The 215,593-nt window shown below is 41.9% G+C and overlaps 2 protein-coding genes across 23 annotated transcripts; one reads left to right on the forward strand and one right to left on the reverse strand.

The window, feature by feature from the left end:
• The first annotated feature begins 9,791 nt into the window (after positions 1–9,791).
• On the forward strand, positions 9,792–188,720 carry EPB41 (erythrocyte membrane protein band 4.1). 20 transcript variants are annotated; one of them, XM_020869270.2, is made up of 23 exons: positions 9,792–9,914; positions 11,314–11,405; positions 90,595–91,055; positions 94,697–94,909; positions 97,418–97,522; positions 100,267–100,309; positions 110,427–110,502; positions 112,293–112,511; positions 120,478–120,565; positions 123,723–123,875; positions 125,908–126,005; positions 129,583–129,755; positions 140,792–140,985; positions 144,284–144,340; positions 144,541–144,582; positions 145,708–145,770; positions 150,325–150,501; positions 172,022–172,471; positions 173,604–173,732; positions 181,376–181,477; positions 182,622–182,702; positions 185,516–185,620; positions 186,256–188,720. In XM_020869270.2, the coding sequence occupies exons 4-22, from the start codon at positions 94,856–94,858 to the stop codon at positions 185,612–185,614; spliced, it is 2,403 nt and encodes an 800-aa protein (XP_020724929.2). In that variant the 5' UTR covers positions 9,792–9,914; positions 11,314–11,405; positions 90,595–91,055; positions 94,697–94,855; the 3' UTR covers positions 185,615–185,620; positions 186,256–188,720. The 20 variants fall into 20 exon arrangements, with proteins under 20 accessions (XP_020724929.2, XP_020724932.2, XP_020724927.2 ...); XM_020869268.2 differs by lacking the exon at positions 9,792–9,914 and adding an exon at positions 10,715–10,815; XM_020869273.2 differs by lacking the exon at positions 11,314–11,405.
• TMEM200B (transmembrane protein 200B) lies at positions 188,665–193,727 on the reverse strand. Of its 3 annotated transcripts, none has more exons than XM_020869276.2 (2): positions 193,653–193,727; positions 188,665–191,048 (listed from the first exon to the last, which is right to left on the reverse strand). In XM_020869276.2, exon 2 carries the CDS (start codon positions 191,026–191,028, stop codon positions 190,105–190,107), a length of 924 nt encoding a protein of 307 aa, XP_020724935.1. In that variant the 5' UTR covers positions 191,029–191,048; positions 193,653–193,727; the 3' UTR covers positions 188,665–190,104. The 3 variants fall into 3 exon arrangements, with proteins under 3 accessions (XP_020724935.1, XP_070315153.1, XP_070315154.1); XM_070459052.1 differs by lacking the exon at positions 193,653–193,727 and adding an exon at positions 193,056–193,143; XM_070459053.1 differs by lacking the exon at positions 193,653–193,727 and adding an exon at positions 191,150–192,790.
• Between the last annotated feature and the right edge of the window lie 21,866 nt (positions 193,728–215,593).

Consider the following 215,593-nt stretch of genomic DNA (forward strand, 5'->3'; position numbering starts at 1 on the left):
ATGAGCATGGAGAACTATAACTGACTGACCATCCATTATGTACCAGGCACTCTTATCCTTTCAAGTTATTACCTCTTTTATTCTCTCTATCCCATGGGCCTTATGCAAGGCCTGGCACATGAAAAGTCATAATAAATATATAAAGTGAATAATTAAAAACACCTCAAAGTGAGTATTTTTAACAAATGAGGAGCTGGAGGCTCAGAGAGGGAAAGTGACTTGCCCAAAGTCACACAACAGCTTCCTCTGATAGTCAGGACATTGCTCCAGAGAGAAAGAGAAGGAAGACACAACGAAGCTGAAATCTTTACTAAGACCTACAGGAAGTCCAGCCCAGATCCCGACCCCCAGAGGACCAGGGGAAACACCCAGAGATGGATGAGGTTAACCTGGAGGGATGATTTCCCCACCCAAGAAGATTCCCTTGAGCTGCTACCTCAAATCCAGTCATTCAACTAATATTACCGTGTTACAGAGTGGCAGACTCTGTGCTAAGACAGAGGATAAGCAGTGAGCAAACAGACAGAAGTCCAGTCTTTCCCCTTATTCAGCATGGGCTCCAAAAGGGCCCCTCTTCCTTGCTGTCCCACTCCCATGGCCTCTGGGGCCATTTTGAGCTTCTCTGCACCATCCTGGCTGTGCTGAGTGGAATACAGAATGATACTGGAGGGAGATGTGAGTCAGGGGTGGGGAAGGATGGTTCAGCCCTGACGGTCCAGTACTGAGACTGAGCAAAGACAGCCTGAAACTTGGACAGGCAGACCTAGCGCTACTGAACCAGGTTCATCTGCTTGACATGCGGCAAGTCAGATGCTGAGATGCAGAAGTTTTCAGCAGTTATTGTTGTTCAGTTGCTAAGTCATGTCTGAATCTTTGCGACCCCATGGACTGCAGCACACCAGGTTTCCCTGTCCTTCACTGTCTCCTGAAGTTTGCTCAAACTGGTCCATTAAGTTGGTGATGCCATCCGACCATCTTGTCCCCTGTCATCCCCTTCTCCTCCTGCCCTCAGTCTTTCTCAGCATCAGGGTGTTTTCCAGTGAGTCAGTCCTTTGCATCAGGTGGCCAAAGTATTGGAGTTTCATCTTAAGCATCAGTCCTTCCAATGAATATTTAGTGTTGATTTCCTTTAGGATTGACTGGTTTGATCTCCTTGCTGTCCAAGGGACTCTCAAGAGTCTTCTCCAGCACCACAGTTTGAAAGCATCAATTCTTCAGCGTTCAGCCTTCTTTATGGTCCAACCCTCACACCTGTACATGACTACTGGAAAAACCATAGCTTTGATGGACCTTTGTCAGCAAAGTAATGTCTCTGCTTTTTAATAAGCTGTTTGTCATAGCTTTTCTTCCAGGGAGCAAGGTCTTTTAATTTCATGGCACAGTCACTATCCATAGTGATTTTGGAGCTCAAAAAATATAAAATCTGCCACTATTTTCAGCAGAGAAAGGGTTTATTCACAAGGCAGCCAAGTGAGGAGACAGGAGAAGAAATCTCAGATCTGCCTCCCTGAAGGTGAAGGGCTGGGCATATTTATGGGATAAAGAAGCAGGGTTTCAGCATTGGGAAAGGTGGTTGGAGGTGGGGAAAAGGTGAGGTAATCAGGGTTCTGTGCAGGTGCATCTGAGTGACATGTCCTCTTTCTAGGATGTATGCTCAACAATGGAGGTGCTTAGCATGATCTGAGGGTGGAGTTTTTGGCTCTGTTGTCCAGAGGTCATTCATCAGACTTCTGTGCAGGCCCAGTTTTAGGGTGAGTGGTCTGACCCAGTCCTAGCCAGCTTGAACTGGATGGGAGCTGTCTCCAAGCTCCTAGAAAACAACATAAGCTCCTGTTACCATAGTGACCCATATGTCAGAGGTGTTATCTATGGGGGTGATTAAGGAGTCAGAAAATAATTAAGTGAGCTTGGTCAGTGGAGGCAGGTTACAAGCAGCGGGATTTTTTTTTCCCAAACCATTCCCTTACCGGCTGTTCTGTAAGACAAGCCCAAGAATTTCTATTAGTTATCAGTTTCTGTTAACCCTATGTGGTATGGTTTCAGGACTTTTTAATCCTATGGGGTACAGTTTCACTAGGTTTGAATACATCCTTGGCTACTAACTTGTTCTGTGACCTTGGTCACATCTGTTATCCTTGCTAAGCCTCTGTTAAAACAAAGAACTTGATCTTAGTGGTTTCAACTCATAGTTTCTTAGAAGGGCTGGGGGAGGCCAAGCAAAGAGAATTTCCATATCCTCTTACACCCATCGCTTCACTCAGCACAGTCCTGCTTCTCTCTGTCTCTTACATTGAGCTTTGTGGCTAAATGAGTTTGATAATTACTTGGACTCTTCCATCTTGAGGTTACTGCCAGGCCTGAAAATCTCAAGACTCAGTCTCCATCTTACCTGACCACCAGATTATGAGCTAGAGGAGGGCTGGGACTGGTCTGAGTCCTTTTTTTGTCTCTCACCCTCCATCCCCCAGGCCTCGCTGAAGAGGAGGGCCTTAGGATGTCCATCTAGACTGACCACACGTGGATGACAGCGCTGCAGGGACTCAGACAACAACTCTGTACGGACCAAAGGCCTCAGTGCCAAGCACAGTGCTGGCACTGCCTGGGGAGGCGAGGGCAGCTGGAGAAGGCTCCCTGGGGCTTATAGCCTTGGACCTCCAAGTCTGGAAAGCAAATGAGGGTTGGATTGGATGGAACAGAGGATCCCTGAGAAGTCCTGACTGGAGCAACCCAGCTGTTAGGATGTGGCCACACACAAGGTCCGTTGAGTATGGGCTCAGCTCCAGGTAGGCAGCCCTGGAGGACATGGGTGAAGAGCCTGCCTGTGGGGTATGGCAGTGGGGCTGGGGCGAAGGGGACTGGTTGGGAGACACGAACCCAGCTCCTGCTCTGGCTTCAGAATTCCCGTATCTCCCATGGGCACCTAATACTTGACCCTGCCAGGCCTAGGGGTGGACTCACCATGTGGTTTATGTGTCAGTCAAGGCTTCACACTTGCATAGGTCCTTCCCTAGTAAGGACCCTGGCCTTGTGTTCACAAGGTCATAAATGTCCATAAAATTTGCAAAAGTGAAATACATAAACTTTAGTTGGTTAAGAGCACTGTCTCTTTCCATTCTGACTTTCCCTTCTTCCCACTTGTGTCCTGCAGCCTTGAGTGGCTACATGCAGGCATACTAAGTCGCTTCCATTGTGTTAGACTCTTTGCAACCCTGTGGACCATAGCCGGCCAGGCTCCTCTGTCCATGGGATTCTCCAGGCAAGAATACTGGAGTGGGTTGCCATGCACTCCTCCAGGGGATCTTCCCGACCCAGGGATCGAACCCAGGTCTCTTATGTCTCCTGCATTGGCAGGCGGGCTCTTTACCACCAGCACCACCTGGGGAGCCCTGAGTGGCTCCAGGCTTTTTTTATTTCTTTGTTGTTCAGTCACTGAGTTATGCCAGACTCTTTGTGATCTCATGGACTGTATCATGCCAGGCTAGAGCTTCCTCAAATTCATGTCCACTGAGTTGGTGATGCCCTCTAACCATCTCCTCCTTTGTTGCCCCCTTCTCCTCCTGCCCTCAATCTTTCCCATCATCAGGGTCTTTTCCAATGAGCCTGCTCTTTGCATCAGATGGCAAAGTATTGGAGCTTTAGCAACAGACCTTCCAATGAATATTCAGTGTTAATTTCCTTTAGGACTGACTGATTTGATCTTCTTGCTGTTCAAGGCACTCTCAAGAGTCTTCTCCAGCACCACTGTTCGAAAGCATCAATTCTTCATCGCTTAGGCTTCTTTTTGAAACAACTCTCACATCTGTACATGACTATTGGAAAAACCATAGCTTTGACTCTATGCACCTTTGTCTCAAAGTAATGTCCCTGCTTTTTAATACACTGTCTAAGTTTGTCATAGTTTTCTTTCCAAGGAGGAAGCATCTTTTCATTTCATGGCTTCAGTCACTGCAGTGATTTTGGAGCCCAAGACAATAAAATCTGTCACTGCTTCCACTTTTTCCCCTTCTATTTGCCACTAAGTGATGGGACCAGATGCCATGATCTTAGTTTTTTAATTTTGAGTTTCAAGCCATGTTTTTCACTTTCCTCTTTCACCTTCATCAAGAGGCTCTTTAGTTCCTCTTCACTTTCTGCCATAGAGTGGTATCATCTGCATATGTTAGGTTGGTGGTATTTCTCCCAGCAATCTTGATTATAGCTTGTGATTCATTCAGCCAGGCATTTTGCATGATGTACTCTGCATATAGACCCAGGGTTCAATCCCTCAGTCAAGAAGATCCCCTGGAGTAGGAAATGGGAAACTACTCTAGTATTCTTGCTAGGCTATCCCATGGACAGAGGAGCCTGGTGTGCCACAGTCCGTGGGGTGGCAAAGAGTCAGACACGACTGAGCAACAGCACACACTCTGCATAGAAGTTAAATAAGCAGGGTGACAATATGCAGCCTTGTCGCACTCCTTTCCCGCTTCTGAACAAGTCAGTTGTTCCACGTCTGGTTCTAAATGTTGCTTCTTGACCCACATACATGTTCTTCAGGAGACAGGTAAGGTGATCTGGTATTCCCATCTCTTTAAGAATTTTCCAATCTGTTGTGATTCATACAGTCAAAGGCTTTAGTGTAGTCAATGAAGCAGAAGCTGATGCCTTTCTGGAACTCCTCTGCTTTCTCCATGATCCAACTAATGTTAGCAGTTTGGTCTCTGCTTTCTTTGCCTCTTTGAAATCCAGCTTATGAATCTGGAATTTCTCAGTTCACATACTGCTGAAGCCTAGCTTAAAGGATTTTGAGCATTACCTTGTTAGTATGTTAAATGAGTGCAGTTGTACCATAGTTTTAACAATCTTTGGCACTGCCCTTCTTTGGCATTGGAATTAAAACTGACCTTTTCCAGTCCTGTGGCCACTGCTGAGTTTTCCAAATTTGCTGGCATATTGAGTGCAGCACTTTAACAGCATCATCTTTTAGGATTTTAAATAGCTGGAATTCTGTCACCTCTACCAGCTTTGTTCCTAGTAATACTTCCTAAAGCCCACTTGACTTCACAATCCAGAATGTCCAGCTCTAGGTGAATGATCACACCATTGTGGTTATCTGGGTCATTAAGAGTTTTTTCCATGTAGTTCCTCTGTGTATTCTTGCCACCTCTTCTTAGTCTCTTCTGCTTCTGTTAGGTCATTACTATTTCTCTCCTTTATCGTGTCCATCCTTGCATGAAATATTCCCTTGGTATCTCCAGTTTTCTCGAAGAGATCTCTAGTCTTTCCCATTCTATTGTTTTCCTCTATCCCTTTACACTGTTCATTTATTCTTTACATTCACTTTTTTTTTTAAAGAGGCCCCCAAATAAGCCTTGGGCCCCACAATCCTGGACCTGCCCACTGGGTCCTGAATTTTTCCAACTGCAAAGATGAGTAAAGGCTGTGAGGGTCTTCACAGGAGTAAAGAGGATCTCTTTTCATCCTCTCAAAGGTGGTGAGAGAAGCTGAGGAATGAGGGTAAGAGACGTGTCAAGGGCCTCACACGTCAGAGTGAGTTGGGCTTGCAATCTGGGAGACTCTCACTTGAATGCCCACCCTCTTATGACAACCCCTGCCTTGGCGCTGACCCTCATGCACCCAAGGCAGCCTCAGTTGCAGGCTGAGCTCCCTCCGGCAGCCTGGGCGGCCCGGCTCCACGCCTCGGCTGCAGCAGCTCTATGGACCACAAGGTGGCAGCAGACACCATCTTTCCTCCCCGCTCCGCCCGGATTCCTGGCCCCAAGTTGCCAAATCTTAGCCTTCCCCACAAATACCCCATCAGCTCTTTCCTTCCCTCTCAGGAAACAGGGAATGCTGCTTTCAAATCCCGGCGTTGTCACTGACAAATTGTGTGATCGCAAGAAGATCATTTCACCTCTCCCAGCCTCAGCCATTAAATAGGGGGATCTCATGGGAACGGGTTGGTGATGTACCTGGCAGATATACAATAAACCAATCGCTGGCAGCCACTGCTGCTTGAAAAGGGGCTTCTGGAGATGGCACCTTCCTTGGGAAGGGGTTCTCCTGGTGGGATTGGCCCCCTCCCCTCACCGTAGCAAAGCAGAGGCCCTCTGGAGCAGCGGGGCCTTCAGAGACCTTCTGTGTTTATTGGTGGGCACCCTCTGTGCCCCTGCATGCATCTTTCTCCAGACTGGGGCATCTGACTCGGTTTTTTCTCCATCCCTGCCAACCCCATCTCTCCCTTGGACGGGGCTCTGCAGCCTCTTGCCCACCTTAATGTTATGCTGGGGATCAGCCACGGGATTCAGTTGGATCCTCCTTGGGAAGGTGTCCCTGAATCAATTTTCATCTCTCATCAACTTTCTCTCTCTCTACATCAGGTGCCCCCAAGTGACTGCCACAGCCCAGCCAGCACGTGGCTATCTCTACCTCCAAGACTCCCTGGCTGACCCAAATGTCAGTATCTCTTCTCCTCCACCACCTGCCCTGCTCTTAACCTGGCATTCAAGGCCTTCCACTATTTGGTCACACAATGTACTCCGTGCTCCACATATACCGGACCACTTTCTGTTCCCAGAGCACACCTGCACCAGTCTACTTCCAGGCCTTTGTGCAGGCTGTCCCACCCCCTGCAAGGCCCTCTTCCATTTCCATGCAGTAAAGTCATCCTTAAAAGTCTAGCTGGAAGGTCCCCCCCAGGCAATCTTCCCTATCTCCCAGATGGAATCCTTCTCCCTTCCCTGGGCTCTGGGTACACAGCTGCTTTAGGGCCTTCATCACAGAAGGCCGTGAATCACAACAGGAATGAATGTCCATTGTGTATGGAGAGCAACTTTCAATTTACAAATGGCTTTCCATCTAATTATCTTAGAGTCTTAATGTCCCGGAGTCAGGAAAGGAAGACAGGATGAGCGCCATGAACTCATTTGACTGGTGAGGAGACAGTCAGGTTAGGAGAGAAATATGACTGACTGGGTCATATGCCCACCCCTGTGAATGGTGCGATCGGGATTCAAACTTGCAACAGATTTCAGCCCCTGCCTCCTGCCAGAGCTTCCCATGCTGTCTCCACCGTTCCTTGTGGCCTGGTCTTGTGACACCCTTCCCCATTTAGACTGGGCATTGGTCAGTTTTGAAGAAAGAGCTCAATTAAGTTTTGTTGACAGGACAGATTTTCATATTGGCCCTGCCTCCCACCCTCTACCACCTAAGCCCCTAGCCCATCCCTTGGCCTCTTTATCACCCAACTCAAGACCCATCACCCAGTGGAGGCTGATGGCAAAGCCCAGGCTCTGCAGGATAAGGAGTTGGCTGGAGGCCCAGGCAACTCAGAGGAGGAGGGGGAGACACAAACAGGTTCCTTCCCTGCCCCCCAAGCTTATCAGTCCCTCCCAGGCCCTAGGCAAACTTGGTGCTCAGCCCAGGGGCAAAGATCTGTTGCCTGCTTATAACCCTTAGAAGCTGTGTGACTTTGGCTGTCTTCTGCTCTCAGACCCTCTTCAGAACACTTTTGGCTATAGGGATTCAAAGGGATGGAATGAGAGAATACAGGTAAAATAACAGTGATCACCTTCTCTGGAGGACTCCCCCACAGGGAGCATCTCAGGGAGCAAACACGGGAGCTGGAGACTTCACTGGCAGAGGCAGGGGGGCAGGGGGCTTGAGGTTCACGCAGGGGCAGCGTCCACCCATCCCTCCGGCCCCCCCAACCCGGTGCCTTTCACCCACACAAGTGCACATGTCACTTCAACAAGAAACCCAGGCTGTGTCCTGAGAGAGGGTCCTGGGCAGGGCTCCAGGGCCAGGCGGGAGGTGGGGGAGGCACCAGTTTATATGACAACACAGAGAGACACAGAGGCACACCTGTGCAAACTCACCATCAAGGGCACACTGTCACACCCATAAGTGCATCTGCCCTGCTCCACAATACACAGAGATGAGAGACACACACCAGGTCAAGATCACAAGCACACTCCCACACGGACATCCCACGCACAAACTCAGAAATACAGAGCCCTCCCTGGCCACCCCCACCACACACACACACTCTCAGGCACACACACTTATCAGTCCGGGGCAGGCGCAGGCGCTGCTGAGTCACCCGCGGGCAGCTCCAGCCTGAGAGGAGGAGCCAAGTGCCCGCCCCCATCAGGAGGGGGTGGGGCCTGCGGCAGTTCCTTAGAATAGCCGCGACTGGGCCGCTGCGGGATTCTCCGCGCCCCGCCCTTTCGATAGAGGAGGAGAGTCTGAAAAGGGGAAGGAACCCCCTTTTTGCGGAGGCTAAATCAAGGCGTTCACAGCCTGCTCTCTCCAGGGTGCGCGAATACATGTGGGAGCAATTTAAAAAAATAACACTGGAACCATTACCGGGGATTTGCATATGTATTTTCACATGCTCATTTAATTTTCGCAACAGCTCTATGTGAAGTTGGGGCTATTATTAATCCAGAGGGAAAGGGATTTACCCAGAGGTACGGAACGGCTAAGAGGAAGAGCCTAGACTCCTTCGTCTGCAAATCCCAAACTCTTAACTACTGGGCTGAGCCATACCACCTGGTGGGCAGGTGAGAATGTGGACAAGTGAAAGGTGTGTTGGTAGGCTTGGGAACCTGGATGTGTGTCAGCTTCCCCTGTGGGGGAAGGGACGCTCCCCTATGAGAGAGGGACTGAAAGGGTCTCAAGAGTCTAGATTTCTGGTTAAAGAAACTATAGCTCCTGTGGTGCACTGGAGCCTGTGCACCTTTATCAGAAGATGTAGGGGCTCAGACCTTCCTCTGCTAGATTGTGAGCTTCTTGAAGGCAGGGACCTGGGCCCTGACCCAAAGGGGGCTTTGGTGAATTTGGGGGGCAAAACATGAATTTCTATATATAATAAAGGCTAACACTTCAGGGATGCTTACCCAGAGACTGGCAGTACTTTACACGGGTTATTTCACTTAACGGCGCACAGGTGTGTGCGTTCATGCGTGCTCAGCCATGTCCATGATCCTACGGACTGTACCCCGCCAGGCTCCTCTGTCCATGGGATTTCCGAATAAGAATACTGGAGTGGGTTGCTGTTTCCTTCTCCAGGGATCTTTCCGACCCAGGGATTGAACCTGCATCTCCTGCATGGGCAGACGGATGCTTTTACCACTGAGCCACCTGGGAGGTCCCTGGGTCTCCTCGAGCACAGCTCTGAAATGCGGTGAAGAGGGGAGGGGATTTGGACCAGTGACTATGTAAGCCCCTTCCAGCGTTGATGGGACAGACGATAAGGAGGGCAAAGTCTCTGAGTGGGAAGATGCGAATAAAGGGAACCAGAGGCCACGATTACTGAAAACCACCCACTGTGCGCCAGCCCTGCGCTTGGCACTTAACATATACTGCTAATTCTCAGGAAAATATTCCTCAAGGTTTATATTTGAGGAAACAGCTTCAGAGTAGTGAGTCTGACACAGGTGGCACAGGTCATCCAGGTGTCCTCGCCAGGATTACTTCCCTAGTCCCCTGTGACCAAGCCCTTGTCTCCCTTCCAGCCTCAGGGGGTAGCGCCACGTGGCAAATTGCATCATGACTTTAGACACCACACCAGCCAATTCAGGCGCTCCCAGTTCGAGACTTCGCAGACCCAGCGGGTCAGCAACCCTACCGGCGAGCGCTGGGCGTCCCGTCAGGCCGCACCTGCAGCCCTCGCCTCTTCCCGGTTGCGACGCTCTCTCTGCCCGGCCCAGTTCCTCCCCCCTTCCCCGCCGCCCTGCTGACTGGCAGTTGCCCGCACCAATCCTAAGGCACCCCGGGTCGGGGGCGGGGCCTCACGCCAGAGTTGCCCTGTCAGTGCAGGTGGAGGCCCCTGAAGGGGCAAAGTGGCAGGAACCTCTTAAAGGGCGAGAGCGGCGGAGGGCGAGAACGCGGCCCGGCCCGGCCCGGCCAGGTCCCCGCCCTGTCCAGCCCAGGTGAGCCTGGACCTCCTGGGGGACGAGCCCGGGTCCCGGGAGGGACGGGGTGAGACACAGACGGACGCACTCCCCAAGGGCCTGGGGCGTCCCGCGGGGAGCGGGGAGAGGTCTGGTTCTCAGGGTCGGGGGTGCTATAGAGGTCCCCGGTCCCCAGTTCCGAACTGGGGGTCCAGTGGGAGGGGGTCTGGGGTTCCCGAAGTTCAGGGTGCGGGGAGGGGCAGGGGAGGCAGGAAGGGGGTCCGAGAGCTCGCGTCCGGAGCTGGGCGCTTGGCGCGCGGTCCCAGCCGGTTCCGGGCCTGTCTGGGGCGGGGGTCCGGGGTGAGGGGCGGGCGGGCGGGTCTCTGCGGAGGGCTGCAGCCCAGGCTTCCCCTACCACCACCCCCTCAACCCCGCCCTGTCGGCCCCGCGTGCTCCGGCGGGGCGGGCTGCAGCGCCACTGGAGCGGGCGGGAGGGCGGCGTGCGCCGGGAGCGGGCAACCCGGTCCGGGCCCCCGCGCCCCGCTCCGGGCCTTACGTAACTGACTTTGAGTTTCCGGACTGAGGGACCCACGAGCTGGGGCGCCGGCTCTGCCGGCCAGGGTGGCTCTGCTGTCGCCGCCCCCGCCGCACACGCTCCCTTTCCAGGCTGGGTTTAGGGGACTTCTCTCTGCCTCCCGTCTGCCGGGTCTCCCTGTCGGGCTCTGGTTCCGGCTCGCTCTCTTCTCCCGGTTCCCTGTGTCTCTCGTCTCCTCTCTGTGTGACCCGGCCTCTCCCTGTCCTGCCCTCATCTACACTTTCCAGCAGACCCCACCTCTGTGGGTTGGGATAGGACTTCTTTCCTCCAGCAAATTGGAGGCCAGGACGTGTCCAGACCGACCTCAGCCCAAGCTTGCCCCAGGAGGGCGGGGAGGACTACCTGGTAGGATTGGGGGAGGTTACTCCGGAAGCCCACAGATTCTTCTGGGAGAGGAGCGACTGAATGTGACCCCTTAAACTCTCAGATTAGAACTGAAGGCAGTTCAGGCCACCTTTGCTTCTGAGGCCTTTTTCTCCAGGAGGAGGTTTGGGGAGAGCTTGACCTGGGTTGGGGCCTCGGGCAGCTGGAAGTCCCTGGAAGAACTGCTCAGCTGCTGAAGGAGGGTGGGGCCCTGGTGGCGGGGGTGGGGGTGGGGTGGGGTGGGGGGGGGGGCTAGAACACTGCAGCAGGGTCCTGGAGGTTACTTACTGCATGCGCCCACCTTCACCCCAGTTACAGGCTGGGGACTGGCCTTAGCAGGAGGCTGGGGGTGGGGAGGGGATCAACAGGAGGCCACCAGAAGACTTTCCATTGGCCGGGGGTGGGGGGGTGGGGAGGGAGGTATAAGTGACAGACTCTCAGGTCTAAGGGGCACTTGGTGGGGTCACTCTCTGCCTTCAGGGTCCTTCTGAGCGTCAGAGAAACAGACACCTTGGAAACAACTCCTGCACGCCCGCTGTCCGCTGCATGTAAACAAGGTGTTCAGAGCGCTGGTGAGGTGGGAGTTGTTCATTCTGACCTGGGGGGTGGGGAGGAGAGACTTGGCAGAGGGGGTGGGAGTTGGGGAAGAAGGGCTTTCTGAAGCTGTAGGGAGCAGAGAGGAGGGACAGAAGGGGACTTTGGGGACCCTATAGACTTTTCTTGGAGCAGAACTGGGTTTGAAGCTTGGCCCTGCCATTTTCTTGCTATGTGACCTTGCATGAGTCACTTCACCTCTCGGAGCCCCAGATTCCTCCTTTGTCAATAATCCAGATCTTACAGGCATTAGCAGAATCAAATGAGCACTGAGTGTGCAGTGACCAGAATGGTAGCTGGTCTGGGAACAGGCCAGCAGGGGTGCATTAAGAAGGGAATGGAGTGAGGAAGCCCTGAGGTTTCCTCTGTGTATATAGGAGAGTCAGGCAGGACCTGCCACGTCCCTGGCAATGTGGGATACGGGTGGAGTGTCTTGTGTGGGTGACACCCATCTGTTTTCTGATCAGTCCATCTCTGAACTGCCTAGACCAGGCTAGCCTCCTTCCTGAAGGCCCCAGGCACCAAGAGAAGCTCCCAGGCTGCCTCGCTCCCTAGGCCAGTGGGAATGGGGCCGTGGCAGGGCAAGGCCAGCACCCTGTTTGCAGAATGGACACTGGCCGGGAGCCTGGCTGCCTGCACTGGGCAGGAACATCCCAGCCTGGCTGGGAAGATGCTGACACTGTAGAGGCCTCTGGAGGCCCAGAGCGCTGCTGGCTGGAGTTGGGTGCGGCTGATAGGATCTGAGACAGAGGCTGGCCAGGGTGGGAGTGAGGAAGGGAGGTGCAAGGAATGACCCCCTGGAGGGGGAGCCTGAGCAGAGCTGTGGAACCAGAGAGGAATTTCATGTAGTTATTCCCCAGACCTTCCCGGAGCACCTCCTGTGTGACTGTATGGCTCTGCTAACCAAAGGGCTGAATGTGCTGTGCTGTGCTTAGTCACTCAGTCGTGTCTGACTCTTTGCAACCCCATGGACGGTAGCCCACCAGAACCCTCATGGGGATTCTCCAGGCAAGAATACTGGAGCGGGTTGTCATGCCTTCCTCCAGGGGATCTTCCCAACCCAGGGATTGAACCCAGGTCTCCCGCATTGCAGGCGGATTCTTTACTGTCTGAGCCATGAGGGCCAAATAGGATACCCATGAAAGGCTCAGCGTAGAGGTCATGGTGGCCTGGGACTTGTTCGGGGTTTGCGGAGTAGACCTTTATGACGGTCCCCTGGGGGATGGGTCACTCAGAATTTCTCCAGGGCCTAAGATTCTGATGTTGGTTAACGGGGCAGGATTCTACTCCCTGATCGTCTGTGGGCAGTCGCGTTTCTCCCCAGGGTTTCAGTTTTCTCTTTCTGTGAAGGAACGTAGAGTCTCTAAGATCTTCCAGCATTCATTACTGCAGCCCCCAGGACCTAGTTTGGGACTATCCTCACTCTACGTGAGGGGAGGGGAGAGAATGGGGATAAGGGCAAAGTTGAGTGTAATGGGCACTCAAGTCCTGTTCTTGGCCTGTGTTCTCAAATCATAGTTAGAACTGTAGCCTCTTGAGCACTTGTGCAGGGTGCGCTATGCCAAGCCTTTCATATGCAACATTATGTATTCCTCATCATCCCAATATCCTTATGAGGGAGTAGGTATTATCCCTATTCAGGGAGGTGAATTGACTTGAGCAGAGTCACATAACTAGGAAGTGACTGGGCTGGGATTCTAAGCCAGGTCTGTCTGACTCCAAAGCCCAGATTCAGCTACAAGAGGGAGACTCCACCCAGTAGGTACTGAGGCACCCGCATTACTTAACCCTTACTTGCAGAACCTGCCTGACCCCTGCTGGGTGAGCTCACAGCTCTGAGATATTCAGGCTAGGGAGGTGGGGGACAGGCTGTGTGGGTGCCCTCTGGGCCCAGTGAGCAGCGGGGAAAGGAACAGAAGGAGCAACTTGTGGGTCAGGGCCTCACAGGGAACTTCTCCAAAGGGCCAGTAAGTGCTGGGCATGAAAGGCACCCTGGGGTATATGGCCAATTTGGATATCAGTTTCTCCATCAGTAAAGCATGGGTTTGGAGTTGTTGAGTGCAGGCATTCCTTGGCCTTCGGGTGAGTGGCTGAAGTTGGTGATGGGGTCAAGGGTTAGAGGAGGGGTCAGATAGCAGTGACTGAGCCTGTGGAGGGAGAGCTTGGATCCTGGGCTGGCTGTTTGACATTTGAAAGGCTTGGCACAGAGCGCCATGCACAGTAAGTGCTCAGGAGGCTGCAGTTCTAATTATGATTCGAGATTTCAGATGAAGGAGGGACTGAAGCTGGAGACGTTCAAAGGCTTGGCTGGGGCTGGACAGATAGTATTGCAGAGACTGAAGGGAAAAATGGAAGGGAGAGCAAAATCCAGGCAGATGCCAGCTGGAATCTTGGCTCAACCACTTACCTAGGTTTGGAGATGTGAAATAAGGGCCCAAGAACCCACAGAGAAGAGTCCCATCACCTCACTGTGCTCATCCATAAAATGGGAATAGTAATTCTGTCCTGGTCCACTTCCTGGGTTACTGGGAAGGTCAAAATGCCTCTTCGGCATTTGTGGAATCAGGTGAGAAGGTGGGGGCTAGTTATTTTTCAGTTCAATGCTGTATGTTTCAGTTCTGGCTGTATGTTTGTGGGGAGGGAGCATTTCTGATAACAACTCTGCAGAGATGCTTTACCCTGGGGATGCATTGGAGACCAGCCCTACTTATGTCACCAATAAATGTCACCGCTATTTATTGAGTATAATTAGTTACCATACACAGGCACTGGGCTTAGAGCTTCACCTCTTGTCTCCTTTCATCTCTACCTTCTCAGGTGGCCTGCCCCACACTAGAGGCCTCTGAAACCCATGCCTCCAGCTCCCTCCGGTAACAGCAGCAAACATTTCTGAAGAGTTTACTCTGTTACTGTGTGCCAAGCACTCTTCAAAATGTTTTACATATATTAACTCAATCTTCAAAACCCTGGAGGTGGGTACTAATACTTTCCCCATTTTACTGAAGAATAACTGAGGTGCAGAGAAATGAAGAAATAGGCCTGGTATCACAAAGCTAGTGTGTCGTAGATCCAGGGTATGGACCCAAGTTCTTAAGTCTCCTCCTTGAAGTGCTCATCACAATTGCAATTCAGCTCTTATAAGATTGCCTCCTCACTGACTGTAGGTTCCATGAGGGCAAGGACTGACACCTGGCACACAGCAGGTGCTCAGCTAATGTTTATGCACAGGGATCCTGCTGCTTCCAGTGGGCTGGGCCCTGGGAGACCTCATGAGCTCAGGGTAGATTATCAGATTGCTGACCAAGAAGGTCTCTGTCCCAGAGGCAGAGGGAGGGTTCCCCTGGGCCCATGCTCAGGCCAAAGAGGGACCCCGAGGACATGTTTGCTGGCTGTTCTGTGTCTCACTGATGTCTTTTCCTTCCATGTGCCACTGTGGCGATGGCTCCACGGCTTCTCCCCGACGGCTGCGTGACCCCGTGGCTGCTTCTGGGTGAGTACTGGTTCTGCTAAGGACGGCCACGTGGCTCTAAGGCCACTGGGAGGTATAAAGGGAGGCCTGGGGTGGGGGAGGAAGAGCCGTGGGAGGGTCCTAACTCTGAAGTTAGATTACTGTCACAACCAGCTCACTTCTCCCGGATGCCTGGCATGCTGATGTGGTGATTTTGAGGTCACGTGGCACAATGCAAAGGTCTCAGGGGCAGATTGGCCTGGAATGGAATCCTTATTCTGCCATGTGTGGGCTAGGTGGCTCTTTGCATCTCAGTTTTGCCTCTGTGAGGGGGGACTGTTGACACCTACCTGATACAAGCATGTTTGTTGTTTTATTCGCGTGAACCCCACGAGGGCCGAGATGTTTGTTCTCCTGCTCACTGCTGTCCCCTAGCACTGAGGATAGAATGGCTCGTAGTAGATGTGCAGTGAATATTTCTGAATGAAAGCACATATAAATTCGGAATCATGGTTCACCCATCGATGTACTTTGTATTGGATTAAGAGGCTAATGCATGTGAAGTGCCCAGTGTTATAGGGGCTCAGTGAACATGAGTCCTCTCTTTGCTCCCAAGATGGTGAATTCCTTGGGGTCAGGTCTCTGTTAAGTGAGCCCCGGGTCTTCTCAACTGAGTGTGGGGTCAAGTACCAAGCAGGCATCAGAGAGCAGAGAGAGTGGCCTAGGCAACTAGACTCAGGGCCTCTGCTTAGGTCTTGGGAAGGAGTGGTGAAGCTTCTGGATGTCATCAGAAGGGTGGGGCTGCTTGCTGGGGAGGTCTAGGGCTGAAGGCGGGAGGGATGAGGAGGGACCCTCCCTCCCAAGACTGCCACGTTCCTAGCTGTGTGACCTCGGATGAGACACAACCCTCTCTGAGTTCTGGAGACCTCATCAGGGACATGCATATCCTGACACCTGTCCGACGTGGGCAGTGGGAGGAGCTGGTGAGAAGTGCTGGGCACAGGCCCTGCTGGGCAACTGCTGGTTTCCTCCCCGCCCTGGGCTCCTTCTGGGAGGGGACAAAGCAGAGGGTTCCTCTTTTTGGCTCCTTTCTCCTACTTTTAACTTCCCACCCAGGAGGAACTAAAATCTAGGAGTCAGGAGCCCCACACTCCCCAGCAAGCTGGCCGGGGTCCAGGGATAAGGGCTGGCTTCTGCCCAGCGTGGAAGTGGCTGAGTGCAGGACTCAGCTCTGCCATTTTTTTTGTTGTTCTTGTTGTGTGACTTGATTCAATAACCCACCATCTCTGGGCCTCGGTTACCTCACCTGTTAAAATAGGGTGAGTAAAACATACTTCCTTCGAAGGATTATTTAATGAGCAAATGGGTGGAGCAGGAACTATCCTCACTGTTAGTGTTTGGCCCTGGAGGCTTCAGTGGGGGAGCCTGGAGAATTGCATCTTGCCTTGGCCTGGGGATCTTGAGATTGGAGTCATCATATGTACTATTGCCGCTTATTGGAATTTTTTAATACACTGGGCTGGTTATTATATGTTATTCTAGACACATTATCTCATCTAGCCCTCCCAGTGACCTTATGAGGTAGGCATTATGGCCCCTACTTTATGGATGATGTAATTGGTGCTGAGTAAATCAAGTGAGTTACCCAGAGTCACAGAGTTATTTGGGAGTGGAGTTGGGGCTCAGACTCAAGTCTGTTCACCCCACAGCCACAGTTCTTAGTGTGAAACTCACCTGCCCCACGAAGGTAGAGGCTGGGTCTGAGTCTTTTCTGTCTATCTCCATCACCCAGCACAGGGTTGGTGGGGGCTGCTGGACTTTCTGCTGCACACACACACACACACACACACACACACACACACACACACACACCCCACCCCCACCTAGTCTGGTGCTCCAAAAGTATTGAAAGGAGAGAATAGAAAGCCAAAGGCCTGACAGTGTAGTAGTCGAGAGTCAGATAGACCTGGCTTTGAATCCTGAATCTGTTGCTTTCTAGTTGTGTGACCTTGGGCAAGACATTTAACCTTTTAGAATCATACTGTCCTTATCTGTAAAATGGGGATAAAGAAAGAACCTGCCTACCTCTTAAGAATTCTTATGAGGATTAGATAATGCACGTAAGGCACATGGTGAGTACTCAATGATAGCAATTATTGTTATTATAGTTATAATTATGAATATTATTTTGGGATTACAAAAACATCCCTCTTGAGACAGTGGAGACCAGGCCTGGGAGGAACCTGCCGGGGATGGGTGGGTAGTCACCAATCTAACAGGTTCTGAAAGGCGCCCACGTGTGGGAAGGGAGGAGGCCTCTTGGAAGTAAGAATGTCCCTCCGTTTCCTACCTGTCTGCTTTTGCTCACGCCCACTCTGTGCCTGGCTCCGTTCTGGGCATGGGGCACAGAGGTGAATCTACGTCATCTCTGCCCCCACCGACTCCTGCCCTGAGGATCTCAGAGTCTGGTTGGGGAGGAGGACACAGAAACGACCAACTCCACCTCTGATTGATGCAAAGTGTGACCTGCGACTATCTCTTCAGGCAAAGACCAGGAGAAAGGGCTGTCCTAGTGGAAAGAATTGCTTTGCCAAGAACAGAGCTGTGACCTGCACTTGGGGGAACATGGCTGAAGAGACAGGTTCAGGGGAGTTAGGGGACTTGACGTGGAGGCCATGGGGGCTGTTGGACAGGAAGCTGGGGAATGGGGTGGTCAGGCTTGTATTGCAGGAGGATCACTTGGTGCGGAGGACAGACAGGAGAGAAGGGCAGGGCAACTCTCCAGGTGAGCGGTGCTGAGATATGGGGCCTGGGACTGAGCTGGGGAGGGGGGAACACGCACCATGGGTGGTTGTGAGCTCTGTCCAGGAAGCAGAGCCAGAGCCTGCAGGGTGTGTCAAGGGACCCCTGTGGGCAGGCAGGAGGGGACAGAGGTGAGAGTGATGTCTTAGGTCTGGGGGTGATGGGACTCCCTGCTGGAGTCTCTGCTGGGGGACACAGCTGGGACAGGGGGTAAAAGCCCATTGTCTGCTCCTTGCACCTTCTGCCTCAGTTCCCCCAGGGCCCATGCCCCTCCTCCTGCCTTAGGGGTCCCTTGTGGTGACTCTGGCAGGGATGAGAGCTCTTTGGGGGTGGAGGCCGGGTGGGGCTGTGAGATGCAGACAAGCCTTGGGTTCTAGCTCTGCCAATGCCACTGATGTCTGTGTGGCCCCTGGAAGTCACCACCTCTCTTGCCCTGTTGTCCTCGCCTTGGAAGCGTGGATGAGAAAATCTGTTTTGGGGGCTTCCCTGGTGGTCCAATGGTTAAGACTCTGTGCTTCCACTGCAGAGGGCATGGTTTAATCCCTGGTCGGTTGGTTGGGGAAGTTCCACATGTTGTGAGGTGAGGCCAAAGGAAAAAAAAAAAGTGAAAAGTAATAACCTTTTTAAGAAAAGAAAACCTGTTTAGCTTGCCTCAGTGTTTCAATGAGAAAATACAATCAGGGACAACAAACATCTATCGAGCATAGACTGTGTATGAGGTTCTGTGGGTGGGGGTGGGGGGTGCACAAAGGTGATGCAGAGAGGTTCCTCCCCTTCAGGAAGCATGAAGTGACTGAGCCCAGACCAGCAGGTGGTTAACAGTGGGCATCAGGGGAAGAGATAGCTCAGCAGGGATTTGAAGGATGAATAAGAGCTCTCTAGGTGGGCAGTGGAGGGAACAGACTCCTAGCCTAGGGAACAGTGTGTGTGAAGGCTTGAAGCTACCCCACGTGCTCAGGTCCTAAGTACCTAGTTTGGTATGGCTGGAGCAGAAAGGGAGAGGTCGGTGCTGATTTTGATGAGGCTGGACAGGGAGGCAGCCCCAGATTCCACACTTGCTACCCTTTTCTTCCTGCGCCTTCGTAACTGCTGCCCCCCTCACTGAGACTGCCAGGGCCCTGTCCCCCCGCTCCTCTCCCCTCCCACCCTCCCCTTCCCTCCTTGTTCCTCTCACCCCAACTCTGGTCACACCCAGCGGCTGCCTCTCTCAGGAGTCAACAAACTGGGTTCCCTGCCGGCTCTGCCATGTATGGGTTGTGTGGCCTTTGGTCGTTTTGCCCTCCCTGAACCTCAGTTTCCACTTCAGTGAAATGGGGACAGTGGCCTTCCTCACAGTGAAGAGTGGAGGCTTCAATGAGATAAGCCCCACAAATGTTCTTGTACGGTGGCTGAATGTCATAGGCACCCGTCAAAGGCAGCTCTACTGAAATCATCATGATTTGAACTTCTTGGTCTCCCTGGTCCCGCCCACTGCTTCCCCTGCCTCTCCTGGCAGCCAGCGCTGGCCAACAAAGGAAGGAAAGGATTAAGAAACAGCCCCATATCTCCAGCGGGTCCTGGCCCACAGCCGGGGTTGTTCCCTCCTGTCCTTTGCCCCCCTTGGCCTCGGGCCCAAGGACATGTGGTTTTAAGGCCTGGGCTCCCCCCAGCTCCCCACCCAGGAAGCCCCTCCCAGACTAGAGGCCAACACCAGCAGCAGCCCTGAAAAAGGGACACAAATTTTTTAAATACGCAGCTTGATTTTTTTCCCCTGCAAGCTGATAATCAGGCTCTTTTTTTTCTGGATGATTGGGAGAGGAGCGAATATCATGTCCTGTATCTGTGGGTGGCCCGGTAGTCCGGGTGGAACTGGAGCCCTGAGCCTCTTGGATTTTACAGCAGAGGCTGGTGGCCAAGTCTCTTTTGGTACAGATGTGGGGAACTCCGATCAGAGTAGGCGGCTGATGGCACAAGCTCCCGCAGCAGGAACGTCGGTCTCCGGACCCGTTTTGCACTGTCCTGTGAATGCTTGTGATGCTGGCTATCATGGCACCTCCCTGAGCCTCGGTTTCCTCTGCTGTGGGATGGGGTGACTTTACTGTGAGGACTGGCAGTAAGGTGAATGGAGCACTTAGTCCGGGGCTCAGCACAGTGAGGCCTCAATGGTAGGTTATTGTTTGGTTGCTCAGTGATACGGGATCATCGTGTGTGTGTGTGTGTGTGTGTGTGTGTGTGTGTGTGTGTGTATATGTGTACGCGCGCGCGCACAATTGCTCAGTCATGTCTGACTCTTGCAACCCCATGGACTGTAGTCCCCGAGGCTCCTCTGTCCATTGGATTTCGTAAGCAAGAATACTGGAGTGGATTGCCATTTCCTTCTCCAGGGGATCTTCCCCACCCAGGGATCGAACCCGCATCTCCTGCGTCGGCAGGTGGATTCTTTGCCACCGAGCCACCTGGGAATTCCCAGTGGTAGGGAGCAACTGTGATTGCTGTGATAACTGCTGCCTCTGAGAACATCTCAGTCTAGGGACTTGGAGTATTTGATAGTTTCTTGTTGAATAGGTGACATCCAGTAGACTGGTTTCAGAGTCAGAGGCTCAGCATCTCCCCCACCCCCCTCCCACCCCCCTGCTTCCCCCTTCCTGGTTGGCTGAAACACTCTAGCCTCACCCTCGGCCTGATTTTGGCCTCTGCCCCTGGCCTGTCTCTGCCCTCCAGGCACCACGCCTGCATGGCCTCTCTTCCAGGAGTCACACGAGGACAGAGTTGCCCTTCCGCAGCCTCCTCTGCTCCATCGCCACTGCAAGTGCTTGGGAAAAGCAGAGTCGGGAGGGTCTTGCATCATCCAGGCTTTGGCTGGATTTATTACTGTGGGGACAGTTGAGGGCTCAGGGGCAGAGGTGGCTTCTGAGCTCTCTGGTGCTGTCCTCTGGGAACTAAGCGGACACTAAGACTTTCGCAGAGGTGAGATAGGTCTCGAGGGGCGAAACTGGTCCAGGCCCCAAATCTGGTGGAGTGGAAGGACCACTACACTGGGGGCTGGAGGGCTGCGTCCCTTCCCCATGCCCTCTCGGAGCCTCTGTTTTCTGATTTATAAAAGGAAGGGATTTTATGTCGGAGGTTTCTACTAACATTACAGGATTAAAAGAAGGGATTTGGGGGCCAAGAGAGAGCTCCATTTAAATCGCAGCTTCACCACTGACCTCGCTCAGTTTTCTCACCTATAAAATGGGAAAAATAGCCGCAGCTTCTCATCGGTACTTAAGGGCTCAATTAGATAATTCAGGTAGAGTACTCCTTCCATAGCAGGCACACTGGAATGACTGTTACTGTTGTCATTGTGAGATTAGCAGAGGCAAGAAGAAACAGCCAAGGCCAGTTACAGAGCAGTTCATGAAGGAGGCAGGGCTTGAGAATGTGCAGGATTCACCCATCCGTTCATTCCCTTGACACAGACGTAGTTAGATTCGCACAGACAGGGCACAGAGAAGAGGGCAGGGAGGCTGGAGAAAACCGGAGGCAAGCAGACCTGCCACTCTAGTGGTGTGATGCGGCTCACGGTGTGCCTGTGCGCTCAGCCGTGTCCGACTCTTTGGGACTCCATGGACTGTAGCCCGCCAGGCTCCTCTGACCATGGACTTTTCCGGGCAAGGATACTGGAGTGGGTTGCCATTTCCTATTCCAGGGGATCCTCCCAACCCAGGGATCGAACCTGAGTCCCTTGCGTCTCCTGCCTTGGCAGGTGGATTGTTTACCACTGCACGGCCTGGGAAGCCTCTGTGGGATCATTACCTCTCTTCTTTGGGTCTTGTTTCCTCAACCATAAAGCAGCAAGACAAGTGAGCATTATCCTCACCTCTAGAGCTGTCCCAAGATGTAAGAGAGCTCAAGTACACGGCAGGTGATCAGTCTATCTGATGCCTTTTCTTTCCCATTTCTGTTAACAACTGGGAGGTTTCATCTCAGGTGGCCAGCCACATCGCCAACTCCAGGGCCTTTGCATGTGCTGGTCCTTCAACCTGGAACACCTACCTCAGATCCTTCCATAACTTGTTCTCGCATCTCCTTAATTTTTTTCTTTAAATGTCACCGGCTCAGTAAGGCCTTTCCTGACAACTCTGTTTAACAATGTGACATTACAACATCAACATTCCCTATCCTCCCTCCCGGCTTATTTTTCTCCACATCTCTTACCATCCTTTGACCTACAATATTTTGTGGAGTATTTACTTATTGTTTGACTCCCCTCACTGGCATGTAAGCTCAGAGACGATGGTGATATTTGTCTGTCTTGTTCAGTGTCATATCTTCTGTACCTAGAAGAGTCTGTGGTACATAGTAGGTGCTCAACAAATATTTCTGGAGCGAATTTTTAAAAATTCATTTATTTTTGACTGTGCTGGGTTCTTGTTGCTGTTCACAGGCTTTCTCTGGTTGCAGCAGGCAGGGGCTAGTTGTGGTGCACGGGTTTCTCTTTGTGATGCCTTCTCTTGTTGCGGAGCATGGGGTCGAGAACATGGGCTCAGTAGCTGTGGCGCATGGGCTTCGTTGGTCTGTGGTATATGGAATCTTCCCAGATCAGGGATCAAACACCTGCGGTGGAAGGTGGACTCTCAACCACTGGCCCACCAGGGAAGTCCTTGTGGAGTGAATTAATGAATACATGAAGCTCTCTTCTCTAGCACTAATCTGAGCGCACGCGCGCACACACACACACACACACACACTAAATTAATAAATAATTGTGTGAGTGGTCATCATTCTCTCCATTTGCCAGATAATACTTTGGTTGGGTCAATCCTGAAGCCCTTTAGCTTCTGACATTTTCTGCCAGGGCATCAGTTTCCGTTGGAGTGCCCAGATCTTTTGTTCCTGAGTCTGAGCTATGCAGAATTTCTAGTTGGGACTGTTTGGCTGTTGGGCCCACATGGTTATTATGTCATTATTGGTAATTAGCACTTAGGCCCAGAGGATTGAGCTTTTTGTTTCTCAGCAGAAATCACAGCAGACAGCTGTGCTGGCCAGTGGGGCCCCAGGCCTGGAACGACTTCCTCTATAACCCCCCACTTCCAGCTATGGGTCCATGGCTTAGGGAGACCAAGACAGAGGTGCCCAAAGCTAAGGGCATCTGCAAAACCAGTTTAATTGCTGTCTTTCCCAGGCAGTGTTCTGGAAAGTTTCTTCCCCCTTACACCCTTGGTTCTCCATGCCCGGCTTGGTTTAGAAGGGATCCCATGCCCCTGGAGGAGTTAGGTGTGGTTGCCAAAAGTCTAGCTCATAGGGGCATTTTCTTTCTTTAAAAAAAATTAAAAAAATTTTTTTTAAACTTATTTTTGACTGCTCTGGGTCTTTGTTGTTTCACGCAGGCTTTCTCTAGTTATGGCAAGTGGGGGCTACTCTCTAGTTTTGGTGCATGGGCTTCTCATTGCAGTGGCTTCTCTTGTTGTGGAGCACAGGTTCCAGGGCATGTGGGCTCAGTAGTTGTGGCACACGGACTTAGTTGCCCTGAAGTATGTGGGATCTTCCTGGACCAGGGATCAAACCCATATCCCCTGCACTGGCAGGTAGATTCCTAACCACTGGACCCCCAGGGAAGTCCCATAGAGGCATTTTCTGATGCCTAGGATTCAGATATTATGGGTGAAGGAAATAACCCAGTGTTTAAGACTCAGGAGCCTGGGTTCAAGTCCCTGCAGGCTTTTTGTTAACTCTTGCTGGGCTTCAGCTTTCTCATCCAGACAGAGATAAACAGATAAAGACACCTACATGGCTTCACTGGGGAAGAGAGGCAGGACAGTGGGTAAGTGGGCAAGGATAGGGTTCTAGAATCAGACATACTTGGCTTCCCCACTATAGGCCTTCTTAGCTGTGTGAAAGTGAAAGTGGCTCAGTCATGTCCGACTCTTTGTGATCCCATGGACTATACAGTCCAGGAATTCTCCAGGCCAGAATACTGGAGTGGATAGCCTATCCCTTCTCCAGGGGATCTTCCCAACCCAGGGATCAAACCCAGGTCTCCCACATTGTGCGCGAGTTCTTTACCAGCTGAGACACAAGGGAAGCCCAAGAATACTGGAGTGGATAGCCTATCCCTTCTCCAGGGGATCTTCCTGACGCAGGAATTGAACCATCCAGGAATCGAACTGGGGTCTCCTGCATTGCAGGCGGATTCTTTACGAACTGAGCTATCAGGGAAGCTTGTGTGACACTAGGCAAGTTACTTCACCTCTTTGACTTTAGTTCCCAAAGCTAAAGAATGGGGTTAAAATAGTACCCACTCCACAGGGTTGTGAGAACTACCCTGAATAAGAGAATTCAGGTAAAGGATCTAGGCATACAGAGTGCTGTCTACACTGGTATTACTGTAATGACCATTATAGAAATGCAAACAATCTGTAAGCTGTAAGAGCCCGAGCAATAAAGCCAGGCAGATGTGGGTTTGAATCCTAATTCTGACCCTTACTACCTGGGTGATCTTGGGGAAGTTTTTCACTTCTGAGACTCTTATTTCCTTATATGTAGAATGGGCATTATAGTCATACCTTCCTCAAGGGGCTGTTGTAAAGGTTCAGTGACATGTTGCATAAAAAGTACTTGTACAATGGTTGGCACATTATTCCCATTTTGCAGATAAGGAAGAAAGGGGTGGTGACTCGCCTGAATTCACATAGCATCTTAGTGGTGGAGCTAATTTTTTAAATAAGTATTAAATATATATATATTTAAATTTGGCTGCACCGGGTCTTAGTTGTGGCATGCAGGATCTGTAGTTGTACCATGTGGGATTTAATTCCCTGACCAGGGATCAAACCTGGGCCCCTTGCACTGGGAGTGTGGAGTCTTAGCCACTGGGCCAGCAGGGAAGTCCCAGTGGTGAAGCTTTGATTTAAACCCAGGTCTGCCTCCCTTAAAAGCCCCCGATCCTTACCTCTTTTTGCCGTCACCCGAATATGGGATGAGGAGGAGGATGTTTGTTCTTGGGGCTGCTGGACTCATCTGATTCGTTCCATGGTCCCCAGTATCTACACATAGGAGGTGCTCAATAAATGTCTGCTGGCTGAAGAAAGGGGGACCAGTGTGCCCTCAGTTCCAGGGAGGTTTTTGCCTTGGGATTGAGAGGTTTTTTGCCTGCTTGGTCGATAGCAGAATAAAATAAAAATAAACTCATACTCAGTGCAGGTGTGGGCCTGTCATCTGAAAAACCCTTTGCACCTCCTACATAATTGATCCTTCTAGCTACCCTGTGACATCCTGGATAAGCACTTCCCTTCGATTGGTGTGGAAATGGGAGCCCAGAGAGGGTGTAATGGATGAATATTTGTGTCCTGTCCAAAATCCACATTGAAGCCTTAATCCCAGTGTGATGGTATTTGGGGACAGGGCCTTTGGGAGGCGATTAGGGTTAGATGAGGTCATGAGGAAGGGCCCTCATGATGAGATTAGTGTCCCTGTGAGAAGAGACACCAGCAAGCTCCCCCTCTCTCTGCCATGCTCGGGGCTGAGAAGAGGTGGCTGTCTGCAAATCAGGAAGAGAGTTCTTACTGGAATCTAACCAGGGTGGCACCCTGATCTTGGACTTCAGACTCCAGAACTGTGAGAATATAAATTTCTATTGCTTAAGCCACCCAGTCTATGGCATTTTGTTAAGGCAGCCTGAGCTAAGAGAGAGGGTAAGTGACTTGCCCAGAGCCACACAGTGAACACTTACTGCAGAGCTAAGGCTGGAGCTTATTTGTAGTCATTTCTCTCTTTTCTCCCCCACGGAAAAACTTCAGTCACTGGAAGGCTTAGAAATGGAGACTAGCTGAATGCAGGACAGACAGTTCAGGAACTGTCCTGCTTCAGCAACTCTGGAGGATCTTAGGGCAAGTCAAGCCTGGCCCCCAGTCCCTGCCTGCTTCGTCATAGTGCCTCCTCTTCCCTCTCCCCAGGGAGGGTTGGGGCAGGCTGACTTCAGCAGGTTTAGAAGGGGCTCAGCTAGCTGGTGGCACTGAGCCTGTCCCATGTTTCTTGGGAAGCCCTCTGGGCCTGGAGGGTTTCCTGCCTGAGGGAGAGAGAATTAGTGGGTTAAGCTTGAGTGAGCTGGAAGCTTGGCTGGATCAGGGCCATTAGGCTCAGTCCAGCTGGTAAGAGAAGGGGGTTGGGAAGGGTCGTGGGAGGTCAGATCCTTGGGTCCTGCCTTGAATGCCCCAGGGCTCCAGTCAGAAGCAGCCACAGCAGCCTTTCCCTGGGGTCTTGGGACAGACGTTGATGTTGCTCCTTCATCTGATTTCCAAAGTGCTTTCTTGAGAGTGACATGAAAGCCGTGTGTAGCAGAGGACAGTGGTAGAAGAGAGACTTAGCTTAAGCTGTGTGACATCGGGCAAATCATCTAATGTTTCTAGACTGTAGTTTCTTTGACTGTAATTGAGGCTAACAACACTTCGCAGGGTTGCTATGAGGCTAAATGCATTAATGCATATAAAGTACTCAGTATGTGCCTGGCACATAGTAAATATCTAATAAATGTAATGGTCATTATTTTTAATAATAAGTTATTTCCCTTCTGGCTCAGACAGTCCTAGGTTTTATGGCTGTACAATTTATTGTGGCCTCCAACTTCAGAAGAGAAATGCGCTGGACTTAGAAGAAGGAAGTGAACAGAATCTGTAGTAGGGGTCAGAAAACTTGAGTTCAGGTTTTGGACTCTGCCACCCCTGTGCTGTGTGACCTCAGGCAAGCCTCTTCCAGTTTCTGGACTCCTTTTCCAAATTGTTTAAATGTAGCTTGGGCTTGCTGATCTCTGAGGGCCTATCTAGTTCGACATTTTGTGAATCTGGAGGCCTAAAGAATACCTCAGTGACTGTCTACTGGAATCTCTTTTACAATTTCAACTTCCTTCCCGTATGTCCCTTGTTTCTTGGAGTCTTCATAGAAGAAAGGACATAACTTGCCAACTCCAATATATGTATTTTGATCATATTTACCTTTTTTTTTTTTTCTTTTACTATGCACAGAGAACTCTAAAACAGAGCTTAACGCAGTTTTTGTAAGCAAAGTGCATTCTATCAAAGGGGTCAAAACATGCTGTGTTTTCAAATATGAATGAGTATTCATTTAAGATATTGTCTTTCATTGCATCTGCTGATTTCTTTTGCTTTTATCTTGAAAAAGGCTAGCACAGGCAGCCTTGTATGCTGTAATGAAAAAATATATATACATATGTTGCAGTCAATGCATCCTAAAAAATAATCATTGGTATAATTTAGACATAAAAAGGATATTTGTCAAGTATTAAAGATAAAAATGGGAAAACAGAAAAAGAGAAGAAAAAAATGAGAAAAGAGAAAAGTAAAAAGAGAGAAAAAGGGGAAATAACCTAAATGATTAACATTTAAGTTTAATTAAATTACGGTCCATCCACTTGAGGGCACTGTGGGTGTCATAATATATTGTTAGGAGAAAAAAAAGTTGGTTCTGAAGTAATACAATCTAAATTTTAAAAAAGCATTAGGCCGAACCATATGCAATTGCTAATGACTTATAAAATCAGCAATTTCATGTGACTTAATATATATAAACAAAAAAGTATATGACAGGAGAGGTACTAGAAGGGAAATCTCTCACCAAAATATTGATGGCAGTTATTTCTGATTGATGGCTTTATGCTGATTAAAATTTTTAAATTATTTGACTATTTTTTTGTGAACACTGCAAGTACTACTAAAAGTAACCCCCTGGAAAGACATACCATTGTAAAAATAGCAATTTTTCTGCCCTGTTATAACTTGTTTGATTTATCATTTGTGTTTAAAAGCTGTAAAATGACTTAACTTCTATTACCAGGGGCCGTATGGAAAGCTCTATTCTTCATGTACTTTTGGTACCAGGGTTGGTTTTTATTCAATAGTGACTGTTCAGAACACTTTGCTGGTGGGCCCAGCTTTTCAAAGCCCTCTTCATCTCTTGCTACCCCCACAACCGACAAATGCTTTCCATGAGCCCTGTCACTGGGGCTTCAGGCCAGCTGTGTCCCTAATCCACCCACGTCCCAGATTTGGGAATGGTTGAGTCTCCAACTGTTCCCCCACCTACCCCTGCTTTCTTCCAATCGCATCTCTTCCAGGTCATCGGAGGCCCCATCTCCCCTCCCTGGCCTTCCTCCCTGGTCACCACCTAATTTCACCACCTAATTTCACCCTCTTCTCTGCAGCTGGTGTTGCTTTTTTGCTGGAGCTGTTTGTAATGGGGAAGGATTAGGACCCTTTCATGCCCGTCTTTTTTCTTTTTTTTCCGTGTAGTGCCCTTGACTGCTCAGGGGCTGCGAGGCAGCTTGCAGGGCCTGTATTCCCTAGGAAGAAACAGGAGGGGCGGCGGGGGAGGCAGCAGTGGGCTCAGCTGGCAGGCGGTGTAGAGGTGGCCACTAGAGACCCCGCCACCCAGATGTGAGCACAGGACAGGCAGGGAGGGAGGGAGCTGAGTTTCTTCCTAGGAAATTAGCTTCAGAGATGGTGCTTGGGACCTTTTACCCTGTACTCAAAGGCAGCCTCTTCGGGGTGAGCTGGGGCCAGATGTCTGGTTTGCAGAGGCCTCTTCTGAGAGGGCAGATGGACATGAGTTAGGGGAGTTTCTCTGCCTTTGATTGGGCATGACATTTCCTCTCACTCTCTACTATGTGTAAGGCCCAGTTATGCTCAAGGATCTGGCACTTAGCCTAAGTAGTTATGGTGTGTACCTAACTAATTAACAAAAATCCCTCATGTGTGGATAGTACTTTACAAAGCCCCTCCATCTCCAGTCTAAGAATTAAAAGCCAGGATTAGATTTTAACTATTTTCATAAAGATTCTAAAGCCCATGCCAACGGTTTTTGGTGTGGTGTCACACGGCAGTCTAAATTTGAGTGGTTTACATCTGCCTTATGTTTGGCTATTTTCTTCTAGTCTGAGACCCCCACTTTTTTTTTTTTTCAGGGTGACGATTAATAAATATTACCCACTCCAACCAAGCCTCTTTAAATAGAAGCTATTATTCTTGCCTAGCCGTTCATGGTATAGAGAATATTGGTTTTCATGAATCTGTATTTGCTGGATAACACGGTGATGGTAGTGGTGAGCTGTCTTGTGATTGATCTTCAGGATTTGTCTTTCATGGCACCAGATTTCCAGGTCTGATAGGTGAAGGGAACCTCTGAGGCACATAGGTGGTAGAGCTAGAGCTCCCTGAACCTGAGGACCTGAGGCAAGGGACAAGAATATTCAAGCACAGGTGCTTCACCCTAGTACATAGAATGACCTTGGCCAAGTCACCTAAGCTTCAGCTTCCTTTTATATAACATGGGGATAACTCATTCACTCATTCAGCAAATATTTATTGAGTATGCACTGTTCTGGGAGATAAACAAAAAGACAAAGTCCCTGCCCTCCCAGAGCTTGTGATCTAGTGAGTCTAAACCGCAGCAATTTATTGAGAGGGACAAATAGATAAATATATAGTAGAAAGCCAGGTAGAAGTGCCATGAAGCAAAATTAAAGCGTGGCAAGGGTGTGTTAGTGGAGGCTGTTTTAGATAGGGTAGTCAGGTGATCCTAAAGGGTCTCATGTTGTTTCAAACAGATAACCATATAGAGTGCTCAGCTCAGTGCTGACAATTTAGTGCTTACCAAATATATTACTGTTACGTCAGCGAGCCCCACACCTCTCAGTCCATATTTTAGTCTCCAAATAGCAGGAATATTTAACACTTAGGTAGATCTTACTGTGAGCTAAGCCCTTTACATATTTTAACTCATAATTTTTACAGTAGCTCTTTGAGGTAGGTAGGAGTTTGTTACTATCCCCTTTTATGGGTTGGAAACAAGCACAGAGTAGGCCAAACAATCAGGGAGACTGAGAATTGAACTCAGGTAGTCTGTTTCTGGGAGAAGGCAATGGCGACCCACTCCAGTGTTCTTTCCTGGAGAATCCCAGGGATGGGGAAGCCTGGTGGGCTGCCGTCCCTGGGGTCTCACAGAGTGAGACTGAAGCGGACACGACTGCAGCGACTTAGCAGCAGCAGCAGTCTGTTTCTGAGCTTCCCTGGTGGCTCAGATGGCAAAGTGTCTGCCTGCAGTGCGGGAGACCCAGGTTCAATCCCTGGGTTGGGAAGAGCTCCTGGAGAAGGAAATGGCAACCCACCTCTGTTTCTAGAGGCCAAGCTGAGTTGTGAGGGGTTTAGGATTAGATACAAGGAGACAGCCTAGCTGGCATATACAGGCTCCCATGTCAGATTGCCTTCTTATCCTGGCAGGTCTAAGCCCCTCTGCTCGGGTTTCTTCATCTCTAAAATGGGAACACCAGAACTATCTCACCTTATAGGGACCATGCTTAAAACTGAGCCTTCTTTCTGCTCGCTGGTTTAGACGCCAGCCTGCAGGGAGTGTGGAAGGTTCAGGTGGCCTCTGACGCTAATGAAAGGAAATAACGGGCACGTCAGGCAATTGTGAGAGCTGTTCTAAGCTCAGCTGGGGACCAGATTTCCGAAGCTAAGTTCTCCCGATTTTGACGGTGCCACAGCAGAATTAGGAGACCCGTAAATGCAGAAGACAGCTAAAATCTTGGCGGGGCCGCAATACTCAGCATCCATTTCAGGTCTTACACAGCTGTCAGGAGAGGTCAAGTCTCATCGAATGTCAGGGTTGGAACGGCGCCTAGAGATGTCAAGTTAGTAGATGGGGAAACGGAGGCCCGGAAAAACTAAGGTCAGTAGGTGCATTTGGGGGACAGCCAGCGAGCGTGGTTAGCTTGGGAGCAACTTCCAAATCTCAGACCCTTATGGAGGGGTAGGGAGAGGAGGGGGGAAAGGGCGTCACCTTCGTCCAGGGCACTTGCTACTCTGTCCCCCACGTGCGTAGCGCGGGGCCCCCTGGAACTTGAGGACCTGAGAGAGGGTTCGACCTGCGCTTGCGCACACGCGGCTTTTCCCCCTTCTTTTCCCTTCCGCTCCCCTCTCTTTACCGGCCTAGGGGAGGGCGGGGGGAAACGTGAGGAGCGAGAACTCGGCCTTAGCCAATGGGCTGGCGGGCCGCGGGCCCGGCCCCCTCCTTCCCTCCGGCGCCGTCCAATAGAAATTTACTACAATGTTGTGGCGAGCAGAGAGGGAGGGGCTCGCGGGGCGGGCTGGCTGCGGGCCGGGCCAGCCCTCGCCTCGCGGAGGGAAGGCGGGAGGGCGCGCGCCGGGGCCGCCAGCTCGCTCCCTTTGCTCGTTCGCTCGTTCCCTCCCTCCGGCCGGCGGGTTAGTCAGTCAGTCAGTCAGTCCGCCTGCAGCCCGTGAGGCCAGCGAGCCGCAGAGGCCCGAGCCTCGGACGCCGGCGCCTTCTCCTGCCATTGTTCGTCTGGCGGCTGCGGCGGCGGGCGCGAGAAGCCCGGGCCCCAGAACCACCGGTGAGGCTAGGCTGTGGCGGCGCGCGAGCGGAGCTGGGGTGGCGGGGTGGGGGGCGCGCGGAGCTGTCCCCGAGGGGACGGTCCTGGAGGCCGCGGCGGCGCCGCCGCCTCTTTGTCTCCAGCCCCTCCGCAGGGCCGGGCCGGGGGCGCGGGCTGCACGGCCTCAGCAAAGCCCTCTGCAAGCCGGCGGCCGAAGGGCTTGGAGCCGGGACGCGGTCGGTCTGAGGGGGAAATAAGGCCGGGGTGGCGCTGGGGGGGGGAGCGTTTAAAAGTTAGGCTCCGGGTGCATTTTTGACGAGGGGGCGATCGGTACTGTCTGGCCAGGCAGTCATGGTACAGTGGGCAGGAACCCTGGAAGGAAAGCAGGTGGGGGGGCGAGTTGCAGGTTTCGGGTGGCGAAGGTGTGGGGTGCAGCCGCAGAGCGGTTTTTCGGTGACGAGGTAGCTGGGCGGTCTGGAGTCAGGCTCAGTTGTGAGGGGTGGAGGGAGCCTGCAAGGACTTGAAGGCCTTCCCGCCACATACACCCACATCATTAAAAAAAAAAGGAAAAAAATCCGCCCCCCGCCCCCCCGCAACCCCAGGTCTCTATGCTCTCCCACTGAGTCTTCCCGGGTCCCAGAGACCAAGGGGTTAAATCGATGCTCTCAGCTTCGTGACCTCCTTTTTCAGTTTGTGCATCTGTCGGCTTGGACGTATTTCCTCCCGCTCGCTGGGCTGCCTTTACCTGTGGAGCGGGTAGGATCTAGGCTCGTCCACCGAGATGTATCGCCAGGCTGTTATTCCTGGTGGGGGGTTTGCCAAAACAGGTTTGTTCTTCCCAGGAACCGGCGTTCTCTTGAGAGTGAAAGTGATCTCACGTGAAACAAATTGCCGAGGGATTGATTTCTGGCCACATGAATAGGGACTCTCATCCTGTTTTTTTCTCTAACTGTACCCAACCGTAAATAACTAGTCTGTGGAGACTTGTCGTTTTTTGGCGTGTATTGCTGATTAGGAGTTAGTTTTTTTCTTTTTAGGAGATGCCGAGCCTTTTTTTTTTTTTTAAATAGTCTATGTGATTTCACAGCTGCTATTCTGTTCTGTTTTTAGGGAAGATTGGAAGAAATGGTAATGTCTTCTATCTTGGATATTATTATAGTGAATTTATACTCTCTGGAGGATGTGTACTGTACCCAGTGCTGTTAATCATTAGTTTTCTGTATTCTCAGTCTTGACAATATTTTTGATCCTTTAAATAAAATATATACATCTTCATATAGTTCTCATCTCAGTTTTGTTATGTAGCCTTAACTCTTAACTTTTTAGGGAAACTTGACTACTCTTCATTTTCCTTTTCTGTAAGTTGGAAACATAATAAGTTCTTTGCCAGCTGACCAGTTTTGGTTATATAAAATAGTTTCTTGAGGTGTTATTAATATAATCCATATGGAGTACACAACAATATATGGCACACAGTAAGCTCTCAATAAGTGACAGATTAAAAAGTGAATATAAACACTGAGCATCACATTGCCTTGGTATCAAGGTGCTAATTCAGAATGCATTCTACAGTAAGGTTGTAATTAAGGTAAAGATAAGCATTATTTATATCCCTGGGGAAACTGAAGTATGGTATATCTTTGTTACTATTAAAAGTGAACTTACCTGTAGCATGCTAACCTTCTGATTCCTCTTTCTTCTAGAACAAAACACTTTTTTTCCCCTTGTATAATTGAATTCAGGCTTAGAAATATCAATAAATGATCTGACTCTTTAGACCTCAAGACCTCACCAAAATTCTCCCAACATTTATACCAGTGTTTTATAACCAAATGTCTTTTAGGTAAGTCCGTGCATAGTGTGGCCCCAGTCTACCTTCTTACATTCTCTTTATTACTTGTATTTTCTAGTTAAAAAGAACTAACTACTCAGTAATAACCCATGCTTTCTTATTTGTGCCTTTGGCCATGAACTTCCATCTGTGCTTGTCATTTATCAGTATATTCCTTCTGTTTTCAGTTCTCTCTAAGAATGTTCCATATTAATAATTTGAAGTGTGGGGGGAATGTCCCTTTGTGAAAGGAACTTGATGGAACTTTTTGTTTTGTTTTGAGTTTTCTTCGAGCTTCATTAATATGGCCAGCTGGTTGAATTTGAAGTGGTGTTTTTTAAAAGGATTAGGTCCTAAATGCCCCATCAGTATGTCCAACCCTTTGTGGTAGAAGATGGCTGATGGTAGATTAAGAAAACCTCTTAGGGTTCCATTCTGCTCAGAGCTAAGAACTCCACCAATTGACCAGTTGGACACTTGAAAACTCCGTCAACAAACAGACTAAACTATTAGAAGAAAGTTTTATCTCTTAGGTGGGTTTCTCTACATCTCTTCCATTTCTTGGTGGTCTAAGAGCTGACATTTCCTTAATGTTCGTTAAACACGGAAATCATATTTATTGTATCGAAGTAGTAGATATGGTAAACAAGCCTATATTTTAAAGTAGGCTTGCGTGCATGCTCAGTCGCTTCAGTTGTGTCAGACTCTTTGCGACCCCATGGAGCCCGTCAGGCTCCTTTCTATGGGGTTTCTCCAGAATACTAGAGTAGGTTGCTATTTCCTTCTTCTCCAGGGGACTTTCCTGACCCAGGCATTGCCTCCTGCTTTGGCAGGTGGGTTCTTTACTACTAGCGCCACCTGAGAAGCCTTTATAAAGTAGTTCAGTTCAGTGGCTCAGTTGTGTCTGACTTTTTGTGACCCCATGGGCTACAGCACGCCAGGCCTCCCTGTCCATCACCAACTCCCAGAGTTTACTCAGACTCATGTCCATTGAGTTGATGATGCTATCCAACCATCTCATCCTCTGTTGTCCCCTTCTCCTCCTGCCTTCAATCTTTGGCAGCATCAGAGTCTTTTCAAATGAGTCAGTTCTTTGCATCAGGTGGCCAAAGTATTGGAGTTTCAGTTTCAACGTCAGTCCTTCCAATGAATATTCAGGACTGATTTCCTTTAGAATGGACTGTTTGGATCTCCTTGCAGTCCAAGGGACTTATAAAGTAGGCTTATCATCAATATAATATATAAAATAATGTGATATGATAATTTATATATTAACAGAATAGCACACAAATCTTCCTCTTTTCATTTTAAAGGTACTTGTATCCTCTTTTCTTTTTCTTTTTAGAAACATTTCTAAGCTAATATCTAAATTAACAAATGATTTTAAATGATTCCTGTCTCTAAAAAAAAAAATAGCTGTGGCATTTTGTTGAGATATGACCTATGTATTTTTCCTGTTTTTCTCTTTTGTTAGGTTTACACCTCACATTTAGAATTCAGCAGTGTGTTGTTTTGTATGCAGTTTAACATTTTTGGAAATTACAGAGCCAGCCTTCCATTTCATTCCTTAGTTTATGGACTTAATTTTAAACAGATTCATTTTATGGGAGATAGTGTGCTTACAGTGCTGTTTGGTTTCCTAAAAACAGCTTCAGAGTTAAGCTTGTCAGAAGAGTTCTCTACAAGTCACAGGATTCTTGAATTTTCTCTGTAGGTACTTTGATATGCTTATCAGTAGACTGTGATTTAAAATACGAAGTCTGTGATTTGTGAGGCAAGTGATAGGACTTGCTTATGTTGTTTTCTGAATGTCCAAATCTAATTTAATATTGGTGATCTGATTTTATAACTTGGGAATTTGGTAGCTATCAGGGGCTGAATGTGGTTCTGAAATCAAGAGGTACATATGTTAGATCACACTCTGTTTCCTTATTATCTAAGAAGGTCAAAGCAAATGCTGCCAGTGTATTTTTCCAAGAGTCCCATCAAATTCGTGATTGGTCACATGCCTATTCAGATACAGATTCATTGCTACCTCTAAAGGATTTTTTTTTTTTCACCTACTGCTTAAGCGTAGAATCATGTAATTTTATTTGTGAGCTAAATAAGAATAATTCTAGCAACTTTTTTTCTTAGGAACAACTTGCTTTCTTTCTCTGAATAAAGCCTCCAAAGATTAAATTTTTAAAAACTTTTAAAAGGGCCCTCTGAATTGATAAGTTACGAATCTTATTTATGTAGAGAATCTAAAATTACTGAAAGGTAATTGGTTCATTGTGTTTGTAATAGCTTTTAGTTAAAGAAGAGCCAGATTCTAAATAGATATGTTTATTTTTGTTGTTTAAGTTTGTTGGTATGTCACTGGTGACTTACTATGTGTCCTTTTTATGAGTGGGTTCATAATGTGCACAGTAAAATGCACTGTAACAATCTACCTGGAATACACACTGGATTAGATTAGTATTTTGATTTACTATGCTGTTTTTTGATTTACTATGCTATTATTTAATGAATACACAGAGAGAAAGATAAAAGAGGTATAGCAGTGAACACTATTCAGAAATTGGAGGTGTTGGAAGAGAGAACTTTGATGTTTTGAGTACTGGTCTTAGAATTAACTTCCTGACACTACTTCAAATGTTGGTTTTAGGGAAGTTATAGTGGGAAAATCTGACTATGATAAAAGTCTGTTTACACTTATTTTTGCTAATTATTTTTATTTAAGTGGGATTGTACCCACCTTGAAGTATTTGAAAATAAATTGACTACTTTTTGAACTTTAAAGAAAATCAACATTCCATGTTTGTGGCCAGTACGATTCAAGGAATGACTTGGAGAGACTTTAATATACCCTACCTTCTGATTTTCATCAGTTTCCCCCTAGTCACCCTAAGTAAATATATCCCCTTAAAAAAGTCCCTTCCAAAGAGAAATTCCAGAGCCATTCTGGTATCATGTTTATTTTATTGTTTGATTCATTCTTTATTGTTTTATTATTATATTTATTAAGACCAGCCCTCATTCTGTGGGTATCTCTTGATTATCTCCAGCCTGAATCCCTGGGGATTAAATGGTGATTTGTGTACTGAATTGCTGTTCCTCCTTCCATGGTTGAGGGCTCTTTGGGTCATTTCCTCCTACTTAATCTAGGCTGTCTTCTTTCTCAGCTCTCAGGGCAACGTCTGCTTATAGAAATTAACCTTGTTTCTGAACTATGTGGAGTAGAGCTTGGATAGGGTTAGTGTAATCTTGGCAGAGTGGGGAGGAAGAGGCAAGATTATCTGATAAAATAGAAACTATGATGAAATATAATGATAAAATTGGAAGAAGCAACAGATGCTCTATTAATATTATCTAATTCTGTTCTATCTACATTCAATGTATATCCATAATTCTGCATTGTAGTTGATCCTTAATGCAGGGGTTAGGGGTGCTAATGTTCTGCACAGTTGGAAATCCATGTGTAACTTATAGTCGGACTTCTGTATGTGTGGTTCTTCCATGTATGTGATTCTGCCTCTGAGGATTCAACCAACCTTGGCTGATGTAGTACTGTATTGTTTACACATGAAAAAAATCTAAGTGAGCTCACACAGTTCAAACCCCTGTTATTCAAGGGTTAACTGTGTTATCTAAAAATATCATCTATTAATAGGGACAGGAACACCTCAATTTCTTTTGGAAGTAGGTGCAAATAATAAGATAAAAGATTGGGTATAGTGTATGTTCCTGTAGTTTATTGTGATTCATAAATGCAGTCTGTCGGCTCCTTGTGTCTTCCATCCCTTATAAAAATCCAAATAAACTTTTTGGTAGGCCCTTTATACATCTGAATTGTGACATTGGACACAGTATAGACTAAGGTTTAGTTACTTTCTGCCTTAACAGTCACTCAGACACTTTAATATCATTTTGATAGCATTACAATTATAAAGTTATAACATAAAAGTTTTGAGTGAGAAATTCTGTGATTTAACAACAATAAAGCATAGCAGTATTTCGAATTGGTTGCATTTAAGCCTGTTACCCATAAGTGTAACAAAATGTATACTTTTGCTAATTTGTGACTAGGGAGTGCTATGCCAAAGTTCAGTTGTGACTGTGTTTCAGCTATTAATACTTGTGTAAATTAATAACACTATTATAATTCTTTTAACACAATGGGATCTTAACAGTACATCATCTTATAAAGAAATGCTATTTTAATTTATATGTCAGGCATGTATTTCAGTTAACTAGTTTGAAATTCTATATATATTCAAGTTAAAAGTGTTTCACCTTGATAGTACACTTGGTACAGATTTTTGCAATTCATTTCCCCGGCTTTTTTTGACCATATGGACACAGGCAGAACTGTCCAGAGCTCCAAGGACTTAAGCTCTCAAATTTTACCTGCCAACCATTTCATCATGTAGTGGAGACACATGGAAGGCAGCTTAAAGTGAAGGCTCTTTGTTTTTGTTCGCTACCACCCACTTGCAATTTCTTGCCCTTTTATAAGTTTTTTTTTTTCCTTTTATAAGTTTTAATGATTCAGAGGACTGACACCGTTGCTAACTTACTACCTGCAGAGTCCTGCGAATCTTGATGGTATTATATAAACCTTTTGCATGGTGTCATATGATGTTGTATATATGTCCTCCCACACATGTGTCTTTAGAGTAATTTCTTTCCATCTGGTGTTGGAAATGAGCTCTTTGTGAGGTTATTTTTAAATCTTCAAGCTTTCTGGCATCCTCAACACTTGAAATAACACAATTGCTTTTGAAGGCAAGAAAATTCACACAGTATATTTAGTGCTTTTTTCCAGTGAAAATGTGAATAGTATTTTATTTTTAAAAATCATATCTTGCATTCCAAACAGGCAAAATATGTGCTTTATGTTTAGATCATCTCAAGATAGTTTTGTTAGTAGGAAATAATCACTCAGTTGTTGCCGAGTAGATCAAGTAAAGGAGAAGTGGTTAAAGGAAAGGATGCCAAAGAGAACTGTTAGAAGAAAGAGGTTTCAAAGATATTTTATTCTCTGAAAGTTTATTGATATCCTTTTCTGAACTCTTGCAGCATTTGTTTATTACAAACCAAATTTGTCACGTGTTGCTTTGTATTGCACATGAAACCGGTGCTTCCCAGTAACATTGTCAGCTTCTGGAGAGCAGGGGGTCAATATCCTGTCTTTCATTGCTCTCCTCTTCCCCCCAGACACAGATACTGCTTAGAACGGTAGTTAGATACATAACACTGGGGACATCCTAGACATGGAGAAGTATAGTGAGAATCTGAATTCCAGGATAGTTAAGATTTAAGGCCTGGTTATGAATCTGACTGCTCCTGATTGCCTTTCTATATTTGTGTGTGTGTGTATCATATTTTCTTGGAAAGTAAGTTGCAGATATCATGAAAATTTACTCCTGAAAGACTTCATTATGTGTCTCTTAAGACATTATTCTGCATAATCACAGTACCATTATCATACCTAAGAAAATGAACAATATTTACATAATAACAATCAATATCCAATCTATTTTTAAAAAGATGTATGTCATCTACTCAGAAAGAGTCATCCAACTGTGTTTTTTTTTTTTCCTCCAGATGCTATTTTTGTTGACTTCTCTTTGCTAGTTGTATTATCTGTAACATGACTGTTAAGGTACACTGGTTAACTAGAAATGTTTAATAGTTAATGTACTCCCTTTGGTGTTTCATAAGATTGAAAAGACTAGCATTGGGGTGATCATTGCATAATGATCATAGCATCATATTTAAATACATATCTTAAAGAATATATTGGGTTTCCAAAGGTCAAGGTGTTTTTTTGTTTTGTTTTCATTCATGCAACAAAGATTTAGTGCGCCTCTGTTCCCTGGGGATACAGCAGTGAACAAAACTCCCAGCCCTCCTGAAGTTCACATTTGGTCTAATTTGAGGTTCTACTGCACAGTTTTCCATTGATGAGGATAAAAGCTGGTCTTCCAAGGGTCAGGGTGTTTTTGGATTTTTGTTATATATACTATGGTAAGCAGCCTTTAAGATGGCCCAGTGATTCCCGCCTCCTGGTATTCATGCCTTGCGTAATCCCTTCCCTTTGAGTGTGCCCTGGACCTGGTGACTTACTTCTGATGAATATAGTACAGTGGTGGGATGTCACTTCCAAGTTTAGGTTACAAAAGGCTGTGGTGTCTCCCTCGGGCTGTCTCATCTCTGACTCTCTTCTTGTTGCTTGGATCACCAGCTGCTATATCCTAAGAACATTCAGGCAGCCTATGGAGAGGCCCACATGATGAGAAACCAAGTCTGTCAGTAACTACCATGAAAGTGAGCTTGGAGGCAGATTCTTCCGGCAGAGTTGAGCTTTGAGAGGAGCATAAACCTGGTCGACAGCTTGACTGCAACTTCATCAGAGACCCTGAATCAAAGGCGTCGAGCTAAGCCATGTGCTTGATTCTTGACCCATAGAAACTGAGATAATAAATGTTTGTTGTTTTAAATCACCAAGTTTCAGAGGTAATCTGTTATATGACAAGAGGCAACTAATACATCTGTGCATGCTCAGTCGTGTCCGACTCTTTGCAACGCCAAGGAGCCTGCCAGGCTCCTCTATCCATGGGATTTCCCAGGCAAGAATACTAGAGTGGGTTGCCGCTTCCTCCTGCAGGGGATCTTCCTGACCCAGGAATCGAACCTGTATCTCCTACGTTTCCTGCATTGCAGGTGAATTCTTTACCCGTTGAGCCCTTGGGGAAGCCCAATACATCTACCATTTATTAATTTAATAAAAATTTATGAATCATCTACTTACCAGGTCCTATCCTAAATGCAGTGGGACATAACAGTGAAGAAAGTAGATTAGAAATGTCTGTTCTTGTGGAGTTTACTTTTAGTGGGAGAGGACAAATAATAAATTATACAAATCAGGGCTCAAATGTAAGGTTTTAGTGAGGATCAGAGAAAGCAGGACAAGGGAGCGAAGAGGGAGGGAAGTGGGGTGGATATTTTAGGTAGAGTGGTCAGAAACAACCTCTCTGGTAAGGTAACTTTTGAGCAGAGTCCTGAATGGTATCTGGAGAAGAGCCTTCCAGGCAGAACAACAGGTGCAAAGGTGAAGGATGTTTGGTGTGTTTGAGAAGCATTAAGTAAGCCAGTATGGCAAAATCAAGATCATCTAGGGGCAGATGGTAGGAGCTGGGTTCAGAGAGGCTGCAACTGGGAGGGCCAGTTGGTGTGGTGCCCTGGTGGCTATGCTACAGACTTCGCACTTTTTTCTGAGATGAGAATTTTTGCGAGGGTTTTGAGCAGAGGAGTGGCATGATCATTTAATTAATATATACTAATTGGTTGTCTGGGCTTCCCAGGTGGCTCAGTGGTAAAGAATCTGTCTGTCAGTGCAGGAGATGTGGGTTCAATCCCTGGGTCTAGAAGATCCCCTGGAGAAGGAAGTGGCAACCCATTCCAGTATTCTTGGTGGAAAATCCCATAGACAGAGGAGCCTGGCAGGCTAAAGTCCATGGGGTCACAAAGAGTCGGACATGACTGAGTGATTGGGCACACACACACAATTATCTACAATGAGCGGGACCTTGTGGGTGTTCAGTTCAGTCACTCAGTCGTGTCTGACTCCTTGTGACCCCATAAACCACAGTACACCAGGCCTCCCTGTCCATCACTAACTCCCAGAGCCCACCCAAACCCATGTCCATCGAGTCGGTGATGCCATCCAGCCATCTCATCCTCTGTCATCCCCTTCTCCTCCTGCCCTCAGTCTTCCCCAGCATCAGGGTCTTTTCCAATGAGTCAACTCTTCACATCAGGTGGCCAAAGGATTGGAGTTTCAGCTTCAACATCAGTCCCTCCAATGAACACCCAGGACTGATGTATGTGATCACAAAAATGTAGAAGACATGACTTCTTTCCTAAGGAAGTTTAGTGATCCAGTATTAGAAATGCCTGGGCAGGTCTTCACTGGTGGTCCAGTAGCTAAGACTCTGCTCCCAAGGCAGGAGGCCCGGGTTCGATCCCTGGTCAGGGAACTAGATCCCACATGCCACAACTAAGAGTTCTCATGCCTCAACTAAAAATCCTGCATGCTGCGTCTAAGACCTGGCATAGTCAAATTAATTAATTAATTTTAAAAAATGACTGAGTATATACATAAAGCTTAGGAATAGAGGCATTAGGTCCAAAAGACACATGGTTATGGGAAGAGCACGGAGTATAACCTGGGTTAAAGTTCTGGCTCTTTAACACCTTTCAGCCACAATTTACTGGGGGGTTGTATGTGCTTGGTAAAGTAATCATGCCAATATTTATCGATGACTTATTATGAGCCATGCTCTGGACTGCGGTCTTTATAGGGATGACTTAGGAATTGAAGGTTTGAGCCTGAGGACTTGAATGCCTGGTTTTAAATTCTTGGTGTGTCACTTCTAAACCGGTGGTGACCTTGGGCAAGTTACTTCTGTACCTCAGTTTACTCATTGTATAACATGTGGACGATAAAAAATACCTTTTAAGGTTGTTATGATGATTAAATGAGTTAATATATGCAAGGTATGTGGGACAGTGTCTGGCACCAGATAAATGTTAGCCATTATTTTTACATTTAAGCCTCACCACAGCCCTGTGAAGTAGGTGTGAGTCATCCCGTTTTATATTTTAAGTAGCAGGTTAAAAGTTAAGTAACTTGTCCAAAGTTTTATAATTAGCAAGTGAAAATAGGCCTCAAAGTCGAATTCTTAGCTCCCTGAGCAGGGGTCAAACCTTTTCCCCCTGCAGTGGGAGTGCAGGGGTTAAGACCACTGGACCTCCAGGGAAGACCCCCAGATTCCTTACTGTTGCACCTTTACTTAGCACAACCACAGACTTGTTAGGAGAGATGCAGGCTTTCTGTCTGAGATGATTTCTTAATGATGTGATCTTGTGAAAGTACTTTACCATGCCTCAGTTTACTCTTCTGTAAAGTAAGGATAATACATTACACAGAATACATAATAATGACAGAAACAAACCTTGCAGTGTGCCCATCATCTACAGATAATCAGTGATTTTTATATCTTGCCTTATATGTTTTCCCTACTTCAATTGGGCATCTATGATGCTCAGATGGTAAAGAATCTGCCTGCAATGCTGGAGACCTGGGTTTGATCCTTGGGTCAGGAAGATCCCCTGGAGGAGTGCATGGCAACCCACTCCAGTATTCTTGCCTGGAGAATCCCATGGATAGAGGAGGCTGGTGGGCTACAGTTCATGGGGTTGCAAAGAGTCGGACATGACAGCAATTAACACTTCCATTTTCTTTCAAATGTAATATAGCTCTTTAGAAACATATATGGTTTTGTCTATCTTTGGATTTGATTCAGACCTACGCTGTAAGACCTTTAAGCCTGTGTGTGAGTATTCTAAAGACCCATTTCACAGCAGCTCTGGCTTCAGAGCTTCATTTCCGGGTTGGTAGGACACGATCATGTGGTTGATGTCCCCATTGTTGCTTTTATCTTTCACAGCAGATGTGAAAGTAAACATACAAGGTTGAAAAACAGGAAGAGGTTTGGCTGATGTTCGTTGGGAGGGTATTTTTGCAGGGGAACTGTGCACAAGCCACTGAAATCTGAAGAGCCTTGAATCTTTCTGACTTTTGGAGGATACGAAAGATGTTATAACTTGTTGTCATAGAGTAATAAAAAAGTAAATGATTTTGCAGTTAATGAATTCGCGAATTTGTGTTTCTGTGTTTAAACATGTTGGAGAAGTGAGATAATGTGTTCCTCTTTTTGTTTGAAACAGAAGACTGATGTATGACTTTATAGTCAGCCCCATTCTGGTTTTTTTTCACTTGCAGAGTACTTTTTCAATAAGAGAATAGAGTTTTTGTCATCATTGTTGTTGGGTATCTGTTCTAATGTCATTACACTTTAACTTCTTTAAAAGCCAAAACTTAAGACAGCATTTTTCTACTGGGCTCTTGTCTTTGTTCTTAAGGAAAGCAATTAACACATGTTAGATGTTAACTGTATAGTAGGTACTGCTTTTCATATATGCTAACTAAGTGCATACATTAATATTAACTATTTCCATCTTTGACATTGAGTCTACAATGAGTTGTTTTCATTGCTTTGGAGAAATCTCTCCCTCTTTCCTTTCTCCTCCTCCTTCCCTTCCCTCAGCCTCCCTTCCTCCTCCTCCTAAATCATTCTCTCCCATATTTTTGCTGAACAGTTTTCTGTTAATATTATTTTGGAGGCAGTGTGATGTAGCAGCCGGTAACAATATGGATTTTGGAATCAGATAGACCTGAGTTTACAGTTAGGCAGTTTTGATAGAAAAAAAATGCTTTCTCTCTTAGTAAATAAGAGCCAGGCTCCTCCAGAGTTGGCTTTTGAAGGAGGTTCTGCACATGGGGTAGGATAATTGGAGCTCCCAGCAAGGCCTTTTGTTCCTAAAGGTTCACCTTTCCCTGGGGAATCCTTTGCTGGCCTCAGGGAGTGTTTCTTTCTTTTTAATTTTGGGCCCCAGAGGTGAGTCTTCTCTTAATACTCCTGTAGTACGCGGCTGAGACCAGGCTGGAACATTTAGGGCTTTGCTAAAGGCTAGGAGATATGAAAGGGAAATGAGCACCGAATTACTGGAACGTTTCTGTATAATCTGTCTCACAAGATAAAACTCCTCTTTAATTGGTGGTTTTCTTTTGGGATGCCTTCCCTCTTAACTGCAACACACATGTCTGCCTTCCCATGGCAGAAGCTGTCTTCACTAATATTTCTACCTGAAAGTGCCTACAGCATATACAGGGTGCTTTAAACCCAGAGAAGGCCAAGAGGTGAAAAGGAGTTCTCTATTTTGCCAGCCTTTGGTTATATTTGAGAGAGGAGCCACTTCTTGCTTGTGATCAACACTAGGTATATACAGGCCTTAAGGGAGACCACTGTTACTCATAGCTTATTTAATTAACATTTACAGAAAGAAAAAACAAAAACAAACGGTAGAGGAATTTGGGAGTGGAGGTGGGAGGGGGAGCTTCGTTTTGACTATTTATCTCAGATAATATAATCTCTGATTGTAACTCAGAAATTTGAAATGAAATAGCTCTCAGTAAGTATTCCCTCCCCACGTTTTGATTCGCAGCATAGTTGGATGCCTAAGGAGCTATCCTTTGAGTTTGCTGTAATTTTATCTCAGCGTTTGCTTGAAGAGATCCTAGTCCTTAGTCAGGTCTAGAGCTGGGCTGAGGACAGTGGCAACAAATGTAACTTGTGATCAAGATAGAACACCTGGTGCTCTTGAGTAGTCTAAGTTTAAATGTTAAAGGAAGTGTCTCTTGTATCACAGACTGTTCTTTCCAGAGGGGGACATGTAACTAGGCTATTGATACAAGGTTCCTAGCTTGTTTTAATATAGCAAAAGTAAAATAGAGTCAAAGACCTTTGGAGTCACAGCCTTGCTTTATAATCCTGGCTCTGATACTGTTTAGCTGTGTATAAGTAACTTATCCTCCCTATTTTTCAGTCTCTATTTGTTAAATTTGTATAAAGTTTAACGTGACCTACCTTTTAGAACTGCTGAAAAGACAAAATAATATGTAATACGGTGGCAGGAGTGGTAAAGAATCCACCTGCGGATACAGGAGACATAAGAGACACGGGTTCAATCCTTGGGTCGGGAAGATCCCCTGGAGTAGGAAATGGTAACCCACTCTAGTATTCTTGCCTGGGAAATTCCGTGGACAGAGGAGCCTGGTGGGCTATAGTCCATGGGGTGGCAAAGAGTTGGACACAAGTGAGCACACACACACCCACACAAACCTGGTGTCAGGACACAGTGGACGCTTAATGAGTAGGAAATAATAATTATTTCTATTTTCAATGACATTTCTGTAAAATCCATCTTCTCTGATTTATGCATATTCTGACCTTGTCATTTTTGAGATATAATAACAATATACTCATTTAAATATACAATTCATTGTTTTCTAGTGTGTGCAGCTGTCATCTCAATCTAATTTTAGATCATTTTCTCCCTCAAGAAAGAGCTCCGTACCCACTGGCAGTCAATACCTATTCCCCAACCTGTAATCCTAGCACTGCTGCTGCTGCTGCTAAGTCACATCAGTCGTGTCCAACTCTGTGTGACCCCATAGACGGCAGCCCACCAGGCTCCTGTCGCTGGGATTCTCCAGGCAAGAATACTGGAGTGGGCAATCCTAGCACTAGGCACCACTAACTACTTTGTGTCTCTGTAAATCAGTCTGTTCTGAACTTTTCATATAAATGGAATCATACCATATGTGGCCTTTTGTGGTTAGCATCTTTCAGTTTAGCATAGCATTTTTAGGGTTTGTCTACGCAGTATTATATCAATAGCTCATACCTTTTCATTGCTGAGTAATATTCCATTGTATGGCCATGCTACCTTTTATTTATTCATCTTATCAGCTAATGGACATTTGGATTGTTTTCACTTTTTGACTATTATGAATAATGCTGCTGTGACCATTCATGTACAGGTTTTTGTGTGAACATATGTTTTCATTTTTCCTGAGTATGTACATAGGAATGGAATCCCAGGCCTTACAGTAATTCTGTGTTAACATTTTGTAGAACATTGGTTTTAATCATGTTTTCCTCTTTGACTGCATGATTTTCTATTTTTTGCTATGGCTGACAGCCCTAACCATCTTCGCTGTTAGTTACGAACAGCTTACTGAATTTCTTTTTATTATCTTCTTACTGTTCAGCTGTATCCCATTTTGCTCACATCGATAGTCATTGCAAATGAATCTCTTGTGTTTTTTTTTAATAGATTATATTACCTATCCATGAAATGTTCTTTTCTATTTCATCACCCTTGTTACTTGTAGTCTCTCCCTGGCTGAAGATGGGTTTAGAAATAAAAGTTCTAAATAAGTTCTCTTGAAATTTAATCCATACTTTGGTCTACTTTACCTGATTATGAATAATACTGAAGATCTATGATAGGAGGAGAGATACCTAAATGAATAAATATTTGGTACTAAACCTATGAGGCAGGCTAACTTATTCCATCCATACTCAAAATGCTTAACAACAGGGGCTTTTAAAAGAAAAAGAATACAAAATTAGAGATAAAAACAGATGTTTATTCAGAATGAGAAAATAAACCACAACAAATTATATTTTTTATTTATTTTTCTGTTGGTTGTGCCACGTGGCTTGTAAGATGTTAGTTCTCCAACCAGAGATTGAACTGGGCCTCTGGCAGTTAGAGCTCTGAGTCCTAATCACTGGACCACCAGGGAATTCCCTAAACTATATATTTTAAAAGATGAAAAACCCAAACATCACAAAATTCAGAAAAACAGCATAATATTTTTTAACTACCTGATATGCTGCTATAATTTCTCCTATATTCATGCTGCTAAAGATTTTCATATTATGACTTTGTAATATCATTTTTATAGAGACTATAGAAAGATAATTCAGTCTTTTATCTACCACTTGGCCTTGGCAGGGACCAAAACAAATGAGGACCTTGAAGCTTAAGCTTCTTTAGCTTTATAGTAAACCTACCTCTGCATAGTAAATAAGCTTAAGATATTATCTAGGAGATTGTAAAATGCTTATTCTGTGTTCTAATCATTGATTATAATTATTTATCAAAAGATACTTCCTGTGAATCATTCTTGGATTTAATGTTTAATTATCCATTTGTCTTTGTAAATTTTTATAATATCTTTTCTTTCAGGAGTGTACAGTACTAATGAATCATCCTTCACTGTAAAGGGTTTTTTTTCTCCTTCGCCCATCCCAGATGCAGATACTAGCTGGGTATTTTGTAAAGTGCCCTTTATTTTGTCAGTTTTTTTTTTTTTTCATGGTTAGATAGGTTGTGCATTTTGGGGGAGAATACCATAGAGGTAATGTGTCCTCATCACATCTTGTCAGGAGATATATGGTATCAGTAGTTATTATTCTTGGTTAAGGTAAAGTCTGGGCTTCCCTGGTAGCTTAGCTGGTAAAGAATCCACCTGCAATGCAGGAGACCCAGGTTCAATTCCTGGATCAGAAAGATCTCCTGGAGAGGGGATAAGATACCCACTCCAGTGTTCTTGGGCTTCCCTGGTAGCTCAGCTGGTAAAGAATCCACCTGCAATGCAGGAGACCCAGGTTTGATTCCTGGGTCAGAAAGATCTCCTGGAGAGGGGATAAGATACCCACTCCAGTATTCTTGGGCTTCCCTGGTAGCTCAGCTGCTAAAAAATACGCCTGCAATGTGGGAGATGTGGGTTCAGTCCCTGGGTTGGGAAGATCCCCTGGAGAAGGGAATGGCTGCCTACTCCAGTATGCTGGCCTGGAGAATTCTATGGACTATATAGTCCATGGAGTTGCAAAGAGTCGGACATGACTGACTGACTTTCAGTTTCACTAAGATAAAGTCTGCTAGGTTTCTCCACTGTAAAGTTACTAATTTTTGTGTGTCTTTTCTAAATATCTCCTTTTCCTAAAAAGTGAGTCCCTAAGTCCAGCCTAGATTAAAGGTGGCAGGAATCAAGCCCCATCTCCTGAAGGGGAGAATCTGAAAAAATTTATGGGCGTATGTTAAAACTGCCACAAGAATTAATAAATATTTTGGGGGAGATACTTTGAAACTATGCAGATATCATGTGTGCACTCAGTCATGTCCAACTCTTTGTGACCCCATGAACTATAGCCTCCAGGCTCCTCTGTGCATGGAATTCTCCAGGCAAGAATACTGGAGCGGGTTACCATTTCCTTCTCCAGGGGATCTTCCCGACCCCAGGATCGAACCTGCGTCACTTGCGTCTCCTGCGTTGGCAAGTGGATTCTTTACCAGCTGAGCCACGGGGGAGGCCCTGCAAGTATCACGTTTCTCTGTAAAGTTTTGCAGACTACTGTTAGTCTTCATCAGGGATGCTGCCTGCAGTGGCTGTTGCGGTGGTGGTCTAATGGTGATTTTCTGTTTTGGGAGGGCTTCTAAAAACTAATCACAGGGGCCTATCCTGACAGTTCCTGATTCAGCAGGTCCGAGTGGGGCCTGAGAATTTGCATTTCTAGCAAGTCCCCAGTGACACGTTGATGCTGGTCTGGGAATTTGAGAATCACTAATAGAAAGCATTATCATAATCTCAGCAAGTTCCCTGGTGTCCTTCCCAGCTAATCCCTGCCTCCCTACTCAACTTTAGGAGGCAATCTCTTTTCTGGTTTTTATGTATTTTTAGTTACATGCTAAACACAATGAATCTCTTTAGGAAAACTCAATTGATGAAAATCCAAATTTTAAAAAAGATAAATTAGGTAGAGTTGATAGTTTGTTAACTTCATCATTATTATTTATTTATTGGCCGTGCTGGGTCTTCTTTGCTGCGCAGGGGCTTTCTTTCGTTTGGCGAGCAGGGGCCACTCTGGACTTGCAGTGTGGGGGCTTATTGCAGGGGCTTCTCTTGCGGCCGAGCGCAGGCCCGAGGCGCTCGGGCTGCCGTGGCTGCAGCACACCGGTTCAGTGTTTTCGGCTCTCGGGCTCTAGAGCATGGGCTGAGAAGTTGTAGTGCATGATCTTAGTTGCTCCACAGCATGTGGAACCCAGACCAGGGGTCAAACCGGCGTCCTCTGCATTGCAAGGCAGATTCTTAACCACCGGACCACCAGGGAAGCCCCAGGGAGAATTGATTCTCATCAAAGAAGGATTTCTTTCATTTTCTTCTGAAAACTTTTGCAGATATATGTGACATATACTGCCTTATATCATTTGTCCTGTATGTGACAAGATTGTAAGTGTGGGGACTTAGTCTTGTACTTTGTCACATTCCCTGTGGCATCTAGAAATCTTAGACATGGTCAATACGTATTCTTTTTTTTTTGGCCATGCCACTTGGCATGTGGGGTCTTAGTTCCCCCACCAGGATTAAAACCCATGCCCCCTGTGTTGCAAGTGCTGAGGCTTAACCACTGGACTGCCAGGGAAATCCATACTGATTTTTTTTTTTTTTTTATTAGTTGGAGGCTAATTACTTTACATCATTACAGTAGTTTTTGTTATACATTGATATGAATTAGCCATGGATTTACATGTATTCCCCATCCCAGTCCCCCCTCCCACCTCCCTCTCCACCCGATCCCTCTGGGTCTTCCCAGTGCACCAGGCCCGAGCACTTGTCTCATGCACCCAACCTAGGCTGGTGATCTGTTTCACCCTAGATAATATACATGTTTCAATGCTGTTCTCTTGAAACATCCCACCCTCGCCTTCTCCCAGAGTCCACAAGTCTGTTCCATACATCTGAGTCTCTTTTTCTGTTTTGCATATAGGGTTATCGTTACCATCTTTCTAAATTCCATATATATGTGTTAGTATACTGTAATGGTCTTTATCTTTCTGGCTTACTTCGCTCTGTATAATGGGCTCCAGTTTCATCCATCTCATTAGAACTGATTCAAATGAATTCTTTTTAATGGCTGAGTAATATTCCATGGTGTATAAGTACCACAGCTTCCTCATCCATTCGTCTGCTGATGGGCATCTGGGTTGCTTCCATGTCCTGGCTATTATAAACAGTGCTGCGATGAACATTGGGGTGCATGTGTCTCTTTCAGATCTGGTTTCCTTGGTGTGTATGCCCAGAAGTGGGATTGCTGGGTCATACGGCAGTTCTATTTCCAGCTTTTTAAGAAATCTCCACACTGTTTTCCATAGTGGCTGTACTAATTTGCATTCCCACCAACAGTGTAAGAGGGTTCCCTTTTCTCCACACCCTCTCCAGCATTTGATTTTTTTTTTTAAAGTCTTTTTTTGTTTCCCTTGCTCCCTTTTTACTAACCTTTAAAATAGCAAATGATTTCTCGTTTAGATTTCTCTTCTACTTCATTTTAAATTATCTGGAAAAACAGGTATGACAAATGATAGATCATTGACTCTCATGAGAGACAATGTTCTATGACCAAGACAGACTGGTTTTACTTTAGTGTATAAAAATAGACCTTCCAACACATTGAAAAACTTCGCCTTTTTCTCCATATTTTATCATCTATTTTTCTAAGATTTTATGTATTCTTAGAGGTTCTATTAGGGCTTCCCAGGTGGCACTCATGGTAAAGAATCCCCCTGCCAATGCAGGAGATGCAAGAGATAAGGGTACAATTCTTGGCCGAAGCAGTTGACTCTAAGGTCTGCATTTTCCAATCTTGACAACCATATTCCATATTCCATTTCTGTCTTTTCACTGTCTCTGGGATAACTCTGTTTGGATATTTTGTGCCATCACCTCTCTCTACCATTCATCTTTCCAATATTTTATTCTTTGCTAGTCAGTGTACTAGAAATAAGAATTTCAGAGATGAAAATGGCACGATTGCTACCTTCAAGGATACTACCAGCAAAAGTGGGAATAGCTCCATAAGGAGATATGCATAGGACATTATGGGATTACAGAGGAGGAACACCAAGGAAGAAAAGAAAATTCAACTAGGCACAAGGGAGTGGCCAAGGGAAGGCCTTCCAAGAAGTGACTGAGTAAATTCTGGAAGGACACATGAAAATAGCGTTGTTCTGACTCTATTATAAGTGGAATTGTTTTTCTAATTTCATTTTTGCATTGTTTATTGCTTATGTATATAAATGAAATTCATTTAAAAAATTTATGTATTTATTTTTGGCTGCACTGGATCTTTGTTACTGTACATAAGCTTTTTCTAGTTGCGGCAAGCAGGAGCTACTCTCTAGTTGCAGTGCATGAGCTTCTCATTTCGGTGGCTTCGCTTCTAGAGTGTGTGGGCTCAGTAGTTGTGGCACATGGGCTCAGTAGTTGCAACTCCCAGGCTCTAGAATGTGGGCTCATTGTGACCCAGGGGCTTAGTTGCCCCACGGCCTGTGGAATCTTCCCAGAGCAGGGATCGAACCTGTGTCCCCTTCATTGGTTAACCACTGGACCACCGTGGAAGTCTGAAATACAATTGGGTTTTTGAATGTTGATCTTGTATCCTGCAATCTTGCTGGACTTGCTTCTTGTAGTAGGTTTGTGTGTGTGTGTATGTGTGAATTACGTAGAATTTTCAGTGTACAAGATTGCATCATCTGTAAATTGATATAATCTTACTTCTCCCATTCTAATCTGTATCATTTTTATATATTTTTCTTGCTTAATTTCCCTGGCTGGAACTTTAAGTACAATGTCAAATAGAAGTGGTAAGAGCAAATATCTTTGTTTTGTTCCTGATATTAGGGAGAAAGCTTTTTCCCTGTGTGTGGTATGTATTGATGTTAGTTCTAAGTTTTTCATACTCTTTATCAGATTGAGGAAGTTTTCAACTATTCCTTGTTTGTTTTTTTTTAAATCATGAAAAGGTGTTGGCTTTTGTCAGATGCTTTTTCTGCATCAATTGAGATGATCATGAAGATCTTTATTTTATTAATATGGTGTATTACATTGATTTTTGTATATTGATCCAAACTTTCAAAGAAAAAAATGTAATTTCATTGATTTTCTCTGTTGGTTTTCTGTTCTCCATGTTGTTTATTTCCAGTCTTACCTTTTCTCCCCACTCTTACTGTTTTTCTTTCTTTTGTTTTAGTTAGCTTGCTCTTCTTTTTTCCAGTTTCTTAAGGTAGAAGTTTAGGTTATTGATTTGCTACCTTTTTTCTTTTTTAGTGTTCTTTTTTGTTTATAGCTGTAAGTTTCCCTCAGATCATTGGTTTCTCTGCATACCATAAGTATGTTGTGTTTTCGTTTTCATTCACTTCAAAGTATTTTCTAATTTCTTTAGTGATTTCTTATTTGATCCGTTAGTTATTTAGGAGTGTATTGTTTAATTTTCACATTTGTGAATTCTCCAAATTTCACTCCATTATTGATTTCTAATTTTATTCCATGTGATCAGAGAATATACTTTGTATGACTTTGATCATTTCAAATTTATTGAAGCTTGTTTTATGGTCTAATTTATGTTTTTTTTTGAGAATGCTCTGTGTGCACTTGAAAAGAATATGTATTTTTCTGTTGTTGAATGGAGTTTTCTCTAAGATGTCTGTGAGGCATAGTTAGTTGGTTTATTCTGTTCTGAAAGTCTTCTTTTTCCTTGTTGGTCTTCTGTCTAGTGGTAGTGGTCCTGTCCATCACTGAAAGTACTTTTAAGACCTTGATATTTAAAAATTTTAAAGGGCCACTATAGTATTCTTGCCTGTAAAATGCCAGGGACAGAGGAGCCTGGCAGGCTTTGGGCAGGACTTTGTGAAAGTGGTTCATTTCTGCTCCATGTGGTGTGAGCTCGGGCAGCTTATCTCTTTCATGTGGTGTAAGCACCAGTGGCTGGGCTGGAGCTGGAGGATACAAGTTGGCCTTAGGTTCATGTCTGATGCTTCAGCTGGGGTGGTTCATCATCTGGAGGCTGGCTGGGAAACGGGGCCTCATATTGTGACTCTAATACTTGATAGGAAGAGTTGGTGGCTGTCTTTGTAAGCAAACTACCGTAGCTCTTAAACAAATGTTAAATTGGGCTGAGAGCTTAAATCTTGAATTTAACTGTTCTTTCTTTTTTTGTACACTACTTTCAAAATAATTCTTGGAAGTGCTCTGATGAAACTTAGGTAACTAACATTAAAATATGTCACCTGAAATCAGATAGCAAAATATTTCTTGGGAAATGATTGAAATAACCAGTTTTGATGTTATGTTTGGTTGGTTCAAAGCTTGGTTTTGAAATCAAGTCTGTTGGGGAAACTTTTCTAGTCTGGTTCCAATTACATTTAATTATAAGATGAATTATTCTAGTCCTAAGTAGGGAAACCAAAATATTCAGAGATTGGTTGTATGTTGTGTGACTAAAAGAAAATGTTTACAACTGTCTGACTTGTGATGTGCCAGGAAATATGTATTAGGATATTCAGTGTGTTGCTTGATAAGAAAATGAAAGCATGACATTTACTTTTTTTTTACTGGGGACTTTTCATGTCTCAAGGTCTTAATGAACGAATTACCGATTACCCAGAGGTATGGGATTTGAAAAACACACAAGAAGACCCCAAGAAAAATCACTAGATGATTTTGTCTTTGAGACATATTTCTTAGTATTTGAGAGTATACCAGATTATAAATACCTTTTATTGTGGAGACAAACAATGAGGAAGAGTGAGTTGTAGGTAGTTGTAGGGGAGATTTTATTAAATGAATATTCTTTGGAGGAAAAGCTTTTTTATTGAGTCTGTACTGAATTTTAAGAGATATTTGTCAAAAATTACCTATACCATGTTATTAATTTGTCAGCAGAAATAGTTTTCTGCAAAGAAGATCCATAGAAATAAATAACTTAAAATGCCTTGTCTGTTTAAATTTTAAAAGTAATAACTGGAATTTTAGAAATTTGGAGCAAAATAGAAAAGTATAAATGCAAAGTTAAAAATTACCCATATGAAACTGGAGCCCATTATACAGAGCGAAGTAAGCCAGAAAGATAAAGACCATTACAGTATACTAACACATATATATGGAATTTAGAAAGATGGTAACGATAACCCTACATGCAAAACAGAAAAAGAGACTCAGATGTATAGAACAGACTTGTGGACTCTGGGAGAAGGCGAGGGTGGGATGTTTCAAGAGAACAGCATTGAAACATGTGTATTATCTAGGGTGAAACAGATCACCAGCCCAGGTTGGGTGCATGAGACAAGTGCTTGGGCCTGGTGCACTGGGAAGACCCAGAGGGATCGGGTGGAGAGGGAGGTGGGAGGGGGGACTGGGATGGGGAATACATGTAAATTCATGGCTAATTCATTTCAATGTATGACAAAAACTACTGTAATGATGTAAAGTAATTAGCCTCCAACTAATAAAAATAAATGAAAAAAAAATTACCCATAATCATAAAATATCAGTAGCACTGTAAACATATTGATGGTGTTTCTCTCTGGCCTCTTATATTTTCATTTTTTTGAGATAATATGGAGCCTTATGGATTTCATCCCTCCAACCCCTCTCATTCTAATTTCTTTGGAAAGTCTTACTTACATACATGCTAGGAGTATAGCTTTCAACCCTGGTCTATGGAACAAACAAAGAAAATCTGTTAGTTTGGTAAAAGCCTTTGAAGATAACAGTTCATTTGGTTCTAAGGGGGAAAATCAAGATTTCAAAATGAATTTGTAGAAGCAGAATATAATTCTATTTATAACATCTATAAATTTGGGAGTAATAAAAGTAGTTTTTAATAGTGATGAAATGAACTGAATTGCTTCCGATTATGCTGTGATTGGCTTTATGTCCATGCAACCCCTATTGTTACTTGGTCAGTCATCAGGTGATAATTACATGCAGACCATCCTTTGTATAATATGTGTTGCTGAGGAGAAGCTCACCTAAGATATAAGTTGTCATTTTTTCCTTTTTCTCTTTCTTCTCCTTCATCCTCCCTTTGTCCTTCTACCTCCTTTGCTCCCTCCCCTTCCCCTCCATCTCCCTCCTCTTCTTCTTCATGTTGATAAAGATGGTGTATATATCTTTAAGGATGTTCAGTTCAGTTCAACCTGTTACATGATATGAGTTCAGTTAATGTTGTTTATGATAAGGACTACTTGGCAGTTTTTAAACTGATGGTTTTTAAAGGAGTTGTTTCCCCACCCAGAATATTGTAAACGGAAATAGATAGAAGAATATCTTACACTGTAACATAGTGACACTCTAAAGGAAACAAAAGGAGTTTTATAACTCTAAAAGAAGAAAGTAGTGTGCACCAGTAGAATGTACTAGGTATAGGTGTTTAATGTTCTTTTTCTTTTATTTTCTTTTAAGTTAAAAGATGAGCTATACTTATTGTATTGATGTGTATTACGAAGTTATCATTCAATCTGTTAACAGCTGATTGATTAGACCTGCACTTGCAATAGTGACGCCACTTTTCCTTGCATTCTGGTAGCAACTGTGTTTTGTTTCACGCCTCCTCCTGTATTCCTTCCTGTCCCCAACACTCAGCATAAAGCTCTGACCAATAAAAATCAAGTAATGAAGAGGATGGCTAGCAGGTTCAACTCTCAAAGGGCTCTCCAAGGGTTCACTGGCCTCATTTGTGTGCTTGATCTATTATAGACCTTTTAAGGGCAAGTTGGGTCTCAGTGAATACCTCAGGTGTTTTGTGTTTTTAATGTGTCGTGAGCTAAACCCACATAAGAGGAGAGAGGTGGAGAAGCCTGCATTGTGGCTGAAAGGAAAGCTCCTGTGTATGGCGAGGATAGGCAGAGTGAGGCAAAACAAGAAAAAGTCAGACAAGGGAGAACGCATGCTTATTCAGAAGTGGGCATGGAGCAGCTGTGGGCATGTGCAAAAGGGAAGGCCAAATTAACAGATGAGTGTAACTTTAAATTCTTTGCTTAATTATGAATTTTAAATAGGCCTCTTAATCCCTGGAGGATGAATGGCTTTCTTTTTGTTAGGTACAGCTAGGGACTCTTCCAGTGTTTAGATGCTATTAAAAACTGCAGCTAATTTTAGATATTCTATAGAATAGGTTGGAGATCTTAATGCTTACTTTTAGGATATTTCATATTAATTCTGGTTAATTAATTGCTTAAATTATTTTAGTATATTGACTAGAGGGCATTTTGGTTTGCCACAAATTGAAGTTACTTAATAATTACAGATGTGTGTTTTTCATGTTCTCTTTAAACATTTCCCTGATGCCTTATAAAACATCACTGTGGAGGTTGTCACATCTTAGCTTTTATACTATTCATACTATAGAAGTTATGCTTTATATGTCTCAGATCATGTGGAAGTTTTGTTTCTTTTAACTAAGTAGTTTATAGCTGTGCTGGGTCTTCACTGCTGCCCTGGCTTTTCTCTAGTTGCGGCGGGAGGGGGCTCGTCCGTATTGTGGTGCTCGGGTTTCTCACTGCGGTGGCTTCTCGTTGTGGAGCACGGGCTTTAGGGCGCACGGGTTTCATAGTTGCGGCTCCTGGGATCTAGAGCACAGGCTCAGTCATTGTGGTTCAGGGGCTTAGTTGCTCTGTGGCACGTGGGATCTTCCCCGACCAGGGATCGAACCCGTGTCTCTTGCATCGGCAGGTGGATTCTTTACCACTGAGCCTGAGTCACCGAGGAAGCTCAGAAATTTTGTTTCTTCAAATTTGTCATGACTTTGAGAGAAAACAAAGCAAATCAACAGTTCTTGGGAAGCTGGGAAGGGCAATACTATATTTACTTGTCTTAACTGGTGAAAATTGGTTCTTGAAACTCTGAGATGGCAACTATGTGGGTGGAACAAGAATGGAATATCTTTTTATTTTTTTGAGTATCTTTTTTTAATGATTTAAATCAGCACTCAGTATCCTTTCACAGTCTTTTTATATGCCTAACATGTGACATTTGATACATTAAAGAATATATGAAACATAAAATGTAATTTAGAAAGTATAATAATAAAAGGAATACTTGTGAACCTACTATCCACTTAAGAACTAGGACATTACCAATACTACTCCACTTTCCTATCCATTCTCCGGCCTTCCCCTCAGAGATAACTGCTGCTGTGCATTTTGTATTTTCATTAATTTAAAAAAAATCTATTATATATGTATCCTTAAAATTATAGCATTTAGTTTTGCTTGTTTTGAGATTTATGAAAATGGTGTGTTTTGAATTCTGCTATTTGCTTTTTTCACTCTACGTTGTTTCTAAGAGGTCCATTTATGTTACTTCATGTGATTGTGGTTGATTCACTTTTACCATGAAATAATATTCCATTGTGTAACTGCTCCTCAATTAACGTGTTCATTTTCTTGATGACAGACATCGCCATGCCACCGTAAACATTTTTGTCCGTATCTACTTGTATTTGTGTGTGTTGGGTGAGTAGCCGTGGATGAGCACCTCGGCGTTTCTCCAGGGTACATGCTTAGGAGTAGAACTGCTGCCTGGAAAAATTTCATGGGCACAGGAGCCTGGTGGGCTGTAGTCCGTGAGGTGGCAAAGAGTCAGACGTGACTGACCACACGAGAGACAGAGAGAGCATACATGTTTGGCCCTACAAGATTATACCAGGCATGGTACTAAGAACTAGTATTTAATAATCAGAATAACTCATGACTTAGCAACAGTTTAATAAAGAAACAGTGGCTTAGAGATGCTACGTCTCAAGAATGGGTAGACAGTTGGCTGAAGAGGTTCAGACTCATGTTTGTCTAATTTAGAAGCAGACTCTTAAAATCAATTGTTTTGCCTTTCTCCGGTAAGTGTCCATAGCCAGATTTATCAGAATGCTTTTTCGTGTGAATGTGTAAGTCATGGACCTGTCTTAGAGAGGAAAAACCTATGTGTGTTGCTGTTGTTCAGTCGCTAAGTCATGTCTGACTGACTGTGACCCCATGGACTCAGCACGCCGGGCTCCCCTGTCCTTCACTATCTCCTGGAGTCGCTCACATTTGTGTCTGTTGAGTTGGTGATTCTATCTCACCATCTTACCCTCTGCTGCCCTGTTCACCTTTTGCCTATGTGTATATTAAAAAAAAAAGCTTTCTTGGTCCCATGAAATTAGAGACCTAGTCTTCTAAATTTATGCTCTGCCAGCCTTAACATATGGCTTCTATTCTGAAGGTCGTAAGATGATTACTTACACTCTAGCCGGCCATCTGTGTTCTAGGCAAGAAGGCAGTGGGGGAAGGGTAGAAGGCCAAAGGGCAATGTTCCATTTATATCCTACGGGTCTCCTCTGTCTGCGAGGGGAGCTGGGAAATGTAGCCTTTTAGTCGGGCACATTCTGCTCTTAATTATATGAGGATTTTGTTAATAAGAAAAAGAGTGTGACATATAGGACAGGCACCCAGCAGTTTCCACACATGCCTATCAAGGCCAAGTGAAGAAATACAGCCCTCTTCCATTTACCAAGGACGGTATTATAGTTGTTGCTTTTTAATTATTGAGAAAAATGTGCTTATAAAAAACCTACTTCTACATGTGATTAGTAATCAGATTGAACCCAGCATCAGGCTGAAATTGTAGGTAGACTCACGAAATTTTAGTTTATTTTTGCATTTTCCCATTTTATGCTAGTGCTTAGAAGTAGGGCAGGTTTTAAGCAAAAAAGATACCGAAAAATGAAATGATCTGATATATTTTGGAGACAATAAAGCAAGAGACTGAAAGGAGAACAATAATAGAGCAGAAGCAAATCAGTTAGAAAAGACTTGAAATGTGAGGGATATGGCCCAGAATTGGTCTAGAAAAAGATTCTAGCTTCTGAATATTTCTTGAAACCAGGAGAGTTCAAATTCAGAAATTATTTGAAAATTAATGTTACCTACCGTTTGAAGGCAACCTGTGAAGAAACAGAGATGACTTTGTCTTCTTACTTATGAGGAGAATGAAGAAAAAGATGTCTAGTTCACACTGGGACTATGAGCAAGGGTAGGACTAAAAGAAAAACAAAATTGTAACCTATGTATTAAACTGGGCCAAGTTGAGTTGTATAATGGGATTTATAATTCACTACATAATGTGGTAATGTAAGTTTTTTTCTGTTCCTGAACTGTAGGGATTTTTTTCCCCCCGGTTATCAAATATCATCAAAGTAATAATACTCACATTGTAAATCTGGAAAATACAAGAAAGGGGAAAGGAAAAACATCCCTTTACAGAAAGATAAGCACCATTTATTCAAGAGAACATTTTAAAATATGCTGTATCCATAATGTCAGTGTTAGGTTATCAATTTTGTATATTATGCACGTTTCAAAAGAAAAGCATTTACAGATAGTGGCTGCTCTCTAGAAGTTTTTCTCTTTCTCTTTATTTACCCATTTCTTTTTGTTAATAAATTACTTATATAAATTAGACTAAAGATAAAGATTTAATTTGTCTTTTCCTGGAAACAATGTGACAGATTTCATGCATGACCTCAGCTGTGGTTTCTCCTTCTCCCCATTTAGGGGAGAAGTTGATAGAGTGGCTCAAGGGAAGAACTAGCATATGTATAAACACTGCAACCACTTAATAACGTGATGGGCGGCTGAGGTCATCAGCGTAATTATCTGTGTGGACCTAGACACTGAGATGGTCAAATACTGGTGATATTGTTGTTTCTTAGAGAATTACGAAGACTTCGGAAGGCTGATCTCGTCACAAGAGTGTACTTTAGCCATTTCCTTCCTTAAATTGCAAAGTACAGTGCTTAGATTTGTGTTTTTAAGTTCTAAAAGTCCTAAATAGACTTAAATGTTGAGTCTTTTCCTGATTTCAGTATTTCAGGTAATACTTTGGACAAACGTTACTGTCATAGCTTCGCCAATCTCTTTAAACTTGATTTAGTTAAAAACCTATATAAAATTTTTGAATGATTTTAAACATATATATAGAATAGTTGACAGTGTACTGTAATGAACCCCAGGTACTCATCACCCAGCTTCAACAGCTATCGGCTCACAGACAATCTCATTTCATCTCTATCATCCACCTGCTTCTCTTCCCCGTGTTATTGTGAAGCAAATCCAAGACATATAATTTTATATGTAATAATTTGGTTTTTCTTTAGAGATAACTCTAGTTAAAAAGCTTTAGATCCTGAACTTTCATTAATGTGTGTGTGTGTGTGAGCCAGTGGTGAGTGATGTTATTTCAATCACATTTGCAGGAGAATCTTAACAGATTAGACATTCCAGTTAGGGTGGTAAGAAATTTTCAGTTCCTGAGTAACATCTTTCTAAGGAAAAGCTCTAGCTTCATATGATACACTAATATTTCTATTTTACGTTTCACAGATCTCCCACTTTTAGGGCTGAAAAATTTTTCACCAACTTGAAAAAGCATGCAGAAGGGTGATTTCAGAGTTCACATATTTAAGGCCATGTTCAGTTTAGTTCAAGAACACATTTATTAAATAACTCCTATGTGTCACCAGCAACAAAAATGACTTATGCACAGTTCTAATTCAAGGAGCCCAGTCTCATGAAGTGATTTTCTACCTAAGTGATTTTCTACCTAAGGTTAAGATATTCAACTCTTATTTTCAACCTCAGTAACCATTAGTTATGTAGACTTCTCTTTAGATAAAACATTTTAGTAGATCTTCAGGAGATAGTAACTGTAATTTTAGTAATTCTTGGTTAGCAAACTACATGACAAAGCTATTATAAATCAGTACATCTTTTAAGTATATCTTAGATTTTATTAAGCATAGCAACATCTATATACATTTGAGAAACAGTAATATATATGGGGGGCTTCCCAGGTGGCTCAGATGCAGGAGACCTCGGTTTGATCCCTGACTTGGAAAGATCTCCTGGAAAAGGAAATAGCAACCCACTCCAGTATTCTTGCCTGAAGAACTCCGTAGGCAGAGGAGCCTGGTGGGCTACAGTCCATGGGTCGCAAAGAGTTGGACACAACTGAGCGACTACCAAGTATATATGGGAGTCATTATTTAGTCTATAGGCAATAGTGGTACATGTGGGTTTTTGAACGTCTTATAAACTTCAAGGCCTCCAACAGTCCATGGGGCCTTTACTTTAAATAAAGTTGGTTATTATTTTTATTGTTAACAGCACTTGGTAGTGCATGCTCACAGACCAGTTAAAATGGAAGTTTGTACAGAATGAAGGAATTTTCATTCCTATTGCCATGAGGGAGAAAGGGGCAAATCTTTTCTTCCTATTTCTACTTGTAAATTAAATGTTAAGAAGTGAGTTGTTGTTGTTTTGTCCTTTAAAATCTGATGGTTTTTTTCACTGCTTGGCTCTCCTGCATTTTCTGAATGGGTGTGGCTCAGAATTTGACAAGGTTAATGACAAGTTCCTGAGAAGACTGAAGGAAAAGTGATGTTGGGTGGGAGTCAGAGGAGACTGGGCGGTGATGGGACTAAACAAGGTCCAGAGATCCTGCTTGTATATGTTGTCTGTGTAACTGTCTTAAGCACTGATGAATCAGATTGACTGAAAACCACGACTTAACAGGAAAATCACAGAAAACTGGTAAGTAACAAATACTATAACTTTTATTGTAACTTGAGAAGCAATTTTCTCAACACATCTTAGTTTACTTTATTAAGGATTGCTTTGGGACCTGTATTCATAATTTTACTTTGTCTCAAGTAAAGTAAGTCCCGCCTTGAAATTAGATGTGTATAGAGTAAGAGAAAGGGATGAATCAATCTGCTGTCAGTGCTGTGAGTCAGTTGCAGCTGCTGTGTAAAACGTTCCCATTTAGCTATTGAAGTCTTGCATGTGCAAAATATTCCTAATTTGTTAGGAACACACATGGCTGTGTGTGTATACAATGTCATTGTGCTGTAGGCTGTTCTTTATTAGAAAAGTATAGATCCCTGTGGGGTACTAATTACAGCTTTGGCTAGCAAGCTGCAGAAAGGCAGATAACAAAGGCGAGGAAAATATGAAGAGAAAAGAGGGAGCGATCTGTGCTTTGCTGTCTTACACCTCTTGCATAAATGAGCCGTGGTGTGAGTAAACACAGCTGTATGGCAAAGTTAGTTTTGAGGAATTGAAAGTAAATAACGGCCGGCTTGTTCAGCAGATCTAAGAACAAGAGCTTTTTCTTGAAACTATAGAACTGTCACAGATTGATCTCTTTGTCTCTTGGGAAGTTGCTTGACATTAATCTTTGTGTTGGGTTACAGTTAGTGTTACTACTACGGCCTTTATGCAACACATAACTACAACTATCATTTAGGAATTCCACAATTAGAGAATTATATGTAAAGGTTTACTATTTATGTGACTATAAGATAATTCACAGTGAGAATCATCTAAAAATACTGAGCACCTACTGTGCATTTCCTCTGATTAGGTACTATGGGATGTAATGATAAACCCTGCTATCAAGGAGTTTGCAGTCTAGTAATATACATGAAATAAAGAGGACAAAGCAGAATTTAATAAAATGCTGGATAATGGGACATAAACAAGCTCTCTAAATTCCAAAAAGAGGAAGAGCAATTACTGAGGGCCCGAGTTTAGGGCAGGCTTCCTGGAAGAGCTGCAACTTGAATTTGGCCTTGAAATAAGCAGTGAGAATTCTATCAGCAAGACATGAAGAAAACTTTGCTTAAGAAAGACTAGACTGTATGTAGTGTGAAGAATGGACTGGAGTGTGGTTGAATCTGGAATGTGAGCCCTGTTGGGAGACTTTTGCATTAAAGCTTGAGTTGGTGTGAGCAGTGTACCCTGTAGGTCCACCTTAGGTCTGGCATACCTGGTTTTGATGGGATAGAACCACACTGTGTAGTAAAAGCCTTTCCCACGAGGGATGCTGTGCAGCGGAAGTTAGAGAACGTTTGAAGTAGTTTTAGATGTCATCATGGCATATGGAGAGACTGTCACAGAAAAAGAAGAAAAGAGTGCTTAATCTGCCTGACAGAAACATAGCAAGAACATTTTTATAACAGGCTGTTGGTTTGAAGAATGGGTCTTTAAAAATAGCCAGTTTCACTGTGGGGAAAAAGGAATCAATTTCAGTGAACAGTTGGTGAACCTGTGCTAGTGCCTCAGTGCTTCATACTGTTTTCTTTCTTTAGTTTGATTGCCTTAACCTTTTACATAGTGGAAGTAACCGTTATAGTTCTAGCAAATTTCTTTCTGTGCTGTTGGAGTTTTTGCGTATTACTTTTTTTTTTTTTAAAGGATCAACAGGTATTATCCAGCCACTGTGATTATAGAATTTTTTTCTTCATGTAAAAAAAGGTAATGCTTTAAAAAAGGGCTTTCCAGGTGGCACAATGGTAAAGAATCTGCCTGCTGATGCAGAAGATACAAGACACCTGGGTTCGATCCCTGGGTCGGGAAGATCCTCTGGAATAGGAAATGGCAACCCACTCCAGTAATTCTTGCCTGGGAAGTCCCATGGACAGAGGAGCCTGGTGGGCTGCAGTCCATGGGGTCTTTAAGAGTCAGAGATGACTGAGCGACTGAACATGCATGCATGCTTTTAAAAAAAGTGTATGTCACCTTTGAGTAAAACCTGTGACATTTATACGGTGGAATACTGTGCAATTGTTAAAAACAATGAGCTGGGGCTTCTCTGGTGGCTCAGTGGTAAAGAATCTGCCTGCCAGTGCAGGAGACACAGATTCGATCCCTGATCCCGGAAGATCCCATGTGCCGTGGAGCAACTAAGCCTGTGCGCAACTATTGAGCCTGTACTCTAGAGCCTGGGGGCTGCAACTACTGAAGCCCAGAGCCTGGAGCCTGGGCTCCGCAACGAGAGGCCCCTGCAGTGAGAAGGCTGTCCACGACAGCTGGAGCAAGTAGCTCCTGCCCCCGGAGAAGAACCTGTGTGCACAGCAGTGGAGATCCAGCGCAGCCAAAGAGACAAATAAGAGAACTGGGAGATTAGTTCTGTTTTCCCAGAAACAATGGATTGAATTGGTTGAGTGGCTTGTTTAATGAAGGAGATGGTAGCACACTAAAGCTAAAGAACATTGGTTTAATGAATGTAAGTGAAAGTTGCTCGGTCGTGTCCGACTCTTTGCGACCCCCGTGGACTGTACAGTCCATGGAATTTTCCAGGCCAGAATACTGGAATGGGTAGCCGTTCCCTTCTCCAGGGGATCTTCCCAACCCAGGGGTCGAACCTAGGTCTGCCACATTGCAGGTGGATTCTTTACCAGCTGAGCCACCAGGGAGGCCCTGATGAATGTAAACCAGGCTAGGAATCAGAGCACCTGGTTTACAGTCTCAGCTCTAACATCCTGGGATCTTGAATAGGTTGTGTTACACACTGAGATTATATTTTTTGATAAAATGGGGATAATATCTGTTCTGTCTACTTCATAGGATGAAGTGAGGTAACACTGTTGACTGCTGAAGTTGTGTCCTTCCATGTGTGTGTTAATGTGTAATACAATTTTCACAGATATGTATATGAGTGTTTAACTCAACTCCTACTTTCATGAAGGAAAAATAAAAAATTCAGATTTATACTCATGCAAATTACTGTCACAACTCAAGTTTGAGTCTCCCTTTCCAGATCCAGATCCAGGAGTTCAGTATTTCTTGAGAGTGCTTTTAGAGTTTTAGAGGAAATTGTCATCAATTTGCTCTTCTTATACAAAAGAAGATATACAATGTCTTTCATTAATAGAGAAAGTTTAGTTAAAATAGAGAAACTTTAGTTAAAAGGCCCAATAGTGTAAAAGTGTCATTTACCAAACATTGATTTACAAATTTAACATTATGAGAAATATATAAGTGGAATTTTGATAACTTGAAAAAATTTTAGTGTTCATCTAAAAGAATAAACAGACTAGCCAGGAAAGGTTAGAAACTAAGAAATAATAAATGAGGAACTTCTGCTATATTAATACTTACAGTTTATTGTAACAATATGATGCTTTTACAACAATACAGACATGTATCAGTAGACTAGAATACCATAGAATAGGAAAAAAATAGGAAGAAATACACCAAAATGTTAGCGATGGTTATATGTAGTGAGGGTTTGTATAATTTAAATCATTGTCTTTCATGCTTTTCATTGTTTTAAATTCTCTGTATTACATTTTATTTTTAGCGAGGAAAACTTACTTTACCTCAAATAAAAAATATTGAAGAAAAAACATAATTTTATTAAAATATATTTGATTTACAATGTGTGACTCTCTCCTGTATAGCAAAGGGAATCAGTTTTATATATATATATTTTGATTTCTTTTCCATTTTATGGATTATCACAGAGTATTGAATATAGTTCCCTGTACTATACAATAGGCCCTTTTTATTTATCAATCCTATGTATTGGATTCTCAGATGGTAAAGTGGTAAAGAATCCGCCTGCCAGTGTAGGAGATGCAAGAAACGTGGGTTCAGTCCCTGGGTGGAAAAGATCCCCTGGAGGAGGAACTGGCAATCCACCCCAGTATTCTTATCTGGAAGACTCCATGGACAGAGGAGCCTGGCGGACTATAGTCTATGGGGCTGCAAAGAGTAAGACATGACTGAGCGTACATGCTATGCCTATATATAATAGTTTACATCTGCTAATCCCAAACTCCCAATCCTTCCTCCACCTCCTACCTTGGCAAGCACAAGTCTGTTCTCTATGTCTGTGAACCGGTTTCTGTTTTGCAGATAGATTCATTTGTATTATATTTTAGGTTCCACATATAAATGATATCCTACGGTATTTATATTTCTCTTTCTGACTTACTTCACTGATAATTTCTAGTATGATAATCTCTAGGTCCATCCATGTTGCTGCAAATGGCTTTATTTAATTCTGTTTTTTGGCTGAGTAGTGTTCCACTGTGTGTGTGTATTCTTTACAGTTAAATGTATATATACATACACTTTTCTGTGTGTCATATATATACACACACATGCACATTTTCTTAATGGTTTTTGCTCTTAAAGTATTATAATTGGTGGGTTTTAATATGGTCAAAAGTTGTACAACCATCACTACCATCTAGTCCCAGCATATTTTCATCACCTCAAAAAACATCTTAACATATTAGTGATCACTTCCTATTCTCCCCCCATGCCCCAGGCCCCTGACAACCATTAATCCTCTTTCTTTCTCTACCAATTTGCTGGTCTGGACATTCATGTAAATTGAATCATCAATGCGTTGCCTTTGTGTCTGGCTTCTTTCACTGGTGGCTCGGTTGGTAAAGAATCCACCTGCAATGCGGGAGACCTGGGTTCGATCCCTGGGTTGGGAAGATGCCCTGGGTTGCCGTGGATAGTATCCTTGTCTGGAGAATCCCCATGGACAGAGGAGCCTGGGGGGCTACAGTCCATGGGGTTGCAAAGAGTTGGACATGAATGAGCGACTTTCACTTCACTTCACTTTTTTCGCTTAATGTGATGTTTTCAAGGTTCACCCATGTGATAGCGTGTATTAGTACTTCATTTCTTTGTATTGCTGAATAATATTTCACTGTATAGATATATACATACCATGTTTTGTTTGTCTATTCCTCAGTTGATGCACATTTGGAATGCTTCTACTTTTTGGCTGTTACAAATAATGCTGCTGTGAACATTCACGTACAAATTTTTGTGTGAACATGTTTTCGTTCTCTTGGGTTTATACATGGAAGTGCTGAGTTATGGTAGCTGTGTTTATAGGCAACTTCCACACTGTTTTCCGCAGTGGCCCCACCATTTTACATTTTGCACTGTTTTCCACAGTGGCTATACCATTTTACATTCCCGCCAGCACAGTATGAGGGTACCAGTTTCTCCACATCTTCAACAACACTTGTTGTTTTCTGTTTATTTATTTTATTATTTTTATTGTAGCCATCCCCTTGGGTGTGAAGTGTTATCTCATTGTGGTTTTGAGTTGCATTGCCTTACTAGTTAGTGTTGTTGAACATCTTTTCATGTACTTGGTGGTCATTTGTATACCTTCTTTGGAGATGTGTCTATTCAAATCCTTTGCCCATTTTAAAATTGGTTTATTTTTCTTTTCACTGTTGAGTTGTAAGAGTTCTTTATATATTCTTAGGGAATCCCCTAATAGCTCAGTTGGTAAAGAAACTGTCTGCAGTGCAGGAGACCTGGGTTCAATCCCTGGGTCGGGAAGATCCCCTGGAAAAGGAGATGGCAACCCACTCCAGTATTCTTGCCTGGAAAATCCCATGGACAGAGGAGCCTGCAGGCTACAGTCCATGGGGTAGCAAGAGTCGGACACAACTTAGCAACTAAACCACCACCAGAAATGTGCTGTAAGAGAAATGGCTATTCCCTTTGGCATGCCGTTAGCTTCTACTCAGATTTTCTCTCTGTTAACAACACCAATATATTTAAAAATTCAGTGTTTTATTTGACATAAAGGATTAGCCAAAGGCAAATCATAAGTCTCTGTGTTGTAGTCTCATTAAAGGAAAGGATGATGTGTTACTGATACATAATAAAATATATTGACTGGTCCTGAGAGAATTAGGCCCATGTTGTTCCATTGGCCTGTCATTGTTGAACTCCAAATACAAATATTATGCTATGTTTATCAGTAACTGGAATTGATAATCTTTTGAAATCTTATCTCTTTTTATTTGGTATTATATGTTTTTATGTTATTTTGATGTCTGCTTAATCTGTTCATGCTGCTGCTGCTGCTAAGTCATGTCAGTCATGTCCAACTCTGTGTGACCCCATAGACAGCAGCCCAACAGGCTCCCCCGTCTCTGGGATTCTCCAGGCAAGAATACTGGAGTGGCTTGCCATTTCCTTCTCCAGTGCATGAAAGTGAAAAGTGAAAGTGAAGTCGCTCAGTCATGTCTAACTCTTAGCGACCCCATGGACTGTAGCCTACCAGGCTCCTCCATCTATGGGATTCTCCAGGCAAGAGTACTGGAGTGGGTTGCCATTGCCTACTGTGCTGTTCATGCTAGCCTGTATTAAAGTGTACTGAATTCTGAAGCAGTATATTTTTAAGAGAAAGTATACTTTTGACAAGGTCATAAAACCTACCTACTCTAGATACATTAAGATGTCTACATATAAAATGGATAATATAGTATAGATATAAAAGCAGATTCTACTTTAATGAAGCAGAATGAATTTATTAGCTAATATAGACACCTGTCATTTATATAACTTACAAATGTAATAATATAAAAGTTAATCTAATTTTTCTATCAGAATGATAGCTGACACTACTGTGTATTTTCTCATTTAATCCTAATAACAGTTTCCTAAGTTCATTAGTGTTTTTCAAATGAGATGACAGGTTAGGAGAAATTAAGTCCTTTGCTCAAGTTCCCAGGTTGGAGGAAACAGAACTGGGATTAGATCTCAGGTCTGTCGACATTCAGAGCCATTGCTTCTCAGTCAGGGTCCTCATGACTGAGCTCCAGTCTATGTGGAACTGTCAGTAGTTGAGTGTAGGATTCTCTTTTGCCACATATCTTTTTTTTTAAATTAGGTAAAATTAAATAAACGTTGGCACAAATAAAGGTGTGTTCTATTCCTTCACTTAAAGTTGTAGGCATTTATTTATTTCACTTTGAATGGATGGCCTTGGGATTCTTATATATCTTTGAGTTCTTAGTACCTTGTTGGTAGGTGGTAGTGGCATTTATTGAATTAAATTGTAATGGGATTCTCTTACATTTAAACAATCAGTTCTCATTAGGAAGAAAAATTTCAGAAGTAAAACAGCTTTTCATTTTTTTTAGAAAAGGGAAATAACAAAAATTTCCACAACCAATGCTTCTACTTCTTTCGATGTGCTAATGCCTATTCTCAGTACAAATGGGAAACAATTGACTACTGGGAAATGCCGTTGGATCTAGAAAGCCTGATGAGGGCTACAAGCTGTGGTCAGTAAAATCTGAACTGTGTGTGTCTGTTTGTGTATGTGATTTTAACTTGCGTGACTGATTTGTTCAGTTGCTAAGTCCTGTCTGACTCTTTGTGACTATGTGAACTACAGCACGCCAGGCTTCCCTGTCCTTCACTATTTCCCAGAGTTTGCTCAGGCTCATGTCCTTTGAGTCAGTGATGCCATCCAACCATCTCATCTTCTTTTGCCCTCTTCTCCTCCTGCCCTCAATCTTTCCCAGCATCAGGGTCTTTTCCAGTGAGTCGGTTCTTCGCATCAGGTGGCCAAAGTATTGGAGCTTCAGCATCAGTCCTTTCAGTGCATATTCAAAGTTGATTTTCTTTAGGATTGACTGGTTTGATCTCCTTGCAGTCCAAGGGTCTCTCACAATCTTCTCCAGCACCACAATTCAAAAGCATCAATTCTTTAGCACTTAGCCTTCTTTATGGTCCAACTCTCATATCTGTACATGACTACTGAAAAAACCATAGCTTTGCCTGTATGCACCTTTGTCAGCAAAGTGATGTCTCTGCTTTTTAATATGCTGTCTAGGTTTGTCATAGCTTGAAAGGATCATATCAGTTTGCTGGTGATAGTGGAGAAAAAACATATGGAATTGAGAACCTGGCTTTGGGTTTGGGCTTTGCTTTTGTTTACAGTGAAAGTGAGCACAGCCAAATTGTATTTCTGTGCTCCTTGAGGAGAATAGACCAGGAGGTTCTGAACCAATTATTGGGAAGTTTTATCTTTGAGGATTTCTGAGGAGAAGGTCTTTAGCTTTCATCAGATTCTCATGACAACAAAAAGATTAAGAATTACTCAACTAGATGATTTATGAATTCTGATTGAGGTTTAGGCATTCTCCAATGTTTCATTATAATCCTGGTTAGATCAGTTTACATACCCAAGGTTAAGCATGTATACTTGTCGTGTTTACACTCAGGATTGTTTTTGAAAACTCAGAACAGCTTTAACTATTTTGGATATGCTATAGACTCCTTAACATGTCTAAAAACAGAATAACCATCTTTCACTTTAAACCTATTTCTTCTTTTAAATTTGCGCTTTTCTCATCTACTGGTTTGGTAAAAACCTGTGCCTCAACCCTAATTTCTTCTCTCTCATGACTTACATTCAGTCATCAAGGCCTGGTCACATTACTTTATGAATAATAATTGCTACCATAAAGTTAGTGTTTACCAAGAGCAATTACTGAACTAAGTGATTTACATTTTCTTATTTAATCCTTGTAAAACACTGTGAAGCTTGGAGAAACTGAGTCTTAGAAAAGTTAATTTGCCAAAGGCCATGTTGCCAGTGAGTAGTTTTTCTGACTCTCAGCTAGTTATAGCCTACTCTGTTATACCGTCTTTTTTTTTTCAGTAGTTTTAGAATCCATCTTCTTTTTCTGTCTTAACAACCTTGGCTCAATCTTGGCTTGTTTTGAGAGTTTCCAACCAGTCTCTTTGTTTCTGTTTTCTCCCATCTTCTGTACTCACTCACCAAAGAAAATTCTCTTAAAGCAGTTTTTACTCTGATACTTCCATGTTTAAAATCTTTTAATGGCTCCCTGTAATACAAAGAGTAAAGTATAGATTTTTGAAGTTGCAAAGGAAGGTCTCCCCTAATCTACCCCTTTCTAATAGTTGCAAGCTTGTCATATCCTCTGTGGTAGTCTCCCTTTCTCCACCGTTTGCTTTCTGTGGTTTCAATTATCTGCAGTCAACTGCTTCCTGAAAATACCTGCATAAGCTATTTTGAGAGAGAGAGAGATCACATCCACCTAACTTTTATTTTATAATTATCTATTTTATTATTAGTTATTGCTGTCACCTCTTATGTGCCTAATTTATAAATTAGTCTTTATCATAGGTAGGTTTGTATAGGAAAAACATAGTGTGTATAGATATGTGTGTGTATGTATAGGTTTATATATATATATAGGTGTGTGTATATATATATATATATAGGTGTGTGTATATATATGTATATTAATAGGTTTTGGTACTATCTGGTTTTGGTATTATCTCCAGTTTCAGGCATCCATTGAGGTCTTGGGAGGTATCCCTGAGGATAAGGGAGGACTGCTGTACTATTTTCTGTCATCCTATATTTTACACTCTAGTTGTAGGAAACCGCTTATTGTTTCCCATTCAGGTATTCATGCCCTTTCTAGGTGCTCATCCAGATGACTGTGCATTTTCTCTTTTCTTCACCTCTTCCTACTCATCCTTTAAGACTTAGCACAGATTGTCTCTAAAAGGACTTCCCTCATAGCTGGTTTAAATGACTTTTTTCTGCCCTGCTTAGTTTTTGCATATATTACTACATTAGTGCTTATTCTTGACTGTCTTTTTAAAAATAGATTGTGCATTGTTTAAGGATAGGAGCCACATCTAGGCTTTTAGCTTGGTGCCTACAATATTAGTTAGTTACTTAAGGAAGGGGAAAAAAATCCTGTTTTCGATACTATAATTTTCTTGGCATCCAATGAGAATTTTATGATACTGCTTAAAGATTTCCATAGAGTCTAAATAATACAGAGAAGTACTTTATAGTTACTTATTTTTTTATATAATTATTTTTTAAAGAATTTTTTTGAAAGTGATTTCCTGATAGGGTTTCTTATAGGGCAATTACTTAAAAGAATCAATTTTAGTTCTGAGACTATATTCAAGAGAAGAAGATGAATGAATCAGAATACAGAATAAGTTAACAGTGTTTCTGGGTATCTAGTTTGGTTACGATTCTCTCGGCAGCACTGAAACACAACCTCGTTTTTTTTTCTTTTCTTTTAGAACACATATGAATGAAGAATGACCTAGAGGTTAGGTAGGAATGGCTAGACCTGCTTCTTTTTGGACTCAGGCTCCTGGGAGCTGACCCAGAACTGTATACCCTTAGGGAATCTGAGGTCATCACCACTTGTGTTGACCCTTATCACTCTGATTTCCTTTGCGTGCTACCTTTGTTTGGGACTATCTGGACAACCCAAGAAATATTTAGAATGAATGAGCATATTTAAGGTTTTGGCACATTGATTTCATTTTGCTGCTAGGCAACACAGTAATTCAGCTAATTGTTTTGTAATTAAATAACAAAAACATTTTCCTGTGAGCAAATGTTTTTCTTTCAGATAGTATTTGTAAGTAAAAAAAATACTTTAGAAGAGTAATACAAAGTTTCTAATTTTGATTACTGCCGATCCTCAATTTATCCCAAAAGAAGGAGTTAACATGCCCACATCTGTAGTATCTGAGTATTTTGGAAATGTAAATAAACCTTTGGTATTCTTCTTGAGCATCTGGAGTATCTTAATTTCTTTATCCTTCACCAAATGATGTACGTAAATCTCTTATCATGAGGAAGATAGTTTCTGGCCTTTAAGCATATCAGTATCAGATTCTTTCATTTGCTCATTTATTTCTTCAACTGATACTTATTGGCTCTGCATTCTATGTACCAGGGATGTACTAACAGGCAAAATTCTTTTTTCCAGTGGAGTTTCAGCTGGTAAATAATCTGCCTGCAATGCGGGAGACATTGGTTCGATCCCTGGGTTGGGAAGATCCCCTGGAGAAGGGAAAGGCTACCCACGCCAGTATTCTGGCCTGGAGAATTCCATGGACTGCATAGTCCATGGGGTGGCAAAGAATCAGACATGACTGAGTGACTTTCACTTTCATTTTGTATATTCTAGTGGGGTAGACAGACAAAAAAACGAACTAGTAAAGACTATATAGTATGTCCTGAAGGAGAAGTAATTGCTATGGAGAAAACTAAAGTAGAAAAAGGAAAAGACATCCAGTGGGGACTCCAGTTTAGGTAGGCTGGTGAGTAGAGCCTCACTGAGAAAGTGGTATTTGAGTAAAAACCCAAAGGAAGCAGGCCTTGTGATAACCTGGGAAGCAAGTTTCCAGGCAGAGAGAATAGCGCATACAAAGGCTGCGTGCAGGGTGCCCAGCAAGTTTCAGCAACAGGGGGAAGACCAGTGTGGATGGAGCAGGGGAGGTGGTGGGAAAGACTCTGGCTATTTTTCTGAATGATATGAAATGTCCTGGAGGGTTTGGGGACAGTGGGTAGGATTTCCCATTCCATTTGGGAAGACTGTGGTGTTTGAATTAAAAACATCGCTCATGATATTTGGTGTTAACTTGAGATCATTGTAGCTAAGAGGACGATTCATTCTACTTAACTCTGTCTTGTGTATTGTTACCCTGAGCTCCAGTGGAACTCTGATTTAGTTCATAGGGATAAAGCCTTATGTTGATGTAATGAAAGTAGCATTGGTCTGAAGGTTTTAAGGCCTGCATTCTTACCCCCCAGACTTAGTTATTAGATGAGTTAATAGTTACTAATTTGTTATTAAAGTCACTATTAGCTGAGTGACCTTAGGTAAATGACTTTGCTTATCTTTTTTTGAACCATAGTGACCTCATATTTCAATGAAAGATAGTTGATAATTAAGATATTTTTCAGTTATACATTTATTAATATGTGATTTCACTAGTGATACCAAACTAAGTAAAATGAAGGGATAGCCATTTCAACACTGGGTTATCAGTCAGAAAACAAAAAAATGTATTCCTCTCAGTTCAGTTCAGCCGCTCAGTCGTGTCCGACTCTTTGTGATCCCATGAATCTCAGCACGCCAGGCCTTCTTGTCCAACATCACCAACTCCCAGAGCTTACTCAAACTCATGTCCATCGAGTCGGTGATGCCATCCAGCCATCTCATCTTTTGTCGCCCCCTTCTCTTCCTGCCCCCAATCCCTCCCAGATCAGGGTCTTTTCCAGTGAGTCAACTCTTCGCATGAGGTGGCCAAAGTATTGGAGTTTCAGCTTCAACATCAGTCCTTCCAATGAACACCCAGGACTGATCTCATTTAAGATGGACTGGTTGGCTCTCCCTGCAGTCCAAGGGACTCTCAAGAGTCTTCTCCAACACCACAGTTCAAAAGCATCAATTTTTTGGCGCTCAGCTTTCTTCACAGTCCAACTCTCACGTCCACACATGACCGCTGGAAAAACCATAGCCTTGACTAGACGGATGACTGGATCGTAAATTCCTTGAAGGCACGAATGAACCGTATCTTTTTCATTTTTGTATCCCCTCAAGTATCTAGAAAGTGTTTTTATTTATTTGGCAATAACCTGAGTGTCAGTCATTGTGATAAACACAAATAATGTGAAGATTAGCAAGAGATATAATTACTGCCTTTGTAAAACATTTTAAACAAGCAATTGCTATATAGGACAGTGTAATATATATGAAAATATTAGAACTGCAAGGGCACATGTGAGCAAGGATTTGAAAAGTTAGAAAGGATGTACTCTCCCCTTTTATTTATTTATTTTTTTCATTTATTTTTATTAGTTGGAGGCTAATTACTTTACAATATTGTAGTGGTTTTTGTCATACATTGACATGAATTAGCCATGGATTTACATGTATTCCCCATCCCGATCTCCCCTCCCACCTCCCTCTCTACCCGATTAAAAGAAAAAAAGGGAAAACACACATAAAGTTTACCATCTTAAGTGTACATTTCAGTGGCATTAAGTATGTTGACATCATTGCACAGTCATTACCACTGTCCATCTCCAGAACTTCTTTATCCCAAACTGAAACTACCCATTAAACCATAACTTTCCATTCCTGTCTCCCCCCAGCTCCTGGTAATCACTATTCTACTTGCTCTCTCCATGAATTTAACTACTATGAGTGCCTTATATAGGTGGGCTCGTATAATATTTGTCCCTTTGTGTCTGCCTTATTTTACTTAGAATAGTGTTTTCAAGGTTCAGCCATTTCATACCAGTATATGTGAGAATTTCTTTTTTTTTTTTAAGGCTGAGTAGTGTTCCATTGCATATATACACCATATTTTATCCATTCATCTTACTCTTGCTTTTATATTTAGATAACTATAGTTTCTCCCTTCAGTCTTGTTAGCCTCCTGGGAAAAAAATGAGAAAAAAAATCCTCACCTCTTTTGATGGATTATCTACAGTTATGGTTTTGAGACTACTCATTATTCTGGTCATTGGATATACTCGGTTTGGTTAATGTCTTACTTAAATTGTAGTGCTCAGAATGAAACAGTACTCTGTGGTTAACTATAAGGAATGCAGCAGTTCAGTTAATTCCATAATCTGGATACCACACTTTCATCAAGATTATGATAATTCTTTCTAGAAACCACACTGCATTTTTGGCTCATAAGAAATCTTTTAAAAATAATGCTACCAAGTTGTCTTTCCCATAATATAATTATGTAATTCTTTGAATTTTTTTGTAAAATGTTTAAGAAATAGAAGGAGATAAACATTACCCAGTTTACAAAATAGAACATAATTGATAAAGCTGAGTTCCTGTTGTACCTCTCTTCAGTCTCATTACTCTCCCTCTCTTTGAAAATAACCACTCTTTTACATTTTGTGACTGTGCATTTTTTCATGCTTTTGTTACCTATGTGTTTCTAAGCAGTTTATATGATACTGCATGTTTTTCAATTCTATATAGATAGTATTACACAAAATATATTCTTCAATATGCTTTTTCCCTCAAACATAACATTTCACTTTGTTCATATGTATAGTTATAGTCCATTTTCACTGCTATAGTTTCCATCCTATGAATTTATTATTAATAACTTCATCTGTTTTCTGATTTTTTTTTTCATTAAAAAATTTTTTGGGGGGTGCACAACACAGCATGTGGAAACTTAATCCCTTGGCCAGGGATCAAACTCATGTCCCCTGGTTTGAAAGTACTTAACTACTGGACCACCAAGGAAGTCCCCATCTGTTCCCTGATTGATGGACATTTGTGTCCACTTTTTTTCTTTGTCATTATTTTTCAAGCTTCAATGTGGAAACCTTACATTGTTTTTAAATTCCTTCTTGTTGGTTTTGATGCATCTTTCCAGCTTGAGATATTTTTGAATTCTAATTCAGTCACACTAACTGTGAATTTGGTAAAGACCCAGGTTTATTAGTGAATCTTAGATCAAATTTGGCAAGTCACTTCTGAAGTTTGAAATAAGGTTTTTCTGGGACTGGAGAACGAAACACATTGTAACATGTAAGTTTATGTATACTAGCCTAAATTATCATTGATTATAATTCCTCCTTTATGTTGTTTGGTTTCAAAGAGCACAGTTAATTTTGTCTCTGGCACATGTTAACATTATTCTGTTTTTCTCTCAAAGCTATAGTCTGAATTTGACCTTCCTTTTTTCTTCTCTTTCCTTCCCTCTCCTTTCTTTTTTGCCATTTTTAGAAGTTTTGTTTGTTCTTGTTTTTTTCTTCCTTCGGCCTTGGGGGCATTGCACCAACCATTGTTAGGGTTCAGACTTTTGATCATTTTTGTAAGTAGTCCTTTGGAATGCTATTTTAAAAACTAATGAAGTTTTTAAATAATGAATATATTTCTATAATCTCCCTGCTGTTCATGACTATGTCTCTAATACTTTCCTCATGTTTTCTAAAAATTTCTGATCGTGTAGAGAAAATTTCACTGCCATATCCCCAGGGCCTAGAAAAGAATCTGGCACTTAGTGTATATCTGTAAAGTGTAATGAATGAACTTTACTTGCTAGAATTGCCTTATCCTTAGAAATTCTATACGCTTACAGATTCCTTGGCCATGCAGTCATGGCTTACTTTTCTTGAAGTGTTTATAAATTGGTTTATGGGGACTTCCCTGGTGGTTCAGTGGTTAAGAATCTGCCCTCCAGTGCAGGGAAACAGGTTCAATCCCTGGTGGGGGAACTAAGATCCCATATGCTATGGGGCAATTAAGCCAGCCAGCCACAACTAAGACCCAATGCAGCTAAATAAAATAAGTTTAAAAAATAAAAATTTGTTTATGATAAGCTCACATATTTGACTATGACCTACCTCTTTTCTCAGTATAAAAACTTTGTGAGGAATTCCCCAGCAGTCCAGTATTTAGGACTCCATGCTTCCACTGCAAGGGACCTGGGTTCTATCCCTGGTAGGGGAACTAGGATCCTACAAGCCACTTGGAGTGGCCACAAAAAAAAAATCTTTATCAAATTATTTTTTCTGCCAAGTTTCCTGATATATTCATGTCACCAACAAATTATTCTGTATTGCTCAGAATTAAGAACACAATAATAAGACATTTCCTTTTTGAGAGAGAAAAATGTCATCAAGCTTAGTCAGTAATTTTACTGAATGCTTTTAGCAAATAGTGGGTTGTTTGAAATACTCCATCATGGTTGAATCTTGTTTCTGTGCCAGTGTTAACACTGTATGACAAAGCATTTTATCTTCTGATAGACTGTAGTGTATTTTTCACATTTAACAATACTGGATGACAACCACAGCACATTTTCCAATCTTCACAATATCTGCTAATGCAAGCCATGATCCAATGTTTTATTCATACATACCCTCTAATCAGATGACATTTGATATTTAATTATCTTACTGTAGTTTTCTTGCTAAAGTGAAGTTTGCCAGTATAATAAACCTTAGGGAATTTCTTGAATTAAAATTAGTAAGTATTATTAGATTGAATTCTCTAAGATAATAAAATAAAAACAAGAGTGTAAGAAAAGTTCCATAGTCTTAGCCCAACCCCCTTTGTAGCTAGAAATTTTCATGTTTTGTTTGTATTTACCTTGAAATTTTTGATGCTATTAAGTAGTTTTCCTCCTTTTCTGGTACATTTTGAGGCTAAACTATTACTCTGTTTTTGATTTTCCAAAAGAGTTTATATGAATGTAACACTTTATATAAACAACAGTATTAAAGACTCTTGATCTCTGTTTGTAAAGAAAGAGAATGTCATCTATATTGGTGTGATTTATCTGAAAGTCATCCAACAGTCTCAACTAGTCACAGTATAATGGGAACCTCAAAGCAGGTTTATATTTGAAGGGCTGAGGTAGATACCACAAAATCCATGGGATTAAATTATTCCAGTGAATAATGTGAAGCATTAATCTTACTCTTCCTTTGCACTTCTTTTATTTTTTACACAATTTTAACACATTTGTCAATTTAACCTCCTAATCAATGGTAGACTAAAAGACAGCAGATTAGAAAGGGAAATGTTGGCAGCTACTCAAAGCGATGGTTTCTCCAGTGGTCATGTACGGATGTGAGAGGTAGACCATGAGGAAGGCTGAGTGCTGAAGAATTGATACTTTGAACAGTGGTGTTGGAGAAGACTCTTGAGAGTCTCTTGGACTGCAAGGAGATCAAACCAGTCCATCCTAAAGGAAATCAACCCTGAATATTCATTTGAAGGACTGATGCTGAGGCTGAAGCTCCAATACTTTGGCCACCTGACTCACTGGAAAAGACCGCGATGCTGGGAAAGATTGAAGGCAGGAGGAGAAGGAGACAACAGAGGGATGAGATGGTTGGATAGCATCACGGACTCAATGGACATGAGTTTGAGCAAGCTCCGAGAGATGGTGATGGACAGGGAAGCCTGGTGTGCTGCAGTCCATGGGGTCACAAAGAGTTGGACACAACTAAGCGACTTGAACAACAACTCATTGGCAGACCATCTTGACATCAGCAAGAAATGCAAGTTAGTTCTTCAGATGAACAAACAGCAAAACTGTTGAAGTTCAGATACATACATAAACCACCCCCCACCCCAGTCCTCAGGTATCCATATGGCAGAGTTCACCATCCCTATAAACCTTACTAGTCCTTGAGGACATTAGCTCTGCATAGTAATTGAGGTTCATAATGATGAATAAGTCAATAAAGATTTAATATGTTCCCTGGATTTTTTTCCCAACATTCAGAAAACTAAGATCATGGCATCTGGTTGCATCACTTCATGGCAAATAGATGGGGAAACAGTGGCTGACTTTATTTTTTTGGGCTCCAAAATCACCGCAGATGGTGATTGCAGCCATGAAATTAAAAGATGCTTACTCCTTGGAAGGAAAGTTATGACCAACCTAGACAGCATATTAAAAAGCAGAGACATTACTTTGTCAACAAAGTTCCGTCTAGTCAAGACTATGGTTTTTCTAGTAGTCATGTGTGGATGTGAGAGTTGGATTATGAAGAAAGTTGAGTGCTGAAGAATTGATGTTTTTGAACTGTGGTGTTGGAGAAGACTCTTGAGAGTCCCTTGGACTACAAGGAGATCCAACCAGTCCATCCTAAAGGAGATCAGTCCTGGGTGTTCATTGGAAGGACTGATGTTGAAGCTGAAACTCCCAATATTTTGGCCACCTGATGTGAAGAGCTGACTCATTGGAGAAGACCCTGATGTTGGCAAAGATTGAGGGCAGGAGAAGGGGACGACAGAGGATGAGATGGTTAGATGGCATCACTGACTCAGTGGATGAGTTTGGGTAAACTCCAGGAGTTGGTGATGGACAGGGAGGCCTGGCATGCTGCGGTTCATGGGGTCGCAGAGTTGGACACGACTGAGTGACTGAACTGAACTGGGTTTTGTTTTGTTTTTTTTTTTTTTTCCATTTATTTTTATTAGTTGGGGGCTAATTACTTTACATCATTACAGTAGTTTTTGTCATACATTGAAATGAATTAGCCATGGATTTACATGTATTCCCCATCCCGGTCCCCCCTCCCACCTCCCTCTCCACCTGGTCCCTCTGGGTCTTCCCAGTGCACCAGGCCCGAGCACTTGTCTCATGCACCCAACCTGGGCTGGTGATCTGTTTCACCCTAGATAATATACATGTTTCAATGCTGTGAACTGGGTTTTTAAAAAATGAAACAAGAGGCGTATAATCCATTTAATAAAGATCTCCATTCAGAATGGCTAACACATTTTGACAATTAAAGGGAATAAAACTCAATCTGTGGGAAATGAATGTTTCGGTGTCACATCTTCAGTGATTCCTATCATGAGGGTAGTGCACTCTTCAGGCTTTTAGAATATGTCTAGACTTCGTCTAAGTACAAGCTTGAATTCTGTGGGGAAGTAAAGAGCATATTTTGGTCTTCTTAGAAGGAGATGAGTAAGAGTTTGTTTATTTAAAAATATCTTTGAATGAGTTGGTTCAATGGTGTTAGTCACCATGGAAATGACTTAAATTAAAAATAAAGTTGTTGAAAACAGTATGTTCATGCTGAGTGACATTCCTGATTCACTCAATATGGCAAGAAAAGTTCACATAAGGAGTACTTTAAGGTCCAAAAAATTGGGGGAGGATGAAAGAAGAATCACAAATAAGTTCTTTTGTGTATTTTAAGCTACCATTTTAATATTTTACATACATGGTTTTCCTGTTTTTCTAAAAGTGCTAATTAGCATACTTAAATTGAGTTACAAAGGAAAGACACTTTCCCTGTGGTTTTGAGATTGATTTTATTGGGAAACAAACTATTTTCTAGCAGATATTCTGAGACTTCAGTACTTGAACATTGTTTTCTTTCTGTGTGAAGGAATGTTACTGAGTTCTGTTTTCTGATTAGAGAAGTAAAATGGCCTTTTATACTTTTTTTACTTTTGGTTTTTCCCCTCTTATTTTAACTCAAATAGTAACTCTGACTTTATAATATAGTCTTCTAAAAAATAACCCAATGCATCACTATTCTAATGTCCCTTTTGTTTTCTTCCTTACCTTCTTTCCTATCTGTAAAATCTTAGCATTGGATGGAACCTTGTTTTTCCATCGCTAATTTGTGTCTGATTCTTTGCAATCCTATGGACTGTGGCACACCAGGCTTCCCTTTCCTTCACTATGTTTGCTCAAACTCATGTCCATTGAGTTGGTGATGCTATCTAACCATCTCATCCTCTGTTGCCCCCTTCTCCTTCCCTCAGTCTTTCCCAGTATCAGGGTCCCTTACAGGTCATTTAATGCAAGAACCCACTCTAGTGGAAGAATCCTTTCTCTGGCATCCATGACAGACGGTCATTTAGCTTTTAAGCGAATATTTCCAGTGATAATAAGCTCACTATTCCCAAGCAGGTCATTTAATTATTAGGTATCTCTAATTATTAGGGATCTCTTCCTTTTATTTTGAGGTGAAAACTATGTCTTTGTAATTTCCGCTGATTAATTTGAGTTTTGCTGTTGGGAATCACATAGAATTTGACAACTCTGGAAATTTGTGAGGGCAACAATCACTTCCCTGTTCTCTATTCTCTTTTTCTAGGCTAAGTATCCCAGTTTCTTTCAATTATTTACCTGTATGACATGGTTTCAAATTCCATCATCATTTTATATCTCTTCTTTGGACAGACTCTGGCCTCCTTAAACTGCCCAGAGCTGAATGTAAGATTTAAGATGTAATATGTATAACAAGAACCGAGACATTGTTACTTTCCATGACCTTTTGATTGGAGAATGTAGTCCAGGAGGTCAGGAATTATGTTTGTCTTTCTCACTGTTGTAGCCCACTGCTTACCATATTGCCTAGAATACTGTAACATTCTCAGAAAATATATGTTGTAGAAGCAAATGAGTGCTTTGGCTAATGTAAATCTAGAAATACAGCTAAAGATTGTTAGCTCCTTTAGGATTTTCTCTCTGTTGGAGTATGTACAATCAAAACCTTAAAATTCTTATGAACTATTATTAAATTGGGCTGCCCTGGTGGCTCAGCTGGTAAAGAATCTGCCTGCAATGAGGGAGACCTGAGTCCGATCCCTGGGCTGGGAAGATCCCTTGGAGACGGGAAAAGCTACTCACTCCAGTATTCTGGCCTAGAGAATTCCATGGACTGTATAGTTCATGGGGTCCCAAAGAGACACTTGGGAGTGACTTTCACTTTCACTGTTAAATTGGACAACCTCCATCCTGAATATGTATAATTGATATGGTTAAACCTAAGTTTAACCTAATGCTGAAGCTCTTGGCCACCTGATGAGGAGAGCTGACTCACTGGAAAGGATCCTGATGCTTGGAAAGACTGAAGGCAAAAGGAGAAGGAAGTGCCAGAGTATGAGATCGTTAGCTAGCATTACCAACTCATTGGACATGAATCTGAGCAAACTCCAGGAGACAGTAAAGGACAGGGAAGCCTGGCATCCTGCAGTCCATGGGGTCACATAGAGTTGGACATGACTTAGCAACTGAACAACAACAAACCTAAGTTATTATTTTTCCTATTTATTTATCCATTTGCTCAACAAATATTTAGTGAGTATCTACAGTGATCTGTGCTAGGTATTAGGTTCTGTTCAAAGTCCTAGGTTCTGTGCTGGGGCGCAGCACAAGTTCTGTTCGAGATACTAAGTGTACCTTGGAAGAGAAAGCAGCCCTTCTCTCAGGGCTATCACAGTGTGGCTGGAGGTGCTGGCGTGGGGCAGACAGACATGAAACAGGTAAATGACAAGTGTGATTAGATACATTGAGAGGAGGACTGTGAAGGAAGTAAGTAGGTACTGGGATAGAGAACTAGGGAAGGGACTTATGGACAGACTTATGTAGACAGTAGGGCTGTCAAGGTAGGTTGCTTTGAGGAGGAGTTATTCAAGCCGAGTCGCAAGGTATAAGAAGAAACCAGACTTATTGCAGGGGGTTGGGTGTATTCCAGCCCAAGGAAATGGCATGCACAATCAACTTTAGCCAGGAAAGCACTTCGCTAGCATGACGGTAGAATGGAGGCCAGGAGGAAAATGGAAGGAGGTGAGGGTGTTGAGATCATAGAAGGAGAAGCGAAGGAGGCTTGCACAGATGTGATAGTGATGCAGAAGGTAGAAAATGGACTGAGTCTAAATCTATTTGGGAGGTTATAGGACTAACAGATGGACTTGATTAGGAAGGGAAATGGAGGAGGCTGAGCCAAGGATGACACTTAGGTTTTCTGGTTAGAGCATCTGGATGGTATGTTTGAACCTGGAATAGAAAAAAGAAACCATGAGTTTAATTTTGGACATGTATTGAAGATGCCTGTGAGATATCCATCTCACTTCTTTTCTCTTTTCTATTTTGGTTCTAGTGCTAGACCTCTTCTATTAAGCCATTTGTCAGAGTGGGCCAATGAAGTGTTATAAAAATGCCTTCAGGCTCAGACATGAAATTGCCTGTGTTATTGAGAAACATGCTAATGAGAACAAGTTAGAGAAACTAAGGGCAGTTGCAAGGCTCTTCAAGTTTATCTGCTCAGGATTGGTTTCAGCTTCCCCAGGGATACCCATTGTGAATTTATTCACTGATAACCTGAATTTACCCAGTCATTTGTTGAGCTTCTCTCTGCTTCTAAGTCTGTCCTGCTTCCACTTTGTTTACCCGCTTCCCTGTTTAAAAATGTCCAGTGGTTCTCCACTGCCTTCAGAATAAAGTCTGAACTATTTAGCCTGATATTCAAATCCTTTCATAATCTGCTTTCTTTGTCTATCTTTCCTTGTCTCCCCATTCCATCTTCACATACACTCCATGGGAAGAGAATTATGTACGTAAATTGTGAACTTGAAATTGGTGGCAATAGGGGTAGTCTTGGCCAGATTGAAAGCCTGTCCATAAATTCTTAACAGAAATTTCCTCCTTTCTTCCTCCTCCTCCTCCTTCTTGAAGTGTACTTGAATTACAATATTGTGTTAGATTCAGGTATACAGCAAAGTGATTCAGTTATATATATATTTTTTCTTCAGCTTCTTTTCCATTTTGGATTATTAGAAGGTACTGAATATAGATCCCAGTGTTATATAGTTGCTTATCTAATATTTTGCATAGTAGTTTTTATCTGTTAATCCAGTTCAGTTCAGTCACTCAGTCATGTCCGACTCTTTGCCACCCCACAGACTGCAGCACGTCAGGCTTCCCTGTCCATCACCAGCTCCCGGAGCTTACTCAAACTCATGTCCATAGAGTTGGTGATGCCATCCAACCATCTCATCCTCTGTCGCCCTCCCCCTTCTTCTCTTGCCTTCAATCTTTCCCAGCATCAGGGTCTTTTCCAATGAGTTAGTTCTCCGTATCAGTTGGAGTTTCAGCTTCAACATCAGTCCTTCCAATGAACACCCAGGACTGATCTCCTTTAGGATGGACTGGTTGGATCTCCTTGCAGTCCAAGGGACTCTCAAGAGTCTTCTCCAACACCACAGTTCAAAAGCATCAATTCTTCGATGCTCAGCTTTCTTTATATTCCAACTGTCACATCCATACATAACTACTGGAAAAACCATAACTTTTACTAGATGGATCTTTATTGGCAAAGTAATGTCTCTGCTTTTTTAATATGCTGTCCAGGTTGGTCATAACTTTTTTTTCCAAGGAGCAAGCGTCTTTTAAGTTCATGGCTGCAGTCTCCATCTGTAGTGATTTTGGAGACCCCCAAAATAAAGTCTCTCACTGTTTCCACTGTTTCCCCATATATTTGTCATGAAGTGATGGGACCAGATGCCATGATCTTAGTTTTCTGAATGTTGAGTTTTAAGCCAACATTTTCACTCTCCTTTTTCACTCTCATCAAGAGGCTCTTTAGTTCTTCTTCACTCTCTGCCATAAGGGTGGTGTCATCTGCATATCTGAGGTTATTGATATTTCTCCTGGCAATCTTGATTCCAGCTTGTGCTTCATCCAGTCCAGCATTTCTCATGATGTACTCTACATATAAGTTAAATAAGCAGGGTAACAATATACAGCCTTGATGTACTTCTTTCTTGACTTGGAACCAGTCTGTTGTTCCATGTCCAGTTCTAACTGTTGCTTCTTGACCTGCATACAGATTTCTCAGGAGGCAGGTCACGTGATCTGGTAGTCCCATCTCTTGAAGAATTTTCCACAGTTTGTTGTGATCCACACAGTCAAAGGCTTTGGTGTAGTCAATAAAGCAGAAGTAGATATTTTTCTGGAACTCTTGCTTTTTCAATGATCCAGAGGATATTGGCAGTTTGATCTCTGGTTCCTCTGCCTTTTCTAAATCCAGCTTGAACATATGGAAGTTCATGGTTCACATACTGCTGAAGCCTGGCTTGGAGGATTTTGAGCATTACTTTGCTAGCATGTGAGATGAGTGCAATTGTGCAGTAGTTTGAACATTCTTTGGCATTGCCTTTCTTTGGGATTGGAATGAAAACTGACCTTTTCCAGTCCTGTGGCCACTGCTTTTCCACAGTTTTCCAAATTTTCTGACATATTGAGTGTAGCACTTTCACAGCATCATCTTTTAGGATTTGAAATAGCTCAACTGGAATTCTATCACCTCCACTAGCTTTTGTTCATGGTGATACCACCTAAGGCCCACTTGACTTCACAATTCCGGGATGTCTGGCTCTAGGTTAGTGATCATACCATTGTGTTATCTGGCTCATGAAGATCTTTTTCGTAAAGTTCTTCTGTGTATTCTTGCCCCCTCTTCTTAATATCTTCTGCTTCTGGTTAATCCAGTACTCCTAATTTATCCCTCCCCACGCTTCCCTTTTCTCCTTTGGTAACAAGTTTGTTTTCTGTGTCTGTAAGTTTGTTTCTGTTTTGTGTATGGATTTATTTGTATTAGTTTTTGATTCCACATATAAATGATGTAATATTTGTTTTTTTCTGATTTACTTCACTTAGTGTGATATTCTCTAGGACCATCCACGTTGTGCAAATGGCAGTGTTTTATTCTTTTAATGGCTGAGTAATATTCCATTATACACACACACACACACACACACAACCCCCCACATTTTCTTAAATCAGTCATCTGTTGATGGGCACTTGTGTCATTTCTATGTCTTGACTATTGTAAAAAGTGCTGCTGTGAACATTGAGGTACATGTATCTTTTCGAATTAGAGTTTTTGTCTTTTCTGGACAGATGCCCAAGAGTAGGTTTGCTGGATCATATGGTAGCTGTATTTTTAGTTTTTTAAGGAACATCCATACTGTTTTCCATAGTGACTGTGCCAATTTACATTCCCACCAACAGCGTAGGAAGGTTCCAGATAGGGGTTTCTTTAGCAGAGAACAGTGGGATAGAAGTACCCAGATTTGGAAAGACAGATACTATTCTGGGAATTTACAATAGAATCACCAGCTTGTAGTACATTAATAGTTTCATTAAACCATGGTTTAATTCTGTGATCTGCGACAAAAAATTTAACCTCCCCAGAACCAGTTTATATTTATCTGGGAAATGAAAACACCTACCGTTTAGAGTGATTCTAGGATAACATGATAACTTGTGTGATGTATGGTATTTCGTAGGTACTCAATAAATGGTAGCTACTATTATTAGTATTTCAGTTAGAATTCATTTTAAATTGTATCTATTCTAACCTTATGTCCTTGTAGCCCCATATCACCTAGTCTGGACTACTTAACTAGTTCTTAAATAGCTACCGTATTCTACTAATGCTAGTTCAGTTCCTCATCTGGAATTTCATCTGTTCTTTGCACTTCAGGTTGCTTTCTATTGACATCTTGTACTCATCCTCCAAAGCACAGCTTAAAAAACGGTTTCTACGAGACTTTTTGTGATCACTCTAGTTGAAAGTACTTTGTATTTCTCTGGTGCTTAATTGGTTCCACTCATGAAGCCTTGCCTGATTAAGCGCCAAGTACTACCTTGTGTTTTGGTTATTTGTGTATATGTCTTGGAGAAGGCAATGGCACCCCACTCCAGTACTCTTGCCTGGAAAATCCCTTGGACGGAGGAGCCTGGTAGGCTGCAGTCCATGGGGTCACTAGGAGTCGGACACGACTGAACGACTTCACTTTCACTTTTCACTTTCATGCATTGGAGAAGGAAATGGCAGCTCCCTCCAGTATTCTTGCCTGGAGAGTCCCAGGGATGGGGGAGCCTGGTAGGCAGCTGTCTAAGGGGTCGCACAGAGTCGGACACCACTGAAGCGACTTAGCAGCAGCAGTATATGTCTTATCTCCTTGAGAATTGTATATTATCCTTTTTGTTTCCCTCGAAAAGACCTGAGCCAAAACCTTATATATAATTAGCATCCAGTAAACACTGATAGATGTTCAGTGAACTAATTTGAGGAGTATTACCAATAATTAAATTCTATCATTAAATGGTGACTGTAAGGGAAATTTTCTTAGTCATTCCAAACTGTAGTGTTTTTACCAAGTTTTCCACCTAAAAAACATTAGTGGAGCACTGACTGTACTGTTAGAAAGAGATACAAAAAAATGAAAGATGTTGTCCGGCCCTTGCAATCTGCTCAGTATCAGGTTTGTGAAGATCTGATTTGCCTGAAGTCAACAGATGTACAGTATTAAAGTAAGTGTATCTTTGAGAGCAGATGGAGTATAATTCCTCGGGTTTGAAGGATTAGGATCATGATGGAACGGGACCACTCATCACTGTCTTTTCGGCTGTGCCGATCTTTTTTTCCCTTTTTTAAAATCAGAAGACATCTTTCTGACATTAAATAAATAGATAACTCCTTTTGGTTTTGTATCCAGGATAAAAATAGTATCATTTACACAGGAAGAGCCTGTTTGTAGAGCATTTATCCTGTCTTTGCTGCTTGACTTCTTTGTATCTCTTTTCCTGGTTACCCATCCTATCTTTTGCAATGTGGAGAACCTGGCTGCATGTGTAACAGATTTGTCAGGATGAGTTTATTTGAGCTTTTAGGAATTGGTCCGTAGGACTTTATTTTTATTTTTTGCTATTTATTTTTTGTTTAGTTCTCATCAGTATCAGAGTTAACTGGAGAAACTTGCCTGATATATTGGTTTCAGTTGTTACACCCCCATCCTCCCTCCCTCCTTTTGCTCCTGTGACTCTTAGTAAATGCATTGCTACCCATATGTGCCTGGCTGGAAAGGGCACATATGAAAACTGTCGTTAATAATTAATTTTATTCCATTTATCCTTGTATAGATTGAATTGTAGCATCTCTGCTGAATCTGTGTTGTCTGATTCCCTGGTTGTTTTCTTGCGTTTATGATATTACCTGAGGTTGGTTTCTGTATGTTCTAAGAGAATTCTTTTACCCTTTTGCTTGTTTACCTGTTCCTTATATGGTATTCTCATCTCTTTTTTACTTGTATTTAGCTTTTTTTAAAAAAAACATGAGTGTAATTATGTGTGGCAAAGTGTTTTGGTTTTGTACTGATAGATATGTTTTCTAATTCTTTATTCATATGTCTTGATTATTCCTTCCTAAATGTGGCAAAGAGATTCATATCAATGGAGTTGTCTAACCACCCAGGAATTGGACCCATGTCTCCTGCATTGGGAGCAGATTCTTCACCTGCTGAGCCATCAGGGGAGCCTCACACGAGATCATATCAACGGAAAAAGTCAAGTGTCAAGTAGTCAAGTGTCAGGGCTGCATGGACAGCTTGAAATTGCCACAGATCTGTGGTAGAAAAATTCGATTAACTTTTGATTAAATACCAGATGAGTTCTAGAAACATGTTAATGGTCAGCTTCCACATTTAATAGTATACTGCATTCTTTGCTGACTCATTCATTAATTCAGCAAGCATTTGTTGGGCATTTATTGTGTTAACTATTTCTTGCTGTTCACATTCCACTTTCTGAAGGTAGCTTTCTCCCATCTTTGTTTCTCAGACATTTTGAGTATGTTTCCAAAGAAATAATAGTTTTCTCTGCCTTGCTACTCAAAGTGTGGTCAGTGGGCCAGCAGCATTGGCAATATCTGGGAGCTCGTTAAAAACGTAGAGTCAGGCCCCGTTCCAGACCTGCTGAATCAGAATCTGTATTTTAAGATTACTGGGTGATTCAACACACATTAAACTTTAACAAGCACACATATAGCATACAAATTGTAACCGTGAATGCATATTAAACAGTTGAGTACTCATACTCATTCAGCTACTCTGAGATGACATCTTTTCATGGGAAAGAAATCATAGGAATATCCTTAGAAGATCTTTTCTGGTTTTTTAATGATAAAAATTTAAAACACAAGAAAAACACTCTTTATTTATTGAAAAATACAAGTAAAAGATTGTTAGAATTGAATTTAAGCGATTTTCATGTCTGCTAAAATGTTCACAAAAGATTTATAATTTTTTATGGATCTTTGTGAGAGACCTTGTTGTAAAGTCTGTTGTGTAGGAACATTTCCATGTAGAAGTGGTTTCTGTGTCTTTTCAGTAAGATGAATGATAAAGTCATATCCAAAATCTGTGGAAAATAGCGCTCAGTCCTCAGCCTGTCCTCTTGTTTATTTTTGTGAGGGAAGTTTGAAGTAAATCGGTGCTCTCAAATCAAATCATAACTCTTTGAGAGTAACTGGTGGTTTGATATTCACGTTTTCTTTCTGGGTCAAGTTTGATTATTTAGAGATTAAAGAAAAAGAACCTTGGAAAAATCAGTTGCCTACTCCTAATATAAGGAGGAATTAAGACAAGTGTACCTTACTCAAGGATAGCAAATTCAGAATATACATTGGTTGGTAAATATTTAAGTAATGTTTATAAAGACCTTATTGTGTTATTTATTAGCACAGAGTAGTTTTGATGACTTAATAGATGAAACTGGAGAATATGCTTCTGTGAATATTTTGGTTATTTAAAAATATTTTTAATGCTCAAAATAGAATAATTTGAGTAGATCAGCAGTAAGAACTCACATAAAGGCTTTTCCTTTTATTATACCTTTATTTATTTCAATATCACTTACAGTGGTTTGTCACCTGCTATCATTGTGACCTTGGGCAAGTTTTACTCTGAGTTTGTTTCCTCAGAGATGAGATTAAGCAATTCCATTTCTTTTCAGGGTTATTGAAAGGCTTACTTTAAATAATGTAGATAATGTCCCTGACCCCAGGGCCTGGTACTGAAATAGTGCTTGGTGCCATTAACTTCCTTCTCTTTTCACTGCTTTGTTCCACATATACACAATTATTTAGATTTCACTCATTGTAAATAAGAATTCTCTTAAATATTCTTTCATTATACTGATTAAAGTTGAATCAAGACTATAAACTCCATGATGACATAGACCTACTTGTTTTGTTTACTCTTGTATCCCTAGCATAGGACTAGGGAGCATTTGAAGTAGATTTACTTGAATAATTTAGAGAACACTGTTGCAGTTTTTTTCAGGTATATTCAATTGAAATTAATTTATTCAACAGACTTTTTTAATACCTGTAATGTGCCAGGTACTATTCTGTTCTCATGGAACTTAAATTTTAAGTTCTTTCTCTCAAAACTCCCAGTACTATTAGTCAAGTTGCATAATAATGCCAAAGAGTAATGTCACTAAATGGGGGGAAAGAAGACAAAAACCAGTAAACAAGTTAACAGGATAATTGTAAATAGTAATAAATGCTATGAGACCATCCGGAGGGCCATTATTTTAGATAGGATGTGATTGGGAAGCCTTTCTAAAGAGGTGACATCTGAGCAGAGGCAGTAATGATGAGAAGGGACCAGCTTTCAGATATCCAGGAGTGGAACATCATAGACAGCAAGTGTAAAGGGTCTGAGGACGGAATTGGCCAAATATGGTTCATCAGTTCAGATTTTTAGCCTCCGAATTAAATCACTTCATCTAAACAGCATGGAGCAGAAGCAAAGACATTGTAAACACTGGTTTTTGAGTGGAGTACTTTTAGGTATAGCCGTAAGTGTAAGGTCATTATTAGTCGACTTCATTGCTCAGTGGTTCCCTGGTGTGGTGGTTACCCTTTAGTGACATTACTCTTTGGCGTTATTATGTGACTTGACTAATAGTACTGAGAGTTTTGAGAGAAAGAGACTAGAAACCAACAAGTTTGAAATATGTGAGGCCTACAGCTTGCTTTCTCTTCTCTTACAGTTGAATCAGTATTTGCTTTCTAATCAATATTTTTCTTCTCTATTTTGCATCTTCATTTTTCTCTATTATCTCTCTATTTTCCTCTCTTGTAATAGTTCACTGCTGCTCTTAAAAATGAAGAGTATTCTAAATCATATTTGTCAGAAGGAGAAAAGAGCTTAAAAAATTTAAAGTCAGAGACTTCGGCAATTTAATGTTGTAACACAAAATCCTAAGAATTTGTTTTGTGATTATTTTAACTGTATACTTGTCATTGCTATTGTCAAGTCTGATAACAAATGATCAGAATTCTACATTTCTGTTCTTAATATGCATTCTGAGAAATATAAACAATAAGACTGGAGAGCCGAGGAATCTTTTAATCCCATCATCTCTTGGGATGTAGAGAATTTTGCAGATAATTTCTAGAAACCTTGTACCCGAAGATTGATGCTGTCAAAGAATAGTGTATAAGTGAGATCTTTTTTTAGGAAGGATAAAACTGTGCTATACATAGTTTTGAGCTTTGAATTTAAAATATGCATTTCACTAAGCTGGCTTTCAGGGGGTCCTATTTTAAGCTAATTTCTCTATGTCATAACTTTAGCAAGTCAAGCATTAATAATTTATCCAGGATGTATAGGTAAGATATTTTTGTGCTTTAATGGAAAGTCTCCTGTTTAATGGACGAGAGCACTGTCTGTTGGTGGTTAAATACCTAAAAATACTAATTCTGTCACACTTGACCTGATTGAGGGTTTTGCCTTCAGTAATGCGTTCTGTTTCTAAGAGCCCCCCTTTGCCATCTTCTTTTTAATAGCAACATCATGACAACAGAGAAGAGTTTAGTGGCTGAGGCTGAAAATCCACAGCACCAACCACAGAAGGAAGAGGGTGAGGGAGCCACAAACTCCGGTCAACAGGAAACTCAGTTGGAAGAGGCTTCTCAAGCAGCAGCTGAGGGGGATAATCAGTGTGAGCAGAAGCTGAAAACATCTAATGGAGACACTCCGACACATGAAGACTTGACCAAGAACAAGGAGCGGACATCAGAAAACAGGGGCCTGTCACGGCTGTTCTCCTCATTTCTCAAAAGGCCTAAATCTCAGGTGTCTGAGGAGGAAGGCAAAGAAGTAGAGTCAGCTAAAGAGAAAGGTGAAGGAGGTCAGAAAGAGATAGAATTTGGAGCTAGTCTTGATGAAGAGATCATTTTAAAGGCCCCAATTGCAGCTCCTGAACCTGAGCTCAAAACAGACCCATCCTTGGATCTCCATTCATTAAGCAGTGCAGAAACTCAGGTAAGGATATGCGATTGAGTGGGAGGTGAAAGCAAGTTAAACAATTTTCCTTCAAGAACATTTGGTTTTTATTTCTTACTAGCTAGTTGACTTAGGTATTGTTAGTAATAAGTAACACAATGCTTTGGAGTTTCTGCTCTAATGAAATTCACACGGTCAAGATACTTACTTATGTTGGGGATTTCCCTGGCAGTGCAGTGGTTAAGACTTCACCTCCAGCGCTGGGGTCGCAGGTTCAATCCCTGGTGGGGAAACTAAGATCCCACATGCCTCCTGGCCAAAAGAAGAATACATGAAACAGAAGCAGTACTTTAACAAATTCAATAAAGACTTAAAAAAAGATACTTATACTGTCTAAATAAAAAAAGAGAAAATGAAAGAAATGTATCAAATGAATTTATCTTTTGCTACAATAATGGAACAAGTCTGGGAGTTTTAATGGTGAGGGGGAAGGAAGTGAAGTGGTTTAGAGTTCATTTTAGTGGAATTATTAGAAATGGGATAATTTATCAACAAACATAGTTCTTTTACAGAAATCTTTATAAAAGCCTTGGGATAGATTCAGGCCACCCAGAAGTAGGTAATAAGTTTGAACCATGTCTGCCTTATCTTTGTTGTTTTCTACAGCTAGATCATATTTCCACAGAGTGTAAGAGATAGATGAAGAAATTTAGCTCTTTTATATCACCTTTGTAATATATAGTAGTTGTGGGGAGGCTTAGTTTTTAGTGTACTTAAACTGAGAATGAGTTGTGAGTCTGGTCGTCTGTCCAAAAAACTTGGAAAATATTAGTACTGCAATTCAAACTGTTTTCTAGGAGTGTCATTTGTTTTCAGGCTTAATAAATTACAAATTAAGAGTTATTTTCAAAGTATTTTATTTTTGAAACATGCGGACATTATGTACATTGTAAAATGTGTAAGTCCTATATGTTTCCATTATAGGTTTCAGACTTGGGCTATATAGTTTTATTAGATTTAAAAAATAATATATGTATTTCTGGAAATATTGCTTGCATATTAAAAGTTCTAAGTAAAATTTAGGATAAAATTGTTATTATATATTTGCTATTAGCAGCTTCCCTGGTGGCTCAGAGGTTAAAGTGTCTGCCTGGAATGCGGGAGACCCAAGTTTGATCCCTGGGTTGGGAAGATCCCCTGGAGAAGGAAATAGCAACCCACTCCAGTACTCTTGCCTGGAGAATCCCATGGAGGGAGGAGGCATGGGGTCGCAAAGAGTCGGACACGACTGAGCGACCTCACTCACTTATTAGTGAAAGTAGGTTGAAGACAAAGTTTTATTTATAGTATATGATTAGAAGATTCAGTCACAGACAAGTGACACTTTTGCTTTATTTTCTCCTCTGTACAATGAGGATAATAAAATTCACCATACTTGGGCATTATGAGGATTAAAAAAGATACATATATCTGACATACTATAAGCACCAAATAAATGTTAGTTATTATTACTTAGTTAATAAAAATATATAAACAGTAAAGGCAGAGAAACCACATATTTTAGTGTCATTAATTTAATTTAATTTTAGGAATGCCAAAGGAGTTAAATTATGTTTCAGGAAGCCTGGTAGTTTCAAGAGGTTTTAGCTGCCTTTTCCCCCCTTTGCTTTATGTACTGAAAAATCTCTATCTTGTTTTAGTTAGCATTTGAATCAGGATTAGTCTGTTTTGTCTAAAGATCATAACATTTGTATTTAAGTTGATACAGATGATAAATTTTAGATTTAACTAAAATCTCATTCATTGATTTCATAGTAGAATTTCATTTGAATGGTCCTCTTCTATATAGGATTTTTAAAATTGAGTTTGCAAAAAAAAATAAAATAAAATTGAGTTTGCATTGTAGGATTGCACTGGCCTTAGGGTACTTTGGGTTTTTTGGAAACCATGCATCATTTTTTAATACTTTTTTATTCACTCACCAAATTTACTGAAAACCTGTGTGTGCCAGGCCCTAAGCTGGACAGACATTGATTGGTAAACAAAAAACTACAATACAGCAAAGAGGTCATGAATTCTGGAGTCTGACTGGTATGTGACTTGTTGACTGTATGATCCTACCTAATTAACTTCTCTGCCTTCAATTTTTTATTTGTCAAGGGGGGATAATAATGGTACATTCCCCACAGGGTTAAATGAGTTCATATAAGTAATGCTTTTAGAACAATAATGACCCATTGTAATTTCTGTATAAATGTTTGTTGTTGTTATTATTGAATAAACTTGATCCCTAGTCTTGATAACTTTATTGTCTAATGGAAGAGACAAAAAAAAGTAGTAAATACAAAATAATTCTTTATCGTCATAAATGTTATGAAGGCAACAAACAGGGTACTGACATGAAGATACTGGTAGAGTGGGGATAGGCCAGATGGGATATTCCACGGACAGAGGAGCCTGGGGGGCTGCAGTCCATGGGGTCGCAAAGGGTCGGACACGACTGAGCGACTTCACTTCAGTAGTATCTAATGCAGGAGGAAGTGAAGTGAAGTCGCTCCGTCGTGTCCGACCCTTTGCGACCCCTTGCAGCCTACCACGCTCCTCCGTCCATGGGATTTCCCAGGCAAGAGTACTGGAGTGGGGTGCCATTGCCTTTGCCAGAGGACCTTCCCAGCCCAGGGATCGAACCCTGGTCTCCCGCACTGTAGGCAGACGCTTTACCATCTGAGCCACCAGGAGCAGGAGCCAAATAATGAAATCCTTCTCCAATGTCAGCTATGTTTTCTTTTGAAAGAAAAGGATTAGAGAGGTTTAGTTAAGAATCAGCAGTTTTATTGTGTTAAAAGTAAGTAGGGGTATGCCAAAATGTCTCACTTACCTGTGTTACTTTGGAATGACTTAATGATTGCCCTAGGGGATCTAGATTTCAGTCTGTCTCTTGCTTCTTTGAATCTTCTTTGCATTTGTCATGGTTTATACCTAGGAAAAATTAGATCATTAGTATTTGCAATTGTTAGCCTACTACATCTGTTGCCTTTTCTCTAAATTGGTCGAGAACCCCTCTTAGCCATTCATAAAATTTAGACCGCATGACTAATAACAGCCTGTTTTGCAATTCATAAGGCTACCTCATTAGAATTGAGGAGCAAGGAGCAAAGATATTTAAGTCTTGATAGAGTTTAAGAATAGATAATGGTATAGCTAGTAAAAATATATAGTGCTGACAGCAACAGATTGGTATGCTCTAGTTTACCTGAAACCTTCATTTATTGATTTGAAAAATGACATTCCACCTGAAGATAGAATTTTACCTTATATCAGGGGCCTTCCACAGTGGCTCAGCTGGTAAAGAATCTGCCTGCAATGCAGGAGATCCAGATTTGATCCCTGGGTCGGGAAGATCCCCTGGAGAAGGGAATGGCTACCCACTTCAGTTTTAGGAAAAAAAAGAACAAATTTTACCTTATAAAGTTTTGGGACTAGCAGAGTCTGTGGATCTTTGGGGAGATCATATCTTATATGGAAAATAATTATTTAATCTTCTTATAACTTGTATTTGTTTTAACAGTTTTCTTCTTCAGTTAGTGCTTTTATTGGTAGCCATATTATAAGCAAACAAGTGTACAGCATGTTTTGTGAAGTGTCTTTATTACTGACTTGGTGATGTCATGGCTATGTAGCCTGCTCAGGAAGAACACAGAGAAGATCCAGATTTTGAGACTAAGGAAGAAGGAGGACTTGAGGAGTGCTCTAAAATAGAAGTAAAAGAAGAAGATCCTGAATCAAAAGCAGAGAGAGAATTGAAAGCTTCCCAGAAATCCATCAGAAGGCATAGAAGCATGCATTGCAAGGTCTCTCTGTTGGACGACACAGTTTATGAATGTGTGGTGGAGGTGAGGACATTTTGATTTCCAGTAGTTAGAACGCTTACAGATTGTTTCATGTAGGATTGGATAAAGTGGTGCCATAGTCTGAGGTAAGACCCTATATAATGACTGTTTCTATGGACTGAAATGTTAATAGTGATTTTTGGGGGGTGGAGGTGTGGAAGGATTATAAGTGAGTCTTATTTTCTTTTCCAGTTTTTTCTATATCTGTCAAATATATGTATTGTGAATTGAGTGTTACTTTTATAACCCAAAATAATTTTAAGAAATAAAAAAGATTATTTATAGAGTGACCTTTCATGACTAGATTTCCCAGGATAGCCTCAGTTTCTAGGTCTAGCAGTCCCCATAATTGTATTTGTAAAAAAAAAAAAAATTACTACATGTTCATTTTTGCTCTCCCAGATCTAAACTTTAATAAGCTTTAGTTTATTTATGTATTTCTTTAGCTCCATGAGATAGGATATAAAAAACTTACATCAAGTAATGCTATTTGTTAAAATTCTCTATTATTTCCAGGAAGAATAAATAATTGAATCAAGAATAGAAAAATCAGAGTTATTAATATTTCAATTATTCTTTTACTTCACGGCAAGTGAAAATCCTTGAAAATCTATCAGCTGTTTTCTTAAATTAGAGCAGTAATTATCAATTATAATATGCCTGATAAAAATCAATTGTTGAGATTTTTTCTAATACATATAACTCATATATACTTGTATCTTAGGTATATAACATTATTTTTAATTTGATTTATTTATATGCAAATATATCAAAGCACAAATAAGTAGTCTAAAATATTATATTGTATTTATTAATAGAAATTCCCTCTTGAAGTTTTGAAAAACAAGAAAAACACACTGTTGCATTTTAAAAATGGCTACTGTTCCTGGTAACTAAAGGAGACTTGGGGTCTGCTCTTTCTGCTTCTCACTACTAACTAGTCTAGAGATGGAGAGAGCTACTCCACATTCATTCTTCACACTCAGATCAAAATCTAGATAGGAATCCCTTTATCTGAAGCATGTGGGGGCAGATGTGTTTCGGTATTCAAAATATTTGGGGCTTTAGAAAAGCAATAAGTACATACTCTGGAAATTTTATAATACACCCAGCCAAGTGTGTAGCAGTAGGCACTTGACCAAGCATGTTATTTCTATGGCAAAATATATGAAGATTCTCTCTAAGTTGGATAAATAAAAATAAAAACTAACCCATAATGGATCAGGTTAGAATTTGCCTTCAGATGAGCTTTGAACAAAAGCAAAATAAACATCACCTTTTACTTTTTAGAACTTCTGAATTTTGGAAGTATAAATAAGAGAGTAGGGACCTGTATGTGAAGAATTCCCAAATCATCTCTGTCCTTTAGAATGAAACATAGAAGGGAGAAAATGAAGAAAATGATGTAATGTAGATGGGTTAAGTCTAAAAATGATTTAGCAACTATGTGAATTACTAATAGTCATTAAAAATAGCTCATTGAGAGAAGGGTATGTGTCGTGTACATGTGCCAATGATTTCTAATTTTTTGAAAAATTTAAACTATATTTCTCAGAAGGTATTAGCATGTTTAATTTTTTCAACATTTCCAGTTGTTAGGTAGGACAGATATAAATATTCTTATCATCTTACAGATGAGAAAGTAATGTTCAGAAATAATAATTGAATCAGCTCTCGTTGTTTAGCTAGTAAATGAAAAAGCTGGGACTTTTTGACTCTAAATCTCAGCCCCTAAGTTACGTCATTTCCTCCCTATAAACAGGAATATAAGTATCTCAGATTGGTGGTGGTTTGATTTTCTAAGTAGAACAATTTTAAGAGATTATTTGTAGCACAATTATAAGAGTAATATCTATGCTATATAGGGCTTCCCTAGTAGCTCAGCTGGTAAAGAATCCGCCTATGTTAATACAAGCATCTCAAGTTGGTGGTGGTTTGATTTTCTAGGTAGAGGAGTGTTAAGAAATTATTTGGAGCACAATTGTGAGAGTAATGTCTATAGAGCATCTAAAATCTTATAGTTTATGCATTTTTCTGAAAGAGATGGCAGTGAGTTGAGACACAGCTCATTGACTTGGGGCTTTTGATCTGGGAATGATAGTCTGATGATTTCCATAGCCACTGTTAACTATTAGAGTCGACAGCTGATTTAGCTATTTCAGGTGCTCACAGTGACTGACAGGAGCCCATAGCAAGCTTCAGGAAATATCGCACCAAAAATAAAGAATGTAATGTTTAGGATGGAGGGCGGGGGATGCTCGATGCAGGAAATGTGGGATTTTGCTTTGAATTGTAGCACCATTTCCAAGCAACCATGTCTGTGTTGCATATTTAAACTGACAAGTTAAGAAACAGGATTTTTGTTATTTTGTTCTATTTACACTGGGTAGCCGTCTGAAAGTGTTTGTAACCAAGGAGAAAAAAGGAAATTGGAACCTGACATTTTATGTTATTTCATGATAAATACAAGAATAAGTGGAAACCTCAATCAAAATATGTATATCTTTGCAGAAACATGCTAAGGGACAAGACTTACTTAAACGAGTGTGTGAACACCTCAATCTTTTGGAGGAAGACTACTTTGGTCTGGCCATTTGGGATAATGCAACCTCAAAGGTGAGAAGACTGCTTGGAATATAAGAAACTGAGCTCCCCAAATTGCTGTTTTTTATTATCAGACATATATTTGTATTTCTTCCTATGCTGATTTTGAAGCGGATAACTGCAGCAACTAGCTTGGCCCTTGTTGCCAAAATTGTTTTAACTCATTTATTGTTGTTAAGAATGTATTTATGCCTGCCTCTCCAAGATACAGTGTAACTTAATAAGGTAAGGTTGAAGGTAACTAAAAAACAATGTCTCTAAAACCACAAGATTGAGGGCAGGAGGAGAAGGGGACGATAGAGGATGAGATGGTTGGATGGCATCACTGACTCGATGGACAGGGGTTTGGGTGGACTCCGGGAGTTGGTGATGGACAGGGAGGCCTGGTGTGCTGTGGTTCATGGGGTCGCAAAGAGTTGGACAGGACTGAGCAACTGAACTGAGCTGAAAAAACAATGTCTCTAAAACTACAGCGAAAAGCTTTCTGCAGCTGTTAGAAAATTCTCCCATGAACTGAGAAAAATACTCAGAAGTATTTTGTGTTATACAATCTCAGGGAGATAAAATCAAATGTTTTTATATTATGTGTGTGTACCCCATTCAGGTTTATGTTAGAGTAGCTGAGAACACTTGAATTTGGCATATAAATGAAGTCACTGAGTGCCAGTGCCTACTTTTTTTTTTTTTAACTTGTTATAATTTTTCTGTGAACCAAATATTCTTAAATTGCTGGGAACTCGCTCATCTGAAGGCATTCAGCAATGAAAATTCTTTCAGTTTACAGTTGAACTTCCAGGGCTTACATTGGTACAAAACTGTTAGTTGCATTGAAAACTTTTCGCCTTTGTTCGGGTCATCTGCCCTCTGTCGTATCAGCAAGTTTTATTTCCTTATAGTGGCTCTTACTACCCTATTTATTTTTTAATGAGAAAACATTAAATTGCTTTATTTATATTAATTGATATGTTTATGTATAAAGTAATGTTACAAGTGTCCAATATAAAAGCTGAATTTGTTTGTTTATACAGCAAAGTACAAATCTGGCTATGTAAAAAAGGGCTTATTGTCCCCCTTCCTTAGATAAAATGTTTCTGGGCAAAAAAGTTGATGTCTCTGAACCATCATCTAGTTTCAGCTTCTCTCATGTTTGCAAGAACCTCTTCTGGGGAAGTCAGTGGACTAGTGAATTCGGGAAACATAGGGCCTTTCCCCCATTCTTTTGAGAAACATTTTCTAACTGTCTCTAAGAATTAAAGATGTATTGATTGTTCACTATTAACCTTTTCTATGGGCTTCCCTGCTGGCTCAGATGGTAAAGAATCTGCCTGCAATGCAGGAGACCCAGGTTTGATCCCTGGGTTGGGAAGATCCCTGGAGAAGGAAATGGCAACCCACTCCAGTATTCTTGCCTGGAAAATCCCCATGGGCAGAGGAGCCTGGCGGGCTACAGTCCGTGGGGTTATAAAGAGTGAGACATGACTGAGTGACTGACGCACACCTCTTCCATTAGACTGACAGCCCCTTGAGGACAAGCACTATTTTTTAAGGACAATCACTATTTTTAAATCCTTTTCTGTAACTTTGGTGCCTAGCACACGGAGGTATTCTACCAATACCTTTTGGCTAAATAAAATGCTCTGAATTGAATAATTGAACCTGGGTCCCCTGCATTGCAGGCAGATTCTTTACCATCTACGCCACCAGAGGAGCCCTCAAAGTAATATATAATCAAATGTAAGACTGTGGTGATCAAGCTCACTCCTTGGTAGGGAGGGGATGGCCACCTTGGACTCTGCCCTTGGTGGTACAGGGTGAGGAAGAGACACTTTACTCTTCTAAATACAACTGAAGTTCCATTCTAAATTTTTGGAAGAGGGAACAATGAGGGGGCGGGGATTGGGAGGAGGCATGGAATGGGCTCCTAGGGTGCAGAAAATGGTATATGTTCACTTTGATAATTTATTGATCTGTACATATGTTTTATGTTCTTTTTTGTATATGTCTTATGTCAATAAAAAATCTCTTAGTTCAATTTAGAAATTTCTGTCTTTAAACATTTCTCAAGTTGCCTATGAAATGGTGAGGCTCTTTTAAAGTGCTGTTAATTTTGCATGGTCCACGGTGGGTTGAGGAGTCCTGCCTTCGTGGTGTGCAGACTTTAACTGTGGTTGGAGAACAGTGAAGGGAGAAATTAGTGTGGGCAAGAGTAATCAGAGAAAGCAAAATAGTTATTCATTCAGTCAACATTAACTGAGCACGAACTGTGTATCAGGTACTGTGATGACATGGAGAACTTGAATGGTACTGGAGGTTAGAGTTGGAGGAAAAATTAAGATCTGGGTGACATCAATAAACCTAGTTGTAGAGCTTTACAGAATAATAAAAATAGCAAGTGCTTATTTAACATTTCTTATTTACTAAAAACTTTATTTATATTAACTCTTTTAATCTTCACAATAGCTCTGAGGCAGGCACTACCTCTAATATCGCATTTTATTTCCTCTAATAGATGAGGAAACTGAGGTACAGAGATGCATAAAATCACTAAGCCAGGAAGGAGTAGACCTAGGATTCAAGCCCAATTGTCTGACTCCTTGTTTCTCTGTTTAGAAGTGCTATACTATGTGAAACAAATGCAAAGAATGTTGGAAATGTAGGTTGACCTGGAGACACTATTGGAGATGGTCAGTAACCCTGCTTCTCTGTGGTTAATGTATTTTGGAGTTCTATGTGAATGCCTTTTCTTCTTTTTACAGACATGGCTGGATTCTGCCAAAGAAATAAAAAAGCAAGTTCGTGGTAAGTGAATATAGCCATTTTATGGCTCTCTCTTTTTTTTTTTAAAGTAGGTCAGAGGATTTCCAACCTTATTCTGGTGGTGAGTCACTTTAGAATCCTGGCTATGGCCTATGGCTTTGAAATTGAGATAAAGCCTTCCTTTGAAAGGCAGAGATTCCGTAATAGAAAGGTACAGCAGAGGTAGACACTATTGAGATGTAGGTCAGATCTTGATTTCTTTTTTTTTTTTGACAACTTGGCAAAATAGGGGAAGATAGGAATGACAGAGAGAAACAGAAGATGGACACGAACAAAGAATAGAAAAGAAAAGGATTTGGAGCCAGTTTTCAAAATGGGAGTGATTGAAACCATAGCAGCCTGCAGTTGGGAGTTTGCTGCCTGATCCTTTTCTGTTTAAATTGTCCTGGACTATTGAGTTCTAACCTTCTCCATGTTTTCCTCTTTGTAGTTCTTTTTTGTTCCTTTTCAGCAGTCTTTTTTCAAATCAAACTATGTAAGGAACTGTGGAAGGAACAAAAAGAATCGAAGAATGGAAATCCTTTGCCAGTGACCCTTTTGTCGTTGTGGCTTTCTCTTCGCCCTAAGCCCATTGACACAAAATACTGCTGGACACCATGCTCAGACTTGCATGTTGGGATAGGTTTTTCTAGCTTGAAAATGTCTAGATGAGTATTTTTATGAGCTTCACAGGTGGCACTAGTGGCAAAGAATCTGCCTGCCAATGCAGGAAATGCGGGTTCGATCCCTGGGTGGGGAAGATCCCTGGGAATAGCAAATGGAAACTCGCTCCAGTATTCTTGCCTGAAAAATTTCATGGACAGAGGAGCCTGGCAGACTACAGTCCATGAGGTCGAAAAGAGTCAGACATGACTAAGCACATACATGGTATTTTGTAGCCCCTGGCCCAGTAGGCTAAAGGTAGAGACTTTTTCCCTCCTGTTTATGACTAGATGTCCTTTTAGTTTAGTTTAACTTTATTTTTATTTATTTATTTTTTGACCACAGCATGCAGGATCTTAGTTCCCTGATCAGGTATTGAACCCATGCCCCTTGCAGTGGAAATGTGGATTCTTAACCACTGGACCACCAAGGAAGTCCTTAGTTTTGTTTATTTTTCAAAAAACTTGTAGGAACTGCAGTAAATGTTATTAATCATGATTAGTAAGTTGTAACTGTATCACCTGAAAACAAATTTTGTTTTTCCTTTATTTCTGAAAGAAAACACTTTTGTTTCAGTAAAATATTTCCCTTTAGACCCTGTTTATTTATATTTCTTAATTTGGACTGGCAACTCTCCATATTTGTTCCCTGCCTGTAAAATCTCATTTTAAAATGCAAGTCAGAATAAAAAATATTCAGAATAGTTGAGACATGACAAGAAAAAACATGATTCCAAGCCCCTTTCAATGAGGGTACTTTTTATATTCAATATTGCTCAGGAGTAAATGATTGTACAAGAAAACTCTTTATGAAGAAAAGTTAAAACAGAGTTTATGATAAGTAGAGAAGAATATCTAGTAGATTATCTTCCAAGCTATTGGAGGAAAAAACTCTTGCTAAGAAAAATAACTTAAGTGTTTTTCTTTTTTTTTTTTTAATAACTTTACAAAATAGTAAACCTCTTTCCTTCAATATGGGAAAGAAAAACCGTATCTGTAACAAAAACTTTAGCATCAAAATGTAAATATTTCATTGTGCCAAAGAGAAGATTGATATTTATCTATTGCAAAGATTTTCAGTTCAGTTCAGCAGCTCAGTCGTGTCTGACTCTTTGTGACCCCATGGACTACAGCACGCCAGGCTTCCCTGTCCATCATCAACTCCCGCAGATTACTCAAACTCATGTCCATTGAGTCAGTGATGCCATCCAACCATCTCATCCTCTGTTGTTCCCTTCTCCTCCTGCCTTCAATCTTTCCCAGCTTCAGGGTCTTTTCCAATGAGTCAGTTCATCGCATCAGGTGGCCCAAGTATTGGAGCTTCAGCTCTAGCATCAGTCCTTCCAATTAATATTCAGGACTGATTTCCTTTAGGACTGACTGGTTGGATCTCCTTCCTGTCCAAGGGATTCTCAAGAGTCTTCTCTAACACCACAGTTCAAAAGCATCAATTCTTCAGCACTGAGCTTTCCTTTATGGTCCCACTCTCATATCCAAATGTGACTACTGGAAAAACCATAGCTTTGATTAGACGGAATTTTGTTGACAAAGTAATGTCTCTGCTTTTTAATATGCTGTCTAGGTTGGTCATAGCTTTTCTTCCAAGGAGCAAGCATCTTTTAATTTCATGGCTGCAGTCACCATCTGCTGTCATTTTGAGCCCAAGAAAATAAAGTCTGTCACTGTTTACGTTGTTTCCCCATCTATTTGCCATGCAGTGATGGGACCGGATGTCATTATCTTAATTTTCTGAATGTTGAGTTTTAAGCCAACTTTTTCACTCTCCCCTTTCACTTTCGTCTAGAGGTTCTTTAGTTCCTCTTTGCTTTCTGCCATAAGGGTGGTGTCATCTGCATATCTGAAGTTATTGATATTTCTCCCTGCAGTCTTGATTCCAGCTTGCGCTTTATCCAGCCAAGCATTTCACATGATATATTCTACATATAAGTTAAATAAGGAGAGTGACAGTATACAGCCTTGATGTATTCCTTTCCCAATTTGGAACCATTCCATTGTTGATGTCCATACAAAGATTTTTGGGTTTTTAAAAATATAATTTTATCATGTTAGTAATATATACTCATGAAAAATTGAAACATAATGAAAATATATCATGAAGAAAGTAAAAGACCTCTAAATCCTACCCTCCAGATAGGATCACTACTAAATTGGTGTAATCTGCAAGATTTTTCTAGGCATATATAAATTTTGCTTTTCAAAAGTACAGTTATGTTGTACATTGTTTTGTATTATGTTTTCTGTGTATTCTGTCATATGTACTAATAGTTTAAAATTTTTAAATATGAAGTATGGAATTAAAAGACCCAGATAAATATGAAACAAGATAAATTTCCCTTTTTCCCCTGTCCTTTAACTAATTTCTTGTGTTCTTTCCAGAGATGTTCTAAGTGTATATAGACAATACATTTTAGTATAAATATGTATTTAATGTGTATATTTTATATATAATATACTTTTCAAATATATTTTGAGATAAATATGTATATTCTATATGTGTTTAATATGCATATGCAAGCAATCTTTATTTAATATAAGTTGGATACTCTTTATATTAACATATATAAATTCATTTCATTTGTTAAAATTTTTTCAATGACTATAAAGTTTTAGCACCATATATATATTGGGTTGCAGTGAACATATATAAACTTCCCCAGTGGTGCAGCGGTAAAGAATCTGCCAGCCAACACAGGAGACACAAGAGACTAGGGTTAGATCCTTGGGTTGGGAAGATTCCCTAGAGTAGGAAATGGCAACCCACTCCGATAGGTCTTCCCTGGTTTCTCAGACAGTAAAGAATCTGCCTGAAATGCAGGAGACCCAGGTTTGATCCCTGGGTTGGGAAGACCTGGAGAAGGGAATGGCAACCCACTTCAGTATTCTTGCCTGGAGAATCTCATGAACAGAGGAGCGTTATGGGCTACAGTCCATTTGGTCACAAAGAGTCAGACATGACTGAAGTGACTTAGCACTTAGCACTCATGCACCTAGGTGTATCTGTAGTAAATTCCTAGAAGTAGAATAAAAAAGTATGAATATTTAAATTTGTAATAGATATTCACCAGCAAAGTTTTTTCTGTATTTCAAAAAAATATAGAAAAGTATTGAGTTAATGTAGCATATACCCATGTACCCACCCCCAGAATTAACATGGGTTAACATTTTACATTTAAAATAGAACAGTACAGGTAAGGTTTATCTCTCTTGTTTTCCTCTGCAAAATCTGTCCATGGAAATTTATTTTCATGAATTTGGAGTGATTCAGTCCATGTTCTATTTTTCTTTCACATATACATACCCAAATACAATAGACAGTATTGCTTTGTCTGTGTTTTTTAATTTCCCTCCAACCTAATTTTTTCCATTTGAACTTTCTTCTAAGGTCTATCAGTCTCTCTCCCTTCTCCCAGCTTAATTTTTAGCTTTCTTTAACTTCCTTGGTTCTGAATGAGAGCGATCTCCACTGCTGAGTTAGGCTAGCTACTTCCATCTCTTTCTGACATAGCACAGAGCAAAAGCAAGAAATACTTATGCCTTCTGAAAAACAGTGATATATAAAAGAACACAAATTATGTTTAAGAAATTCTATAGCCCAGAGTTTGCTCCTTCTAAATTCATCCCCCTCTCCTTCCCCTGCAGAGGTCCTGAATTTTGTGTTAATGATTCCATTGTATTTTTTAAATGTTTTTTTAGTACCTGATGTATGAATGTTTCATACAATAAATATTGAAATATTAAAATTTATGTTTTACCTTTTTGAACATCATGTGCTATGTGCTGAAGTAGCTCAGTCATGTCAGACTCTTTGTGACCCCATGGACTGTAACCTGCCAGGCTCCTCTGTCCATGGGATTCTCCAGGCAAGAATAGTGGATTGTATTGCCATGCCCTCCTCCAGAGGATCTTCCTGACTCAGGGATCGAACCCGCATTTCTTATATATATAAATTAAATTATATAGCAGTCATAGTGACTAGCTTTTCTTATGAACATTCTTTGAAATTCATCTCAGTTGAAAAGAAAATTTCACAAATCAGTTCTTAATCTTTACTATAAGTGATATCCTCTGACTTTTTTCTTTTCTTGCTGTGCCATGTGGCTTGCAGGGTCTTACTTAGTTCCCTGACTGGGGATTGAACCTGGGCCCTGGCAGTGGAAGCACCAAGTTCTAACCACTGGACCACCAGGGAATTCCTCTTCTGACTTTTTTTCTTTTATACTCTATTTCATTTTTTAAAATGCTGATTTTGACTCACTAAACTGATTTCACAGTGGGTCATGAGTTCACAGTTGAAAACACCCCCGATTTAACCTATATACCTTAAGGTGGAATTGCTAGATTATAGAGTATGTTTGTTTTCAGTTTTATCAGATATAGCCAAATTGCTGTCCTTTAAATTGAGTGTAATAGTTTACATCTCCACCAATAGTGTACGAGATAGTTCCTGTTTTCCTGTGTACTTAGAAGGCAGAAATTAAAATGTTTGGATATAATTTCAGACTTAAAAGTTGAAAGAGTGGTGCAGAGAACTCCTCAATACCCTTCAGGAATACATTTGATTCCTCAGATGTTGGTATTTTACTACATTCATTTTATCTTTTTTTCTCTTTACTTATACACACACATGACATTTTTTCTGAACCAGTTAAGAGTAAGTTGCATCATAGCAGCACTATTCACAATAGCAAAAAGGGGAAAACAACCCAAATGTCCACCAATGGATGATGGATAAAAAATGTTATATATATTCCATATATACCATGGAATATTATTTATTCTTGAAAAGGAATGGAACACTGATACATGCTGCAGCATAGATAAGCCTCAAACATGATGCTAAATGGGAGAAACCGGACATAAAAGGCCACATGTTGTTTGATTCCATTCATATGAAGTGTAGATCCATAGAGGCAGAAAGCAGACTAGAGGTTTCCAGGGGCTCGGAGGAGGGTGGCAAGGCTTAATGGGTACAGAGTCTCCTTTGTGGGTGATGAAAATGTTTTGAAATAGAGGTGATGTTTATACAACATTGTGAATATACTAAATGCCAATGAATTGTATCATTAAATGTACTAAATAGTATACTTTGAAATGGTTAATATTATGTGAATTCTACATATACACCATGGAATATTACTCAGCCATTGAAAAGAACTCATTTGAATCAGTTCTAATGAGATGGATGAAACTGGAGCCCATTATACAGAGCGAAATAAGCCAGAAAGATAAAGACCATTACAGTATACTAACACATATATATGGAATTTAGAAAGATGGTAACGATAACCCTATATGCAAAACAGAAAAAGAGACTCAGATGTATAGAACAGACTTGTGGACTCTGGGAGAAGGCGAGGGTGGGATGTTTCAAGAGAACAGCATTGAAACATGTATATTATCTAGGGTGAAACAGATCACCAGCCCAGGTTGGGGGCATGAGACAAGTGCTCGGGCCTGGTGCACTGGGAAGACCCAGAGGGATCGGGTGGAGAGGGAGGTGGGAGGGGGGACCGGGATGGAGAATACATGTAAATCCATGGCTAATTCATTTCAATGTATGACAAAAACCACTGCAATGATGTAAAGTAATTAGCCTCCAACTAATAAAAATAAATGACAAAAAAAAAAAAAAAAGAAAAAACAGTAAATTGCTGTTGCAATAGCTTTCTACCCCTAAATACTTCAGTTTTCTTATCCTAAAAGCTAGGATTTTTCTCACATAGCCATAATTCAATTACTAAAAGCTGGAAGTTAGCATTGAAACAATACTATAAATTATAGACCTTGTTTGTTAGTTGTGTCAATAATATTCTTAATAGCAAAAGTGCAAGGTGATGCTTTGCATTCAGGTGTCACATTGCTCTAGTTTTCTTTAATCTGAAACAATTCCTTAGTCTTTAAAATATTTCATAACATTGATAGTTTTGCAGAGTCCAGACTAGTTATTTTGTGAGTGGTCACTTTGAGTTTGTCTGATGTTTCCTCATGGTATATGAATCTTCAGATTATGTACTTTTGTCAGGAACGTCATTAAAGTTTTGCTGAGGTAGAAGGCAAAAATTTTAGTGTTAAAAAATATTAGAGCTTTTCCAGTCTCCAATTTTTTCTAGTTCAAAATTGTGAAAGGAGTACAACAAGGCTGTATATTGTCACCCTGCTTATTTAACTTATAAGCAGAATGTCTCATGTGAAATACCAGGCTGGATGAATCACAAGCTGGAATCAAGATTGCCAGGAGAAATACCAACAACCTCAGATATGTAGATGACACCATTCTAATGGCAGAAAGTGAAGAGAAACTAAAGAGCCTCTTGATGAGGATGAAAGAGTAGAGTGAAAAAACTGGCTTGAAACTCAGCAATCAGAAAACTAAGATCATGGCATCCAGTCCCATTACTTCATGGCAAATAGAAGGAGAAAAAGTGGAAGCAGCCGTAGATTTTCTTTTCCTGGGCTCTAGAAGCACTGGGTATGGTGATTGCACCCACGAAATTAAAAGACACATGCTCCTTGGAAGAAAAGGCTTCACAAACCTAGACAGCATATTAAAAAGCAGGGACATCACTTTGCCAACAAAGGTCTTTATAGTCAAAGCGATGGTTTTTCTAGTAGTCATGTACAGATGAGAGAGTTGGACCATAAAGAAAGCTGAGTGCCGAAGAATTGATGCTTTCAAATTGTGGTGCTGGAGAAGACTCTTGAGAGTCCCTTGGACAGCAAGGATATCAAACCAGTCAATCCTAAAGGAAATCGGTCCTGATTTCCTCCAGTACTTTGGCCACCTGATGCAAACAACTGACTCATTGGAAAACATCCTGTTTCTGGGACAAATTGAAGGCAAAAGGAGAAGAGGGTGACAGAGGATGAGATGGTTAGATAGCATTGCTGACTTTATGGACATGAATTTGAGCACACTCCGGGAGATAGTGAAGGACAGAGGAACCTGGCAAACTGCAGTCCCTGGGGGTCACAAAGAGTCGAACACAACTTAGCAACTGAACAGCAGCAGCATTCTCATATGACCTTCACAACAAAGCTGTGAGATCAGTTACGTTATGTCATTTGTTCACTCAACAAAGACTTCTTGAGCATCTGTGATATGCCAAGCACTGTTATAGGTGCTCGGGGTATATACCATATATAAAACAGAAAAAAAAAAAATCTTACCTTCAGGAATTTCCTTTATAGTGGGAGACAAAGATTATCCTTTAGAAACTGTGTGTGCGTGCACACACACACAAAGTGTGTTCACATGGTATAAAAGAGTGTATAGTGAAAATGGGTCTCTGTCTTACCACTTCCGCCTCACCTCTCAGTTTCTCTCCCCAGGAGTTCCCCTTTTTAGTTTTGTAGCTACTATACCTTGTTTACTGTGTATCCTTATAGGGACAGTCTTTGCCTAGATAATCATTCCTGTAATATATACTTTTTTCTACCCCCAACTTTTACAGTTGCTTTCTATATGTACTGTTCTTTGCCTTGATTATTTTTTTCACTCAATAGTCTGTAATGGTGATGTATCTTTTCTTGCTAAATAAATACATTTAGGTTGTTTCCAGACATTTGCTGTTACAAACAATGTCTTATACATGTATCACTTGACCACTTTTAAGTGTGTTTAGATACATTTATGGAAGTGGAACTGCTGGGTAAAAGGGTACATACATTTTACATTTTGATAGACATTGTCAGTTGTTCTCTGCGGTGTTGTACCATTTTATATTCACATCAGCAATAGAAGAAAGTACTTATTTCCCCTGCCAACCGTGGGTGATATCAAGCTTTTTATATCAGTTAGCTCAAAGAGGGGAAAAAAAATTACACATTGTAGACTATTGCTTATTTGCTTCCCTTAATGTTAGTCTTCCTACCCTGTTAAAAAAATGCCATTTATATGTTATGAAATAACTAAATTTATGTTTAAAGTTCTTAAATGCTGAATTCACATTTATTGAACATTCTTTTAGCTATCTTGTTTCCCATATTGCTTTGTTTTAGCCAGTACATTTTTTTTTTATAGGTAGCATAGAAGTCACCTTTTTTTAAAGCCTATATGGGAATTATGAGTTAACAGTGATTAGATTGATATTTTTATCATATCAGAAAATGAAACAATAGATAATGTTTTACAATATTTGAACTGTAAATACTACCCCCCTATCCATTTGCCCCTTTTATCAGAAATAATTATGTGGTTGCTTTTCTATCTAAGTTCCATTTAAAGTTTTGGGGATATGAAGCATTAAAAGTGAGCTGATGGTAGACATTAAGAGTGACTAGATTTGAGACAGGTTTGTTGTACTGTCTGGAATTTGCCTTTTAACTCAATTTTTGAAGGAAAATTTCAACCATTTCCAAGAGACTCTTGTATTAAATGTTTCAGATGTTTAAAACTACATATTCATTAAGGCATTCAAACTACTTCAGGTTGTAATTTGCATTTTGTCATTGCAACCAATAGTAATAAAAATGATATTTGGAGATTAAATACTATGGATGTAAAACAGAACAATGTTTGAAACAGATGTATGTTATAGGATATAGAGTCCAATGGTTAAAAGCATGGGGTTTGGAGTAAGAGAACCCTGGATTCATTAGCTATGTATTTTATTAAGCCTCTGTTTCTTTATAAATAAACTGAACTAATAGTAGTACCTACCTTTATATAAGAGAGCTAGCTTAGTGCCTGGTAATGCAGTAACTACTGAACAAAATGCATCTCTTAGCATCATAACCAATCAAACTAAGATCAGTCACTACCATTTGGGAAACTAACAGTCATGTTAAAAAAACCTAGAACTGGCAGCATATAGCTGGAGAAATTGAAATGCATTCTCCACTAAATTTTTACTCATAACCCCTGATTTTCATTGCGTATGAGTTTTAGGATTGAACTCTTGTAGTTTTCATACCCAAAATATTTTATTAGAACTATAGTTTCTAAGAGCCACATATATTGCCTCTTCCTTCTTATTTCTAAAGTAATCTCCTAATCTCACCCATATGAATGGGAAGAATGTTTTTGTTTATTTGACATAATGTTGAGAGATGTCACAAATAAGTAATGCCAATACCAAAAGGAAACATCCATGAATCACTTGAAGAACTTTTAAGGGCCCAGAGTGGTATATAGATCACATTTTGAAAACCATTGCTACAAACATGTTGACCTAGAGGATAGTTTCATGTTATTTTGCTTATATTGTTTTATAAGCAAAACTATTAAGTGTGGTAATAAAAAATGAGATAATCTCTTAGATGGTCTCTAAACAACTTTCTTATTTTTCTTTTTAAATAAAGGTAGTATTTTATCCACAGAGCAAAAAAGTATCAATATTAGAAGACCTCAGGGGAAAAAAAGATTAAAAAAAATGTCTTTAGGTAATTCTAACAACCAGAAACTTGGACATAAGTATAAAATTCTTTATTTTTTACAGGTGTCCCTTGGAATTTCACATTTAATGTAAAGTTTTACCCACCTGACCCAGCGCAGTTAACAGAAGATATAACAAGGTAAATAATGTATTAAGTTAAATATGTAATAAGTAATTTCATTATCATAAGGTCTGGGGAGTTCTTCATTCAGAATTAAAGAATTATTAAACCTAAGATAAAAAGTTTCTAGTTACTTCAAGGCAGGCTTACAAATAAGTGAGCCTAAAAACCTCAAATATCTGTGGCTCACCTGGAGGAAATTGGTGGGGAATTAACCTTGCTTATCAAGGATATTATGCCATGCTGTGGACAGGGACTCAATAAATCATACCATCCTCCAAAGAATAGGACACAAACAGAGTGGCAAATAGCTCTGCTGTTTTTTGTTTTAAATACTCTTCTCTTGTGATGTTCTTTCTTAAGGGATCAAAAAAGCTAAAGTCTCAGTTTTCTTATTTTTTCCTCCTATTCCTCTTTTAAATTGTAGGGTTAGGTATGTGAACTGAATCTTTCTCAGTAATTTTTGAGCCTGCTTAATTTATGAAATAAATCTTGTAAATAAAAATTTATTTATGAAATAAATCTCTTTAAAAACAGCTTACTGATTCCTTTTAAGAAAGTGTCCTTTATTAGATTCTATGTAAATATTAGCAAAAAGGGAAAATGGAAAAACAGTATCTAATAAAAAGTACTATAGTACGTATTTCTATTCATAGCATCTTACATAGAGCCTTATATGTACATAGTAGTTATTTGGCAAATGTTTGTTCAATCGAATTGTTGTTGAGAAACTACTTTCTAATTCTGATTTTGCTGCCAACCATCTAATTTCAGACAAATATATTCTCTCAAATAAGAGAATAACCTAAGACTCCTAAAAAGTCTGGTTGTTAAGTACTGTGAAGTGCCTATACCATTAAAAAAGTTATCTAGTTATTCTTAGTACATTCTTGAAGTTGAGATGCCATATTTCTGCCTGAAAAAATTATCTTGGTTATTTCTTTTTCACAAGTAATACTTTCTCTTAGAGTTGTTACTTACTCATCTTTCTTTCGGAGAAGGCAATGGCACCCCACTCCAGTACTCTTGCCTGGAAAATCCCATAGATGGGGGAGCCTGGTAGGCTGCAGTCCATTGGGTCGCTACTAGTCAGACTCGACTGAGCGACTTCACTTTCACTTGTCACTTTCACACATTGGAGAAGGAAGTGGCAACCCACTCCAGTGTTCTTGCCTTGAGAATCCCAGGGATGGGGGGGGAGCCTGTGAGCTGCTGTCTGTGGGGTCGCACAGTCGGACATGACTGAAGCGACTTAGCAGCAGCAGCAGCATTTTTCTTTGTTAAGGTTTATTATATATTCAAATAACAAATCCCTAAAATTCTGTACTAACTACCTATGTTTTAGAGGAGTTGAAGATTCTTACGATTTAATTGGCATTGCTCTGACTTTTTAAAAGACATGTATGTAGTGACTAATCATAGACAGCAAAAATGATTGCTGGTGCATATGTTATTCAATATCTTCTTATAGTCAAAGCCAAGATATGATTCTAATTAATCATGGCCCTGACCTCCTTAGCCCTTGTTCTGACTGAGTTAGCCAGTTCAGACTCTTTTACCAAACAGGAAAACTGGAAGGTATGATTAAATTGGAAGAACGCAGTTTGGGCTATCTGACACTGAAACAGTACAATGAACAACCATATACCTTCTTAGATTGAACAGTTGTTAATATTAACTCATATTTACTTAGTTGCTCTTTTCCTTCCTCCCTCCCTGTCTTTCCCATTTTCTTCCTTTTTCTCTCTCTATATTTTGTTATTGTTTCCGTCGCCGACATAGTAACGTCTTTTCTCTTTTGGCTATAGGTATTACCTATGTCTTCAGCTTCGGCAGGACATAGTGTCAGGACGTCTGCCCTGTTCCTTTGCAACCTTAGCGTTACTAGGCTCTTATACTATCCAGTCTGAGCTGGGAGACTATGACCCAGAACTCCATGGCACAGATTATGTTAGTGATTTTAAACTGGCCCCAAATCAGACCAAGGAACTTGAAGAGAAGGTCATGGAACTGCATAAGTCATACAGGTAAATATGTCTCCAGGATTTGGTCTGTCTTTACTTTGACAATAGGTATAAATCCTTGATTTATCTTGGGATGATTTTAGTGTTTGCCTCCGTGGGAACTGGTGACATAGAAAGAGTCATTTTGAGCTCAGTTCCCTCCCAGTTCTTTGGGATTCTAAGCCTTCTGAACCTAAGTTTTCAGAGTAATGGGTGCTGTATTGTTGGATGAAAACTAAATGAGGTAATATATGTAAAGCACTAAGCAGAGTGTCTGGCACATAGTAGGTGCTCAATAAATGGAAGCTATTATTACTATTGCCTTTTACCTTTTTTTTGTTTGTTTTTTAGATTTAAATGTATTATACTGTATTAGATACCTCGAGATCTTTAGAGCAGAGGTTCTTAACTTGGGGTCTTTTTGCAAGGATAGACTTAAGAGAGCTCATAAAACCCATGAAGATATTTTTAAATTCTTTCTTGAATTCACTAATTTTTTCTTTTTTCATGAAAATAATTGGTAATGTGAGAGGTATAACACAGTGATCAAGAACAAGGGCTTTAGTCAGACTGAGCTGGGTTGAATTCTTGTTCTGCTTGGTCCTAGCCTTGTGACCTCAGGTAATTCACTTAATCTCTCTGAACCTCAGATTCCTTATATGTTTGATAGAGATCATTACCTCAGAGGAAATAGGGTGATCCATAGGATTAGAAAAGGTCATAGGTGTAAAAACTTAATACAATGTCTTACACATAGTAAAAATTTAATAAACATTAGCTAATATTAAAGTCCCAGAAAAATGTGTTTATTCCTACCATATATCCTATTATTATTTGAGTGACTTCTCCCAGTTAAATTTTATAAGCTGCCTAGGGATTTCAAGGAGAATGTCTGATCCTGGCCTTGAGTTGGCACCTTGAATTATGTTAGCATGAATTAGGCTAGGATGCCCCAGAAGGTCACACTGCTGAGAAATCCTGAGTGGTCGTACAGTAGTCTATCTAGCTGTTGAACCATCTTCTTTTCCTTAGAGTGGTTCCAATAGGATTGCATGGATTCAGATGCTTCAAATAAGAGAGTGTTAACTTAAGGTCCCCCAGTTCTAGTTGCCTTATTCCCGCTGTAGGCTCCGGTCTCTCAGTCATGAGAACCATAATAAGAACTTTAGAGTCTTTCATCTATGTAACAGTAGTTTTATTACAATCACCCCATTCTCATGAGATCACGCTGTTTCTACAGAGAATTGCCAAGATTTGTTTTTCAAGTTTGGGTATATACATTACAATGCTCTGATATCTAAGACCACTAATGAATCACTTTTAACTAGTTGATGATTCTAACTTAAAGGATGTTGTATTGTCCTTAAATACGTGTTTGGTGATGGCAGTTTAGTCACTACATCATATCCAACTCTTGCGATTCCCATGGACTATAGCCTGCCAGGTTCCTCTGTCCATGAGATTTCCCAGGCAAGAATACTGTAGTGGGTAGCCATTCCCTTCTCCGGGAGATTTTCCCAACCTAGGGACTGAACCCGTGTCTTCTGCGTTGCAGGTGGATTCTTTACTGCTGAGCCACCAGGGAAGCCCAAAATATGTGTCTAAGATACTTATTTATATTCTGATTATAATTCTAGAAATTTATATATGTATGTAAAATATGTAATCACACACACAAATACATGTACACAAAAGTAAGTGGTAGAAAGAAGCAATCAATTAAAATTATTTGTTAGAATGTCAGGATTGTAGGGAAGTGTTATTTTTATCTAATAATTTTAAAATAATTTTTATTAATAGTAGTATAATCTTTGAGCAATCAACAAAATGGTAAAAGAAAATATTTTACTGCTGCTGTGGAGCACAACAGCAGAAAATAGTGGTGTTGGATTATGACTGATGCCTTACTTCTGTCTCTGATGATTTCGATGTATATTTGATCACAATAGAATTTCAGGTTTGGGAGGACTTTGCAGTCTAAATTTCATGCAATGTTTGATTGTTTTTTTTATGCATTGTTTTTTTAATGCATTATTTTATGCATTGTTGACATAATCATCATCATATCCTAAGCAGCTAATTATTATGTGTCTGTTATTATGTGCCAGATACCATGCTAAGCACTTTGTGTATAATATCATATTTAATCTTTATAACCACCCTTTGAATTAAGTGGTGTGCGCTCAGTCACTTCAGTCATGTCTGACTCTTTGTGACCCTATGGCCTGTAGCCTGCCATGCTCCTCTGTCCGTAGAATTTTCCAGACAAGAATGGGTTGCCATTTCCTACTCCAGGGGATATTCCTGACCCAGGGATTGAACCTGTGTCTCCTGTGTCTTCCGTATTGGCAGGTAGATTCTTTACCACTGCGCCACCTGGGGAGCCCTTTGTTGAAATGGTGGAGCACAAATCAAGGCAGTTGGCACCAAACTGTACTACTAGTCTTTATATGCTTCACTAGGATGCACTTTATTTTTTAACTTGCAGTTAAAAGATGAAATATTTTAAAATCTGCCTGTTCAGTTAAAAATTTTCATGATAAATAGTAAAAAGTATTGATTCTTTTAAATCTTAAATACACTCTGCTTAATATTCTGTGTGATTTAATAGGAAGTACCCAGAAAGCACTTGTACTGCATACCGAGATACAACAGTTATCTTGAGGAAAAACACTTGTATAATTGTTTTACGTTCTCAGCTGAATTAGTTACTTTTTTTTAATGCAACACCTTTTTCACTTGAAAAAATAACTATGATTAATGACTATGATTATTCAGATTTGGTTGTTTGGCATACATTTTCTTGAAAAAATGAAATGAGCCAGTCCTTTAAGGGTTGGTAAACAACTGACTATTTGTTGCTAATGAGAAAATTCAAGCTTTTAAGAGAAAATCAGAATTTTGTAAAACTTCTATTTGCCATCGTGGTCTTGACAGGCTCCAAATACTTAAAAGACTTTTCTGATGGAGTTGGTGATGACTTTAATGCATGTGATTCTCTTCTTTTAATACTACAATGAAATGTGTTAGCATTTGAAGGACTTGGATTATTCAGTCAACGAATATTTTTCAGATATGAAATGCATGATGTTACAAAATCATGCATAACTATAGAAGGTCCATTCGAAATGCAAGATAGGCCAATGGATTTTAATATAACAGGTTACAAAAGTTCACCATTATGTCTTCAGATTTCACATTGGAAACCCCCTTAGGAAACCCATTGTTGAGTTTTAGTGTAGTAAGTATCAAAGAAGAATATTTTTAATCATCAATTCATTTTCCAACTACATATCTGTATGAGCTCAGGTTTCTTCTTATACTACAACCAAATTCAAATATTGCAACAGGTTGAATTCAGAAGTAGTTAGAAGACAGGAGAATCCAGCTGTCTTCTAAGTCACACATTAAAAAAATTTTATAAATATGGAAAACAATGCCACTCCTTTACAACAGTTTGGGAAAATGCTGTTATTTTTAAAAAAAATTGTTTAAATATGAGTTTTTTATTGTTATTCTTTAAAGATTTAATCAGTAGTTTCAAATTGTATTAGTTTTACCTTCTGTTATAGTAAATATTGATAGAAATAACCCGCATTTAATAAAAGCTCTTTAGAGTCCTCAGTAATTATCAAGAGGGAAGGGATTCTGAAGTCAAAATTTTGAGAACCACTGAGCTAGGCACTAAGGCAAAAGCCTGAGCTCTGGAGTCAGCCTATCTTACTTTGAATTCAATCTCCATTCCTTATTAGCTTTATGATCCTTAGTAAGTTACTTAAGGGCTTCCCAGGCTTCCCTGGTGGTTTAGATGGTAAAGAATCTGCCTGAAATGCAGGAGACCCAGGTTCAGTCCCTGAGTTGCGAAGATCCCCTGAAGGAGAGCATGGCAACCCACTCCCAGTACTCTTGCCTGGAGAATCCCCTGGACAGAGGAGCCTGGTGGGTTACAGTCTACAGGATCGAAAAGAGTTGGACACAACTGAAGCGACTGGAGCACACATGCATGCTAGTTACTTAAGCTCTCCAAGTTTCTGTTTTTTCATCTGAAACAAAAGGATGATACTGTGAGTTTTGTGATTGTTTAATCAGAAATTCATGTAAAGTGCTTTGCACAATGATTAGTATATAGTAAAATTTCCAATATTTGTTAGGATAATAATAATTCTTATTCCATTTTGCCAGTAATAAGGGTGAGTCTGGGTTTAGAGAACTGCCCTTGGGAACTGACTTTAAATCCAAATAGGTGAAATAATCTCAGAGGACAGATGGATATGTTCCAGTTGATGTTCTGTGAGGTGTATGGATAGAAATTGAACAGTAATATATCTCCATGATTAGAAAATTTAGAGGTCTGTCATCTTGGAATTTACTTGCTCCTTTTTGGAAAGATTGGCAGTCCTCACAAACAGAAAGTCAAATGGGAATTTTAATTATGTCCCAAGAATGTGACATTTTAACCAGTCCAAAGAGACTTCTGCTAAGGCAGAAGCATTTACTATGCATTGATCCCATTCCTCAGATAAATAGAAGACAGCCTACATACATGGAATCTTTAGTAGTGGCCCTTTATTTGCCTAGACAGAAACTGTGAAGCTATAATTCACATTAAACTTACACTAGCAAATCAAGGTTTAAAACTAATTGTCCTCCATTTATGGGGACTAGGAAAGTAATGTAAAGTTGTCAGTTGTCCGCTATGTAATTATTTGAAACCGCAGTCTTTAATTTGGAGATGCAACAATGTTATTAAAAGGCTGTCACATCCCCCAACAAATGAAAACTGTTGACTTGCAAGCATGTGGACCCCAAATTGGTTGAAATCCAGAAGATGGGTAATGCTTGAAACTTTGCCTTTATGCCAGCCAACCTGAGAATTGTGCACGAGCTGATCATGCAGCCTGTAGCCACCTCCCTCACAATGCCTTGAAAACCTCTGTCTCCTAACGGGCAATGTGGAGATGATTTTAGGACATTAATCCACTGTCTCCCCAGGTCGCTGGCTTCCTGAATAAAGCTTTTCCCATTTAAAAAAGAAGGAAAAATTCTGTTACTTAACGCTGGAACTCTTTGAGTGGCTCTGTATCCTGACTCCGCTTGCTCAAAATAAATACAGGGAAACTTTGTTATAACTTCTCTCTTTAATGAGCAAAAAATAACCTGTGCCAAATCCTTCTGGTTAGGTACTTCTTGTAAGGTGCAGTAATTTCAAATAGTAAATTATTAAGTTGTACTGAATAAATTCAAAACAGTACTCCTAATAATTTAGAGCTGTCTAATCTCTTCCTAGCTAGATTGTTACTACTTTCAAGAGTCTTGGAAAAACCATAATCTTTAAAATGTTAACTTGAAAATAATTCAGTTTAATTGGTGGTTTATTTGTAAAATATGATTGCATTTACATGCACAGGTACCTGTGGTTGGTGGGATTATGGGAAACTTTGTTCTTTTTTTTTTTCTATGCTCTCAATGATATTTTCCAAATTTTATACAATGAATGTAGATTTTTATAATCAGAAAAAGTTTCCTGAAGCAATTGTGTTCTAAAGCCATTAGGTGGGATAGAGCAAGATAGTCATCCATGCTGGGAGATAGCCTGGTTGGGGATATTGGGGCCTAAACAGGGTGAGGAGAGTGTTCGTTGCAGGGGGCCAGCCTTGCAGGAGAAGTCAGAGCTCAAATAGGATGAAAGGGGAGTCACAGGTGGGCACGTGGTTGTGGTTATCAGAGGCAGGACAGAGTGAGAAGGGCATCCATGTAGGAGTAAAGCCCGCAGAGGACATCCACATGGGGTGGTACCTGATACAGGTGTTGAAGCCTGAGCAGGTGAAGAAGATGTCTGTGGAAGGGCTAGCCTAGCACCAGGGGTCAGAATCTGAGTGAGGTAAGGAGGACACGTGTGGGGAGCAGCCTAGCATGGGGAATTCAGAGTCTAAGCCAGTGAAGAGGGCATCCGTGTCAGGGAGGAGTCAGTGGCAGGAAGTAGATTGGTTATGTACGGGGGAGCAGGGGGCGTTGATCAGATTAGTGTATTAAGGATAATGGGAGTCAAGTTTCTGACTGTCAGTAAAGGGAGATAGAAATTACAGTGAGAAGGAAACTAAAATGACTCCTATGGTATTGCGTTAAAACTGCAAGTTTTAGCAAAAACTGTTTTCGATGGATGGGTGGATGGATAGATAGATAGACGTGTAAATATTAGTACACACACACACTCCAGCTACATCCAAAGATTAAAAAAGAAGAAATCATTTCTTACACTAGCCTCAGGAAGTAGGTATTATTACAGTTCTTACTTTATAGGAGATTGATGTCACACTCTTAAATGCATGAGCCAGCTCTAATGATGTGACTTGGGTCCTGGCTAAAGCCTGCTGCCTTAAACTAAGAGTCATAACTTGCCCATGATCATGTAATCCCTTGAGCCCTGTTTCTTTATCAGCAAAATGGAAGTGTTGGACTCTATAATCTTCCAACTCCATTCCAGCTTCAAATTCTAAACTTCAAGCTCTCAGTAATACTAACAACAAAAACAAAATACTCCAAATCTAGAATATGAGAGTAACCTTAACTAGAAACGTATATAATTAAAGTGAGAGAAGAAGACTATAAAACTTTCCTGAGATGGTCTTAATGACGTGAACATGCAGAATTGCTTGTTCAAGTGCTTATTTTCCCATTCTTTTTGTGTGTTCAATTTTAGTCATTAATAGCATTCAGGTGTGATATTTTGGCACTTGCAGAAAGAAGTTTTTATTAGGGGTGCGAGGAGTCATGAACAAGTATGCAGCTTCTTTCCTGAGGTTTTTTTTTAATTGGGGTGGGGGGTTGTTATTCCAAGGACCCTTTTGTTCTGTTTTGGCTGCACCAGGCAGCATGTGGGATCTTAGGTCCCCAACCAGGGATCAAACTGACACCCCCTGCATTGGAAGCATGGTGTCTTAACCACTGAACCACCAGGGAAGTCGTCCTTTGTTCTTTTTAATGAGGATAAAGACAGATGGTTTTGAAAGAGACTTTCTCTTGTTAAATGAATAGGTCACCGCTGCTTTTTTATAGCTTGAGGCAGGCAGTCTTTTGGGAAACAGGCATTTACCGTGGTTTTTCTTTGGGGGTGTGGCTGCATTATTGTTACTATGAAGTTCTATTTGATTGGTTCTGAATTGTGCAGCACTAGGAGTAGTATCTTTTTCTTTAAAGCTCAGCCTAGCTCATGAGCACTTTTCAAAAGAGAAGAAAATTATAAAGGAGGAGGAAAGACTGTCATAGTGAGTGTTTAGACTATGAGGCTGATTGTTTTCAAACAAATTTAATTCATTATCTGCTTTGTAATGAAGATATCTTAATAACAGAGAGGCAGCCCTTTTATCTACATGCTCCTATTAACCAGTTTATTTTGTTTAGATCAGTGGGCAGGACACCATCTGTTACCAGAAATTTTCTTTTCATCAAGTCTGTCCCCATTAAGAATCCCCAGTTAAGCAACTTCAGCTGCCCTCCTGTTTAATTTCCATAATAACTCAATTCAGGGATATGGAGAGAAAAGGGCAGCTAAGAGGATATTGTAAACTGTATCATGCCCTCAGAGGATTTAATTTGGTCACCTCCTTGGCAAGATAAATTAGTGGGAGGAGTTTATGTGTGTTGAAGAAAAGGGCTAAGAAGAGGGAGGAGCAGAACTGATGGTAGATTAGGCAGTTTTAAAGAATTTTAGGATTTAAAAAAAACTTTTCTTCTAATAGCTTCTTGGTAACTTTTTATTTCTCCAAGAGCTCTTTTTCTAAGACATATTTCAATTATTTAGACACAGGTAGTGATAAGTCCTTTTCCATACATAATATTCTATTTTTAGGACCATGAAATACATCTACATACCTATTGGTATGTATACGCTTATATGTTTATGTAAAGTAAAAGTGATATACAAATGCTATTCTTTTAAATATTGACACTGTGACACTGAAAGTTTTTTTTTTTTTTTCTTCTATCAAAGGTCCATGACTCCAGCTCAGGCTGACCTGGAATTTCTTGAGAATGCCAAAAAGTTGTCTATGTATGGTGTTGACCTTCATAAAGCAAAGGTAATGATAACTTATTAATATGCATGTATCAGACCTGTTTCATATAATACTGCGTACCAACATTTACCTAGGGTATTACAAAACATTCAGAGGAGATAGTAATTCTTGTTAGAATGTTGTCTGTCAGTTGAACAGTCAAGTGTATTAAGTGTATGAATTGAATTGCCTGTTTGCCATTCCACCAACAGAACGAGTTTTCACACCTAAGCAACTGTAAGGATCAAAAGATATAGTGCCAAGAGCAGAAGAAATGATAACTTCCTAAGATGCAGATACATTTGCAAATGCAGTGTGACAGTGAGGCTTGTTTCGTAGCCAGTCACCTACCTCAGAATCACCTGGGGTATTTGTTAAATATACAGATTCCTGAGCTCCTCCCAGATACACTGACTGACTGTGGAGAAGAGGCTTAGTCTCCAGATTTAATGATTATCCCAAATGATTCTCCTTCATGCTTGAATCTGAGGATCACTGGTATAAGGCAACAGTTCACGACGTGTGGTCTCTGAACCAGCCTTTAGCGTTGTCTAGGAACTTGTTTGAAATGCTCATCTCAGTTCCCATCCCAGAGTTACTGAATCAGAAACTCTGTGGGTAGGGCCCAGCCCTCTGTTTTAACAAGCTCTCCAGGTGATTCTGATGCACACAGGAGGAGCACAGATAGCTCACTTGAGAACCACTGGGTTAGGTAATTGGAAACTTGAGCTTTCATCCCCATTCAACCCAAGGCTGTCTAACACAATGACTAATGACAGGATGTCGCTTGACTTCTCTCATCTTCAGCTACTGAAATGACTGGGGAGGTTGAGGAGTTTGTGAGGGAAAAGACTCAAGGGGTGATCGGAGTTTCATTCAGAGAAATTTAACTAGGATGTACGGTGAATCAAACCCATGTCCAGTGAGAAACAGGCAAAAGAATAGGGATACTTAACCCAGAGAAGGGAAAGTTTTGGGAAGATATAATAGCAGTCTTTGTGGATTTCAAGGATTAGTGTGTAAAGTAGAAGTTTTACTGGGCCTCCAGAATGTAACACTGGAGCAGGTAAACTGGAAACTGCAGGGAGATACTGCTCAGCTCAGTTGGACAGTTTGTCTGACAGAGCTATTTCAAAGGTGGGATGGGCCATCTCAGAAGGGACAGAGTTCTCTGGAGATATTCCAGGTTAGGCAGAATAATCACTTGGTAGCAATTTAGAAAAGGACCTTCAAACATTTTGTGGTAATTGTACTAAAGTAACCTTTCAGGCTTCTCCCAACCTGAATATCTGTATCTGAAGCTTCTTCCTTATTTAGATTTCTAATAACCCTAATAAGATTCCTTTGTATATTAGTGAGTTTTCTTGATGTTGCTCTGGATTGTTTGGGGCTGGATATCGTAACTTCTGTGACTCTCAAAAGTAGATGGTAGGAAGATCAGATCAGGTCCAGAACTGAACTGGTTAGGTTTTGCTTCTCAATTTCTGCTGGAGGCTTGTGTCAATTCAGTATTTATCAGGAATGCATGAGGAATCAGGCAGCATATTCCTTTGCCAAATGCCGTAAAGCAAATGATTTTTTCAAAACATCTAGTTAAAAGAGGGATGTAATTGTACCCACAGGCTTTAAGAACTTAAGGGGGCATCTTCTGAGAAATTGTGTTATGTGGTCATTGAGTTGAAGCTGAATATTATTTCTTTTTCTCTCCATTGTGCTTGTACATAGCACATGTAGACACTAATATGTTTCTCTGTACTCATTTTGGGGAAAGGAGTCATTTAGAAGCATGTAATGCCGGGTTTTTATTACTTACCTAAATAAATAGTCAGCTGTAGAGATGAACTCAGGTGAAATTTATTTTCCTTGAATCAGTTGTGATTAATAATATGGGCAGGTAACAAACTCAATATAAACACTTACTGAGCATATTGTCAATAACAGTATGGGGTGATACAGAAATGATTTAGATATAGTTTCTACCCTCAAGGACTGAATTTTAATTTTTTTCTAGTTGTTTTCCTCATCATAAAGGTGATATATATATATAAAGAATATATTTATATGTATGTATGTATATATTGGGGTTTCCCATGTGGTGCTAGTGGTAAAGAACCCACCTGCCAATGCAGGAGACATAAGAGACATGGATTCAATCCTTGGGTTGGGAAGATCCCCTGGAGAAGGAAATGGCAGCCCACTCCAGTATTCTTGCCAGGAGGAGAATCCTTTGACAGAGGACCCTGGCAGCCTACAGTCAATAAGGTCACAAAGAGTTGGGACACAACTGAAGTGACTTAGCACACACACAGCACACATATATGTACTATGCACACATAGTTGTATGTGCTTAGTAAATAGGATAATTCAGAAAATTATCAAATTAGTACTAGTTATAGTTAAAGAATATGGAAAGACAAGAGTAGATTTTTTAAATTTTACGCATTTCTGCATTATTTGAATTTTGTGCATACGTGTGTTAGTTTTTTGACATTTGAATGCTTTTTAAAAGACAATACGTGTCTATTGTAATTTTTTTTTTGTCTATTGTAATTAAAGTGTAGAAAACTAAAATAAAAAATTGCTCATAATTGTACCACCTAAAGAATGGCATTATTAACATTTTGCTGTATACATCTTTCTTCTATGAAAATCTTTTATATTGTTGAAATCAAATTACATATGTAATTTTTTTCTGCTTTATTTCACTTAATGTTAACAACATAGTTATTTTCCCATTTATCTTCCAAATTCTAGTCTAACTATTTTAATAGCTGCATCATATTTCACTATATGGATGGACAAAATTTAACCCTAATGCTTGGATATTTAGGTTATATACAGTTTTTCACTCTTAAAACATTCTGAACAGTATCATGTGTAAAGCTTTTTCTGTGATTTGTATTATTTCCTTAGAGCAGATTATAGAAATAGAATTAAGGAGTCTCATTTGGAATTTTAAAGATACTTATGATAGGTAATAACATTGATTTTTTAAAACGTGGTATAGTAACAACATTTTGACATAGACCAAATAGTTCCATAGGTTATGGTTGTTAGGTTAAGCTTTATTTTTCCATGTGTGCTTTGTAACTGTTTTGTGTTGTTAATAGCTTCAGACTGTCTAGTACTAGTCGGTTGTGTTGAGCGTTTGGCTCAAGACTGACATTCTCTTTTTCCTCAGGACTTGGAGGGCGTGGATATCATCCTAGGTGTCTGCTCTAGTGGCCTTCTGGTTTACAAAGAAAAGCTGAGAATTAACCGCTTTCCTTGGCCCAAAGTGCTGAAGATTTCTTACAAACGTAGCAGCTTTTTCATTAAGATTCGGCCTGGAGAGGTACATACGGAGCTCGTGATCCCCTTTCCTCCTGAATCAAACACAGATGGTGTCTAAAACATCTCTTCATGCCTCTTTTCCATGCTATCCTCTCCGAGGTCTCTCTCCAGCCAACTATTTAGGCGCTGGTATTTTGTTTCCTAAAGTAACCAGTCCCATGCTGCTACTTTCCTTTACTGTTGTTGGTTTTCTGGGCAGTTCTCTTCATGTAAGCAAATACACCAAGGCCAGAAGTGAAATTGGGATTAATAAACTTGTTACTTGTTTACTCCAGGTAAAAACTTGATGGAAAATATTTTTAAAGAAAGTAGCATGAGATATTTAAACTGTGAGGTTAGATTACTTACATTTTGCACGACAAATCCCTTACCTTATATAAATAAATTTATTTGTATGTGTAGTTTCTGGTAGTGACTGGAAATGTGTTCCAGGGTCAAGTTCTAGATTTGTAGTAGAGTTGGATGTTCAACTTTGTACCAGATAACTCAGTTATTAATTGGTAGTCAATTTTCAGGATATACCAATGCTGGCTAAGTTTAACTTTTATATTAAAGCGCTGTCATGGTATAGCAGAAACTTGTTCAAGTAGGAGTTAAATTAAAAAAAAACTTCCAATACCTATTCTGTCACCTACTAAGTAAAAGACCCTTGACAGATCTCAGGCATTCTTTATCACTCAAGGGGGATAGTACCTCCTCTGTCAAAGCTGATTTGAAGATCAAATGAGATGACAGCTATAAAAGCTCTCTACAGAAAAGCACCATACTAATGTAAAGAGGCTTTTCTGTGTGTATATCACCATCTACTGGTGAAAAATGACTCATTGTTTCAGCATGGAAATACTGAATGTGCAGCCTTAAAATTTCGGGTAAGGATTATCGCTGAAGCATTTGTTTAGGACCATAATAATTTACCTGTGCCTAGCAAAAGTTAGAGTTCCAGATACAAGAGTCATTCAGTCAACAAATGTTTTCTGATAGCATCCTTTGTGTCAGACACTATTCCAGGGACTAGTAACTGAATAAAAGAGTCTGTCCCTCTGCAGGCTTACCTTTTTTATGTTGGAAGGCAGAAAAAAAAAAACACACCATATATATATAGGAAGGACTTCCCATGTGGGAAGTCCTTTGTTTATTTAAATGTTAACTATGTAATATACACTAAAAATTCAAAAGTCTTACTTTAGAAAGCAATAAAGAACAACAGGAGGATTTTGAGAAGTGTAATGTAATATTATGACTACAATAGATGATTTAGAAGTAGTGTGGTGTAAGGGAAACCATGAAATTCTGGTTCTGCCGCTTAATAGCTGTGAGACTGAGCAAGTAACTTCTCTGATCTCAGTTACACATGAGTTTCCTCATGTGTAAAAATACAGATGATACTATCCAATCACAGTGCTATTGGCCATAATAGGCACTAGAAGTTAATGTCAGTTTCCTTCCATCGTATAAAGCGTGCTTAAGGCAGAAACAGAGAGGCAAGAGAAGCAGGACAGTGTTTCCAGTAGCCCTGCAAGATGTGGTTTGCTTCAGTCAAAGAGGTTATCTAGATAAATTAACGATCAATCAAAGAGAAAAAAAGATATTTAATAATTCAAGAATCTGGTTTGAACCACAATCTTTAGTTCCTATTTCTAAAAATGACTGCATAATGATATTGGTTGATTGGAAGAATCATCTGTTATCCTAGTCCCTGATTACTGGGTAGCCTAGTATCCTAAGCGCAGGAAGAGCAGTGTCTGGACGATCAAAACATGACTTATTTATGTCTCAGAAAATGTACGGTGTATGTATGCGTGTGTGTTTCTGAACAAAATAAGATGTGTAAATAATATAAGCTGAAAAACCACTCTCAGTGAATAAATTTCTTTTGTTAAGTAGGAAAACATTTCAAGTGCTATTTTATGTCCTTAGACTAGTCACATTCTTTTTATTTGCAATGATCTCCTCTGTAGCACTATCTTTCTCTGGTCCGGTATCATTGCAGTTGAATAATACTTTGTGTTCCGTGCTTATTTGTATACTTACAGCAAGAACAGTATGAAAGTACTATCGGATTCAAACTTCCCAGTTACCGAGCAGCTAAGAAATTATGGAAAGTCTGTGTAGAGCATCACACATTTTTCAGGTATTGTTCTCAGTTCAGTATTTTTCAAGAATGAATTATTTATGCATGTTTCTATTTTAAGCCTGCTGTTGAAATTCCCTTCTTTGTATGGTTGGCAGTCTTTTCTTTAGCTCAGGTGAGATCATCTTAAGCAAGACAAAATGAATCTAGTTCTCCTCCTTTGGGTTGAAAAACACGGCCTCCACATTCCCAGAACATCTTCCTATGTATGGTGGAAGAAGGAGGGAGAAAGGAAGAGGAGCCTGTGTTTACAAGAGGCTCTGTGGTTGCCCTAGGGGGCTAAATCCAGCCCTACCAGGAAGAGGTACCATGACTGACCTCCACATGGAATTGCCTAACTATCTGCTGTGGGTCTGTTACTCTAGAAGATTAAAGATTTGAAGCTGATCATTTTCTTGGTTCTAATCAACCCCAGAAAGGGAGCACAGAGAACCATACTTGAAGCCTGATTGTTATCAGATAAACAGAAGGCAGAAGGAAGTTTCATCTCCTTCACTTTCCCTGAGGCCACATACTTAACCCCTCTGTTCATTTGCCAAGCATTTCTTGTGCGCTTACCCTTCATATAGACATTGGGAATAACCACTAGTAGTTCTAGTCCCAGTCCTAATGGAACTTAAAATCTAGCAGACAAATGATTACTTGTGTTGAAAGGAAAGCCAACTAGTTGTTGTCATTTAGCCTTTTTAAGAAAATGAAAATTGCATGTATAGTACAGTGAAGAGAATAATATAATGAACTCCCCTTGTACCAAACCCCAGCTTCAATAATTATCACCCCAATGCCAATCTTGTTTCATCTGTATCCCCACCCACTCTTTCCTACTACTTCCTAGATTATTTTGAAGCAAATGCCAGACCTTATGCCATGTCATTCATAAATAAACTTGACTCTTTATAAATGGCTCTCAAGAGAGAGAACCATGATATCTTTTCCTTCTATTTGTATTTTTTTATGTCATACTTAGCACTAAAGAACAGTGTACAGAAAGAAAAGTCAGGGAAAATAACATTTCAGTTCTCATTTCAAATAAACCATCAGGCTACATGCTACACTCAATTAAAAAACCTTAATTATTAAAAAAAAATTTAATATTGACATTAAGATATTTCTCTATGCTTCCGTTGTTTACTTTAAAACCAAGAAAATAGTTTTAAATGAAGGTGAGGAAGCATAAAAAGAACTTTTTTATTTTTTTTTAATTGAATTATAGTTGCTTTACAATGTTGTGTTAGTTTCAAGTGTTCAGCAAAGTGATTCAGTTATATGTATATATTTTCAGGTTCTTTTCCTTTGTAATGACTACCAAGTATCATTCCCTGTGCTATATAATAGATCCTTGTTGGTTGTCTATTTAATATAGTAGTATGTATATGTTGATCCCAAACTCCTAATTTATCCCCCCACCAAAAAAGAGTTATTTTGAATGTTATATGTATGGTATAGTTCAGTTGCATCCTGTGTATTTACTTGTAGGATAGCATATTTATATCCACTGCATCAAAATAAGAGGATATATTGACATGTAATGCTTCACTGGGCTTCCCTGATGGCTCAGTGGTAAAAAAATCCTCCTGCCAATGCAGGAGACTCAGGTTCAGTCCCTGGGTCGAGAAGATTCCCTGGAAAAGAAAATAGCAACCCACTCCAGTGTTCTTCAGAGGAAATCCCAGGGACAGAGGAGCCTGGTGGGCTACAATCCATGGGTTTGCAAAAAAGTTGGACGTAACTTGTGACTAAACACAATGCTTCATTACATAAAAGAAAGTATTTGCTGAATTAAAATAAACTACCCCAAATTGGGGGATGGGGACTCTCTTTTTGGTAGTATTTGATGTAGCAATGTATATATACATTTATTCAGCAAACATTCATTGAATGCCAGATTCATGCCAGGCACTATGCCAAAAGTGAAAACACAAAGATGAGTAAGTCGATCTTTATTCTTTACCCTTGGAGAGTTCACAGTCTCATAGTGGAAGCTAGTACACAGATTGTTTCAATTCAGTGTAGTGAATGCCCTGACAAAAGAGAGCAGAGAGCACTGTGTAGAAAGAAGATGAGGTTTCTGAGTTGAAAATACACCAAAAAACCTATTAAATAGATTACCAGGCATTGAGTTTGGAGTGTGTTTGACAAAATTATTATTCTAGGAGAGTAGAACAAGAGCTCTGGGCTTGAATTCTGTGACTACCCTATTTCTTAACTGCTATGTGACCTTAAGCAAGTAGCCTTTTTTGAGGTTTGGTTTCTTTTATATATAAAATGATGAAAATGTTACAGGGGTATAGTGATAATTCTTCAAGAGATGGGAATACCAGACCACCTTACCTGCCTCCTGAGAAATCTGTATGCAGGTCAAGAAGCAGCAGTTAGAACCAGAAATGGAACAACAGACTGGTTCCAAACTGGAAAAGGAGTATGTCATGGCTGTATATTGTCACCCTGCTTATATGTGGAATTCCAGGCTGGATGAAGCACAAGCTGGAATTAAGATTGCCACGAGAAATATCACTAACCTCAGATATGCAGATGACACCACTGTTACGGCAGAAAGCAAAGAAGAACTAAAGAGCCTCTTGATGAAAGTGAAAGAGGAGAGTGAAAAAGCTGGCTTAAAACTCAAGTTCAAAAAATGAAGATCATGGTATCCAGTCCTATCACTTTATGGCAAATAGATGGGGAAGCAATGGAAACAGTGACAGATTTTATTTTCTTGTACTCCAAGATCACTGCCAATAGTGACTGTGGCCTTGAAATTAAAAGACAGTTGCTCTTTGGAAGAAAAGCTATGACCAACCTAGATAGCATGTTAAAAACAGAGGTGTTACTTTGCTGACAAAGGTCCATCTAGTCAAATCTATGGTTTTTCCAGTAGTCTTGTATAGATGTGAGAGCCGGACTATAGAGAAAGCTGAGTGCCAAAGAATTGATGCTTTTGAACTGTAGTGTTGGAGAAGACTCTTGAGAGCCCCTTGGACTGCAAGGAGATCCAACCAGTCAATCCTAATGGAAATCAGTCCTGAATATTCATTGGAAGGACTGATGCTGAAGCTGAAGCTCCAATACTTTGGCCACCTGATGCTGGAACTGACTCATTGGAAAAGATCCTGACACTGGGAAAAGATTGAAGGCAGGAGGAGAAGGGAATGACAGAGGATGAGATGGTTGGATGACATGACTGCCTCAATGGACGTGATTTGAGCAAGCTTCGGAAGTTGGTCATGGACAGGCAAGTCTAGCATGCTGCGGTCCATGGGGTCGCAAAGAGTTGGACATGACTGAAACAACTGAACTGAACTGATAGTGATGATAGTACAGTGCTATAAAAACATTTTGAAAACCTAGAGTGATATAAGGTTACTATATCATTAATAAAGGCCACAAATAAATTATACATATTTCTTTGAGAATGACCATTAAAATAATGATTACTTGGTTGGAAATTTGTTTTAGTAATTATAAGGAAACTATGAGAGTTATGAAACTTTTTAATTCTTGATTTTGGCTTTAATTTCGGTCTTGTTAGAGTAAGATAATGTATATAATATATGATTATTATGTTTTTTCCCGCCAGACTGACATCTACAGACACCATTCCTAAAAGCAAATTTCTTGCCCTGGGATCCAAATTCCGATACAGCGGCCGAACTCAGGCTCAGACCAGGCAAGCTAGTGCTCTGATTGACAGGCCTGCCCCACACTTTGAGCGCACAGCAAGCAAACGAGCATCCCGAAGCCTTGATGGAGGTTTGTACCGAGAATTAATGATTTCTTGTCATCCTGACTCTAATTTAGAGAGAGATAAAGGAAATGTGGTTATCAGATGTGATCGGGTACAAAGAAAGTACCGTTATCTATAAAAGAATCAAAGAATCTCAGTGGAAAATGAAAAGGATCTTCCTAATAGCATACTTTAGTGAAATCACCTTAAGAAAAGGAGAAGAAAGGTTCAGAGAGAGTAGTAGCTAGATCAGGGTCCCACTGCTAGGTAGTGGTGGGTTAAACACCACTAGAATTAGAATTCAAAATTCTCTGCCACAGGGCAAAACCTAATGTAAAATACTGCACTAAAACCCTCTTGGACATTCTTAAGTAGTTATTTTTCAAGTAGAAAAGAGGGAGAGGGTCCGCCTCATTCTATTGCTATGGAAATCATGGAAAAAGTTTAGAATATTGTCATGTGTCAATTATAGACAGAAAAAACAATCGTATTATTGGAATCTCCAAATTTTGTTTAAATGAAAGGAGGAGGAAATAAATGTTTCATGATTGTATATATTGACAGAAGATCTGTTACAGTTTTTCTAAGTTTAGTCTTAAGGATTTTAGAGCATTAGCATTAATGAAATGAAGTAATAAGCCATATTCATTTTTTTTTTTTTCCTGGCCATGCTGCATAGCATGTGGGATCTTAGATCCCTGAGCAGAAATTGAACCTAGGCCCCAGCAATAAAAGCACCGAGTCCTAACCACTGAACATCCAGGGAATTCCCAAGCCATGTTCAGTTCTTTATGCCACTAAAAAGAGGTAGCTAATGAGTAAAAGTTCAGAAGGCAGTAAGCAAAATAGAGTATTGCTGATTGTAGCTCTGTGCTGTCCACTGTAAAAGCAAGATGCATGTTCTGGTAGTTAAAGGTTTGGGTTACAGAATCAGACCTGGTTCCCAGTCTCAGCCACTACATTTATGATCTGTCTTCTTGAATGAGTTACTTAATCTGTTTGAGTTTTCTCATTCATAAAATGGGTATGATGAGACTATAATATTACCTCGAATTTTCATGAGAAATAAATGAGATGATATGCTTAGCACAGTGGTTGGCACTTAATAATTGATACTAAACTATTAAGTATCATTGAGATATTGTTAATGTTCTGGCCACAGAATTATTATTTTGTTAATTGTTATCCAGAACTATGCTGCTGTATTCTGGTTTGTTGCATTGTGGGAGCATATATCAGAAACACCTAACTCACTTTAAAGGAATCAGGAATGGGTTAGCTGCACTTGGAAATTATCCAAGCAGTAGAACTTCTGTTTCTGTACTGCACATCAAGTTTCTTTCTTTCTGGTGTTTCTCTACAAGGCAGATTGTAGTCTTTGATTTATTTATTCTTCATGATAACACTAAGAATTAAGTTCCCTGGTGGCTCAGATGGTAAGGAATCCACCTGCAATGCAGGAGACCCAGGTTCGATCCCTGGGTCAGGAAGAGTCTCTGGAGAAGGAAATGGTAACCCACTCCAGTATTCTTGCCTGGAGAACTCCCCGGACAGGGGAACCTGGCAGGCTACAGTCTATGGGGTCACAAAGAGTTGGAGACAACTGAGTGAATAATACACACACACAGAAATTAAGCTCAGAGATTAAATGATTTTTCTTAAGATATGATAACAGGTAAGTGGGTTGGAGTACATGTTGGTTGTTGGATACTTAACTCATTTACTACTTTGTTCAACAATTTGTTGTACGTTTCTGTGTGTCAGGTATTATTCTAGTTTCTGGGGATACAGATGTGAACATACATGGTCCTGCTCTCATAGGACTTATTTTTTTTTTGGGGGGGGGGCCTTATGTTTTATGGGTAGAAACAGAAATGAAACAAGTTCAGATAGTGATAAGTGCTGTAAAGAAAGCAAACCAGAGTAACGGGAGGGAGAGTGTCCGGGGATGGGGCAGTTGAGAAGCTGTTTCAGACTGAATTATTGTTCAGTTGCTCAATTGTGTCTAACTCTTTGTGACCCTGTGGACTGCAGCACGCCAGGCTTCCCTGTCCATCACCAGCTCCCGGAATTTACTCAAACTCATGTCCATTGAGTTGATGATGCCATCCAACCATCTCATCCTCTGTCGTACCCTTTTCCTCCTGCCCTCTATCTTTCCCAGCTTCAGGGTCTTTTCTAATGAGTCAGACTGAGTGGTCCAATCTAAATTCAGAAGTTTTCTCTGAGGAGCTTCATCTGAACTGAAACCTGAATTGTGAGGTTACATAAATAAATCTGGGGGAAGAACATTCTTGAAAAGAGAGTAGTGAGTATGAAGCCCTGGAGGTAGGAGTGATAGGTGTCTTGACCAGTGCCGTGCCATAGAACTTTCTGTGAGGATGAAATTCTTCTATTTTGTGATGTCCAGTTTGATAGCCAATAGCCACCTGTGGCCATTGTGAACCTGAAATGTGGCTATGAAACTGAGAAACTCATTTTTAACTAAATTTAAATAGACACATGTGGCTAGAGCAAAGATCTACGCTACTCCAGGGGTAGAAAGGCAGAATAATGATGAAGTCTGTTGCTAGATTTGCATGAGATGGCAGCAGCTGAGACTTGAGTATTGTCATTAAAGATAGTGAAAATGGATCAGGGGTATAATTCAGAAGCCAGGCCTGACAGAATTACTGGTAAATTAAGTGTTGGAGATGGTAAGGAAAAGAAAATCAAGATTTTTTCCTAGGTTTGATCATTTAGTACAGTGGGAAAGTCTGAGAGAGGAGCAGAGTTGGACATGTTAAATTTAAGATATGAAGACTCAGTCCTCATGTCTGCCATATTCTTTTTTATTTTTTTATTTTATTTTTGGCTGCACTTGGTCTTCGTTGCTCTGCATGGGCTTTCTCCGCTTGTGGTGAGTGGGGGTTACTCTTCATTGCAGTGCACGGCCTTTTCATTGCAGTAGCTTCTCTTGTTGCTGAGCACAGGCTCTAGTTTCAAAGGCTTCGGTAGTTGTAGCATGCAGGCTCAGTAACCGTGGCACATGGCTTAGCTGCTCCGTGGCATGTGGAATCTTCCTGGACCAGGGATCAAACCCATGTCCCCTGCACTGGCGATTGGATTCTCAACCAGATTCTTCCCTTAACAAGGGGAGTCCTGCCATATTCTTATAACAACATAAGGCATCGCCTTCTTGACCAGTAAATCACCCTACTTCCAGTTTAGTTTTGGAGAGCTATCATTCCCATTATTTTATCCCCACTTTTCAGTGAGAAAACTATAATTGGAAAATTTAAGCAGCTTATTCAAGATCTCACAGATAGCTTAAACAAAACCCCACATCTGTCCAATACTGTATTCCATGGCGTTTTCCACTTAATGAAATTTCATTGTTATATAGATATTATGCCTGATGTATCTTTTCTTTCTAATAGCAAAATAACCAACAGTTCAAGGGTTATTGAGCTTTGGTACTTTGACCAAATTAGAAAGTTTTACTTAGAAAGGCTCTTCTATTACTTGTAGAAGTCATATGTTGACTGTTTTTCTTTTTCTGGCTGTAGAAACCTCATAGTTCAAGATTTTAAAAAAGCTTGATGTCTCTGTCTATTGACTAATATTGGCCAGTTCTTATTAAGTTATACACTGTGTTCTTAAGGGGGAAGCCTGTAGGATATTATAGAAAAACCAGAATGAACTTTTTTGACCATAAAAAAGTTTTCACTCATATCCTGATGACTAATGAACTTAAGTACCTTTTCACAGTTTATAGCTACTTGTATATCATTATTTCTGAAGTGCCTGTTCAAATCTTCTGCTCATATTTTTATTGGGCTGCCTGTCTTATTAATTTGTGGGTGTTCTTTATATACTCTTGTCTTACTTTCAATCTCAGGGAGAAAGCATCAGTATTTCATCATTAAGTGTGATGTTTGCTCTGGGTTTACATAGCTACCTCTTGTCAGAGAAGGAAACTTCTGAGAGTTTTTATCATGAATAAATGGTGACTTTTTCAAATGCTTTTTCCTTCATTAGTTGATATAGTAATAGGATTTTTCTCCTTCTTTATGTTACATTATGGCTTCCACTGATTGACTTTCCATTGTTAAGCCTTCTTGGCATTCTTGAAGTAAACTCAATTTGATCATAGTATATTCTTCTTATGTCTGTTAAGGCTTTCTGCAATGATGTTCATGAGAGAGATAGACCTGTAATTTTCCTTTCTTGTAAATGTTGTCAGGTTTTAGTATCAAGTTTATGCTGCCCTCAAAGTAAATTGCGAAGTATCCCCTCTTTCTGCTCTCTGGAAAAGTTTGGATAAAATTGGTATTATTTCTTCCTTAATGTTTGGGAAGAATTCACCTATAAATTCTAGCCAGCTGGTTCTAAAGATTCCTTTGTGGCAGGGTTCTTTGCTTTCAGATTCAGTGTCTTTATGAGAAAGGACTATTAAGATGTTCTAGTTCTTGTTTCAGTTTTGGTAATTGTGCTTTTTCTAGAAAATGCCTGTTTCATCTAAATTTTCAAGTGTATTGCCATAGAGTTCTATTTTTTTAATATTTGTAAGATCTACAGCAATGTCCCCTTCTGTGTCCCTCATATTTTATGTTATACACCTATCCCTCTTTTTTTTTTTTTTAACAAGCTTGTAACTGATCTGTTAATTTTATTAATCTTTCCAAAGAACCAGTTTTGGGTTTTGTTTTCTTCCTGTCATATATTTTTAATTTAACTTTTGCCAGCTAGTATTTTTATTATTTTTTTTTTACTTTTTTTTTGAACTGTTCTTTTTCTAATTTCTTAAAAGAATATCCATTGATGTTTATTATTTCTTACAACCTAACCTTAGAATTTAAGTGACTTGCCTAACATCACATAGTCAGTGACAGAGCTAGGAATATCTAAAACTGTTCTGCCAGTGCCATGTTTTTTATCCTTCACCAAGATAGCTTCTTTTCTGTAGAAGAGGAAGGATAAACGATGTCATTAGACAGTTCGTTGAGCACTTAGTATGCTCTAGGTACTGTTCTAAATATTTTATATATCTTTTAAACATCTAAATTGCATATAGACTGAGTAGGACACTCTTTGTAGTTTTGTTTTCAAATGTCTTCTGTATCTCTGTGTACTGTCTGCTCAGTATAAGAATTTGAAAACGTGTCTATAAAAACTATTTTTCCTCCTTTTCCCTCATCCTTTTCCATTCTTCTTAATAGAGAGACTTTCCCCTATTAGGCCTTCCCCCTTTTTAAATTAATATAAGCCTCTAAGCTCAAGATGGTGTATTAGGGAAACTTTAATAAGTATTACTTTATAAGAGACCTCATTTGAATGAACATTCCCTTTCTCTTTTGTTCTATCTGGTGCTCAGAGCATCTGCTTCACCAGCTAAAGAACTAAAACTGATTCAGATACCAATGTACATGATAGAGTAGGAGGTCACAAGAATATGCTAATAATGATGACAAGGATTTTTCCGCTTATATTTTTGTTGCATTTTTTGATTTTCAAACCATTTCTATATATTCCTATTTAGTGCCAACAATCTAGTGGACAAAAAGCCCTCAGGAATTCTTGTTTTACTATTGAGGAAACTGGGGCACAAAACAGTCATATAACTTCCTAGGTTCATACACCAAGCCGTATCCATCCTGTGAGTAGTGGTTGCAGTGATTCTTGCCAGGGGAATACATCCATGTTGTTTTTGGAGCTTTAAAACAAAACAAATGCCCAAGCTTCACTCGGATACCACATCTGTCTGTGGTGGAGATGAGCATCAGCTGGGTTTTTTTGTTCATTTTTTCAAGATCCAAAGATGAATCATGCTCCTCTGATAATGGAACCACTGACCCATGGCATACCTATTGTACCTGTGCCATCCTAGCAGAAATTGTGCTAGTAACAGAGCTAGAACTAGAATTTAAGACTCCTTTTACTCAATATGATCGTTTTGAGTTTTACTCTTCACTGCTCTAATAGATAATTCTATTCTATTGTTGTCAGATAAGAGCAATATAATGCTGGAGTTAATGGGCCCACAAACTGATCACAACCAGGACTCTTCTTTGTCTAGACCTTCAGAAATGGGAAATAATTCATTTTTTAGAGTTAAGTGTTCTCTGTATATGCACCAAAATCTTTTAATAGCTAACAAATGATTTCATAAAACTGAAAAGCCAGAATATCTTAAGAAGTAAGCACTACCTCCAACACTGAATATATGAAAAAGCATTGAATTAGATGGTCTAAATGGGTGAATTTTATAGTATGTGACTTATATCTCAAGTTGTTTAAAAATACAAGAAAAATAAAAAAATAGAAAGACAAGAACCACAGTCACTACCATGATTCTCTGTTGTGATCCACACTTTTTATAGCCTTTTTATGGAGAAAAGGAATTTGCTTCTCTCCAGAGGTCCTAGGTGATATTTTATGTTTGAATTGCATATCAATGTGTGTTTTTGCTCAGCATACTCTTGAAATAATATTAACCTGTAAGAAAAAAATACAAAGATCTACATATGACTTTAAAGTTATTAATATTTAGTATTTGTAAAGTATTTTTATATCCAACTTTCCCGTAGAGTTGGGGAAATAGATGGGGAAACAATGGCAAACAGTGAGAGGCTTTATTTTCTTGGGCTCCAAAATCACTACAGCTGGTGACTGCAGCCATGAAGTTAAAAGATGCTTGCTCCTTGGAAGAAAAGTTATGACCTATGTAGATAGCATATTAAAAAGCAGAAACATTACTTTGCCAACAAAGGTCCGTCTAGTCAAAGCTATGGTTTTTCCAGTAGTCTTGTATGTATGTGAGAGTTAGACCATATAAAAAGCTGAGCGCTAAAGAATTGATACTTTTGAACTGTGGTGTTGGAGAAGACTCTTGAGAGTCTCTTGGACTGCAAGGAGATCCAGCGAGTCCATCCCAAGGGAGATCAGTCCTGAATATTCATTGGAAGGACTGAAGCTCCAATACTTTGGCCACCTGATGCGAAGAGCTGACTCATTTGAAAAGACCCTGATGCTGGGAAAGATTGAAGGCGGGAGGAGAAGGGGACGACAGAGGACGAGATGGTTTGATGGCATCACTGACTCAATGGACATGAGTTTGAGCAAGCTCCAGAAGTTGGTGATGGACAGGGAAGCCTGGCGTGCTGCCGTCCATGGGATCCCTGAGTTGGACAAGACTGAGCAACTGAGCTGAACTTCCCATAGAGTTAATATCTTCCATATTTTGCAAATGATGCAACTTTCTGCCTCTGTTTCTAACTGCCAGTTACCACACTTATACCTACTTTTCCTCATATAGCACAGATTGCCAGGGCTAGGAATACTGAAAACTTAAATCATTTGGCTCTGCAATATTAGTGTTGGATTAAAACCAAATGCAAGTGGCAAAATAACACATGGTGAAAGCATGGGCTATGCTTCTCTGATGACAGACAGAGTTGAATTAATTCTTTGAGAGGAGGTGTGAATACACATGTATAATGATACTTTAACACAACTGTGAGCAAAATATTTTGTCACATTCCCCTGTGTTGTTAGCTTTGGTCTGCCATCTGCCATTCTTGCATTGACGGGCTTAGAGCACCCATGAAGAGCAGGGACTTGCAAGAGGCTACAGAGTTTCTACTGAAAGATAAATTAGATCCTTGGGTTTCTGTTGTTTTTTTCCTGTGTATCTGCTGAGGAGTGATTTCTTTCTCTAGAGCTCATTACAGTACATCAAGCATTTCTTTTTTGGTGTTGTGTATATGAAATACTTGTGAATTTCAATTTTTTAATCTGTCCTGATTCATGGAATTCCTTTTGTTTTACCTAATTTTTACTGCTTATGAATCTAAATTTATCAGGAAAAGTTAATTTCAGTATACTCAATTTAAGAATGCAGGAAAGTGTGTAATAAAAATTATACAGATTTCCATGTAATTTAATTAAGATTTTAAAGTCTCAGCACATGAAGGTTAATGATCAGAAATATTAAATCATATGGAAACACACTGCATTTCTAGACATTGCCAGTGGGCTCTTACTGCCAAGTGTATGGATGTCCTCTTTTAGTTGCTAAAAGATGAAAAGCATAAAAAGAGTATGAGTGATTTTTTTTTTCCATTTATTTTTATTAGTTGGAGGCTAATTACTTTACATCATTGCATGAGTGATTGTTTTTAAGTGAGTGATGTGAAACTTAGATGCCCAGTAATCCAAACCAAAACAGCTCTTAACTCTGTGAAAAGATCAAACTTTTGTCATAAGCATGTATTGTATATTCCCTCTAAATCAGTTCAGTTGCTCAGTCATGTCCGACTCTTTGCGACCCCATGAACCGCAGCACGCCAGGCCTCCCTGTCCATCACGAACTCCCGGAGTCTACCCAAACCCATGTCCACTGAGTCGATGATGCCATCCAACCATCTCATCCTCTGTCATCCCCTTCTCCTCCTGCGCTCAATCCTTCCCAGCATCAGGGTCTTTTCAAGTGAGTCAGCTCTTCACATCAGGTAGCCAAAGGACTGGAGTTTCAGCTTCAACATCAGTCCTTCCAATGAACACCCAGGACTGATCTCCTTTAGGATGGACTGGTTGGATCTCCTTGCAGTCCAAGGGACTTTCAAGAGTCTTCTCCAACATCACAGTTCTAAAGCAATTCCCTCTAAAACAGTCTGTATATAATCTTTGCCCTAAATTAGGGTTAATTAACCTAGCAAGCTTATTCTGTACAGATGAGAGCCAGTAACCCTTCCTACGTCTCAGCTGTGACAACCAAAAATGGTTCCGGATATTGCCAAATGTTCTTGGGGTGGTGGGCAAAATCACCCCTGGTTGAGAACTGCTGCTCTAAGTATATTAGAGAATAGGAGCAATGATGCAGATTGATAAGACTCTGGAAGAGAGTAGGGTGGAACTCAAAGTGTTGTTTTGATTATTTTAAGGACTAAAGACCAAAGTTTTGAATTTATTTTATTTTTTTTTAATTAATTTTTATTAGAGTATAGTTGATTTACAATATGTTAGTTTCTGCTGTACAGAATCAGGTATATATATATATATATATATATATACACACACACGTATATATACATATATATATGTGTATATATATATATCTCCATTCTTCCTAGATTGCTTTCCCAATAGGCCATTACAGTGTGTTGAGTAGAATTCCCTGTGCTGTACAGTTGCTTCTTTAGTTATCTGTTTTCTATGTAGTAATATGTATATGTCAGTCCCAATCTCCCAATTTATTCCTCTCCACCCCTTTCCCCTTTGGGAACCATAAATTTGTTTTCTACATCTGTCAATCTATTTCTGTTTCATAAATAAGTTCATTTGTATTGGGTTGGCCAAAAAGTCCATTCTAGTTTTTCCATATGATGTAATGGAAAAACCTCAATAAACTTTTTGGCTAACCCAGTAACACTGGTTTTTTTTTTTAATATTCCACATATGAGTGGTAACATAATGATATTTGTCTTTTGTGTTTGACTTCACGCAGTATGACAATCTCTAGGTCCATCTGTGTCCTTGCAGATGGCATTATCTTGTTCTTTTTTATGGTTGAGTAATATTCCATTGTATATACATACTTACCACATCTTCTTTATTTATTCATTCATCCATCAGTGGACATTTAGGTTGCTTCCATGCCCTGCCTGTTGTAAATAATGTTGCAATGAATATTAGGGTGTATGTAACTTTTTGAATTATGATTTTCTCCGGATACATGCCCAGGAGTGGAATGGCTGGATCACATGATAACTCTGTCTTTAGTGTTTTAAAGAACATGCATACTGTTCTCCATAGCGGCTGTACCAATTTACATTCCCACCAGCAGTGTAGAAGGGTTCCCTTTCTCTACACTCTCTATAGCATTTATTGTTTGTAGACTTCTTTGATGATGGCTATTCTGATTGATGTGATACCTCATTGTAGTTTTGATTTGCATTTCTCTAATAATTAGTGATGTTGAGCATCTTTTCATGTGCCTCTTGGTCATCTGTATGTCTTCTTTGGAGAAATGCCTATTTAGATCTTCCACCCATTTTTTGATTGGGTTGTTTGTTTTTTTGACATTGAGGTGCATAAGCTGTTTGTGTATTTTGGAAATTAATCCCTTGTTGGTCACTTTGTTTGCAAATATTCTCTCCCATCCTGTGGATTGTCTTTTTGTTTTGTTCATAGTTTTCTTTGTTGTGCAAAAGCTTTAAGTTTAATTAGGTTCCATTGGTTTATTTTTGTTTTTATTTTCATTACTCTAGGAAGTGGATCAAAAAAGATCTTGCTGCAATTTATGTCAGAGAGTATTCTACAAATTGATTAAATGCCCCAGCCAAAAGACATAAACTAGCTGAGTGGATTGAATTTTACTTTTTAATGAAAAAGTTAAAAAGGAAAGTGTCTGGTTCAAAGATTTGCTCTTAAATAACCATCAAACAGTGTACATGTCTTATAAGAAGATTCCTTTATCCCAAGTTATTTTGTAATCATTCCAAGTTATTTTGTAATCATTCCAAAGGGGCTTAACAGAAAAATCAGACTTAATCCTCTTTTCTAGAATATATTTTTAGGTTACTGAAATCACCTATAAATAAATGCGTCTTTATTTCAAAAAGTCTTCCTGGAAGAAATCAGACTTAATTAACCTGTTTTCTCCTTCACAGACTGCCTTGCAAGTTCTTAAAGCTAATAGATTACAAGGTTAAACAATCTTGCCAACTTTTTAATAAAATGAGCTTTTCTTTTTTTTTTTTTTTTTTTGTATTTTGTTGTCTACACTCAATCCCCCACTCCCCGCCCCGTCCTGCCTCCCATCCCACCCTTTATAGAATATGATCATCATCAGGAGTTTTTAGCTTTTCTGTCAGGGTTCTTCTAACTTTTTTATGGCCATTATAGCCATTGGTCATCTACCAGAACACTGATAATTCATTTTTTAACCTTCTATATGTTAGCCACTGGACACTGTAACACTCATGTGTCCTGAAGCCACAGTTATTTCACACGGTGGCTGTGAAGGTGGCACAGTGACTCTCGCCCTCACTTCTCTTTCACTTTTGTCTTTCTCACGCAGCAGCAGCCGTTGAGTCAGCAGACCGAAGTCCTCGGCCCACCTCTGCACCAGCCATTGCTCCGAGTCAAGCCGCGGAGGGCGGTGTCCCAGCTGCACCTGTCAAGAAAGCACAGAAGGAAACAGTGCAGGTTGAAGTGAAAAAGGAAGAGGCACCACCTGAGGATGCTGAGCCAGAGCCCACAGAAGCATGGAAGGTATGTCGTAAGCTCAGAGGTCCAGCTCACTCACTTTCTGATTCAGAGGTGTTGACTCTTTGACCAGGAGGGTTCTCAAAGCACTGGTTTTTGTTAAATCCTAACAAAGTTATTTCTTCCTCACTCTTTCTGAAAGAAAGTAGCTCCCTGTAAACCTGTAAAATATTTTCAAAGAATTATGTCATGAAGACTGTAAGCTGTCCCAGATGTTTTCAGGTGACACACAGCTTTACCCAACTTAAATTTTAGAAACTGAGTCTGTAAAACACACCAGCACTGTGATCATCTGCTTTTAAAAATAATTTTTACTCATCCAGAAGGAATCTCCACATTCCTTTCTAAGAGTAAGCTCAGCTAGTATGATTAAAATATAATTTGATTTCCTAAAATGGATATATGTGTAACGTGCCCAAAGAATATCCAGATATTATATGAAGCACATATATGTGGTTGTTCAAATCTTAAGTAACTTTATAAAAAGAAGATCCATTATGTAAGGAAAGTTATGCTACTGAGTTGTTTATAGTTCTGAGTTGATTGTACCACAGTCACTGAACTTTGTTGAAAAATCACAAGTTTCATTAGTAGATTTCCCAGAAGTAACTGTACCTGAACTCATCTTTTATATGTTGATGAGCTTTTAAAAATACATTTAAGCAGCGATAGAGTTGTGGTGTCAGTTTAGATTTATTAAAGTAAATACAAGTCTCACTGTTGACTACAGAATTAATAGAAATGATCTTTATAAGGAAAGCTACATTTTTATATGTCTGTTAAGAAATGTAAAACTGTGTAAGACCTTAGTAAGTGCTCTCACCTTGGCAGATAGATTGATTAATTCTGTTCTTTTGGAGCCAGTTCAATATCTAGCTTATCTATAAAGTGTGGCCAATCTGGCTCTGTTTTGATTGTATTAAAAAAGTATTCGGTGTGACATAGTTCTCACTGTCCTTTGAGACCAACTTGAGTCCAGAGGTAGGGGGAGATTGAATGAATGGTTAAGTGTTTGCATTTTTCTATCTAGCCAGATGTGCTTGCCATTGGCCACAAGGTTCTGCATCAGCAGTGCCTTTTTGATGCTAGACTACTTCAGTTTTTAATGTTAGGGTAGCTCACCTGGCACTTTGACCATCTTTTCATTTATATTGCTAACTGAAAATGTTGAATTACTGGAAGTGGCAAGGGAATCTTTCTGGTGGCTAAGATTCCTTCGGCTTTGTGCTAACTTCCTTGTTCTTTCACCTATCTGGCAGACACAAGTATTTTCATGAATAGGTTCCCTTTGCTTTTGGGACCTCAGCAGAGTGGAGAGATCACTTCCTGTTATATGCTCACCATTTAGGTGCCAGTAGGGGGCCTTCTTGCTGGTTAATTCTATATAAATACATTTTGAGACGCTTGTATTGAGATCAGACTGAAAGCCACTTCTGATAACCTTCTATTACTGTACTAATAGTGACAGAGCTAACAGTGACTTGAGTTAATTTTATTTGTAGCAGTTAGAAACAAATTATGGCATTTGCCTGAAGCTATATTTACTATATAAAGCTGCAGTAGTAATAAAGTAGCCCTGTAATTGTGGAAATCTCATTACCTAACACTAATTTGGTGCCAGATAGAGAGCTTTTTGGCATCTTGAGTCATTTGACAAGACCTATTTTGCAGGTGTGGAGACAGGACCTTTCCTCCTGTGCATATTTATCTCAGTTAATATTCTCTATAGGAGTATACACAGAACTATTGTTGCTTGATCTCCATTCTTAAACTGAAGTAGAGGCTCTCAATTTCTTGCTATTGGATTGCTAAGGGCCCAAAGCAAGAAGTCATTATTCATTTAAACAAGTAATTTAAGCTTTACCAAATAATTCAAAACTTCCATTTGCTAAGCATTCACAACTATGTGAAGATATCTCCATTCTATCAATAAAAAACTTGAAACTCAGAGAGGTGAAATGACTTGTGAACAGCCACACAGCAAGTCTACTGGGATTCAGAGCAGAAGTAACCCAAATTGTTTCTTACCCCAGCAGTTAAAAGGGCTGTAGCCAGATGTGCTTATGATTTGACAGTGTCACAAAGTTTGGTGTCGTCTTATGTTCCTTATATTCTGTCCCAGAGAAAACAGCACAATGACATTATATTCTGAGGTAAGGCTGCCAAATGTGATCAAGAAGAAGATGTCAAGGAAATTCCCTGACCGTCCAGCGGTTAGGACTCTGCGCTTTCACTGCTGAGGGCCCAGGGTTCCATCCCTGGTTGGGGAACTAGGATCCAGCAAGCTGCTTGGAAGCCAAAAAAAAAAAGAATATGTCAAAACTACAAATTAATGAAGTTCTGTGAAGAATGTAAAGATACAAAGTGATTGATTTGACCCTTAATAAAAACATTTTTCTCATTTTGATATATCCAGTGCTTTAGGCATTGCTTACTATTATTATGCTTTCTCTTAACAATCTTGTTTTTTAAATTTATGCTTACTCTACTTGGGGCATATAAAATGACCGCTACTAAAGGTATTTCAAAGCTAAGCAGGAGGCATTAGTTACTATCTTCCTACTACTAAGGATGAATCTTTCACATCCACCGAACACATGGGCTCCCGCTCCCTGGAGAGGAGAGTACAGTGTGTTGAATGTTGAAGCTGAGCCCTGTGTGTGCTTATTTATAAACCTGCCTTGGAAGTAACTGCATGCGTCAGTAACATTTGCATTGAGTTTATTTTGATGTGTTGTTGTCTAATAAACTCAGGGTTAAACTGCTTCCTTAAGTAGATTGATCAACTAACAGAACTTTTTGTATTTACCTGTTTGGTGTCATATGTGATTTATTTTATGTGTGCTTTAAGTGTAAAGATTTCTTTTTGTTTCTGTCATGTATGTCACACATGGGTATCTTCATTTGTATGTTTGTTTTTAACTGTCATTTAAAATACTTCTACATTTTTTGAAAAGGAAAACATGACTTTTTAAAGCCTAAGTTATTATTTTTAGTAAGTACTTTTTAAGAAACAAATAGAAACATGTGTTCTTCATCAATAGAATAATTACCTTAATTTTTTTTTTTTTGATCCTTTGGCTGTCCATATTACCTCCTCAGCCTTGAGAATGTGATGGTGAACTGACAGATTGCTGTTGGGAGCAGCGTCCTTCCCTGTAACACCCCATGTATGATTGCATCATTATGATTACTTATCAGTTTATTTCACAACCACCTAAAGATGTGGCTGTTTTGGAAATAATGCCATTCATAGAAACCTACTAACCTGAAATGTTTTTACTACTTTATTTCTTAACTGTAGGTGGAAAAAACCCACATCGAGGTCACAATACCCACCCCAAATGGTGACCAAACACAGGTTTGTGCCAGCAGACCACTTGTTCCTTTTTCCCTCCCTCCCTAATTTTTTCTTCTCCCGTCTCCCCTGCTCCTTAAAAAAAAAAAATATATATATATATATATATATATATATATATAAAATGAAGGTTCAAACAAACTTCAGTGAGTCAATATTTTATCATTTTTCTTTTTTTTTTTTTTCTAATAATGGCAAAACAGAAGCTTGCAGAAAAACCTGAAGATCTGATAAGAATGAGGAAGGTTAGCCATTTTTCACTTTCACAATATCATATTACCATCACCCCTGCTGACTTTCATATTGCATTAAAAAGACAGTGATCCATTCTTTTCATTGATTTCTCTTAAGCTGGGAGTACTTTCAAGTAGCAGATGTACACACACACACACACACACACACATATACACACAAATGTATATATATATATATATATATATATATATATACACATATGTATACTAAAGAAATTATAATCCTGTACTATATATTGAAAATAATCATTAAAATAAACTTTTTCAGTGTGAAAACACCTTCTTAAACACAGTGAAATAATAGTGAAGGCCAAATCTATCCTTTAAACTATAGAAATATTTCACAGTGGCACCATATGCTTGGAATCAACAATACGCACTCAGTATTTATGCTCAATGGACTTGAGTTTGAGCAAACTGTGGGGGTTCGTGAAGGACGGGGAAGCCTTGTGTGCTTCTGTCTATGGGATCATAAAGAGTCAGACATGACTTAGCAACTAAACAACAACATTATGGAAACCATCATAGCAACAACTCCTGGTGTTGCTAATAATTATGGGTTTGGCTGTTCTGTGTCTCACTCTTCTCAGCCAGGGAGTGGGATGAGTGTTTTTACTGAATAGAATATTGACTGACTCTGTATAAAATGTCCTTAGATCTTTCTTATGGAAGGTATTAGAGATGTACGTACTGCAGTATTACTAAATATGAAATAATGTCAAAAAGCTAAATAATCATTTTCTTACTTCATGGAACACAGAGATTCAAGACTTCTTAAAGTCATGTGTTTTAAGATAACCCTCAAATAGCTTAGCTTCAAAAAGGAGCATAAAACAGCTTGTTATGTAAGAAGCCAATGAAGCCAGGAGCACTGTCTGTTTAAATAACATCATCGCATTCTCCCCATCATTCATGAACAAGGCCATCCATTTTCTGCTGGTAATTGTGTCCTCTGTGTGTCCTTGTGGTTCTGTAACCATTTCATGTTGGCATATGCTTCGCTGTGGACATTTAATTTTAAATATTTTTTTGGTTTGCCAATTTGCAGTTTTTTCCCGCAAGAACAACATTTTAATTTTTTATGCTTTTCTGTTTTTCCCTCTTTCATTTTCACAGAAAAAGAGAGAGAGACTAGATGGTGAAAACATTTATATCAGACATAGCAATTTAATGTTGGAGGTTTGTATGAACTTGAAGCTTATTTCAGTTGGTTGCCTGTAACCTGCATTCTTCGCTGATCCCCTTTCTTCTTTCTGGGCTGCATTTGGTTTTGCATGCTGTTGCATGAGAGAACTTTAGGTTTAAGATGCTTTTGCATGTTGGTAAACATAAAGATATGCAACCATCTCTACTTCTGAATCTTTAGTTTCCATTTCTCATACTTATCCGAAAATATATGATTGGGACTACCTCTCTGCATCCCATGGTTCCATTGTTTTACCCACTTTTAGAAAGAACAGTATCACTGTTTAAAAGTTTCTTGAATTGTCCAAGAGTATAAATTCCCATGTGTCTCAAGCATCAAATTTATATGGTTTTTTAATCTTCTGAACCTAGAGAGTGTGGAAAAGTATGATCACAATTCAAAATGGACTTGTGAAAATCACAAAAGAATAGTCGGGGGGAAAAAGTAAAATACAGGAAGAAAAGAATGGAGGCTGGCATTTAATGAGTAGTTCATATGATATAAGATAGTTTAATTATAAAACAAGTCTGAAAGTGAAAGTCGCTCAGTCATGTCCAACTCTTTGCGACCCTATGGACTGTACAGTCCATGGAATTCTCTAGGCCAGAATACTGGAGTGGATAGCCTTTCCCTTCTCCAGGGCATCTTCCCAACCCAGGGATCAAACCCAGGTCTCCTGCATTGCTGGCGGATTCTTTACCAGATGAGCCACAAGGGAAGCCCAAAACAAGTCTATGGGTATGGAATTTTTATTTTAAAGAGAAAATTGAAGCTTAGAGAAATTAAGTAATTTCTTTGCGGTTATAGACTAATAAATCAGTAAAGCTCAGATTTGTGTTAGGATCCATCTAATTATTAAACTACACTTTTCTCCCATTCAGAAATAGCAACATACTATCTGCTATAGGAATTGTAAGGTCATTATACTCAATATTGATCAGATTTTCACCAAGCTTATATTAGTATACTTTATCTAGTTTCAGACTCCACACTGGATAAGGAAATATAAAACTAACTAGAAGATTAGAGGAATTCTATGAGGAAAAATGAAGGAAATTGGAGTGATTCTATGAAAAAACAGATCATGTTTACACATCAGAAACTCTTCTCTGATGACCTAATTATGACTCCACTCAAGACAAAACCAAAAGAAACAAATATAAATTCTGACATCATGGATTTAACTCAAGTACAAAGGAAATAAAACTGTGGGAAGATGATAAATGGTTCTTGCCTTCAGGAAGCATACAATGTAGGGACAAGTGGAAGGGAGAAACAGTGAATAAGTAAACTGATAAAATGATTACAAGTTATTATAAAAGCTGTGAAGGAAATAGACAGTATGGTATGCTAATAAAAAGGATCTGCTCCAAATAAGGTGGACAGGGACGTTGTCTCTGATGAGGTAATGCTTTGCTGAGACCTGAAAGATGAACATATGTAACAGTAAGTATTATTAAAGTGGAAGTTTGAAGAAATTTTTTTAGATAGAACTCAGCCTCCAGGAATTAGTTAACCTCATCTTATTCTTTATCAATACATATATTTTGAGTGCCTGATAGGTATAAGATACTTTGATAAAAATAAACTATGGCCAGTTTTCATTAACCATGTACTGCGTGGTGGGCACAATACCAAGTGCTTCATATACGTTTTCCTCATGTAACATGAAATTTTCTTAGGCTGCACCCTAGGACATCTTAAACTTGGTATCTAGATCTCTTTGCTTTAGCACGTAAATGAAACTAGGCCTGAATGGTTCCACTTCTGAGATTAGGAAGAATAACAGATGTCAGTTGATCTCCTTAGCCTCAAGCAGTGTAACGTCTCCCAATTCCAAACATGCCTGTTTCTTGGCTTGCCTGTCTTTGATTCCTCCTAACTGGAACCTGCAGTACCAATCATATATTTGTCCTTTGTTCCATGAGGTGTGTTATGGCTTCTGAGACTCACAAAGTCCCTGTGTGTGATGTGTTTTTCCCAGCATTTCATTGACAGCCATGAGAGGGGATTTCTAAACAAGTGTGTGTTTGAAAATTAAAGCTACTAACCAGCTTTTCAGAATATTTTCTATTTAATGACGTGTTTGGTTTGATTGCTGCTAAAGTTATAGGATGATAGGCATCAAAAGGTGTCTCACCTGAAAACAGCCCAAATAGTTTGGCTAACCATCATTCTCTATATTGTAAAAGGTCCCCCGCAACTCCCCCCAGCCACTTAAGGAAATTCTCTCAAGTTATCTGTCATACTAGCAGATTTTTACAAGTATTCTCTCCTCCCCCTACTCCTATCCCACCCCCACTAATGCTTTGTTCTGGCACAAATAAGGTCGAGTTCATTTTTAGATCTGCCGCCGCCTCCTCCATCTCCCAAAGAGAACCTGTAGCAAGTGTCTATGACAATTTCTATTTGGAACAGGTCCCTTTGAAATCTTAATTTTCCTCTGTGCCCCCACAGGTTTCCAACAGAGCCAGCTAAAAAGGTTGAAGAAAGCTCCCTCAGAAGCTACTGATTTTATTGAAACATTTATTTTCTCAGATTCCAAGCCAAACAAAATCTAAGCAGGCCAAGTAACAAATCACCAGTCTCTCATAAGTAAGAGGCTAATAACCCAGAGAGTTATGGTTTTATCATAGCATCTCTTGATCATTTTTGTTTTGCTCCGTTCCCACCCTTAGCCCTCCCAGATCTGTTTAGTTGTTCTTGGCCCGAGCAGATTTGATTTTTGTCCGAAGCTAGGTCAAGAGCCATACATGTCTGGTGGGTCTCAGTTGTTCAGCCAACTGCGGAGTTGTTGACAGAGCTTGTTCCTGCTTTTCTTTAGCTAGTAAACATGATTTTCTTGCTTTCAGCTAGAACAAAAGTGCAAACTGTGGTTTCCCCTTGGTGACGCCCATTTCATGAGCTATACTCACATGTCACCCAGCAGGCAATGGGGAAGCTACAGGATTGCCCTTTTGGGGTTAGTTTTCTCTTTGATCTCAGATCACATAAACCTCTTTCAGTCTTGCAAAAATAAATAGACTACTAAATGAATTTTCTGAATGAATATCTCCTGAATCAAAATTGTGTCATATGCCTCACTGATTCTTTTTCTTATACTGTATTCTCTTTGACATTGCTTTTGAAGAAAATTTATTTAATTGAAGCCTCTATTGCCCCATGAGAAACTTTTTAAGCAAATTTTTGTTTAAACAAGTTCCTTCCCCACCCCACCCCACCCCCACCAAATGAGGCTGTTCCCATGGAGCCAAAAAAAAAAAAAAAAAAGACTAATCCTCAAAATTCACAGAGCATATTAAGAGATATATTTAGTATTATGCTTTTCTTGGATACAGAACTGCCTTGATATATAATAAACACAGAATTTTTAGCAGTCATCAAGTGACAGGCTCCCACATGTTTTGATTTCAAGCACAGATCTTTTGAGTTTTTTTGAAGAAATATGTTGGACAAAGAACATTTGAGTTTTTGTCTTCACATTGTATTTTCCAGATTATTTCTGGCCTAGTCTCTCTTTTGAAAGTTGGTTTCTGCCTCCTGTTACATAAACTTGAATGCTATTTATCATTTCTAGCTTTATTTGTCCAGTTTTGATCATTTCTCCTTGGAATATCCCCCATGAGAGTTTTTCCCTACTTGTCCGGTAGTCACATCTGCCTGAATAGTTATTTTAAGTTGTCAGTGAGACATAATAAGGTATTTGACAAGTTCTTATTAAATTGCTCCCCATCCATTGACAGTTACTAGAAGACAGTTCCTATTTTGAATGGTACTAAGGGATGAAGTGAAACTGTCAGAAGGTAGAAAACATAAGTGTGTTTTAGTGTGTGTGGATACTATTGACAAAGAAAAAAATTCCATTATACTGTATACCCCTGAGTAATTACTCAGAGATAATAACAATCTGCTCTGGAGGCTCGAGCCAGGAATTTCAATAATACATTTTTGTGTCGAGAAGGGGTTATTCCTGTTTACCGAAACCCAACAACAGCCACCCAGTAATAAGAAAGCAAAACTCTCTCCAGGTAGAGATAGAGGGATACTGTGCAGTTGCAGTTCATTAAGGCAAGGCAGCCAGTGGTGGGAGCCAAATCTTTCACCATGTCCTTCCTGTTACAGTTTCTCCTTATCTATTGCTATCTCCACCCTGCCTGAGCTGAGCCTCAATCAGTTCCTATCAAGATGAGGCTGATTGGGCTGTAGGATTACCTGCTTGGAATGAGGAGTTGGAGATCCAGAGCTGTGACGTGATGGGAAGAAGGGTTGTAACATTCAGGACTGAGCTCTTATGGGTTCTATAACTGCTGACAGCTAGAGGGTAATGATGCTTTACTGCTTCCAAGAAAAGCACCATGTTAAAAAAAAAAGACAAGAAAATATACCGTATTGTATATTTACAATTTGAATGCAATTTATGGATTAATAACATCTATCCTGGATGTGGAGTATTTTCTACCTGTGCCCATAGTATTCTATGGGCTTCCATTGGTGTGGTCTTTTCCCTGGGTATTCATTATTTTGCATCTTTGTCCTTTCAACTATAGGATTTAGACAAAAGTCAAGAAGAGATCAAAAAACATCATGCCAGCATCAGTGAGCTGAAAAAGAACTTCATGGAATCTGTACCAGAACCCCGGCCTAGTGAATGGGATAAACGCTTATCCACTCACTCTCCTTTTCGAACACTTAACATCAATGGGCAAATCCCTACAGGAGAAGGAGTGAGTACTTTGTCTGTGTGATGAATTGTGAGAATGAGTGAAATAAATGCTTTTGTATATTGATAATCTGTATCTGAAAGTTTAGAGCTGAAATTTAGCTTTGGTGTCTCATGTGTTCATTCCAGCTTTAAAGCATTCGTAATCAGACACTTACTTTTTAAGTCACATGGACCACCCAGTCCAGTTATGGGAGCCATTTAGAGCGACCAGTCGATGATTCGGCCCTGAGAACTGTCTTTGCAGCTGCATGCTTCTGGCTAGTGTATGTTTACAAATTGACCATAAGCCAGTAGAACTTTATGTCCAAACTGTGCCTTCAAGGACCAGAGACTTTACTAAATTTAGTAAGATCAAAATTGGAAAGGGATAAGCATTTTTTAAAAACTTTGTTTGAACAATTGCACAACTTAGAAATGTCTGGAATGGTTGACCACAATTATATAATAAACTGAGGCGGCCTCTAAGCCAGAAAATGGAGAATACCAAGTCTTAATGATTGTATTTCAGTTTTAGAAGAACTGTTGATGATTTATTTTATGAGTAACATCAAATTTAATATACTATTTTTTTTTTGAGATAGTCACAGTTAGAGGTGGTGATACCTTTTAGAGGCTGTCCTTTTTCTATTGTTGTCATTCCCTATTTTAGAAATCCTACACCTGAATAAATGAATCTGTGTAATGAGAACATATTGAGAGTTACTTTGAGCACATATTCAAAAATCCTTTACTTAATCTTTACCCTGTACAGGTTAAATATGTATGTGTGTGTATGTATATATATAGTTATAGTCACAGTGTAATGCTTTTAAAATTATATGCTTATTTTCCCTGAAAATAATAGCAGTTCTATTTAAGAAAGGTAAAGTGATATCTTAATAATTTTTCAAAATTTAGTTTTTATATTCAGAGTTCATGGTAAACTATTCCAACTTACTGTTTAGTTTCTGGAACTGGAGAAGATAGTAAAAGTTTGTTCACAAAGGATACATTTTATATTTTTCAAAATGTGATTAAAATTGGCTAACAGCTCTCCAAATAGAGTTGAACCCACTTCACTAAGAAGGCTGGAGAATTCCTGAATGATGGGCAGTGAAAAAATTACCAGGGATGATAGGATGCAGTTTTTCCTATTCTCTGTCCTCTCAGCCTCCACTCCCTGGTCCTTAGCTCCGTATCCCAAATCTGGAGCACGTGCCCTGGGGCATGAGAGAGTGAGCACCTTCTATAAGCCCATGACCTCATGAGAAAGCACTTGTTGCTGCCTCACCTGGCTAACCCTGCAACCCATAACTGCATATTTTCTAAATATGTTTTCTTTTTGACTCATTGCAGGTAATAAAAGATACTCAAATACTTTGAAAAAGTAACTTAGTACCCTCTTGGATGAGGTTTGGTAAATTCAAACCAGTCTCCGTTTCCAGAAAATAATCTTATGTCTTAATAGAAACCCTTCAGAAACCATCTCAGGGCTGGTTTAGGGAATATCTGTTTCATTCTGTGGATTTTGAAGAAATGACTTTTGCAAATTAAATTAGATCAATATGGAGTCCTTTAGCTCTAGGGTTATGGTATTACCCCTCTAAATGAATAATGTAATAAATTAGAACTATACTGTGATAACCTTTTATATAGGTTAATTCCACTTTCTGGCATATCTTACTTTTTCTTTGATAATTAGGGCAGTATTTCTGTTCTTTGGGGATACCTCTTCCACCTTTGACAGCATTGTTGTTGCATTGCAAGGCAACTGAATTTTATATAATTTGTGTGTGACCAGGTGAAGAAAACCTCTGTCCTTCCCTCGGAAAGAAAGGTTGGTGGGCCAGAGGTAAAGCTGCTGTTACGACTTGTGCTTCTCAACCAAAATTTGCTCTTGTCATGGCACTAAGCAGAGAATCCCCCCAAAACTGGACAGCAGCTGCTCAATGATTTTTTTTTTTTCTTTTGGCTATACTAGTAGATTCATATCCACCGCCTTTGGACCTAACACATATAACATTTTCACTGCTGCATTTTGCAGCTTTCAATTTGCTTATTTCGGCGCATGGCTGGTTGAAAAGCTGCATGAAGATGTAAATATGTATTCAGAGAGAAAAACGAATTTAATTGTACCCTATTCTTTTTATGTTGTCTTTCTTCTCCCTCTTATGTTCTTTTAAAAATCATTATAATTTTGCATCCTTTATTTTCCTTTTCTTCCTTTTTTTGCTGACCAGTCCCCCAGCTACTTTCTCCCTGATACATATCACTTAGGGGTGTGCAAAGAACCAGTGTCGAACTTCCGAACAGATCAGAGAAGGCTGGCTCAACTGAGAGAACTCAGAGCCAAGTTTTTCCTTTCATAGAAAACATCTGTCTGGACTGGATGGCAGAGTACAGGAATTGCTGGGGGAGGAAAATTTCTCAATTGGGAAAAAATAATTTTCCTTAAAAGTATCAAAAACATTTGCTTAATGTGATGTATAAACCTTTGTGATGGTCCTTATTATTATTTTAAATCATGATTCTGAGTGGGTGGGGAGGGAGTTTGTAACTATTGAGATTTGTGAGGGTTTGGGTTAGGATTTTTTTCCTGGTAGATCTTGGAGGCTCATATAAACTTTTATACTTTTGTTTTTCTTTTGCAATCTTTGAAATGTATAGGATTAAGATTTTTATTCCCTTGAGCAAAAGTTAATTGCCATAGTGAATGAACTATTGCAGTTTTTTTAAGCCTATATGAAGAGATATGAGGATAACATTTTATATTCTGCCATTCTATTTGTAATAAAAGTAACTTTTCTGATGGCAAGAAGAATGCTTCATTATTAATTTGTCCAATTAATCTAAGAAAAATTGGCAGCACCAAAGCAATGAAAAATGACCGAAAATTTGTGTGAATATCCTTAAAAGAGGAATAAATACTGTAACTAATGAAGTCCATTGATTCCTTGAACATTGAGGACTTCTGATCTTCATTCATTCACTCAGAAAATTACCTATTGAGTACCTACTGTGTTATAGAAACTTTGCTAGGATAATTGCCAAAGCAAAGTAAAATACAGTGTCCAAAAGATCTTCCCAAATCCTTTGCACATCCCCAAGTATCATTTTTGAGCATTTTCCATCTGTCATTTTGTTCATCTTTCTCTGTCTTTCTTGATCTTCTACCGTGAAAGCAGACACGGGAACGTGCTCTGTTAGTGCAGGACGAAGAGAAAATTAAAAGGCAAGAGAGATCCACTGAAAGAGCCTTGCCCCAGCAAGAAAACGAAGAAACTCTTCCCGAGGTTTCTATTCCAATCCCCGAGGATCACAAGTTTCTCAAAAAGTGCCGCCTCTCCTCTAGTACTTTTTCTTCTCCTCGGATCCCTTTCGTGATGTCTTTTCTCGTGGTTCTTGCATTGGCTGTCTGGTGGTTGGTCTTTCTGTGATCGGAAAGCAGGGGGCTCGTCTGAAATGTCAAGACTGAAACCATTGAGCTTTGTCTGGCTTCTACTGTGTTACCTCCTGTGTGTAACCCTCTGATCTGGATAGTTCCTGTCCCAGGGGTGGCTTGTGGTCATGTTCTGTCAATGCAATGTTACTCTTTGTAGACAGTAAATCATGGGGTACAAAGGAGCAGCCATGGATTGCCAAAGCCAGTTTTCCTCACCGAAGTTTAACAAGTTTAGGCAAATTGGATTTAAGCATGCGGCAGGTTGGTACTTTCCCCAGAAGCGTTCACTCTTTTATCCTGCATGTTCTTATTGTTTACTATTGCTCTGTACTCCTCTCCAGTGCTTCTCACAAAGCAGGGAATCCTGTAGACAAGTTTGATGGAGTGTCTTCCTAATCCTTGATAGTTACTTGTGTGGCATGGGCTTTGTAGTTTAAGAAAAAATTCAACTTGCTAACCTTTCCAAAGCCTTAAAATGCTACATTTTAATCTATGAATCCATAACCACTCCTTTTCTTGAGATATCAAGCTAGTACATACAAAAGCCTTTTTCAAAAAAGGGCTTTTGACTTCGTGGCCTTCTTATGTATGTTTCTGAGGTGTACAAACAACTCTTATCCTGCCCAGTGTACAGAAGAGGTCTGCAAAAGTTAAATGCATTTTCCACAAATGTAATGTTGATGGTGTAAGGAAAACGGTGCTGGTGCCTTTAACCTCCAGCCAGGGCTGAATTTTCCAGACTACTCTGCCCATCTTCAAAAATCCTGGAATAACAAATTTCTTGAAGATCTGGACATACACATACCCTTCTCTGAATTAGAATACTGTGTTACTTCTTTATTGAATTAAGTAATTATATTGCTAAAAGCAATATTTAGCCATTATGATAAGGTTAAAGTATATATTGATCTATTTCATTTTTCTGATAGATTTCAGACCTGTTTATTCTTACATGTGTGTTGAAATCAATTGTCTTTAATCCATGGTCTTGTGAGCTAAGGCTCTGTTGTGACAAGTACGTGTCTTCTGTTTGCATGTTGATTTTTAAGGCTTCCCTGAAGTAAATATGTGTGTGCTATCTCTTCACAACCCAACTCAGATGTCTAACCTGTTTTTCTCCCCTCAGTATTAATGAAATCTTGCATGTAGCCTGCTTTTTATGGCACTTGAATGTACCAATGTGGATGATTTGGTTAATGTTGTCTCAAATATTTTGTTTTGAAATCTGAGTTCATAGAGTTGTCAAACTGAGATTATTGCACTTTACTTCTCAATACTTTCCAGCTGATGAAACTTCTAAACAAGACTTTTTAAGGTGGTAGCTTCTTAGAGTTAAAAAAAAAAAAAGAGAACAGTAGAGCCAAGACTCTTGTCCTTTAATACCCACCACTGTTATTCTATTTTTTTCTGGAGACGTGTAGAAATAATACTCTGGCATTTACTGAAAACTGTGACTAGGTTATTATAGGCTCTCCAAAAAGATGGGAAAGAAGTGAGAAGCACGTTAAAATTTAAAATCTGGTATAAGTGTATATCTTTCATGTCTATTTATAAGAAATATTTTGTAATTAGGCATATTTATTTATACTCATAATAAGGGAAGGAGAGACCTCAAATCAACTTGAGATATTGCAGAGCTGTTCTGTAAGACAGAAAGTGATCGTAGTAATACTCCCCTTTATCTGAAATAGACATATGGGAACTTTCCTTATGAAATAACAAAACTATAGTTATCGGTTAGATTCTTTTAAATTTTTTTCAAGAAACAAGGAAATAATATTAGGATTTTATTGATACTTTTATAACTGTTTCAGATTATATTTCCAGTTTTCATCTTTGTACATAGCTTTTTACTCATTATTATTGTAAGCATCGCCTTGAGTTGTGTTTCCCTTTGTATTGGAGTTGATTTCAAGTCCATTACAATTCTAGTGTAAGCCAGCAATACTTTTCGGTTTTCTGAAGTGCAGCAGTTCTCAGATAGTCAAAGGAGAGGCCCTTTCTTCTGTTAATAGAGTAAGAACGGTTGAGAAGAGAAGGGCCAGTCCTTTGACTAATAAGCTGGCTAGTGCAGTCTCCAAAGATATGCCTGTCACAGTTATCTTAGGGGAAATATTTTACACTGCTGTCCATATGTATAACTTAAAGCTGTAAATAGTCTTGGTTTTCCTCTCACAGCTCATTTCATTCTTAATACCAGAAACAGATCCAAATAACTGTGTGTTGGTTTTAGCTTGATTCAATCTTCTTTTTTTTTTCTTCAACCTTCTTAACAGCAGGTTGATGAGTAAAAAACAATTGGGACTAAGTAAAAGTCTTGGGTTTTTGCCTTGGTTTTGCTACTAGTTTATTCCTAGGGTGACTCTGAGAAGCTGACTTAACTCCTTGGTGCCCAGAGTTCCACCTAATAACGTAGAGACAAACCTACCTCTTGAGAATGTTCCAGGAACCAGAAGCTCTGGTGGGCATGAAATGCTTGATCTTTTGGGGACAAGAAATTTTTTTAAAAAAAGCAAAGACACATTTGCTTCTTGGATTTTTTTAAAAATAAAAGTAAGCAATTAGATAGCTGTATTTATTTCCATCTACTCCTTATTGATAGTTGAGCAAACATTTAAAAACTACTAAAGTTAAGAATTCCTCTTACTCTTAGGCAACTCATCTTGCCTCCGTGGTTTACTTAGAGTGGACCCTACTTGAAAATAAATCCAGCATCTATGTTTTGAACCTGTCTTTTAGCCATCTTCTTATGCTAATGTTTTGAAGGGAGAAGATACTGACTCTGTTGACTAACATGAGACTAGGGATTATCTGTGGACTAGATTTTGTTGTCATCTTAGATCCTAGTACATTTCTTCCTATTAATTATTACTGTACTTCCTATTAAACATTACTTAAATTCCTGTAGATGTAAGACAATTCACTTTTTCCTATATTCCTAAGTCACTATTGTAATATTTCCTACAGAAAAGGATATAAGACTTTTTTTGCATCAGAGGTTTGGTTAATTTTTTGAAGGCATAACCAATCAAAATTTATATTTAGACTTTACCAGTGACCATGTAATTACAAAAGGAAGACAGAAAATTCAAAAATAGTATGAAATACTAGGAAGTTGCTTTTTTCTTGCCAAGAGCATTGAGCAGAGTAAAGCTATATAGAACTTTTCTACCAAGTTTCCTTCACTTCTGTTCTTCATAGAAATTATAAAATCCCAAAGTTTTTTGCAACATTCTCTGTCAAACTGAGAGAGACTATTGTTATATTGATTCTATTACATATGGAAATTCTGCTTTTTTTCCCCCACTGCACTCAAATGAGCCCTGTTGTTTGTAGTTTTGGTAATAGAAGCAGAGACAACTCTTTATCTGTGGGATGACTCCATCTGCCTCCTCTACAATGCAGGGAAGAGTATCCATAAGTCTGGCTCATTTCTACTGCTTTTACCCCTCATTCCTAGGGATATTCTTTTTACTACATCAGAACATGATGCAGAAAGAAACAGGTTGGTATGGACCTTAGGAATGGATGTGGTTAAGACGTTGTTAAAGTGAGGAAGCCATATAAAGTTAGGTTGGAAGAGGAAGAGGGGTAGCTATGATCAGCAATTACAAATTCATGGAGTATTTGAGTAAACAAATGGAGTATTTTGTAAACAAAATTCCTACCATACTAGAACTTGAAAGAGAAAAAGAAGAGAAAGTAGAGTGGTTTTACTCCCACAGATCAGAAATAAAGGCTGAAAGCTAAGTAAGTTTAATAATAGTCTAACCAAACATACAGATGACAAATTTGCCAAGGAAACATCTGCATTGAGAATGCTTTTCTAATCTTTTGTGATTGATATACTAGAAGGGAGCCCTCCAGTTTATCACAGTCAGAATCCCATTTGGGGTAAATAACAGGATAAATTTACTCTTAAAGATTAAAGGAGGTGGAGAGGCATAGAGACCCAACTCTCTTTTCAGGTCCCCCAAATCAATAAAGGATGCAGTTAAATCTCTCATTTTCACTTCTACTGTCTCTTTAAAGAAGTTTCCATATGTACAGAATCCCGTCTCAACACAGGGGATTAAAATTAAAGGCAAAACACTGTTTACTGATATCCATTCTTCAAACACTGCCCTCTAGGCAATGTATTGCAGGGATGGGAAGCAAAGAGGCAGTATTATCAGAATTTTAGGATTGGACAGGTCCCCAGTCCAACTCCTCTCCCTTCCAGGGCTTGATTCTTCTGTGCAGTATCATGTAGAAATTCAGAGACCAAGGGGTCTCCCAGCCTGTGATTAATTATCTCCCAGGATAGAACATATTATGTCTTTGGACATCCCAGATCTTTGGGTATTAATCACTGATGTATTCAGTCAGTCTGTTTCCCTGTAGCTTTCCAAAGTCTGGGTCCTAAGTGGAGGCATTCTGAAGAATTTTTCATCCCCCACGTATAAGCTCTTCACAGAGTTAAAAATAAGTCCTGCTGGAACTAGTCACAGTTCTTGCCCTCAGATAACTTACCATCTGATATCCGGGTCTGTCCCAGTTTCCCCCCTAGCATGTTATCCTTCTGCTTCTTTCTGCCAGCTTTTCTTGTCTTATCAGCTCTTTTTCTTTCTGGCTCCATTGGTTAATTCCTTTATTCAGTTTTATGTCCTACCCATTGACTCCGCCTCTCTAAAAGAACATTGTGAAGTTCCTGGAAATCTCAACCTCACCATAGATCACAAGACACAAGGGGGTGTTTATTTGTTTTTTAGATGAAGGAGTTGGGGCTGGGGTGGGATAGTTTTGTAGCTTTGGAAGCTTTTTGTAGCCCAGAACCTGTTGACAAGATTGTATTGCTGTTATTAGTATACCCTCATGAAGCATATCCCCAGAGTGTGCATTCTAAGTTTGCTTGCCTTCTCTGACAGCCTGGCTAACCTTTGCATCCTCTGATACTCCCATGTGCTTTGATTTATTCCACTTTGATATGATACAGTTACGGAAACTTACTTTTTGTGTAACATTCTGATGATGATGTAGAGCCCCACCAGAGAAAGTGATACTAAAATTTTGAAATATTAATCTCTCTTAGTTTTGCCTGTCTCCTCAAAGCCATGAGGTTCTCAGAGGTGTGAAACCTCGTTTTGTTTTATCTCTTTGCCAAAGATACCTCTGTATCTCAGATACATAACAAATAATTAATATTTGCCAAATTGAATTGAATAGTTCTACGGTAACGGATAAAGTCTAACTTTTCACTTAGAATCTCTTGTACAGGGGCACAAATTTGTACCAAGTGACCCCCACATGCCCAATCAGTACACGCAGGTAGCCCAGACAATCCCTATTCAGCCCAGAAGCCTCTCTCCCTCCTGTTAATCCTGTAGTACAGTCCTTGGTTTATTCAAAGAATCTACATATATTTCTATGATGTTGTCAGTCTCTCTTGTTAATGTCTTATAATTTGATTCAGTTAAAAGCTCTTGTCCATTTATCACAGTAATAATCAACTATTTTCACTACAGACTGTCAATATTATCGAGACCAGGGTACTTGTTTATGTGTGTAAATTCATCCCGGAGTGTGATATCGTTAAGAGTACCTGTTATTTGACATTTTGTTTATCTAAAATACGAGAGCAGTTTGGTACGTTTGTCTTGTGTTTTACATGATATAAAAACACCAAATGTATCAAACTCTTGAGCTGTCAAGTGTTGTTGTGTATCAGATAGGCCAGGGGATCACAGACTTTTCTGTAAAGGACCAGATAACATTTTAGGCTTTGCAGGCCGTAGCGTCGCTGTCAAAACTGCTCAACATTGCCACGCAGAGTGGAAACAGCATTGACAACAATAAACCAAGAAACATGAATGTGTTCCGATCAGACTTTATTTGTGGACACTGAAGTATGAATTTCTTATCACTTGTGTGTGTCACTAAGTATTTTTTCTGTGTTTTTCCTAGCCATTTAAAAACATAAAACCATTCTTGGCTCATAGCCGTACAGAAGCAAGGAAGGGGCTGGCTTTGGCTGCAAGCTGTAGTCTGCTGATGTCTAGAGAAACAAAACTGACTAGTTAGACTTTCTGCCTTTGTATTGTTTCAAAGAGCTGTAGTCACTACCTTAGCATCTTCATTCAGCGTTGAAGTATTTTTGGTCTTGTTTATGATTAGAAATGGAAAACAAAAGACGAGGCACTCATTCCTATTTATCTGGCCACCAGGATACACGTGAACTATAAGCTAAAATATCATCACTAGCGCAGCACCCCACCTCTGTCAGTTTCTAGACTGTTCTCTGTTAACTATGCTCTTAACATATTCAGTGACAAATTCAGTTAACCCCTCTGTTCTGTTGGATTTTTAAGGTTCCCAAATTCACCTTCTCTTTAGCCAGGTTTTAAAGATATCTAATGAACATGGTAAGAAAATGACATGATTTTCACTCTGAACTTTTAGTACACCAAAAGTGTATAAATTTAAGGTTGGGTGATTTGAAAGGTTCCCCTTTCAAAATAAAGAGATTTCTCTGATAGGAATTCCCTAATTCAGGGCCTACTTGGGCAGTATTTACCAGTAAGTCAAAATAAAGTTATATCCTTTTGGAGGCATCTTTGCGCCCTAGTCAACATGGTTGTGTTCTAAAGGATTTCTTCATATCTGTGACTAGCTTTGAGAGGTGCTCTGTAATACATTCCTAAAACTTTGTTCCTTTCAGTCCCCTGGTCCAGGATCCTTCAGCTACGATACTCAGTAGAATAAATTGTTTATACATTAGCAGTTGAGCAAGATATACTTCTCCTTTGGGGATATTTTCTTTGATGTTTTTTCACGTTATTTGCTCTGTTATTATGTAAATTTATCATGAATAAATCTTATTGCAAGTCTGATTCTGGTTGATACTAATCATTAAAGAAACAGGAGTCAGCGATACTGCACATATATAGACCCACTACCCAAAAGTGGGGTGAGGAGGAACCTCTGCTTCAGCAGATCAGCAAGAGATACTGTCAGCCAGTCTTTCTAGAACAATTCTCTTGTTTTCCCCATATTTTCACTCTTTTCTGTGGCCCGCTAATTGTCTTACACTCAGTCCTAAAACAGAGATAATTTATTGACATGCATTCAGTTCTGAGAATATTAATGTTTTAAATCTGCTTTCGAACTATTTGACTTATTTATACCAAGTTTTAAAAATAACTTTTTTCTAACCCACATAATCAGTCACTACAACACATGTAATTATCACATCTGTTAAAAGCATTTTTAATATGCTGAATTTGTCTTTTTTTAAGAAGCACTCTACAAATTAGTAGTTATTAATACTGCTCTGATCATATTGAGGAATGAAGATATGTTGCAGGAAAAAGAGATTTTTTTCCTTTTCTCTCTTTTTACTGCAGTGGATGGACAGGTATGGACATGTGGGTGTGCAGAGAGCTTGCTTTTATAGTTAACAGAAGGCTCACTGCTCAATCCATCCCTTCTTTCACCATGGGCAAACCTTACCTCTTATCTTCCTCTCACGTTCTACAGGTTCTACTGTATTACCCGGTGGTTACTTAAAACCAACATTACACATTGTGAAGTGGTCTATTTACTAGCACAAAGCATGTACCTTGTGGCCATGTCTGAGTAATAGAAAATTTTATAGTGTTTCTCTACATTCCTTTTAGGAATTGATTGAAAGTGTTAACATGGAAAGCCATTTTCAGTATTATAGGATTTTTCAGGAAAAGAAGACACAGCTAATTAATATCTGATCCTTGTTTTCTGTTGTATGTAGTTCTGTGGAACCAAGATGCTATTTTCTAGATATCAGATCGGGGTATCATGTTTTTCTTAAGTGCTTATTATGGCTTTAATCATTTTTGGAATTGGGACTTCTGAGAAATCCTGCTAAATATGTTTGTGTTCCATACTAAGTGATCAGAGTTTCTGTGCTGATTATAGCTTCTTGCTCTCCATCTCTTCAACTCAACCCTTCTTAGTATAATGAAATAAAATTGGCTGACCAAAGGCTTCTGGTCTCCTAGACGTGTTTAGTATAACCTTTAATATATGCTCAATCACTTTGATTTCTATAGCTCTATTCAGGTTTGAGAGCCCTCATTTGATCTGTGGAGTCCTTGCTGGTGAGTGCAGTGTTAAAGCAAAATTTTCTATTATGTAATAGTTAAAATTTTGCATCAGGCACTGATATTTTACAGCAATTTGCTTTTGCATTCACCTATTCTGGGGATAATCTAATAACAGCACTATTTAGGAAATGATAAAAACTATTTTTGAAGGATAATTGTCATTGGCAAATTCCATTTGCTGGCATTCATGAGAGCTGCATTAGAGTGATTTTCCTGCAATAGGCAGTTCTACCAACTGTAATTTAATAAAGGCCAATGTCTTCCTAAATAAGCTCCTTTATCCAGATGTAGTTTTTATATGCCAGAGAATAGCATTGGACCATGAAAATGACTCAAATTTTGTACAGAAGCTAGCAAGCACCCCCAAGGATGAATTTCTAGCCAAGGACCACCAGTAGCACACCAGCTTTATATAAAAAAAGAAAAAAAAGTAGGAGAGGATGTAGACAAGAGAGAAAATTTAGGGTGAAGATAAACATATTGCATGATTAAGAATGACACCCTAGAGGGGAAATCCCTGGCAATCCAGTGGTTACGACTCTCACTTCACTGTCAGGAGTCTGGGTTCCATCCCTGTTCACTGTGTGGTGTGGCCAAAAAAAAAAAAAAACATACTAGAGAGGAAAGATAGAATTCTAAAATCATCTTTTGCTAGCTGCTTGGTCACTCTGTTGTTAGTTTATCCCCACCTTGAGTGTTTGTGGTCCTAATATCCTTTTCTAAACTGCCAGTTGGTCTGAGTTTTCCACCAAAAGTGTATCAAAACTATTATTTATGAAGCTTTTGGGGGTGGAGGGGCCAAGGGGTGTTTTTCTTTTGGGTGATTTTTGTTCTCCTTTCTTCATTTGTTTCCTTTTTTGGCTGAAGAATGGGCTCCTGCTGCTTGACCTGTCATCTTTATGTGCTGTTTACACATGGCTTTTACAAAAGAAGCCGTTACCACCTCTGATTTATCTCTTATTGCAAGTGCCCCTTTAAAAGCATTTGTTTTAACTTAACAAATTAAAAAAACAAAAATCACCAGGTTAGCATTGTTATACAACCAAGGGAAATACTGATATTATTAATTTTTCAAAATAGGGATACGATTATAAATATTAATAAGATAGTAAATGTTTAAAAGACATATATTTTGTTTTTTAGAGCTTTTTCCCAAGGCACTTAGAGCCATTATTTGCTGAGACATAAATTTGCCATATTTTGTTAGAGAAAAGTATGTGGAAAGAAAGCACTCGCAATTAACTGATTTTATCAGGATTGGAGTCTACATTTTTTAGTTTGCATGTTGTAGACCTTTTGGGGGTGTTATTTAAATACATTTTGATCATTTAAGTGACTGTAATATTTATTGTTTACTTTAGTTCAGAACCAGGAGCTGGACTCTTCTGCTGGGTATCTTCCTTCTGTGCTTTAGCAAGATAACCTCGATTCCTGCTGGTTCTGTGGTCATTTGCAGTGCAAAGCATTTCTTACTGGGTTTGCAAAGCAAGGGTAATGTGCTATGTGGGTGTATGTGTGTCTGTGCACACCCCTCCCCCTCAATCCCACTGCTACCTTCTGCTCATTCCCTTTGCCTTATCAAAACTTGTTTTTAAAATTGTATAAGTAAGCCTAACGAATCCCCAAACCTCCTTTTTTCTGACATACAGAAATGCTGATAAAAGTTTAATGTATTAACTTTCCCTGAGATATTTACATTTCAACAGGCCACAAAGTCATTGCAAAGATGATGGTGACATTACAGAGCTGATCGTATCATTAAGCATGATTTCCAAGGTCAGTTCTGACTCTCGGTTTACTTGATTGAATGGCAGAATAGAAGGAAGAGAATGGGAAAACCCATGGTAGTTTAATAGATGTAGGAGATTTAGGGTTCCATTGAGTGAAGTGATTATAGAGACAGTATGCTGACTCGGAGCCTCTTTTTACAGAAAATTTAGTAATTTCTGGAAGCAGAATCTGTGGGTAATAACACAAAAAGATATACTTTAGGCTTAGAAACAGCAATAAATCTATGAAGCTTTAAAATAGTAAATTTTGTAACTGATCAAAAATGTTCTCAAAACTATTAAAAACTGCCTATCCAGTGTTCTTCATGAGAATCTTGGCTCAGGAATACTTAAATATCTTCAGAGTGTATCAATTTTAGTTATTATCTTCTGCCACAATTTCTTCTAAGTTCTACCTGTGATATCCTCTAAAATATAACGAGAACCTGATTCAGAACATGCTAAGCTGCAAGGAAGACCAGCCTTAGTTAAATCCATGCTGTTGTTGTTCAGTCACTAAGTAGTGTCCGACTCTTTGCGACCCCATGAACTGCAGCACCCCAGGCTTCCCTGTCCTTCACTATCTCCTGGAGTTTTCTCAGATTCATGTCCGTTGAGTCAGTGATGCTATCTAACCACCTCATCTTCTGTTACCCTCTTCTGCCTCAGTCTTTCCCAGCATGAGGGTCTTTTCCAGTGAGTCGGCTCTTTGCATCAGCTGGCCAAAGTATTGGAGCTTCAGCTTCAGCATCAGTCCTTCCAGTGAATATTCAGGGTTGCTTTCCTTTATGATTAGTTAAATCCATAGGGTTGGCTAATTTGTATACTTAAGAAACACTCATATAGGAACTAGTTCTGGTTTGTGTTTCTTTGCAAAAAGGAGTATTTTGAGAAATACAGTACAGCGACAAATAATATCGAGTATTTGCTTAGCACTTCATTTTGAACACAGTACACAGTTAACCCTCACAATACCCATATCAGATATATAGTGGTGTTCTGGCTTTATATGATAAAATTGAGTCTCAGAGCAGTTCAAGGACTGTTCAAGAACAGGCAGTTTTTAAGCGAGAGAACTATAGCTGCAACGCAGCTTTGATGTTTCAGTTCAGTGGTATTCTGTTTTGCCACAGCTCTATCCTAAGTCACTTAGTCCCCAGGTGAAAATGTGATGAAAGCTACAGAAAGTAAATTAAGAAGGCTGGAATTTGTGAGACTCTAGTGACTTATAAAACTATGTATTAAAAATGGTGCTTTAAGATCCCCAACCACTAATGAGTTGATTTATTAACACTGGATTGCCCTTAACTTGCCTTAAATCCCTCAGGTTGTTTCACAGAATGTCTCAGAACCTGAAATAGGATCTTGCAGTCAGCAGGAACCAGCAGATGGACATAAGAAATGAGGCCTTGGGACTTCCTTGGTGGTCCAGCAGTTAAGATGTTGCACTTCCATTGCAGAGGGCGTGGTTTGATCCATGGTTGGGGAATTAAGATTATGCATGCCATGGTGCGGCCAAAATAGAGAAGAAAAAAAGAAAAGAAGCCTTGCCTGTTGTTGAGACAGAGAGTCTGGGGGCTTTTTTTGGCCTTGGGGGTAATCTGGTTCTTGGTTTTAAAATCATTCAGAAGAAAATAGTTTGTTTGGAAGAAAATAGTTGTTTCATTTACACATTTATTGGAAATACTTATTAACAGATAGATCAATAGTTCAAATTCCCAGTAATTAAATCAAACTTCAAGTACCAGTTCTGAGGAAAATCAGATTGGGGTCCAAAAGCAAACAAACTAGAAACACGTTGTCATCAAACCGAAAGACATTTTATAACTGTAATAATTATTTGTTCTTCATCAAAGAGTATTTCTGGTTTTTTGTGCCTAAGCCTCTAGGTATATTTAGGTAAAAGTCAAACTCTTGTTGATTTGGAAGAGAGTGTTAGAGACTCTTTAAGATGGCACTGGTAAAGTGGGTTAAGACAGGATATTAATGCATTTAGTGACAGAATTTATATTTTGGTCTGGCCAGACTTAATCAATTTGATAAAATAAAATGTCACCTTATCCTGTTAATTGCCCTTCTCTTAAAATTTGTCCTGCATAATTTCAGCAAGTGTAATGTTTATTAATTTGTCTATAATGTCTGTTTGCACATGCATGTGTATATATGATTATAAAATTTTCATTGGTATTCTAAAAATAGGTCTTGGAAAACATTGAGTAGAATATGAAGGAGAAGCATTTTCTGAAAACTTAAGCATACCTGAGTCCAAGGCTCTCTTTAGAAGTTAGCTTTGTAACTTATGTGACTCTATTTTCTTCCTTCTTTTAACATTGTTCTGTTAGCTCTCTAATTCTGCTAATGGTGGACTCAATAACATTGCTGACTGGCTTATTTCAGTGCTTGATGTCATGTTATAATACCTGAAAAGGCACACACAAAACACTGTAATTAAGCTTCCTGACCAGCTCTGATAAAAGTTTGCCTTTTCCCCAAGCTTCCATCATTGCCCCAACCACCACATAGCTCCAAGTTTATTATGCAGACATACTTTACTGCTGTCTGTATATATCATTGTTAATATCTTCATTCAGCTAAAGTACCCTGGAAATTGGATGACTTCCTTCTTTTATGTATCTCAAAATCACCTAAAAGAGGATTCTCTTCTGAGGTGACAGTTAAACAGCTATTTACTGAATTTGGTCAGTTCATTCTGATGTTCTGTACTTAATTTCAGTAAGAGAAGATTACAACCTGAGGTATAGAGCACTCAGCCAAAACAAACAAACCCCCCCCCACACACAAAAGAAATATAAAGCATTCTGATATGAAGTATAGTAGTGTTTATCCATAGTCAATATCACTAATCTAGAGTTAATGTTCAGATCAGGTCTTGGGATACTTTAATATTTTATATTCCCAGTGGCTTTTGTGACTTTGGCAAGTGAATGATCATTTTCCATGTGTCTTCAGATGTCTAATAAGACATTCACAGAAAATCTGTGACAACTCACAGATACAGCAATATTCTTATTCATATCCCTGAGAATATCACTGCCATATCTAAATCAGAAAACATTAAACAAAATGTAATGAAGCTACACTTTAAATTTGAGCTATTTTTTCCACTCAAATAGATTAAGTCCATCACCATTGACTTTGACTTTCAAAACCCACTCAAAACACTAAATTACTAGTGTTTTATATTATATTCTCCATATAAAAGAATTTGTATACTGTTACCAGTTGCTGACATTTCTTATTATTCTTTCCATTAACTACTTTTTCATTTAGGAAACCATTAAGGTCTATTTTTAACTGTTTTCAATGGCTTGGAGGATATTAAGTATTTATTAGCACTTCCTTCATAGATTGTTTACCAGACTCTTCAGGTTTTACAGATCATTTCATTGCAAAACCAGTGTAAAAGCTTGCATAAGAAAAATAATTTAATAGTATTTTTATTATAAAGATAATGCATATTCATTTTTAAAAGGTTGTGAAATACAGAAAAACACAAAGAAAGAAATTAAATTACTTGCAGTCCTACATCTATTGATATTTTAGTATACCTTGAGGTCTTTTTCATGTGTATGATTACACACATTAGAAAGTATAATTCTTAAATGGATAAGAAGTAAAACATAGTATATTATCAAGAGGAAGATTTAGTCTTTGAAGTTAGCATTTTTGCCTTCTTCCCTCATTCCAACAATCTAATCATGGTCCTGAAATCATAGTATATCCCTGGAATCATGTGACAAGGTTGACAGTGAAAAAGTTGCTGTTCTTCATTTGGTCCTTAACTGCCTACCTAGGATTTTAATATATATGAAGATAAAGTGAGACAGTAGCAGGTTCTTTTTTTTTTTTTAACAGAGAAAGAAACTATTTCCCCATTGCCATCTAAAGGTAAAATTGGACTTTACTAAGCAAGGAACGAGTGACAAAATGGAGAGAATTACTACATAGACCCTCCAGGAAAAAAAAAAGTATATGGCTCTTGCTTATGCAGCAAAATTTTAGAAAGATTTCAGGATTTATCTTCATTGTGATGCTTATAGGATAAGAGAGTCTTGTCAGCATAACTGTACTTATTTCAATAAAATACATAAATCCCTTCCTTCAAAAATAACCTAGAAAGGAAGACTCTGGATTGCATTTAATGAAATAACAGCAAAATATATATAAAACACCCGTATCCCACTTTTAATAATATCTGTAATCCCTAAGTCAAGAGAGAGGTTATTTATAACTCATAAAGACACATACATGCTCAGGGCTTGATGATCCTGTGACATAATCTGTTTGAGTGAGTCATTTTCAAGAGAAAGCCTTTAGGGGAAAAAAAAATCCCCCCCCCCCCCAAAAAAAATCAAGAGATTTTTCTCTCCCAAAGAAAATACTTGTTTATTGTACTTAGCAGGAACTATTGACTTTCTAAGTAAAACAAAGTTTTCAGTCAAACAATGTTCCTGCTCACTTAAATACTGGTCTAACATTTTTCCTTCTCATATTCTTGAAACCAACTAGACAACCTTGTGACATACCCTTTGGAAGATCTGTTTAAAGTTTCCAGGCCAGTTTGGTATTTGGAGCTGAGCAGAATCTTATATAATCCAATGGCCCATGCTGATGGTCATAGCCAAAGGCACAGCACTGTCAGTTAAAATTCTTTACTCATGTTAGATGCCAAATTGTGGGTGTCTTATGTCATAAGGGTTTTATATCTTCTTTTTTGCCCCAATCTCTTCTTCTGGCTTTCCAGCCATCTGCTTATGTTTCAAAGTATGGTGTCAGCCACTAAAATCAGAGTCCACTAAGAGGACTTTGGGCAATAAACCTGAAAAGTCAGGTTTATTGTATATTCTTTTGAACGTAATAGGACGTGTCCTTTGGGCCTACTAGAAATAACTTTCCGTTGCCGTGGGAAGAAATGGCCTTTAGAATCAGACACTGACCTTAGGGTTAGGTTAAACTCTAGTTCCATTAGTTCCTAGCTCTCAACTGCTTACCCTCTCTATTTTTTCATCTATAAAATAGAAATCATGACTACCTTGTAATGAGGTTGCGAAAAATGAAAAGAGAAAACATGTTAGAGTAACTGTCACATGGTGAACATGCAAAAATGTTAGTTTCCTCTTATTTTACTGATGTAGAACTTGAATGCTAGTCTGTTCAAGTGGACCACTTTTTATGTTCTTTCTAAATGAGCCTTTTCAGTTTTTTAATAGCTTGAGGCAAAACACTTCTCAGGGCTCCTGAGTTTATCTAGTATAATTTCAACAAGTTTTTACTGAACATCTATTATGTGCCAAAAACTGTGCAAGAGAGATATAGAGCTAAGTCCTTATCCCCCAAGGAGCTCAGTCTAATGGAAAAGACAGATGACTAAACCAATAATGACAGGGTGCAATGGGAATGAAAGAGTAATGGTATCTAAACATACTTTAGGCAGGCAGAAGGAACAATACAACATTGACAAAGGCACAGAGGCAAAAGAAAGCATGCTCTGTTCTAAGAATTGCAAATTTTCCTGAGTTAGTAGAGAGAAGGGTGTGTGTGGAGGTATCGCAGAGTGAAGCTGGAGAGAGAGATAACAGTCATATTTTAAAGTATTTTCCGTGTCTTAGAAAAGGACCTGAACTTTAATGAACGGTCAGTGAAGAGTCACTGAAGGACTTTAAGCTGAAAAATGGAATTTCCAATGTTTCATTCTTAGAAATACACACTTTCACAGCAGAATAAAGGATGTGTTCAGGAAAGGGTTGAGATGAGAAAGAAGGAAGAAGGAAAAGAAAATTTGTTTAAGGAATTAGTAGTAAGCGGCGTGAGGCATTATAAGAGCCTGAATGGAGACAGTAAGTGTGGGAATAGAGAAGAGCAGATAAGGGACATACTAAAGTGGACTGGGTGAGTTTAGTTTGGGGCATATTGTATCCCATATGCCTGGAGAGTGTCCAGCAAGTAGTTGGCTGTGTTGTCCCATATATCTCAACAGCAGAGCCAACTGGAGCGGCTGATTCGACCATATGTGAGAGTGCTCTAAGTGGTAATCCAACCCAACTGTTATCAGTTTTCCTTTTATTTCCAATGACTAATACGTATTCAGTGATCAGTAAATATTTGTTGAATTGATATTACTGTGGCCACAGCTTTTACGCTTGGTCTCCTCTATTCCTGCTTTGAAAAAACTGATCGATCTATCTAATTTTACTCAGCAGTAGGCAACTTTGGGACAGGTGGTGCTGGCCTCAGCAATGTTTGATTCACAAATGGCTTCTTGATGACAGACCACTACTTATCACTTGGTCGGACTGGTATAAAATAGGCTCTTCCTTGATTATCTTAGGCATTTTCCTGGTTATTAATCAACCTTCTCAGTTGTGACAAAATTATTTGGAGAAGCCTCTGCATGTGAGTGGGTTTGGATATGCAGTTCACAGCATTAGAGCTAGCATACAGCAATTTGAGAAAGCCTATCTGTTTATTACCAGCGAGTCTATTTTGGGCAGCTCCATAACAGCATGTCTGACTCAAAAGAAATGGTGAGATAAGTGCCTTAGAAAGTAGTACAGAGTGTTAGTAACATAACAACAAACTCATTCTGGTGTCCCCCAGGCCCTAGCCTATTACTGGTGCTCAGATAATGTTGATTGAAATCAGTGAATCTACATGGTAATTGAGAATTTACAGAGTGTTTTCATATACTATTGTATTTTATCTTCAGAACCCTGTGAGTCAAACCAAGTATTATTCTCATTTTAAATATGAGGAAATTCATATACACTTAGCACGAATAGTTTATATATCTCTGATACATCTTCAGACAAAGGCAGTTTCTCTTGTCATCTTTCAATTCCATTTTTCATGTCCTGAGTAAAATTCACGATCAGTCAATGAAAGAGCTCCCTAATGTGAGTTCAACTTGTACCACTTTGAGATGATCTTAAGTTAGACTGTTCTTAGAAGTAAAATTGGCCTGGAGTTCTTAGGTGCAGTGCATCTTTTCTTCTTTTACTAGACCGCTGGTTTATATTCATCACAGTATAGACTGGTTTACAACTTAAGGAGCAGCAATGATTTTTTAAAAAATATATAATACATATAGTGTGATTTCAGTACTAAAATGTGTAGACTGGTCCAAGCAGAAGTTATTTATTCCAGGAACACCTTTTTAAAAGAGTGCTTTTCTGTTAATTTCCTATATGGCATGTAATATGGTAAATTGATTTTACCAAAATTTCAGGCCTACGTGGCTTATTTATAGCTCTCTGGTGAGCACATGCCAATTTTCCTAACATTTGGCTTCTGTTAGATTGTTCATTTCTCAAATGATTCATGTTCTTTTACTACTAGCGTGAATTCCTACTCTTCTTCCAACCACAGCACTTTTGTTTAAACATTAGGAATGGGTCCACATGCTGTGATGTTATCTTCTCTTCCACATTCTCTTGAAAGTTCTTATTTTAGATCTGTTTATCCTTTAATGTGAGGCATTTAGCCCAAGAGGGAACTCTGTGTTTCCAGGATTTATTTCTCTCAGGAGTTGGAGACGTTGTCATTCATCTGTGGAGAAACATTTCTCAACTGCTAATAAATCATGTTTATTCTGTTTAAAAGCATTGTTTCACTATTTCTGATATTATAGTTAATTCTTTGACCATGGTTGGATTGCCTGTGCTGGATATACTCACTTTCCATATCCCTGCCAACCAAAGTCTAGATTTCAGCTTCTCCATCATGGGCCAGCATGATGATACATATGACTTGGAGATGTATGGAACATTTTTCAATCTGATCAGACTAATCCAGCTATGTTTTATCTACTCATAAATTGCACTGTGTCCTGTGCATAGTAATGAGTTAGGCATTTAGGAATAGTGCCCCCTCTGAGTATGAAGAGTGTGTTATACAGAGAAGACCATAGTGACACAAACTGTTCCTCTGTGAGGCACATTGAAATCATTTCTCAGATTAACCATGTCGTAGAACTATGACCAAAATGAGGTTGGAATTGTTTAAGCTGCTGACATGTTTAGTGAACAGCAAGTAATTCTTCCTTTTGACAATCTTCAGGAGCTAAGATTCCTGGTTTATATAAGTATTAATATTTTTGAGTCCTCTTAGAAATCATTGTTGATTCTCAGAGTTCGCTGTGTTCCCCACCTACTCCTAATCTTCTTGCTCTTGTGTGTGTTCATTCATTTGTAGAACATAAATGGCATTCGCACCGAGGAGGTGGCTGCCGTGACCACGGGGCCATCTACCAGCCCTGACTCTGACTGGGAGGGCCCCAAGCGTTCAGTAATTCCTAGTAAGAGCCAAATGACCTCTTCACCGGAGTCTCCAAAAAACTTTGACTTTGGCTCCCTCTCCATAAGCAGCAAGGAGACAGAAGAGAAGGAGCTGGGGGCAGCTGGCTCTCTTGATATTAAGGAAAAGCTGAGAGGTCCCGGTGGGGAGTGCATAGGAGTGGAGGAACAGGCCAGTGCCTTACAGGCCTCAGCATCACCAGCTTCCTCCCAGCTGCAACTTGGTGAAAAAAAGGCAGAGAGTAGTGAACAGCGTGTTACACCAGGAGAGCCACTTGGAAAGCAAAATGGATCATTTCTTGACTCTCGTGTGGGTAACCAATTCCCCACCCTCATTCGAAGTTTCCAGGTAGTAACTGATTCAATGATGCAGATCTAACAACTCACTTTGGGAGAGGCCAGAATCTATTCTGTGGAGGAGGTGGTGGTGGCAGTGGTGAGGATAGTTGCCTCTTGGCTCTTTTCAAAAATCACAGAATAAAATTGAAGTTCTTGATTACCACAAAGAAATGTATTCAGAGTCATTAACACTACCCCCAAAACTCGTTTCCTTGATCGAGAACGGGCTTTGTAAAGAGGCGAGTTTCTGAGACTTCTGTGATGAGGGGCCTTCAGTGTTCTGAGACCCTGCTCAAAAAATTCAGATACTCTTAATTAATTAAAAGGGGTAGTTGACTTTTTAAATGAGGAGTCAGGCCCCAAATAATGGTTTATGTATTGCAGCCACATGGTGCAGCCCACCACTCCCACTTACCCCACTCATGGGAGCTTCCATGATCATAGGCACTAATCTCCTATGCTAAGGTGGATGGCCACTTAACTTTACCACAATCATATGGTAGTTTCAGGGTGATTTATAGTCTTGGGGAAGGTGAGCTGATGGACAGGACACCTTTGATATTTCACTTAAGTTCATTCTTCGGAAATTCCGAGATTAATCACCAGGTGGTGGTAGAGCTGATTATCTTCTCTCCACTTTCCCAATACTGTTTTCTTTTCAATGACTCCAAAGTGAATGTCTGACATTGATTTGAAAGAAGTTAATGAATTCCAGGGTAATGTGTTCCAATGCCAGTGCTAGGTCATGTACCATTTGTACTAAGGGGAGGAAATGTGGCTGGTTTCCTTAATTTTAATGGTGCAGTCACAAGGACAAACAGAAGTGACTGCTCTTTGGCAAATAGTTTTATATTCAAATTCCAAAGGTCCGTCTGAAGTGTTTTATATCACCAGTCGTAACTGTCTGATACTAACGCTTTCCATTAAGCCTGTGAAAGTGAACAGTAGTGCTGTTCTTTAATGTCCTTGGTGATTCGAAACCTTGTCAGGGCTACACTGGAATAGTGTCCAAGTCTTGGGCAGAGGTTGAGCTAGCCCTTTGCTTGATCAGAGCAATCACTTTGATCAGATCAATGTCAGAAGATTAGCTAGCCACAGCCTTCAGAGGACTCCAGTAACTCTGTTTCTTTACTGCCTCACAGCCTCCCCTGGTAAAGACTCAGACCGTCACCATCTCAGACACTGCCAATGCTGTGAAAAGTGAAATTCCAACCAAAGACGTCCCTATCGTCCACACCGAGACCAAGACCATCACGTACGAGGCTGCCCAGGTAGGACACGGTTCAATGTTTCAGAACCAGAGACTATCCGGTAAACGTGATAAATCACCTCTCTTCACAGGGTTTCTCATCACTTGCTGCAAATAATGCTAGGCTTTTCTGGGGCAGTCCTTTTCAGAAGAGATCGCTGATCTCAAGATGTTCCCAGATACTTTATTAAAAGCAGAATTATCTTGGATCTGATGGCTTATATCCACCCAGTTCAGTTAGGGAAGACAGTCCAGTGTGATGGTTGAGAACATGGGCTTTGGGTCAAACAAACCTGAGCTCAGGTCCTAGATTCTCCATATATTAACCTAAACAGGCGGTTGAGCACCTGGGAGCCCTGATGCCCTGCTCCACCCCTCACGGCCACCTGCACTGTGTTAGTGTCTACCTTGTGATTCTGTCGTGAAACTTGCCTAAGGTGGTACTTGAACACAACACCTGAAAGTGTAAGTAAAAGAGAGAAAGTGAAGTCGCTCAGTCGTGTCCGACTCTTTGTGACCCCATGGACTGTAGCCTACCAGGCTCCTCCATCCATGGGGTTTTCCAGGCAAGAGTACTGGAGTGGGTTGCCATTTCCCTCTCCAGGAGATCTTCCCGACCCAGGGACTGAACCTGGGTCTCCTGCGTTGTAGGCAGATGCTTTACCATCTGAGTTACCAGGGAAGTCTAAGTAAGTAAGAGCTAAAATAATTGTAATCAATTTACTACAATTAAATTTAAAATCATATAAGAACTTAGTGCTTAAAATTTTATTTACCTCCTACTTTTAGTAAAATTTCTCCTTCCTTGTTAGTAATTTGAATGAACTCGTCTTGCTTAGGTTGAGTCATTTCCTTTTTCATTCACAGAAGCCAAAAGTGCAAAAAACTTTTCCGTCTGTAAACTGAACTGTTTATTCACTACTGCAGCAAGTATTTGTTTCCGCATTTATGTATTAGGCCAAAGCAATGTACAGGGTGGACACAGGCCCTTCTCTCTGGAACTGACATTCTAGTCTGGAGAGACAGGCAATAAAACAGAGATGTATACATTTCAGACAGTGATAAGTGCTTTAAAGAAACTAAAATAGGATCAAGAGTCAGACAATATGCGATAACATGAAGAGTTGCTATTCTGGGCCTAGAATAGTCAAGGAAATCCTCCCTGAAAAGGTGACATTTTAGCTGAACCCTGCACGATGGGAAGGAGGCAGCCGCGTGGAGCTCTGGCTGGCCGATTCCACACAAATCCTTTCGGTTAATCCTCACATCACCATAAACTGGGTGATGACGTCCACCTCTGGGAAGCGGTGTCACTTGCCAATTAAAAACACATTCTTTGCAATTAGGCAACTGGAATTTGTATCCTAGCTCAACCATGTACTAGCTGGATAACTTTAGACAAATCACTAATCTCTAAGCCTCTGTTTCCTGCCTGTAAAATGGGGATAATACTACCTACCGCCGCAAGTTTGGGGGGAGGATGAAGTGAAATGATGTCTGGACAGCACTTGGTGTGTTCATAGACATTCAGTTAACGTTGTATGCTCCCCCTCTTTTCCTCTTGTGGTCTAGACTGTGGAATTTGAGTTTGATAAATAATGACTTGCTCCATTGCTTCAGGTTTTCTGGCAGTGGTGATAAAGTAGCCTCATTTAAGCTGTGGTTTTGGAAGATGGTTCCTAGAGCTGTGCGCTGAATCTGTTAAAGGAGGGGCTGCCTGGAGACAGGGATAGGGCTTCTGGCAGGTTTAGGGGGATGCTTGTGAAGAACTGAAGTGTAGCCTGAGGAAACGAGAAGAAAGCTATGTCAGGAGAGACAGAGATGGACGACCAGGACTTGGCAGTGGAGGGGACTGCGGAGAAGGCAGAGGACGTTCCTTTAAGATTGTGCACACAGTAAGCCAGGAGTGTTTTGAAAAGAAGTACTTGCATCGGGGAGGGAACTCTTTAAGCTGTCACTACCATAGAAACACCCCGTCTGTCAATAGAGAGCAGGTTTGTAATTTATAGTACATCCAATTAAGGTAATTATGTGCAACCATTAAAAAAAGCTTCTGATAGGAATAATCTATGTGGTAAGTTGGTAAATGAAGAAAATGCAGTACAATATGGTATAAATAATATGCTGTTTACATGAGGGAAAGGGGTTGTATGTACAGATATGTATATGTGAATATACTGTCTCTGAGTGGTTGCTCAAAGAAAACAAAAACCCACCACTGGATGGCCTGGGATAAAGAGGGGACTTCAGTCTGTGGTCAGGAGTGGGAGGGACACTGACATTTCATCTCCATTTTGAATATTTTAAATTTTGTAATGTGCATATCAAAAAAAATTTTAATGGTTCAAAATAAGTTACTTAAAAAACTGTTAGCGCCATTCTGCCCACAGAAGCCCATGTATGGTTTGAGTGTAGCCCATACAAAAATTCATTTTAAAATATGATAGCATGTAAGAGAAATACAGAGGCCCCATGATGTACAAGATAAAGCCTGTGGGCCCTGGAGTTAGAGAAACTTGGATCTTCTTTTTAAAAAAAAGAAAAAAATAGTCATTTATTTATTTAGCTGCACTGGGTCTTCATTTTGGCATGTGAGATCTTTAGCTGTGGCATGCAAACTCTTAGTTGTGGCATGTGGGATCTAGTTCCCTGACCAGGGATGGAACCCAGGCTCCCTGTGTTGAGAGTGCAGAGTCTTAGCCACCGGACCACCAGGGAAGTCCTCAAGAAACCTGGATCTTAATTCCAAAACCTGCTAGCTTTGTGACCTTCAGCAAGTCACTTAACCTCCAAGCCTTAGCTTTCTCTTCTGAGAAATACCTTTATAAGATTATTGAGATAAAGATAGTATTTTCCTGATGCATAGTGGCTATTCCAAAATGGTAGCTATTATTATATTGTTATGCATCTATCTTTATTTCACTTTAACCAGGCTTAAGACACTTTAACCAGCTACCTGGGGGTGTCCCTAGTAGCTCAGCTGGTAAAGAATCTGCCTACAATGTAGGAGACCCTGGTTTAATTTCTGGGTTGGGAACATCCCCTGAGGAGTGATAGGCTACCCAATCTAGTATTCTTGCCTGGAGAATTTCATTGCCTGGCAGGCTCTAGCCTATAGGGTCGCAAAGAGTGAGACACAACTGAGTGAATTTCACTTGCATACATCTACCTTTATTTCACTCTAACCAGGCTTAAGACAAATCTGTGATTTGTCTTACTTCTTATTGACTAGACAGTGGACTATGGTGGGGAAAATTGTTGACTTTGAAATTAGATTTACTGGATTTGAACCTGTTCCATCACTTACTAGTATCCAGTCAAGTTACTAAAATCACTTTGTGTCTCAGTTTCCTCATTTGTAAAATGGGGCTAATAATAGTTCTACCTCATAGGGTTGTTGCAAGGAATGAATAAATTAATGTACATAAAATGTTCATTTCAGATTAAGTTGTCACTACCATGGAAATAACCTAAGTGCCCCTCAATAGGAAACAGGTTAAATAAATTATATATAGTACATCCAATTATGGTAATTCTTTGCAATTAGTTTTTTAAAGCTTCTCATGGGAATGTCTACAGGATAAATTGGTAAATGAAAAAGCACAGTGCGGTATGGTATAAGTAATATGTAGAAAAAAGTGACTGGCACATGATAAGCACCAGATAATTATTTGCTATGGTTACTATTTATTTACTATAATTATTTCTGCTTCTGTTTTTATTATCTTGCCAGACAAGTAGACCTGGAAACCTTATTTCAATCGGTCCATAATTCCTACACTTTGGGACACGGTGAGAGGAGGTGGGGAGCCAGAATAGGGTTTTTTCCTTTTTGCATGTATATCTATGTATGTGTACTTGAGGTAATATTTACATATCACCTGTGATATGCACAGGTGATGAGTTTGGTTTGATTGGTTTTGGTAAATGTGTCTATCTGTGTAACCAAGACATTTTGGGGACACAGAACATTTCCATGACCCCTGAAAATTTCTTCTTAGCCTTCTCCAATCTTTGCCTATTCTTGAATTTCATATAAATGAAAGTATACAGTCATACCCTTTTCTGTCTGAACATGTTTTTCAGAGTCATCCATGTTATATGAATCCATAGTCCACTGTTTTGTATTGTTGAGTGGTATTCCATTGTACAAATATACCACAATATGTTTATGCTTTCATTTCTTGATGGACAGTTGAGTTGATTCCAGTTTGGGGGAAATATAAATAAAGCTGCTTTAAGCATTCACGTGCAAGTCTTTCTGTGGACACATGTTTTCACTTATCTTGGGTAAACACCTAAGTGGAACTGCTGTGTCATAGGATAAGGGAATGGTTAACTTTATAAGCAACTGTGAAAGCTACAGTACCCTTTTTAGGAAGCGCTGGTAAGAAAAGAGGCCCCATGTGGGAAGAGTGTAAGTCAGAAATCATAACAGTGTCTCCTCCCTCTTCTACCTTCTCAAGACAGAAAAGGAGGAATAAGGGGGTGGGTGAAGGTAGATGATAACAGATTCTCAGGTTTAGTAGAGGAGGAGTTCTTTAAGAAGATTTAGCCCTCTTGGCACACAAACTCTTTTTTTTAATTAAAAATATTATTGACCTATGGCTGATTCATGTTGATGTTTGGCAGAAACCAACACAACTCCGTAAAGCAAGTAGCCTTTAATTAAAAATAAATTAATTGAAAGAAATAAATAAATTTAAAATTAAAAAAGAAAAAGTATTGAAATATAGTTGATTTACAGTGTTGTGTTTCACGTATACAGCAAAGTGATTCAGTTATACATATATATGTATACACATATGTGTACATATATGTGTATACATATATGTGTGTATGTGTATATGTATATGTGTATACATATATGTGTGTATATATATATAAACACACATACATTCTTTAGATTCTTTTCCATTATTGGTTATTATAAAATATTGAATATAGTTCCCTGTTGGTTATAGATAACCAACAGTAAGTCCTTGTTGGTTATCTATTTTATATATAATAGTTTGTATTTTAATCCCAGACTCCTAATGTATCCCTCCCCGCTACACATCTTTTCCTCTTTAGTAATCATAAGCTTGCTTTTGCTGTGTCTTATTTTTTTTTTGTTTTGTAAATAAGTTCATTTGTATCATTTTTTTAGATTCCACATATAAGCAATATTATATGATATTTGTCTTTTTCTGACTTCACTTAGTATGATAATCTCTAGGTTCATCCATGCTGCTGCAAATGGCAAAATTATTTCGTTCTTTTTTATGGTTGAGTAATAGTCCATTGTGTATGCTAAGTTGCTTCAGTCGTGTCCGACTCTGTGCGACCCCATAGACGGCAGCCCACCAGGCGCTGCCGTCCCTGGGATTCTCCAGACAAGAACATTGGAGTGGGTTGCCATTTCCTTCTCCAGTGTGTGAAAGTGAAGTCGCTCAGTCGTGTCTGACTCTTTGTGACCCCGTGGACTACAGCCCACCAGGCTCCTCCGTCCATGGGATTTTCCAGGCAAGAGTACTGGAGTGGGGTGCCATTGCCTTCTCCCGTTCTGTTTATATTGGGACACAAATTCTTAACAACTCAAAATGTACTTTTATTTTTCAAATTTCTTTTGATCTTCACAGCTACAGTGGAAGCAGGGCACGGGATTGCCTATTGTAAAAGTGAGAAAAACTAAAACTCAGTAAAGTCATAATGACTTGCCAAGATCCCATAGCCAGCCACTGTCTGAGCTGGGACCTGAACCCCAATCTTCAGACAAGAAGTCTTTGCCCTCAGTCCTAGTTCAAACATTTATCAGCATAGAAACCTTGACAGTTTATTTAACTTCTCTGGACCTCAGTTGTCTTAAGTTTCCATATACTAAAGTTATAGAAAGTTAACTTCCTATATAGTGTAATAATAGAACCTACTTCAGATATTGATAGATGTGATTGAGGTAACAGCTGCATTATATGCTTGGCATATAGTGTGAGTGCAATAAATATTAGTTGAGTCTGAATCTAAGGTAGATCGGTGGGTCTGGGCTAAAGAAAGTGTTAGTGAACTAGTCAGTAATATGCCTGGTATGAGGGTGGCTGGCATGAGTGAAAGACTTAAGTGACACAATCAAATTCTCTCTGTACTGTCCAGATTCCTACCTGGAAGGGAACCCAGCCAGGGATTCTCTCCTAATTCTCTTCTCCTCTTCCTGCCCTCCCCCTAATGCCTCAAATTTTTGGCTCAGTGAAATGTGGTCCTTACTCAAAAGGGTTGGAGGCCTCTGCTTATAATATAAATGACTTCTGTAAAGAGGCAGAGAGAGTAACTGACACATTGCTTGCTGCAGGATACTTTATGAAAACGATTGCAGTTCTCTAAATCCCCCTCTGAGTCAGTGTATGATACCAGTGTTGGGTAGTTTAGGTCATGCCAGTCTGAAAAGCATATAGCTGTAGGTAGCCTCCATCCTCCTCCCCTCATTTGTTTTCATCTTAGTCAGGGGTTGTCAGCAGCTCTGAGTCTGCTAATGGCCCAAATGGTTGCTGATAACTGTTCATCGGGCCGAGTCTGGCTCCTGCCAAACATTTCTCTTCCTTTTTTGCTAATGTCATTTCTCAGCCTGATCATAATATACTTATCTTGGTCCTAGTAGAGTGAGCTCCAGAGAAATAAGAAGTAGCCACAGCCCATGTTCTCTGTGTAGATTAGTTGTGTAGCCCAGCATTTTACCCTTCCTGTAATGAGGAGGACCCATTTCAATGGTCCTTTTGGTCTCATAATTGTCATTGAGATATTCTATGTATTTCCCCTACTTAGCCTTGAAAGAACATACCTCATGTGCTCCAGTCTTCCGTATTAATCTTCAAAGAAGATAGCCTAAGATTCCTTATACCCCAGCAGGGACCTTTCCTTGTTCTTTCTGGAAAGTTCTGGCATATGACTCAGAATCTAGCCTTGCTTTAGCAACCAAGAGTTTATACCTTTCCTTCTTGCCTTGGGTGGTGTGTAAAGAGCTCTAGATTTGTAGAGAGGATTTGTTTTGAGTCCTTTGGCAAACCATTCACTTTCTCTGAGCCTGAGTCTTACCTCTAGTGACTAAAAAAATCCACCTGCCAGGGCAGGAGATGTAAGAGATGCAGGTTAGATCCCTGGGTCGGGAAGATCCCCTAGAGGAGGGCATGGCAACCAACTCCAAATCTTGCCTAGAGAATCCCAGGGCCAGAGGAGCCTGGCGGGCTACAGTCCATAGGGTTGCAGAGTCGGCTACAACTGAAGCTCACACACACACGTCTCACCTGGGAGTGCTAGTAAGTGTCTGCCTTTTCTATTCATATTGATAGGACTCATGTAAGCATCAAAAAAAGATGAAGTTTTGAAAGTCATTTGTGAGCTGTCACATGCTCTATACATGTGCATAGTTACTGTCACTGTTTTTGAATCTGTGGTTACACAGCCTCCTCCGTTCTCTGATCCACTCCTGTCCCTGACCCAGTGCTAAGGAAACTAGATTCATCCAGCTTTTTTAGGAGCTTTGTCCCCAGGGGATTCCTTTTATTTACTAAATAAGAAATCACTGGAAGGGAATTGGGGGTTTGCTTTAGGATGTGCAGAGCAAAGCTGCATCTCCAGCGTCTGCCCCCACGGCTTCCCGAGAGGCATGCTGATGCGTTGTGTCTCCTTCTGCAGACGGACGACAGCAACGGCGACTTGGACCCAGGAGTCTTGCTGACAGCTCAGACCATCACATCTGAGACCACCAGCAGCACCACCACAACTCAGATTACCAAGGTAACAGACAGCTAGAAATTCCTTTATGGAGTGCAGTGGCATGCCAGGCCTGCTGCCTCTCTGTGAGAACCCTGGTCCATAAACAAGGATTTTCAGCTTTATCTTTACTGAGGCAAGTTATTCCCCATGTTCAGGTGGAAAGGCCCTGCTGCTTTCCCCAGTAACAAACCCAGGGAGACCCTGAGCATCCCTGCCTCCTTAGTGGTCTCATGGAGTCACTTTTTCTCTTTACACAGTCCTCTGTCTCCCTGGTCAGTGGGTCCTCTGTCTGGCTGGGGAAGTCAGTTTAAAGGCAAGTTTTGTTGGGATTATTAAGCAACCATATTTTCCAAGTCAAAAGTCAGAACTTGGGGTCTCACAAAGAATTTTTATGTCATGTCAAGGATCTAGGCCATGGGAACAATAGTTCAGATGCTGAAATATTGGAATCATTAGAATATTGTTTATGGGGGCAAGAGGGACAAAGTATCTAAAATTGGAACTACTCCCAGAAAATCAGAGATAATCCATATTTGCAGTGGCACTAGAGGAAAAAGCATTTTCTTATAAATAAGAAATCTAGATTCCTGACCAAACACACAGATGACTGGAAGCCAGTTACTTCATGTATCTAGACCTTGGTTTCCTCATATGTCAAGTAGGGAGCATTATTTGAGGATCTTTTGACATTAGTCATAGGAGACTGTTTTAAAACAAAGAGCTTAGTTTCAAGCTGCATGACATTTTTGTTTATAGTCTTCTGATTTTTTTTCCTCTTGAAAATAATCAAAATATACAGGAAAAGAGCAAAAAGAAACACCTGTTCTGTTTACTCAGAGAATTATATTTAGCTTATTAAAAATTTTTAGCAATACAGAGGAACAGAGGTGTGCTCATTTTAGCAGATCTAGTCCAAATTGTGAACAAGTGTGTGAGAAAGCTATTCTGCGCAGTACCCCACAGCAGATTAAAATTTGGAGTATAGTTTTCAATTCTACGCAGTACCCCACAGCAGATTAAAATTTGGAGTATAGTTTTCAGACTGATTTCTTGCTGTTATTTGTTTTGCTGTTTGGGTTTTTCTTTTCTTCTTCCTTCCTTCCTCCCTTCCTCCCTTCCTTTATTTCTTTCTTTCTTACATGATAACTTTTCTCTTTGGTTTCAGACTGTAAAAGGTGGGATTTCAGAGACCCGGATTGAAAAGAGAATTGTGATCACAGGAGATGCGGATATTGACCACGATCAGGTGGGGATGCCAAGGAGATTCTGAATGTGGGAAGGTTTCCCAGCAGGTTGACTGATGGATACCAGAGTTGGCTTGCACAAGACAACAGCTTTATCTCCAAAGAGCCCCCTAAGCTTCTCCAGCCCTCAATTAAGAAAGAGGATAAAGGGAATCAGATCACGAGACCTGTGGGGGGTGGGGGGGGGGGGCGCCACAGATTGAGGAAGCAGCAAACATGGGCTGCAGACTCAAAAAGACTTGAGCTTGGATCCTAGTTCTTACCAGATTTTAGCTCTAACTCCCTCAGCCTCTGTTTCCTCATCTATAAGCTAGGTCTTCCTTCAAGGATGTTGGGAGAATCAAGTGAGATACAGATGTACATCGTGTGGCATGCGGTGGACTCCAAGCAAATGGGAAAACTGCTGCTGTTCAGGGGGTATCGTGTAACCTGTGCTGGAGGCAGTAGAAGCGATCAGACCAGCCTATGGTCTCTGCACTGGGAGGGGCCAGCCAGCCAGCCGGGACTGGTGTGAAAGGCTGGGACTCAGGAGACTTGGAACCTGTTTCTTCTCAGACCTATGGCGAACTTGCTGTGTGACCTTGGGCAAATCACTTTACCTCTGATTTTTTTTTGTTTGTTTGTTTCATCTCCTAAAAGAGAGTAGGTTGATCTAGATCATTTCTGGGCCCTTGTGAGTGCTAAAATTCTATGCTTTTATGTTAATTAGGTGCTAATTGTGGGCTTGAAGCAATTAGCAAATAATAAGGTCAGGATTAATGTTCCCAATTCTCTGGCAGCTGAAGTTAGAACTGTAAAGCTGCAGAGAAGAGGGGGTGGAAGAGACTGCATGCAAATGCTTCTGGAATCATTGACAGGAGTGCTGGAGCCATAGTTCTGTGGCCTTTATGCTGATATGCTGAGTGCCTAAAAAAGTAGAAAAAAAAAAAAACTGAGCTGCAGTGCTGGCCGTTCCCTGGGTAGCAGGATGGAGACTCACAGCTAAGAACATTGGGTTGAGGGTCCCAGCAGTGAGGCTGCAGAAGCCCAGGTGGGAGCCCTGGCAGCCTGTGTGCCCCAGCTCAGGGATCACGCTGCATTACCAGCCTGCACCCACCCACGCAGCCTGATGTGATCTGAGCCCCGGCCACGTGCTCAGTCTGTGCTAGACGGCCTGGGAAAGAGCTTTAGCTTTGCCATGAGACAGACCTGGGTTGAATCCTCACTCTGCAACTTACTGGTTGTGTGTCTTTGAGCGAGTTATTTGACTTATCTTCTGTAGTTTTGCCATCTGTAAAATAAAAATAACCCTAGGTTTCTTTCAGGTTATTGTGACAAAAGGACATGCACACCTTGATAGCCCAGAGCAGTACTCAATTGTCCTCCAGTCCCTGAGACATGGGGACATGTGGAAGGAATAAGACATGGTGGGCTCTGGATGGGGAGGGGGCTCTTGAAGAAGATGCAGGTTGTCAGAGAGAGCAGGTGTAGGAGAGAAGAACCAGAGAGAGGGCTTGGGCAGGGTCTTGGTTGAGCAAACAGGATGAGGGGGGATGATCAGGGCTCCGTAGGGGTAGCAGTTACAGCAATGGCTTTCATGGAGTCAGGAGACCAAAAGAGGGATTTCCCTTCTTCGCATCCCTCCTAGAGGTAGTCTTAAGAGCCAGAGTCGACAATCAGCTGGTCAAATCTAGCTAGAGCCCTTTTTGATGGGGGGGGTGGGGGTGTGTGGGCGCAGGCTGTCTCTGAGAATCCCATGCCACCATCCCTCAAAGGCTGTATTGGGCTTTTCCACCCTGGGGTGCTCTGAGCTTGAGGCTGAGACTTGCAGCCCAAGGGGAGTAGCAGTGTCATTGTGCATGCATGCGTGCTCAGTCGCTTCTGTCATGTCCGACTCTGCGACCCTATGAACTGTAGCCCAGGCTCCTCTGTCCATGGGATTCTCCAGGCAAGAATACTGGAGTGGGTTGCCATGCCCTTCTCCAGGGGATCTTCCTGACTTAGGGATTGAACCTGGGTCTCTTGTGTCTTCTGCATCGCAGGCGGATTCTTTACCGCTAAGCCTCCAGGGAAGCCCAGTGGTATCATTACTCTTCTTTAACTTTTCATCTGCTCCTTTTCACTTTCCTAAAATGATCAAAGCTCCTCCAGATACTAAAATAGGGTCATCATGCCCTTCCACTTCCCACTGAAACTGAAAAACAGTCTGGTAAAGGGGAAAGTCTGATAGACTTAAGTGAAAATCCCCATTATATTACTTACTAGCTCTGAAACATTAAGCATTTTAACCATTGAACCTTGGTTTCCTTATCTATAAAATGGAATTAAGGATACTAACTTGATTCATTGAGTTGTGAAGATCAAGAAATAATAAGTAATGGCATGTCATACACCCTCCCACTCTTCCTTCCTTTCTTTTCTCTACTTCAGCCAAAGACATCTCTTCCTCCTTGCATCATGCTTCATTATCTTCCTCTCCTGTCCTGAGCTTCCCGGTTACCCTGCGCTGAGCACAGATTTTTTGCTTTGTTCTTTAGACACCCTATCTTGAGTGAATCCTCCCAGACCCACCCAGGCTGTCCCCTCTGAAGTCCTCCCTGATTTCCTGAAGACAGCTCTTAGCTTTCCCCGTGTCTGTCATTTAGTCCAGCACCCTCCCTAAGCAGCATGATGACTGATGGGTTCAGCCATCATCAGTGTGGCTCAGCCTACACTCGGCCCTGGTTCTGCAGATAGGAAGATTGAACTTGCCAGAGACGGAGTGTCCCATGACCCGTTCCTTCTTCACTAGCCAGGCTGCTTTCTGTCTGATGGGTGTCATTTCTGTCTTCCTCAGGTCCTGGTACAGGCCATCAAGGAGGCGAAGGAGCAGCACCCAGACATGTCAGTGACCAAGGTGGTCGTCCATCAGGAAACCGAAATCTCTGAGGAGTGAGCTCAGGTAGGGGCTGTTCTTGTGCGGCGGACCTATTCCTCCAGAGGGGTCCACACTGGCATCTGATCAGCTGAAGGCGGACGAAGCCTGAGGAGGGGGGTGTGGGAGGTTGCTCAGTTTCTGGCGCCCAACTAAAGCAGCTAGGTGTCCTCCTGCCCTCAGTGATGGGCTGGAGGAGCTTCCCCACGCGTGGATGTAAACCCCACCCACCTCTTGAATCTCCCCTCACCTTCCTGCTTCCCCATCTCCCTTTCTCCCTGCTACTGTGTTCTGTGCTGTCACAGGTCTGTCTGGGTCTAGACCTGGGAGGTCAGAGGAAGAGAACAAAACCAAGAAAAGCAGGACTAGTTGTCTGGAAATGAGGCGTTTTGGGGGGTTGGAGAGAGATGGTTGAAGCCCTGGGGCCAGACTAGAGAGTTGGAAGCAGGGTAGCTGACTTTTGGGGAGCCAGGATTCCAGATAAACCCATGCCTAAAAGTCATTTACAAATAATTTGAAGAAGCCATCAGTCACCAGGTAGGATGGGGCTCTGTAAAACCCGCTCAGGCCCTGATTGTCACCCGTGGCCTCAAGAACTTGGCAGGGGGACGGGGAGGTCTCCTTTGCAAGATTTTAAAACTTTGCTTCTCTCTTTCCTCTAGGAACTCTCCCACCCTCTCCCCCTAACCCCTGCTCCCCTGCCCATCTGCCATCCCAGAGAAAAACCAGCGGAATGATAAAGAAGCTAACCAGCAATAGTTAGACTTCAGACTTTTAAGATGATTGATTCTAAACCACCAGAAAATCAATTTCTTTTTCTATTTGGAGTTTATACCAAGAAAGTCTTCTAGACATCACTGATCCTTTTGAATACCTTTTTCTATATTGTGATACCAGAAATTGTGCAACTTTTCACTCTATGGACTGTTTTTAAAGAGCTTTTTCTTTTTTTTTTTAAATGGGGTGGTTTGGAACCCCTTCAGACCAGCCTCTCCCCCACTTACACTGACAGGGTCCATAGCATTCTGGAAATCCTCCAGTGACACTGTCAGCGTGTTGGGGGGACAAAGCTAGCTTAGCGGGGCCTCCCCGATCCTCGCCTGGTTTATACTCTGCAGAAACTTCACAAGCCAGCGCTTCCTCAGAGCCAGTGATGTCCCTTTGAGAGAATGTCAGGCAGGGCGGCCGCCCTAAGGCGCAGACCCTAGGCCAGTGCGCCCCGTCGCCTCTGCTCGGAAGGTAGTGCAGTTTTCCTGCCTCTCCCCCGCTCTTTCTCTTTGGAGCCTCTTTAGATCAAAGACGTAAGACGTTGCTTCAGACATATCTGATACTGTGAATGTTTGAACGTATCCGTGGCCTTCGTTCCTTCCTGCCCTCCTGCCCCTCTTACCTCATCAGAAGCAGTGGCTCAGCTAAGCGCTCCCCCGCCACCTCCCATCTCAGGAGACCAAAACTCATGGGAAAATAGGCACTTTGGGCCAGAGGCACTGATAGCACATGTTTCCCGGCAATGTGGACAAAGCAAGCTGACGAGATTTTTCTTTTTTCCTTTTTTTTTTTTAAGGTTTTCTAGTTCTGAGAATGTGCGCTTGACAGGGGGCGTGGTGGGGTTTACCTCAGTCGGATCTGCTCAGACGTATTTCCGGGAGACCATCCCTGGGCCTCTCTCTCTAATCCTAGAGTGACAGGGAGTGTAACCCAGCAGGCGATTGTGGTCCTTGACCTTACTCCTCACCGTTGGCACCTGCCTGCAGACTGTCCTTTCTGGAGCAGGGGGATGGCTCTCATGGGCCTCCCTCCCCACAAAACCCACCTTGACAAAGGGGCACAAACGCCAGCTCCACTCATTCCCACTTGCCACCTGAGGTCTGTCCGGTTTTGTGGCTTGATTTTTGTGGTGGGTTTAGGGTTTCTTTTTGTTTGTTTTTGAAAATGAGGAACTGATGTCCCCAATTCCACTATTCCTGGTAAAGATTTGGGGGGGGGTGCATTTTTATTCAGTAGGCCTTCTCTAATCTTCCAGCTCGCTTCCCACAGACAGATCTCCCTACACGGTCTTAGAATCCTAAGTCTAGGACAGAAGCTCATCTCCCTGAGGTGGACAGTGGGTCACAGGCAGCCGTCGCTGGGAGCTCCAGGGCGGTGAGCAGAGACGGCTACAAGCCTCTGCTCCCCGCAGTGGGACCCAGCAGCACATGCCTGGAGTCCACTGGCTGAACTTTGTCTCGACAAACGCAGTTGGTTTGAACTGATCTCACGTGTGTGTGTTTTTCTCTGAGTCCTTCCTTGAGACTGTTACTGACCCACAGGTAGCGCTCTCTCTGGGCAGGGACGGGGAGGAACTGAGGTAGGATGTGTGACTGGCTGGGGGGAAGGAGAGCGCCCTGTCTCAGGGACAGACTCACAGCCTGGGAGCGTAGGTCTGGAGCGGCGGGGCTTTCCAGGCGGTGCCCAAGCCAAGGCTTTGTGGCCCGGAGCGGTGGCGAGGTTGGAAATCCAGCTCACATCAAGCAGGTGTGCCAGGAGAGCTCGCTTGCCAGTGGCCAGCTCTGCCACTCGGAAGAGCTGCAGGAGCCCAGAGCTGATGGCTGTGGAGTGGAGACGGGCAAAGGACAAGGGCAGGGCACGTGCGTCGGGAATCTGCGGCACCCCTGTATCCCATGGTACCCGCTCAAAGTGGCTGCTTTCACAGCCCAGGACCACACCTCGGGGGCCTGAACTTCCCCTCGGTCCGTCACCAGCTGGCTTCACTTCCCCCTGCTTCCCTGACTATAAACTGGACCAGAAGATCTCCAAAGCCCTGCCGGCACTGAGAAGCCACAATATGGACAAGCCAGCGCAAGGGGTGTCCTTCCAAGCCTCTTTCACCTTCCTCCCTCTCTGGTTAACGAACTTGGGGTTTGGCAATTGTTTGAATTTTTTTTTCTTCCTGCAATTGTGTGCATGCATGCGTGAGAAGAAAAACAGACTGTCCAGGTGGAAACGGTGAAGAGGGGAGAAGAGTTCATTTCCAAGGTCAACAGCTTGGCAGCCATTTTCCTAAAGTGACTCAGACACACCACAGTAACAACTCTCGCTGCAATTTGATTTTTATTCCACTTGAGAAATAAAGATTTCCTCCAAGCCACGTGAGGTCTCTGTCAACCCTCCCACCCACAAAGCAGGACCTGAATTTATCAGCTGAGGGCCCACAGAGCCTGGCTGCAGGGACCTGTCAGGGAATCTTTGCCCGCCCCCAGCCCCCACCGTGTGTTCTTCGGGGCAGCTAAGGGTGGCGAGGCAACAGTCCACCTTTGGAAATGGAGCCAGAGCTACAGCCTGACCAACACCAAGGAATGCTCATGGGAAATACCTGCCCAGTATCTCAGTCCCCGGGCTGGCTGGTTCTACAAATCTCTCTCAAATGTTTTATTTTGGTGACAAAAATGAAGGAGCTTTGTAAATTAAAAAAAAAAAAATTATGAATCATATCAAGTAGTTGTTTACATTTCTCGACAAAATAGGAAACTATGGCAGCCGAATCAAATTGACAAAAACCTTAGATTAAATAGGCAATATTTAGGTCTGCCATCTCGGCCTTTTGTAGTAAGAGAAGTGGTAGTGTTTAGATACTGTTTGGTCTTGCTTCTTCTTGTGTTGCATTTTTCAATAAACTTAAAAAAAAAAAAACTGACTCTGTGAAGATTGATCAACTCTTAAAGTTCTCTTCCCCTACTAGCAACTTAGGAAAAACATGGGTCAGGGAGACCCAAATCCAAGCCATTTTCTAAAGCTAGCCACACTGACCAAAATGGTGCTTCAATATATAAAAGGATTTCTGAGAACTGGCTAATGCTTTTTGCCACCTGGAAGAAGATTTCATGGCATGGGCCATGACAAAGGAGAGAAGGGGGCTTCTCAGACCTGTTTGGGGAGGGGTAGACCCTAGTATAGAGGCATTGGCAGTAGTCTAACCCTTACCGGGATGTACCCAGCATGGCTGAGGGAGAAAGAGGTTTAGGTGGTGGGAGTTAAGGGCTCAGTCCCAGATGGCAGTGGAAGGTCTCAACTCGACTGCATTGCCCATCTTCCCAGAGGCTCAAACCCCAGCACCAGTGCCACCTTGGAGGGAGCCTGCCCCAGCCTACCTTCCAGGTCATGACCTACCTTCCAGGTCTGAGGATCCTTGGGGTTTGCCAAGACACCCACCAGATGCATCCCCTGGACCTCCAGCCCCCTCAGGTACCTGTCCAGGGCTAAGGCCACTTTTGGAGGCTGAAGGAATTCCTGAGGCTGAGTCATGCTGGTCTCCAGGGTCCACATTAAAACACATCCTCTCTAGCTTTTTGAACCCTTGTGCAGTTGGCATTTCTTTGCCGACATGCAAGTCAGGAGGCCTTGGCAGCTGTTGGGGCGGGAGCATCATCTCCCCCCTGGCTGGGATGTGACTGAAACCTCTACTAGACATCGGGACTCCTAGGGCTGTACCACAGTCCACGCTGCAGCCTCACAGCAGGCTGTCCCCCTGCTCCTCAGACCCGGGCCCCCAAGTCCCCTCCTGCTCCCAACTTGGCATAACCCCCCAAACTGAGGCGGTCCAGCCGTGGCCAACTTCGGTGAGCACAGTCCCGAGCCCCTGGGGCCCCCAGCAGGAGCTCTCCGAGGCCCAGATCCAAAGACTTGGAATGTTCGATGCAGGAGCCAGAGGGCTGCACGGTGATGATCACATGGCCGGCCTGGGGCCGCGGACCCCAGGGTGGGTGCAGCCCTGAGCCCTTCAGCGGGTAACTGTTAAGCAGGGCAGGTAACCCCAAGCGAGGATTAGCTGGCTCTGAACGCAGACTCCGCACTGACGGGACGGGTGAGGTACCCCGACGCGGGGACAGGTCCCAGCTTTCTGGTTCCACGCAGCCTACGGCTCGGGGAGTCCTGGGTCCGGGGCTGGGGAGAAGCGCGCAGTCCCACCCCGGGCCGTCCGGGGGCCGCAGTGCCTGAGCCCGCAGCACCCCCTGGCGAAGCCGTCGCGTCTCCAGGTCGCGGTTCTCGTAGAGCAGCGTGTTGGCGCAGATGAACACGAACAGGCCAACGCCCATGACCACCGGCCCAAGGAGTCTCAGCCGCTCGTGCGGGCCGTGAGCTCGGCCGGCGCCGCGACCCTCGCGCCGCAGCTCGCTCAGAGGAGGCGCGCTGGCGTTCGCAGCCCGGGGTCCCGGGACTCCGGCGCGGTGCGGCCAGTAGCCGGCCACGGCGATGCCCATGCCCACCAGGACCACGAGCGCCCCCAGAGCCGCGAACGCCCCCGACGGCGAGCGCAGTCGCAGCCGCGCCCGCACCCGCAGGGGCTCAGGAGGGGAGCGCGCGCGCCGGCGGCGGCCCAGGCGGCGGCCCAGGCGCGAGACGCGGCCCTCGGGGCTCCTCCGCACCTCCCCGCAGTCTCCGGGGCTCCCGGCCGTCATCTCGTCGCCGTCTGGGCGCTCTGCGGAGAGAAGTGGGGAGGCAGGGACTGAACCGACGGGCCTACGGTCGGAGCGCCAGGTTGGGGGCCCCAATCCAGGAGGGAAGATGGGACCTCCTCACCCAGGACGCTTGGAGATCCCTGGCGGCCACCCCCGGATTTTCCCGGGCTGCGAGGCGGAGAGCCGCCCCCGCTCGGGTTTTCCGCAGCGGAGCTCCGAGCCAGGGACGCGCGGCAGAAGCCGGAGTTGGCCGGGCCCGCGGGCGGAGACGAGGGAGGGGGGCGCGGGCTGCTCCCTGGCGCATCCTCGGCTGCGGGGCTCCGGCCGCCGGCGCCCTCTTGGCCAGCTTGCGGGTCCCGGGCCCTGGGAGGCGTGAGGCCCCCGGCAGCGGCGCCTGTAGGGTAAGTCCCGCCCGCGATCGAGCTCACCCCCGCACGTGGCTGCACCTTAGTAAAGGAGGGAGGGGGCACTTGGCCGCCCGGGTCCGCTGGGGTCGCTCGCGGGCCCCCCTTCCCCCTACTGCGCTTCACGTACCGCAGCGGAGAAAGGGGGGGGGGGAGGTGTCACGGACTCCAGCCTCTTCCTGCCCGCCCCCTCCTTCCAGACCTCCTCAGTCAGCACTGAAGCTGCAGCAAGGCAGACTTGAGCTAGACTCTGAGAAGACCGCTCAGACCAAAACCAGCGGCAGACTTCGCGCAGGATTTCTTGAAACTCCGCGAAGAGCCCCCTTCTCCTCCTCCAGCCGCCGTCTACGGCCCGGGCAGGGGGCAGGGGGCGGGGGGCCGCGGGTGCCAGGCTCCGGGCCTTGCCGGTGAGCTCCTTCCTCTCCTGGCTCTCCCGTCGGCCCAGGCAACACTGTTCCCCTAGGTTGCAGCGTTTCCAATTCGGGCTCCTCCGGATGAATCATCCCCCTTTCCCGCCGCCTGGCCTCCTTTCCGGCCTCCTCCGCCCGAGGCCTTAGTGGCCCGCGTCCCGGCCAGAGCAACACCGCCCTTGCACCCCAGGGTCTGGGCCGCCCGGCGTAAGCCCTTCCCAGCTGCTGGTGCGGCCCGGCCTGCGGCTTGAGGGACTGAACCCGGGCCGGGCGGGAGTAGCCGGGAAACGTGTGATGTGACCCCCACGAAAGACAGGGTGTGGGAGGAAGCGGTGCCCCGGACCAGGCGCTCGGGGCCCCGCAGGAGAGGAGGGTTAGGACCTCGCTCTCCAGTGGTGAGTCCTGACTGCCCCAGTCTGGTTTCCCAACAGCTGCATCGCTGGAACCCGTAGCCGAGGCCCCAGGAAGGAGACCTTGTTACCCTTCTCTCTCCCCATCCGTACCCCAAAGCTCAAAACAGGACATCCCATCCCTGCCTCCGACAGGAGCGCTGAAGGCCCAGGCCCTACCATGGAGCCCGGCGTCTTCCGCGTCCAAGGCCTGGGGTTCACAGAGGGAAACTGCGGCCCGGAGAGGCGGACGGGTCTGCTGGGGTCACGCAGCGCACGCCACGCAGGACCGGGGGGTCCACACAGGACCCAACCGCGGGCACTTCTTGGCACAGCCCTGAGAGCGTCCTAGGAGGAGGCGAGGCCCGTTCCCTGCCTGCTCTCTGAGTATGGAGCCCTTTCCCCAGCCCCAAACTGGAGAAATGACCACCCCCGCCCCAGCCCAGAGCTGGCGCCCCGGTCCCAACTCCCTAGCCCCGCCGCGGGTCCCGGCGGGGAGGGAAGGAAACGGAGGCCTGCCGAGAGAGGATGGGGACAAGCTGAGATTCTGGAGGGCGTGAGTCGCCGTTGGGGACCCCGGGAGAGGCAGCAACTTGGAGACAGTCCGGAGATCCCTGGTCGCAGGAAGTTGCCGGGGGCCGGATTCCTAACACTCCGGGGTCCCGCCTCCGCGCGCGTCCACACTCCTGCCGCGGGAAAAAAGGAGAACCCCGCTCCCGCCCCCACCCCCACCCCCACCCTCAGGGCCTTTCTGGAGGGAGCGACCGAACAAAAAGTTGGGGAAAGTGGAGGGGCGAACCCCCCAGGCCCCTAGTTTCGCTCACCTGGCGCTCAGCGCCGGAGTTGGTCCGGGTCCGAGTCCGCACGCCTGGGCTCCAGCCCTGCAGCGGTCTCCGTGGACGTTTGGCGCCCGACCCCGCCCCCTGGCCCGGCCCCGCCCCCGGTCCGGTCCCGCCCCGCCCCGCCCACCGGGAGCCCCCGCGCCAGTTCGGCCAGTGTCAGGCCAGTGTCCAGCCAGTGTCTGGCCCGGCCCCACGGCTGAAAGGAGGCAGCGAGTCTCAAGGCCGAGGCTCGAAGGTAAGCGCTGTGTGCGCGCCCGGTGACTCGGAGGATCCGAGGGCCCCAAGTCCCCGGCTGACGGCTTTCAGGAGGCCTGGGAGGGTGTCCTCCCCACGTGGGAAGACTGAGACCCCTGCCTCGCCCCGCAGCCGGAGCGAGCAGAACCAGGATTGAAGCCGCACGCCCTCCCCCGCCTCGCACAGTCCGTCCCTTCCAGGCGCCCCGGAGAGGACCTTCGGGCAACTGAGAGCCCACAGGTTCCAAGCGCCGTGCGGGGAGCTTCCCGAGGAGGCGGCCAGAGTTCCCGCTCCGCCCAACCCTACTATCTGAACCTTCCTGCATCTGAACCTCACAGTCTTCACCTGTAAGATGGGCGTGATGGTCTCTGCTTCGCAAGATGCCGAGGGGTGAAAATCCGGCGTTAAGGGCGGGGCACACTAGAGGGGCATAGTCCGGGGTACGCCCCCGAGCGCTCCGGAGAGAAATCACTTTGTTGTTGTCTAGTTGCTAAGTCGTGTCCGACTCTTTGGGACCCCCATGGGCTGTAGCCCGCCAGGCTCCTCTGTCCATGGGATTCTCCAGGCAGGGATACTGGAGTGGGTGGCCATGCCCTGCTCCAATCACGTTGGCGGGGAGGGTAAATAGAGAAGAACCGGATTCTCAGAGCCGAGGGAATCGGATGGAGCGACGCCGGCCGCCCTAGCCTCCCCGAAGAAGATGCTGCCCAGCGGGAGTGGGGAGGCGGTGCTCGTCTCAAATCAAGAGGCGGGTTCGGAAATCCGCTGCGCCCCCCGCGGACCGGCCCAAAGGGGGCTGCCCGGCCTTCATGTCCCGCCCGCCCCCAGAGGCAAGAATGTGGCGCGGAGCCAGGGGGTCGGCCGGCGGCCCAGTTTCCATGATGCCGGGGGGCGGACTCGGAGGAGGAGGGGGCGGGGAGGTGCGGGCAGATTGCCAGCCTCCGAGCCGGCCGCCCGGTCCACCCCCCTACCCCACTCCCGCAGCCCAGCTAGGGCCCCTCGGGAGGAATTTCCGGCCTGGGATTGATTATAACCCGCCCCTCCCCCGGTCGCCGAGACCCCCCGGCCCGCGGGGCGCTAGTGAAGGGGGATGGGCGGTAATGAGACCCGGCTGTGCGCCGGGGGGCCAGGAGGGGGAACTCTGGCCCCCCCTCCCACCCGCCCCAAGCCCGCTGCCGGGTCCCGGAGCCACACGGCACAACTGGGCCTCGAACCCACGCTCCGGTCCTCTGGCTCGGCAGAGGAGACCAGGGGTGGCGTAGGCGCCCCGGAAGCCGCCTCGCCCCGCCACCGGCGACCGAGCATCCTCGGGAGAGACCGAGGCCACTGCTGGGGGCGGGGCCTCCCCCGGTGGGCCGACCGCGCGGAGGCCCGGGTCCCCGAGGAGGCCGCAAGTGGGCGAGGCTGAGCCTCGGCCACAGGAGCCGCATCCCTGCGGGTCCGAGACCGCCTTCCTGCCGCCCGCGTGGGCCGCGAGGCTCGCGTCTGAGCTGTGGCCGGCAGTCCACCGTGGCCGCAGCCTCCTTCCTGCCTCCTCCCGCTTCTTGCTCCGCTGGAGGACCTTTCGTCTCGCCCGCGGTCCGCTCCTCACACACGGACCCCACCTCGGCCCTCTCAGCGTTTCCCCAAGCCCCACCCGACCCCGCTGCCCCTCCCGGCTCACTGGGTTACCAACTCCAGGGGCTAACCCGGGGTCTCCCGGGCCTCGTCCCGCCGCCCCGCCTGCCCTGCCGTTTACCACCTGTTCCTCCCGCCTTCTGCCCTCCTCAGCACTCTGCCCTCCCCAGTCTTGGGGCTGCTTCCATTCTGGGCCCCAGGAGGAGCCCCGCTTCCAGCAGCCAACCATCTGCCTGGGCCGCGGAGAGCAGTCGGTTCCCGCTCTTTCCTTCTCCTCGCTTTGTGAATGGCCCCATCACCCACCCTAAGGCCAGATACTTAAGTGATCACCTGGGGCCCCTTCCTTTAACCCTTCTGTCTAATTCATCAAGCCCCTGTGGACCCTGGTCCAGGGGTCTTGAATTAGCGCCCCAGCGCCCTTGTCCTGCTGCAGGCCAGGCCCCCGTCTTCCACAGGTGGGCACGGAGCATCTTTCTACTAAGGATCAGATGAACCTAGGTCTCAGGGCTGGGTGAATCTGAGCTCACTCATTCCCTGCTTCAAGCCCTCAGGGGCTCCCCAGTTTTTTTCCAAGTGTAGTTTGTGTGCTGTGTGCTCTGTCGCTTCAGTAGTGCCCGACTCGTTGCAAGCCTGTGGACTGTAGACCGCCAGGCTTCTCGTCCATGGGATTTTCCAGGCAAGAATAATTGGAGTCGAGTTTAGATCCCTCTTCCTTCCACAATCCAGCCCTGCCCCTCTCACTCCTGCCTCCTGGGTAGCTGAGCTTGCTTCTATCCCCAAATCCTCTGTGTTCTGGCCTCCCTGAGCTTGGCACTTGCCTTGCCCCCTGTTGGAAACTCCTATGCCCCTGGTGGTCCTTTTGCCTCCTACTCATCCCTCAGACCTTTGCTGGGCTCCCCCTGAGCCCCCAGCCCAGCCCGTCCTCTACCCTTCTGTTACCCTCCGCCCGCCCCCACCACCTAAACACACACACACACACACACACACACACATACACACACACACACACATGACTCCCTGCAGCAGCACTGTGCACAGATGAATTGAAATCAGCGTTTGGGAACTGAGTCTAATTCCTGCCTGTGTGCCCTGTGGCCATGAGCTCTGAGGGGCAGGGCTCGGCCTGTCTTGCCCACCGCTGGCCTTCAACTGGCCTGTCTCCCCCACCCCTGGGCACCCTCCTAATTTCTACCCCTGGGGCCCATTTCAGGCAACAGGAAGTAAAAAAAAAAAAAAAACTTCTCTGTGCCCCCATCTGTAAAAAAGCAGGGGGTGATACTCGTGGTGTTGTTTTGAAGATTAGAGCCCACGTGCTCAGCACCTGGCACAAGCGGCCATCCACTGAACAGCCGCGCCCCCTCTGCCCGTGGGCGTCAGGCCCCGAAGACCGTGTTTGTGGTCGGAGAAACTTTCTCTGGTCATTTGGGGTGGCTGGGGAGAAAAGGGCCCCTCTTCCTGGACACAACCCCTTTCAATTCTCTTGAGGGCTCGGGGAGGTCAATATTATGCCCACTTTACAGATGAGGCTCCGAGAGGCAAAGAGACCTGCCCACAGACACACAGTCAGACTGCCTGGTGCCCTCCGACCCTCCACAGAGGGATGTTGATGGTTTAGCCTGGTGGCTGTGCAGCTGTGTAGACAGCCAGTGTCTCAATACTGGGACACTGATCTCGAATTGTGCCCTGGCCTTGTGTGACCTGGACCCCTCTACTTCTGAACCAGGAGGGGCCTGGGTGAGCTGTCCCCTAGGGACCACAGTGGTCAGCATGCTACCCTGAGCCTTCTCTGTGAAGGCAGAGAAAGACACGGTGACCCTGAGGTCCCTGCCTAACTGAGGCTCCGGGTACTTTCCAGAAGCCACCCGTGGGGAGGAAGCGACTATTGACGCCTGCATGTCCCAGCCCCACCCTGGGGGAACACATCTGCAGGACCTGGGAATCCATCTTCTCTCATCTTCATTTTTAGGAACAGTGCATCTGCCCGGCGCTAGTTTGCCCTGGATTTCTTGCCTGAGCCCCAGAAGTTTCTAAAACCTTCATAGCCCTGTGCCAGTGGGCTGCCTCCCCCACCCCCGCAATGAAACCACAGCCTCAGCTAAGAATTCAGAACCCTAGTTCAGAGTGGAAGCCTGGCTCTGAGCCCCAGGTTTGATCATGCTGCTCAGTCATTTGCTGGGTGCCCTCAGCCAGGCCACAGCCCCTGTGTGTGTAACGTGACCTTCCCAGGGAGGAAAGGGCTGGTGTGCCCATTCAGTGAGAACTGATGGGTAAGTAGAGTCCAGAAGCCCAGTCCCGAGGCCCCCTGGAGACAAACAGCTGACCAGGATGACCTGGCTGGTAAATATCGAGCTGGGCTTCAAGAGTCACAGGTCCCACTGGGGCTCAAGGCCTTACAGGGCTCTAGGATATGGACCCCAAAGCTGTCTCCTCCCACCCAGGGAAGCTCTGAGCTGGGCAAGCTGGGCTTCTCACCAGGTGTCTCGGGGCCACCGGCAGAACCAGCTCCCCATCTCCACTGCCCTCCGCAGTCCAGAGAAAAGCCGGAGTGACACTGGAAGAGCAGGGAGCTGAGACCCGCCCCGCCGGGGGAGCAGGATGAAGCCAGCCTCCTACCTGAGCCCCTAGACAGAGAGACAACAGCAAGAACACCACCATCGCGCCGAGCTCCCCTGATGCCGGGCCCTTCGTACCCATTACCTCCCTAAGTGTGCCAGGCGGCTGTGAGAGTGAGGTGCCGCCGTCACCCCTTGTCACACGTACAGAGACAGGGACAGTGAGCTCCAGGCTTGCCTGTGGTCACACAGCCGGTTGGTGGCACAGCTGGCGACTGGATTTAACTACGATGTTACACAACCTCCCACTAGTCCTGTGGCTGTGGCCCAATCAGCTCCCTGCTTTCTGCCTCTGTTCCCTGCTCTGCAAAGTGGGGACAATGGTTGGAACGACCCCAAAGGGCTATGATGAGGATGGAGGCCCACGTTAGAGTTTTTCTGGCCTTTAGCTGGTTCTTACACCAATAAAATGTGAAGCTGAGGCTAGCGATTGTGTCTCCTTAGCCACCTCCTCTGGGCTGGCTGTTGGGGACCAGAGAGGCATCAGCCCTGGGCCCCCATCCAGATGCTTCTGGTGGGAGTGGTAAAAAGACCAGCCACCAAAAGTTGAGGAAGCAGCAGCTGACCCCATATCGGGGGCAGGCAGCAGGGAGGGCTTCATGGAGGAGGAGTCCCCCTGCTGGATCTCAGGGTCAGAGTAGTTTTCCGGCTGCAGAGTGGGGAGACATTCCTGGCGAGCAGGCAGGCACCTGGAGGCATGGGTGGGGGTCACACGCTAGAGGGGAGCAGAGGATGGCATGAAAGGGGGTCAGGGCCAGCTTACAGAGCACCTCAAAGCAGGAGACTCCGAATCTGGGGCTCACCCCCGGCACTTCGAGCCCTTGGAGGTTTGAAAACAGGACAGGCTGGATCCCTGTGTACCTGGGGAAGGGCTTGACAGATTGTCGGCGTGAAACCTGAATTGTTTCTACAAGAGCACGTGAGAGCAGTGGCATGATACGGAGCTGGGGCTGACCCAGGAGCAGTGGGGAAACTTAGCACCTGCAGAGGGAGGTGAGGCCCCAGGAAGCCATGGGGAAGTGTCTGGAAGCAGCAGCCCCCACTTCCCAGGCCCTGTGCTTCTGTCTTTGAAGCCAGCTGCTTTGGCCTCTACCCACCCAGACCCCTCCCAGTTCCCTTGCTTCACTCCCACTCTGGGACCCTCCTCGCCTCCTTTTTCAGAGACAGGAGTGAAGGAAGGTAGAGAAAGAAGTGATTTAAATCAGGGCCCAGACCTAGGCATTTGAGACTGAGGCTGGAACTGTGGCTCAGCCGCTTACCAGGCTGTGTGACCCAGGGGAGACCACTCTGTGTTCCTGAGCCTGCCTTTCCATTCTCTGTAAAACGGTGTTGTGATATAAACATAATCCCCCGCTCCAAGAGGATGAAGTGGGACGGGCACAAGAGGGCTCAGCACCCGGTTCCCACCGGAAGCGGGCCCTGCCTTTAAGGAGGCCGATCTGCAGGGAAGGTGGACACATGAAGGGAGCCCCGCTCGTGGTCTCTGGGTTTTGTCCAGCACTGGGGGCCCGGGGCATCTGCAGTGGAGGAGAGGGATGATGAAGGCTTTCTGGAAGAGGAGGTATTTGAGCAGGGACTTGGAGAAGATCAGGCAGAAGTCGCTGCAAGGGCAGGGGCGTGGAGGCGGGAAGGAAAGGAATTGTGAGTCATTGGGAGAAGGCTGGGGGAGGGCGGGGGATGCAGTAGGAGGGGATCTGGTACCAGGTCTTGAAGATCCTGGAATGTTCAAGAAGTTAATCCCAGGGGAGACAGAGGTATGCGTGCCCAGATAACCTCAGAGCAGTCCTTTCCTCTCTCTGAGACTCAGATCACCTCATCTGACTACGTGCCAGTTAGCAGGATTTCATACTTGTCAAGCGCTCACAGATCCTACCCAGAAGTGCCTGATACACCTTAGCTGCCGTTATTTTCACTGTTACTATTTCTACTGCTATTAACTTAGTTCTAATATTCTATCTCATCTTCTGTGTCCTTTTTCAATTTTTTGAATATTCAGATTGGCTCAGCTTGGATCAGGTGTCTCTCCCTGGTCCAAGGTCCGAATGACTAGGGGCTAGAAATGTAGATTCTCTCTGAAGCCTGGGGGAGGGTGCTAGGTCCTGACGGTGACTGCCAGGCTAGGGGAAAGAGCTGGGACCTTGGGAGTTGAGTGATCTCCTAGCAGGATTTCCTGCTGGCCAGAAATGTGACCTTGGGCACCTATCTGCCACCCATGGCTTCAGCCATGATGTGTGCCCAGCAAAGGACAGAAGCTGGAGGTTCCCAGCGAAGATCTTTTTCCCCTTCATTCCCTCTGGAGGGCTCACAGCAGACAGGTCACGGTAGGAACCTCAGAGCAAGAAACCTCACCCAAGAAAATGACACCTACGTGTTTCCCCTCCTCCCTTGTAAGCTAGGAATAGCAGCACTGTTCAGGGAGGCGTGTCTTCGAGTGGAGCAGGGTTGCAGACAACTCACACCGCCAACATGTAACACCGTCAGGAAGCCTGTGTTTGTTGTACACCACTGAGATTGGAGTGATTTGTTACTACGGCATAACCTAGTGAAAGCTGACTAATACACCTGGTGCAGTAAGCACCTGTTAAATAGTAGCTAGTCGTGTGATTGTCTTATTTCAATGACCGAACAAGGAAACTGCTGATGTTGCCAGCTCAGAAGTTAAGAACAATGATATTGAGCAAGTTAAACATGTATTTCTCTTTATAGCTGGAGCACTGGCCGTGCAGTGTCAATAAAGAGACCCCCCCCCCCCACCAGAGTTAGAGACCCAGGCTCCTTCCATCTTTCTGCTCTGTCATCTTTAGGGTGCAGCACCCTCCCTATCTTCATCGTTGAAGATGCTCACTATTCCCCGTCCGAGTCTGCAGACCAACCAGGGAGAATGGAATGCTTCTTTCCCATTGGTCGGAACTGGGGCCTGTGGCCACACTCAGCTGCAAGGGGGGCTGGGAAATGGATGCTGGGAGACAGCTAGGAGTCCTTGCCACGGAAACAGCAGGGGGGTGGCTCCTCCATTTGGTGACACATCACACTGTGGATGAGCCAGGGAGCTCCCCAGCACTGGTGATGGGGGCAGGGACCAGAGGCTGGCCCTCCGCAGTCTGAGATTCTCCAGGTGAGAGTCCTATGGGCAAGGCCCGTTGGTCAGGGGAGCCCTGGCATTGGCAGCATGCCCAGTCAGACAACCTCCCATCCTTTGTGCCAAAAAAGCCAGGGCCCAGTGGGCACTCTCTATCTGGCCATCTACCTATCAGTCACCCCAGTCCTGCAGAGAGCAGCTCTCAGGCCATACGGTCCAGTTTCTGAGACCCCCACACTGCAGCCCTGAACTGATGCCAGTTCTGTCTACAACCTGGGGTCAAGTGACAGAATCCAGAGATCTTGAATGAACTGCTTTGTGTACTGTAAAGATAAAGTAACAGGCCCAGAGAGGGTGAGTGACATGTCCAAGGTCACACAGCCCGATGAAGAGTCAGTTCAGTTCAGTCTCTCAGTCATGTCCAACTTTTTGTGACCCCACGGACTGCAGCATGTCAGGCTTCCCGGTCCATCACCAACTCCCGGAGTTTACTCAAACTCATGTCTGTTGAGTCAGTGATGTCATCCAACCATCTCATCCTCTGTCGTCCCCTACTCCTCCTGCCCTCAATCTTTCCCAGCATCAGAGTCTTTTCAAAAATGAGTCAGTTCTTCGCATCAGGTGGCCAAAGTATTGGAGGTTTCAGCTTCAACATCAGTCCTTCCAATGAATATTCAGGACTGATTTCCTTTAGGATGGACTGGTTGAATCTCCTTGCTGTCCAAGGGACTCTCAAGAGTTTTTTCCAACACCCCACTTCAAAAGCATCAACTCTTTGGTGCTCAACTTTCTTTATAGTCCAACTCTCACATCCATACATGACTACTGGAAAAACCATAGCCTTGACTAGATGGACCTTTGCTGGCAAAGTAATATCTCTGTTTTTTAATATGCTACCTAGGTTGGTCGTAACTTTTCTTCCAAGGAGCAAGCATCTTTTAATCTCATGGCTGCTGTCACTATCTGCAGTGATTTTGGAGCCCCCCAAAATAAAATCAGCCACTGTTTCCCCATCTATTTGCCATGAAATGATGGGACCAGATGCCATGATCTTAGTTTTCTAGGGAGGGAACACAGTCCCACTCATCAACAGAAAATTGGATTAAAGATTTACTGAGCATGGCCTCACCCATCAGAACAAGACCCAGTTTCCCCCTCAGTCAGTCTCCCATCAGGAAGCTTCCATAAGCCTCTTATCCTTCTCCATCAGAGGGCAGACAGAATGAAAACCACCATCACAGAAAACTAACCAATCTGATCACATGGGCTACAGCCTTGTCTATCTCAATGAAACGATGAGCCATGCTGTGTAGGGCCACCCAAGACGGACGGGTCATGGTGGAGAATTCTGACAAAACGTGGTCCACTGGAGAAGGGAATGGCAAACCACTTCAGTATTCTTGCCTTGAGAGCCCCATGAACAATATGAAAAGGCAAAAAGATAGGACATTGAAAGATGAAGAGTCAAATCATCCCAGTTCACCCTCTCCCATCACAGTGAGGCAGGACTACAGTTCTAGGCGGCCGTCCCCTGCCTCCAGGCCATGCAGAAGCCTTGGTACCCAGGCCGGAGGCAGGGGCGAGGGGCGAGAAACGCGTCAGACACAGCGGTGGAGCCAGGGAGCCGGTGGACGGGCTGCCCCTGAAGCCTGAACCCGGCGGGCCGTGCGGGCGCCGCCTGGCGGAGAGTCCCTGGCACTGCACCTAACCCGCCGTCGCCCGCCTGGGGTCGTCGCGCCACCGCACTCGGAGCAGAAAAGCGGCGGCCCAATGCCGTCCCTCCGCCGACTCCCCACGCTGTGATCCTGGGCGCGCGGGTGTCGGTCTTTGGCGGACATTGCGAACCCGGGGTCGCCGGCCTAGGGCTCTCACGGATGAATTCGCTGCAAACCGCAGGTTGCCGGTGACAAAAAGGATTGCCCCCCGGGGACGTCGGGGGAGACGGAGCAGGGCCGCTGGGGACAAAGCCAGGGGTGGCCATGGGGTGGATGGAGGCTGGGGTCAGACTCGCCCGGCGTGGGAGCCCCTGCGATGTCCTAACGGCCCAGGGAGGGCAGCACTGGCCCAGCCCAGCCCTGAGATCAGCTAGGAGACACGAAATGGTACCGACAGGGCTGGGCGGGCCCCCAGGACTGTCTGCTCTCAGCCCAGACTGCGGCCCTGGGTTACTTGCCCCAGGCTCGCCGGCGCCCCCCGCCCACCTCCACGCTCGTCCCTGGCCGGGTCTCCGGCCTGCAGACCCTGGCTTTTTTTTTTTTTTTTTTTAATCAGACAGGCCGCACGTCCTTTGACATTTATGGTGACTGTTTTCCCATCGCGGAGGGGACATCCGAGACCCCCTGCCCCGCCAGCCTTCACTCCCGATGCGGGAGGTGGGAAAGCAGCTCGCCCGGGGGCACCGCATCCGTGTAGTTTTGCCGCCCACTGTACAGATGACACGAAGAAGACGGACGTGGCGGGCTGCAGTGCCCTCCCCATGCCCGCACCTCCCCGCCCCCAACCTGGAAGCTCCAGGCCGGGAGGTGGGGGCCGGGGGAGGCAGCCCCCACGGAGGAGCTGATGCGGGGCGAGCTCTTAAGGTGCAGGGAAGGCACCTGGGGCTGGAGGAGACCCTCACTCACTGAGCGCTCTACCCCGGCCTGCAGGAGGCCGCTGACCTCATTCCCTGCAGGTGTAGCTGGGACTGGGTTATTTCCGGTTTCCAGGTTCTGTGGCGAAGTGACCTCCGGCCCTCCAAGTCACACAGTGTATGGAGCAGGATCAGAGCTCTGAGCCAAGTCTGTCTGACTTCAGAGTCTTTTCCACACTGAGCTGGGAGATAGGGGATATGAATTATTATTCCTGTTTTCCAGAGGAGGACACTGTGCCCCAGAGAGTTTAAGTGACTTGTCCAAGGTCACAGAGCAAGAAAGTAACGAGAGTCCCAGCTTTCCTAGCATCTCTCGTGTCCTCATTTGTAGAATTTGGACAGCACACGGACCTCACAGAGCTGGGGACTTGATGGGTAACCAACCTCCCCCACCTTCCACTGCGCCTGGCACACAGGTGGCATTAGATCATTCACTTGGTCCCCTACTGATGTTTCCTGGGAGCCTTATGTCCCAGATCGTATTCCAGTAAGAAGGGATAGCCAAGAGGAGGAGGAGACGATGTCCTCAGATAGTTGCAAGTCCCGGCAGAGTTTCTTCACTGGCACCCTGGTGCCTCCGGCCATCAAGCTAAGACGCCCCGTCTGGAGCACTCGCCGTTCGTCTGTGACATTGTTGGCTCCGGCACAAGTTTCTTGTTTGGAAGAACCACTGCTGATGCTCCGAGAGACTGCTCAGATTTCTTGCCAAGAGGTGCTTGAGGGAAAACCTTAAAATGGCTAAAAAGTCATTGAGAGACCCCACGGTCAACATGAATGGTGGCTAAATGACAAAGATAGCATATATCAGAGCCAGCGATGTGTGTGGTCATGAATTGTCCATTTCAAGTAATTCAAGCCTTCCCAATAAAGGTGATTCACTCAGTGATGTTTGATTCTTAAGCCTTTGTAAGATTTTTCACAGACATAAACTCAGGGCTGAGGGAGAGAATTGCACATTGATTTGGGGTTGAGGGGGCTATGAAACGGCCTGGGAGGGGCCTTAGGACACAGGTTGTGGTGAGTCCCTTGTGGTCCCACTTGGATGGTTCCCACGCCACGCATCTTCTTGTTATAAATGATGCCAGTATAAACCCCTTTGTATAATTCTTGGAGCTCTTTTCTTTGAGTTGTCGCCTGAGGATGAAAGCCTGGGATCGGGGGTCCCAGCGCTGCCCCCTCCTGCTTCCTTCCCACTGCCCACTTGGAATCACAGCCGGGGTTCATAATGGACACCGGGCAAACACACTGCAAAGGTTGTTCTAATTTGCATTTCTTAGGACTATCCTCAGGTTCTTAATAGACTCTCTGAGAAACGCCAGGGTCTCCTGCAAAGTGTGAAATAAGGATAAGGATCCTAATCTAGGAAAAAAGGAATTTCGAATTCCATGGACCTGATTCAATCTCCTCTTGCCCTTTGGTAAAACTCTTTCATTGTGAATATAACACACGTCCAGGAATGCACATAAAACCTGAGGGTCCATAAACTTTCCTGAAGCAAACTCCCCCCCTGACCCCCACCAGGCATACTCCAGGAGGCCATTTCCAACTACCTCCTCTTCCCTCCGCCCTAAAATACTCACTGTTCTGACTTCTAATACTACAGTGTAGTTTTCTTTTCTTGTTTTAAACCCCTACAGTGTAGTAGAAGTTTGTATGTGCCTTCTAAGTTGCTTCAGTCACGTCCGACTCTTTGCGACCCCATGGACTATATAGCTCGCCAGGCTCCTCTGTCCATGGGGTTCTCCAGGCAAGAGAACGTGGGGTTAAGGTCGTATTCACCTGTGTGTCTGGCTTTTCTAGTTTGTAAAATTCCTCCGCGTTTGTAGTTTGTTCATATTCATTCACGAGGTCCTCTGTTACAGAAACACGCCATGGCTTGTCCACTTTCCTGTTGGAAAGACTTCGGGGCTGTTTCTAGTTCTCGGTCCTTACAATTAAAGGACATCCTGTACCTGCCTGCTACTGGCAGGTCCACGCCAAGGGGGCAGGCGCTGGCTTGGCTTTGCATTTATTTTGTCTTCTCTTGTTTTTCTTGTGTGACTTTACTTTCCTTTGATTTATCTGGCTTGTTGGGTGAAATGAAAAGTCCCACATTTCAAGTCCTGGCATTTTTGCCTCATCCAGCTACCACTCCTGTACCAAGCATGGATTAATTTAAATTTGAATTTTAGCATTAAAAATGAGGCTTTCTGAAACTCTTGAGTCTCTTTTAAGAAATTTTTATTGAAAAATATTTTAAATTATTTGTGTATGTGGTTTTGGCTGTGCTGGGCTCTAAAGCACATGGACTTCAGTAGTTGTGGTGAGTGGGCACATTTGTTGCAGCTCACAGGCTCTAGAGCTCACGGGCTCAGTAGTTTGGCGCACGGGCTTAGTTGCTCCAAGGCATGTGGAATCTTCCAGGACCAGGGATCACATCTGTGTCCCTTGCATTAGCAAGCAGACTCTTAAGCACTTTACCTCCTGGGAAGTCCTGAACTAGAGTTGATGTATAACATTATATAAGTTACAGGTATACAATATAGCGATTCACAATTTTATTTAATTTTAAAAAATTATTTATTTATACTATTGGCCTCGCTGCCATAGTTTGTGGGATCTTAGCTCCCTGGTGAGGGCTTGAACCTGCACCCTTGACAGGGAAACGGTGGAGTCCTAACCACTGGACCACCAGGGAATGCTTGGTTCACAATTTTTAAAGGTTATACTTCATTTATGATTATTATTAAATATTGACTGTATTCCCTGTGCTGTAGAATACATCCTTGTAGCTCACTTTATACATAATAGTTTGTACCTCTAAATTTTCTACCTTGTTTTGCCCCTCCCCCTTCCCCGACCCCACTGGTAAACACTAGTTTATTCTCTATATCTGTGAATCTACTTCTTTTTTGTTGTCTTCACTAGTTTTTTGTGTTTTTTAGATTCCACATAAAAGTGGAATCCTACAGTATTTGATATAAGTGATATCTTACAGTATTTGTCTTTGTCTGATTTATTTCACTTAGCATAACCCTCTCCAAGTCCGTTCATGTTGCTGCAAATGGCAAAAATTCGTTCTTTTTTATGGCTGAGTAGTATTCCATTGTGTGTGTGTACACACACCTCCTCTCCTTCACCCACTCATCTACTGATGGACACTTAGGTTGTGAAGCTTCTTGAAGAAGAGTCCCATGCTTGGTTCATCTCGGCTTCATTTTGAATCCTCCTCAGGACATGACACCAGCTTTTGAGAATAAGTAGCAGAACTTTGTGGATGTTTGACTGCCCTCCTCCCAGCCTCCTACTTCTACTTTGGGGGAGCCGTCCCCATCATAGAGCATCTTGGGGAGGCAGTGCCATGCCTCTTTCACCAAATCTGAGGGGACTAGATCCCCCTCTACCAGCCAGTTAGAACTTGCTGCTGGACGTCCTGAATAGTCTGGATGCTCACCCATCATCCAGCAGGTCCCCCAGTTTCTGCTGGAGCCCCCATGAACTAAGAACATTAGGATTGTTCTGTAGTTTCATTACAGGTGTCCTGCAGGATCTTCCTTTAAAAAATCAGCTTCACTGGGGATTTCCCCGGTAGTCTGGGGGACGTTCTATACAGGGGTGACGGTTCTATCCTTGGTTTGGAAATTAAGATCCTAAATGCTGCAGTGTGGCCAAGGAGTATATAAATACAGTGGCCTATGTTTTTATTGTTGAGGTTGAAAATTTCCTTGTATATTTTGTATACAAACAACTTTTACAACTCAACAACAAAAAAAACAAATAACCCAATTGAAAAATGGCAGAAGACCTTAATAGATTTTTCTCCAAAAAAGACATTAGAGTGCCAGTAGGCACATGAAAAGATGCTCAACATCACTAGTTATTAAAGAAATGTGGATCGAAACTTCAATGAGGTATCACTTCACACTGGTCAGAATGGCTATCATTAAAAAGTCTACAAATAATAAGGGCTGGAGAGGGTGTGGAGAAAAGGGAACCCTTCCACCCTGTTGGTGGGAGTGTAAGTTGGTACAGCCACTGTGGAAAACAACAGGGAAGTTGCTCAGAAAACTCAAAGTAGAATCACCACTTGTTGTTCAGCGGCTCAGTCATGTATGACTCTGCGACCCTGTGGACCGCAGCATGCCAGGCCTCCCTGTCCATCACCATCTCCCGGAGCTTGCTCAAACTCCTATCCATTGAGTCGGTGATGCCATCCAACCAACTCATCTTCTGTCACCCCCTTCTCCTCCTGCCCTCCATCTTTCCCAGCATCAGGGTCTTTTCCATAAGTTGACTCTTCGCATCATGTAGCCAAAGAATTAGAGCTTCAGCTTCAGCATCAGTCCTTCCAATGAATGTTCAGGGTTGGTTTCCTTTTGAATTGATTGGTTTGATCTCCTTACAGTCTAAGGGTCTCTCAAGAGTCTTCTCCAACACCACAGTGCGAAGGCGTCAATTCTTTGGCCCTCAGCTTTCTTCATGGTGCAACTATCACATTCCTACATGATTAGTGGAAAAACCATAGGTTTGACTAGATGGACCTTTGCTGGCAAAGTAATGTCTCTGCTTTTTAATATGCTGTCTAAGTTTGTCATAGCTTTTCTTCCAAGGAGCAAACATCTTTTAATTTCATGGCTGCAGTCACTGTCCACAGTGATTTTGGAGTCCAAGGAAATAAAGTCTGTCACTGTTTCCTTTTCTTCCCCATCTATTTGCCATGAAGTGATGGGACCAGATGCCATGATCTTAGTTTTTTTGAATGTTGAGTTTTAAGCCTATAACCCAGCAATCCCACTTCTGGGAGTATACCTATACAAAACTATAATTCAAAAAGATGCATGTACCCCTATGCTCATGGCAGTGCTGTTCACAATAGCCAAACATGGAAACCTGAATGTCCATTGACAGATGAATGGATAAAGATGTGGTCCATACGTACGATGGAATACTACTTAGCCTTGTGTGTGTTAGTGACTCAGGCGTGTCTGACTCTTTGTGACCCAATGGACGGCATGCAGTTTGCCAGGCTCTTCTGTCCATAGAATTCTCCAGGCAAGAACACTGGAGTGGGTTGCCATTCCCTTCTCCAGGGGATCTTCCCAACCCAGGCATTGAACCTGGGTCTCCCGCATTGCAAGCTGATTCTTTACCATCTGAGCCGCCAGGAAAGCCCCCCCCAAAGAGCAAAATAATGCCCTTTGCAGCAACACGGATGCAACCAGAGATTATCACACTAAGTGAGGTAAGTCAGTCAGAGAAAGACAAATGCCATATGATATCACATGTATGTGGAATCTAAAACACGGCACAAAGGAACTTATCTACAAAATAGAAACTGACTAATAGACATTGAGAAGAGATTTGTGCTTGACAAGGGGGAGGGGAAAGGGAGAGGAATGGACCGGGAGTTTGGGGTTGGTAGTTGCAAACTATTATGTATGTAGCGGATAAACAACAAGGTCCTACTATACAGCACAGGAAACTACATTCAATATCTTGTGATAAATCATAATGGGAAAGAATATAAAATAAAAAATATATATGTATAACTGAGTCACTTTGCCGACACTGACAGAGATTGGCACATCATAAATCAAGTATACTTCAATTTAAAAAATATTCCTTATATATTTTGGATTCAAGTCCTGTATTGGTTATGTGTTTTGCAAATATTTTCTCTCAGTCTGCCACTTGTCTTTTCACTCCCTTACAAGTGCCCTTCACAGAGAAATTTTTAATGATCCGTCCAGCTGATCAATCTGTCTTTCATGGATTGTTCTATCAGCATCTTACACTGGAAAGTCAATACCAACCCCAAAGTCATCTAGATTTTCTCCCCTCTTATCTTGTAGCAGTTCTGTGTTTTAGATTTTGTTCTACCATCCATTTTGAATTAATATTTTTGTGAGAACTGTGAGGGCTGTATCTAGGTTCGTTTTTCTCCCTGTAGATGTCCCGTTGTTCCAGCGCCTGTTTTTAACCTTTATTTGCTTCTGGCCGTGCTGGGTCCTCACTGCTGCGTGCGGGCTTTCTCTGGTTGCTGTGAGCGGGGGCTGCTCTTCGTTGTGGTAAGGGGGCTTCTCTTTGTGGGGGCTCCTCTTGTTGTGCAGCCTGGCTCTAGAGCTTGGGCTCAGTATTTGGGGGGCACAGGCCTAGTTGCCTTGGGGCATGGGGAATCTTCCTGGACCAGGGATGGAACCCGTGTCCCCTGCGTTGGCAAGGGGGATTCTTAACCACTGAACCACCTGGTAAGTCTCTTCTAGCACCTATTTTTGAACAGACTCCTTTCTGGTTAAACCATCACCTTTGCTCCTTTGCCAAAGACCAGTGGGTCTATTTCTGGGCTCTTCATTCTGTCCCATTGATCTATTTTGTCTAGTCTTTAGCCAGTACAAATCTTTCTTGATGACTGAAGCTTAGGGTAAGTCCTGAAGGTGGGTAGTATACGTCCCCTGACTTTGTTTAACTTCAGTTTGGTGCTGGTTACTCTGGGTTTTCTGGTTGCCTGTGTAAACTTGAAAATCAGTTTGTTGATAGTGAAGCCGTGGGTTAAATGTATTTCACCTGCCTTCGCTAATCAAGGTTAAAACTGGCATGACCTCCAAGTAGCACCAGCCCACATGATCACACATTTGCCTGAGTTATTGTCTATGAACTTGGAGTCAGCCTCTTCTAGGTAGTTAAGACTGGCTAGGACCCCTGACCCTCCAACCAGGCATGTGTGAGTGTCTCCTTTTTGCCGTCAGAGGGCCAGAAACTCCACCCTCTGAACTCACTGAGGCCTGTAACCTAGTTACACCTGTGCAGAATGGTAGTTACTGCAAACTTTCCCAATCACCTTGCCCCATGCCCCCGGTGCCTCAGGCCACCCTGCCTCTTTTTTCTTAATCCCATAAACACCCTAAGCCTTTTGGGGAGGTGGACATGAGATTTGTCCTCCCATCCTCTTGCTTGGCTGCCTGTAGGTAAAGCCTCCCTTTGCTGCAAACCTTGTTTTGGTTTGCTGCGTGACCAGCAAAGGGAACCTGGTTTGGTAACAATTGCCCCAGAATAACTTGCTGGGATTGTGCTGAATCTCTGGCTCAAATTGGAAAGCAGACCTTTTTTTTTTTTTTTTAACAATAGTGAGTCTTCCCACCTGTGAACACGGAACATCTCTCCATTGATTTTTGTTCTCTGATTTCTTTCACCAGAGATCTTTGTACAAATTTCGTTAGATATATATCTAAGTACTTAATTTTGGGGGGTGTTAATGTAAATGGCATTGTTTTTCATTTCAAATTCTAACTTTTATTGATGTGCATAGGAAAGCAATTGATGTTTGTGTGTGAATTTTGTATCCTGGAAACTTGCTATAATTGCTTATTAGTTTCAGGAGTTTTGATGTCATTTTTGAGATTTTCTATAAATCATGCTATTTCCAAACGGAGACCATTTAAATTTTTTCCTCTCCTTCCTGTGTACCTTCTATTCCCTTTGTCTTAGTGAATTCGCTGGGACTTCAGAGTGATGTCAAATCGGAGTCCTTGTCTTATTGCTGATTTTAGGGGAAAGCATTTAGTTTCTCACCATTAAGTATGATGTTAGCTGTAGGCCTTTTGTAGCTTTCATCATCAAGTTGAGAAGTTCCTCCTTTCTATATCTAGTTTGCTGAGAGTTTTTTTTATCAAGTGTTGGATTTTGTTAAATGCTTTTTCTGCAACTATGTCCACGCAAATATGCCCATGTCGCTTTTTTGGCTCATGTGATGAATTCTATTAACTGATTTTTGAATGTTGAAATAGTCTTACATAACCTGGAATAAATTTCACCTGATAATGGTGTATAATTTTTTCTTATATCATTGGATTCTATTTGCTAATAGTTTGTTGAGGATGTTAGTATCTGTGTTCATGAATATTGGTCTGTAGTTTTCCTTTCTTATAATGTGTCTGATTTTGGTTTTGGGGTAATGCTGGTCTTGAGTTAGAAAGTATTTCTTGTGCTTCTATTTTTGAGGATCGGTATAATTTCTCCTTAAATGTTTAGCAGAATTCACTAGTAAACCATTTGGGCCTGGAACTTTCTGTTTTGAAAAGTTATTATTGACTCAATTTCCTTATTTTTTTTTCCTATCACTGCATTTTTTTTTAAAGCAAGTGTTTTAATTTTTTTGACTGCACTGAGCAACTTGTGGGATCTTAGCCTCGTGACCAGGGATGAGACCTGGGCTCTGGCAGTGAAAATGCTAAGTCCTAACCACTGTACTGCCAGGAAATTCCAAGCTTCAATTTCTTTAATAGATACAGACATGTTTGATTATTTCTGTTAGTTTTGGTATATTGTGTTTGTCAAGAAATTATTCCGTTTCATGTATATTATCAAATTTATGGAGATGGAGTTATTTATAATATTCCTTTATTCTCCTTTTAATGCCCATGGGATCAGCAGTAATGGCACCTTTCATTTCTTTCTCTTTTTTAATGCCCATGGGATCAGCAGTAATGACACCTTTCATTTCTTTCTTTTTTTAAATTGAAGTATAGTTGACTTACAATATTGTGTTAGTTTCAGGTGTACAGCATAGGGATTCATTTAAAAAAATTATATTGCATTATAAGTTATTTTAAGGTATTGGATTTAATTCCCTGTGCTATATAATAACTTTGTGGTTTATCTACTTTATGTAGTGTTGGTGTAGTTTGTATCTGTTAATCCTGTAATTCCCAGTCCATTGGCCTTTACAGTAATTTTTATAGGTATATACTTACTGCCATTTTATTTCTTGTTTTTCAGTTATTTTTGTAGTTCTTTGTTCATCCCTTCTTTTTGTTTTTCCTTTTGTGAATTGGTGATCCTGTTTTGTAGTCGCTTGAGTTCCTTTCTTTTTGGTTTTTGTGAATCTGTTATTTGTTTCTGATTTGTGATTACGGGGTTCATGTATGTCAAGCCATAATTATGTCTGCTTGCTTTCAACTATTAATCATTCCAGTTCAAACGTATTCTACAAGATTTACATTTTTAGATGTAGATCCCACATTCTGTGATTTTTGATGTCTCGTTTTTACATCTTCATTTTACTCTTTATTTACTCATTTACTGATCTTCTCAGTCTTTATTGAAGCTATATTCAATTTTATATATTTTTTTTGTTTTTTAATCTACATACTGTCTTATTAAGTGATCATCAGCCTTTACTATATATTTGCCTTTCCTATTGGGATTTTTTTCTTTCCTACAGATTCTTGCTTCTTTTTCATTTAGAAAAGAACCTTCAATATTTCTTTTCAGATAGGTTTAGTGCTGTTAAGTTATTTTGCTTTTGCTTGTCTAAGAAATTCTTTCTCTCCTTCTCTTGTAAATGATAATCTCGCTGGGTATCTCAGATTGCAGGTTTTTCCCTTTTAGGACTTTGAATACATCATGTCGCTCCCTTCTTGCCTTTAAAATTTCTGCAGAGAAATCAGATGATAGCCTTATAGGGCTCCCTTGTAAATGGCTCCTTTTCTCCTGTTGCCTTTAGAATTCTCTCTTAACTTTTGCCATTTTAATTGTGTGTCTTGGTGTGGATCTGCTTGGGTTCATCTTTCTGGGACTCTCTGTTTCTTTTCCTGGTTGTTTCCTTCTTTAGGTTTGGGGAGTTTTCAGCCTTAATTTCTTCATATCGTTTTTGATCCCCTTCTTTCTCTCTTCTTCTAGAGCCCCTATTATGCATAGGTTGACATGTTTTATATTATCCTATATGTCTTGTATGTTGTTTTTTCTTTCCCATTTGTCTTTCTGTCTGCTGTACTGATTGGGCAATTTCTATTTTATCTTCCAGTTCACTTATTTATCCTTGTTATTTAGTTCGCTATTCATTGCTTCTAGGTTGCTTTTTAATCTTGGAAATTGAATTATTTACTCTGATTGGTTCATCTTACAGTTTCTAGTTAGTTCCCTGATACAGTGCTCTGCATTTATATTGGTATTCTTTCTTAATTCAGTTAGCACTTTTATTACCACCCTTTTGAACTCTGGACCTAGTAGATTGGTGAGCTCTATTTCATTATTTGTTCTTTCAGGGGACTTCTTTTGCTCTTTAAATTGAGTCTAGTTCTCCTTTCTTTTCTTTTCCTGACTTTCTCTGTCTCTATGAATTTAGGAGAAATAGTTGCCTGTTGTGGTCTTGGACGGGTGTTATGTGGGGACGTCCCTGTGTGGACCGTGCGTGTCCAGTGCCTGGTCCACAAGAGCTGGTTTTGGTAAGGAGGCCAGCCATGCCTTTCCTCCGGGTGTGCGGCCACTATCACTTTGATAGGGGAGGTGGTTGGTGTTGGAGAATCTAAAGCCTGTGCAGAGGCTGCGAGGCGGGACTTCCTCTCGGCTCCCTTGGCAGTTGCTGCTCGGTCAGGGCTGCGGTCTGCTCCATCGCTGTTGGAGAAGAAGCCTTAAGGTCAGAATGACTTAAGGGTCATTCTCATTGAGTGCCGGCCCTGCCCCAAAGGATGGGAGAGCTGAAGCACGTGAGGCCCCTGCCCTCAGAGGTCAAATGCATTGCCTCTGTAGGTGTCTGGCTCAGCTCCCAGCTGGCGCTGGTCTTAAAGAACCTGCCTGCCATTGCAGGAGACCTGAGAGACACAGGTTTGATCGCTGGGTTGGGAAGATCCCTGGGAGGAGGGCATGGCAACCCACTCCGTATCCTTGCCTGGAGAATCCCGTGGACAGAGGAGGATGGCAGGCTACAGTCATGGGGTCTCAAAGAGTCGGACACGACTGAAGCGACTTAGCATGCTCAGCTCAGATGTAGCCCAAAGTCACTTCTCCGTTGTGGTTGTACGTGATTTAGTGCAAGCCTGTGGCATGGGGAGGCAGCAGCTGGGGTGTTCGTGAGGCTGGCAGTCAGGGCATTGTGGCTGCAGGAATCAAGGTGGCTGTGCTGTTGCCGAGACCTGGGGTGCCTCTGTGGTTGTCCTCTCCCAGGAGCTGTCTGCCCCAGATCCAGCACCAGGCTGTGGTGTGGGGTGGATGGGGCTGGAGTGTCCTCTAGGCTGGGAGGCCGGACGTATCATGCTGTCTCCTGTGGTGCTGCAGTGATGACTGTGGCCTCTGCCACCCCACTCGGGCCACACCCCAGACCCCAAGCCGCCTCTGTGTCTTTCCCAGGACCTGTCTGGCCCGGGGCCCACACCAAGCTGTGGCATGGAGTGGGTGGGTGGGGCGGCGGTGTTGGCTCTCTCTGCTCTGATTGTTGGCAACCCAGCACCCACGCACCCTTCACGAGTAGTCTAGCTTCTCCAGCCCTCCGTCCCTGCGTTCTCCCAGCAGCCAAAGGCGCTTGTCTCCTCTGTGTAGGACCCCAGACGGGCTACCCAGTCTGTGACTTGACCCGCCCTTTCCCCAGGATGAGGGTCTACCCATGCAGACCTTCTCTTCCTTTCAGACCCTTCCCAAGGCTGGAGGTCCCGACCCTTTGCCTTTTGTCTGTCCTACCTAGTTACGTGGAAATCTTTCTTGCAACTTTGGTTGTATAGTTCTTCAGTTAGTTTTTAGTGAGTGGTTCTGTGAGTGCTGTTCCACATGTAGATGTATTTTTGATGTGTTCATGGCGGGGAGGTGAACTCCTAGGTGTCCTCCTATTCTACCATCTTGATCTAAATCCTTGTTTCTGATATTAGTAATCATGTCTTTTTTTTTTTTTATGGGTTAGTGTAGAAGTTTTATCAATTTTCTCAAGGACTCAGCTTTTGTTTTCTGTTGATTTCTTGCTTTTAATTTCAATAATTTCTGCTCTAGTATTTCTTTCAGCTTCCTTTAGACCTAATTTGCTTTTTCTAGTTCCCTGAAGTAGAAGCTTATTGATATCAGTTCTTTTTAAATAGATGCATGAGTGAAGTCGCTCAGTTGTGTCCGACTCTTTGCGACCCCATGGACTGTAGCTTACCGGGCTCCTCCATCCATGGGATTTTCCAGGCAAGAGTACTGGAGTGGGTTGCCATTTCCTTCTCCAGAGGATCTTCCCGACCCAGGGATCAAACCCCGGTCTCCCACATTGTAGGCAGACGCTTTACCCTCGGAGCCACCAGGGAAGTCCTAAATAGATGCATTTAATGCTATAAATGTCCCTCTAAGGACTGCTTTTGCTGCCTCCCACACATTGTGATGTAATATTTTCCTTCAGCTCAAAAATATTTTTCTTGAGACTTTGTTCTATGTGTCATTTAGAAGTGTATTGCTTGGAACTTCCCTTTTGGTCTAGTGGTTAAGACTCTGTGCTCCCAGTTCAGAGGGCATGGGTTTGATCCTTGGTTGGGGAACTAAGATCCTGCATGGCACACGGCACGGCCAAAAACAAATACCAGTCTGTTGTTTAATCTCCAATAATTTGGGACTTTCCAGCTATCTTCCGGTT

The sequence above is a fragment of the Odocoileus virginianus genome, chromosome 30 (assembly GCF_023699985.2).
Source record: "Odocoileus virginianus isolate 20LAN1187 ecotype Illinois chromosome 30, Ovbor_1.2, whole genome shotgun sequence".
In the NCBI taxonomy this organism is placed as follows: domain Eukaryota; kingdom Metazoa; phylum Chordata; class Mammalia; order Artiodactyla; family Cervidae; genus Odocoileus; species Odocoileus virginianus.

What these genes read in the sequence shown, in the direction of transcription:
- EPB41 (XM_020869263.2), top strand. Translation starts at nt 90,585, where the DNA reads ATGACAACAGAGAAGAGTTTAGTGGCTGAGGCTGAAAATCCACAGCAC. An exon ending in ATCTGATAAGAATGAGGAAG is followed by an intron (nt 144,583 to 145,707) that starts GTTAGCCATTTT and finishes TCATTTTCACAG; the next exon opens with AAAAAGAGAGAGAGACTAGA. An exon ending in ATAGCAATTTAATGTTGGAG is followed by an intron (nt 145,771 to 150,324) that starts GTTTGTATGAAC and finishes TTTCAACTATAG; the next exon opens with GATTTAGACAAAAGTCAAGA.
- TMEM200B (XM_020869276.2), bottom strand. Translation starts at nt 191,028, where the DNA reads ATGACGGCCGGGAGCCCCGGAGACTGCGGGGAGGTGCGGAGGAGCCCC.